Source organism: Lasioglossum baleicum, chromosome 16, assembly GCF_051020765.1.
Source record: "Lasioglossum baleicum chromosome 16, iyLasBale1, whole genome shotgun sequence".
NCBI lineage: Eukaryota > Metazoa > Arthropoda > Insecta > Hymenoptera > Halictidae > Lasioglossum > Lasioglossum baleicum.
In genome coordinates this window covers 5,389,121-5,671,135 of record NC_134944.1, presented here as the reverse complement: position 1 = coordinate 5,671,135, position 282,015 = coordinate 5,389,121, and the positions used below count along the sequence as shown (strand labels likewise).

Genomic DNA, 282,015 nt, shown 5'->3' with positions numbered 1-282,015 from the left:
TCTCTTCAACTAGTCAATTCCGTCGTACGGAAATAGTCAGTCAAGGAAGAAGGAACACTAGCCATCCGAACGATCTCATACTTCGTGGCTGGGAAAATGGCACCTGGAAGGAGTTCGAATCTAATTGATCATTAATGAACTTCATGCAAAATAGAAACTGTTAGTCTCAGTTCTTTAACAATTTTATGATCGGATATATGGACTCCGTATGAGTGCCGTGGCTGGGAGAATGGCACCTGGAACGATTCCGAATCTGATTGGCCATTAATGAACTTCATGCAAAATAGAAATTGTTGGTCTCAATTCTCTAAGAATTTGATGATCGAATATATGGATTTAACAATCTCAACCCTTAGCAGTCGAGGGGTGACTCAGAGTCAGCACTAAAAATTGCTGTACCATTATTCACAACATTGTTTACATTATTAAACATGTTGGAATCTAAAATCAATTACTACATATTTAGGTATAGTACGTGGTGTTCTATCAATTCGATATCCACAAAATGAAAGAAATCATATTATTTTTAGTCGGAAGAAATGTTTAATGTTCAAGTTAAAATCGCTCCGACTGCGAAGGGTTAATAGAAATTGATGATCTACATATGTATATGGATCTCTGGTACGATCTCCCTAAGATCTCGCATGCAAGTATCCACTTGAGCTGCAGCAGAGTCGAGGCTGCAAGTCTCAGATAGAAAAGGACATGATGCATCCATACACCGACTGGTCCCGTTAGGGTATGGTTGGTTGTCGAGCGAAGGTGAGGCCGGTTTGGACGGCCAGGTGACCAAGATCGTGCCTTGACAAGCGACTGGCCGATAGTTTGCGGCTCCGTGGTGGCGTCAGCAATTGCCGACCAATTTACCTACCCCCGCATCCGGTCATGCGATCTGTCGCATCAAACGCCTCGTACAAACTACCGGCTCTACTCTGTGCTCCTACGAAGGGTATATGTCCGCCGCGCGAGCGTGCCAGCTTACCAGCTTGTCGCTCGCGTCCGCATTTCTGTCGTGACGCACAACAACCGGCTCGACCGAGTTCGATTCCCTGCTGCTGCCCTGCCTCTCCGCCCTCCGGTTCTTCTCGGGCTCCTCTCGGGCCTGGAGTAACAGTCCGCGCACCGCCCGAATCGTGGGGGCAACAAATCTGGCGAAAAATCCATCTCTCGATTTTTCCATCCCTTTCTCTCTACTCCCCACTCTACCAGCTGTTTCTCCTCTCCTAATCTTCCCCTTCTTCTAATCTTTCCCCTCCTCTCTCTCTCTCTCTTCCTCGGGTAGTACCGTGTACCATCGTTATTCCCCTTTCGCCCCGTGTTCTCGTTCTCCCTCCAACGGGTCGCTCGCCGCTGATCACCGGGTCCATCAGCGGCTCTCGAGGGTGTGCGCGGCCCTTGTATTTACACGCTCCGGATTTACGCAGACGCGTGACGCACGGAGCCATCGAGGCAAATCCTGTTCTTCCGTTTTCCGTTCAAGCTTCGTCGCGGCTTTCTCTCATCCCCGATCGAGTCAGCACGCCGCTCTGACGCTTCGCTCTGCCCGCTCTCTCCTTCCTACCACCCAGGTATCAGTTCTCTGATTGCCCCGCGGGGCACTGGCCTGGCTCCTTCGGAATCGGGGCCACCGGAACCCGACGCAAGACAATATTCGCTACAATGTTCTCTTGTTCATGTTCTGTATCTGTGATTCGGGGTTTTGCTCTCGGAGCAGACCTACTGCCCCCAAGGGCTAAACACAGTCTTCAGAGATTAGGATTTGGCTATTTGAAAGAATTAGTCTCATTCTGTTCGCGATCTTTTGGACTTCTAATTTTTACTGGATATCTAATCTGAGATTACCGTGGGCCCCGTTGCCCTGTGGGGCACTGGCCTGGCTCCTTCGGAATCGGGGCCACCGGAACCCGACGCAAGACAATATTCGCTACAATGTTCTCTTGTTCATGTTCTGTATCTGTGATTCGGGGTTTTGCTCTCGGAGCAGACCTACTGCCCCCAAGGGCTAAACACAGTCTTCAGAGATTAGGATCTGGTTATTCGAATGAATTAGTCTCATTCTGTTCGCGATCTTTTGGACTTCTAATTTTTACTGGATATCTAATCTGAGACTACCGTGGGCTCTGTTGCCCTATGGGGCACTGACCTCTTTCCAGTCTCTGCAATCTCTCGAACTTTTGACAGAGTTGACAGAATTAAATTTTTTAACAAGACACTTTTGGCCCTGTCAACGTCGAGGGCCATTAAACCACGCCCACTCAAGACATTCTACACCAGTATTTCTCCAATGCTTGGGTTTACAGCATTCTATTCTATTCAAAATAATGATTGTATAATAGTTCGATTGCTCCGTGCAGCACAGAGCTAGGGCAACTTCGGCTCCCAGGAAAAATTGTCCAGAACAGGAAGGACTTTCCTCATTCTAACTCTTTCGTCGAACATCGTTTGCCCCAGAGCAGCTCAGGGAGCAATCCAGAGCATCTCCGGAGCAAAGAGCGTTCGTTGTCCGTTGTGTCTAGCGCGGGGGTCTCGACCGCTCTGAAACGAGAATCGAGATGACTTGGGATAGGAAGCAGAGCGGAAGCTTGGCGTTGCACGTTCGCGCAGAGCGCCGCCGCAAGACAATGACCCGTCCCCGTTCGTTCAGTAACGTCGGGACGGGAACCACCGATCGTCGCAAATCGTCGTTCTGACGCACGACCCAGTCCTTACGAAAATCTAATTAACTGGCACCATTCGTGTAACAAGCGCTTATCTTCCGACCGTGACTCTTCAGTTTTCACTTCTGTCAACATACTCGTTCTTGTACGACTTTTCATGAATAAATGATTTGGAAAATGGATTTGAAAAAATGATTTGAAAAAATGATTTGAAAACTTGATTTGAAAACTTTATTTGAAAACTTTATTTGAAAACTTTATTTGAAAACTTGATTTGAAAACTTGATTTGACAACTTGATTTGACAAATTGATTTGACAAATTGGTTTGAAAAATTGATTTGAGAAATTGATTGGCAAAATCGCTTTGAAAAATTGATTTGACAAATTGATTTGATAAATTGATTTGAGAAATAGATTTGATAAATTGATTTGATAAATTGATTTGAAAAATTGATTTGAAAAATCGCTTTGAAAAGTCGCTTTGAAAAATTGATTTGCACCAATGGCGACCATACGCTGTCATCCAATCGCGGCGACGAAGAGGGCATCGAACATATTCGACCTTGAAGACCGCGTTCTACGATCTGTTCCAATTGACGCCGACTCGGGCCAACGACTACCTGCTTTCGCCGAGTCATGGTGACAAATGGCGGGCCGAAAACGGTGGTGAAACAGCCGAGTTGCGCGGAAGTCGCAGCCGGATATCCGGTCTAAAGAGTCTCAAGAGTGAGAAAGAAAGAAGAACACCGCCGAGAACGGGCTTTCGCGGGTCTATCTGGTGAAACGGCTCGACGTGGACGCACCAACCTAACCGCGGTCATATCAATAGATCGTTTTCGAACTGTGTCAGGGTGATAAAATCTGCACGCGTCGTTAACGTCCTGCGGGCGCGCTTGTCCACAGGCTGCCCTTGACAATAACGCGCTGGCATATCGCGGTGCGCGGCTCCCGTATTTCCATGCAATTTACCTTTTGCGTTTCACGCAGACATCAAAAGTCCGTGAGTGGCAATTAGCTTAAATCAAACTTCGTGTTCACGAACGCCCACGAGAGCGCTCGGCCCGCCCCGCGACCCGCGCTGCCTCGATTATTTGCTCGATCATCGGTGCTCGATGAAACAGTTCGTTTGCGCTCCGCGCGTGTTTACCGACGCTCTTCCAGGCCGGAGCGGAGCCTCGCGAACCCGCCAGTTAAACGTTCCTCGCCGGACAAACCACCGGAAGCCATGCGTGGGGCGCAATGATGCGAACGAACGGCCAGGATCGATGTTCAACGGTCGATCTTAAGAAAGATCGACACGATGTTTACGCTAGCATGCTTGTAGCGAACGCTCTTCGAGTCAGAAGTGGCTTGTGAGACTCGCAATGTCGATTAGGAAACGATTCTAGCACTAATGGTGTGAGAGGAGATGTGTAGGAAATGTCCTCTTCGAAACCTGAAGTATACTCTTCAACTATGATACCACAGATTTGTTGTAGCAAGCTCTGGTACAACACGGAAGCTAATTGACAAGTAGCCAGGGATTGTGACACTCGCAATGTCAATTAGGAGACGACTCCTGCACTGATGTGAGAGAGGAGGTGTGTAGAAGATGTCCTCTTCCAATCCTGAAGTGTACTCTTCAACTAGGGTACGAGAGATTTGTTGTGGCAAGCTCTGGCACGCCGCGGTAGCTAAATGACAAGCAGCCAGGGATTGTGAGACTCGCAATGTCAATTAGGAAACGATTCTTGCACTGATGTGTGAGAGGAATTGTGTAGAAGATGTCCTTTTCCAATCCTGAAGCATACTTTTCACCTAGGGTACCAGAAATTTTATGTGGCAAGCTCTGGTACAGCTCGATAGCTAAATGACAAGTAGCCAGGGATTGTGAGTCCTGCAATGGCAATCAGGAGACTATTCCCACACTGATGTGTGAGAGGAAGTGTGTAGATGTCCTCTTCCAATCCTGAAGTATACTCTTCACCTAGGCCAGCAGAGATATTTTTGCAATTCCAAAATCCAAAAGGGATCATTACAGACCACAAAGTATCATCCAGAGAAAGAAAGAAAACTAGCGGAAGGGAACGAAGCCTGACCATTCAGATTGTCTTTGCGTTCCTCTTGCCCCGTTCCCTTCCCGCTAGTTTTCTTTCGTTCTCTGGGCAGTAGATATGCTCTTCGCCTAGGCCAGAGGGGATAAAACAATAGGGATCATTGTGGACCACATAGGGTCGACGTACAACAGGACTGTATGATCATTGAAGAGCGCGGACTTCAGGTCCCGGCTTCGGAAAAGCCGGGGCAGCGAGCTAGCTGGTTAAAAAGCGGCGCTCGATGACGTGACGTGGGAATCACTACGGCATCATCCATCGTCCCAGTGGCGTACGTGAGCGCAATCTACTCGCCGTAGAGTGGACGTCGCGCGCGTTTGCGCGCCAAGCACGTACTTGCCCCGTACACGCGTCATTCGATTAATGAAATTCTGCCGCCGTCGACGACGGTAGCGTGTACGCGAGGATCGAATTCGAGTTCGACTCCAAAGTCCAAGCCTCTCGAGGATCCGGCCGCCATCTTGGTAGCCAGACGAGAGGACGAGAATGTTCTCGCGATATCGTTCAATCGTTCTCCACCTTCAGAACTCGGTTATCGGTAAAAATTTGCACGTGGATCTAATCCGAAACTGTTCTGGGACGGTTCCATCGCGTGTTCGTTATCGCGAGAGACGCGACGAGAGGCAAATATTGGTTCCAGATGTAACTGATCTACGGAGGATTATTGGCCTGAATGCACCGGGAAGAACAAACAGTCTCGAAAGAATGTAGATCACCCACTGCCACGTACATTGAGCAGAACACTGTAACTATTTTAGGGTCTTCTGCAGAATATGATACTTTCGTGCTTCTTTGTGCATTCTACCGATACAACTTACGATTAGTTAGCTAAGCTCCTCATACAAGATCAAAATAATATATCAATAACAATTTCAATGCTAACCTTTGTCAAATTGTGTATTTCTGTAATTTTAAGTCTGCGTTCATTGAAAATTAAAATTACAGAAATACGTAATTCGAGTCTCTATTCTCTATTCATTTGATCGGGCGTGTCGAACTCGGTTTAATAAATAAAAATTCGAACTTAACATTAACTTTCTAACCGAGGGTGTGTCCACGAGACATTCGAAATTAACCAGCCAAGTTGCAATTTCTTGGATTAACAACCCTGTAGATTAACAACCTCGTAGTTTAGCAACCCCGTAATTTAGCAACCCCGTAGATTAACAACCTCGTAGTTTAGCAACCCCGTAATTTAGCAACCCCGTAGTTTAGCAACCCCGTAGTCTAGCAACCCCGTAGTCTAGCAACCCCGAAACCGTTCAGTTCGTAATTAACAATGTACAACTAACGGAGCAATGACTTCGCCGCGATGCCGCTCGCAAATGATGCCCGGCATCATCGTTTCCACATGAGCTGCCCATAATCTCGCTGATCTCGTTTCATCGGGTCGTTTACGCTCCGACCTCGTTTCCAATACGCGCGCCGCGTCCGCGGAAAATATCGTGCGACGTTCCCGCGTCGAGATCGGTAACGGGCGCGAGATCTAGCGTTTTAATGGCATTCTGCATCCACATAGCTAGACTTGGTATGCGACAACAGCTGGTGGCCTTCCACCTCTACGACTTTCTTCTACGTCGGCAGCCTCTTCGGGAACGTGGTGTTCGGCTGGATCGCCGACAAATGGGGCCGAAGGACCGCGTTCTTCGCGATACTCTTCCTCGAGGTGATATTCTCCATTGCCACCAGCTTCAGTCCGAACTACGTCATCTACACTGCGATGAGGACCATCAACGGTCTCTTCTTCCCCGCTCTCTACCAGATACCCTTCATACTAGGTGAGCAAACACTCAACCAACATCAATTCAACTGCCTGAAGTCAGCCTAAAGTTCTTGTTGCCACTGATGTTCCATTCTCGAAGGAAATCAGCTAAGGATAGTGGTTAGAATGGGCCCGTTTTGTTTCAGCGTTGGAGATGATGGGCCCTAGGTACAGAACGTTCGCCGGCATGGTGATCTGCATGTTCTTCGCATCGGCCATGTCTCTGCTAGCCCTACTGGTAATCAAGGCTTCCCCTTCGATCGGGGATCAATGAAGCGTGCTCTCGAAACGAGGATTTCTGTCCGCAGGGTTACTTGCTGAGACACTGGTTCGCCCTGTCGCTGGCGACCTCGGTCCCATTCGTTCTTCTCTTCAGCTACTACTGGATCATTCCGGAATCGCCTCGGTGGTTGCTCAGCAAGAACAGGATCGACGAGGCGGAGGTGATCGTGCAGCGGATGGCGAAGATCAACGGGAAGACGGTGCCCAGCAATTTCCTCAGGAAAATGGAGGTAAACATACAATTAAAGTCCAAGTTGAAGATAATCTTTATACCACATCGAATTGCACCTACCATTTCTCCGATCAATAAAATCCGCTGTCATCTTGCATGTTCCTCCGATCGATGAACAAATGTGCGCTACACTTCCGCGATGAATTATGTCACTGACAATGAGATAAATTGATTACCGATTGCGATGCTGGACGCGTCGCCGTGTAATGACAGCACACGTGTACCGCCGGAGATCGTAAATTATCGAGCAGCATTGCATCTGGAAACAGCATTAATGAATTATTGTGAACAATTTAGTATAGGGGTTATGTGTGAGACCTTTCTTCAACCCCTAATCTAGAAGTTTCCCTGAAGAGAGTATCTACAAGCCAAGCAGAGCCTTCACCCCAGCTCCCTGTCCCCATGTCCTTGATAATGACTGCCTAGAAGAGGGTATCTACAAGCTAAAGCTAGCAGCCCAACTCCCTGTCCTGCAATGACTACCTAGAATAGGGTATCTAGGATGATAAGCAGAGCTAGCACCTCAGCTCCTTGTCCCCATGTTCTTGACAGTGACTGCCTGGAAGTGGGTATCTAGAAACTAAGCAGAGCTAGCACCACAGCTCCCTGTCCCCATTTACTTGGCAATGAGTGTCTAGAAGAGGGTATCTACAAGCTAAGCAGAGCTAACACCCCAGCTCCTTGTCCTCATGTCCTTGGCAGTGACTGCCTAGAAGAGGGTATCTAGGATGATAAGCAGAACTAGCACCCCAGCTCCCTATCCCCATGTCCTTGGCAGTGACTGCCTAGAAGAGGGTATCTACAAACTAAGTAGAGCTAGCACCCCATCTCCCTGTTCCCATGACCTCGGTAATGTCTACCTAGAAGAGGGAATCTGCAAGCTAAGTAGAGCTAAAACCCTTGTCCCCGTGTCCTCAGTAATGATCCTTCATTCTTCACCCTTGATCCGTCTCGATCTGTTCAGCTGGAGATCCTCAGGAGACAGGGTATCTCGTGCAACGGCACGAATTCCGGCGAGAACGAGACCGTCCAGGCCGAGGACAGGTCCCCGCCACCAGCAGCGACGCCGATGGACCTTGTCCGGAACCCGAACATCCGGAAGAAGTTCTTCATCCTGGCGTTCGACTGGGTGGCGAACGCGGTCGTGTACAATGGACTGTCGTACAACGCCACGAACCTCGGCGTCTCCGATTACCTGGCCTTCTTCATTGGTAACAGAGCTGCTGGCTCTCGCGCGGAGACCTTGGCTCCGCGCCGCTCCGCCTCCCTCGTAAACATGTTTTCGACGCCAGGCTTGTAGCATGCGATCGCGTGCACCGCATACGCAATGCGCCCGGAGAACGCGGAACGTCCGTGTGCGAACGCGATTCGACTCGAGCCGATGCAATCGCGACCAACTATTACACTGCGTTGCCCCCGTAGCGTCGCGCGACACCAACCCCTATGGAAAACACGCTAGGGGTGTCAAAAATTGATCGATCCTGGAAGAATGCGAAAGTTTCTCCCTCTCGTACTCTATCTGTATGTAATGTGGGCGTGGCTTTAATTCTAACGTGGGCAAGTCAGTGCCCCCAAGGGCAAACTCAGCCTCGGACTCCTTGGGAAATATCTGGGCGGGGTCTGCGCAAGAAATGGGCGTAGAGAAAAGTACCAGCCCCCTGCTAGGAACCTGGGCGTGTCGGAGCGAGTCGGACAACGCCCACGCGCGGGAAATGGGCGTTGTAAACCATCAACCCCGCCCCTAGAAACTCCCATTAGAGATAGAGGCGTGGCATCACCGAATTTTCGACGGAGCTCGGGTCTCTCGCGAAGCTGCACGTTCCCACGAACACATTTGATGTTTCCTTTGCCCGCAGGCGGCCTCGTGGAGATACCCTCATACGTGATCACCTGGTACGCGATGGACAGACTCGGCAGAAGGTGGGTCCTATGTCTGACCATGCTCCTGGGAGGCGTGGCCTGCGTCTCCTGCATGTTCGTCCCCGAAGGTGCGCACTTTCTCTCCTATCCCGTCGACAATCTCCGATCAAGTTTACCAATGAATCTGATCTCTGTCGCAGCAGATGCCGTCTGGGTTACCGTGTGCCTGGCGATGATAGGTAAATTCGGAATCGCCGCCTCCTTCGCTGTGTTCTACGTGTTCGTTGGTGAGTTGCTGCCAACGGTGCTGAGGTCTCAGGCGATGGGCATCGCCTCGTTCATCGCGGGCATCGGCTTGCTCGCGTTCCCGTACATCGTCCATCTGGCGGTCTACTCCAGGGTGCTGCCTCTCATCATCATGGGCACCCTAAGCGTCGCCGGTGCTCTCACGTCCATCTTCCTTCCGGAGACTCTCAACATTCATCTGCCACAGACCATCGAGGAGGGCGAGCTCTTCGGCGCCGACTTCAAGCTCTGGTCCTGCCCCACGCTGCCAAGGTCGGTGCCCTTTTCGTAACTCCCTTATTCCCAAAAATTCAAAGGTCGTTCGAAGGTCGCCACGACGCATAGTGGTCGGAAATCGCCGAAAAGTGGCCAGAATAGGAAGGGGTACTCCAAATTCGTTCAAAATTGATACTGTAGGGGTTCTCGCGTCGCTGATAATGAACCTGATGTCAAAATTAGTTTTGTGTTATGTCATGATTTTTGACAAATAAAAATATAAATATAATAAAAAACGACAGAATTTTCACCGAATGTAAAAAATAAAAAAAGAGGCTTTAATTCGAAGTTTCTGAAATTCGAAGCTTTGAAATTCGGAGCTTTGAAATTGGAAGCTTTGAAATTCGGAGCTTTGAAATTGGAAGCTTCAAAATTCGGAGTTTCAGAAATCGAAGCTTTGAAATTGGAAGTCTCTGAAACCGTAGCTACGAAATACAGAGTTTCTGAAATCGAAGCTTCGAAGCTTCAAAATCTTCGACCTTCGAAAGAAAGTAACAGCCCTAATTCCGACCCCCAAGAAATCAGCTTCACCGAGGATTAACGTGAAACCCGACGACCTGTGTTTCAGAAAGCGGAAGAACCACGAGAGTAAACGCGAATCGATGCCATTGAGATGTTCAGCGAACGGCCGGCCGGTTAGCCGTTCTTCAGCGTCGAGGTCGCAAGACGAAGAAGAGGACCAGGAAGCGGCGAGTTCCTGTTTCGACCAAGCGCAAGGGGAGCAACCGGAAGAGGATCCCGCTTGGAGGGTACCGGAGGGTGTGAAGGACCTCTCGGAACTCGAAGAGGACCGTCAGAACACGACAGTGGCCGTCATCGAACGTAAACGAACGCAATGAACGACCTCGAGCAGGGACGAATACGTTGTGTCGTAAGAGCATTCGTATCGCAGGCCGTGTTCGTTCGCGGGAACCATTTGCTACAGGGTATTAAACATTGTCAACATTGTCAACATTGTCGCGAGCCGGAAATTCGCGTCCCGTTTGTCGCCAAGGTGAAAAGAGCAGTCGACTGTTTCTGTTTGCTCGAGAGACATTTCGACAGAACACGTCGAAGTGCGAGGGCCCCCGAACCGGAAACCTTCGTCGTCGAAAGAACTCGGCTCCGCTCGGCTCCATCCTCGCTGTGACCGGAGGAATAATCGTGTTCGAGGCTGTCCCGAACCAGCGGCCGAAACAATGCGGGAGATCGTGCATATACAAGTCGGCCAATGCGGCAACCAGATCGGTGCCAAGGTCAGTGACAGGGAACTCAGTGACAAAGGGTTCTCGGTGACGCGGGAAAAACTTGAAACGCGCACGGACGAATCGCGCGACGACGTGACGCGGAATAAGTTAGCTCGGTTTCGCGAGAGGATCTGTTTGCTGGACTGTTCAAGCGACCTAACCTCGCGACTGACAACGCTGTCAACGCTCCGTCAAAGTGTCAGTTACAGTCAGGGAACTCGATTAACGTCGTGGATTTAGGGGATATTTCCTGTCCGCGTCTGTTGGAGGTCTCTGATTCGCTGCTGCTTGGAATTTTATCATACTCTATCCAATCCTAACACTTTACCTCCTGGAACTCTACAAATAAGATTTACAATAGTTTCACTGTACTAAAAGGAAACTTAGAGAAAACTGTTTTACTCCATTTTCCAATTATCACCCAATTATAAAATTTCCTTTTCACAATTGGAATTGTTATTGCTGCTGAGAAATCCATTAGAAGCTCTCTGCCATGGAGCACAGGTTTTTAAAAATTATGGAACAATCGCCGGTCAGTATTAACCCTTTGCAATCGGAGCAATTTTTCCTAGAAGACCTAGAATATTTCCACTCCCTATGATTTTTGAAATTTTATGAATATAAAATGTTTAGTCATTGATTAGATACCAGGGGTGGGCGAGTACGATAAATTTTCAGGCCCCGCCCCCACCCCTATTATATACCGCCAAATCTGTGGCGCCCCGGAGCTTCCATTCGACTGCCGAGGGCTAAGAACATTATCGTCCGTTTAAAACGGTAAAACCAGTACGAAAATCTCGAATCTGTAAACGAACGTGAGACTACGCGAACCAGAGACCTCCAACGACGTTGCAAACGGGGACTACGGTAGTTGCGAGCACGTGACACCGCACGGGGATGATAAGAACGTCTTCGAACACAGTTCTGGGAGGTGATATCCGACGAGCACGACATCGACCCAACTGGATCGTACCACGGGGAGTCTGATCTGCAGCTGGAGAGGATCAACGTGTACTACAGCGAGGCATCAGCAGGAAAGTATGTTCCCCGGTCGATCATGGTCGACTTGGAGCCGGGTACGATGGACGCAGTTCGCTCTGGCCCATTCGGCCAGATCTTCAGGCCCGACAACTTCGTGTTCGGCCAGTCGGGAGCAGGGAACAACTGGGCGAAAGGACACTACACCGAAGGAGCAGAGCTGGTGGACTCTGTGTTGGACGTGGTGAGGAAGGAAGCCGAGAGCTGCGACTGTCTTCAAGGTTTCCAGCTGACGCACTCTCTAGGCGGTGGTACTGGATCAGGAATGGGCACGTTACTGATCTCGAAGATCCGGGAGGACTATCCCGACAGGATCATGGCGACGTTCTCGGTGGTGCCGTCGCCCAAGGTGTCCGACACCGTTGTGGAGCCGTACAACGCGACGCTGTCTGTTCACCAGCTAGTGGAGAACACGGACCAGGCGTACTGCATCGACAACGAAGCTCTCTACGACATCTGCTTCCGCACCTTGAAGCTGACCACTCCTTCGTACAGCGACCTGAACCACCTAGTGTCTGCTACCATGTCCGGAGTAACCACCTGTCTCAGGTTCCCCGGGCAACTGAACGCTGATCTGAGGAAGCTGGCCGTGAACATGGTCCCGTTCCCACGTCTACACTTCTTCATGCCCGGGTTCGCTCCGTTGACCGCGCGAGGAAGTCAACAGTACAGAGCCTTGACGGTGCCGGAGCTCACGCAACAGATGTTCGACTCGAAGAACATGATGGCGGCTTGCGACCCGAAGCACGGCAGGTTCCTCACCGTGGCGGCCGTCTTCAGGGGCAGGATGTCGATGAAGGAGGTCGACGAGCAGATGCTCAACATTCAGAATAAAAACAGCGCGTACTTTGTAGAATGGATTCCGAACAATGTGAAGACTGCTGTCTGCGACATCCCGCCCAGAGGGTTGAAGATGTCCGCCACGTTCATTGGAAACTCGACTGCCATTCAAGAACTGTTCAAGAGGATCTCTGAACAGTTCACCGCCATGTTCAGGAGAAAAGCGTTCCTTCATTGGTACACCGGTGAGGGGATGGATGAATTGGAGTTCTCCGAAGCGGAATCGAACATGAATGATCTTGTGTCCGAGTACCAGCAGTATCAGGACGCTACTGTCGAGGATGAGGCCGAGTACGACTAGGTGGACGATGAGGAGAAGCAGAATCTTCTCTGCTTGGTTCTCTTCTCCGCTTTCGGGGTCCTCGAACATCCGGAAATTCTTTGTGAAGCTTCTCGCACCCGACATATCCGGAAATTTCTTGTGGAGCTTCTCGCGGGAACGACGAGTCTTGTCAAAATGGTTGTAGTGGCTTTGCATTCGTTATATTAGCGAGTCGATTTACTGGTTTTCTTTTTCTTACACCGATGTATCTTTTTAAGACCGAGTTTCGATCGATTTTTATATCAACGTAGGCGTTTGCACACCCTTATACACATTGCATTATGTACACCTATCTATTCTTATCTATTCTACGTGTATACTTTATACCTTATATGTGATTTAGAGAAAATGTATTGGATTTGTTGAACAATCAAACGACGTTCTTTTATCTACGATCCTGCACACCGGAGGCACGTAAGTACACGGAGATGTCGTTCAGAAGAGTAAACGACAAACTAATAATTTCGTAGAAAATGATTTTTATGAAAATTTTTGTTTTATATTGCATTCGTTCGATTTTAATAGACTTCCGGCTTGCACACTCCCTGGCTATTGGCTTCAGGCGATACTAGAAAATTAGTTTTAAACAATTGATCTATAATAACTAGACTGCGGATTTTATGCATTTATAGCAAAAAGGGGCGCGTACAATTTAAAACAGCGGACATATTTAAAAGACTTAACGCCACCAGTGTATTAGTTCCACCTTGATAAGATAATTAAAAGGAGAAAGAAATTTTTATTTGACTCCCGTGTCTTGCAATCAATGCAAACATTTTTTATTTTGCATAAAGATCCGCAGATAATTACAAGAAGAAAGGAATTTTTATTTGACTCCCGTGTCTTGCAATCAATGCAACCATTTTTTATTTCGCATAAAGATCCGCAGTCTAATAATTACCTAAAAATTTTTTATCTTGTGAATTCTCTGAAATCGACGACTCTAAAATACACCCTTAACCCTTTGCACTCGGAGCTATTTTAACTCGAAAATTAAACATTTGTTCCGACCTAGAATATTTCCATTTCGTATCATTTTTCAAATTTTATGAACACGAAATTGGTATAATACACATTTAATGATGTAAACAATATTTTACTACTGTCCCGCACCCTCTACCGATGCCAAAGAATGCTCCGCTCAGAGCAAGACTTTATGGCTAGAAAAGCGAGAGTTGAAGAGCAGAGATCGCGAAACGATTATGTTGACGAGGAACGTGGCCGAGTTTCCTCGAGTGCAGAAATGCGAGCACATGTGCGCGTGTCGCGTCATCGAACTCGTGCTCGTCCTTCTGGTCAACTGGGGAATTGATGAAGCCTAGACCTTGGTAAAAATTGGCGATCACGTATTATCTCATCGGTGCCCCGAGGACAAACACTTTATTATTGCGTGCCGTTGCGAATCGCTCGGAATGAACGTTAATGCGGGCTCCGTGGCCGCGTCGATCGTTCATTCGTATCGTTCGTTTATTTTTTTCCATCAACCAAACACTCCACCCCCGAACGTCATCCTTCAACCACAAAAATCGAAGCGGACCTGCCAGCAGGAGATCCTCTTCGTGTTCGCTTCTCCCGCGAAGTATCGCGATGAAGACGACGCGAGGGATCTCGTGATCTTTCCAGGATCAGTTTCTAAATTCTAGTCTTCAGTAATCTAGAAAAATGAGGGAGATCGTGCACGTGCAGCTGGGCCAATGCGGCAACAACGTTGGCAGAAAGGTAGTCAAAGTATCTCCGTTTTCTTTCCGATTCCGAAGAATTTCGTTTCTAGTTTTGGGAGGTGATCACTGACGAACACGGTTTGGGCGTGGATGGTGTTTATGCCGGCGACTCCGACATGCAGTTGAATAATATAGAGGTTTATTTCAAGGAAGGGCCAGGTACCTCGGGAACTATAATTTTTAGATGATCACGAAGTTATGGGGTATCTCAAAGCTCGTAGATACGTTCCGAGAGCGATCTTGATCGATCTCGATCCTGCCTCCTTGCCCCCCGCGCTGTCCACGAAGTGTGGCGGATTGTTCAATCCTGAAAACTTCGTGGTTGGATGTGAGAGTGCCGGGAACAATTGGGCGAAGGGTTATTACAGCGAGGGCGCGGAGCTGGTGGAAAATGCGCTGAACGTGATCCGCAGGGAAGCCGACGCCTGCGATATGATGCAAGGTGATGAAGGATAAAGAGTACATAACGCACGCAAGGGCGGCGACGCCACGCCCACTAAGACTAATGTGCAAAGAGCAAAACTATCCCATGAAAACACTATTTAAAAATATTTTAAAATTCTTATCGTTCAATACTATTAAACTTTCCTATGAAAATACTATTTTTAAGTCTTTTAGGGCCTTCAGAACTAAATTTTTAAGGGATGTAGAATCTAGACACAAAATTTGGTAAGGGCAGCGAAGTCACGCCCACTAAGACTCTCTCTCTAATCTACACAGAACTATAATATTAAACTCTCCTATAAAAACACTATTTTCAAGATTTTTAGGGCCTTCACAAATAAATTTTTAAGGGATGTAGAATCTAGACAGAAAATTTGGTAAGGGCAGCGAAGCCACGCCCACTAAGACTAATCTGCACAGAGCTATAATATTAAACTCTCCTATGAAAATACTATTTTCAAGCTTTTTAGAGCCTTCAGAACTAAATTTTTAGGGGATGTAGAATCTAGACATAAAATTTGGCAGGGGCAGCGAAGCCACGCCCACTAAAACTAATCTGCACAAAGCACAATATTAAAATGTCCTATGAAAACACTATTTTCAAATATTTCAATGAAATTCTTAGTATTACCATTCAATAATATTAAACTTTCCTATCAAAATACTATTTTCAAGCTTTCCAGTGCCTCTAAAGCTAAATTTTTAGGGGACGTAGAACCTAAATATAACTGCAAATAATAGCTGTTAAACAATCTACATTTTGGGAGACCCTACGGACACAGGTATCCAAATGGTCCGTTCCCTGGGCGGCGGTACAGGGTCAGGAGTCGGTTCGCTGCTGATGACCAAGCTGAGGGACGAGTACCCCGACAGGATTGTGAAATGCTACAGCGTGATGCCCTCCTCAAAGATGTCGGACGTCGTAGTAGAACCCTACAACGCGGTCCTAGGTCTCTGCACCTCAATAGACTGCGTCAACCTGAGTTTCTGCATGGACAACCACGCGCTGCATCGAATCTGCACGAAGCTCTTGCGAATCAGCACGCCTACGTACGCGGATACCAATCACCTGATCTCTGCCTGTATGGCCGGCGTCACCTGCTGCTTCAGATTTCCCGGACAACCGACCACCGATCTACGGAAGATGCACGTCAACCTGGTCCCATTTCCGAAATTGCACTTCTTCGTCGCAGGATACGCTCCCCTCACCTCCAGGAGCGCTGCCCAGTACAAAGTCGCATCTGTGAATGAGCTAGCGAGAGGGATATTCGACCCGAAGAACGCGTTCGTCGATTATGATCCGTTCCTGGGGAAAATGATGGCTGTCGCTGTTATTTTCCGCGGCGCGGCGTCGAGCAAGGTTCGAAACTGCAGTTCTGCGCAGTGCAGTCTTGCCTCGCATGGTGTGACTTTTGATTCTACGGATAGTGTTACTTTTTCATCCCCGCGATACAATGTAACTCGATCCGAGGTCCGATATCGGTGACGCAATACTAATACTTTTAGTTATTTCGTTACGAAACCTTTATCAACGGATTGCTGAAATTTTCCTGATTAAAACGAGTCCAAACACGATAGAATTGCGATTACATTTACAGTAATCCCGCGATCTAAGCATCTTGTCACACTATGCGAGGGAAGACTATCTACCGGCGAGATTTTATAGTTTTGTGGAGTCCACGGCTAAGAATCTTTTTAATAACAATTTTGTTTAAGATTCTATCGCCTGGGGATCAGTGTTCTAACGAGTCCCAGCGCGTTTTAAAAGACGATCATTTCGTTCCAGCGCGTGGAGGAGCAAATGAGCAATCTACAGAGCAAGAACAGCTCGAGTTTCGTCGAGTGGATCGCGAACAACGTGCAAAGTGCGATCTGCAAGGTCGCTCCACGCGGAGTCTCAATGAACGCCACCCTGATATCGAACACGACAGCATTTCAAGAGCCTCTCAAGAGGCTGATGTCCGGGTTCGACGAAATGCTGAAGAGGATGGCTTACACCCATTGGTACACGGCGGAGGGGATGGACGAGTCGGAGTTCGAGGAGGCTCGGGGGAAAATGCGTGACCTGATCGACGAGTACCAACCGCAAACTAACCATTGAACAGCTGATCTATCTGCGGAACAAAAAGATTCTACGTCGATCATCGGGAACGGAACACAGAACATTTCATAATAAAAGTTCTACCTGTATCTGTGGTTGCAAGGAAAAACGCAGCATGTCACAATCTTAAAAAATTTACGAAAGGCTAATAAAAATAATGCAATTTAACCGAGGTCCTATGTCAAAGCATTAGCGATGAAAATGCTACGTTCATCCCGACAACCGCAGATATACTCCACTTTTCCGATCAGAATGAATCCGAGAGTGTAACTGGTGTACTCGAAAAGATTCTTATATTTTCGTAAGGAACAAACTTGCGCTACCGTAAAACGCGTGCCACGACTATACGCTTATATATGAATAATGTTGCGGGTATAACAGAGAAGGCAGATTTTTGGTTGCGGTGCTTTGGCGTTTGGTCTTCAAGGATTGTCTCTTAGTATACCCCCGTCCTCTCTATCCTCTTCCCGGTATCCCGACACATTTCTCAAGGCCACCCCGTAGTCTCCAAACCTTCGAAGCCGGAAAAGACGCTGCTATCGCGTATAAAAGTACAAAAAGCGAACTGCCTGGGCCTCGGCGTACCGAACCACATCTGAAAAACAGAGGATAGAGACAAGAGGGTTTGCTGGTCGTGCGGAGGTCATCTACTCCGGGTCGCAGGTCTCGAAGTCATCCGCGCACTCTTCAGCTTCGAAGTCTTCTTCAGCTGTGGCTTCCTGGTACTGCTGGTACTCGGACACCAGGTCGTTCATATTCGATTCCGCCTCGGTGAACTCCATTTCATCCATTCCCTCGCCGGTGTACCAATGGAGGAACGCCTTCCTTCTGAACATGGCGGTGAATTGTTCAGAGATCCTCTTGAACAGCTCCTGGATCGCGGTGGTGTTCCCGATGAACGTCGAGGACATCTTCAGACCCTTCGGAGGGATGTCGCAGACGGCTGTCTTCACGTTGTTCGGGATCCATTCGACGAAGTACGAGCTGTTCTTGTTCTGCACGCTCAGCATCTGCTCGTCGACTTCCTTCATCGACATTCTACCGCGGAACACGGCGGCTACCGTGAGGTACCTTCCGTGTCTAGGGTCGCAGGCTGCCATCATGTTCTTCGCGTCGAACATCTGCTGAGTCAGCTCCGGCACGGACAGCGCGGAGTACTGTTGCATGGACCTGGAGGTCAGAGGAGCGAATCCGGGCATGAAGAAGTGGAGACGCGGGAACGGGACCATGTTCACCGCCAGCTTCCTCAAGTCGGCGTTTAGTTGTCCGGGGAACCTGAGGCAGGTGGTCACTCCGGACATGGTCAGCGAGACCAGGTGGTTCAGGTCCCCGTAGCTGGGGTTCGACACCTTCAGCGTGCGGAAACAAATGTCGTACAGGGCTTCGTTGTCGATGCAGTACGTCTCATCCGTGTTCTCCACTAGTTGATGAACCGACAACGTAGCGTTGTACGGTTCGACCACGGTGTCCGACACCTTGGGAGAAGGCATCACCGAGTAGGTGTTCATGATCCTGTCGGGGTACTCCTCGCGGATCTTTGAAATCAGCAAGGTTCCCATTCCTGACCCCGTGCCGCCGCCCAGCGAATGCGTCAGCTGGAAACCTTGCAGGCAGTCGCAGTTCTCGCATTCTTTTCGGACCACGTCCAACACGGAGTCTACTAATTCCGCGCCCTCGGTGTAGTGGCCTTTCGCCCAGTTGTTCCCTGCTCCGGACTGACCGAACACGAAGTTGTCCGGCCTGAACAGCTTCCCATAGTCCCCGGAACGCACCGCATCCATGGTTCCCGGCTCCAGGTCCAGCAGGATCGCTCTGGGCACATACTTCCCCCCGTTCGTCGACGTCGCCACTGAAACAATGCGTCAATGTCAGCTAGGATGCACGATTCTTTTAACCCTCGTCCGCCCCTCGTTTCACGAACTGAATCTGTTATTTTTCGATTGTTGGTAGTTATTTTTAGAGAGACAGATAATTCTAATTTTAGATAGATAGTTATTTTTTCCTCTAGCATTTTTCGCGGTTTTTATAATTTATTTTTAACCAGCCGGACGAGGGTTAATAAAATGGCTGGCAAGTTCATCTCTCCGTTTCGGAGCGTAGGAAAGATAATACTCTTCGGTGGCCGTGTAGCCGTGCGAATTAGGAAATTAGGGGACGTCGGAGGGTTACGAACGACTGGAAAGGAGGCACGCGCTGGCTCGGGCTGCCCATATTAATCGGGTTTTGGAGTTATTGTCATTCCGGCTGAAAACTCGCCGCGACAATGGCTCCGCGCCGACGGAAACGCGTGTCTTATACGGCTTCGGGTGACGCGTTCGCGGCGTGTGCCTGTACGGCTTGCAAATTAGCCGTGCCTGGCCAATTTCGTTTCGGAAACGGCGAGACCGAAACCGTGCAAAACCGTCGCGCGAACGAGGACACAAGGCACGGACGAAAACTGGCCGGAGCGTCCACCTCGTGCGCGCTCGGATGAAAGCCAGGGGTGAACACTGTTGCTATTTCCAGCCTAAACGCGGTCCTTGCTGTCGTTCGTGTTTGCTCCTTTTTCCTGGCGTTCCTCCTATCGCGACGGGGACCACGGAGAAAGAGAAACATAGCGAGAGTGCGAGAGAGTTAGCAGCTTCTATTTTGGAGCGTGCGAGGAATTCGCGAGAGCGCTCGACGACAAGCGATCCATGATAATGTCGACGAACCTCCTGGTCTCGCGTTTTTCGACGTTGCTCAAAGATTTGCTTACCGGAAGCCTCATTGTAGTAGACGGAGATCCGTTCCAGCTGTAGATCGCTGTCCCCGTGATAGATCCCGGACTGATCGATCCCGTGCTCCTCGGAGATCACCTCCCAGAACTGCAACAACGGGAAAGTGTTAGTAATCGATGGTCGGCTTAAAATAGCAACTTATTGTTCACCGATTCGACGCGTAAGGATAAAACGAAAAGGAGAGAGTCGCGAGAGAGGATAAGGCGATCAGGCTAAAAATAGAGACGCACGAAATTAACGCGGCCTCTGCCCCCTGGCTTGAGGAGACCACCCTCTCTACCTCGACCTGTGTGTCGTTCGTCTTCCACATTCGTCGCGCTTTCACTATTTTCTCGGCCGCTATTAATAGGCCACGTCGGTGTTCGAGACGGTTCTGGAAAGCCCCCTCGTTCGGGGACCTCTCGGGACCTCCGGCACCTCTGGTGACCTCCAGGGACCTCTAGCTAGTTGAAACTTGGGAACTCTGAGGAACTCTTAAGAACTCTTGGGAATTGGCACCTTTAGGCATCTTCAGGGGCCACTTAAGGACTTTCAGGACCTCATAGGAACTCTAAAAAAGCTATATGGACTGTTAGAACCTCATAGGAACTCTTAAAAAGCTCTATGAACTGTTAGAACCCCATAGGAACTCTTAAAAAAGCTCTATGAATTGTTAGAACCGCTGAGGAACCACTCCGACGGACATTCGATCGTACGCGTCATCCATTGCGGATAAATTGAGTAGCCCAATTAAAACCCCGAAGAACTAATCAGCAGATGCTGAAGACCACGCCTATCCACTGCTATCGTCTATGCAGACCCATTCCACAAGGCACAAACCTCTGAAAAGACCATCTCTCGGAAGAAGATCCTTCACTTCGCCAGTTTTCGAAATTCATAAACAATCGGAGCGTCGCCAGAGTAATTACTCGTTCTCTCTTCGGGGTCCAATTAGCCGGATGGTCCACCAACCCGTTCCTCCCGAAGAGAACGAGGCCCGGCTTTGTGTTCGATTCACGGTCGGCTGAATCGGCCGGTCGTTTTCCACATGGAAGAGCTTCAGGATCGGAAACATCAGGAACCGATCGCGGAGGAGTCTGCGAGAATCCGGTCGCGATATCTTAATTGCGATTCGCGAAAATCACCGGTCGTTCCTCTTGCGTGATGCACCGCGCCGGCCGCCTGCATGATTCACGAGCTGGTTCCGAAAGCAGCCGCGCGAGACGACGAGAACAATGACTGGCGTCGTCCCTTTACGACCGGCGCGTTTTACTTTCGTACGAATTTCCGTCCGGCGACACAGACCGACCCCGCCTGCGAATATTCCGCGGCAGCTAAGTGGAGAAAATTCTTGATAGCGATCGAGAATAATTTCCCCGGCTCGCTGCCGACATTCCCGACGACGCCCATCGACCGGACGCGCAACAGCCTCTCTCTCTCCAAATTGCTCCTCATTGCCGAGGACCGTCTTATCTTTAATTCGATTACCAGCTCGAATTCTTCGGAGACTATCTCTCCATCTCGGCCCACGAAACTACGGCTTTGCTTAAGCCACGTACACACTGGAGCAACCTCTTCCCTCTTGCCCTCTACTTCCTTTTTATTAAAAGAAGCTTTAGAAATGCCTCGGAGACGCTTCTCTCGCTGATCCGAGGATAATGTTACTCGGGTCTGTCCTGACCCTTCCCACCCACAATTCAATCCTCGATTTCTGGGCTTTGAATTATTTGACAGTTTTCTTCTTTTTTATTCAGGAAGACAATTCTAGAGAACGCGGAACTGCTACACCCAGAGGGCTCGACAGTAAAGTTCGAGTTAGGGGAGGGCGAGCTACACCCTATCGACTAGAACCGATACTTCCATAAAGATTTCAAAACCCATATCCTCTAGAGAACGTTGGAGGAATACCTGTTTTATTCAATACAGCGGGAATTTTATAAGAAAAGCTCTGAATTTTCACACACTGGAGGATTAAAATATCTACAGTGAAGAGAAACTAACATGTTCACTGTCCCGTACGCGCATCATATGTGATCCCCAGTTACAATCATGAAATACATAGAATGAAACATATAATATGTAGAGTGGAAGGGTTTTCTCAGGAGAGATCGAAACGTGTAATTAAAAAATGCTCTCTGTCGAATGCGAACGTTAACTGTTCTTCCAAAACGGATTATTTTTATATATTAGATTTGGCCTTAGAGCGCGAGTCGTCCTTGATCAGCTGTTTGTCCTGTGACGAAATATGGGGCAACGACAGCGCATAATATTGTTCGAGGAACAATACTTTTTCCTCGCGTAATGGGCATACATACGTGGATACATAGCGCAAGGTGTTTCTTTTACGCGAATACATGTAATACATAAAATTCTAATAATATTTTCGTTGACAAATAACATACAAAATAAATTTTTATGCAAAATAAAAAATGTTTGCATTGATTGCAGGACACAGGAGCTAAATAGAAATTGTATTCTTCTTTTAATTATCCTATTAAGCTGAAACAAATACATTGATGCCCTTAAATATTTTTAATATGTCCACGGCTTTAAATCGTATGTACCCAGTTTTGTCATAAATGCATAAAATCCACAGTCTAATGATCACAGATTAATTTACGTTTGAGACGTTGGAATCATAAAGTGCAACATAGTCGAATATCGAAACCGTACAGTAGATGAAGAGAGGTACAATGGGAGCATATGGTGATAAAGAAGATCAAGAATAGGAGAAGTGGACATTTAAACAGAAGTTCCTAACATCTGGACACTGAAGTTGTTAGAGGAGCAAGCTATTCCATATGGACCAGAACCTCCCATAAAAATCGACAACCCCGTAGAGTAGATGAAGGGAGGTGCAACGGGAGGATGATGACGAAGAATGATCAAGAATATGAGAAGTGGACATTTAAACAGAATGTTTCTAACACCCAGACATTCAACTTCGACCAGAACCTCCCACAAAAATCGACTACCCCGTACAATAGATGAAGAGAGGTGCAATGGGAGGATGATGAAAAAGAATGACCAAGAACAGGATAAATGGACATTTAAACAAAATGTCCCTAACACCTGGACTTTCAACATCGACCAGAACCTCCCTCAAAAATTAACAACCCCGTACAGTAGATGAAAAGAGATGCAATGGGAGGATGATGAAAAAGAATAATCAAGAACAGGATAAATGGACATTTAGACAAAATGTCCCCAACACCTGGACTTTTAACATCGACCAGAACCTCCCACAAAAATTGACAACCCCTAAAAAAGCTATTCTCTATAAAATAGTAGCAGGACTTACCTTGGCGCCGATTTGGTTCCCGCATTGTCCAGCCTGCAGATGCACGATCTCCCTCATCTTGTCGTTTTGTGTGGGTCCTGCGAGCCGAGAAATAAACCGTCGTCCACGTAGAAGAAACAGCTGATCCTTGGAAGGTGTCCCGTGTGACTAGAGACGCGGGTAGAGAAGCGGCGGGTAGCGAAGCAGCGGGTAGAGTGCAGCGAAGCGGGTGCTACTGTCGTGTCGCGCAGGAGTGGACTGAAGCGGAGCGGTTTTGAGCCTGCGGAGCAATGCTGACGAGCTGAAACACGCTCGTGTCGGTGTCCTCAGGGCGACTCTCGACTCGAGTCGACTCGTCTCGACTCGTCTCGTTTCGTTTCGTATCGTCCCGCCTCGATTATCCCGTGAAAGCAGAGGGGAGAGGACTACGACGACGACGATTCAGGAAAAAGCACACAACGAACCACACTCCACGACGTACAACGTACAACTATCATCCTCGACCACCAGATACCGGGTACCGAGAACGGAAAATTCGAGAAACACATTCTTTACCGAACCACTACACTCGACTGACAGCCGCTCTTTGTTTTCAAAGAGCCCCTCCTTCGATACGACCCCCTCTCAAAAATACTAGTTTTTGTAGAATGTATACAATTATTAAGTTGGGGAGAATGTTGTTGCCATCTTTCGGATAGCCTGTCAATTTCTGTTTTTGATTTACAAGTAAAATTATCTGCTTATCTAAAACACGACAGAACTTTCCCCCTCCAACCTAATAGTATGGAAACTAAACCGGCAAAATTATGATTTAAGCCCCCATATATTTTATTCAGAACGAAATCGTGAAATCGGTATACAATGACATATCTAACTATTTTTGACCTTCGGCTGGCCGGGTGTTTTTATTACTGCATTGATTGCAAGGCTCGGGACCATTCGGTTGTAAACATACTTATTGCCTTGCGACCCTTCGCTTAATTAATCCGGGTCCAAAGCCCCCGATCGTCCCTTTTTTTTTACTTTATAGTAGGTCATAAATATAATGCCGACCTCTCATTGATAGACTATGTTTACTCCGAAAATTCATTTGGAATATTGCGTTTGCTTCGCGTTACTGTTACCCCTTTGCACTCCGAATTATTTTTCAATTTTGTCGCCAACAATTCCCCACTATTTTAAGCGTTTTATTTGAAATTTACTTCAAAGGACAGTTCCTGTACTGCTACTTATTTTAAACAATTTTGTTTACTAATTATATTAAATGTATCTCTCAAACTTTGGTGCAATTTATATTTGTTTTTAACTAAAAAATAAGACAAATAAGTAAAGAAAAAAAGAAATAGATATAAGAACCCGTTCCATTTGCATTGTTCTTTCTCTAATGTCGAGTCACACTCGACAAAGGAGTGCAAAGGGTTAAAATTCGGACATTTCGTATGCAACAGCCTAACACAAAGGAGCTAACTAACAAAAAGGAAATGCCGACAGGATTTCCTGTTCGATGGACTGGAGGAGCACTCGACGGAAATGCCACTCGAGCATGAACGTCTTTCGGGACGACCTTGCGGTTCCAGAAATCGTTCAGCCGATCTGCGAGAAACAGTTCTACGGATTCCTACGTCCTGCTAGCTGTCGAGACCACGAAGTCTGGCGCCTCCACCGTGGCTGACTCATTTCACGACGATAACCGAGACGAAGTTTTGTCTCCAGCTGCGCGTCCACGATCCCCTACCGCTGTAAAAACCCTTCTTCTATTATTGTAAACCCGTCCCTATCTCTGAACCACCCCCGTTACTCTTTCCGACCCGGTGCTTCTCGTTTTCCTCTCCAGAAAACGAGTATCGCGACTAACGGCAGTTTTGTTATCATCCACCCGCATTTCTTCTAATCCTGTTGTGCATTGTCGTTTCCATGACAAGTGTTCGTGCTGCACTTGTTCTATACACGATCCAAGCACCTGCTGCAACCATAATTATCTTCAGATTTGACGCTGCGGTTAATAAAGGGTAATTAATCCTGTGTTGCGTGCTTACAGTCCTTTTGATTCATCTAGATTTCCATTTCTTCGACCTAACATTAAAAGTGTAACGATTAGTGCACGTTATCTTACAAAGTTGAGAAGATCGAGTACATTTAAGCGTCTTACGGTTTTTATTATAATGTGTATATGCTTCGGTAACTCCTCTTCCTCGTAATTGATGTACATCATTTTTAGTTTGCACGGAGACCCACAGTCTAGTAATTAAGAGCAGCCTAGTTTGGACCAGCATCTAGGTGAACCATCTGTAAAAAAAATGTTTGCAGTGTTAGTAAGGTGGTTTCAATTGATTACGAATATTTGAGTCTGTGTTGAGTCAATTTATTGTAAATCTGTTAATTTGTAGATGTGTAGATTTTTGGATTTTTTAAAATAAATTTGTAAATCTGCACATCTGTAAAGTTGTAGATTTATAAATTTGTAAATCTGTAAATTAGTTTTATTGATTTGTAGATTTATAAATTTGTAAATCTGTACATCTGTAAATCTGTAAATCTGTAAATCTGTAAATTAGTAGATTTGTAGTTTTGTAGATTTGTAAATTTGAAAGTTCGTAAATCTGTAAATTCTCTATCCATCTCCAATTTCTAAAATTGTTGTCCGCTTTTTGTCAACAGTGAAATGTATAGTTTAACCGAGGACCAGTGTAATGGGAGGTCTGACGCGCCACAAAGTATAATACACTTTGCAATTAGTATGTGGCGTCTCGGAGTGGATCGAATTTGCGGAGCGAGACGACGAGCCGCACGCAGCCACGTATAGCCGGACGATGAGTCATGCTGATGACTCCTTGTCCGAGACTTTGTCAAACAGAAACCGCCCCAACTCACTCCATTTATTTATCCAGCGATTTATTTATCCAACGAGACATCTAGAGCACGCGACACACGAACATTTCCGTATTACAACCAGACAGGATCCAATTATAATCCTGATTGCAATTCTGTGTCATCTGAGCAATTTTTATCTTGTTTCATCCTTTTATTTATTGCAATTATTTTATTCATTTTATGTGCTTTTCTCAGCATCTCATATTAATTTAAATGCCATGGACAAACATTAGAACATATTGTTTCAATGTTTCGAAGAATGAGGGATGGTTTTAGGGGTGATTCAACCCTCGAATCGATTTCGAGATTTCTTGTACTGTACCTTCTATACAACAACCATAGTCGCTTTGCTATTAATATATACGCCATACACAGCGAGCTCTCTCTGTTTCTACCTCTAATGAAAAAATTCTCCACATAATTACATTAACTTCGTTTGTTTACTTTTTAGGGTAGTATTAAATTAGCTTAAATGCTCGTCGTGGGGAATTCTAAAATGGGAAGGAATTCGAGAAAGTTAATTAGGTTAATGTAAGTAATTTCATCGAGGTAGTCGCTACCCCGATTGTTATCTCCTATGGGGTTAAAAAGCTAATCTTGAGGGGTCAATCATACTTTTACATTAATTATAACTAGACTGCAGATTTTACTCATTTAATACAGATGTCTTTCTCCCCAAAAATGTCGTAGAAAAGAAAATTTGTATTCTCTTTTTATAGCTACATTTACAACGAATCAATTACAAACGAATCAAATTCTATTTCAATTAAAACGATAGGCGTAACATTCAAATTTTTTATATTTTATTAAAATCTTCATCATGAGTCTGACTCGTTAAACTAAGGCCCGATTTTCTTCGCTGTGTATGAAATTAAAGAGTACTCGTTTCTCGGGATGTCTTCTATACAGAGACTTCAAAGTGGCGGAAGTTTTTATTAAAGGAACAATAAAGATGGTCGGAGGGATTGTCAGCCATTCTAATTCGCGCATCGGCGAGCGAGCGACTTTGTCGATCCAAATCGATGCCACGGACGTAACTGTACCACATTAGTCCGTTATTTGGTCAACTGATAGGCTGCGGTTAAAATTCCAACGAAACCTCTAAACATCGTGCAATCTACGCGAAACCGCAAACCGTTTGCATCCTGCTGCAAGTGTTTTCCGACTTTGAAACCAGATAGCGATAAGTCTTCTCATTAAATGGTCCCATAATTATAAAAGTGGTCTACGTTATATATTTCTTGTTTCAAGATATTTCAAGGAAAAGGATGTTAAATGAATTCCATATAATGTTGAAATAACAAACACTTATAGATCACTTTCATAATTACGGGCTCATATAATAATTGAAGGTTGAATTTGGATTGAAATATAATTGAAAATCGAATTTGATTTGAATTTAATTAATTGAATATTTAATTGAATTTCGATTTAAATATATGCCGATAATTATGAAAGAGTATCTACAAAAAGTTCGTACCCGTAAAGCGGATACATTATTAACGTTGCTCCACGACAGATGGCGACACGATCCAAATTAATTGCACTTTCAATTAACAATTCTCATTCTAGGACTCTATACGAACTATCTCTATAGGACTCTATACGTTTTTTAAAAAAATATTCTAGGTTACCGCTCACAAGCTCCTAAACTCGATCGTTTAAATAATTCCCTAACTATTTAATCTGAGACCGGACACAGAACAGCGTTTCATTGGTATTTGTGGTATTGAATGATCCAGTTTATTCAGATCTACAATGGTACTTTCATAAATACAAAACCAATCGTCTGATGCGTTCACTTATAAGGCTAGTATAAATTTGGGGTTCTTATAAAACATACGCTTATATCATAATAATTTATTTATAAACGGTGGTGACCGCCGACAGCGGTTATACACTGGATACAGAGAGACGCACCTCGCAAACAGTAAAATCGAAAGAGAAACGTAGAAAGAGACAAAAAAAGGGGGGACGGTAGAGGACACGAGAGGGAGACTGCATAGAACGACGATAATTAATTAATCTCTCCAATTATTTAGCGAGTTACTGAAAGTAATCGATCGGGGTAGAGGTATGAGGTGCGCCTTGAAATTGCCATGGTGGAAAGAACAGTCTGTAAAAAAGAAATAAAAAATCCAGGGGACGAGGGACTCGGGTACAACGCAGAGTTAAGAAGCAGTACGAGAGAATAGAAAGAAGATAACGAGGGGGGGGGGGACGGGGGGCGGTGTGGCAGCAAGTCGTTTTGGATCTCAAGTCTGTTTAGTTCTCTTCGATCTCGGCTTCCTGCTCCTCGTCGAACTCTGCGTCCTCGTCAGCGGTGGCTTCCTGGTATTGCTGGTATTCGGAGACCAGATCGTTCATGTTCGACTCGGCCTCAGTGAATTCCATCTCGTCCATGCCCTCGCCGGTGTACCAATGGAGGAAAGCCTTTCTCCTGAACATGGCGGTGAACTGCTCGGAGATTCGCTTGAACAGCTCTTGGATGGCGGTCGAGTTACCGATGAACGTCGCGGACATTTTCAATCCGCGCGGTGGAATGTCGCAGACGGCTGTCTTCACGTTGTTCGGGATCCATTCGACGAAGTACGAGCTGTTCTTGTTCTGGATGTTGAGCATCTGCTCGTCGACCTCCTTCATCGACATCCTGCCACGGAAGATGGCGGCGACGGTGAGGTACCTTCCGTGTCTGGGATCGCAGGCGGCCATCATGTTCTTCGCGTCGAACATCTGTTGGGTGAGCTCGGGCACAGAGAGTGCTCTGTACTGTTGGCTGCCGCGGGACGTTAGAGGAGCGAATCCTGGCATGAAGAAGTGGAGACGCGGGAACGGTACCATGTTTACGGCGAGTTTCCTCAAGTCAGCGTTCAGCTGACCGGGGAACCTGAGGCAGGTGGTCACGCCGGACATTGTGAGGGATACGAGATGGTTCAGGTCACCGTAGGTGGGTGTCGACAGTTTCAGAGTGCGGAAGCAAATATCGTAGAGGGCCTCGTTGTCAATGCAGTATGTTTCGTCCGTGTTCTCGACGAGCTGGTGAACGGAGAGGGTGGCGTTGTACGGTTCGACGACGGTGTCCGATACTTTCGGCGACGGGACGACGGAGTATGTGTTCATGATTCTGTCGGGGTATTCCTCGCGGATCTTCGAGATCAGCAGAGTACCCATACCAGACCCGGTACCACCACCGAGAGAGTGGGTCAGCTGGAATCCTTGCAGACAGTCGCAGCTCTCCGCCTCCTTTCTCACCACGTCGAGCACGGAGTCAACCAATTCCGCGCCCTCGGTGTAGTGACCCTTCGCCCAGTTGTTGCCAGCGCCGGACTGGCCGAACACGAAGTTGTCGGGTCTGAAGATCTGTCCGAAAGGTCCCGAACGAACAGAGTCCATGGTGCCTGGCTCCAAGTCGACGAGGATGGCTCGTGGCACGTATTTGCCACCGGAGGCCTCATTGTAGTACACGTTGATGCGCTCCAATTGCAGGTCCGAGTCACCGTGGTAGGTGCCAGTCGGGTCGATGCCATGCTCGTCGCTGATTATTTCCCAAAACTGCAAAACAACACATTTATTAATACACAGAACTCGGAAAGCGGATTGTATTAACAGTTCGAGTGCTCGGGTGGGGGGATAATAGACAATTCAAGGACTATCGGCTATGGAAATTGATTCTTGACACGTCAGGTTGAAAGGATCGAGTCTGGTCGACCCTGTGAGCCCCACCCGTGCACCGGAGCGTTAATAATAGTTACCCGTTGGAGAAGCAAGGCAACGATCCTCGCGAAGTGTCCATTTTATAACGGTAGCGGGCCATGGGATCATTCAGTTGGCATTGGGATCGGGAATGTGCAGGGAAGAAGAACGATGGATACGATGATTCCCGTGTGTCGACGCGACGCTTTCTCTTCGCGATTATCCTCGCATCCGTTTCCAGTCTTCCGTGGTATCGACCGAGGAACGCGGTTCGACGACCTCGCACGTTGAATAGCTCGCGTGTAATTACTCGTAATACGCACACGTTCATTAAGATCTCTCTCTCTCGCGGGACGAACAAGGGAGTTCCTTCCTCTTTCCTGACCACGTTTGCGTTTAGTCTGCATTCTTTCTCTATCGTGCACGAGACGGCGGCGACTATGCTCGAACGAGATTAATTATATCAAACACGCGGCGCGTTTCGTTTCACCACGGTACACCTCTTCGTGGTTTATACTTGGACGCGAACGAACGCATAACACGAAAATGCAGCGAAGCAGCGCGATGCACTGGTCTCTTCTCCGCTCTGCCTAGAGTATACTCTCTTCCCTATAGTTCAAAGACCCGCCCCGAGTGTGTATTTCTGGATATCACGCCGACGAATGCCGCGTACATGCAAGAGCTCTATCGGACAGGTAGCCTAAGCGCGTTCTCGTTCCATTATTTTTGTTTGGAGAACCACGGCCTGCGAGGATTTGATTAAACGGAAGAACCCGAACAGCTGTTAGTTCGCCAGCTAAGTTTGCATCCGGCGCAATTATTTTTAGTCGAGAAACCGTCTAGATTCGATCGAACGCGAGCTGGATACTCTGTGGCTTCTAATTGGATGACTAATTGTGCGCTCGAATTAATTAATTTCGCCGAGACGAATTTTACCAGGTGCAACGTCTTGCACTGGGCCCAATTTATTCGGAGATCAAAAGTGACGAGATTCAATTTATTTATATTTCCTGCAATTTTTATTATAATATGTAGTGGGATAAAAAATGTGTTCAATCAATTCCTATCTTTATGATTTCAATAATTGCAAAATAAAAAATCTAGAACCCTTAGCACGCGAGTGGTGACTCAGAGTCACTAAAAATTGCTGTACCATTATGCAAAATATAGTTTAGATTATTAAATACGTTGGTAACTAATCAATTACTAAACATTGAAGTATTGGAGTAGGTGTTACATCAATTTTTTTAAAAAATCGTGTACAATGGGATTATTCTAGGTCAGAAGAAATGTTAATTTTCCAGTTAAAATAGAGCGCCGACTGCAAAGGGTGAAATGCAGTCTCGAACAGAGAGCTAAGTGCTTGTTAATTATTTACATATACGAAGCAGACTGTTCGGAACAGCTGGGTCCGTTATCTTGTTACATCTTGATTACTCAACACGTGCGACGTTATCATAGGTCGAAACGTGAGTCTGCTATCGATAGACAGCATCCATCGAGACGACATGTTCTACTCGCTCGACGACTATCGTTGGGTAATTGCTCGATCCGGTGAATTTGGCCGATCGCGAACGCCTACGTGATATAACGCGACGTCCTACATGGAAACGACGCCTGTATCGAGCGGTGTGACCATATATGAATATCGTTAGTGGGAAGCTAAGATCGCCCAGCCCTGTTACCTCCCACCATTCCCTACCTGTACACGCAATGTACATGTATTGCTGTAGCGAGATATGAGTCACCAATGTCATCGCTATATATAGAAACGAAGACTAACACACCGAACCCGGCGCAATTACCATAACACAATTCGGACCGCGATTCATGCACTTTCCTGGCCTTGTTTACTCGACGGGAGAAATTCGGGGGACATCTCGGGACACTTATACCGAACCGTAGGCGCCACCGCCCATTCAGAACCTTATTTCTTTTCCGGTTGTTGTTTTCATAGCGATACAACATTTTGGAATGCATCAAAATTCTTCGGATAGTGCACATGATTATGAAAATGGTCTAAGTTAAAGGAAAGGGATATAAACACTGAATGAATTCCATATAATGTTGAAATAACGGTTCGTTTTTGACAATATCGTAAAAATTACATTGAATTAATTTCGTTTAAAATAGTGCGATGTGAAATAACTGATAAACTCTTTTTTTTAATTTTCATTTAGACTACTTTCACAAATATGAGCACAAAAATTGTAAAAAGTAAATATTTGGAGATAGACACATTCTCGTTATTTTTATAAACTCATCAAAATAGTCGCAAGTGAGATCATGTACTAGATATCTACTAGAAAGTATAAATTACACAATTATGAAAATAGAGAAAAATTGAAAATTAATTAGTGCGCCCACACCGCGGTCCACAGTAAAATAATGTGAACGCTGGGCGACGACGAAGAGAACGAATCTTCTGGAAAAGCAATAAAATGGCGGCGCCGCTAGTTAGTAACGGAACGACAATTTGCTTTCCCCCTAGCAGCTGCTCTACGACTCCTTTCTTTGCGACCCTCCAGAACGATCTATCTGGCAGATGGCCTCCGGACAGATGTTGACTGTATACGTTCATCGATAAAATACCGTCAACATATTCCACATACCAAATCCTCGGAATGCAACAATGTTTCGCGACTAATTCGAAAACTATCACTGCAACGCGATCGATAGCCTGAATCAGGCCGAGGTGAGAGACGAAGAGGATATCGTGTCTTTCTTTATTTGGATGCGTTTCTCGCTGTGCCACGCAAGACTCGATGTCCTTGGACCCCAGGATCCCTGAATGGACCGAGTTGTAATCGTTACACAACTCGAGCTCTCTTTCCAGATCTTACCACTAGGATAGAACGCCAGATATCGGAGTACAGGCTTGTGAGAAATATTCGCTCTCGGATTGAAAATCGATATCGCGTCAATAGACGAAGAAGCAGCTAACCAGAGAAGCGGACGTTGACTCAATGAAGCAACCTTGAAAACTATGAGAGCGTGACTACAGACAGTAGATCGTACCCCAATCTCCCGAGCCAGTTCCCGTGATAATTGTCTATATTATATAATATCGTGGTATGACCACGAGCTGTAAGATGACGTGCGATAACTTGCTAGCTGCGCCGCGTTTTTTTCATTTGTACCGCAATAGTGCACCTGACCCGCGAATTTAAAGTATTTTCTCAAAGTTAAAATGTTCTAATTTAGAATATACTGTTGCAACAATTTTCTAGCCCCCAATTTTTATTAAGACTAAATATGCAGGGCACAAAAAGCGATCAAGATGGTTTAGCTTGTAAAAATGACAAGATTCTATTTATTTATATTTTGTGCAATTTTTATTACAATATGTGCTTGGACAATGAAATTTATCGAATCAATTTCCGTGTAAGCAACTTCATAAATGAAATAATTGTAAAATGAAAGATATAAAACTGATTATTTGACCGGCAGTGGTAGATTTAGTTTCTGAATTTTACGGAGCTGACGGGTAAATTGAGATTTAGGCTAATTGGCCTTAATTCTTACCAGCTGATCAGAAAAGATAACGAGATAGCTATTAATTAACTCCTACAGATTTAAATGAGTACAAATGTCCGAAACGATTTAATTTAAGAAATTTTTTAATTTACAGACAATAATTCTAGTATATAAAATTTTTCTGAATTTTAGTAAATTAAAATTTAGCCTAATTGGCCTTAATTCTTGCCAGCTGCTTAAAAAAGAGATCGCTATTAATTAACTCCTATTGATGTAAAACAGTACAATAATGATCAATCCCACGAACAAAAACTTTCGAAATACATTAATAATAACAACATCGCTCAAGATGGCCGACCACAGGCCTTAAATGGCCGCCTACTGGAGCAATCAGTCCATATAATAATAATTACTCTACATTGCACCTATCAATCAGCAGCGACTAATTCTCCTTAAACACAATACAAATGACTAGAAAACTATACAGGAAACAATTTCTGCTATTTTCAGAAGCAAATAGAAAGAATCCACGCTCCATGATTCACCAGCAGTAATACCATTTTTCAACGAAGCTGAACCATCTGTAAACGTCAATCTCCGTCGGGAAAACAAGCGAAAAAAAAACAGTCGTTTCGAATAGCGAGTGAATAATGGCGCATGTCTGCAAGTCTGTGTAGGAAAAACGCAAAGTGACGGGAGCGACCGAAGAGAGAAAAAGAGCAGGCCGTAAGATAGAGAGAGACGGAGAGCAAGGACCGGCGAGAGGAAAAGAGAAAGAGAACCGAATGCGCGCGCAATCGTTCGATTCTACTGCCGCATCAAGCCGGTGTATTTCGACGCCCGGAGACAGCCACACCCAGCAGACGCGAATCGTTCGATGGAAATAATTTTCTAGATTTTCCAATGAAAACCCGCCGTGAAGTGATCTCCTCGTTCGAATTTCAAAGGAAAAATTCGAACGAGCAGAACTGGGAACAAGGGCGCAACGTACGCTTGACGACAACGCCACGTTCGCGTCGACGGCGCCTCACCGGAAAAAACCGTTAGCATACTCGCCGGCCGGCGTTACTTCTGTCGCCATGACAGGTCTTCGACCGAACAAGACTTTTTTTCCCCGACTTGGACGAGATCTTTGTGTCGCGATCCCGCACCCCTTTCCCTCCGGCGAACAGTATACCCTCGCGAGATAACGAACGTCCGCTGGCCGTTTTCGAGAAGGTCTCGTTCGGAAAGATGGCGTACCCACGGTCTAACAATATCTCCTGATATTTCTCGATCACCCCTCCCACCCCGACGGTCTTTATCTCGGTAATCGAAGAAATTGCGAAATCTCGTATGGAAGGTTGGGAATAAATGAATCTAATGATACAGGGAACTCTTTCGGGAAGGTATCTCGGACAAAAGTGGCGTTCACGTTGCACGAGGTTCCGCGACGTAGATCTCTTTTTCGTTCACTCACCTTTGCGCCAATTTGGTTTCCGCACTGGCCGGCTTGGATGTGTACGATTTCCCTCATGTTGCTGTTGTCGGTTTGTCGGTGACCGTTTCTCGAAACTCGCTGCTGATTGTACTGAACGAACAAGGGACGCACGCTAACTCGTCACGAGAGCCCAGAAACGAATATGCCCTGGCACCGGCGTCCGTTACAGATTTTCAAGCTTCGACCGGAGCGCGGCGGGGCAAGGAGGGGATACGACGCCGAGGAATCTGATTGGTTGGGATACCACCACCGTTCCAACGAGCCGGCGCGCCGCGTCGCGGCGTTGCCAACTGCTCCCACGGCTACCGACCAATCGACGCGACATTGTTGAAAATTTTCGATCCGCCAAAAGCCCGACCCGAGAGAGGACCACGCGAATCCACGGCCCACGAACACCGACCTCTTTTTCGGACGATGTAACCGAGCACCACGAAAAACATTGATTTAAACCGCTCGCATCCGCACCGTTCCTTGCCATCATTGTTTCGCGAATCATTAATATTCTACGGATCGTCTATATTGTTGCCAGAGTAATACCCGACAACTCTCATCGATTTCCGGGCGTGGTTGCACGGAATTTCAGTAGCCTGTTTGCGGAAGAAATCATTGATGGAGTTGTACGGAATGTCGATGATTCCTGAGTTCGTTTATGATGGTACCGAGAAATCGATGCGACTCGGTTGTCGCTGAAACTGCGGAACCTTTGTTACAGTAGCGAATCAATTCCTTTGGAAGCGGCTTCTGCGGTTTTAGAGTATGTTGCTAGGGTCAATTCAGACCCCAACAAGCAGCAGACTTTTCGGAAATAAATTGCTTTTGAAAATAGAGATAGCTAATACCTCCTGTAAACTGGAATTAATAAAATTGTTAGGTGTTTCCTCGCATTAGAAATTGAAAAATAATAGCAATTCCTTTGGAAACTGTTTCAGCAGTTTGGGAAAACGTTGCCAGGGTCAATTCGGACCCCAACAAATAGCAGCCTTCTTAAAAATAAATTTCTTTTGGAAATAAAGATAGCTCACTCCTGTAGACTTGAATAAATAAAATGGTTAGGTTATTCCTCGCTATAGCTTAATGGCTTCGCATTAGAAATGTAGAGTGTATTAATAACTAGAATGGCTAACTACTGGAATAATTACTAAACTGGATTATATGCATTTACGACAAAAACCCTTCTCAAAGGGGTTAAACAGATAAATTGAGCTAACAACATGGAAAATTGTTAGAGGAAACGTGGCAAATGCGCGTGTCCGGTGTCTACGCGAGGGTTAACACATTAATGACTAGACTGCAAATTTTACGCATTCGCGTCAAGAATAACTAGAATGTTAATAGGCGTATTTAAGAAATCTCGAGGAAATTAGAGAGATTTAAACTTTTTCGTATAATTATGAAAATCCTGTGGCATTATAGGGTGCGCGAAATATTTGCCACTTGCGTGCGGTGTACAAATGGTTACCTCATTGCGGTCTTTTCCTCCCTTACCTATGGCTCGCCTTAAACCTACCCCCGCCTATCCCTACCTGTCCGGAAGAAAAGTCGATACGTGAGTCACTGTCGTACACGCCCACCCAAATATTGCGGGTTTAATCGAGAGCATCTTACAGCAGACGAGACGTGAAATTCTTCACGAAACCACCCCTAACAATCGCCTTATAAAATTACAAACCTTACAAAAAAGAGGAGCTACTTTATAAAAATGCCTCGGTAAAAATTATATGGAATATTTTAGCTCTAGAAAAATTATTTTATCTTCCATCAATGAGCACTTAACTAACGAACGAGGCCTTTCCAAGATTTTTGTTAATATCTCAGGAACAGTTATTCGAAATGTCGAGTTTTATAACACAAATCAAGGACTCCGAGATCGGTGAGGACCCACATGATCATCTTTACCGATTTAAAAACCGCAGGATATCCCGTGGCCAGTGATCTGGCTGCGAAACTGCACTTATTAACCGGCAGTCGGGGCGGATACAGATGCAGTCTCTATGCAGAGAGGTGTGTGCATGCATGCGGTTGAACACGAGGCTGGCAGGACGTGTTCGGGCAAGCGGGCACGGCTCGCGAACGAGTCGGGACAGGAGTGCACAGGTAGGGTGGATTACGGATTGCAACGTGTAAGCCAGTCTTCTCGCCGTTACCATGTATGGATCACTCACTCTTCGTCCCGAAAAAAAAGGCATGAGGAAAAAGAAAAAAAGAGCCGGTCGCGATCGTGTGCGACGCCCGCGCGCTCATCCACGCTTATGGTCGCGCACCTACACACAGCCGAGCACCAGTCTCGGGCTGATAGACACAAGGTAGGTGCACCGGGTAACGGGCCCGCCGTAACCGGGGATCGGGATTATTATCGACGTGAATTACATTTCAGAGAAGAACAGAGAGTACTCCACCGGGAGGTGAACACTCCCGGTCAGTCGCGCGATCGAACCGATGCGGCTGTTTCGCTCGTTATACACCGGAACCGGCTCGCATTCTTTTAGGGACACCGGGCCTCATTTTATCCTCCGTGTATATTTACATTGGAGCCGCGCACACTTGAGTATTCGCCTCGAAAAGTTACTTCGAACTTTCACATGTGATTACAGCACATTTTTTGGCAACTCTTTCTTTATTTTTTTGCAAGGTCACCTCCAATTTTTTGCGCCTATCTGTTAGAGGATTTCAAGACGAATTCGGTAAGTATCAAAAAAGCAAAAAATTTGCTATAATCACGCGGAAGACTCTCTCGAAGCCGTGTTGTGTCTGTTAAAAAAATCACGATTCGTGATTCACCCTGTAGACATTTTTGAGGATTTTCGGAGATTTTCAATGGCGTTTGAAACTGAACGTACCGAGCCAAAAAATCAATAATATTCACATGTTGCCTTATCAAAATAACAAGATTTAATGAGAAATATTTTCGAGGATTTTCAATGTTATTTTAACACGTTTGCCGACTTTCATCGCGCTTTGTTTTTTTATCTATTTGCTCTATTTGTCTTTGGTAATCTAGCAAGAGCGACTGCACGGCCACCGCGTGTTTCAAGTTTGCCGTGGTTCGCGGCCCATGCGGATCGGTTTCAACGACGAATAGAGGATAGAGGCCTCTACGTGGCACGGTATCGATTCAAGAGGACACGCTCGACTAGATTAGCTCTACTCTCATTGTCCTTCGTTGGCAGTGCCATTAAACGACTCCGCGAGTGTATAAACGCTCGGTGACATCACGGCCAATTTAAACGGAGACGTCGAGCGTGTTCCTTGCGACCTAAAGAAAAAAAGGCTCGTCTCGTTGACATCCAGCGTAATGACGATCGACGATCAATCTAGAATTGTAGGAACTAGTGCAGATATTCTTCCGATAAGAATTATCTGCATCAATTTCGAAGAACACCAAAAACAATGCATTAATTAATACTCTTACTGTACTCACTCATTTTCGCCATAAACGCGTAAAATCCGCTTTCTAGTGATCGCGAAAGTGTCCCAGATCTTTGAACATCGAGTTGGCCAATAGCTACAGAATTTCCAGTGAGAAAATGCAAATGGCACTCGACGCTGGGTCTCGATACTCGCTCTAAACAAACAACGCGAAGATTAGGTGGTTATCGATCAGAGTAGATAGTAAACAGAAAATCTACGCAGTGAAATTTCATACTTCGTACATATATTCTTTCATAGCATGGTCACGAATCTATTAATAGGCTTCTCATTAATTAGTCTGTGCGGAAAGGAAGCTCATAAATCTTTTACGCAATATTCCCGAAGTTCTTAGTCATGGATTTTCCAAAATTCTAGAGAAATCGAGATAACGTGTTGATAATCTTTCGGCATAACAACAAACGACTTTCCGCGATCGGCTGCCAGGAGATTGAATAACGTGGTCGGCTCGGTATCTTGTAAATCGGCCGCTATCACCTTTGTTCTAGAGATAAGGGCGACTATCGTCGTCACGTCGTCACCGATCGAATTTCTGCAGCTCTATACCTGCACTCGACGATTCTGCTGGCGTCGACGAGGCTCGACGACGTCGGCGTCGGCTGACAGGGGGAATATTTAACATGATCGTCGCTCTAGTAGCATTCACGGTTGGCATTCTCCGATATATACGGAATTCGCGAGCCTTGTCAATTAACGCGATCGACAGTGGGCGTTGGCTATCGGAAACAAACGCAACATAGTCTACGCATGTCAGCCCGGGGTGGCAAAGTCGCGATGTTATCGACCTTCACGGCGAAACACGGTGATTTTCCGAATCGCGCGTCGCACACGATCGGGAAAGTTGTGTTTCCACCGTGAAACCGCGTTCGATCGTGATTCGGAGGGAAAACCGAGGGATACGGCTGGGGAAGCATTTCCGGTGAGGTGGTCGCTGTTGCATCGATCGCACGCGTGTATCGATCGCGATGGCGAAGGAAAGTGGTGTGTGCTGATCGTTGGAGCGTTTTGAAGCTGGCCGTCAATGTCGAGTCGGGAGAACCGAGTCGGAACGACGAGCCAGGCCTTGCCCCGCCTCAACTTTTATTGATCCCGAGGATGTCGTGCTCGCCGGATACGTCTAAATATTTTCGTGAGCGTGTGTACACCGTCCCGGCTGCTGAAACCTGGCCCCGAGGTAGCTGGTCCCACGCGATCAGCGTTTGTGTGCCTCTTTCATGGCGAAATCAATCGCAGTCGGAATCGATCCCGAAGGTGTCATGCACGTTGTTGTGGGTGGAGCTTAATTGCAGAAAACCACCCCTCGAAATTGGTCCCACGCGATGAACGCGTGCCCCTTTAATAGGCAACTAAATTTTCATTTCCAGGAACGTTCGATAAATTAGTCATTTCTTCTGGGCATGTTTTAATTATATTCTTTCTTCTTTCCTTACGAAATGTTGGCATGTGATCGTCAGGAGAAATTAAGTTAGTTTTGCTCTTTTCGAGAACTTTTTCTGGTACTATAGTACTGTAATCCTTATTCTTGGTTTCCTGAGCTTCCTCAGATAATTCACCAATTGGTACTAAATGGTGTGGTGTAATATCTTTCCCGTGTTTTAACCCGGCGCTAGTTAGGTGGGGACTCACAGACCACAGAGATTTTAGATTGATCGTAACATTGTAACAACGCGTGACAGTTGTCAAGTATTTTTGAATAATAAAAATTTAATTTCGTGGAACTGCGTTTTTACTCTGATAAATTACAAGCCTCTTAAACAATACCTAATCTTATATTTATGAAAAAGGTATTTATTTCTATAATAGAATATATTATTTCGGGGGACTGTGAGACCCCACCTTACCACTTACGATACATTTTCCCACCTTACCAACGCCGGGTTAAAATCTTATGTATTGTAGGTGTCAATTTTCGCCAAGAATACTTTCGATTTCACTTTTAAAGCGTTCACCTAATAAAACCAGGATGTAATTGGTACCGTACGAAAGAGACCGCAGAAAACTGCCCTTTAAAGTTGGTCCCACGCGATGTTCGTTTGCGTGGCCCTTTAATGGCCAGCGCTGCGGACAAAATTGATCCCTAGGATGTCGTGCACGTTGGATGCGTGCAAATATTTTTGCAAGCGCGTGTACATCGCCGTTGACATGTCTTAATTGCGGAGAACTGGAGCTGGCACCCAGGGTTGCGCGCTGGTCCAACCTGTCAAGCTTTAATGGTCACCCCTGCAGTACACTCTATACATATAGGGGCTATTGTGTGCTGAACGCATGGCCAAACGATGCTGAATTCTGGCTAGAAGGCGGGTCTTCTTGTTCCGCAATGAACCCTCTTGTTCCAGATAATTGACGCTAAAAGACTCTCCTTCTAGAATAAGTAGAATCCTCTTGTTCTACGTCGACTGGCGCTACAATCCGCTTGTACCGCGACGTAATGCGCTTTAGGGGATCCGGATGACCGGCTCCCGATGACCGGCGAGTAAGGGCTGGTATCGAGGCCAAGATTTTGACGCGCGGCCACTTTCTCGACCGATCTCGCGCGATACAGAATCGAAAACGATCAACAACGGAGGCGCAAGCTACCGTAAATGGTGTCGTTTTCTACTCGAGAGGACACCGGGCGGGATACGTCGTCGCCGTCGCGGAGCCGCGTGGCCAAAGAGGATCGAGTCGATAACGGTAGGCTCGAAATCTGATTGTGTGACTCATCGCGCTCCTTCTCTCCTCTCGTTCTTGTCCCTTTTTCTTGTTCTTCCATCATCTGAACAAAATCGTCGAAGTCTTTGTTGTATATATTCCGGAGAACGTTTCGGTCGACGAATCTCGTAGTCTGGATATTAAGTAACGTCTCGGGAATGATGTCATCGCGTACACGCCATCGCGCAGCTCCATAACGGGACGGGCATTTGCATACCGGCGTCGCGTTTGACCGAAAGAAAATTCGCGATTGCTTCTTACGGAACGTACGCGGCGTGTTTGTTTCGGGAAATTGTGTACGGTAATGGGTCAGTCGATGGCGGAGAAAGGATCGTCCTTTTCGCTGAAGGTACACGCGCTTGTCACGTACGATCGCGTATGTGGGTACATAAATATGTATTTTTGCTGGCGGCTCTCGCATCGCTCCGGATTTTCGTCCGCCTCATTAAACGCGGTCGCGTTGCTCTTGTTTCTGGAACAATTCGGCTTTCTACGGGATTCCTGCAGGGATAAAGGTTATACCAGTGTCGCAAAGCCTCTCGCGACGCATCCACCATCGGAAAGAGAAAGAGAGCCGACGCTATCGTGGAAAGAACGAAAAGAATAAGGACAGGTTTACGTGATCGAATCGCGAAGTAGTCTGGCCATATTTGGCCACACCCGACGCATTATACAGGGTGATTCTGGGAACTGGGACAAGTTGCTGCTCTTTTTTAAAGTGAAAATAGAAGGAAAGTAATAGAGGAATAAATCGTATGTCATAATCGTGCTAACTTCCTATGACCTGATTATTTATGTGGATACACCGGTGCACCCGCCGGCTGCAATTGCACTTTATTCTCTAATGCAACCCAATTTTTCTGTTAAACCAATCGCTCCCTTTATCATGCTACGTGTAAAAGCATGACTGGCGTTGTATTTTGCGGGGCCCTGTGCAAATAGGAACTAATGCCGCGTTTACTCTGACACAAGATGTCAAATATCTCGCAAAGTACTGAGATTTCGATGACCTTGGGTTATTATTTTTATACGTAGGATAATAAAAGATTAGACAGTAAAGAATAATGTGCAATTGCACCTGGAGGTGAGGACGTATTATGACAATTCTTAATTAAACAAGAGTAACTTGTCCCAGTTCCCAGAATCGCCCTGTATACGTTATCCTTCTTTTTCTGTGTCGGCCGTTCGCCACGAAGGATTAGCCAATTCCCTGTAAAAATTTCGCAGATATCTTCGCTCTCTGTCACAGTCGATTCGATCAGATAAGGCCAGCGGGACGCGGAGGTTCCTCCTTTGCGCAACCATCCGTCGTTATCTGACAGAGACACGCATCTCGAGGGTTACACGGGGTTATACAGACTGTGACAGCTCTTCCACATTTCGTAGGTGACGTAATGTCACTCTGTACGCATTCTAAACGATCATCTCGTACCGAGAACGCGACAACGCTCGGTGTCCCGCTCGGGGTTTAAAAAGATGCTCACATAACAAGTGGCACAAGACAACTTTCTATCAGGCTCTTTCGCGAGGTCTCGTTCCTTTCTTCAGCGTCTTCCTTACACGCTAACCCTCGGCCCGCCGGTATTGATCCGATGGATTCATCCCGTACTAATTCGAAAGCAGCGCTGCAAACTCGGTGCCTCTTTAGTTACAGTCTATCTAAAGTTTAATGCACAAAGTTAATTGAATGTACAGGTCGTAAATTCGTTAATTAATAATGCAGTTACACACCTTTCAAAAAGTCATCCTCAACATTTCATTCGGAAGAGAGCCTCCTCTTTAATGTAGCAGCAATTGGCTGCTATTGACAAGGGAGGCTACCCAACCGTAATGAAATTTTGGTATGATCTAGAGCTCTAAAAAATATTTTACACGTATCTTTTTTATAGATGCCGACATTCATGCTAACGGGGTGAAAAATCCATTTTATTGAATATCTCCGGAACTACCAGGCCCAGACGAAATTTCCAAAATCCAATTTGTGCAGCTTCGAATGACGAATCTTATAGTCTAAACCGATTCTTAACAACACAAAGTGGATTTTGAAAGTTAAAAGTAATAGTTTCGGAGATATTCGGCAGCTATAAAAAATACGTGTCATAATATTTTTTCTCAATTCTATATAGACGAGTTTTGCGTCACCAGACAGAACTTAATCAGTACCGAAGAGCACCGTTTTCATCTTGATTCTTCAACACGACGCTACCGACTCCCCGCGTCCGACGAAGTATTAAAATGGAGCGAATTAAGCCGCGAAGCGTCGACATTTTTCGAGTCCACTTACAGTTTCCGAAGAACCGTCTCGTTTGGAAGTTTACGAGCGAAATGTAGGGTTTTATTACGCGTTCTTTCGTGTCCTGGCAAAGCTTTCGGGGCGTAGCCAACGCCGGGGGAGAGGATCGATTTTCGTTCGAAGCGCATTGCGGATATTTCGGATGGGCGGTCCTTGACGTCCGCGTAGATCGCACTATTTTACAGTCGACTCGCCGTTTCCCCTAATCAGCCTGAAACAGGACTATCCGCATCGGCGTGACCAGTTTCCCGCACGCACTCCGTGTAGAATTAGTATGACGTTGTTTGTCGAGAAAAAACGCAGGCGTTTATTGTCGAGCAGGAAGATTTTCGGGAGAGGTGTCGCCGAGTAAAGCGAAAAGACACGATCTCGCCCACGTGGCTCCTTTCTCCGGCTTGATTCCGGTATCTTTAGCCCACGTGTATCCTCCATGCTGCGTCATGCATTCTTACAAACGGACACCGCTTGATGTTTCACTGTCGAGAATCCTCAGCTGACTTTTATGTTGGTTTATGAAAAGAATGCGCCGTACCAGCAAATTTATTTCATATATATATTTCCCGTGGATCAATGGTTATACGGTGACGAGTAGACAGCGGATCTTTACACAAAATCAACATTTTTTACCCGATTTGCAACAAACTCGAGTGAAATAAATTACACCTCTATTCATTGTTGTCATAAATGCATCAAATATCCGCTGTCTAGCGATGAGATCGATGAACTTCTTAAGATACTGCAAGTGTCTTCATACTGCGTCGTACATTCAGTATTTTTACAAACGAGCACTGCCTGGACTTTTCCTAAAATCCTCAGTTGATTAATCGTTAAGGAAAAATCAACCCTATACCCCTGTACATATTCTGGGAACTGAGACAAGTTACCGTTCTTCTTTAACTTTTAATTATATACTCGCATATGTAACTATTATGTAACTTGTCCCAGTTCCCAGAATCACCCTGTACACATATGTATATTTCTCGTAGATCAATTACTCGGTCAAAAATTCGGTGACGAGATCGTTGAACTCCTTAGGGTACCGCAGGTGCAAATTGTGCGCTCCGTTCTCGAAGATCTTCAACCTGGAAACAACGAACGTTCGCGATTAAAATTGCTGTTACTGTTGAAAGATCTTCTAAAAAGTACGTACTTGGCCCCGAGGATGTGCTCCTTCAGGTAGAGAGGATGCTCCGCGAGGACCATCGGGTCCTTGCTCCCTTGAACAATCAAAGTAGGGCATCGAATTTTGGGTAGCAAGTCCTTGCACAAATCGCCGTTTTGTTTCTTCGCGATCCTGACAACAGCGTCTACCCATTCAGTCCATATCTTTCGGAAATAGTCGGCGCCATAGACCGCTATCAATGGCGCCCGCATCTTCTCCGACCAGCTATCGATGTCCCGGAACTCTGTAAAACGTCTGGTTTAGAAAACGACCAGTACTCATCAGGCGCTTTATGCGAAATAAAAATAGTCTGCACCAATTGCAAGAAAGGTGAAGATGATGCATTAGTATTTTTAAATCCTTTAAATCTTTCAAGTTGTTTAAATGCAAACTGATTCGACTGATTGACAAATCTAAACAAATAAAATTTTGTCTTTCTTGTAAGCTAAAACATTTTAATCGCTTTTAGCGCTCGGTAGGTTTAATGTTGAAGAGGGAAAACAATTTCCGATCAATGCAGACAATTTTTACTTCGCCCGAAGTCCCGCAATCTCGTGATCAGGCTAATAAAGCAAACGATCTTCACTGTTGTAAATCTCGACTTCCTGCGGCGTCACGTAGGCGTTCGCCGCGACGGCCACCATCTTCCGAACGTCCTCGGGAAACGTCCCGGCGAGTATCAACGAAGTTATGCCACCGTCGCTCCATCCCACTAACGAGAACTTCGGGAATCCGAGGACCTTCATCAAATTGCGAGCATGAGTCGCGTCGCGCTTGAAAAAGTCATCTGGAAAGGTTCTGTCCGGGGGTCTCGATTTCCCATAGCCCACCGGGTCCCATGCCACTATGGTGAACTTTTTTCGGTCGAGACCCTCTATCTGGGGCTTGAAGTCGGTCCAGTTCGAGCCTGCGACACAATAGCTTCCATATTTATCTCAAAACTTGCAGCTGAAACTCTCCGTTGATATGTATAATTTTTCCGAAAGTTAGAATACGAATTTTTATAAAAAATAAATATTGATTTCTTCCTCTAATAATTTTTATACGTTGACGTGGATCAACATGCCTTGAAAAATATTTGAAAATTAATTGTTCGTGTGTTCTTGCTGAATATCTATATTTATTTCGGAATTTTTCCGAAAGTTACACGATTAGATAGTCCACGTTTATGCAAAATAAAAATTCATATTTCATAGAGAATAAATATTAATGTTTTCCTCTAATCATTTTTATAAGTTGATATGGATCAACGCCTCGAAAACTATTTGAAAATTAATTGTTCGTGTGTTTTTGTCGAATAGCACGACTCTGTTTACTTCGCTTAGACGATCAAATGATAACACGAGGCCGAGCCCCGTCGATCAAAGATCACGTGATCGACGTGCGCCGGTTGTTCCGTGATTTTTCTCACCTGCTGCACCAGGTAGAAGCAAAACGGGGTGATCGCCGGTCCCAACCTTCACATAATTGATATCGAAGCCGTCCACATTGACTTTTTCCTCCTGTTAAGACAGTGTACCGGTTTCTGTAGTCTCTGTTAATCTGTGCACCCGATATATGACACGTACCTGTGCATTTTGATCACCGGACATCGACGAGAAACGTTTCCCTCTATTCAAGGATGCTGCGAAAGGATCAACACGTGGAAGGATCGATACCTTCGACGTGAAATTTCTGCACAGATTCGCTAGCATGGCTGACGGCTTTCTTGCCAATGAGATGCTGGCAGTGACTCACTGATTTGTCCCCCCTCCTCTTATCCGAATAAGATTACCAGAGACATGTATTATTATTACATATGCATTACTCGAACGAGTTTTCATGTTTCTGATAACAACGAAGTTAAATAATCGAATCACCTGCATGGTAATTAGTAGACTGTGGATGATTATGCAATTTTCAAGTAAACGAATTTTAAGAACTGGAGTGAAACTACGTTGAAAATAATATAATAGTATCTTTGAATTCTTATAATGTTTTGACTTATTTAAATTGCATAAAATCACTTGTTTACTAATAAATCAATAACAATTATTGATGTAAAAGATTGCTATTTGAATAATTGTGAGCGGTATACCGAACACGCAGAGTTCAATGTACACGCGAATTAAATAAACGTCGATGACTCTACTGTCCATGAACCTTGAATTAATATTGATTGTAGATAATCATTTGTTCGTACGCTTTTATTTTATAAGATAGCCTGCGCACGTTGTCGAGATACTAAAAGATTAATCGATGGAAGGAAGGTGTTCAACTTTTCGGGGAAATCCTATCGTTAATTTGACAATTAACAATGGTTCTATTTCGCAAAATTAGTGATGAGATGGCGATATTAACCCTTTGCACTCGAAATACCACTATTGAAAATGTTTGTTGCATTATTAAATTCATATTCAATAAATTACTAAACGTACTTAATATTTTAATAAACTACTAAATGTATTGTACGAGATATTATGTCAGTTTTATATTGATAAAAAACGCGGGAATATAAAATTCGATAGAATTTTGTACAATTTTTATTCGTTTCAGATCTGCAAAAGCTGTTCCAATTAAAAATAGGATTTTATATGATTCCACTTTCTTAAAATTCTACTACAAAAATTGGAAAATGCATAAACATCCGCAGTCTATTGATAACATTAAGAAAATCACATAAAATAGAAATATTTAATAGCTCCGAGTGCAAAGGGTTAAATCTACTAACTCGATGCGGGTTTCTCGTGGTGGTCGAGACAGTGACTAATCGAAACATTTCGATAATTGAACGTAGGAGCGTGAATGTTTAAAATATTTATTTCCGAATTATACAATAATGATAAATGACGCAATATCGAGTATAGCTAATACGTATGAAATACTCTAGAATGTATATAGAAAAGTCAAAATATATTACTAAAAGTAAATAATAAATAAAAGTTTCTGAATACAAATTGATGATGTAAAAGTGTTTAATCCGCATATACAGTCTTAAAATCATGTTACAAATTTCTATCCATCCGCCGGACGATTCTAATGAAACCAAGCAACAAAGAATGGCGTGTAGTAATGAACGATATAAAAAATGGTATTTTTTAGTCCCTCTCTTTGCGCGACACAATCACATCGACGTGAACAAAAACGAACAAAGGGAGTAAAAGAAAAATAGAAGACTGAACTGTTTTATAATATAAGTTCATAAGTTTGGTGCAGCAGGTCATCGTATGCCTTAAACCTAATAATAACGCTGACGAAAATCGAAATATTAACTCAGCCAAGATGATTATAAGAATGGACTTATCATGAGTCTTGTTGGTCACGAATCAATGCTCTATTGTACTCTTCCGTCAAGTGTTTCTTGTACTTTGTCTGATCGCTCCACAGCTTGGCAGCTTGAGAATTAAGTGGGCTTTCATTGTTAGGTTCTACAAAAGCAAAACACACAACCAATGTTCTTAGAAGCTCATCGACACCATCGTATACAAGAGCGAAACCTCATAAAATTGCTTACCGCTAAGAAGAGACTGTATAGATAACAATATTGTACGAACGTCGTATAAAGCGCTCCATTTATCTTTCAGTATGTCCAAACAAATGTTACCTACTGCGTCTACGTTCGGATGAAAACATGGCGTCGCGAAACGCACTATCGGAGCACTGTACGGATAACTGTGAGGAAATTCCAAAGTCAACTTGTACGTAAGGCCTGCGTAAACCTACAACAACAGAGACACGGTAACCAAAGAATCTCTAAACCATTCGTCGATATATTACACAAGAACGGAGCTATTACTGTGTCCATTGGTCCTGTGATCGTTCCAATCCATTTGAACAAATTTTCTCCGTCAGGAAAAGCTGAGACCCCTTTCTCCGTGCACATCATCAAAACCATAAGTTCCTTCTGCAGCCTGGGGCAGGGAGGAAAGATTATTTTCAAGAAATCCTACGTATCGAAATATCTGCGAATACAGTCGGACCTTGGTAACTCGAATCTCGAACTCTTATAGAGATTTTATAAACACGAGAAGAGTTTTGTACGATGCTTGACACGAGTAGAGAGCTTTGTTATTTCGTGGAAGTGCGACTGTATCTGCTACGCTCGGCCCAATTTCGAAATTTTCGTCCAAAACGGTAGGTTATAGTCGACGGATGTGATGTTTGGAAAATGCTCGTCTTCGTGACGAAAGGATCGGATAGGAACGAAAAGCAGTGTTTTTGTTGATTGAGCGTTTGAATGATTCGCTGGATCATTTCAGCGGTAAACAACAGATAGAATGTACGTACCGTTTACTAACTGCATGGTTATCTTTCGGTATACTCTGTTTTTCCTCGGTCGCTTTGTTCGGCGCGTTCTGAGACGAATAAAACGGATTTATGTTTTGCGCCATTCTAGCCTGAAAAACTGCGCTCGGTGGGCCCTCGGGGTTTCGTTTTCCTCACGCGAAATTTTCAAAGCTTCGTCTCGAGGCACAACAGTCACTGTAGAAATTTGAATGCTGCTATCGCTATAAACCCTGCTGAAAACATTCGACTTCAAACAGCTGTTGAAGGTGAAGCTGTGCTTGTTTATTCAAGCGGGCCGCGGGCAAAGTATGAACTCGACTTCAGCCGAGTAAACAACAAGAAGAAACGTTACGATTCCGGTGATTGCAAAACATTCTCGTGTTTGCTTGACAGCCCTCACCATTGATTTTGGATTGTGTAGCTCCACCGGCGAGCGAATCGTCGGTAACTGACAGTTGCGTCACGAAAAACGAGAACAGATTCGACGTCCTGTACGTTTTCTCATCTTCGACTTCTGCGCTATCGACTGACTGTGAAATGGCCGGCGTAAACTTCCGAAAGTCGGTCAAATCGGATTGAGCTAAAATTTTCAAAAACATTTCCCAAAGGGATTTTCGGCGACTCGAAAAATATTTCTCATGTTATATTATGATAATATTCTTATATTATGGAATTATTTAACATGGCGGCACTATCTTGCCTATCAAAACACTAAATCGCTCAACTTTAAACACTCGTAACTTTTGAACCATTGATCTTCCAGGATCGAAACTTGTATTTCTCGCATTTTCTTGGCCAAATCTGCTGGATGACATTCCTATAATTGAAGGAAAAATTAAGTATGAAGTCCAGAACTCTCCGAGAGAATAAATTAACACTATAACCTACCATCATTGGTCGAAATGACAGGTTCCAGATTTTTGATTTCACAATTATTGAGCTAATAAAAATGATTTCATAAGAAACGGTTGCATAGATATCTTTAGCAGAGCACGTATGACAATAGGAGTCGCAAAAAGTCTACATAAAATCAAGATTAGTGTAAGTTTCAACTGTGTGGAACAATTCGAGGATATTCTATTATTCTTGTCGGCATTATGGCAAATGATTTCAAACTTTGGAATTGTACAAATTCCAAGTTTAATCCGTTGCCGTAACATTTTCTTTACAATTACAGTGATAAAAACGTCTTTATCCCGAATAAAATGTCGTAGAAAAGAAGAAAAAATGTTTACAAACAAATCAAACTGGTTTCATCTAAATATGATGATGACGGGAGATGCCGATGTCAGATCGGTAAAGCAGCTCACTATGTCACGAAGACTGTAGAGCGCACGATCTATACTTACACTACTTCGTGGAATATTCTGAACGCTTTAGAATTGTTTAGAATCTTTAGACCACTTTAGACTTAGAATAGAGGACAACGATGGGAGCTGTCAACAAGGACAGTGCGCGAGGATAAGTAATTTGTTAAATTAAGACGATAATCAAGATTTAAGAGAAAATGGCAACTGCACAAGGCACACCGGAATCGGATACGGGAAGCTTCGAATGCTTCCAAAATTATACGGCACCGGAAGTATTTATACAGGGTTTGGCTGGTATCGTTGATCAACAGGACGTAGAGTCCATGATTAGAGCTCAAAAGCAGATGTAAATAAGAATGTTTATTAATTTTTTTAACCCTCGTCCGCTCCTCGCGTTAATTTCACACAGTTTTTAAACTGTGGCAGTAAACAGTTATTTCTCAATGTTTTTTAAGCCTCATCCGTCCCCCGCGTCAATTTGACAGTTTTCCCGAAATACGTTATACTGTTCTGTTATTTGCAGCTGAATTTACCCGAAACTTCATTACTCTTATTTTTTAAATGCGTAACACATGACCGAGAAATCTAAGATGTAAATGTTAACTCATCAATAGGCTGCGGATCTTTATGCATTTATGACTTGTGAAAATGTTTAAAAAATGCAAGGATATAAAATTCGATAGAATTTAGCTTCCACTAAAAATAGGATTTTATTTCATGCCACTTTCTTCAAATTTGTCCAGAAAATTTGAAAATTGCATAAATGTCCACAGTCTACTCATCGATTTGAAAAAAAAATAACTCTTTATCTTGTTATTTCAGTTCACGAAATGAGGGATGGATGAGGGTTAATAAAATTAACGTATCGCTGTCTCTTTACCTTGCATTTGTTCATTCTTTTATGACATTACAGGCTGCAGAGATTCGAGAAGACCAACGAGATGCTGACGAACTGCAACCAGTTGTCCGTAAACCGACTAAAGACCGCTGGACTGGAGTTTAAAAAGCACACGTCTGTGTTGGGCGAGATGAAGAAGGATCTGGATTCTATTTTCAAAAGGATTCGCATCGTGAAGAACAAATTGAGTCAGCAGTATCCCCAAGCGTTCAACGGTAGATAAATAAATATCCCTTGTTGTCGGTCTATCAACACAGTTAGTTCATTTGTATCTTACGATTCTTACGCAGAGGCTGTAAGAAGCAGTTTGGCGGAAGAAGTAATAGTTGAGGACGTGGACTGCCCTGTAAAACCGCTGGAACCCGAAATAGTACCATTACCGACCACACCTCAAAACATAACCGATCGAGATCCAGATTCTGATGGTAACCAAACTTGATCTACAAGTAATCGTACTACCATACGATAAACGTGCTTGAATCGCGGACAGATCGTTCGTCGTTGAAGTATCCACGTTTCTTTAACTGCCTCTATCGTTACCGATTGTTCTGTTGTTCCGTGAACCATTTTACGAATAGGATCGTTTTGTCGAGCATAACGAGATGTTACTGAGATTCCTATATTTTTATAGTAAACGGGTTTTTCTCCTCTTCGTTTCACTGAAGTACCTGCTGATGTAATTACGAACGGACCGAGTGGTTGTTAATAGTCAATTTCTCTCTCTATCTATCTCTCTTTCTCGAATCTACTTCATTCTCACGCATAAGTTGGTCGAGGAGCCGTTTCCTTCGCCGTAAGAAACAATGATAACTATAAAACCCGGTTGTGCGTACACGCGGCGTTGATCGAGAAGCATGTACAGATATCTCAGCGGTGCTCAGAGGTAGGGATGGGATCAATTTCAATAACCAAGTTCCATTTCATGGATTTCGATTCGAAGCAATAATGTTCCAATGATTATATTTGACAAGTATTCATTTCATAGAAACTGATAGCGAACCTCGGAATGAGTACAAGTCTCGAAAAGATACTTAGAAGTACCTCGATGTTGAGAGGAATCGAATCTTCCGCAAGTAGTACCCGAATCTTGGAAATCAGAACTGCACAGTGGGTTTTAAGCACTTTATTAGATTCGTAACTATTTAAGAATAGTATTTCATTCACAATACTTGGTTTTAGCCTATTGAAAAGGATGAAGGAAGGTAGTGGTTGATATTATTGATAATGTAAGCTGCAAGTAGATAATGAAAGAAGAAAGCAAGAAAAATAATGATTAGAAAAATCAAAGAATCTCTGGTTCGATATTCATAAAAGTTTCGAATCTATTCGACCAAGATTCGAATATCCTCCCAAGTACAACTTCCATTTACCAAAGTATATTTGTAAAAGGTTCGAAACTATCTGGCATAGGTTCGAGTATACTTAGGAGTGCTATTTCCATTTTTCGAAGTACTTATAGAGAGTTCGAGTTCGATCAATCAAAGTTCGAACCAATTTGCGAGGTGGTTGATCACATCCCTACTCAGAAGCGAGCACCGGAAGAGTTTTAAGAAACTGTTATGACAACGATGATCCGTTCGATACGCTTGCGTATCGCCCGAGAGAGAGCAGAGCTATCGTTACGTTGCTGCGCGTCGTTTTACGTTAGAAACTAAGAGTAACCTCATGTACATGTTACAGCCATGGTACGCGATCCGATAGAGATCTATCAGATTCAGACTATTACACAGTACGGTTCACCTACCGTGGCTGCAACGTAAGGAGTCACACTGTAATGGAATGAAAAAAAAAATAAGCTTCGGTACAGCTCAATGAAATATAGATGTTTATCGTTCTGATCCCGCTAGACGCAGTTGCTTCGTTTTATTTCCCGATCGTTTCGGGAGATGCGATCGTCCCCTTTTCTCCCCACCCGTAAAAAAAACAAATAAACAAACAAAACGAACGAATAAAACCGATACATTAGAGGCGAGAAAAACTAATGACCACTTCAATTGTTGGTATACAGTGCCGGTCGAGGAGTTTCAGTTTGAAAAGCTGCGGAAGCGACGAATAAAGAGCAACGATAGTTCGTCGACGGAGAGCAACAACGATCACAGTAACGGCGAAACGTCCTCCTGCACGTCCGACACCGGTTAAGAGTACTCGATCCCGAGACGTACTGAAAATCAACGAAGACGGGGGAGATCGTCGAAGAAAGTCTGAGTAATCGATGCTTTGATACCGCCGCGAAGTATAATAATCGTTAACGATGTTCCTCACGTCCGGACGACCCCCGAAAGTCCAAAAGCTAAAGCAAAACGAGCTGTAATCGTATTGCTGTACACACCGCGCGAGCCTGTGAATGATATCATTGTCGAATAACGAATAAAGCTGTTTATACACCACGTAGAGCAGAGTTGATCATTCCGTAGCGGTAAGTACGGTCGCGAAGAAGAATTTTGAATTATTGAAAAATCGATTTAAGAGAGAGTGTCAGGCATAAATTTAAACTATCAAACCCCCTGTCAAATGTCGAATACGAGCAAAGAGCGCGAGGATTTAAATTTCAAATCGCAGCTGGGACGAACGCATGACGTCATCTAGCGGAGAATTAACGAAAAGCAGCAGCGCCTGGTGGTATGCAACCGACGTGCTCTCCTCTTGAGAGTGTTGCTGCTAGCACCGAGGAGATACTATTATCGGACACAAAACAAACTTTTTACAAAACGTAGTATTACTTTACTTTTTAAAAAGATAATTGATGTTTTCCCTTCGTATATAAATGAAAAGTATTACAGTAATTCTTGTTTCCAATTATAGAAAATACTAAGAAACTGTGCTATCAGAAATTTCTTGTGTCCGGTAAATAGAATTCGTTAACATCTCTTTTGCTTTTCAACGAAAACGTCCACAAAAGTTTGACGATACAGAAATGCCTTCGAATGAATAAAAGTAGAAAACTGGTACCTTTACCCTATGAACTTGAAATATCGCCTGAAGGTATGCAACCCCCAAGTTTCCGTGTTCACCGCGTTGCTCGCTACCAGTTCCTCCGGCTAGAGGATCATATCGTCCGCAGATAGTGTGGAAATTACTGGAAATCGTTGAAACAATACGATTTGCATCCTTCGAATCGGATCGATCGACACGAAATTGAAATGCGGCCGCATCGACGACCACGATCGCGTGTCCAGGTACAATTCGACACCGGAAACCACGCGGGTAGAGTTTCAACGGAGTTTGTTCGCGCGCTGTAAGCGGTCCCGAGGATTTGTCCGTCGCGTTTGTTATTTCTCTCTCCTCTGAAAACGTTTTTTAAGAATCGATCTCGATTCTGTTTTCTACCAGGGCCTGTACTGTACACTGTACACACACGTCAGCTGCGCGCGTATATACACGTGTCCCGCGTGGAAGACGCCAGCCGTCGCGGTGCCAGAAACCAGCTGCGCCTCAGCTGTTTTCTATCCGCTCCATCCTGTTCGGTTCCTTCGCCTCCGAGAGATAAAGTTTCGAAATAAAACCGTGGTGGATAAACGCGAATCGTTTCGTTCTAGCTGTGATTTCAGCGTCCGAAGACCTTAGGCGTTCGTGGCGTATTTCGCCTGTGGTTTAGGCTAGCCGTAAACGTTTACGGATTGATTCCTAGGGGGGATCGTTCTAGGAAGATTTCAGGAAGACCCGCGACGATACCGGAAGCGACTGCTAAACCGGACTCACGGCAACACGCGGAAACAGCTGTTTAATCTTATCCGGCTCACCTGTTCTATTCGATGGCCAGTCGTCTGGTTGTTTTGCGGCTGCACTTGCGGTCGTACGATAGCTGCACGATGCTCAAACAACCATTCTTTTGTCGTGCACAAGAGGAACCAGTTCCCGACTACTCGTTGCTCCTGCTTTCTGCGTTAACCCTCGTCCAGCGGAACTTGGGACGTTTTCAGGACCGGGCTGCGTCACAACAAGAATTGATTAATTAGACTTGGTATAGTGTCAAAAATTCAAATACGAAAATAAAATAAAAATTGATTTCATCCCTTAAGATTTGTCTAATCTTCTTCATCCAGCCAGTTTCTTCATAAACGCATAAACATCTGCAGTCTATTCACCTCGCAGTTCTCGGAAGGGAACGAGTTGGATCTCCCTGCAACAAACAATTACGATTATTAACAATTAGTAGGATATTCGTGTTAAGTTCGGTATTGTCCGCACGCGTCCAGAAAATAACGTCGGAGGATTTCGTGATTATTCGCACGGTAAATTTGGGGAGCGGGGGGGGCAGCTCGCGGGAGGACTAGCTCCGACGGATGACGCCGTCATGCGTCACCAGCAGACGATCCGATGGCACGTTTTACACGGCGATGATAGAGCGACGCGTACTTTCGCGCGCACTCGTAATTTACGACTTATCGGCCCATGCTCTCGGGGTAATTTTCGCGCTTGTGAAAATTATACCGACGCGGCCCGTGCTCGTCCAACGAAATTCCATCCTCTCCTCGTCGAACAAGAGAACGAGAGAGAGAGAGACTCGGTGGTCTCTCCTTCCCATCGTTCTCCACCCTCTCACCTACGTACCCTCGCTCTTTCTCTATCAACCCATCCTCTATCCTCTGTCCTCTTTATCCTCTCCGCTTTCGTTCCCCCCTGTGTGGAAGCGACGCAAAATCGTGCTCTCGGCGTGGGCTGGCTTGTACCGGGATGTCGATACCACGAGGAGCGGATGTCAATAGCACGAAGTCACTCCTCTCGCAAGGGAGAAACCGCGTCAGCCGATTTTACAGCGCTCTCTCCCGCGAAACCGACCTGGAAAAACGCGGAACACCCTTTCCCCTCGATCAATGCTTTTTCGAGCGAGCACTCGCGATCAACGCTCGCGAAAACGCACACGCCGACCTCCCACGATCGACTACCATCGATCCTGGCCCCCAGCGAGATCGCGGAAGCATCACCGTCCGCCAGAAACTTTCTTTCGCAACGTTCGATATTGCTGAATTACTCGGGTGTGCGTCAGTGTTTTATCATTCCCTTCTCAAATTATTACGAATTTTTCTAACGAACCTCGTCGACTGTTACCGGGTCAAACAACGCGCGGAATTTTCATTTTACGAGTCCAAGAGTGGGGGAAGGTACCGCGTATGACTCGCGAGCTGCAAGTTGGAATTCTCTGCGAGAAAAAAGCGAGATTTGCGTGCAAGAAGTCATGTCTGCGTGACACCGGTCACTAAAGAGTGAAAACGTCTCAATGAAAATCTTGAGGGACGCGATGCATTCCTGGAGGGTCCAGAGTGACCCATCGGTCGCGGAGAGGTCCGTGTCTTGATCACCGAAGAATCGAAGACGGATTATCGGGGAATCCCAGAACGCGGATGCGCTTGCCAACACAGAGGAGTGTGCGTGTCGTTGACAGGCCCGTGACGGAGTGCTAATAATACCTATAATAGGCCGGTGGGCCGGCTCGCGTGCGTTCGCGTGGTCGCCCGTGAATTTGTGCCAATAAGCAGAGACGCGATGGCGGAAAGGGAGGTGGGGGATAGACGGGTAACTAGAACAGACCGGAGAAATTCCCGCGTGTTTCGGCACCTCGTGTTTTCGATGACGGAAGAGCTATCGCGCTATCGTCGCATTTCAGTGGATTCGTTGCGGTCCGAGAGACTATTGTTGGCGCGAACGAGGACCTAGATGCTGCACGCATCCTCCGATGAATCGATACCTAACTTCGAACCGGTTAGCATCTCTCTGTTCGCTTGGGACGAGCAGCTTCTACTTGGTAGCTAATTCTGTTCGTCGATCCTGTGACAGTGGAGTACCTTGGTATTTTCATCTGGAGGCGTTTCTGTTGCGAGTGGGCGTGGCTTCGGTGCTCCAAATATTGCCCCATGGGGTGATCTACCTTCACAGCCCTGAAAAATTCAATTCAAGTAGTGTCCATTCGTTTCTAGCTCTTACAATCTTTCTCATTGAAGAGGTATTAACCCTTTGCAGCCGAGTGGCGACTCATTAAAAATTGCTTCACCATTATTCACAATAATGTTTAGATTATGAAATATGTCCGTATCTAATCAACTACTAAACATTTAAGTATTGTCTGAGGTATTATGTCAATTTCATATCGATAAAATGAAAAAAATCATATAGAATGGAATTATTCTAGGCTGGAAGAAATGTTTAATTTCCGTTTTTAAAATAGCTTCGAGTGCAAAGGGTTAATAAGAGTCAATAGAAAGGGTCAATCAATATTTCAAAACTCAAGGTTCGAATGCTGCGTCGGTATAATGTCGAAAGACGGGTTCGATTGTCTTCTATTGCGAAGTAGGCGTGGCTTCCTGGCCCAGGCGCTGCTCCCAGGGCAATGCGTGCTCCTGCCTGACCTAGACACCGCGAAACTGTGTCGTCCGTCCGCGTTTTCCAGTCTTCTTTCTCCCCAAACCAACTTGAACTTGTCCATTCCTGCAAGCGACGATCCCCACAGTCTGGGAATTCGGAATCGTTCGGAGGGACAAGGCCGCGCGGGTTGTACACGTCGCGGGGCCGAGAGAGGAGCGTACAGGATGGCTGGGTAAAAGGTGGCGAGCTATTTCTCAGCTTCAGCGGCAGAGGCTTTCTTCGCGGGAATATATCGACGCGTCAAAAGCACACCGGCCCGTTTACAATATCCCCGCAGAGCGCGGCGCGTCCGCGTTTGTCTATATTTCGGCCTTGTCGCGTTTCGTTGACGCGCGAATCCTTGCCGGGTCCATCCCACGGGCATCCACCAGCAGGATCACTCTGGAGGATCCTGGAAATCCACTGGATTCGGGTCTCTTCGATTACCGACCGATTAGAACGCTTCGCGATCATTTCTCTCAAAAATATCTGCCATCGATCTTCTAAAACAAACAAATAAATGTACAAAACTTTCATTGTTACAAATAATGCAAATTATATCATTGAATAATATTAAACACATATTTTTATAAATTGATAAATGTTTTCTTTAAAATACGGCAGAACTTTCCCTCCAACCTGCTTATTTCAGAACAGAAAAAGTTGTTCGTTTCAGTCACTCCAATTTTCGTCAGCAGCGGCGGTCGTTCATCGATGTATCTTTAGATAAAAGCGAATAACTCCGCCATTTTCTGATATTTCGTCCTGCAAAAAATTGAGGATACAGTTCAGAGTTACGTCAACATCGCTGTAAAATACCGGAATTTTTCACTTACTAGTTACCCTCGAAAAAATTCCCGAAACAGCACATTTCAAGGTGGCCCGCCCTCCTAATCCGATTCGAAATAAATGTATGCAAGAACGGTGCGGGTTGCGAAGCTAGGGTTGCGTGGTGGAGGTTGCGAACCACCACCTCTCGTCCTCATCCTCCACCGGCTGATATCGTTCTTCCCATTCTCCGGCGAGACGTTCAGTCGGCTGCCGACAGCCGTCCGTGCCACGCGGTTGTTCGTGTCGCTCGGCCTCAATCAGTAAACCGTGGGGTCTCCTTGGATCTATTCCTTCGATCCCTGTACTCTTCGTGATCCATCCGCTTCGAGCCGAGATCGCGTTTCCCGCCGAGGAGCATCGAGCGTGTTCTCGCGAGTGCATCATGCGACGCGTCGTCCAGAACCAGTTTCCGTAGGATCGTCCGCAGTTTTGGATTTTTCTCGCTGGGGGAATTGAATCGCCAAGGATTCATCGATCAGGAGGTAGGAGATCTATCGAATCAAAAAATCTCTGCGCTGTCCAGGTACTCAATCTTTCGAATCGAAGAGTTACACTCCAGTTAGGCTACAGGGAAAACCGATGGCTTGCATGGAGCGTGTTCTCGCGAGTGCATTATGAGCCGCATCGTCCAGAAAAACAAGAGACTGAATCGCCAAGGATTCATCGAGTAGGAGGTAGAAGATCTATCCAATCAAAAAATCTCTGCGCTCTCCAGGTACTCGATCTTCCGAATCGAAGAGTTAGACTCCAGTTAAGCTACAGGAAAACCCGGTGGCTTGCCAAGAGCGATTTTCCTTCGGTTAGCTCGAGCTGGGGGTCGTTCTGCAGGTCTCGATGTGGGTTTCGAGTTCGTTTCGCCCGTAGCACTTGTTAGATTGATTTATGCGTGGTAACTTTCTAGATGGGACCATCATGATTTCTGGGACACTGTTAAATCGCGTTCCTTTCAGATCCGTAACGATCGAGATACTTTGATCGTGACGATTGACATTCGCGAGCGCACGTGTGCCGAACGCGAGAGGAAAGCAGCACGGAAACGACTGAACAACTGTTCGTCGGAAACACTTGTGTTGTCTTCAGGAGGTCGGACAAAATGAACCTTTTAACGCGGAGAATTTATCGGTAGAATCTAGCAGTAGGTTTGAATTAGGTTTTACATTGTCTCTTCCTCTACCAGTTTGCAGTGGAGCCTTCCAAAACATCGTCACTATCATGTAACATTTTTTGACCTAGTTAAGTCTACGCAAGTGTTGCAACTAATTCTGCTAGGCCAAAAGCTCGTGTCCCCTGAGCCTAATACATTGTAGAAAATTCTACGAAGATGGTGGCTGACTAATTCTAAAAGTTCGTGCCCGATCGCTTGTTGCATTCTCGCTTGTCTACTCAGCTAATACATTGTAGAAAATTCTACAAAAATGGTAGCCCACTTACTCCGTCCCTAACGTTATAAACTTGAGTAGCCGAACGCCCAACCGAGGACCAGGCATGAGTACAGTACTTTCCGACATGCGAACAGCACGATCGGCACTCGAACGGTTGAGGAGCAAAGTACGAAAACCGTCAGGTGCCCCGTTTCGCACGGTGTTCGCCGATAACCCGGTTCCCTGGAAAGATGGGCCCATTCGCGATTAGCCATCGGCTTCTTCTCCTTCTTCTTCTCCTTCTTCTTCCTCTCTGCTGTTCGTCGTCGTTTAATCGATCTCTCGTTGTAACGAGATTCCGGGGTCGACTGCTCTCGCAGTCCGTTGATTTTCGCGATCGAAGCTCGCAGATCGACGCGGCCCGGCTTCGTTTACATCGAACGGCGCGTACGCAAATATTAGTCCGACAGCTAACCGGTGCAAATATTGGCTCGCGATGCTCGAAAACTCTGGACGAGGCTTCGAGGGAGTGTGAGAAAACAGCAGGTGGCACCAGACGAGGATGAAATAATACCTTTCTACGAACCCGCTGTTCTTCCCTCGCGGAAATCGCGGCTGGTGACGCAAACGCTCGCGAATCGCGCGGCCCCCGAACTGACCCGGCCGTCGTTGTCCGGAAAACTGAACCTCCAGTCCGTGATTTTTCTATAATCAAAGCGTTAACCTTCGGTTACTCGCACTCCACTTTCTACGTAACTGTTTACGTGGAACATAAATCAATATTTATCGAATAAAATAACTACTTCAATGCGAAGTAAATATTTGCTAGCGAAGTCGATACCTTCGTTTATGCTTGAAGCACTAAATTTAAAGATTTGAGACTGCAAGTACCACATGTTCCTGCATTTTATCGATATAAAACTGATGTAATACCTCGTACACTGCTTTCGGTAGTTCATTCAAATACGTTTAGTAATTTATTAATTATTAGTAGGCGCCTCCGAGTCGCCACTCGCGTGCAAAGGGTCAAAAATCACTGAAGAACGTTGGAAGACCTAATAACAGATCGATTAGGATCGCAGGACCACCGCGTGCCAGTTCTTGCGGCATTACGCGGACGCATCTGACGAGTATGCGTGCATGCACGCGCGGCACCGTTGCTCCGTTCTATCCGAGTATTATATCGATTAACTGTTGGCAACAGAAGAGTTCCAGAGCAAAGCTGGTCGGAGGGTAGCACGGCTTTGGCTTTGCCTTTGGCTTTCCTATATTATTAATCTTTCTATCTCTCCTCCACCCGATTTCCATCCGTCTTCGTCTGCTCCCGTTCTCTGCAGCTCGTTAGCCCTCGGAGCTGAGGGTTAACAGACGCGTTCGTCGCTCGTTGTCTTCTCGATCGCCGAAAACAGTGACGATGATCGAGAACGATCGCGGAAAGCCTGTGCAAGCTGACACACGCCTAGTTCAGCTCTTCAGGATCATTTATCCGGACCCTCGAGACTTCCAACTATTCGATGTTCAGCCTTCAAACTGTTCGACGGTGAAATCCTCTTCGTTGTTGATTGAAAGACAGGCAACAAAGATCCTCATCTCAGCTTCTGATCGACTGCGGATCTGAATGCAAAATAAAAATGTATTAATAATCGAAGCAAGGTCGAAATAATATATTTAAATTCTTCAATAGAAATCCACAGTCTACTGATAGACAATTCTAATCGCCACCTGTTCCATCTATTCTAACAGTGTTTCGACTGACATGATTAGGAAAGATGGCCTTGTAAACGGTCTCGGGAAATATGAGCTATGAGATTAGTCCTCCATCCGCGGACGGGGATCAAAGAACATCGAACACTGACAGCTGGGAGCTGGCCACGTGGACAGCTAGTACCACAAATCGCAAACACGACTAGCACACCTGCATGTGATGTCTCGGGCCAGATTGACCGGTGATCGATTCGAAAGTCGAAACAGGCCTGGGAGTGCGGGAGATTATCGCGTGGATAGGTAGCTTAGCTACCGATAAAGTTTCGCTGGTGTGTTTCGGTGTCGCGATCGAGTCGCGATTTTTCTGCGGTGGATAGAGAAGGATCGAGGGCAGAGCTGAAAGAGGGAGAGAGAGGGACAAAGACAGAGAGGGCGGTCGCGTCGTCAAAGGCCGGTGCGAGCAAGAAGACACACACGGTGGCTGTGCGTGACATTTTTGTAATGAAAGCAAGCTAAACGTACGTCGTGCTCTCTCGCTAGTCAGTACGGCAGACATCTGGTCCGGCTTGCCTGGTTGGCTTGCCTGGCTTGCTGCCTCTCTCGCCTGGCCGTTCTAATATTGGAAATTGCGTCTCCACCCGCGCAACCTCCTGTCCGACAGGCACCGTACCATGTGCAGGACATATGTATAAACATAAGCTCACAGTCTGGCACGATGGCGAAGCCGTTTCCTTCGAAACGTGCCCGCGATCGATCCATACGTTGCTCGAGGCTTTTTTGTCCTCGCGCGGTTCGTTCGCACCGTACCCTTCGCCTGTGCGATCGCGAATCTGGTCCCATCCGATCCAGAAGTCGCCTAAACGGTACCGAGTTCCACCGCGTTCCCGCCCTCGACCCTTCTCCAACGAATCGCGAGCGCTACAAACTAAATCGCTCCCCACTTCGCCCCGGGGACTGCCTCGGGAGCTCCTGGGAGCTTGGCCCCCGGGGCAAATCGAGTTACAGACGTTTAATTTCTTCCTTTTTCGATGACTAGAGTGCTCCTCTGCCTCAGGCTCTGAATCCCTTAACCCTTTGCACTCGGAGCTATTTTAACTGGAAAATTAAACATTTTATGGACGTGACATTGATATAGTACGTCATACAATACTTAAATGTTTAGTAATTGGTCAGATCCCAACATATTTATAACCACTCGAGTGCTAAGGGCTAAAAGTCTAGCCACGCAGATAATTATGATTCCCTATTCCGAATCCTGGGACTAAAACCCTGGTCGCAAACACGCTCGCCCGAACCACCACCAAAGTAGGCGTGGTTTCGTCGCTCGCGGAGTGGCCCGCGGAGCAATCGTCGCCGTTCTATCCGGCGCGCGACCCAAAAAAAGGCGCGCGTGAGCTCGCGTTTATATCCGTGCGCGTTTCACAGCTGCGCGCAATTACCGGCTGGAGAGCCGTGGATTTTCTGCCGTGGCACGTATTATATCGTTTGCCAACAACTCCGCTCTTGTTTGCTTAACTAAGCATCTTAACGAATTGCCGCGGACGCGCGTCTGCCGCCTCCCAACCCCCGCCTCCGCAGCATAATCGATCGCGAAGAGCGTGGAAGTCGCTCGCTAGCGTTTCGCGCAAACAACATTCAACGTTCGATCGGTTTTCGATGTTGTCGAGTCGGTGTTAGAGTTGCTCTCTGTGCCTCACAAGAGGATAAACCACAATCTTGTTGAAATTCTGCGAGCTTAATACAGATATTCAGGGTTAAGAAACATTCTGCAATATTTCAGCTTTAGCTTAAAGAAAAAATCATCGCTCTATCTCATTCCCGGACAACTTGTGAGGCACGGAGAGTGCATTACGCTCAACATGTTAAAAATTGTGGCTGTTCGGTTTATCTGTCGCGACTCGCCTTGTTGGCCGCGCGGAGCAACGTCGTCGCTCCAGCGATACAAACTGGGTCGCGCGAATTCCAGACATGTGTAACAACGCGACGAGAAGAAAACGAGGCGGTTGACGGCAATTAAAACGATCGCGGGCATCTGTTATAATAAAACGCGACCGGTGGTCCGGCGGTGTCGCTCGCGGACGCGTGTAAACCTGACGTTTTTATCGTTCCGCGTCGAGATTCGGCGAGGGGATTGATCGATGGCCGATCATCGTTGCGCACGGAGAGCGATGGGAACTGACGTGCCTGACCGGCAGGGATTGTTTCAACGTGTCCCCTCTTGCAACGAGAGAGAGAGAGGGAGAGAGTGAGCTCACAGTGTACAGGTTGACGGGCCGCTCTAATTGGAAATTCGTTTCCGAAGGAGCACCCGGTTCGGGTTTAGGACTGGCTGCGGTGTCTACAATTATCCGCGCGTAAAGCTGTACACGGGACCCGCCTCGTTCCCATTAACGCAAATTAATCCGGATAATTGGTTTCCTTGGACGTCTGGTAAGTCGGGAACCCGCCTAGCTCGTTCTCTCTCTCTCTCTCGTGCTCGTTTGTTCGCGTTAATTCCGATGAAATTATGTGTCGTTAAAGCGGCGCTCGCCGGGGGCAATCGACGGATTCCTATAATTTATCGAGCCGTCCACGGGGCTTTCGCTTTGTTCAACGCGGCCTGGTAAATTGTTTTTACAGGCCGAGACCTCCGTAAGAGCGCGAGCGCGAGCGTGCGATGGTACACCGTACACGTTTATCGGGAGCCGTTAAAATACGACGGCATTTGGCGATGCAATTTTGCAGTAAAAATTATGGGCGAGCCCGTCCGTCGACGTTCGCCGTATTCTTGGACGGAACGAAGGGCTCGTTTGCATTTCACGTTAATAACGAGACCATGTGGCACCCCGAGGAGAGGCGGAGGCCGCGCGGCTGCGCGTCAATAAAATAAAATTCTGCCAGCAGAAGCTGTGCGCGCCACGTGGATCTCGAAGATTACTTCCCGCTTTCGTTCCATTTAATTCTCTTTCCAGTGGCGCGACGCAGACCCCGCGCCACGATATTGCCTGTTTCCGATGTTTCCCGGCAAACCGAGATCGAGAAAGAGAGGCGCACTCGATCGAATCCTCGTTCCCAGATTCGAAATCCCAAGATACCACACCGTGGACGCTCGATCAACTGATTAACCGCTCGGTTACCCGCTGTACCCGCCTCTCTCGCTCTCGCACTCGTTTCGCATAATCGATTAACACTGTACTCATCGCTAGACTGCGGAAATTTATGCATTTATAGTCTGTATACATTTTTAAAATATACACTCCCGTTCATAAGCCACCGGACACTTATTCGAAGGATGCAGACGATCTTTTAAATACTTTTAATATTAATGAGCTTGTATATTATGAAGTAAAATTTTTACTTATTAATTCTTTCGAATGTAGAGAACATGTAAATCAAATCTGACAAAGATATCCTGTATTTTCTAATTTTTTAAATTTAAGTGGGGCAATTGTTTTCCAATTTGGCTTCTAGAGCTGGTCAAAATCATCCCCCAATTTCTCAATCTGTTTTTTCCAACATTTATTCAGATAGTACTGAGTTGGCAAATAAGTTCGTTCGGTTTTTTACAGTGGAATAAATTACAAAAACCGAACGAACTTATTTGCCAGCCCAATATATGCATATGTTTAATTTTGCATTCAAATATTATCGTATAATAGCTCTCAAGCTAATTAAACTAAAACAATTAAGCCAAGCTGGAAGCTTCTATTCTTTAGTTACCATTTTGTTTGTTCACTGATGGATGGGAGTGTAAGAAAACATGTACAGACATTAATGACATCTCTATACGCCTCGCAAAGTATGAACACAGCTCGAGAAAATTCTGACTGGTCGGCAACGGCTCATTTGTCCCGCGGATCAATCGGCGAGGCCGGTCGCGGCGCGGACATTATTCGAAACCGTTCAGTTATTTACGTATTCGAAGTGAGTCGTCGAAGCGAGACGCGTCCTTGTTGGTTTGTAAAATTGCCGCAGGCTCGTCCCATTAAAATCAGTCATCGGTATGCATGCCGGGATGCTGCAAGCCGAGCACGTAGACGAAACGCAGGAGCCGCGGTGCAATACTGCAAACTGCAATCCGCCGCGATCCAATCGATCAAACGCGAGAATGATAACGCGCAGCACGCAGTCCTCCGCTGCTGACCCTTCGACAACACCGCAATAGTCAATTTGCCTGGGAACGTGGACGAAATCGAGAAGAACGTGCCTTCTGCTCTATGCAATTATAATTAATCTCATTAGCGCTCCGCGGATTCATTTCAATTTTTATGTACGAACATGTCACGCATGTAAATAGTTTACGAACTCTTTGAGGATGCATATGCAACACGATTTATTAGTAGACAGTGGCTTTTTAAATAAACATAGGACCTCTCTTACTAGAACCAGCATGCAGAGTTGTGCTAATTTAAATGCATTGTAATTATTTTGCGTAGTTTAATTACATTGTATCTTATGTACAGAATATGAATTTATGAATAATGCCATGTTCATAGTTAATATTAATCTTTTTCCTCTTGCCACCTCTGATTCTTCAGTATAATTCATAATTACACTGTACTTCGTAATTGTATTTCAATTGTAAAAACGAATTACATTGTAATCGAACAAGAGACCAGAATTACAAATTACATTGCCATTTAATTGAACGAAGCGAGTGAATTTCGAATAACCAAATAATTGAATACAATGTAATTCGATTGTAATTCAACACACCTCTACCAGCATGTTTGCGATGCAAGTCTGAACGATGGAAATCTGTTGAACAGGGAAGAAGTGGTAGCCGAGCATGAAAGTGGAGGGTGGAGTGGCGACCACGACGATCCTCCACAAGGTCAAGGTGAAGGAAGAGGCGAAGGAATGCTGCGGTTATCAGCAGTTGTCGTCGACGACGTCGACGCCTACGGTCACCGCGACTGTCGCAACGGCAGCGACTGCATCGAGCACGAGCATCGTGACCACCGTCGACGGCAACGCCAGCAACAATGTCAATGCCAACGGCAACGGGAATGGTGTCCCGGTCCCGACCACCGCTCCATCCTCGAATGATAGCCCCGCAACCGCTGCTATTATCTGCCATCCGTCGACCCCAGCATCCTCCGTCACCGTCACCGCGAACGCCGAGCCCTTCCCCGTCGATCTCGACCTGAAAGCCAAGGCAAAGGGTGCGTTCAATTTTTCTCGCTGTCATTCTTCTCGATCCCGCTTGATTCGATCGCTCGCCGCCCCGTTTCCTCGAAAATCTCGCGGAATTCATTTCTCTTATACAGAATCAATTATTAAACGTTTAAATATTCTACGAGGTATTTATATCAATTTTCCAGTTAACGCTAAAACTACCACGAGAGGCAAAAATGACCCATTCTAGTTTTTTTATTTGACTATTATTGAGATTGCAAAGGGATCATTCCATGCCAAATCGATCACTTTCTGCAGGCACCATCGTCGATTTTGTTCTAAATGAAATCTGTTGTAGGAAATTAGGGGGGTTTAAGTCATCATTTTGCCGGTTTCGAATTTTTTTAGAAATGGCATACTACCATGTTTTTCTCAAAATTTAAATCACTGAGCCCCATCATCGAAAAAAACGTAAAAAAAGGACTACAACATATTTCATTTAGAACAAAATCGACGATGGTGCCAAAGGTGTTTTCATGGGAATTGCTTGAATACATTTTTTGACTCCGGTATATGTTATAGTAAATATCACCCAATTATAATACCATACTCATTAGTCACTTTTGATGATCGGTAAGTTCAGCGTTAAAATAGTCCCGAGTGTAACAGGTTAAAACTAATTAATAAAATTCAATCTACAGTAAAAACAGCGATGATAACACTATCCGTAGAGACGAAAGTCGCACTATGCGAGGGAAGACTGTACACTGATCGATTCTGTTCGATTTTCTCGAATAATAGAGAAAAAAATGAGTTAATAGTAATTTCAGTCAGATATAAATATGAAAAAGAATTAGGAAAAATATCCACCTTCTTATAATTACATAATCAACCGTGGATAAGTTGTGGCTCTATCGCGATTTGTCGCGAATGTCCCATTTTTGAGAGTACCGGGACCCCGTTTGGGTTTCCCGGAATCAAAATGCCGTGTAATTGCGGGCGTTTCCAAGAGGGGGGAAGAAAAGTTTCCACGTGAAAAGAAGAGTGTTTCCGCGTCGGGAACGGTGCGGCCGGGTTCGGCTGTGGGCACGTCGCGCATTAGTTTGGAATATTGCATAGGGGTACCCGTATAACCATCGCGCGGGTACGCTCTCTCGTCCGAATCGTACATTTAGACCTCTCCCTGGTTATCTAGACGGGCAGGAGCCCGCAGCTACCTTGGAAATGGCTCAGGAAAAAAGGCCGTCTCTCTCGTCAAAGCCCCGTCATCGTGTCCGAGCGGGGCGCACCAACGTTTCTCGTCCGATCGATTGGTTTTCGTTAACGCGACGCCGCACAGCGCTTCGAACCTGGAAAAAACAATTCGCCGAATGTTATATCAAATTTGCCCCATCGCGATTTCATACGGGAATAGTCAAAGACCAATCAATAGTCACGAATAATAACAATTTTCCGTGGAAACTTATTAACCCTTAGCACTCGGAGCTATTTTCACTGAAGAACCAAACTTCCGAATATTTTTTAAGGCCATAGACATTTCGGAATCGAACAGGTCGAACCGGTCGACTTCTCGCTAAATCAGGCTTATCGCGGAGAATAGCATTTCTCGCGCGGATTACGTTCTCCCGCGACAACTTTCGAGCCGCGCCACGAACGAGAACGGTTTTTATCGGTTCCGAGAGGGTTGGGAAATTTAGCCAAAGGCTCGTAAAAAATTTACGCGGGCTGTTCGCGAGCAGAGGTTCCCGCGGACAGATGGCTGGGCCATCAGAGACACGTGGCTTTCTTTCGAAGTCCCTCGTAAGTCGCCTTATCGCGCGTCTCGCCTTATCGGTCTTGTTTTAATGTGTACACGCGATTATTTCCCTAAGTATCAAAATTGTGATGACAACTTTACGATCGACTCGAAGAGTGAAGAAAACAGTTCGTTTGGGCATTGGAACCATCCCTCTAGCTTATATAATTTCCGAGATATTCCACTAAATGTAATGGCTATCTGAATCGGTTTGGATAAGCGAAAGTTCTACTACAGCGTGGATTGACCGAGTAAATACGGTCCGAACTGGGTCGTGTCTGGTATCGTTTTAATCAGGAAAATGTCACGGATATATTGGCGAATGTTTGAAGAAGAAATAACGATGATTATAATTAACTAGGATCTTAAATAATCAATGAGAGGTTGAAGGGAAAGAATCGTTTAAATCTCGAACACACAGTGGCCGATGATCTGTTCCGTTCCGAGGGACTCGGAGCCGGGGAAAATGGAAAGAGACTAGGACATGGGAGAGGAGGGGTGGCAAAGTGCATAGTGCCACGGGTACACACGGGTACCCGGGTACCCGTTAGCGGGAAACGCGTTCGCGGAACGTTCTCTCCGTGGGGGGGGGGGGGGGGGGACGAGTGAAACTCCTGCGAGCAGTCAGTCAAGCTGGTTGGTTGGCCTCGGTTCTGTGTTGGTTAGGTCGGTTCGTGCTCTGGCTGACTGCCTGGACCAGACGCGATAAGGCACGTCCAACGCTTCCACCGGGATTCTGCTCGAGGCTGATATCATATCCGGTACACCGTCGGCATCCCCGACGTTGCCGTTCGAGGTATTTTGCGATAGTCGCGTCCGTGTGCTGCTCGCGCTCGCTCTCCTCTCTTCGCTCGCTTGCTCTCGCACACATACAACCACCCACCTTCTTCTCAGGATATGCTTACGACGTAGAACGGGAATGAGCTCCACGGGAAACACCATCCGTCCTCCTTTCCGTCGCGGCCGCCTCCAATTTAACCGCGGCCGAGTTTTAAACGCCCCCGATCCCTTGAAAGGTGGGCCCCGACCACCCCGAAAACTTTATTAGGATCACCGCCGACTGCAATTCCAAGGAATGGGTCTTAGACCGACGACGCCACGGGATATTAAACCGCCCGACCGCAAATCCCACCGAATCGCGCGGTATCTGCGGTTCGACTGCGTGCCGCTGATATTTTACACCTTTATCGAGCCCCGCTAGCTGGCAGAAAGCTGCCGTAAAATTGGCAAATCGGATCGCAGAAATTCCAAGCGCCTTGCACTTTCCAGTCATTAGAAAAACCGACGGATTCTAGACAGATTCTAGAATGCTGGGTCCAAGAAGACCCGACCCTCGTCGCCCAAGTGCTAATCCTCTCTTGCGGAAGCAACATCGTCCCCAGATGTTAATTGGCTCTCGTTCAAGAACCACCGCTGGCCACCGTTCGATTGTGAAAGCTACATAACGCGACATGTGTTTCTACATTTGTGCTATTAAACCGTGCTGAATAGGCAAGCTGAACTTTTATAGTGCGCCACACGTGCGAGTACGATGTTCCTTACCGTAGGCTGCCCGTTATACATGTATGGCTCTTGAACATGCTCCCTGGAGCGACGAGGATGAAAATACATTCCCGAAATGACGATTTCTGACGGGACGTTTGTTTTCAATGATTTTTAAGCAGAGCTTTCACTAACGCGTTCGTAACATTCTCCTGATTAGAACGAGTACAAACATGCCATAGTTCGGAGCATGTATTATGCGAGCTAATCAGTGGCGACAAGTTGTCTCCTGGCAGGAATTCGAAAGGAAGGCGAATTCCACTCGGTTCTAGCAGAATTATCGGCTAAAGTTTGTGCCGTCTCGAGGGACAACTTGAATCGCGCGATGTTTGGGCTCATCTGAATCAGAAAAATATCGCGGATATTTCAGCGAAGTTTTCATCTATGAGTTTCCTCGAGATGACGTCGAGAATCGGCCGGAAGCTTTCCGATCAGAAATCGCGGAGGAGTCGGCGAAGGTTGAATAAAAAATGATCGTGACATCGCGAGGCTAAGAGGGATGGAAGAAGAAGACGACGCAGCGGGAAGAAGAAGATGTACGATGGAAAAAGAGAGGGAGAATCGTGGCAAATAGAGAAGGGCGAAGAGTGGAGAGAAAGGAAACGAAGGGAGGAAGAGATGGCTGGGAAGGGATTGCGATCAAAGCCATCTGTTGCATTGTCCCGGCAATTAGGAGGCGACAGCTGAGTCCCAGCGTACTTACTTCCACCCAGGGACTCTCAGCCGAGTGGAGCACGTGCGCTTTATCGATCTCTGTTCGCGCTCGGTGGAACGTCGTCTACGAGGACAACGAGCCGCTTCTACGTTGCTCCTGGTGTGCTCCAGGTGCGCGTCAAAACCACCGGCGCAGCATCGCGATTCACGGACCCGGGTTTCTCTCTCTATCTGTGTCGCTCGCTCTCGGAAATTCGCCGAGGCAACGGCCGGGGCCGCAGCTAATCGAGTTCCCGTCGAATATTTCCTGCCGGCGAACTAATCGTTTTTCAATCTCGCCGGGCTCGCCCCTCCCCACGAGCCGATCCAGCGTTCCCTCCTTAACGTCGCGACGCTCGCGAAACTGGGCCGCGCGACGCACTCCGCTCCGTTGTACCTTCAAAAAGATTTCAAAACAATTTTTGTGTTAATTCCGGAAAATGAAAGATTCTTAACTCACCAGGTTGCTCATCGTGTTTTCTAAAAGGTCGCCCAGCTAAACATCAAAATCGTAAATAAAGATTGGACCCAAGATGAGGGCTGACAGAAATACAGTTTGAGATCGCGGGAGGTTGAGAATCGTGGCCCGCGATGACAGCAGCAACAACGTTCGCCAGTAGCGCTCGATCAAGCAATCACCCGACGACGACGACGCGATTCGCTGAAAAAGCGCGAACGTCTGTACGCGCGGAGATAAATCGCGGCCGATTCGACGCGCGTTTCTTCGCGGGTCCGTGTGAAAAAGGCTTGATAACGAGGTTGCTGGGCGGGGCAGCGCACGGCGAACTTGATTCCCAATCGGAGCGCGAGCCGGGGAGCGTAAGTTGCGTTCAAGGTAGTTTAGTTTGCCGAGAGTTCAGGTACAGGTAATTACCTCTTGGCTACCGGCGTCAGGTGGCAGTGACACGGCAGCGCCGACCCTGCCTCCTCCACCTCCACCTCACGCTCCTGCTGCTGCCGTTGCCTCTCGGCTCCTTCCATGCTCAGCTATGTTGCGAATTTAACGCGCCATCTCGCGAAAACACTCGTTCCCACGAGCCTGTCAGATCGTCTCTTTCCGGGTCCTCGTTCTCTTTCTGATCCGGATCGACGATCCTCTTCCATGGCCGCTGCTCGATGACAAGACCTGCAAGAATGGAAGAGTTAGTCGGACACGTACATTCTTTAATAAACGACGAAGTATCATAAAGATTAGGTCTTGAACTATTTTAAACCCTTGCCGTATCATTTTCTTTACAGTTGCAGCGATTAAAACGTCTTTATTCCTAAAAATGTCGTAGAAGAGAAATTTTTTATATGGCTGCATTTATTTTAATGCTTAAATATTGATTATAAACGAATCAAATCGTATTTCAGTTAAAAAGAAAAGTGTAACATTTATTTTTGTTAAACTTTGTTCAGAATTTTCGTGACGAGCGTGGCTCGTTGAAAAATACAGCAAGGGATTAAATAGTACCTGCACAGATGAAAGCAATTATTATGAATAGACTGCGTTTATCTTTATGCGTTTAAAGTATTTGCACATTCACCACCCTGATTTTTATAAAACAATCGATGATCTAGTTACGAACAAACTAAAATTTAGAAGATGGTGGAAGCGAAGAAGCGGAGCAAATAAAAACGTCGCAGCGCTCGCGACCGAAAAGCTGAAGAGATTGGGGCGAGCCGGGGAGACGAAACGCATGATTAATCGTGGCCGGTGGCACGTGAAAGGAACGAGACGGAACGTGTCGTCTGTCGGCCGGCTCGCGGACGAATCGCGGCGTGTAACGTTTCGTTATCGACATACATATTCCCGTGACGGCGTTCCGCCACGCACGCCATCGCGCTGGAGGCATTCCGCGAGATAACGCGCGGAACACACAGAACGGGAACAAGACAAGGTGGATGACACGGCCCGTAATTGCATGTTATCCGCTGCACCCACGCACCCGGAGTACACGGCCGACGCGCATCCATGTGCTCGTGTGCCTTTATCAGCGTGTTTGTAAACGAGTGGCCGATTCGCCTGCCCGTTTCACGTGCCCCGTGGTTGACGGCTCCCCGGATGTGCCGAGCACAAAGGACGTTTGCGGCGACGTTGTCCTTTGTGCGTTGTGAAACGCTCTTTCGACTCTTGCCGAGATAAATCGTACATTTTTACATTGACGCGTATCTCGGCTCCAATGCTCGCTTCTGTCGCTTCCGGAACAACGGGGAGGTTACATGCAGTGGATGCACATGTCTCAATATCCTTCCTTGACCTTCTATCGAGAGCGTCGATGTCATCCTCTCAGCGAGATAATGTTCATCAATTGATTAAACTTCTTGTCTATGATTATATGGATGCGGAACCTTTGTCATCGTATTCGTGATATTCTTCTGATTGAAACGAGTCCAAACATGACACGACTCAGAGCACATTTACTCGTTTCATTCATGGTCCGAATGTTCGAATAATCGAGGTTTGACTATATCGTGGATTAACTCTGGAACTGAGAAGAAAGAGTGTAGAATGAGCTCCACGGGAAATACTCCCTCCAATGTTCGCTCCTGTCGCTTCCGGAACAACGGGGAGCGAGTTGCTTTCCCTCCGTAACGTCGCGGCCGTCGGAGGTCAGAAGCAGTGGCAGCAAATGTCTCAATATCCTTCGCGAGATGATGTCCCTCAAGTGATAAACTTTTTTTTCCACGATGATTATTTGGTTGCGGAACCTTTGTCGTCGCATCCGTGACATTCTTCCGACTGAAAAGAGTCGAAACATTATTCAGAGCACATTTATTATAGAAGTATTGATTGATAAAGTACATTGAGGAGACAAGAGTGTAATTTGATTGCAGTGGGCACGGCAACGCGGGAGAAGTCGTCGCGGGAAGACGGCCAGCCGGAGGTGCACTCTCCGGGCTCTCAGCATCAAAGGGTCTCGGTGCCGGCCGGTCAACAAAAGCAGAGCAATGGTCCGCGATCGGAGTACAAAGGGGCAACCGGTTGCTCTGGATCTTCGGACAACGACAGCCCTTTATCCTCGCTCACCCTGAAGCCCGAATTCGAGGATGGAATTGGTTCTGGCGGAGGTGGTAGCGGTAGCGGTGGTGCTGGTGGCGGCGGCAGTGGTCCAGCTCCTGCCAACTGCAGAACGGAAGAGCAGAACGATGTACCCCCGCTGTCGAATGGCACCGCCGGCACCAGATGCATCGCCGGTGTTTTCGCCGGCCACGGCATGTTCAAGAGGCTGCTGGGTACTCTCGTGCAATTCGCTACGGATATCTCCCCGGACACCGGGGACACCGTGCGAACGCTGGTCCTGGCGCTTCTGGTAAATCCGTCATGTCCTATATTTTTCTTGCTCCTTTCTCGTCGAGCTAGCTCTCGAAACGATTCCCTGCCTCGTTAGGCGAGACGGTTCCGAGTCCACGCAAAGGTTCCTTTTGAGGTAAGGCCGTTTACGTCCCAACTAGCCGATTCCTTAATTTCCTGGTTTTCCCCAAGGTTGAGTGCGCGCCTGGCCCTCGCATGTTCCCGCATCTGGTGGCCAGATTCGCGCGGAGCCTTCCCCGTTAGCGAAAAGGGACCTTTTTCCCTGTCCGTTTTCCGTCTCTCTCTAAGACCCTACATATAACCCTCGGAAAATACCGGCGAGCCTCTTTACCTTTCTGTCCAGCGACTTGAAGACTTGTTAGACGTTCGAACGCTGATCCTCCGGACAGGATCAGAATCACGATTAACGAAGAATCTCGCGCGGTGAAGTATTCGAGTTACGTCGTCGCGCGTGCATCGACGTTGCATGCATCCCGTGACATCTGGCAGCTGCCGTTAACCGTAAAACGATCACGGCACGTGACAGAGAGCCGAGATCGAGTTCGCGCACGCGTTCGTTCGTGTCCGTTCTCTTCGAAGGGGGTTTGAAACCGAATCCGTCCTATCTCCGGTAACTTTCCGCTGCGTACAAAGAGGTAAACAGGTTAGAGTGAATGCCGTGACGCTAATCGAGCGGAATCCTCTCGTTTGTCGTTGCAGAGCGGGAGCATGGCCGCGGAGGAGTTCCACCAGGCTCTGCAGGAAGCTACCAACTACCGTCTTCGTGGTTTCGTGTTACCGTACCTGAAGCACACTCTGCCATCCCTGCAGAGGGACCTGAGCAACGCTGCCAGAGCGAACAACCAGGTGAGACATATCCCCGGAAACGATTGATCGGCGTTCCGGTCCGATGCAGATCAGAGTTACGCGAACAACGACCATCCAGCAAAGAAAACAACGTATCTAGGGGTTGGGAGAGGGTTAACGAGTAAAATCAACAGAGCTTGAACTGACCGGCTGCAGGTTTGTTTTAATTTCCCAGGCTACTTCGCGATCGTGGGCGGGAGCGTGGCACACGGGTCAGGAACGAATCGAGAATCGGAGAGGATTCTTCGACATCGGGGACAACTTTTTACCCCTAAACGGCTTTTCCCGGGAAACTATCGCTGTTTTTTAACCTTTTAACGGTCGACGTATTCACTTCTCCGTTCCGACCAGCCTTCCTATCTCTCGTCTCGCTACCAGCATCCTTTTGTCCTCGAGATGCTGGTCCGGGGATCCGCAGCTACGGAACACGAAGAAGCATTAGAAACTCGTGGTCTACTTATTTGTTTTGCAAGTGGAAGAATTATGAAGGTGCTGCTTTTTTAATGGAATCATAACAAGGTCAACTGCGTGTAAACTAAGCGACCAGTATAATCGTTCCTTGATTCAGCGGTTTCCACCCTTTTTGTGATAAAGTTTTTATTATTTAAAACGTGTCTAACGTATATAATCATATTTATTTAAAAAATAGAAGGTTTGGAAACCGCTGCCTCGATCGATCATTTAGAATAGAATATGGACCTTTCGATCGCAACGATCATCGCGCCGGGAGCGTTGATCATCGGCGCAACGGTGTCTGCCGACGGGAATTCGTAATGGCGTCGAGAACGAACAAAGTCGTAGCTCCCGGAATTAATAGAGACTTTCCGGTTACGACACAGCTTCCAGCTGCCGCCGCCTGTCTCGAAAAAGAACGGGGAGGAAGACAGACGAAAGAACGAACCCCGGGAACCGACAAAGAACGCGACACCGAGGAAAGGCAAACGCAGGAAAAGCAGAAAGGAGTGAGAGGCGGAGGAAGGAGGAGGTGGAGGAGTCGGGCGACGGTAGCGAATTGCAAATTAATTGCAACGATTTACATTTCTCGAGGCAGCCAACGGCAAACGATCGGGGGAGAAAGAGAGGTCGGCATTCTTTCTGTTTCGTTCTTATTCGAATTCAGAGGCTAAAGACGAATTCTTCGCGCCGGTGAAACAGAGAGAGAGAGAGAGAGAGGGAGGGAAAGAGAACGAATCGATCGGAGGTTGTACGCGTACGCGCCTGACCCGCCGATCGATGAGATCGTTAATTGGGAATTGCGAACGCGGTAAGGCGTGAAAACGTTGCCAACCGCGGCGAAACGAACACGGCGAGGAGAAGGGAGAGATCCTGATATTGAATTAGAAGCGATAAATCCCACTCTGCCAAGCAGACTGCGGCAGCCGAGGGGTATGAGTTCGAAAGTTTCGACGAAAGGTGTCGGCCGTAAAGAAGCCGACGAGCGAATATTAAAAATCGAAGCTGATTGGGAGCTGTCGCGCTGACCTGGCCTGCGGGTCTGCCTGCCTCGCGCTAACCGAACGACCTTCTCGAGAAACGAAACGCTACGGCGGAAATTCCGGATCTGCTTCGGATCATTCATTATTTTGATGATGCTCTGATCTGAAAACAGTAGATTTGCAAATCGGAAAACTAGAACATATTCATCAACCAAAAATAAATGAAAGTATAAACTCAGAAACGTCCAGAGGCGTTCCTAGCTCATGTGATAATGAATTTTCTGCAGAGTGCGGCGCAATTCTTGCGATCGAACGAGACAGCGGTCCTGGAGGCTGTGGGCTTGGTGTCCTCGGGTGAGCCAGTGGAGATCTTCGGGGAGCAAGCTGGCAACAGTTTAGGAGGCGGTAACGGAAACAGCAGTAACCAGTGCTCCGCTCATTACGGCATGCGATCCAATTCGAATCCCGGTGTTGGGGGCATTCAGCACACGGTCAACGCCACGACCGGTCTCCATCATTACTCCAGGAACGAGGCACACGCACCGAAACGTCGCGCATCCGACACCCCGTAAGTGAACATTCATTCTAGCTGGAAATATCAGTCAGGATACATTTGATTTGATCCTTAATTCACTGTTACACCTTCAATGAACGACTGCGCTGCATGCGACTGCGTATAAATTGTGGGGAAGGGGCGGATTCTTCCTTGATAATAATTCAAGCAACGAGAGCCACGCACCTGCGAGTACACGGCGCGTGTAGTGCATTTGCCAAGCCGCAAACGCGGCCGCATCGTCGTTGCGGAAAAACTCTTGACCGCAGGCTCTCGCGTCTCCTGGTATCTATCGTGATCTACAGCTCTTGCTCGAAACTACGCCAATTAAAACATGAGCTTGACATGTTAAACAATTATCGAGGTCGATGGTGCTCAACTGTTGCTTGAACTCCTCGTTGAACAGTTAAAATCCTCATTTATGAGTCCAACGATCAGTAGAAGACGATAGATAGCCAGAGCGACGAATTAAAGAGGTAGTTAGCAGATGATGATCTAGATTCGCGACATGCGCGTGCACGTGGAACGCGAAGGGGCGCCGGAGCGGATTCGAAGGCGACGAAACGAGGCGGTCGCGCGCGCGCGTTGCCAATGCTGGCAGGTCAGGCCTCCTCTCGATATGTCTGCCGGTGACGTTTCCATATATCATCGGGGTACCACCTTTCCCGAACACCCCTGACCGTTCTTCCACCCCCGGGACCCCTCCACTCTGAACCCTCTACCCTCCCCAGTAAACTTGCCTCGAGTGCCTATCGGTATCCCGCCGGCTAGGGTTTACGTGCATTCCGCTCTCGAGGGACGGAACTGGCCCGGATCGCGAAATTTCACTCTCTACCCTACCACACCGTGGCGAATTAACCAGTTCGCGGGATTCGTAGGATTTGTGGGACAATTCTTCGTATCGACGGTACTTTCTTCTGCTGGAGTCGCGTTGGATCTTCAACGTTGAAATTGCCCGGAACGCGGACTCGTTCGTTCCCTATTTTTGCAGCTCGAGCCTCGGATGGGGTCCATTTTGATCTACGAGTACGAAAGACTAATTATCTCGCAGCCAATTTGAATCGTTAGCTACCTACATATATTGTTCACTAAGAAGGATCTTAGAAGAATAACCTTTAGTTACTCGGATGGGATCATGGTAATTTTGATGTCTTCGCAAATGCGTAATTCCTGTCGAACGTCCTGTCAAAAAATATTAACAGAGACCTAGTTAATGTAAAGGAATAATGAATTGGAACTAAAATAGCTGTTCAGCAATTTTGTACAAATCGAGGTGCGAGTAACTAAAGGTTAATGGTACCAATCTGTAGTTGCAGCTCTCACTCAAAGCCTTTCTCGCTGGATCCTCAGGTACTACGAGAACGGCGTCTTGTTCGACGACATGCCGGTGTACGGGAAAAGATTGTCAACCCCGTGGAGCCACCACCACGCGCAGCAACAGCAGCAACAGACGTCCACCGACAGTTCAGGCTCTTACTGTTGGTATCATCCTCTTCATTCGTCGAACGGATCGATGCAAGGCCACGGGCATCGTCACGGTCATGGTCCCAGTCCGGTTCCGCCTAGTCTCGTGCAGATTAATCAGATCAATGCGTTCTCTGGAACGCATCATCTGACTCAGCAGCAGCAGCAGCAGCAACAGCTGCCTAGTCACGCTCAGATGCAGAATGGGAGTCTGGACGACGAGTGGAAGAACATTCACGTGATGTTGAACTGCATTCTAGGCATGGTCGAGAAGACGAAGAGGGCTTTGGCCATTCTTCAGACTCGTGGCTGCTCGAGTCCAGCTGCGGCGCCTCCGTTGGCAACAGCATCGACTGCCACGCAGAATGGCAATGGGAACAGCGTCGTTGGCAATAACCCGTCATCGACGAATGGTTCCCAGGTGGAATCCTCTACTGGAGATCGAGAGGGTAGCTTGAAGCGTTTGTCTGGTGAGATTGTTGCTCAGACTATCAAGGCTACGGAGGATAAGGTCGCCGAGGTGAAACGGAAGGCTGGTCAGTACAAATCTATATCTATGATGTACCTCTCCAGCGTCTCGCTATAAATTGTGCGATCTTCATTGCAGAGGAAGCGGTACTTGAAGTGAAAAGGGCGGCCGTTGCGGAGGTGCAGCGAGCCGTTGCAGCTGCTGTAGCTGAATCCAGGGCCAGTGAACGCCTCCGGGTGCATCGAATGCTGGACCTTCCGATGTCCCAGAGGAACCACATCCGGCAGGGACCGTTTCTTCGGGTTCACGGCAACCCGAACGACTCGAACGGCAGAACGGTACCGACCACCACGTCGAACTCTACGCCATCGATCACCGACGAAGAGAAAGACTCGCATATGCAGACCGTCTCAGGATCGGTGAGTATTTTCCCTAAACCCTAGAGGACGAAGCTTCAATTAACCCTTGTCCGCAAAGGGTTAATCCTCCAGCACCTCATGTTACATCATCTTCCTCAGTACTTTCGAAAGCTCGATTTTCAGAGCTGTTGGAACTGCGGGAGACCCGCTTTGGAGACCTGCGGCGGCTGCGGAATAGCTCGGTACTGCGGATCCTTCTGCCAGCATCGGGATTGGGAGGCTGGAGGACACCATGCCACTTGCAACAACCCTCCAACTCGAGAAACCAGCAGATCCACATCGCGCAGCCCTCCGAGGACCGTTTCCGGAAGCCTCGCGACGAACGAAGCGGAAGTAACCGCGCCGGCGACGGTCACCACCCCCGCGAAAGGGAAGTGACGTCACGATGTAAAATACAATCATACCCGACGATTCGCTAAACCGATCCACTACGATCCGCGTTGATCGTGCGCGCGATCTACGGTAATGCCTCGGTACAAGTCACGCACCAACTTCTGTTCCGAGAGAGCTACGGCGCGTTTCAATCAGTAGAATTTATTCAGATAATCGAGGTTCCACTAAACATCTTTAGCCTAGAAACAAAATTTTCCATGAGAAGAGAAGCGAAAGCAATTTTGTTAAATGGATCTGTTGTCTTACCGATACTTCAAGCTCCGTGGCTCCTCAAATTCTTCGCAAAAATCGTGCACATCTTCCGAGCACCGACCGAGGCATTACCGTACACCCTCTCGTTTCTCAAGTCATACATCTTCTGCGTACTTAGTCCCGAGTTTCGTTCCGTTCAACTTCCTCGGAGTCCCGCAACCGACAGAGTATAAGCCCGAATCGTTTCCGTTTTCGCAGGAAGCAACGCGCGAAAACGGATGGGAAAGTTTGCACAGCGAAGGGATCGTCCGCCCTCTATCATCGCGTCGTTCGTCCAATTTCTGCCTAGCTTAGTATACGATGTATATAAAGTCACGACACTCTCTGCTCTTGCTGGTAACGAAACGTAGAGAATTACTCGATATCTGTCCCTTTCGGTGCGTGTTACTTGCGCCATTTCGAGCGTCTCCGGATCGCAAAGAGGAAGGTCGAATCAGGAATAAACGCGGCTAAACAGAACGAGCACGCATTCTCTTATTGTCGTCTCTCCGCATAATGCTTCCTACGCGTTTCATGCAAATTTCAAGTCCTCCGCAATCGCCACTGCACAGTACCGTTCAATTAAAGTGAAACTCCTGCCCGATTTCTGGCGAGAGACGTCATCCAATGTTAATCGCACTGTCCGATAAATCTTATCTTTTTGCGTTTCGATAGTTAACATGCTAACCGTTGTAAAAACAATGTTTATAGAACAGTTCTACGTAAAAATGATTCGTATAGCTTTCACAATTCAAGTTGCAAAAATAAATATCCCCAGAGTACTATAATATGTCGTCTGTTGGTCATCGAAACGGAAAATTGGACAGTGTCATCGCAGCCGGTTGCTTTGCCAGATTTCTTCGTTTCAGCGTGTTCGAGATACCGCGAACGGTGTTGAGTTTATGCTACCGTGTAGGAAAGCACGGTACGTCGACGTTTTCCTAGTCAATTGATAGATTTAACGATTGCAACGAGAACCGCCTACAACTTTTTACTTTGTACGCGTCGGAAACGTAATCAACGTATAAATTTGTAAGTCTAGTCACCGTCGGAAGGAGGAGGAAGAGGAGGAGAGGTAATACGAATTTATCGATCGTACGCATTAGGAACACTTTGCTCAAGTATAGATTACGAATCGTTATATGTTTTCCTAGCTGCATTCTGTTGCAGGGGTGTATGATGGATTCTAAAAAATTGTATTTACAAATTCACGAAATACATCATTATTCTATGTCATAACGCTTCTGGGAACCATCCCCTCTCCGAAACATTTATTTACAGCAACGGTACAGTAATTATTTAGTTTTGCTTGCTGATCCACCCAGGATGTCAGCGAACAGCGTCTTAGTCTTTTCTTCCTTGCCCAACGCTTCGGTCCAGTCATTCCTGCTCCTTGCGAACAGGGTAATGTTCAGTTTACTGGAGATGATCTGCCCTGATTTCGTGGACCTCAGAGATTCCCCAACAGCAGCCAACTCCTCCATGATCTTAGTCCTCTGATTCATACCCGCCCACTGCCATATTTGCTCCAGACTCCTAGAACCGTGCGTGCTGTTCGCCAATTGCGCCCAGCCACCTCTCAGCTTCTTCGCAAACTTCTCCCTGCTTTTCTCTCCAATGTATTTGCTGCTCATGAAAGCATCCACTATACGACTGCCTTTCGGATCGCTGAATAAATTCAACAGGTCCTCCCCGTTCGTTTCCAACAAGGAATTGACCAGCTTGATCGGTTTGTTGAATTTGAGAACAGCCTGCACGGTCAAGCTTCCGTGCAAATTGATAAAAAGCTTCGGGCTATTCTCCTTCTGCAAATCGTTCAGTTGCTCCCACGTTTTCAGAGACGCTATACACAAGACAACCTTCGGCTGCCTATCGTTCGCCTCGCAATGAAGTGCCTTCAAGAGAGCAGTGACGAATGCGCCTTGTTTAGTTTGTAACCTCAAGCAAGCGTTCGCTAAACTAGCTAGAACACCATTATAGCCCTTGCTGAGAATCTCAGGAACGCAGGCTGAGATCTCTTCGAATATTGTCTCGAACAGTTCCTTCGAACCGCAGTGGTCCAGCAGTCTCTGCACGCTGAAGTTCGTACTCTCTGTCAAGCACAGATCCTTTAATTCTTTAGAGAAGTATAGTTCGTAGATTTCCTCGAACAATTTCGTGTCTGCTACTGCCAGGCAAGCCTCCAGTAATCTAGAGGAACATTCCGCTTCAAAAACCTGTGATCGCTTACCCTCTCCTGGTTTGAAGCATTCCTTAATGATCTTTTTCACATAAGCCTCAACCAGTGCTGGATAGGTGTCTTTCAAAGAATGCAGAACACTTTGTACTAACCCAGAAGTCAATTCGTCTTTGCCAAACTCTAGAAACTGAGGCCATTGTTGAAGCCTGTTGCAAGCCTGAAACAGCAAATTCTTGTACTCCGGAATGACCTTGCGCCTGGAACCATACGTCATTTTCTTTCTGTCGTTGCTCTCGGTCTTGTCTATCAAACCGGCCAGACATTCCACGACAGTTCTCAACAAGTGATTCGCATACGTATCGAATACAAATTCCTCTATGTTGTTTATAAGGTATTTACTCAGTCTGAATACAATGTCGTTGTACAGTTTCACTTCTGATTCGTCAACCTGTATAGAATCTGTAGTTTGCTCCTTGGATGGAACTCTGTTTCCCCTATCAGCGCAGACGATTATGATCTTCTGAAGCACGTGGCTGGCGAACCTGTCACTGCTGAGCGGTCGCAAAGAGGACCCAAATGCCTCGACTAACCTTTGAAGCGTGGTCAGATTCGCATAATTCAGAAGCGAGTCCATCACACGTGATCCAATCTGATTTTGTGCATACTCGACCTCGTGGCCAACGGTTTGCTCGTACACATTATTTACGAATATCAATTTCTCCTCGAACGTTGGAAACTCACCTCGCATCAGCTCCAAAATTCGCACCATGTACTGGTAAGTGTCAGAATCAATGTCAGACCCGTGGTTTCTTCGTCTCGCGAACTTCTTTGCCATCTGCATTTGCGACCGCTTCTTCTTCCTCTTTTTACCCCTTTCGCTCGTCTCGTGTTCATTTGCCATTTTCTTTCAAATAGTTCCTCACGTTTCGTAAATACAAACAACAGTCGTCGCAACGACCATAACCTCTCTACAGTGACAGTGACTCCTGCGAACACCGTAAGAGGGCCCATTGAAACGAAGAGTCTTTTCGTAATTAATTTTACAGGAAGATCTTTTTAAATACAACATAAATATTGAAGGGCTTAGGACGAAGTTTACCTTAGAAATTTTCATTGACGAGTCCAATAGGAAATTTCTCCATTCGAACGACGGAACTCCTCTCCCGCCATTTTGGCGCGGTGATCGCTTCGATAATATTCGCGGAAAAACTACTAAAAATAAATTGAAACATTACCGCATGAATTAAAAGATTAAAGAAATTGAAAATTTAAATATGATGGCATTTGAGGCAAGATCTGTTTTCTATTCTTGCTAATGAGTCGAATTAAATGAATCAAGACGAAGCGCTTATTTTCCCGCCAAATCCGCCATATTGGCGCAATGATAATTTGAAAGTAAAAATTTCAAATAAAATATAATAGCGTTCAGGACAGGATCTATTTTTTTTTACAGTAGACTTACAAATGTCCACCGATCCAAAGGTGTAGATTCACCCCTATGAAGGATGACCATTACTTTTTATACACCCTTACAAAACATTGCGTAAGACGACTGTACACTTACTGCCACAGAAGATGTAAATACACAGTGATTTTACACCATTTCTCTAATTGTTAAAATAAATTCAAATGATCTACAGTAACCCACAGTAAAATAGAATAGGAACGAGCAGTGCAACCAAGTCATTCATCTTGCAGCTCGTTTATTTGTACCTCACGTCCTATCCTTTATTTTACACACTCGAATTAATCTACAGAACTCTCGGCGACGTTGTACAGCTCGACGACACCTTGTTGATTTGTATCAGCGCATTTCTATTCGTATTTAACAAGAAAGAATACTCTGCAATGGACGTTAATGTAACAGCGGAGAAAAACGTGGAAGAGAAAGAGAGAGAGAGAGAAATAGAAGGACTTTCGAACACAGTTCTTTGGAACTCACTAGCAGTTTGTCGATTCGCAGGCTCGGATCCGTTGCTCGGTCATCGTTCAATAAATCATCACGGGAATGCTCAAGTTCGCACAAACTTGTAGTCTCTATCAATAATTAATTAAAGGCCCCTTCGACTGCTATCACAAATAGAAGAAAGAGCACGCGTGCAACTAAAGTAACAACCCCTATCGAGAATAAATCCTTCTTCACCTATTACGAATTATGCACAGAGAGAAAGAGAATCGTTGTATTATTTTTTGAGTCGATATCGTCAGTATTTTGGTTCAATCGGACGTGTTAAGTTCTACGTGGTTAACGATCGAACACAATTGCGATCAAATGAACACTAACGAAACTAAACGAACGAGTATTGCGATGGCTCTGTCGTGGAATTTGTTCTCACAGGTACCTTCGAACAGCAACAAGCTCCTCGTACTAATACAATTCGACGCGTTTCATCGCATCATTCACCGATTCGTTCAGGACATCATCGATTTACCCTAACTGTCCAATTTTTTTCCCTAAACGTTAGACAAGTCACGTGGTCATTTCAGGTTTGTTGAAACTGTGATATATTCCGGCATGCGAACGCTTCTGTGTTCAACAGCTCTCGAGGCGACGCTCGAGGGTCTAGCAGGTTCAAACGGCTCCGTATTCTTCACTGGACGGTGAATCGTCGCTGGGAGGTGGCCTGGCGGGTCTCGGTGGTCTAGGTGGTCTGTGATGGTGAGCAACGGGTGCCGCTCTTCTCGGAGGTGGCGGAGGATGGGTCCCGTAAGAAGTGTCGTCCCCTTCTTCGCTGCTGGGCGAGGGCGACGGCGCTCGGTCCTCTTGCTCCTGCAGAAGCTGTCGGAATTCCTGGATAGACTCGTTCAGCGACCACAGTTGAGAAAGCAGCGAGAGGTCTAACTGCCGGAGTCCGAACTGCAAAAGTACGATCCAGAATGACTACTTTGTCAAAGCACTGTCTGGGATAGTTGTCCCTGTTCAAATGAAGGTATTGAGTGTTCGCTTCTCTCTGAATGGAAGAAGCATTGCATCGTTCTGTCTAGGCGAATGTTGATCCGGGATTTACGGACTGGGACGATGTTATTTCCACGCAAGCAAACAGGTAAGCAACTGCTCGGAGTCCGTGGGAACGAAGAAAGGGGGAGTTGCATAGGAGGCGTAAAATGAGAATGGAAATGAGAGGTGTCGGCGTACACCGGTGTGCCGAGAAGGAAGGTGAAGAAGACGAAGAAGTGGAGGAGGAGAAAGAGAGGAAGGACAGAGTAGAGGTAGAAGCAACGAAGGTGAAAGAGAACGGCCAGAAAAAGGTGGCAAAGGGGGGAGTCACGCCTGAGGGAATGCAGCGTGGGAGCGGCTGTGCCAGTTCGCTTCGTGTCTGGATTGACTATTAAACTATTAGCCCTGCTGGCAGCCGAACAGTGTATGTTTTTTTCTGTCCATCGATCGATGTATATAATAAAGACAGTTCCTCACTCTAGCAATTAAGAAATTAGATTCTACGACCCCAAAAACCCCTGGAACCGTTCTGTTCGTAATTAATAATGTACAATTAACAGAGACATGAATTATGTCCAGCTTTGCCGCGATTCTGGCCCACCGTGCGTCGGCTCCAATGAAAAAGGTAACGTTTCGATGGAACGGGCGATGATATAAACGCTCATACCTGCCGTTTCTTCCGCATATTATCCCACGCTACGAATACATATTCATCGTGATTCGTAGTTTACCCACGCGCTCGCCTGGCCCCGAGATAGCGGATCGGTACGGTTCGGTTCGGATCGGCGAGAAAAGCGAGAGAACGGTTGAAAACGAATTGAGGACGCCACGGTTCAAACACACTTCAGACAGAATTTTTTTCCCCGATAAGGAGGATCTTGTTTGGATGTTATCGATCACACGATTCCTGATAACGTTGACTACTATCTCTGAGTCGTTCGAGTGTTACAAAACTCGTGGAACTTTTTTGGTAACGGTGCTTAACGCAACTAATGACTAACTGTTTCGTAGCTGGAGGAAAATCTCGAATTTCTTCGTCGACGGTGACCATCCTTATTCGCTACCGCGTCTGAACGGTCGAAAGCGTTTTACGTAACGCGAAGGAGAAAATTGTTGTTTCCACTGCGCATAGTTGTGTCGTAACAAGGCAATCACCGGATTCCAGGGAAAAACGTAATCGTTTCCTAATATCGATCGGCGTTCCGCGATCCAGAGATCGCGGGGACGTTTACCGGACGACGAGACGATCTATAGGGGTCCACACTAGGGCTGGTACTTTTCTTCGAAGTTTGAAGCTTTCTCTTATTTTTTATATTTTGTGAAAATTCTGTAAAATATTTTATTAATTTTTCGATTTGTTGAAACTCGTAAGTTACAACAACTTCATACAAATCGAAGACTTCGAAACTTCGAAGAAAGCAACAGCCCAGTCTACACTACATAAGAGACCACTGTACATCTTTTATATTTGGTTCTTATAGAAGATGAACAGCGGTCTCCTGCGGTGGTCAGCCACTATTCTCGAAAAGCAGGGACACAATAGCCTAGCAACGGTGTGTTACGAAATTGGAACGGAGAGGACGGGAGGTAGGGTCTCCCTTTTTGAAAGACGGTGTGCAAGGTGCAACAAGGTTTCGGCAATCACCATTTCCCTTCTGAGTATGGCCAGCTGGGTGTCCAAAGTGGTCAGCTGCCTGGCAGGTGGAGATGGCCTCGAGGACGATTGAATCGAGGCTTTCCCGCCTCTCTGAGTTTTGCTGGACGATCTTGTAGGTGGAGGTGGTGGTTCGCAACCCTCGCCTCTGCCACCGCCGCCGCTTAGGTTAAACCCGCTGAGACTCCTCGGCAATGGTGGTAGACCTTGCAGGGAAGACATCGCGATCCTCTCTTGTAGACTGCAACAGGAAAAGCATTCGTCAGACAAGCGAAAACACGTTTCCTACCATAATTTCTATTCTGGAAACTATCGAGCAACAGGAGCTGACATTTCATATGCATCATTACGGACTGATAAGCGTCCGGGGTCCTTGCCTCGCGAGGAAACTGAACGAGTGTAATGGACGGAGAGGAAGAGAGGCATTGAACGCATCCGGTAGCCTGCGTTTTGACACCTAATTAATCACGCAGAGTATCTGTCTCGATTGCATCGTGTTACTTGAGAAAGTCGAACGACGAACGCAAGCGCATTCCGATATCTATCTTCTAATTGGATCACACCTAACCGCGATGTCCGTATCCTATCGGTATCACGATATCGCGATTATGTTTCGTGCGCGCGGACACGCGAGGCTACTTCGAGCGCTGGAACAGATTTTTCGTGTTACCGTAAACGAAATCTGAATAAATTCAGTCCAGTTATTATCCTAAAGGAACATCAATAGTTCCAGCAAAAATCCAGGCTACAGGGTGTCGCCGAAAAAGATCGCAATGAATCTCTAAGAACTCGTTAGCGGAGCAAGGAGCTGGGTGGTTACCTCATGAAATTAAGGTCACCGATTTTCTCGTTTTCGCAGCGATCGAGCCCGTTGACTCGGTCACTGTCGTCGCCGGACAGCGTGATTTGCGTGGACGAGTATTGGACACCGGCGTCCAGCCAATCTTGCCGATGAATGTTGTCGTTCTCGTTCTCGTTCGCGGTCCCATTCTGCTCGTCCACGTCACCGGCGTCCGACGCAGCTTTACGCTCTGGTTCGTCGATAACGACTATCGTGGCACGGTCAACGTTCGAGGCGGGCTCTATGTTTTCATTCACGCTCGATCCGTCCTCGTGCGAACTCGCATTCGTCGTAGGTTTCCTCGGCGGGTCGCGGTTCTTCGCGAGACAAGATCTTCGCGTGGGAGTTGGACGAGCTTCGGCGTCGCTCTTCTCCGAGCCAGCGTTCCTCTCCTTCGATCTATCGATCCTCGATTCGCGCGCCGTCGGCTTGAACGAAACCGCGGATTCGCTTCTCTCGTAGTTCTCCAGCCGTTTGCTCCTCTCGACAGGCGATCTTCGACTCTGATCAGCATTCTGATCCTTCGATTCCCGAGCCTGGATCCTTTTCGAGTCCGGGTCTTCGTGGTTCTCGCGACCGTGAGCTCGAACTTGACGATCGGCCGCGTTCTCATAGCTCTTCGAGCTGTATTGTTGTTCAGCGGACTTCTCAAGATGCTCCTTGTCGACCGGACGGTACTTCTCCAGCGGGTTTCGATGTTGACGGTGTTGTTGCTCCTCCTCCTCCTCCTCCTCCGCGTTCCTTTCACTCGCGTTTCGAGCAGCTACGCTGCCTCGATCCTTGTCGGTGACCCGAGCAACCGGCTCGCTAGTGTCTTGCTGCTCTTTGCTCGATTCCTTGGTCGTCGACTCGTAGACGACCGTCCGGCCAGCGTTGCTGCTCGCGCACACCTGTTGCTGGCTCGACTGTTGTTGTTCCTGGTCGGATCTCCAGGGTTTGGTATTCGGAGGCGGCGGGGCCTGTCTAGTCGGACAGGGTGGCCTTGGGGATCTTTTAAGGGCCTCTGCCACCACCTGCCGGCTTGGTCGCGGCGGGACCGGCGGTGGGTGAGGTCTCTGCGTCGCCGCCAGCTGCATTCTTCGAGATCTCGATCCTTATCTCGATCCGTTATGCTCTAGCCGAACGGGTCCCGCCAGCATGTCCCTTGGAGGGGTCTTGGCTAGACGCTGGTCGAAGTCGTCCGTGACAACCGTGGATATCACAGGCTTCCGAAGACACCCAGGATTTCCTAAGACAGATCCTAGATTGATTCTTGTTGCAGGAAGAAGAACAAGCGATATGGACTTTTCTAAGATATATCCCAGTCGCAGAAGAAATTGGACACTCGGATTGGTGATAAACTAGCCCTTGCCGATGCAGCGTCGACGCGGGGACTGTCCTGCGAGGACCGCGCGGGAAACAGGCATGGCCTGCATCGTCGTCGGATCGTCCGCGGTGCTACGGCGATACAGTTTTGTTAATAAAACTGTTTACTCATTTCCGTTTCACTGGATGAAACGGTCACGATCGTCGTCGGTGCTCCCACTCGCACGATTTATCGGCGGCGTTGAGTCACACAGAGCCCCGAGAACGTTTTCTCGCTCGCTTGCTCGCGCGCGCGCGCGGTGATCGACAATAGTACCGTTTCACCAGGCTCTCGCGACTCCAGCAGCCAGTTTTGCGGCGCGCCGCGCGTTTTTACCGTGACTTCCGGCAACGCGCGCGTAGAGCTTTGTTCACTTTATTCACTCGCGATCAGGAAAGGAACGCAAGCCGAGGTCTCTGCCAGCAGCGACACGCAACAGCAGCGATACGCTCTCGCGTTTCCCGAGTTTCAGGCGCTTTATCATTCGGTTTCCCCGCGGGAGCCTACTTTCTCGCTTCGAGCTCGCTCGCCTAGCGGACTCCTCGGACACCGGGAATGTGATCCACCGAAAATAACCGATGATCGAGAGCGGAGATGATCGCACGGAAACGTAAGGCTGTCGCTACGCGGGGAACGCGCGTTCCATCGACGAGGACACGCTCGTTATCCTCGATCCACTGCCGCCTTCTATCCTCTCTATCCACGTATCTCCCCCTCCTGTCCCTATTCCTGTTTGTCCCTGTTCCTGTCCCGCTGGTCCACCAGTTCGTGTGTCTTCCTCCTTCTCCTCCTCCTTCTCTTCTTCGTCGACTACTTCCTTCTCCTCCTTTTTCACCTTGATGCCTCGCGAGCACCGTTTCTCTCTCTTGCCCGCTAAGCGAACCGTCGCGAACTGACTTCGCGATCCCACAAACATCCTTCGCGTTCGAGAGACCACGTGACTGCCTCGAGAGCCCGAGTTCTCGTGGCATCAGGTAGGCAGTAGACGCGGTACGGTAGAGGCTTTGTGCCTGTGCCTACCTCTTCGTGGACGAGGTGTCTGTCCGTGTGTGTGCGCGCGTGAGAGAACGATTGCATGCGATTGTGTGAGCGAGTAAGAGAACGCGAAGAGGGGCACGGTCAGAGAAAGAGAGAGAGAGAGAGAGAGTTGGGGAAGAGAGGGAGAGCAGAGATAGAATGGAATGGATAACGAAGAGAGCCGACAGCGATGAACTAAGCGAGAACGGGCATAACATAGGCGTACAGAGCGAAGATGATCCTCCTATCGCGGGTCCCCTGATAAATCCACCGTGTCGCTAATTACCGGGCGAATAGAGCCGGATAAATGGCCCTCGCGTGTTACAAGCCGGAGAAAACAGCGTGAAAAGGAGGCCGGGAGTGAGCAAACGCAAGCCCGCGATCCGCTGAATGAGAAGAAAGATCGTGTGGCGAATGAATGCGCGCTAAGAGAAACGGAGCTGCGAGTTGGGGGCACAGCGGGGACCAGAAATCGGATGATAATGCGGTAGTGCTCGGATAAATGTAACAGTAAACCTACCGAGCTCTGATAGTAGTGTGCGTCGCCTCGTGAATAACACACGATTGAATTTATCTTGATTTTTTTACTGGATAACGTGGGACGAAAATTGTGGAGAAATTGCAGTCAGTCTGAACTACGGGGAAAATAGTAGAAGTTGCTGTTTACAATTTTGGCGTGTCTCGTGGATTCGTGTTAGTTGTACAGGGTGATTCAGCCAAGTGTGCCACCTAAATTGTGTGGCATAATGTAAATTTAACCGTGCGCTACTGTGGTAGAAAGATTTTTAGGGCCAGCAAGTATTCTGGGAGCGTATCGTCGTGATATCGCGTGAGAGAGTAACCCGGGGACGACGGAGTACATAATGCGGAACAGAGAAGAAGAAGAAGAAAGAGCTCGGCGAGAAGGAGGAGGAAAAAGGGAAGGGGCCCATTAGGTCTCCTTGCCTTCGTTCAGCGCGAACTGCATCGGCCGAGGAGCGCTCGAATCCGCTCGCTATGCGCTCGTGCCCGCTTCCCAGCACTCGAAACCTTTCCTGACCCGTACCATTTATCTCCGCCACGCAACGCGTGCTCGCGAAAAACCTGACGATCCTATAAAAATCGACGATCCTAAATTATTTTGATATTTTACGAAGGTGGTACCTAGCATTTGTTAAAACATTTTGATATTGACCGGCATTTTTAAACAGTTTCTCTGAAATCAGAGATCGATTGAGGACCCATCGATCAACAAACTCTGCAAGTCCCTTGTAAAGCATAAAATGATAGTTTAATCCCGGAGACGACGAGCTAACTCTCGTCATTCCAGCTTGCTGTCTTTCTGTTCCTTCTTCCATTTTCTAATAAACTATGACTTCATCTCCCGTTAATATTCATGGATTATTTTAATACGCTTCGATATAAGAAAACTGGAGTCATTTATTTACGGCAAGACGCAAATGACTATGCTAATATTGGTCGTCCAATCGTCGGTTATTGCCGGTGAAATGACTAATTCTAATCGTGTAGTCGGATACGTGCTAACTCGACGAATAAATCTTCCAACTTATTGTGTCACGGCATCCACGTTGGCATAAACAACTTGATTGCAACAGAATTTTTTACTTGTCCTTCGTTACATCTTCATAAGTACACTGCGTATCTTTATGCAAAATCAAAATTGTATAAATCTCCAGACGTCCATCGCAGGCTCTGAGGCGATCACGCTGCAGAAAATTGTCAAAAATGGCCTCCGCTGCGCTCACACAGCTATCGAGCCCCCAAACCCTCTGACCAGGGGCTCGTCTATGGTACCCTCGAGTGTTTCGTTCTCTCTCCTCGTTTCTAGCGCTCGCATTGTCGCGTTATCTTACGGTCGATCGCTTTTCCATCGCGACAATTTTCCGCTGCGACGAGCGGCCCCGGAAAAATTGGGAACTCGTTCCCCTCGATGCCGATCGAACGGATGAATCGGGGTGAAAGTAGAACAACCGGCGTCGGGAAATAGAGTGTGAATGAAACTCGAACGAAATAGTCGTGCGATATGACCGAGCGGGAGTCGAGGCTTCGAACGAGGTGCTCTTCGAGGCTGGGAAGATGTCACCTGGAAGCAATGCGTGTATCACTTTGCTGTTGATCGAAACAACGATCGGACTCCTAACAGATAGTTTCCCCTTGTCCCTGCGACATTTTCAATAATTGGAAAATATAACACCGGCGATTCATGCAAAATAAACATTGTCCAAGTCAGTTGCGTCAGCGGAATCGGTTGCAAGTCGTTTCGTCCCCTATTTCGTGCCTCCGGTTCTCGCGGCAGCGTCGGCGTCGCCCCACGCGAGGACAGTACAGAAAAGTTGCGTCAGATAAGCGGATTCCTTGATGTAGGAAGCGAGAACCGGTGAAAATGGCGTTGGATAACGTACACCCGACGAGCTCCGTTCACGGTATCGCGCTCCTGCCGATGAACAAAACCGTCGAGGAAACACGTTACGTAAGCTGGCGAGCGATCGCTGCCAATACTCGCATGATTCACAGTGCGTCGAGGGGGACAAGTACCGTCACGGCGACAAACAATTGGATTCTTTGCGTGTTTCTCAAGTACAGTGTAGGATCAACCTCGCCAGGGACACGTGTGCAGTGTGCACTGTACTCTTCAAGTATATCTAACGCTTTCGACTACTGAAATTCATTGCACTATCGAGAAATGAGAAGACGCATCCCGCACCCTTGCAATCCTGGAAAAGAGACTACCCCCTTAATCTCTATAACAACGATGCTCCAATGCACTCCCTTTGGGGAGCCACAAGCTTCTTCCGGCGACCCTACTTGCGGAATTATTTCTTTCCGGATTGTCAACAGCTCCCTCGCGGTTAATATCGTCTACACCGTCTTCGTTCTTTCGGAGGATCATTCAATTTCGGTAAACAGCCGGGAATCTAGAAAATTGAACAAGATAACTGACGTTCCAATCGCGCTGAGGACTTTCTAGCGAATTTGTTTAGCTAATTTCTCCAGTAGCAGCCGAATTTCTGAAATAAGACTTTTCTAAAAGGAAATGTGGGCCCACCGGTCGGAAGTGCATGGTCGCGCGCCAAAGCTGCGACTTTGTGCACCGAGGGTTTTCGGTAAAAGGACAATGCGGCATTCTCGCCGGTGGGCAGGTGGTGGGTTTACCTTTACCTGATTATTCGTTGCGTGCTGACACCTGCGGGACCATCGTGAAACCAGTTACTCCTTGAACTTCCATTCCTGACGGCACATCGGGCATAGGTGACTGGTTTGCTGGGAGTGCAGCCACTTCATGATGCAGTGTATGTGGAAGCAATGCGAGCATTGTCCCCAAACTGGAACAACATCGGGGAACGTGTTTTAGAGGAACGTACGTACGTTCGTTCGTTCGTCACGGACCGCACGCGCGCTTCTGCGTTCTCTGGCTCTCGCGACCACTATGTTGTTTCCCGACCGGCGTTCGTTACACGTTTACATCGCACGACACGCGAGAGTACGCGTGTGCCACCCGAACACGCTCTGTATTGCGTGGCCCTCTCTGTTTCGAGTGGTGTGTGCGAGGAATCCGGTTCGCTCCCCGTGCCAACACCGATCGATATTTGCCACCCGCAACTGCGCAGACATCGCGGCGGCAATTTTCGAGCGATCCCCATGCCCCACAAAAGCTCAAAACAACCTTCCCGCTAGCACAAAGCTACTCCTCGTGCCGCGCCACTGAATGACTCTCGACCATACGTTCATTCCACGCGGAGTAAACAGAAATTGACATCTGTTCGACGATCGGAAGTATTGGGCGTCCTAACTACAGCAATAGGTAGACTTTACGGAAAATGAAAATTGTCTGCTTTGATTACGGTGAACGGGAGCCGAACAGAAAATTCTTTCATCGTCAAAATATTGTTCACATTATTAAATATGTCGGTATCTAATCAATTACTAAACAATTAGGTGTTGTGTACGACATACCCATGAAATTTTAAAAATCATAGGGAATGGAAATATTCTAGGTGCGAAGAAATGTTTCATTTTCGAGTTAAGATAGATCCAAGTGCAAAGGGTTAATAAGCTGAGAATAATATTCAGTGCAAAATTCCGACTTTGTTTTAAAAAAAATGAAAAATGTCTGTTCACAATTTTTTTATATTTCTAACCTCATAATTCGAGTCAGTTACTAGGTACACCCTATATATTTACAGTATGGTAGATAACTACAGTGCCGTGACCTTCGGTTAACTTTGAATGCACAATATTCGTACTGGAAAATATCTTTACTACAGTAGTACGATTATTAATGTGAAAGTAGCGTGGATCGTTAATAGAATGTAGCAAAAATCAAATAAATGTTGAAAAGAATGTTCAAAATCAATTAAAAATCACCGAGTGACGAAACGCCGGTAAAATGATGACGATTCGCCGGTACAGCGCGCGGAAGACAGTAACATAACCGTGACAGTAGTCAGTGACAAACTCCATTCATTGTCCTTAGTCGACTTAATTAATTCAAACGCTAAGTCTAGATCAACATTTTATTACTTTCGATTTTCGTTGATTTGCATCACAGAATCAAAAGTACAAGCGTAATCTTCGCGCGTAAAGAAACAAAGATGGCGGACGGGAACGTAAGTTGAACTTCGCTGACAGGTCATAAGTAACAGAACGATCGTTTGCCGAAAACTTGTACTTATATGAATAAAAGTATCACATACCTAAAGGACAGTCGTCTCCTGGGATTTTGCAATCAGGGCAACTGGCATCGAAGGGCATTCTGCAAATGCCGCAATTGTCATCGTTCGCTATCCAGCGCCAGGTGGCAACACCGGTCCAACCTATAAAACAGATTTTTGTTAATTACATATATTTACAAGAAAATATGGGCGTGCGAGCACACGGGAGAATAATGTATCAACCAACGTATGACCATTCAAGTCGCTATCTTTCTTTAAATCATCGAACGAGAACGGTAACCATAAATAAACAACAATTCCGTTAGCATACTTACTCTTTATCGAAACTTTCATGTTGTATTTGTCACCGTACAATAAAACACTGTGCACCGTGTTAAACGACAATTATATTATAATTCAACAAATGTATACTGTGTGTATATTTCTTGATTTCTACGACTAATAATTACTTTCGAGCGGATGAAAACAGTGGTCCGACGTCCAAATAAATATGATTCGTACCTGCGCCCGAAGCGCCATCTTGATCTTTTCAAATAGTAAACGGCCCGTTCGAAATATTCTTTTATCGCAAACTTACAAGGGTCTAATACTTAATTAAAATTCTTCTTATTAATAATTAATCGTCTACGTACCGTAAATATTTTCTGCCCGCCTCGAATGGTGTCGAAATGTTTTTATATTTCAATGTGCGTCGAGCCAAAGTAATTTGAACTTGACGCGACATCTATGGTAGAACTGCGATCTACAACTACGAAGTATTACCGTTAGGTGGAGCACCAATTTCATCCGATGTTGCAATTTCGTTCAAATTAGAAATTTCGAAGAGAAGGAAGCGGCTCATTTGCGTGTCTGACTAGCTAAGTGACCAATATTCGAATCAATGAATGATTAAGTATTTATGAAGTTGGAAACCGTCGTCAAGAAACAATGTACAAGGTCATCTTCCTACGACCTTGAATTGGCAAGTTCAGGTGAGACTATATGGGGCTTATTGTTTTCCAGATACTAGTTGGAAAAAGCTGATCGTAGGGTAAGGGGTAACTCGTGTTTATTCTTCGGATTAAAATCTGCCATTTTGTGTTTAGAACTATTTTAATTCTAATTTTCTACGAGACAGCGAAATGACGTGTTCTGATATTTTCAATTTACGATTATTGAGATCGTAGAGATGCATCCGCGAGTAATTATTCAGTAAATTTATTTCGAACAAATTTGGATGTAAACACATATTATTTATTCCGAATACAATCTGTGCGAATAAAACATAATCGAGTTCGCGCATAGAAGAAAAATTACAGAAATTAGAAATTACTCGATCGAATTAAGAGTATTAATCGATTAATGCGCATCTCCGCGATAGCAGTGGAAAATTCTGGAACGCAAAACGGTGGCGCGCGCGCGCGTGGTCATGTGGAGGGCTTAGGCTTGCTACACACATGCGTTTTTTTAACGTTTGGCGACCGTGCGATTCCGGAATTGCTGTGTGAAATACTATGGATTCAATTAGGCGCTGCAGATTTGTTTGAATCGTAGTTGCGGCGCCGCAATGGAATATTTGCCGCAATTACGTTACCGCACGAAAACGGATGTGTGTAGCGGACTTTAACGTGGTCGTTCACAGGGAAACGCGCCTTCTGGTTGCGTCGGGCCGAGTGCGACGTTACGGAGCCGAGCTCAATGGAAACGGTGCTAGTGGCGGCGCGCCGCTAGATGAGTCTACGACGGTTGTGATACATTTTATGGTGCGGAAATGTGATAGTTCCGCGTCCGCGAGCGAGGAAATCAACGTTGTCTAGGATGCGACGTTAGTCGCGCGAGAGGATACCGAAGTGGTCGCGGTGCCTCGCCGAGGGTTTCTGTCAAGATTAACAGAACGCAAGATGACACTCGTGGCTTGAGAGTGACGACGGTCGAGGCTCGATCTCGTGCGTGGTAGCCTGCCGTTCGCGACATGGCGGGTTTTCGGGACGAGGACAAGGCTCTCTTTCCGATACGGAGCATCTCGTCGATCGTCCAGATCTTCCAGAACCAGCTGGAAAACAGCTCGGAGCCGGACCTGGCGTTACTCTCGATTCTCGTCGGCGCCGTCGAGAATTCCCTAACCTGCAACCGTACGTTCGCGTCGCAGGAAGCCACTGTTTACGATGAGACGAAACTGCCGGCGGTTGAGTTCCACATCGCCGAGGCTCTCTACACCAAGTTCCACGCGGTGATCAAGGGGGCGGTCGACCTCACGGTATACGACACCAAATATGCGACCAGGGAGCTCGTCAAGAAGGTCTCCGACGTGATATGGAACTCCCTCACCAGAAGCTACTACAAGGACCGCGCACATCTGCAGAGTCTATACAGCTACCTCACAGCGAACAAACTCGATTGTTTCGGAGTGGCTTTCGCGGTGGTGGCTGGTTGCCAGGTTTTAGGGTTCAAGGATGTACACCTGGCAATGTCCGAGGATCACGCCTGGGTAGTCTATGGGGAGAACGGCACTGATACGGCTGAGGTCACATGGCACGGTACGTGAATCCTCTCTAAGTACTACGCTAAATGCCTTGAGTTCTTCTTAACGTAAACCAGTCCGTGAACGCCATAAAGAACGAAAGCCAAAAAATAGCGAATCTACGATAGTTAGAATATTCGACAACCCTTAAGGAACAAATGCTAAATCGTTTTAACCATTACCGATGTACCTCTACTCCTATTCTCTTCCTAATCTTCCACTACTTCCATCACCGTTTAAAACACAACATACAATCAATCACATATAGTTTTCTAAGACCACATCTACCTCCAAGCTTTCCTAATTTCTATGCAAGCACAACAAGAGCAGAACTGGTTCGACTACCAAGCCACTGCCAACTCCAAGCACAGCCGAGTCTGATTTGGAGACAGCAAGCCAAGTCTTGCATCTATTATGATAAAGAAACGTATTCTAAGCGGAGAAGGGGAAAATGATACTGGAATTTCATATAACAATGTTCGTACGCTTTCAGGAAAAGGAAACGAGGACAAGCGTGGCCAGCCGGTGGAGCCCGGAGTAGCCTCTAGGTCGTGGCTGTACGTAAACGGGCAGGCTGTGGTGTGCTCGAGAGCAATGGAGGTAGCCACTATAGTTTCGGCTATAAATCCCAGTCTAAGCGCAACAGCGGATGCAGCGGAAGTGGCATTGCTGCAGCAGGAGTTGTTGTGGTTGCTATATGATCTAGGCCATTTGGCAAAGTATCCTATGGCTTTGGGGAACCTGGGGGACTTGGAAGAAGCGGCGTCGACGCCTGGTAGACCGCCCGCCATAGACCTGTTTCAGGTACGTATAAGGTGTTTTGCTAGTTTGCTTCCAATGGACGATGTCCCGCCTCTTTCAGGAAGCCATACGGTCCGCGAGAAAGTATTATGGAAATGCTCATGTGTATCCGTACACCTATCAAGGTGGCTATTTGTACAGACACGGTCTACACGCGAATGCTCTAGCGTCGTGGGCGGATGCAGCGGATGTTCTGAGGAAGTAAGTAGAGCCTGGTGGTAGTGGCAATCGTGGCTGATGAAAATGTTAGGTGGCTATGTATAAAATGTTCGATTTCTAAAATCGAAATCTGCGGATATTTATACATTTATAAAATTCGATTTCTACCTGTTTTGGATCTACAAAGGCTGTTCCCATTGAAAATAGGATTTCATTTCATTGCTGCTTTCTCAAAATTTGTCTATAAAAATTGAAAATTGCATAAACATCTGCCGTCTATCTCTTATTTTCGTCAACCACCGTGCATCGGAGAGGTCGGTACTGATTGCGTTGTTGAATGTGAACGGCAGATACGACTACTCGAGGGACGACGGTGAGATCTATAAGGAGCTGTTGGAGATAGCGAACGAGCTGATACCGCACACGGTGCGAGCGGACGAGCGTCTGCTGCGGCAGCCACGATGTTTCGCGTACCTGCTGAGGTTCTACGACGGCATATGCCAGTGGGAAGAGGGCGCGAACACGCCGGTCTTGCACATCGGTTGGGCCAGGCCTCTGGTCAACACGATCTCGAAGTTCGATGCCGGGATTCGTGCACAGGTGATCATCGATTGCTACGACGCGGAGGCGAAACAGGAAGAGGAACGGGCGCAGAAGCGCGAGACCAGCCCGGAGGAGACGTTGAACAACAACAACAACAACTACTGCAAGACGAAGGAGAGGGGAAACGCGGCACGCGATCTGATCAAATCGTTGGAGTCGAAGGTGCCGTCGAACCCGGCTCCGATGCACCCGAGCATCCAAGCTTTAACGGCGGCGTGCAGCGAGAAAATACTTAACAGAGATTACCTCTTGCAAGGCGGCGGTGAGCCGTTCGTCGCCCCACCGGACGGCGCTCTTCCACCAGCGCCTTCCACCTCTCAGGAGAGCCTCGACCCCGAGGTAGAGACTGACTCGGAGAACGAGAAGCCGAGGATAACGTTGTACAGTCAAAAGATGAAGGGTCTGAAAGACCTGCTATTGGCCGAGAAGTTGAACACTCACGCGATCTCGTTGCAGCTAACCGCACAGAGTCAGGTACAAATCGGTAAAAAGTCGCGCGGCACCGACGAGGTCGGGGTCAATCAACGTCCGAAAAGGACGCGTCGGGAATAGTACAAGTTCCTCGACCGCCGTTTCGGCATCGTAAAGTATTGACACAGTGTGCCACTAGATTCGTTTCTGTCGTTTTGGGAAATAGGTCCGGTGGCGGGAGGAGCACAGGAATAAAAAAAGAGAGCGTACACACGAGAGAGAGAGAGAAGGATGTGTGTACGATACGCGCGCGCGCGTCTCCGTGCTCTGTCGCGTTCGTTAGAATCTCAAGTCTTCGCTCACGGTCTCGTTTTTTGTTTCCGATTGAGTTTCCCGGTTCGAGGTTCTCGCGGCCTGAAACAATCGAGGGCGGCCGCTCTCTCGATGGTGATACATTTTGTGCCGTTTCGTTCAAGTCCTTCGCATCGCGTTCTCGAATTCGCAGCTGAAAAGAAAAGAAAAAGAGACGCGCTCGAAGTTTTTCTTGGGGACAACCCGCGTCGCGTAGGACGTAGGGTAAGGGTAGAGTTTGACGAGCGAGAGAGTTTGTAGAAGAGTACAAAAGAAAACGGAAAAAGTTGACTCGATTTTTAAGTTTAGATATCGGGGGTTATCGTGAGTGCTTGCGTTTTTCGTATATTTCACGACGGGAGAATACACGTATAGCGCGTGTAGAACGTCTTCTTTCTTCCACAGCGTCGAAAGCTATGACTGAACAAGGGATGGGGGGTTGGGTCTTCGGGGATGGTTAATCGTGGGGTGGTTGGGGAGGGGAGTGTGTTTTGTGCGTGTGTGTGTGAAGACGCGACGAAAGAAAGAGAGAGAGAGAGAGTGAGAGATGATTAATCGAACAATTATTATACCGGGGTAATCTTCGCGGAGATGTACCAGATTTTTCTCAGCACAGTTATTTATTACTGCGAGTACCGGCGATCTAATCGATGGGTCGATCGATATCGATCGCGTCCTTTTATCCTATTTCTAATCTCTTGTTGCACTCTTATTTATTGAACCACGTGTTTTATTTTTTTTTTCTTTTATTATTATATTTTTTTTTTTAATTATTGAACTCTGTCGCACTACGAGTAATTAACGTGTAAAGATATATAATAGGCGAAGTTGTCGTTGGATGTTTTTTTACACGGTAGTTGAAAAACGATTTTGTTAGAATTACGCTTTTTACGATCTAGTATATATAATAGAGAGAGACCACACATTCCACTCCGTAATGTGGTGCAAATTAATTAAGTTTTTTACCTAAGGTATTTTAAGCATGAAATGCTCGCTTATTTTTGTAACTATTTATTTTCAGAGTAATTATAAGTGTCTATTTCTAGAAATCATTTTTTCGCTGACTTTACAGATAGATCGGAACGAAAACGTAGACAGTCCACCAAAAGCTAGTAGACGCGAACCATTGAACACGTTGTTACGATGCGTCGACCCATTAACCAGCTAGTCCTAGAGGGCCTATGTACGGGGGGTTTACAAGAACGTTAACGATCATCGTGGACAGAAGGGACCACCGTGAACAATATCACCGAGAACGTTCGTCGAACGAGTGAATCCTGCAAACGCGTCGAAAATGGTCCGCAATGCTCGAGTCACGATTCCTTCAAACTGGTTTCTCGTTCGTAGCAAACCGAGACCGTTCCATTCATTCAATGAACGCCGATTCACCCGTTGTACTTAACAGGAAAGTCTCGAATTCAACCCTTCTGTCCGCGGCTCGTCTAAAACCGGGTCTATCGAAGGTTGTGTCTCTCAAAGACTTCAGTTCCTCCTTCGAGTACACGTTTAATTAGCATCGAGCTCGACTAAAGAGAAAAAAAGGGTCAGTGTTTAATCGGTTTCCATCGGATATTTATTACTCTCGGCTATTTATTACTACTGGTCGGCCTCCTGTGTCTAAATCAGCGCCTGAAAGCTGTCGCGAAACAGCGGACTGCGGATTTTATGAATTTACGGAAATTTTAAACACGATCTATTAAGTGAACTAAATTTTATGAAGATTCACGAGAGGTATGGAAATATTAGAGAAATCATTATGATGAATTTTATCTATTCTTGTATTATGAGATAAGTTGTTTGAATTTTGTGTGACTTTTTTGTAGATATCGGCGTGGCAATCGACGTGTTGAAAAGAAGTGTTTTAATCAGAGACGTCGCGTAACAGTTCTGAATAGTTGTTTCAAGTCCTGGTCTAGACAGAGGGAGAGTGAGACGACTCGTTTCGAACCTATCGTACAAATAGTTTCTTCCCTTCGAGCGTTTCGCTCGCGTTGTTGCTCGTTCGAGAGTCTCAGACCGGAGGACTGTCGGTGATCCTTTTTCTCCGTTTCGTTCGCGAGCTCTGCGCGTCATTTTGTCCGTTTGATTCGCGTTCGCACACCTTGGTACACGACTGCGAACAGCCGCGGGGGATGTCGTCGGTATCATAACGAGCGCTTGTGTTGCCCTTGTGTTATTGATCGTTTGTTACGGATAATCTGTGCCCGACGCGCGGTATATAATCGTTTTATCGTACGGTTCTCGTTTCCACCGACTCCGTTTCTGGTTGATTTGCGTCGCATGGTCACCACACGAACGCGATAATACCGATCATGCGCGTGGATGGCATCCGATGTCGGCATGACAATTATTCGACGATGTTTAGACGTGTTGTTAGTAGAGTATGTTGTTGAGAGAGCGAGAAAGAAAGAGAGGAATGAATATAAAAATGGTCCGAGCTGATCGACGATCACTTAATAATGAAGGGCGCTATCTTACTGTGATGCTGAATATATTAAAAAAAAAACAAGAAGAAGAAAACAAAAAACACAAAATATATAAACTATACAATTAATAATCGTAGCGAATAAACGAAGGGCCAGGGGGGCGACAGGGGGCTTCCCTTTCTGATCGAGAAACGAGAGTCCTCTGCTCCCGGGCCCGTTTAAAATTAAATCGAACGATCATGCAAAAATGGAAAAGAGAGAGCAAAGAATGGAAGAATCCGGAGAATCGGCGACAAAATGGGGAGGGGAAAAATGGCGAAGTTGGCCCGTGTCGTTCGCATATCATGACTGGCAACTCTGTGAGATTTCCGCGGAAATACCGGCGACCGGTTCCTCTGTCGAATCGTCGTCGCCGTGCTCTCTCTCTCTCCTTGTGAGAGAGCGGGAGAGAGCAACGCGCGCCGTCGAACGAGTATACGTAATTTTCGCACGACATTTTACACGCGCACGCGAATTTTCCGGACGCGGTGCACTCGAGCGATTTCGTGGTTTCGTTTTCTTCGAAGCGTCGTTCTCAAACCGATCACGATCGACGGAGAAAAGAAAAGAAAAACATAAAAAGAAAAATCGAACGTACAACAACAACAACAACAAAAAAAGAAATAATGGAACGTTTTCGATCGAGAAATAGGGGACGATATCCTGTGACTTTTCTCGACACTCCTCGTTCAGTATTTTTCTTTCCTCCTTTCCTCGACAGGCGATCGAAGGAGCGTTTAAAAAAAAAAAGAACTACAGGGATTATTATGCATAATGATACTAGGGATAGTAGAAAGAGATATGGTGCAACAGAACAGTATTTTTGTATTAGCTATCGGCGCGGATGGGGTATTCTCTCCGCAAATTAATTATTATTCGTACTATTCGAGCATTTAGGGATCAAGGTTCGCAGTGTCATGTTTCAGTCTCACGACGTCGGTGATCGCGTGCTCGAAAACAGGGAAACGAGTGAATATAGAGTGGTTCAGACAAAGCGTGATCCCGAGGGGATCCCAGAATATGGCGTAGGAATGCGGGAAACGGTCGAGAGAGCTTGGAATCTGCGTCGGGGGCGTGGCCTCTCGCGTGATAGGCGTGGTCTCGGGCGGTAGGCGTGACCTCGTGGCCCCGACGAGACGATTCACACTCTCCGGGTTCGCGTTCCCTCGCTTAGCTATTTCGTTTGCCGCGATTTAATGCTCGATTCTGCGCTCGCTGCGTTAGTCCTCTTCGAGGTATCCTTTTCCCTTTCCTCTTCTTTCGAGCCCGAGACTTCTTCCCCGTCGTTTCCTCGAGGTCACAGGTGCTCCAGCGAGAAAGACTATGCGCTAGATTCGACGACGAGCTCCAGGGGTTCTCATTCGGTTCGCGGTGAGTCGAGATTCCAATTGCCAAGGCAATCGCAGCTTTATTCTTCTCAAGAGCGACGTACGGTCGCCCGTCCCGTGCCATAATATCTCGGTTGGTTTCGATACGCCGCGATCTACGCCGACCTAAAACAGCTGATCGTCGCTAAAACAGCGGCCTCCTCCTCTTCGTGGCTTCGCCTTGTGCTCGAACCCGTTTTTCACTGGCCCCGCGGAACGAACGTCTCTTCCGGTTTCTTTTCACCGTCCGATCTGTTCGACATATTACGTCAGGCAGTTCCAACTTGTTCCCCTTCGAGAACTGTAAGGTCCCCACCATTAGTCGAATCTCTTCCCACTACTACGTACAGTCGTAGAATTAGTGGGCGGCACAGAGGCGCGGGAACAGGGACGAAGTTCTACGGCAGAGGCGGGCCACTTCTTCCCCGCCGTCGCTGTGTGAAAAGTGGGGAAAAACGAGAAGTCTAAGACTGGGGGAAGAACTCGCGAGCTACAAGTTGGAACCTCCTGCATTACGTTGTCGCAAATGAAATGTCCGATCAACAATCATTTCATATGCACCAACCTGATAGAAAGTCACAGAGGGCGCTGTTTCGCGTGCTTTGACCCCTTGCCCTACAATTTCGTTCACACCTGCCTCCATTCGGCCCCCTTTATCGTTCACCCTTCGAAGTATGTTCTCTCGGAACCTGCTGCAATATGTAATTCGTTTTCGCACGGGAGTACTAAAGAAATTTACAAACATTTCCGGGAGTAAGGTAGAGACTCGAAATTCTCGCCGACCGGCGAAAGGGAGTCGCCCGGAGACGTTCGCGTTCATTTTTCTTTTGCAGATCGCACGCTGTCTGTTCGCATCCGGTAACGTTAACCTGGGATCGGTTCCGAACTCGAGATCCGAGCGAATCTTTCGCGACGAACGAGAAACGTAGAGGGTTACAGCGTCGTGGATCGCGTTCGCTCGAACGAGGCGAAATCAGGGGGAACCGTAACGGATTGGAACGAATCTTCGATGATTTACTGTTGTACGGGTTTTGCGAAGGGATTGGCGATGGGCGCGTTTACGGTCGGGCCGCGACAATCGGAGCGACGATGAGAGAGGACTGTGCTCCGTTGTTTTAGAGTGGAGGCGATCTGCAGAGGTAGACCTTGTTGTTTTTCATTATTTTTCTATGAAATTTTCACTGTTATATTCGTGACATTTTTCTGATTCATAGTTCTGATTCCAGTTCCAAAAGACAGGTAGCCGGTAGCCCAAAGGGGTGCACGAATATGCTTTTATCCCGGAAGTTCCTCAGGATTGAGTACTAAAAGTAAATTGTGTCACACCTTCAAAAATAAGCCAGGAATTACGCGAACTCACTCCAGTGAAAGTTCCACAGAAAAATGATCGACGTTGATTTGCAACTTGATCGAACGAAGTTGTTTCACAAGAACAGGATATTATGGAGCTCTCTCATCGCCGCTCTCGAGGCTTCCGTCGCAGCGCCAACGTAAACGCGACCCTAACTCGCGCGGGATCGTTTTTCAAGAAGATCTATCTTCCACAGGGCATATTTCATTAGACACGTAACGCAAGAGAGAAAGAAAGAAAGAGAGAGAATTGGTGAGAGCACGCTACGTTACTAACCGTGAACTTACATCGAATCGTAAGAACACGATACGCTCCTACAATCGATAATTCTATAGATTCTCATGTACTTAAGGAACGAGGCCGACGAAAATCGGTCTCGGAATCTCGCGATCTCGGCGATTAGGCGAAACGCGAGACGAGTGTCGTTTCTACGGCGAATCGCGTGCTGCGGCTCTGCATTCCTTCGTTGCATTCCTTCCGTTCCTGCATTGGTTAAAAAGGAGACGCAAAGGAGCAAAGATACTTTTCAAGATCGAATTAGACTGGAAAATATTGATATATCGGTAGACTGCGGATATTTATGCGAAATAGAAGTTCTTAATAATTTGTAAATTCTTCAAACCTTGTTTGACGTACTTGTTTTTGTCATAATCCGCAGTCTACAGCGCGTGACTTGAACGTTACACTGAGCTGTAGAGGGTGAAAGAAGTTGTGGATTGCCGTAGGAGATATCGAATAATCGTTCAACGAATAGGAGAGTATTGAACGCATGCAATGTGCTGTTGCAAAATTTCTTGAAACGCCTTTCGGTTGTTAATCTTTAGACAAGGCGTTGAATTCTGTTGGTAGAGAATAGAGTGCGACCGTACGAAGTTCTATAGTAGTTCTCAGTGTTCCTCGAAGGCTTACAGCAAGCGATTCGCGAATAGAAATGATGCTCGGATGATGGAAATGATCGGGTTCGTGACTCGCATGTCGGAGATCGTACGAGCTTCGTATACGGGACGGAGTGTTTGCGGGCGTTGTTCAGTGGCCGTGGGGCGCGACGATGATCCCGATGATCGCTGATAATGATCCTGATGATGATTGAAGACGATCATCAACTATGATCATCGTTCGCGCCTCGTCGTGGCCGGTGTGGTATTGTGTGAGAGCGGTTCCAGGTTTTTCCGTTCAGACGGGTATTCCGATATACATAATTCATATACATATAACATATACATATACATAAAAAAAATATATATATTGTATATATATATTTATTTATACATCTATCCGTGCACGTGCAACAGCGCGTGGACGGATAGATGCATAAATACAGAATCTGTTACGCGCTATTTAAAAAGCGGATTATCGTAAAGAAATAAAAAAAAAATTATAAATAAAAGGAAGAAACTTTCTTTCGTAGTCTAACATGATCGAGTATACACTGTATTGCTCACCTCGACGTTCTGACATAAACACGAATTCGTTGGTCTTGGACAGGCAGAGAGAGAGAGAAAGAGAGGGAGAGAGAGAGACGATGTAATCACAGCTATTGTTAACCGACACACACAGCGGCGAGTCTTCGGACGTCATGGAAATGTCTTGTTTTTTTTTCTGTGGATTATAATAAACTATTTTATTCTACGCGTCGCTGCTTGCCGCATCGTTGCCCTCGACGTCCGCATCCTGTCCGCACTCCTCGCAGCGCTCCGCGATATTTTGGTAATCTTTTCGACATAATTCTTTCGTAATGCTTTCAATTGGAAATTTACAGGAGAGCAGCGGTTTCCAACCTTTGTGCTACTACGCCTCCCTTTTATTTTATAAAAACTTTATTACAAGAAAGCGGAGACTGCAAATTAATTTTTTATTAAATTATTTTGGCGCCTCCCAGGTTGGAAACCGCTGCAGTAGCAGTGTTCCGATATGGCGCATCTTTTTTCACGCATGCGCGGCGATTTCAGCCTCAGTAAAGTTAGATTCTCGATAAAATGGGGTACCATGAGCGCACCCCACAGAATTTTAAAAAATTATTACGATTTGACTCTGAAAAATTAATTTTAACATGTGTATTTGTGTATATTTTGTAACTCGTAGGACACGTCCTGGCGTCTTTTTGTTCGGAACAGATTGTTTAACTGCCTCAGGGCTCTACTACCTCATCATCCTAATATAGATACGTTACTGTTTCGGCCGCGCATGCGCGAGAAAGATGCACCATATCGGAACACTGTGCAGTAGAGCATAACGCGATTAAAAAATTGTTTACAAAGACTACTAGTAGTATTTTTTGTAAGTATTTTTAAACAATTTCGCGTGCATTCGCTGCTGCATACGATATGCAGTCTCACTAACGCCCAAATTGCCGAGACATCGCGCTGTGAATAAAAGTCAACGTCCGTTTTCATGTGTGCATTTCTTCTCTCTTTATTTTTCAGGCTACAGAGCTTCTCTTCGACGGACAACGTCTTCGTACTTGCTAGCGTAAATCGCGATCGGAACCGCGGCGCGGACTTCAAACCGCAAACATAAACAGTTTCCGTGCCACGACGCTCCGGACGATTATACAAAAATTTGTAATAAATTACAGTCGAACCCGAAGTGACTCTTACGCAACTAGTAATAATATTTGGTCGTTTCGAAGTGTATACGGCATATATTTATATTTATATATAACTATATATGTATATATTTATAGATTCTATTTAACGTGCACTCGTCGACGGAGCGAGGTCGCGTCAATTGGACCCCGTTCGTCGAACACAGGTATCTCGGTTACCATTTCTCTGAAAATATTCGAACGGAACACGGCAAGGTGGTAACTTCCATTGTACGCTAAACAATCCCTCTTACTCCGGGTCACGGTGTATTATAAAGGAGTTATTACCTTATTAGAGTCGTAACACCTCTATAATACGCCGTGCTCTGGGTCCATCAAAAGGTATGACAACCGGAACTGGGTTGGCTCGCGCGCATCTTTCGGCGGTTCGCTGGTATGTTAAATTACCTTTGATTCGTGACTTAATCTCTACGCGGACGATTTTCGAGGAAACGCGCGAAACTAATACTGCTCTTATTACAACGCGATCGTGCAACTTTGATCGGGAAACGAAGCCGCACACTGTGGAACAGCGGCCGTACACCAGAGTCGAATTCATTCGCTTCTATTCAATTCTCTATAACGATTTCACACTGTCAGACTGTTCGGACTGTCTTCTTTTCGCCATTTTCTATGCTAATAGCAATTTCCGAAATTAAAAGAAAACAGCTTTCACAAACGCTCGATTGTCCACCCTTCAACCCAAGGCTGCAGATCTCTGTGCAATTAATTTCTCGTTCAAGTTTAATGTTCATTTGAACGATCATGAGAAAGTAAAGCGAATAAATTCGACTCCGCTGTTCGATCAACTGGACCGGTGTATGTAGTACGAATCGACGTGGAATCAAAATGAAAGATCGAACAAGGGTGCTGGTCACTGATGATCTATCGTTTGGAAGAACCATTCGGTGAATCGTCGAAGCTGCTGAGCCGCGGCTTGGCTTTCATCCTGCAGTCGACGGTTCTCTCCTCTCAAACGACGAACCTCATCTTCTAATGAGAGCCTGCGTCTGGTCTCTCTGGCTACCCTGAGTTCCAGGGTGGACAGGTGCGACTGTAGGTCCGTCACGGAGTTTCTGAAAACAATCGGATGGTCATTGATAGTGTAAGTATTAGAATAATCTAAAAATATTACACACTGTTCATAACTAGGGCTGTAACTTTTCCGAAGCTTCGAAGACTTTGAAGCTTCAAAGGAACGAAAGGAACTTTCGAAGCTTGGAAGTATTCCAAGTGCTCGAAATTTCAATCTTTGAAACGTATGAAGTTGTAACTTACGAGTTTCATACGATGTCACACGATTTTTGATAAACAAAAATATTATTTTCGAAATTCGAAGGAAAGTTACAACTCTATTCATAACTCATTAAAATGGTTAAACGACAGAATTCATTTACACCAAAATTATTTAAGAAATAAAGACTTCTAAGTGGCTACCGTGTCTCGCGAGCGATGTAAGCAATTTCCATTTTGCATAAAGATCCGCGGCATCAAACTTACGCGATCGCGCCGCATCTGTCGATCAGCCTCTCGTCGGGCCAATCTTGCGGATGCTGCGAGATCGATCTGGAGTCCACATGGTGGCTTTTCCAGCAGTCGATGTCCGCGTCGTTCAGGCTCTTCGGGTCCTTCATCGACGTCAAATTGTTCGGCGACTTCGACATCGCGTGGGAGGGCTTCGTAACTCGCGGAGACAGTCTGAAAATCATTCGCAATATTAGGCGACTCGAAATGTAGTTCGAGCTGGTTTCTGAAGGAAGAAGTTTCGCTTTATCGCGTGGTCGGGTCTTGCTTGGGCTCTTTATGCAAAATAAAAATCTTCTGCATTCGTTCCAAGCTGTAAGAGCCACTACTAACTTTTTCCTTTCTTTAATCATTTTAAAGGTGAATTCTTCTCGATCGAAAATTAAATATATAATAAATTTATAGAAAACCAGCAAATGTGCATTAATTAAACATGCTTCTCGACGTTTCGATCCTTATGTGGATCAAGCTCAAAGAGACATTTTTTGCGTCTGAAAAATAATATACTATGTATAATATAATTTGAACAAATATTGTAACACAGCCGTGTAAATCCAACGGAAAAAGAAAAATATAAAAATACATACTTGCTGTGAGAGAGTTTAATTAATTGCACATTTGCTGGTTTTCTATAAATGCTCGAACCCTGCGCCGAAATCATAAAATTTACTAAAGAAATTAATGTTAACGATCATACCTCTCCTCCTTGGACAGCTTGTTCTCGCTGGGCGCAGGGCTGGAGGCAGTGCTGGCGTTCGAGATCACCGTAGCAGGTCTAGCCATGGTCAAGATCACCTCGGACCCGTTTCCATTCCCATTCTGACTGCCATTGCCATTCCCATTGGCATTCCCACCTCCATTCCCATTCTCTTGTCCATTGGCCGGCAGGACGGTCAAAGTAGTCGCGCTGTTGCCGCATAAATTCTCCCTGGACCTACATTTATTCTGGAACTCCAGCATATTATTGTTCAAGGTCTTCTGAGGGTTCTGAGCCATCAGCGCGTTCACGTTGTTATTGATCAGTTGGCTGTCATCGGAGATATAATCCGGATTGATCAGTTTCATCAAGTCCTCTTGCAAAGTGCTGGAGGTCAGGTTCGCCGAGTTCCTGTGGGAATTCCTGATCCCTGGTTTGGGTCTGGGACTTTGGTTCCTTGAGCTGCCGCTAGAGGGAGTGAGATTGCCGGCCCGATGTTTGTTGGCTCTCCTCAGTCTGGGCGAGAGGCTTCCGGAACCAGTTGACAACTCGTCCTCGCTCTGCAAGGTACTGGCGTCGGGACAGTTAGGGTCCGAGATGCGAACCTCCGGTGGGAGACTGACAGCGAAGTCCTTGGTCTGTCGATACTCCACGTTGATCTTGTGTAGGACCGGTCGTTCGGTCATGGTGGTCTTCAGACAGGTGACCTTCTCGCCCACCTTGAACTCGTGCGGGATGTCGTACCTGATGGAGTCGCAGCTTTCTCTCTGCTCTTCCATGAGCTTTCTCTCGCTGTTACTATACTGGCATTCGAGCATGTCGTACTTGCCGCTCAGGTCCATGTCGTACTTGCTGTTCCGCCTCTCGTAAAGCTCCTCCTGCGTCTCGTACTTCGAACACCTGTCCCCCAGCTTCCCCTCGTACTCGAACTTGCCGGACTGCTCGTAGTCGCCGTACCTGCCCAGGTTGTTGTTGCTGCTAGACTTGAGCAGACTGTAAGTAGCGTTCTGCGTCAATGGCAGCGAGTTCGAGGCGCTCAGCTTCTGGTGAGGCATTCGATGATGAGCCTCGCTCTTGTGCAACTCTCTCTGCGAGGCGTACAGGTTCTCTTGCTTGATCTCGTACTTCTCTTTCTGGAGTTTCACGTAGTTCGACGGGATGTGGTGGTGCTCCTGAGCTCGGTGAGCATGGTCCAACTGTTTCTGATAGCTCTCGTGCCTCAGGCTTTCTTGCAGAGCTCTCGTCGACGCGTAGTTCCCTTCCTTCAAGTAGCCCTCGAGCCCATGGAGCTTCGCGGTCTCCGAGAATTGCTTGGTGCTGGCATAGTGCGACTCTTTCTCTCTTTTCTGAGCTGATTTTCCTGCCACTATTTGGTAGTTCTGTCGAGCCGGCAGAGGCGGAGGCGGAGTCCCGTCCGTTCGGTGACCGTTCTCCTGGTCCTGCGGCTCTAGGAGCTCGTACCTGTAGAACAATATGATGAAGTTCAGAGAATTTTTTTTTCTGATTGTCTGAAAAATTAATTTTATTGAATTAGGAGATCGTACCATCGATCGTCGGTGCTGCTGTGCCCACTGCTGCTGCTGGTCATCGTCCCTTCCAATGGGAACCTGGGATCGGTGAATGATCTGGAGCTAGACCCAGTCCCGTAGCCAGAACTGTTGCTAGACCTTGGTGGGCTAAACGAACGTGGCTCGTACCGCCTCTGATGAGCTGACATGGCTGTCTGCTGAGTAGGCGTGTTGTCTGGGCTGGTCACGTTCTCGTAATCCCCTTCGTAGTTGCTCGACAGGTATTGGCAGTTCTGCAGCGAGCAACCTCTGCGATTAAGACACAAGTTAATGCACTGGTCCTATCTTAGTCTCTACGTTAGTCGTATCGTGGCCTCTATATTCAGTTTAGGGGAAACGGGAAAGTAGGCTAGCAGAAATGCTACCAGTCTGCTGATCCTTTTAGGATCCTAGCTAAAGGGTAGAGGGAATTAGGTAGAAGGGAAAAGTAGGCTAGCAGAAACGCTACCAGTTTGCTGATCCTTTTAGGACCCTAGCTAGAGGATAGAGGATCCTCATTAACCCTAGGGTTCTATCTGAATCCTAGTGGCTCACCTTCTGGGATTACCATCATTGGTCGGCGGTATCACGGTGACCGTGACCTGCGCGCTGGTCTTCAGCAAGTCCACCATCTGATCATGGCTCAATGTAGAGACAGCTACCTTGCAGATCTCCACAAGTCTTGAGCCCTGTCTGAGCCCCGCTTGCCAAGAGAGTCCCATGCTCTCCACTTGTGTCACCACTCCATCAGGTTGCACGTGAAAACCCAGCTGACCCAGACTATTCCTCTTCAGGGAGAGCTCGGTAGCTGGTGCACCTTGAGTCACAGCCCTCAATCGAGCCACTATCTCCATCAACTCGTCCCTTTCACCATAATCGCCGCGCACGTGGATGGTGATGCACTCTCCCTGGTGGTAATAGAGTCTCAAGCTGCAAACAATGAGACTGGTTAGAGAACTAACAGTATTAAATTGAATTTAAAACAAAACCATTGAAAGATGCATTGAATTCAGCGGTAAAAATTAGACTCGTACCTGTTAGTTTGCGCGTGCCAGCCAAGCACACTCGCGCACGGTGCGACGAACACGATCTGCCTGGAATGTTCTTCGATCAGGACGATGGTGTCCACGCTTATCCCAAGGTAGCAATCAGTGTTCTGATTGCTGTCCTCCAGTATCACCTGCCAGCAAATCGCTCCGCGTTGCGAAGCGTCGCAGGACAGTCTCGGCCTCACTGCTGCCTTCTTCTTGCTGCTGAACGACAGCATTGCTGTTCGATAGAACCGGTTTATCAGTATCAAACTAATTTATTGATCGAATTACAGATGGGATCATCCAACGGCAAAAGGGATACTCACAGAACTTCTGTCCGGTGTCGACGACCGTCGTGGAAGAGTAGTTGGTCGCGAGGTCCTTCAGGTATTCCTGCCTCGTCCTGGTAGCCATTGTGGCGAATTTCTCCGACCTACGGCAGAACGAGTCCATTGTACTCTACGATTATCTTTCACCGGAAACGAAGGGGGAACAGTCAGTTAAGCGAGCAACCAACCTGTGCGCCGCGTTTTCAGCGTTGATCACTTTCGCCAGTATGAAATCGGCGAACGTTTTTCCTTTGGAAAAGGTGGCACCGGCCGGCACCGGAGGGCCGAAAATTGGCACTTCCTTGCTCCGGGAAACCGCCACGCTGTACTGCGTGTTCTCCGAGCACGGATTGACGGCCTTCACCACGATGAACACGTGCTGGAACTGCGAGCGTATCCTGCGCGGGCTGAATGGCAGCGCACCTGGCTCCTGCGAAATTGAACACAGAGTTGCAATTTGTTGCGGTACTAGATGTTTATTCAAAAAGCACAGCGCAATGAAATAGACGTTGTTCAGCTGTGAATAAATAATGTTTGCATTTAACACGATATAATGGAATAAGGTGATCAAACATGCCCCCAGCCCACTCGCATAAAACGTGATTATTGGTCAAGAAGAGCCTTAATATTATAATGACGTAATGTCATTTGTTTTTCAATTATTTAACGATGTTCCACCAATCCGATCATCTTGCAACTTTAAGGTATATTAGATAGCTAACAGAACATTGTTCATGAATTTTTTGGTAGATGTTCAAAGGGCTCCTAAAAAAATAAATATCTTTTTTCCACCCTTCTCATAATTTGCTGACAATTGCGAAAGAAATATATGAAATGCAACAGGCAAGTTCGCACGAGGGCAGTTATCCTGTTTGGTTTGGGGGCACGTTCGACCGCCGTACCCTTTGATCCAATACCGTTGCAAGCGCAATTGACAGTTTCTTTATGGTCGCGCCTCATACAGCGGGATCGAGGAAACGGGTAGCCGGACCGTGACTGAAATCATCGCGTGCCCCATTGTCCGCTTACCTGGAACACAATCGTGACGATGTCGTTTCCGATGTGCCTCTTCCTGAGCAGCTGTTGCCTGTTATTCGGCGTGAACGGTAACATAGTGGACACGTGGAACGTCACTTCCGCTCCTCGATGGGTCGCAGCGACCGCGTGCGTGCCCGTCGAGTCCGTTCTCGTGTCCAAGCCAGCCTTGTACCCCTCGAACCCTCGCAGTCTTATTCTTTGGCCTGTTAGAGGATCCGTTCGTTAAAATTAATCACGTTGCTGATTGTTTCATCCATTAGAATTGATTGTAAAGAATGTTGATTTCTAATGTTATTGATGGTTGTTTCAGGTTGTGGAAGCTTACCGATAGCGTCGAGGAACTCGAGGAACGCAGGACCAGCGTGCTGGTTGTTGTACATCTCCTCCTCCGTCCTCTGACCAGACCTGCAGTACAGTACTCCGACTTTGTACCTGCTGGATAACCCCTGCTCGTCCAATCTAGCCACAGGCTCTTCAGCAACGGTGGTGCCCAGCCTCAAACAGCCTAACTGCACTTCTGGTGCAACCAGCTCCAGAAGCTCCCTAGTTGGCAATCGATTTCCCTGCAGCCTGATTCCCAAAGCCTCGTCCGGTACGGAACCCCGGAGCGTCAACAACTCCGACGTGCGTACGATTATCCTGTACTGATTGACATCCTTGCGGATGCTGATAGCTACTGGGCCCAGCTGCTCGTCCATTCCGAACCAGTTCTGGTGCTCCCGACCTGCGATCGAACGAATTCATTGATTGGCAGGACTGTCTCTCATTGTATCATCTTTGCAGGTAGTGAAAGTTTACCTAGGAAGTATCTTCGATAGTAATGAGCTCCCTCGTCGACACTCTCGATAGGCAGTGGCCTCTTCTGCAGGGGGCAAGAGTGCTTCCATAACGTCTCTCCGGATAGTGGCTCCAAAACCGCGACACCATAAGACAGGGGCGGTCTATGTACACCATTGCCTGACGAGCAACGTGTCAAACTCACTTCTCGCTCACCCTCGCCGCCGGTCTCGTTCCGGAAGAAGGGACACGACTCCAGGAGGTCATTGCCTGCAATAAAACGAAAGGAAACTGTGAATTTGGGGAAACCAAACAATTGGAACGAGCCATTTCCTGCCAAAATCGGCTGGAGAGCGTCTTTTACCAGCTAGGCCCTTTTATGTGGCTTTTTTTATTGGATTATCCACTTGGAAAGTAGAGATCGTAGTTTTAAACGTGTATTTACGTCTAAAGAGGGTGAAAACAGCGCCTAATTCTTGATTTTTCTCAGTTTTAGAAACGGTACCTTTCCCATCGCCAGCGTCCTCTTCCGGTGTCTCGTCAGGGGTGGAGGCCCTGAAGGAGCTCGCAGCGGAAGCTCCGGTCGCAGTGTTCCTCCTGCGAGCTAGCAGAATTCCCCTGAGTTTGGCCGCGTAGCCGAGGTTCGCTGTCAACGATTGGCAGTCGTAATGGGCGAATGCCCGCCTCCTGTGCCTCTCCTCAACGTCCGCGGACATCACTGGGCTGGTGCAAGTCTCCTCCATGGCTCTTGGCGGTTTCGCACCCCACAGTCTGTTCAATTTGAGCCGCAACTTCGGGCTAGACCCACTGGTAGGCCCGCAGACCTCGTCGGCGTCTATCGTCTGTCCATCTGATACACGTCTCAAGTAGTCCACGCCGACGGAATTTCGCTGATCCGATGAGGACGGTCTCAACTCCTGCAGCATCGCGAATAGGTTCTCGCCGACCGTCACGGACTGGGCCACTGCGTCGATGCTGCCTGCGAAACACCGAAGAAGAACTAATTTTCATTTTGCACAAAGATCCGCATGATTATTAACCTTCAGTTACTCGCACTTCATTTTCCACATAAAATGTTTATTCAGTAAAATAACTATTTCAATGCAAAATAGATATTTGCTAGTGTAGACGGCACCTTCGTTAATGCATGAAACTGTAAATTTAATGTTTTGAGATTCCAAGTACTGTGCGCGAGTAACTAAAAGTTAAGAATCCTAGTAACCGTTCTGGAAGGACCTTTCACTAGTGTCTCAGAACCGAGAGTAGCTTCGCTAGCCCGTTTAGAGCTGAACGTTTGGAAATCATCGGAACAATAAAAAAAAATGAATTCTGAGAACCGCCGCGTCCCATATATGGTACAGTGGGCTCATGTATATTCAAAAGTTGAGCGGGCGCGTCGGTAAATTTTTTTAATGATGTGTACCGTACGTACGGTTGGTCCAAATGGTTGAAGTAAATTGCACGGTAACATGAATGAAAGCTTAGGAAATGATCAAACGTTGGCAGAACGATAATTGGCCTAGTTGTGCTGTAGGATCGTGTACTGTGGCGTCGTTTGCGCGTTTCACTTACCGTGCGATCCATACTCCCTTCTCAGAGGTGCTTCTACCATTCGAGATCCAGGATCAGGACTGTGCGGAAGTTCCAGGCTGGAGTTGGACCTGTGAAGGGCCAGTCCGCGACCTACGCGGCTGCTCGGCCCGCCGCTGGCGCCACTGTGTATCGGCAGGCTCGCGATCATCTCTTCATTCTGCAACGGAAATCAGAAAACATCTCCTTTACTGGCTGATCATCCTACGGAGCGCTCTAGCCCCGCCTGGAGCAACGAGACCACGCCTACTACGGTAACTACGCCCACTATCTGATAACTAGACAGTGGATTTTATTTATTTTTATTTTGCATAAAAATTCGCTGGCTACTGATAATTTCTTACTTCTTTCTTACTTAACTTTAAACTAGAACCTTTTCTGATGGAAAGGGAAAAATCGAATGGGTTTCAGAGCCAGGACCTAACTTAGGTCTTCATCTAGTCACGCCTAGCTCCGTCAAAGGAAATGAAGCCGCGCCTCCTCGGGACACGGTGCACAGAGAGAAAAGAAAATTGATGCCCTTCTTCTATTTTTCTCTCTCTGACGTCACGTGTTCAGAACATTGCCCCGGGGCAATGCCAGTGCTCCCAAAGAGCGTGTGTCGTCGAAACTGTAGTGTCTACGTAGTCAGCGGCTAGACTAATCGCTCGCACAGCATGATAAGTAGAAACGAACTCACGCCGACACATGGGCGCGAAGTAGGGCATCTAATTAGAATTGCGCAGCCCTTCCCAGTCGAATATACACGGTGGCCCACACAAAGGTAAACAGACAAACATCCCCTCGTTTGCAACAATACAAACAATACTTTGTTTGCAATTTATTAAAAATGTACTACATTATTCAATTAGTTTATACTCGACAAATTACTAATGGTAGAATGGACATATTTCAGGTCGGTTTCGAGTGGACCACCCGGTACTTTATCGCCGTTCGCGATCACACACCTACGCTCGCAGCGCGGGTCCCCGGGGCTTTGGCAGCCCGCCGCTTGTTCATTCATTTGACAGAGTGACTCTCTGCGTCGCGATGCCGCCGACGACGCGACGCTCTCGCTTTCCCCGCACGCGGCGTGCGTCCGACCAGACTCGGAATACTGTTGTTTTCGCGGTTTTAGCCAGTCCACTCGGCGGGCGCTGTCTTCCGCGAGCACGCACGGCTCTCGAGGAACACGGCCTCTGCCAATTAACTCGGCCGCGATCCAGCTCGCGAAACACGAAGCGTTTATTGTTGTTTGAAACGCGATACGCGTGCCGAGGCGCGCGTACTCTCGCCTGGACGACGAAACCGGGACAGGCGCTACGCACCTGCCTGCCTGCCTTACCTGACTGCCTTTGCGATTCACCGAGCGGCACTTAGGCGACCCTCACATCGCCTGGTCCTGCGCCCCAAATCACAGAATCGCGAGAATCTCTACTGCTATAGCGAAGAACTTTTAAAACTGGCTGGGTACATTTTACGGAAGAGCTTGTGGACGAAGGGTATCTAGAGAGAAGCTAAATATGGACACTGAACACAGAAATGTTCTTTCTGAACATGAAATCTTGAATTTCCAAACGTAAGAATACCGATTTTCGCGAAAATCGTACGAAATGATGAATTTTATCGTACACGTGATCGTGCCACGCCCCATGGGCGGAGCCAAGCGTGCGCACTGGCCGCCAGACACCGGAGGGCGGAGCTACAGCGCAACGCTAACGAGGAAAACTGAGATCGTGAAATAATCGACGGGAAATCAGCGTTCAGTTTTATGTCGGCCGATAAGGATAACATCGAGCGAGTGCAACGATGACTACCACTGCTCGGCGTGGATCGGCCTTTAACGTTGTACCGTTGCCTGATCCTCGAAATGTGCCCGGTGAATGGGCGATTCCATTGTTAACTGGAAACCGGTATTCGAGCCGGGTTCCGTGATTAATTAGCAGTCCGCGTAATCCAGCTGCGTGGTTCCAGTGGGAAACGATCGAGGTTTTGTAAATAAGCGATTAAGGGCAATTTTCTATGTTCGATGCTAATTTTCTTGATTTTTGCAGTCGAGGACGCAGACTGGCAGAAATTTCGAGCGTGTCGCGTATTTTCGGCGCCGACGAGCCTTGAATGCCGAGCCGGCGAAGACGGACGATCGGAAGGATCCAACAACGAAGGTATTTGGCACGATCGACGGCTCACCATGCCCACGGGACCCCGTTGCATTCCACGCGTTCCATGCGTCACTTTGCAGCTTCTACGCGACGAGGACGACACGACTCCTCGGCTGCTGCCGGGCCATTCGTTCCATTAGTCACTTATCCTCCGCGAATTTACCAAATGAACCCTGCCTAACCCTAGGGTTACCGACACCGATCATTAGATCATGCTGCAGAGTTTATGCTCGCGTTCTGAGTGGTTAGATAAACGTTTATGCTTAGTCATTTTATATGCTGCAACTGCATCGTATTATACTATAGATTATAATACTGCATTATATTACATTAAGAGTTTAATAGAATAATTTATTAAACGCTATATCAAGTGCTGCAATTGCAGTTTAATATATTAAATAATGCATAAGTTATCAAGTGCTGCAAGTGCATCGTATTATAATATATATTATAACTATAATTTTTAAACGTGGCAACATATATCATAATACAGTATTATATCATATTAAGAGTTTGATATGTTAATCAATGCATAATTTTTTAAATGCTGCAATTGCATCGCATTAGAACATGATAAAATATTATAATATGCGCCAGGAAAAAAGGAAAATTCTGCGAGAACACTGTCCAAGTGTTTTCCTCGACACCTCAAAGCCAGGAGTTCCATGTCTAACAACTGATGTCTGTTTCAGGGAAGAAAAGGAAGAGCACCAGCCAGCAGGAGAAACCGATAGGAAGAAGAAGAAGACATTGTCCGCGGCGTTCCTCAGATTTTTCTCAATAACGGTGCGCGTCCTTGCGCTTACACCGTCGATTTACGTAACGACCAGCGAACCGTCCGCGAGCAGGAAATCCGGGCTAATTAACGAATCCAATTAAAGCGTTCGCCCGATCGCCGAGACGTTCGATAAAGCTCGAGGTTTCGTCGCGGAACATTGTCAGCTGAATCGCCGCGTGATTCTACCATGGCGAACGGTAAAGCTGATCATTTCAATCGTCTCGATACGTTCTCACGGAATGCGAACAGTTCCTTTTGTAAGTGGGAATACTTGATTCTAGAAGAAAAAGCAGAGCTGACCGCGGCTGTGAAGAAGCAGCCCAGTTACGACAGTCATCAACGGATGCCACGACTCTTGCAGTCTCTTCGCGAAGATAACAGGCCACCCTCGAAGTACCGAGAAGCTTTCAGTGTGCCGATAAGTGGCCGCGGCACGCCGACGCGACGCAAGGTAAAATTACGGAATCAGAATTCTTTCAAGATGTTGGCAGAAAGAAAGTTCTGTAGTCGAATCATCAGATACAAGGCTTGCGGTGGGACTAACGCGTCCGGACGCAGCGGTTTGCGATCCTGCGTCCTCTTAGACTCTATTCGTCACGAACGCTAACTGGTGCGTCTGGACACACAGCAGGAAGTTACGATAAATGGATTATTATTCGCAAAATTTACAAGGAAGCTAGCCCGGCTTTTTTTTCGCTACAGATCGCGGTTTTGAACGTGTACTAAAATACACGTGTGAAATAGGGATTTCTACTTTTCATGCGAGTGACTCCCGTTGAGACGGTCGCTGTCAAAAAGCGGCGGCAGTCTCGGTAATTTTTCGCGCAAGGTCGAGAGGATGGCACTGCGGTCGGGGACACCGTGGATGCCCAGAGGGGGACACGTTTTCTCGCGAACATTCTTCGGTGTCCAGTGTATCGGGTTCTCCGATCCCCGATCGGCGAGCGTGTCGTCGCGTAGCTCCGGGCCCTCTGCTAACTCGCACGACGACTTTTCCAATAGGTTCCCGGTCGCGTATTGTGGGAACGCTCGAGGTGCGTGCAACCGCAGACCCATCGTCCCTCTCTCTTTCTCCGTGGAGCCGACAGAGCGTCGGCAGATGGATCCATCAACGGTCGTACGCCACGGAATCGGTACAGACGGCTTTCGAAATGTTCTGGTCTAGCCGCGAACTCACCGTGCGAACGTTGCGCGAGCAGAAAATCGCGCAGCGTTCGAGGATCTGCGGAGATCTGCTTCGATAAGTTTCACGGATGGCCTGGCGCGCGCGTGTGGGTCGCCGTTGTTCGCCGTTGGACTGCCTTTTGTTCCCCAGCGTTCCGCACACTGTGTGATTCCTCTCAGAGCCGTTCTGTCCGCGTGACATGAATCAACTTCGTCTCTAATTCAATTCCCACTACTCAAAATAATAAGAACGTTGTGCACTCGTGCAGATTTTGTGCATTTACGAAAAGGGCTACGCGGGGGTCCGAAGCCCCGCCCATTCTGGGCAGGCTGCACACGGTAGGCGTGGCTTTCTCGCTCTCGAATGGAACTGGCACGCTGCCCCAGAGGGCAATCGATGCCCGTGGACTAGATTACGTCGCCCGCGATTTCACACCGTTCGCATGGACGATGGAACGCGTTTGTACAACGCGGAACGCTGTAGAACACCGATCATCCGAACTAGTTATGTAAATGCCTTTGCATTCTCGACGCGATCTACGAGCGTATCGCGGCGTTGTTGCGCGTCGATTCTTTCCACGTCCTCTTCTTTCTCGCATTCCTCGCGTCGCCGCTATTCTTTCAGCGATACGCGCTGCGAAAAATCTTTGACGCGGCCCGGATTTTCACCGAGGAACGTGGAATTCCCGGCCGTTCTACGGATCTGTTTGATCGCGATGAAAAATCGGTATCTTTTGTTACCGGTCTCATTTCAATTGCACGGCGGATTGTTGAAGACCCGTCTCTCCCGCCGCGATGTCTTCCAGCACGTTGGTTCGCGCGTCGGAAAATGCTAATTACCACCGCGGAGTTGTAAGAATATTTAACCAAGCTACGCGCGAGCGCGATGATGGTGTTTCTCTCTCGTCTGGGAACTAAGCGCGGGGCGAACAATTCCTTTTTGCCGCGGCGATTACCATTCAGCGAGTTTTCCGGCGCCGCGTGGTAGGGAGCACATTTTTTCTCGTTTTTTTTTCGCGGGGATCCCTCGAGCGTGAACCCGTTGCCATATAAAGCCACACAGCCGCAGATAGAGAATATTATTTCGCCCCTTTCTGGGATCGTAAACGAGGCTCGCTTCGTGCAAAAGAGATCGTAATAGCATCGAGCGGAGCATTTATCGTGGTAAAAATTCCAACGCGTTCTTTTTTTTCTCTCTCTCTCCCTCTCTCTCCGCACTGGCTTCCGTTGATCGCGGCCACGATCCACTGATCCCGCTCTACCTTCTACGCAACGAACGCACGATTATCTTTTAATTGCGCGAATTCACCGGCGAAAAGAAAGTCCCGCGAACCAGATCGCGAGCTAGCGTTTCCTGTTACCCGAGCGCCCCGAGGCTTTTCCCGCCGTGGAAAATCGTTCACGAAACACCGACTTTACGACCGGTAAAGACACCGTTCCCCCTCGTTAACATGTTTTGTAAATCGGCGAGACGCTGACGAGCTGCGAACGCTAGTTTTTCGTCGACCGCAGCGCCCCCTGGGCGGAGCCAGTGCGCGGTGGTGGGGATACAGCGCGATAATAATCGGGAAATCGTTCAGAAAACATCGGCAAAAGACAATTCATCCTTGTCAACGCGTCTCAGAATAGTGAACTCCATTTTCCGTCGTTAGCGACGCCTTGTAGGCGGAGCCATATCGAATATCGAGGGAAATATCGACTTCAACTGCTGTCTTCCGTCGACAAGGGGTTAACAACAATCGCAAGGCATCTTAGACAACAAGCTGCACCCTTCGCTAGCTAAGTTCGCCATCGTATTCTCTACGCGCCTGGGAACCGAGCGGTCATTGTCGATTGTTGTCGACCCCGCTTCGCTCATAATCGGCCACGTAAATAATTACTGGGCAATTAGGCGAGTCGACGATACAACTTCGGAAGGCTGAAGAGACTGCGTTCGACGCGGGAAAACTGCTCGGTCGACGGCGGGGGCGAGGATCTGCTTTTGCCAGCACGATGGAGGTCCGACGTATCTCCAGCCGCGCGAATCGTCTTCTCTTTTTTGCGAGGTTCGAACACGCTCGCTATCCTCCGCAGGAGAAAGAGACGAAAAGGAGACAGCGGGACACGGAGAGTAATATAGCTACCGTGCGCGCATGGTAGCCACATGTTGCTGCTGTGAATTCGCGCACGAGGATCGTTAAGTCGAGGGAAAAGGGCCGTCTCACGCGGCGCGGATGCGAAATATTGGCGCCGAGCCACGCTGGCAAGGTAGTCCGGCTACGATCAATTCTATCGGCGATATTATTACCGGCGATAAGCGTCGCCTTGGCAGCTTCGCGGCTTGCCAATTTATTGCCGCGATCCGGTATCGCGATCAGGCTGAAATATCATTTCAAACGGGCAGCGGTAAACACTCGATCTTCGGTCAACGCCGAGCAAAAATCGTCTGGATCTGCGAAAGCTATTTAATCTTGGATTGCTAATATCAGGTGATCGTAAAAAAATTATTCTCTACAATTAGAAAAGCATAGTGACTTTAAAGACATTTTCTTTAAAGTTACAGTGATTAAAATATCTTCATCTCCGCGTAACATCCATATTTGATAGACTTCGTTTAAAGCTCTTCATGACGAGTCTGACTCGTTAAAATACGGCATGGGGCCAGTAAAGATGTATTCTCTTTAAAATTTAAACATCAAATTTTATTTTAAAATCGGGCACGAATCGGGCAATCATCTAATATTATCGACAACGTCAAATTTAATCAATTTAGAAAATCATCGCAGTCTTCAGAGCTCGATTTTGAGACAGATTGCTCCGCGGGGCATTGTAGGCGGAATCTGCGGATCTTTGGCCACGCCCACGAGGGAAATTGTCGTCTACAGACTCAATGTTGTTAATAATTGATCACCGTGGATCGGTTAGAAAAATATATGTATGAAGAAGAGAGAGGAGAGACGACGAAAATCGCACGCTCGGCTGTCGTATACTGGTAAGCTTTCAGGAATGTGTTCCCTCAAATTGGGACAATTGAAGAGGAATGCGGGTCCCGGCCGACCGGCCAGTTGGATGGGATAGACGATCAGCCGAGCAGAGTCGGCCAGCATCGAGAGACTCTTTCTTTTCCACCCTCCAGACCTCCTACGGGCATGCACCATACCTAAACGTTTACCCATCCGCACATTCGAGTCCCATGGCGAACCCGACGCAACGGGCTGTTCTCGGGTTTATTAAAATTGTTTAAAAGGGAGACGATTCTCTGTGCAACTCTTTCGACATTTCGCGAAATTTTATGATGGTTGGTTTTAAAAATGTACACTAACTTTAGCTTATTCAAATCATTAACACTACTAAACCTGTTAAAATTGCTGGCTTCTGATCTCTTTTGCTATTATTGAAATTACAGTCAGCAGCAATAATAAGTACACACCCTTAAAATCGGTCAACATTGCAATGAGCTGCAAACGTTTAAAGATGATGACGTAAGGGCGAAATGCCCTGGCAAGGCAGAAAATCTGTGACTTTCACCCTTATTTCCCTTATTATTTCGATGAAATTTTCAGTATACATATAAGTTACCGAAATCTATAAAACGCATTTTTTAAATTATCGTTACAGGCCCAGATAAAAAAGTTGACAAAACATCATTTTTTAAAATTTTGTATAATTCCCACCAATTGCAATCGTAATAACGTCTTTAAAAAATTCAAGTCCTTTGGACCAATTTCTAAAAAGTTATGCGATTTTTAAGGGTGTCCACTTATTATTGCCGCTGACTGTATAAAAATACTTTCATGAGAATATTTTGAGCTTATTATGCTAAAAATTGTACGGGATCTAAATAACAGTAATCTTATCTTATAATTAAAGCAATATCATAATAAAAATATTACGAAATCTGAATAAATGCAATCTTATCATTATAAAGCAATATTACGATAAAAGTTTTACGAGATCTGAGTAAATGCAATCTTGTTATTATAAAATATTATGATATAAAAGGTTTACAAGATTTAACTAAATGCAATCTTGTCATTACAAAGCAATATTATGGTAAAAGTTTTACGATATTTAACTAAATGCAATCTTGTCATTACAAAGCAATATTATAATCAAAATTGTACAATTTAGAAGAGATCGATTTGCGCGCCAGCAGAAAAATTCCAGCGCGCGATAAATCGAATTCGAGTTCACAGAAAATCTTTCGAAAACGTCAAAATTTCGAACGGTATCGTACCTGTTCGCAGTTACAGAAACTCCGTCGTCTGCGCGCTGTTCTCACAGGTGTTTCTCCGAGAGATTTCCTAGTTTGCTTCAGTCTCGCACATTTATTCCTGTGTTTCCGCGGGGACGGTGTAAGACGTTTCACAACGTTCAGAAGATCACCGACGATTTTCATCGACATCGATACTCGCGGACTCGATATTCGCGGACTCGACATTCGCGGTTTCGCTGTTCGCACGACACTACGCAAAGCTCCGTCACTCTCTGATCGAGACACGGCGGCAAACAAGAGAACATCTACCGGTTGACAATAGCGAAATTGCGAACGAGCTGGTAGCCGGTACGTGCCTGTTCCGACACGTTTCCAGCCAGCTACCCTAACAGGGATGTATGCGAACTACCCCTTCCTCCGCTTCGAGGGGGAAGATGAAGACGTGTGCTCGGATCTATTGTGGATAGGCACGAGATGCTTGCTTATCTCCGGAGAGGTTCACTGATAATTTGAAAACCTCCGCACGAAATCATCACTGCTCACTTTGTGTAAAATTTTTTATCAAGAATCTTCTTAGAGCTTCGTCTTTCCTCAGGTTGTCATTCTAGAAGAAAAATTTTACGAAATTGTTTCAGTTACTCTGTCGGAAGTAAACTACAGCTTTTTATGCAAAATAGAAATGAATTGCAAAATACAGGGGCATGTAGCAAGATCCTTTTGCTTAACAATTTAAATAGCAATGATGCTTCATATTTAAACATTTTAAATATTTTCTCTGGTATTATTTTAGCTATAAAAACGTTTTTAAAACACGACCGGTGTCTCAGAACCTATCGTTCAAGACCAGGAGAATGATTGGGCGTATTTTCTACTAGAAAAATGTCCTGAATCTTTCCTAGAGCCACCTAATGCACGATCGTGAATAACACCGTTGTGCGGCCGGCTAAGATCCGATCGATTTTCTCGACAGTCGTGCGATTCAAGAGGAATCGGAGATGGCAGGTCTCGTTCCATCGGTAAATATTTAATAGACAGCCCAGCGATAAGCCGCGATCATTTCTCGATCCGTTCGCCGTTTATCGCTTGAACCCTTTCGACGAAGGCAGCGATCGTTCACAACGTACGTCTATCATTTAACAATTTGGTAGAGAGATTCTTCTAATGATCGCTAGACGGCAAATATTTTGCTTGACAAAAATTGAAAATGGACCAAAAGAATTTAACCGTACCTCTAAAGCGAATAAAACAAGAAAGAAATTTGTATTTGGCTCCTGATTATTGCATTACACAATTTTTCTTTTTATTTTAAACTCATACTTTTTAGTGCGTTCTTTCGAAGTTGGTTTAATTTTTTTTATAAAATTTTTAACGTAAGGATTCATTAGTGTTTGTGAATTAACCCTCGAACTTCTGTTCGACGGTGTTTACGAGCCCGAAGCAGAAGGTTCGCCAGTGTCTCCAGTTTCTCGAGCTCCTGGGAGATCGAGATCCTAAGCCACCTCGACGATTCACCTCCTGCCACGTTTCACGGACCGAAACGAGGCCGGGGAACGATAACGTTAATGGAATTCCGAACGCGTCCCCTCGCCATTATCCGAAGCCTCGTTTTTCGTAATCGATTCGTCGCGTATGCACCCGCGATGCACTCGTCGCGGTTTCCCTCCGCTGCGACAAAACGAAACCAGACGCTCCGATTTTCGCGAGAAACCAGCCCCCAGCAATTTCTGCAGCTGCGTACACACTGGAGCGACATCCAACGTTTCGTCGTCTCTTCTTTTTTTACGAAATAGATTACTAGAAATTGAAAATGTATCATAGGTAGGTTTCTACGTTGAATGCCAATTATTCAAAGTCAAAAATGACTGCAATACGAGTTCTTTTAATTGAGGTACCCGTTCTAGAAAAAGGTTCACCGATTTTCCCGAGGTTCACCGAATTTTCCGAGGTTCACCGAATTTCCCAAGGTTCACCGAATTATGTGTCAAAATATACAGATTGAGAAATAAATATTTTTGACGCTTCTTCTTACATTTCTAAAGGAATTTCCTTGAGGGGTTTTATTTCGAAGGATTTTCATTCGTTAAATGTCTTCTTTGGAGTTTGGAAGTTTTCTGCGATTTGTCCCGAGCGTTTGCGATCACTGAGACGACGACAGACGCGTCAGATTATCTGGATCGTCGATCAGCAACGAGAGGCCCAAATTTTTAGGGGGTCCCTCCGCGTCCCTGTTTATCATTCGCCCGAGCGTAGATACGATTAGCTTACAGGTCACGTGTGTGTGTAAAACGCTTGTTACGCAAGACCGACGTATCGGGTCAACGACTTCCTTTTTCTCCTGGTTCGACCAGGAGACGAGAAACGGAGCAATTAAACGGAGTCATGCTCGTGATGAAGATTCCAAACAGAATCAATTTAATAATTAATCATTTTCTCTAGGCCGAAGTAAAATCTATGTATTTATTTGAATTTTCTTCATCTAAGAAATTATGAACGATTTCTGATCACTGTGAAATAAATCGCAGCGGTTAGACGTCTCGTAAGTGATCGTAACATTGCAGGAGGGTTGATCACGTGTCCACTTCAGAGCCGAAAAAGTTCCTTCCTCGAGTATCTTGGAAGAGGAAGTCGGTTCGAGAGGGCTGTCGAAAGTGGAGAGTGCGGAGATAACGAATAAACAGCGCCTTGTTCCTTATCTGCTCGCGTTTCCCGAATTTGCCGGTCAAAATATCGGGATAGATCGCGGCGCAAACATCGACAGGTCCTGGGCCGGAACTCCGCAGATTATTATCGCGCGAGATTGTCGGCACAGGTGCTGAATGATCGCGAAAACAAAATTTGGATTGAGTTCTCTTCCTAAAAACAATTTTATAAAAAAAAATTAAACCGACTTGGTAAAAACGCACTAAAAAGTATGAAATAATTTCCATTTAATTTATGTGAAGGGGAGGCAGCGCAAAATTGAAAATTTTCGACACTGGAAATTACGAAAATCCTTAAATTCTTCTTCTTGCTTTCACATATTAATGTATCTCCTCTTGATCATAATATATGCTTGGATAAAGAAATTTATCGAATCAATTTCCATGGACGCAACTTATTAGATTATTGAAGGGCAGAAAATTTAATTTGGCTGCTGTTTCCTGCACCAGACTCGTCAATTTTTATATTGCACGAAGATCCTAAATAAAACACATTGAAAAGCCTAGACTTTCTTCAGGATCCAGAAGGGTAGGTCGAGGATTTTTCAAATAGAGAAACGAGCCGCTAATGATCGATAAGATTTCGATAATTGGTCGATGACGATCGCTGCCGAGGAAACTTGCGTGCTAGCGAACGACAGACTGGAAGGCAGAGACAAAAGGCCTCGAAATCGACGCAGCATCTGTTGCCGGGGCCCTTTTGTGAAGAGGAAGAAAGGGGGTACGGTACGTATAGCCGGCGGATCGACATATGCTCTCCCGTTCGCAGTTGTTTGATTAACAAGCGCGCCTATGCTAATCGCGGCGGAGTGTTAATCGTTGGCTCGGCCGGAACGGTAAAGGGAATTTGTCGGGCTGGGATCAGTCGCGTCGGAGCGCGCTCGCAAGATAAGCGAGATCCCGGATAAAAGATACGGAGGTAACGCGAGCAGCTCTTCCAAACAACGATACGCGATAACACACTTCCGCCGAGAAACGTCCTCGGCTATTGTCGCGCTTCAGATTAGCCGTGCGTCGTTCCTCGTTTAGCCGAGAATCACGCCCGGTTTCTAATTAATCCGTAACAGCTCGAGGAGCCTCCCACGCGTGGCCTAACTGTTGTTTCGAAACGGTGAAGCGCCCGCGCTGAAAGCTCTGCGAGAATTCGCCGTTCGGAATTTTCAACCATGTGAAACCCACGAAATTTTGATCCATTTGAAAACCACAAATGGTACAAAATTTTGATCCATTTGAGGACCACAAAATGGTAGGAAATTTATTTAACCCGTACTATTCGTTATCTCCTCTCTGTCCGGCCCGCGGCGCACAGTGTGCCAAATGGCCTTTTTAGCTGGACAAAACTCTAAATCGCCTATTTCTCTATATTTATCAATTGATATGTTTACAGTTGTATAAAATATGAATAATTATTAACTTTTTACAACATTTAGTTGGTTTTTGTTAATTAAACAATATATTTTAAGTTATTTAAAATTAAATATAAATTACAACAAAGTTAGTAATGGACCTATATAGCACAGAATGATTTAAATGATGTAATTTTTAATTATGGACAAACTGAATGTAAATATAATTTATTTATTTATTTGTTTTTTGCAGATTCAGATATATTCTAACGGGAAAAATTTATTTTTTGGTTTAGTATAAGGTTTCAATTTACAAATAACAAATCTGGTTCATATTATAGTTTATTATGTTAATAAAAATATAATAACAAAAATATAATAACAAAAATATAATAACAAAAATATAAATTATACAAAAATATAAATTATACAAAAAAAATAACAGAGATCAAAATCAAAGTATTAAATAGTAACGTTCGATTGCAGGTACAAACATTTTCTAATAAATAATTATCAAAAAAAATATTAAAAAATGAATCGATTTCAGTATTATAACAAGATTTTAAGGAGAGTATTATAAGGAGATTGCCTTCTGAAACTACGTATCTTCACAGCTCGAATCACCATCAGAAGATTCAAGTTCTGTGAAACAATCTGTTTCTTCAATTCTCGACTCTACATTATCTTCTAATAATTGAAGATCTTCAGGGGACAGAGAACTTTTTTTTTTTTGTGGGATTGTGCGAAAATTATTTATTAATGGGTCGGACGTTATTAATAACATTGCTAATAAATCGAAATTGGTATCCGATCTCGACGTTTTTCGTGCATTTTTGAGTCTAAATCTACGACAATCTTTATGTCGTGCTTCTTGCGTCTCCTCTGTCATTTGACCAATTGGAACGATAAACGATTTAATAACATCTTTCGCGTGATAAAATAATTTATGTATCGATACGGGCATGTAATACCATGAATATAACTTTATATATAAATCTTTCGTCGATGAACAAAACTTTGAAAATTTTTTTATATTTATTTTCCGGCCACAGGATAACGTTCGTAATAATATTCCTAAATTTTTAATTAATGTTCTATCTACTCCGGTTATATCTGAACTTTTTTCAAAAAATTTAAAAAATCTTCTGGCTGTATTGCCATCGTTGGACGTGCCAAATCCTTGTTTTGGTTGATCTACTATTAAACCCATTTCCTTTTTAAATCTTTCTTGTATTAATAATTTTCGTTCTTTAAAATCTACTTTATCCACTTTTTTCCTTATTTGCCATTTTTTAATATTTAAACGATAACTTATATGTAATAGACATTCAAAAGTGCGGATCCATAAATGAAGGGTTGATAACCCAAATCGATAATTTTCAATATTTATATTTTCTTCTTTAGGCTCATTATTTAAAAATTTCGGTGTCGCTCCGCAAATGTAACACGTCATCGATGAAGATGTTTCTGTAACTACATTACACACCTTCCCATCTACCATTGTCAGAAAAAATTTATACTTTATTGTTACTTCCTTTCCATCAATTTCTAATTTTGTTGGGTTTAAATTATTTATTTGATTCTGAAAATTATCTATTTCGCTTTTAATTAAACTATCGCTTTCTTTTTCAAATAGGAATTTGTGCGGGCGGCAATATCTAGTTGAACCAGGGCTCGGATTTTCCCAGACTGAATGTGCTTCATTTGACATTTTAATTGGTACAAAAGATATTAAAAATAAAAATTGATCGTTTCCCTCGGTGGACGTATATTTCTGTTTGTATGCGCTGTGCCCTGCGCTCCCGTCACATCCCCATTTACAAAATAGTTCCAAATTATCTTGGTCATTGAATAGAATTGTATTACCATTTAATAATCGGGATGTCCAAAGGTTTAATCCTATTTGTAAGGGAATTTCTGCACTTTTTTCCGTTAAAATAATGCTGTTTTCAGGCGGTAGAAAATTATACTTTGCTTTTTGGACTTCATGATAGGACGGATACATTTTATGCCCTATGCTTAAAGCTTTTTTTCTATTTATTTTATATGCATGTACAGTACTTTTTGTGTCTATAAACAATGCTAAAGCCTCTTCCGGAGTCATTGATCTTTGCTGTGTCTTTTTTTCCCTTAAATACTTTAATTCTTTTGTGATCGATGAAGCATTACCTACTAAACTTGCAACACTTCTTTTTCCTTCTGCTCGTAAAGCGACTTCTGTAGCAAACGTTAATTTAGTCGCAGAATTTTCTTCGACAAGTGTCGAGACCCTACGCTTTTTAGTTTTATAAGAAGCATCTTCGAATGATGTCATTTTCCTTCCAGAAGAGCTTGAGGTTGAAGGTATTGCAACGTTTGCGTCAAATACACCTTCAAATAAAATAAAATTTTCTTCCTGAAGCCAGTCCGAATATCTTTCTACGAAATATTCTTTTCTTCGCTGACATTTGTTCCAGCGATCTCTCACTCGGCTTACTATTTTAGATATATTTTTCCTTATTGTAAGAATAACTGTGCTTGATGCATTAATACAGCCAATTTTGTGTAAAATTTTTTGGCACAATTGATCGAAATCATCTTTATTTCGAAAAGGTATCCAAATTTCAAAAAAATCCATCCTTGCGATAGTGACTAAAAATAATAATAAGATATACCCATTAGAACTAAAGAATCACTAAATCTCAACGGAAAAATTAACATTAATTAAATTACAGAATGGACTAGAGTATTACTTTCTATAAATAAAACATGTACAATACGTAATTACCTCGATTCATTTTAACGGTCTTAAGTGTCCTTTCAGTTTTTTCCCTTATGTTGTTTATACGAATGTTGTTAGATTAATCTAAAAATTTGTATTTCCTATTTAAACTTTCCATAATTTTTATAAAGCATGAAATGTTTTGATTCAACGTACCTGATTATATCTAAGGAAGATTTTGATATAACGCTATCAAGCATAAAGTGATAACGTAACACATAAAACACTAACAACACTCACAGTAATAATAACAATAACAATAAAAAACAACAACAACAATAAAAATAACAAAACTGAAATATATATGAAAAACGCAAGGGAGATGTAGACTGCACGCTGATCGCTCTTAGACTGAAGAAACGAATTTTCATAGGAAGAAAGTTCAGAGGAAAACCTGACGATAGTATCATTGTATATTTCTTATATATACAATGAACGAAACCAATCCATAGGTTTCAACGAGTAGACTAAACAAATCGCTAAGTGGCGATGGTATCGGCTGCGTTCGGAACGCGCGCCCGGCCCGGGCTGTGATTGTCACGAGCGTGAACGTAAAACGACGTAACTTCATTGTAAAAATTAGTATCCATTAGCAGCGATTAGCAAGCTAAGTTGGGTACCAAAATAAAGTAGAGAATCTCTACTTTATAATAATGTAAATTTCATCGCGTGGACCGACGTGGACCATATACTAATTCATTAACGAAGAGGAGTAACATAAGCGTTTCTGTGGAAAAATAAGTACCGTCTTTGACACTTAATTTACAAAAATAGAGGAATGTTATCGATAATTTGGAATTACTAAAGTGAAAATACATGTTTTAAGATGCTATATCCATTATACAGAGAAAATTTAAATACTCCTTAGTACATTTTAACATATTTCTAGCGCGTATGGCAATGTGCCCATTCATTTATAGGTTAGGCGTCCGCTTTTTAGGTGAAGTTTACACGCTCTGTAAACATATAACAAAAGAATTTTCAGTTTTAATATTCAAGGATTTTAATCCAGGGTTATTTTAGAGCATATTGGCCCAGTTAGTTTTTGTTGATTTGAAAGTTCATTTTGTCCAGCTAAAAATGCCATTTGGCACACTGTGCGGCGTGGGGGAAAAGCGTCGGTAGAGTGGGGAGACAAGTCTTAATCTGGTGACTCTAACTACGGTAGAACCTCGCCGCAGTCCCCACCACGGGCTCCAGAATTTTCTAATTCCTGGTGGGGGTTCGCTAGTGTGCAACGAGCGAGGTTCTACTGTACTCCGTCCTGAACCCATTGGTATCAAGCATTTCTGAAATGGTAAGATAAATAATAAGCTATAATCACGTAATATTTTCGTGATAGACTGTATGGCCCATTTCCGATACGAGTCTTTGGATGACGAAGCTCGGAGCTTGGAGGGCGTTTATTTCGAGAAAAGATTAAGAGTCCGGCCCGTACCTGTGCCCGTACCCGAGCCCGTACCCGTATCGACGACCCTGTTTGTTCGCGGCCACCGCCGCGACTCGGTTACGCAGTTTTTAACGGTCCAACTATAAATACTTTCGAACTCGAGCACCATGCTCGCTCCAACGACGCGAGAACCCGTACAGAAACCCTCGCCGATGGTTCCATAGTTGTCACTATCAATTTATTAAACGGAGCCGAGCGCATTACTCACGAAAAATGTCGAACGCGTCCGAATGACTGTGGTGATCGACGTGGCTGACTCAGACTGCCATACGTCGACGGTGCAGCAAAGTGTCATAGTAATGAAATAATACAAAATTTAGACATCTGACAGAAGATGCAAGATTGATCTGGAGAGAACGTGGATGTCGGATCGGCAGGTCTTCAGCTGGTAGAAGTTAGTCAACGTAGTTTGACTCGGTCGGACCGATTTCGGGGAGCAACATGGTAGCCATTGTGTTCTGGTTGCAAAAGTTGGAAAACGAAGACTGACACAGCCGACTCCATTATTACGGAGACCGTGAGACTCAAGGTTCACTTGTGCACCCACGGCAGGCTTCCCCTGAACGATTTTCTTTTCTCGCGTCACGTTCCTCGAATGGACGAGCCGAAGAAGCCCGTGCAATTTTCGTCTGAAGACCATAGGTCTTGTAGTCATTGGAAATCCTCTGATGATACTAAATTGAGTCTCTGAAGAGCTAGAGTTGATGTAGCCGAACCAGATGTGAAACTTCTAGACCTTACACCTCCTAAAAATTCTCAAGGTCACAGAGCTTACATTATTTCTTCTACAAATCTTCTATATCTCGTAGAAACAATCTAGCTATGAAGATATTCAACTCTGCATCCCCTGAAACTCTAGGCCAGAATCTTCTAAAAGTTTAGTTCTGGAGGTACCAGGCTCTACATCCCCTAAAAATCTAGCTCTGAAGAATCCTACATTCTACATCCCCTAAAAATCTAGCTGTGGAAGTCTCGAATTCCACATCCCCTAACAATGTAGCTCTGATACTCAACTCTGCATCCCTGAAGCTCCACGCACCCTAGGCCATCCCCTAAATCCATCTGCAACTCCAGGAAGCTTGCTACCAAATTGTAGTACTCTGAACATGTTGGTTATGGCTGTGTAAACGAGATCAGTTAGAGCAGGTCTCCAGTAACTAGCTTATCTATCTGCGCGGAGATTGCGGTAAGTAGGCGTGGCCTGGTTGCTCTCGATTTCGACGGAGTCGGGCCAGTGCCCCACAGGGCAATCCTCGCGCACCGCGCAAAAGAAGAAGAAGAAGAAGAAGAAGAAGAAGAAGAAGGAGAAGGGGAAGATTCTCGACAGGGATCGTCCGATCGGTTTCCCTGGTCGCGACGAAACGAAACAGCGGCGACGCATTCGATCGTTGACCCTTTCGCGATGGGATCGAGGATCGCTTGGAGAAGAGTTGGCAGCCGTCCACGGCAACGAGCCGAGCCGAGCCGAGCTGAGCCGGGAGCAGCAGAGTGCACCGAGTATGTTACTCGACTGTGAACACTGCTACGGTCGGTCGTTACCCTCGTTTCGCCAGTTGATCATTTTTTCTCTCCGTGCCATGCTCGTGGAAACCACCATGTGCATCTTCCGGCGTGCGCGTAGCATACGCGATTCCATGCGCTCGCGCGCGCGCGCGCGTGTCCCTGCTCTGGCGAACCAGTTTCCAAACACAGAGATACACGCCGATAAGATCGCTTACGGTAAACGATGAATGAACGTCCAGAGAGATTCGACCGCTTTTCTGCGTGTACACGACCGCCATTCGCGAATCGGCCGAGGCGAATGTCGGTGAACCGGGACAAACACGGTGCCCGGCGGCGACGGGAAACGACGGCCAACGGATACGATTAAATCCAAGAGAAAATAAATGGAAAGCACCGGCGATGCGCTCCCGCCTCTCTCAATCTCTTTCTATCTCTCCTTCTCCTCTCGTTCCTCAGCTCCTCTTCATTCCCCTCGACGAACGCAGAGGAGGGTTTACTGGCTCCCGCTGGGAACTAAGATGCCCTCCTCGCCGTGCAACCAACCAACGTCGAGCATCGTTTCGACGCCGTTCAAGTTTATTTTGATATCGTTCCTTGTCCGATCGGAACCATCCTGTCCGACACTCTTCCTTCCTCCTCTTCTCTCTGTTTTCCTTCCGACGCAATCGCCCGATCTCGCGACCTCTTCCACGCTAATGAGCCCTCTTCGACCCCAAGAATCTCAAAAAATGCCGACAGTGCATAGTTTCTTGTCTAACCTTCACCAATCAATCCGTCACATTTTCCTGATTAAAACGAGTCCGAACACGACCTAGTTCGGATCGTATCTCATGACTCGATGAAAACTCGATTATCGATCTTGTTCTATCGATCAGTTTATTTATGAAACTTTTTACCAACGTATTCGTGGCAATTTCCTGATTGAAACGAGTCCAAACACGACACCAATCGGATCATAATCGCCAGTTTTATACACGGTACTAGTTCACACAGTCATGCTTCACCGGTCAGTTCGGATAACGGAGGTTCTGCTCCGAACCGTGTCGTGTTTGGGCTCATTCTAATCGGAAGAACGTCACGAATATGTTAATCAATATTTCACAAGAAAATAATTAACCCTGTCAGAAATACGGTTTTTTATTAACATTGCAAGCTTTGAAAAAATTTGAATTAATTCTGGGTTGCCTGTTAGAGTCTCTGATGTAACGTGTTCGAACCTTTTCGCAATAAAAATGTGCGTGTCACGGCGAGGATGAAAGACGAGGCGACACATCCTCTGTGAAATGGAGGAACCTGTTCAAATCGAAGAAATTGATTTTTTCGTTCGAGCCACTTGTGCGGCGTGCTCTCGTCGCTCCCCAGGAAGATCGGAGGATCCTTTGTGTTGCCCGGAGAAAGGGAGTCGAGGGCTACGGCCCTGAGCACCGGAAGTCCTGCCCCTTGCTCCGCACGTCCCTACTCGGGTCTCTTCACTTCTCTTCTACCTATCGCACGTAACCCTCGCTTAATCGACGGTGCATCCAGTTGGTTCGATTTTCGTTTCGAGCCAAGATTTCCATGCAAAAACACACCGGAAACAAAAGATCCACGACCGCTGTAATCAGGGAAAAAGAGACGCTCGAGGATAGGCCTCGGGCCCCGTGATGTGTCGGCGCTTTTCAACCGCAATTGATCCTGCGAAATTACATGCACACACGTTCATCGCTTATCGAACAATTCCTGGAATTCTGTTGTTCCTTTCGGAATTATTTCCTCCGTTTCCACGGCTTCTATGACCGGTCAATTTTAACTCGAGGAGCAAAATCGTCAAGCTATTATTCAGTTTCCTGGCGAATTAATTAAGATATTGCTGTTAATATAATATTAACCCTTAGCACTCGAGTGGTGGCTCAGAATCACCATTAAAAATTGCTGTACCAGTATTCAAATTATTATTTGTATTATTAAATATTATATACAGGGAGTTTTTGTGCCATTAAAAATAAAGGAGATATTTAGGTGGCCTCTCCTTCAGCTGAGACACCCTGTATAATATATTAAAAATTATTCTAGGTCGGAAGAAATTAATTTTCCAGTTAAAATGGCTCCAAGCGTAAAGCGTTATTAAATTAATAACACCAAGAGAGAAATAAACTTCTGTTGCTCCTCACGTCTCGTAATTAATGCAAACAATTACATTGTGAGAGGATCCAGAGTTCCAAGATGGTCTACCGAGGGTTAATATGTCCCACGAGACAGTAAAAAAAATGGGAACCGTGGCCAGATAAATAATTTTATAATTATTCATTTCTCGCGTCTTCCCACGCACTGCGAATTGCGACGCAGGGCTTCGGGGGTCTTCCTTTCCCATGGGACGAGCAGGAAGAACGGACCACGGATCACGGCCATTCGATACAGGATCCTCGAGAATTTCGGAGCGTAAGATTTCACGCGTGTGTGCGTGTGCGATCTCGCGCGATTTACGGAGCCAGTGGCTCGCGTTTCCGCGGCGGGTCCGTTCGAAACCTGCGTGCAGGAAACGAAAGACAGGATGATCGGACACCGGAGAGACTCTCGATCCGATCGACGAGAAACACGGTCCCGGAAAAAATGGAGGAAGACGTGTGTGGATGGTTGTTGCGCAAGGAAAACGACTCCGAAGGCGTTCCGGTGGCAGCGTTCCCGCTTGTTCGTTATCGGCTCGCAACGATCTTCCGGAGCACCGCTGGAACGACGAAAGGTTCGACGTAACGATTCGTGTCCGGTGCTACTCGACGCAATAAAGATCGCATAACATCCTCCGTTTCGTGCAATTTGTAGCAAGGCACGCCGCGGCTTTCGGAATCTTTCCGATCGGCTAGCTCGCTCCACAATATCGTCGCGACTCGCTGAACCTTCCCGACTTTCTACCCGATCCTTTACCGAAATCGATCGGCCACTTTTACAATCGCGGAATTCCCGACTCTTCCGGTTTCATTCTCGGAATTCTCGGTTCTACGCGCCCCACGATGCTTTCCATCTCCGTACACGAGCTGGCGCGATCGTACCTTTTTAAAACTGTTACCAACGCATGCGCGACACGTTTCCGCTTAAAACGAGTACAAACATGATACAGCGGAACCTCTGGTATCCGAAAGCGATCCGTGCACAACACAATTTACTGTAAAAATCAGTAAAGATTTTCAAATATTCTAATTTCTTTGTGAAACTTTGATCAACATATTTTTGGCAATTTGCTGATTAAAACGAGCCCAAAAACGATACAGCGGAACCTCTGGTATCCGAAAGCGATCCATGCACAACACGATTTACTATAAAAATCAGTAAAGATTTTCAAATATTCTAATTTCTTTGTGAAACTTTGACTAACATATTTCTGGCAATTTGCTGATTAAAACGAGCCCAAACACGACACCATTCGGATCGAGATCGTTGAAATATTCGTGCTCCGCCGGCCAGTTCGGATAACGGAGGTTTAGCTCCGAACCATGTCGTGTTTGGGCTCATTTTAATCGGAAAAATGTCAGGTAGCTGTCGGTGGAACTTGTACGAGTCAATCGTTGTGGGTATAATCTTGCACATTCAGGAAGGTTGAGATTTTAACTTTAACATTGTGTCGAGATTATTACTGTGTTCCTTTCGGCGAAAGAGGGTGCACCTGCACGGCTGGACTGCTGAATCTCTCGAAATAGAGCGGCATTATACCCGCGGCCAGCTGTGCGCGTTTTTCGCAGAGCGCAGCGTTCCGGCGTCTTTCGGCCTGTTCGTTCGGTCACGTACGGAGAGGAACAAAGCGAGACGCGAAATTGTTTTGCCGTTGACTCACCGGCGATCCATCGATTATGGCAGCGGAAACAACACAGCCGCTGCGACCCTTCCGCGACGATTCGCTGCTGTCGACTGGACCCTTTGTCACGATTCTTGTTGTTTTCCGTAGAGAAGGATAGCAAACGCTGTCGTTCCGTGCTTCGGGAATTAATTTCAAGGTAACGATCGAACCTAGCGAGCTGAAACTTCGCGTATGTGTTCGCAGAGACTCGAAGTAGTAGTAGAAAATTCGATAACATATTTCGCTAACAATTGGGAGAGTTATTAATAAATTGGTTTAATAACTCTTGCAAAAATTTGTATTATTACTCGAAACATGATGACGGTTTCCTTGGAATGAATTCTCAGATGCAGCAATCGGTTGTTACGGAATAATATTTTTATCGTTGGCGACGAGTAAATACGAGATAATAAGGGTATGAAAATAAGAAGCGTACGATAATGATGCGTACGGGGAAACCTGAACGAGAAGTGTCGAGGGACACGGCCATAAAATACAAGTCGATTAACGATAAGATAAAGCGGTTAGAGCTAGAAAAGGGAGAGGAATAAATAACCTTGGGATAGACACAATGGGGAGGGAATAATGAAAATAAATGAGATGCACATGCGAGGTAGAGGCATTAAGAGTGCATATCTAAATTAGAACTGCAGTTCGAGTTGCCGTGGAATTAATGATCTTGCATTTAGCTTACAATGTGCCATAATTTCACAATGTGTAATATAATAACTGCTATTGAATCGGGTTTTCTCAAACGAATCCTCACGATTCAACGAACAATGAACACCGGACAAAAGATTATTCAGTTCCGAGATCAACCAAGAAACGTATGAAAATAAACGAAATTGTCAATTGTTGTAACAGGACAGCTAAAAGGTTTTTGCAGAAAATCAAGGAGCGAAATCTCGGTCGAACAATTGCCAGCTGTATCTGCGACGTCGTCGTACACGATTTATTTTTTCGCCGGTAATTCCTCGCGGAGATAACGATCGAGAACGACATGGTCGAATGTACTGTGCATTGAGTCACAATCGTTCGATATTAATCGCGAGATAAGGGAGCGCGATAGCGTAATCGCTCGGAATCGGCGAACAATAACGCGCTCGTTGGTAGCTCTTTGGTAGCGATTTTCATGGAACCGGTGAAAGTGGGAAAGGGGTACCGATTACGGGTCTGGCGGTAACGTCAACTATGGAAAGTTGGATTGTTCACGTTTCCACGACCTTCTTTCGCCGCATTCTGCAACGATCGACACTCGTCGTTCGACGAGTTTTCTTTTTCGCGAAGCGTCGCCCGAGACGTTGCTTTCTACAATTCTTCAATGAAACCTCTACCAACAAATTCGTCACGTTTCTCCGATTATAATGAGTCCAAACACGATACAGTTCGGAGCAGAACCTCTGTTATCCGAACATGTTCCCGGTAAACATGATCCGAATGATGTTGTGTTTGGAGTCGTTTTAATCGGAGAAAAACAACCAACTTTCTGGATTGGAAGAATAGGAACACGAGCAGAGAATGATAGAAAGCCGCGATTCCGCGAGAAGAACGCATAAGGCGCGTTGGACGGCTCCGTGACCCAGAAAATCGACGCGCGAAGCGAAACAGGCCGCAGTCCGCAGACGTTTCTACGACTTCATCGGTGCCGAGAGATTTCGAGCGACGGATTGGGATCGCCGCGAGCGAACCGCGATATTGTCGTGGCTGTATAGCTTCCCAGCTCCCTCCCAATCCCATCAATACCTGGGCAAGGTCGGTCCTGCACGGAAAATTCGAGGAACATCGTGTGGGCGTGGCTTCGTGGCCCCTGGCGCGCAGCCCAGTGTCCCAGAGGGCAGGTCGTGCAATATTAAATTGATTTAATTCATTTTATTCCGAATCTGTGTGGAGGAGATTAAGTGAGCGAGGCTTGTTGGCCCCAGTGCCCCAGAGGGCAAGCTGCGCGCAGTATCGTGGGTGCATGTCGGTAGAATCTCGGAGCGTATGCACCGGTGTACCTGGCGTGCACGCCCGGCGGTGCATATGCAATGCACACGGAGAAAGAGGAGGAGTATTTGTTGTCTGCCGGAGAGCTCGACACGACGCGACCGAGTGTACCGGGGAAAGGAGTTCGAGGCAGTCGAAGGGGCCCGACGGGGCCAGAAGGGGGCCCGAGATGCCGTTATACTCCGCAGAGTCACTCGGGGCAAGCCTAACCCAACCAAAGAGGCCCCGAGAAGCGAGAGAAAGAGAGGGAGACAGCTGGATTCTCTGTATTATCGTCGTTCCTCTTTTTTCCACGAGGTGACCACCCGAATATGCTACTGACCCAATGCGGGGGCCCCTGACCCGCGACTCTGATCCTAGAACGATCGAACCCGATCCCCTCTGTAGAAAACAAACATCGGAACGTGAGAACGAGTCCCATCGCCACTGGGCCCAATGGGACTGCGTTCTCTCACCAGCTCGGTCGCCGATGAGCTGTCCTCGCTAGCTGGGCAAACCTCCTTTTTTCGGGCCCATTCTGCACGAGGAAACTCGGGGACTTTGATGGATGGTTCCTTACGGGGGTACTCTGGATTTCGAGGTCGCTATTCAGGAATTATTTTCAGAAAAACTACTGAATCTTTTGCTTTGAGATTTTACACACATGTTCACTGGTAACTGAGGTACGTGTATGATTTTTTTCAAGTAGAAATAATCAAAATTATGCGAGTTATATATTTTTTAAGTCCCGAAAGTTCATTTCGTTTTCGATGGAAACGTAAAACATTGACAAACCCACGCTCGCATCTCTTGCATATGCTCGTGTTCCTAAACAATACTAAACGGGCACGTTGCGAAAGACACTTCTGGGACAAGCTGATACGTCGAATACATACATTCCGAGCACATCGTTCCAATTCGTTCGAATTCAATTAGGAGTCGGAAAATCGTAAAAGTATGTACAAGGTTCCTCGTCTCAGTTGTACCACTTCAGCCAATTCGATTTGGCATCGGAGAACACAGAAGAGTATGCGCGGATAGTGTTCGTCGTAGGCTCTGTCGGAACGCTGTGCGCCTCCGTAAAAGCGCAAGCAAAACGCTCGGTTGCCGTTCGGTTTTCGCAACGAGCCGCCTCGCGAGAAATGTAACCGAACCGCCATGCTGCTTGTCCCTGGAAACGACGAACGCTTTGCGAAACCGAACCAGGCAAACGGATGCGTAACACGCGATTCCGAGCTGTTGCTCTCTCCCGGAATACTGTGATGGGCTCATGATGCCTCCTGGGTCGATCATGCTGATCGAACTCGAGAACAGGTGGAAATGAGGTGAAAATAAACAGCACCTAATTAACACTAAACCTGCCGCTGTCGGTCATATAACTGGTTTTATACATTTTTTTATCCGAGCACATATTGTGCTAAAAATTGCACAAAATGTAAGTAAATAGGACCTTGGCATTTTTGTAAGCTAAAACATTTTTAATCGTTTTTAGTGCTCGGTAGGTTAAGTGTTAATAGGGGCGGCCGGTTACCCTAAAATTTCGGGTCGGAGCCCGAAAATTTATACTGTGTAGGCTCCCGAATATCAGATTTTCGAGATCACGACGCGACCGATCACTACCCGACCCGATTTCTACTCCGAGAACCCGAAATTCCCGACTATTACAAATTTTCGGGATCACCAAAATCCGAACGGAGGCGCACCCCTAATTAATCGTCCTTCGCCGCTCTTCCCCAGCAAAGTTTCGGACACGACAGCTTGCGGCTGGCGGTAGCGGAGGTTCACACGTCCAGGACTGCGAGGAGGATGTTTTTACAGTTAGCGTACAGGCTGCGCCGTAACAGTACCTGTATTCGCGAGGTAGGTGGGCAGGTCTAGCGATTCGTGTAATCGAGCGCTCGTTCCGATTCTCCCTCCGGATGCACCGTGATCTATGGATCCTCGAGAACATCCCGGTTTGTCCCTAAGAATCCGAACGACGATCCCGCAAGTTTGCGGCAGAGGCTATCGGGAGTTCCCTAATCGGTCGCGACCTGCTTTCATTTTTAACTGGCTGGATCACTTATTTTTATAAGCGCTAAAGAGAGCGCGTCGCCGGCAAAGAGGGCTGTGCGGCTAAGGAACAGTTTATTTATACAGCATGTCCGAGCGGGCAGAAACACGCGGATTGTTGCTCCCCGTTGTTAACAATTAATATCGCGTCGCTCGTTTTCGAGGGCGAGACACGACGACGACCACCACACGAAATGAACATACGAAACAGAAAGGGCTAATCCCCCAAGCGGCCCGGACGACCGCCGGGACCCTGACGAACTTCTCCCAGAGGTCAATCAACGCATCCGGCCCTAATTAATTGACTTTCCTAGCATTTAAAGAACCTGTATCCTGCCAACCCGACGCCGCCAATGATCGCCACCAATAATTCCGTGCCACCGGGAAGGGTTATCGCCGCAGGAAATAGTCTAGTCGATCGACCATGCTCTCGACTCCGTGCCTAAACAGAAACGAGGAAACGAGTTCACCGGAGAAACCCGATCCGTCCGTGTCTACCTTCTCTTTTGTCGAGCCGAAGGTCTCCGAACTCCGAAATCTGCTCCCGGAATCTGTATTCTTCCGAGAATTTAGCTCCGAGGACTTCCGATGCCTCGCTGTATTGTCAGTATTCAGTTTTTCAAGTTGATATCTCGTTCGTGGGCGTGGCCTCGATGGCACGGGCTCCGGCGGGGCCAGAGCAGTGGCCCGCGGAGCAATCCTCGCCGGAGTCTGCCTCGGGAGCAACGTTACAGGCTATCGTAGGACATCGTCTAGCTCCTCGGCTTCTACAAGCGTCTGGCAATCCTCGAAGCGACAAGTGGTACTTTTTTAATATGCGTGGCATATCGTTTAAGCGGAACTCGGCGTGCCTCGCAGCGAGGCAAGAGGGTTCTCCGTCGAGGAGGAGGCACCCAGACAAATTCATCTCGCGACAACGACGCGGTCCCGTTCCCTCGAAAAAGTGTACTCGGTTGCACTCGTAACCCTCGAGAACAGAGAAGAGCAACTCGATCCGTTTACAGTGACGCGGACAAGGGAAACGTTTCGTATACACGCAGATTTCACGAGTCATTCCGGGCTGACTCGGGCCCGTGCACCGATAGAAGCACAGTTGTCTGACAAACAAAACGATCACGGGCTCGACCATATGCTCCGTCCACAATACGGCCTTTCTAGCCATTAGGCCGCTTGAAACTCTATCGCGTCAGCGAGAGGATTAGCTGTATCGACTATTCATACCGCTACTCGTGTCACGCTGCCCTATTCGCCACGCTATACTCCGTTCCTCGAAAGAGCGGATTACAATTACTCCAAATGGCGCGTTTGAGGGATCTTGTGGACGGTGACGTTGCTCTGTGGGACACTGTTCCGATTTTGAATTGGAGAGCTACGAAGCCACGCCCACTCTTTATCTATAGTGCGTGCTATAATTCGCATCGCCGTAGTCTATTCCTCGAAAGAGGAATCGGCAAGAATACTGCCGGTGACAACATCAAATTTGAAAGGATAGTCACGGTGGTCATCCTGGTCGAGTCTACGAGCGGCCTTTTCTGTAGACCTGGGGCTGGTCTGTGGATGGGTATCGCTTAGGTATGCGGCTGCAGCTGTTCAAAAATTCCAGCCGGGTTGGCATGGCCTGTCCCATCCACGGTATTTTCGAGTATCGAGTCTCACCTACCCCGAACGATACCATATACCGTGATCTCACTTTCTGGAATTACGAGGTCCATCAACGGAGACCGAGTTCCGTTAATAAATATCGCGATTACAGTTATAAGAGCGCGTGCTCCGCTTGCTGGCCGACGAAACGGTTGTCATTGTACAATTGTACCACAGTTAAAAACATGTTGCGTTAACCTGAATCCAGAGCCCTGAACAGTTCTGATGAGATCGCAATCGTTACATAGAAACTGGATTAGACAGCTACCTATTTTTTAAATGATTGCAATCAGACCAAAATGATATGCAACAGTATTGTTTAATTTTTTAAATTTAATTATTGGGTTGGCAACCAAGTTCGTTCGGTTTTTGTGATTTATTCCAATGTAAAAAACCGAACGAACTTATTTGCCAACCCAATATTATGCATATGATCTCATTTTTATCACAAAAGTAAAGCAATTTGCAATTACGATACACGGCTACTTGCTATTTGAATAATTGTAAGCAGATGAAAGTGACACAACAGTATTTTTAAGTTCTTTGAATTTAATCATTATGCATTCGATCTCACATTGAGGAGAGTGGCCCTCAAAGGATTCTAATTCCGAAGCACATTGCACTCAAGCACTCGAAAACCGCATAATTGAAAGCTCAGAAGTGACACCATGATAGGACAAATTTCTCTCGTATAGTATCGGAGCAATTATGGTTTTCCGAACGATTGGCGACAAGAAATTCATCGGGAAAATCGGGCTCGAGATGCCCGGAGCCGCGGGTTGTACCTCGAAGCGACGATCCAACAACCGGAAGTAGGCGTAATAACGAACTCCCATTGCCTATACGTGCCTGGAATACAATAACATTGTATGGCACAAAGGCTTGTCCCTCTCCTTTTCTCTTTCTCTCCCCCTTCTACCTTTCTCTCTCGTTGTAACGGTCACTCCGGAATACCCAGAAATTCCTAGTAGCTTTTTTCAAACGAAAGGGACCATCGTTGCCCGTCATTCGTTTTTTAAAGACCGTTCGGGAAATCCCGACAGCGTCTGCGGCTGGTTTCGATAAGTAATTTACGAGACCGAGTCGATAACCACAACTCATACGCTCTTGGTCAAGGGCAACCGAGTTTCGACGAGCATGCTCGTTTCGAAATGGTGCAAGTCAAAACACAACAATAACATACACGTCAATGTGAAAACATATTTTCTTATGCAAGTCACGAGAATTATTGATTACTTAACGAATACTTAACCTACCGAGCACCAGAACTACATTCTGTAAAAATTACTGAGCTGCATTTGTTTTATTTGAGAAGTCTTCAGACGTTGCTTTTACTCTTCAACAATTCTAATAATAAGCTGCAGTGTATTTTTCAAATTCTTCTAATGCAACCATGCACCGAGCGCATCCCTCCGCGAAACGCATCGACTTTATGCTCGGCGAGTATGATTATGTGGGTGGTAGGAATTCGCAACCCACGCCCCGCTCATCGAAAATTACGAGCGAACGTAATTGCGAATTACTCGCGCTACGAAAAGTTGAATCGTACCGGATAGAAGCTGATGGACGATTTCAACGATATCGAACGAGAACGATCGCAGATTCGAGGCTCCCCACGTGTGGAAAGGTGATCGCGTGTGATCCGCACAGCTCCGAAAGTTCGATCGCGAATAGATCACGGGGAAAGGTCAATCGATGAAGAAACCCGAAACTCGATTAATCTGAGTGGTACCGGGAATCTCGGAAAAATTGATTCCTCCTTATTATACGATTCATTAAACGCATTATTCGTGAACGTTTTCGAAAAAATTTCACTCGAATATTCGTACAATTGTGGAATTTTTGTGAGTCGTTATTTTGAACTTTAAGAAATAACTATCAAGTTATGATCGTGACAATTTTCTGATTAAAACGAGCCCAAACATGCCACAATTCGGAGCATTTTTCCGTACGAAATACACAAACCTCGATTATGCGAACTGATCAGGGTGTTCCAGAACTATGCCGTGTTTGGGCTCGTTTTAACCAGAAAATCGTCACGAATGTCCCGATGTATGTTTCTCAGAGTAATAATCCAAAACAACAAACAATATAAGTGACATTTCAGTTTGATCAGAGTGTTCCAGAACTATGCCGTGTTTGGGCTCGTTTTAACCAGAAAATCGCCACGAATGTCCCGGTACAGGTTTCACAAAGAAATAATCCAAAACAGCATAGTCAAGAGACAATATTAGTGATATTTCGGTCCCGAAGTTTTTCAAGTATGTATATCGCAGGTATCCGAGTTCCGACAGCTTTCGATTACACACTCCTCTCGAGTCGCGAGTAATTGTAGGTAATTGGCGCGGTTCGGTTAACAGCTGGAAACTCCGAGTCGAATCGAGTGGCGGTAATACGCGTACAGAAACGCGGATTATGTGTACAAACATACGCGAGAATCCGGCTTTTAACCGTCTCCTGGAAGCGAGCAGAGAAGAAACGAAACGTAACGGACCGTGACGCGTTGCGAAGGTGATCGTAACGCGAGTACTAGGACGAGGATTCCCTGCCATAATGCCGTGGCGTATACAGTGGCCCACAAAAGCCTTCGGACACGTCAGATCCACTCTTTCATCCCACTCTTGCGTACGCAAGATGCGCAATTCAATCAGGACCGCATTCTTTCAATTTTTGAATCCACTTGCTCAATACATCATTCGAATAAAATATATCCTACGAGATTAAAACGTTTTATAGAGTGTGCTAGTAGCTCGTTATAGAATGATTATTTATTTGGCGAGTGGATTCGAAAATTGAGAGAATGCGCTTTTGATTGTATTATTAGAATTAGTATACTGTGTGCAGGTACGGACAAAGGTAAACATTTTTGCGAAACGTGCACTGTGACGACGTTGTAGACGAGCTATTAACACAATCTATAAAATGATTATGAAGCAGTACGAAGTAAATATTTCTACAATGTGCAGAACGCTGTGTAGAAGATTTCTATTCTTATCGACGCCTCGGGAAGGCGCAGTAAAGTTTCTGTGCAGTTAGGTTCCGTGTCAACGGAGTTATTGCACCGGCAGCGTGTCCCATTGAATGTAACTGCTTGTAACGCGTGATTCACTTTTGACTCACCTGAATTCCGTAGATATCAACGGTAATCTTAATCCTCGCGGTTATCGTTACCGATCGTAATAAAAGGAGGCACGGCATTTCTGACAGAATTGCATTTTTGACAGAATCGACGTTGTCGGAGAACGTAGATTCGCAAAATGTGTTCGTCAATCTCGAAGATACAATACAATGCAGTTCAGCGTAGATTATTCCACGCTGAATAATACTGTGTTCTACTAATATTTAATAATATGTTTTGCTCGGCACTAAGCGTGCGGTGATGTCACTGTCAACTGAAATTTCGAAGCCCGTGACACGATCGTAATCACAGTGAAAATTGTAATTACCTGCAGTCCCGCGGGGACTTTCAAATTACCCTCACAAACAATTTACACGCGGTCCCTACAAGGGAGGAAGTTTACAACCCCTGCGACAAATACGAAACCGATTCGTTCCCACCGAGTCGAAATAAAACATTGTTCCTCTGTCTTCGACTGTTTAACCTTCGCAGGCTGACAAAAGAGCTAACGAGGGGCTCGCCGCTCCACTTTAATTGCGTGTAACCGTGCCGCATGAAAGTGTCATTAACCCTGCATGAACGGAGTCCGTGGGATCCAGAAAATCGTTGCTATTTTCCTTAATCGTTGCTCCTTTAACCCTTGATTAGCGAGCCTTTCAACGGTGTCGCTTTTCCCGGCCAGCAACAGTTTGGCGCCGTTCGAACTCGACATTAACACTAAACCTACCGAGCTCTACAAATGGCTGGCATGTGTTTCCTTATAAAAATGACGTCACAGAATTTATATGGACGTCCTGTGACTTTTATAATTTCATTAAGTGTGAAATATAAATCCAGAAATCGGTCATTTGATCGATGGTGGTGGGTTTAGTGTTAACGAAACTCCCACTCGAGAAAAATTGTAACTTTAACTATTCATTTTCGAGGGTATATGAGCAAGATATTGCTTAAAATCGCTTTCGGAGTCAACCAGCGAACTTTCAAGATTGAGCACGTAAGGGTAGTTTCATCAGAAGACAGTTTCTCATTCTCGCAAACAAGTAATGCCAGGATTATGCGACCCCGAAGACCCCTGAAACCATTTCTGACGTATAATTGCCGTAGGACCCGAATTTCGCCGATCCTTCTCGAGATTCCGGTTTGCCTGGCGTGCATAGTCAACGTGTTCTGAATGAACACATCGGTGACCTTCGGCTATCGGTATTCCTCGGTGCACGATCGGCAAGGGGGTTGGGGAGGGGCGTTCATAGCGTGTCGGATCGTTGTAAAACGATAAGGTCGAAAGAGCAATCGGGGCACTTACATTTTCCGGCTGCGACGATCGCCTCTGCCTCGGTACACAGAACAGCGGCACGCCGCTTTCCCTCTTCCTCTCCAATATAACGGCCTTCCGGTCCCCTCTGCCACCACTAAATAAACCGAATCGGCGAGTAGCACCACTCGTGGACACCGTGCATTCCTTCGACGAATCTCGTCTCTCGCCGCGATCTTTCTTCCCACAACCGCGCACTGGACACGCGAGATCTATGGCGCGCGATCTATGAATCACCGGGACCCGACGCACTCGTGTTTCCTCGGCTGCAGGCTCGGATCGCGGGCAACCGCATACAACACGGATCCACAACTGCACTGGACGCGTTTGTGTTCTCTCGATCCTCTCGTCTCAACTCGGCTCGTCTCGGCTCGATCACCAGCCGTGGATCCTTCCCCCGCGATCGATCCTCCTTCCGCTAGAGGCGTAACGCGATTTCCGCTTGCTCTTCTCTCCCCCTCGAGACTCCTGGATCTCCCTCGATCGATCAAATTCTACGTTCGAAGCCGACGAGTTGTTCTCTCTGGTTCCGAATACACTTCCACGGGGATCTTGATCGAAGATCCTGTCAGACGGATCACTATGACGCAGCTGAACCGACGGAAAAGTCGACGACAAGCGGCACCCGAGACGGAACACGATGAAACGACGCTAACAGGTTGCGCGCCGCCAGAATACTGAGTTCTGCTGAGTTCCCTTCTACTAGGCCGGTCCTCGCATCCCCTCCAGCAGAATGCAAAGCGCGTGCCTTTCAGAACTACAGCCGTTCTACCGGATGTTTCATAAATGGTGCTCGGGAGGACCGTGGTGGGGCAGATTTCACGCGAACGAACATCGAAGGGTAAGTACTTGTACCGGTGATTGTGAGAGTTAAACAAATTAACACATTACCGACCGGTGATTATTGCATAATTTTAAAAATTTGTGGTACATGGCTAAACACTTTTTAATGGAATCTTCAATAGCAACAGCAATATTCGTTGTGAACTAACAAGTCATCCTCAATAACGTCATCTAACAGTTTCATTTAAGATTGCAATGTAAAAGAAAATTTCTATGATTTCTTTTGGAACAGCACAGCTATTTCAAAGCCTTCCGGTAGGTAAAGTGTTAAAACATATTTTTGCATTGTGGAAGAAAATGTAGTACAATTTTATGAGCGACAATAGCAAACAGGAAATCCTGTAAACATTCATCACTGGACATCTCTATGCAAAATAAGAAATGTTTACCCGATCTGCGACAAGCTGGAGCGAAATGGAAATTTAGTTTCTTTCGTGATATGTTTAATAGGTTGAAAATAATATAACATTATTTTTTAATTCTTTTTATTGTTTTAAATTGTACCTGTTGATTTTTGTCATAAATGCATCAGAAATAAGAAAAATATTCATTTTGTTCACAGACCTGGAGCTATCGTGATAGAACTGCTTCTGGACGGTGATGAGATTCATTCGTGTTTGAAGATTCAGGTAATTGTCATTTTCAAATACTAATTGATCTACATATTTCAGTGAAAACAAATTGAATTAATCACGCTATTGGGCTTACAAAGCCGCTAAACGTTGCCGACAGTTTCCGCTGGAAATGGCATGACCGTTTGCACGAGCACTCGATCGTACAGTTCTTTTCGACCGAAAGTTCATCGGTACTCGTACTTGACACGATTTAACCTCTTACAATGGATCCTCTGATCTGATTCTCTTTGTTCATGATTCGATCAATTCATTTTCTTCGGTATACTGGTCGCGTGTGTCCGACATTAGCTTTGAATCTCCCGTTACCCCATTAATAAAAGAGAACCTCATCAAATATTAGCAACAGTCAGTCTAAAATACTGGGAAAAAGAGAAGATCTGTACCAATCGATTGTCTCTCAAGGTTTGAATGAAATCCTGATAGAAAACATTTTTATAACTTCAGGAATTGTGACATTAGCGTTGAACCTCCCCGTTAATAAAAGAGTGCCTCGTCAAATATTAGCAACAGTCAGTCTAAAATACTGGGAAAAAGAGAAGATCTGTACCAATCGATTGTCTCTCAAGGTTTGAATGAAATCCTGATAGAAAACATTTTTATAACTTCAGGAATTGTGACATTAGCGTTGAACCTCCCCATTAATAAAAGAGTGTCTCGTCAAATATTAGTAACGTTCAGTCTAAAATACTGGGAAAAAGAGAAAGATCTGTGCCAATCGATTGTCTCTCAAGGTTTGAATGAAATCCTGCTAGAAAAAATTTTTATAACTTCAGTAATTGTGCTAGAAAAAATTAGGAGCCGGTCATTTTGACCAGTCCGGTAGTTCTAGTGGTGTGTCACTGTCTCTGGCCTATCCCTTTCGCCCAAGTTAGTCTTTCGATCTACCGCGTATGAACAGTCAAGGATGATATCGGGAATGTCATTGTAAAGAAATGTTGGCCGCGAAAATAATGATTAAATTGCCAGGAGCGATACCGTTCTCCAGAGGACTCGGGCGTAGAGTCGTCGACACGCCCTAATCAAGGGAGCACGAAATGTTTCATTCGTGCGTTTCATTTCGCTAAAACGCAATGCGATTAAGAAACTGGTCTAGACGCGCGGTCTTGCCTTCAGGCAGTTCTATTTGCTAGGCGTAGGCGGCGAGTGTGGGAGTGTCGCCGGACATGACGGAACATTCGACCGACGGATGTACGCGTGGGTCGTGATCGCTTCCTTCCTCCAACCATAACATTCAAATTCGAAAATCTCAATCTTTAAACCCTCGCGCATCGATTTTCCCAGCTCTAGAACTACTTCTTTGGGATCTACGTTGATCCTGCAATCGAAGATCCCAGCTTGTAGAAAAGCGGAAGGCTTAAAAGGGTATATAGACTCGCTTTCATTTCTCGATAAAACAAATATAACGCCATCTTTCACTCGGTAAAAATTGTTCTATTAAGTCTTTAACTATTTATTTTCACAAGATATGATCGAAATCAACCAGCAAAGTTTCAATCTCTTAGATTGAACACGTAAGGGTAGTTACATGAAGACAGTTTCTCATTTTCGCAAATAAGTAGTACCAGGATTATGTCATGGTACTGTCCACGTGAAATTAGGCTAACCTCGAGGAGAATAATAGCAATGAATCGCAAACGGCAGATTGGGTTTTCGTGGAAACGGCTAGAAGGGCAACGACACTCGGTCGATTCTTTGATCCCATCGAGGGTCACTGCAAAGGTTTCATCCAAGACGTCTTTTTTCTCGAGTGACTTCACACACGCTCAACGAAGACACTGGGAGAAGGCTAACGAAGATCAGCGATCAATCGCGACGATTCTTTCCTTTATTCAAAGTATACAAGAGACCTATACGCTTCAATATGGAATATCCTGCGCATTTTCCAAGTTTTCGATTATTTGTTCCTCGTATTCAACTTCTGGTAGAATCTCCTCCTCCACATCTGCCGGCTCCGAATGCTCAAGATCGACAATGGGTATTGGCTTCATCCTCCTGGTGGCCCATTCGATTTTCTGAGTCAGAGTGATTTCCCGTGATCTGGATATGAAATTCGTCACTTGGCAATTACCGATTGTGCCTACTCTGCCCGTTCTGCCACACCTGTGTGAAATATTATACTTGAATTTGGCGAATTCCAGAAATTAATTGGATTCGTTTCAGTGATCCGTGTTCATCTACACGGTGTAAAGTAGGAGTAGCCAAACGTGACGTTATTGTTTTGAAGTAGGCGCCATAACTGAATCCATCTTCATATTTTCAACACCTTACTCATCAGTTCATCGAAATTTTCCGACAGTTTACAATTGTAGGAAGTGAATTGCCCAAGAGATCATTTCTCACTGTTTACATCGGTGCTCCAATAAACGTGTGTCTTTTGATCTAGCCTAACTCAATTAATTTAGATGCGTGATTGAATTATCTCTGTTTCCCCCTAAGCGAAGCAGATTCTACCCCTATTTTCGAACCCCAACAGTGAACAGAGAAAGTGCTCGAGTTGTATGGGGCATCTGAACTCGTACGTGAAAAATATTGACGCATGGTATGCAAAAGATTGGCCACCCCTGGTGTAAACAGTTACCACTCCAAATTTCTTCTCGGTTAACAATCTGATCAAGTTGGGACACCTACCTGTGAATGTACGAAGCCGTGTCCAACGGGAAATCGTAATTCAGAATGTGATTGACCATCACCGTATCCAGACCTCTGGATCCCGCGTTCGTCGTTGACAGAACGTACGTATGACCGTTAATAAACTCTCCGTATTTCCCTATCCGCACTTGCAAAGGCATACTTCCGTGCAAATTGGTAGTCGGCACGCCGCACTCGGTCAGGAACAGCTTCATCCAGTAAGAAGTGGTGTTAGAATTGCTAAATACAATGACGGACTCTTTTCTCGCAACTTTCGGCTTTATATACTTTAAGAGCAGGGCTGGTTTCTCGTTGGGACTCGTCCGAACAAATTTCTGTGGGACCAGTATCCTGTGCAGCTTCCCTGTGGTCACATGATCCAACGAATCCACCTGTGTATCATTAATCATCATTAAAACCCCTATATCACACCTTCTAAATCTTGCTTCACTTACGTTTATAATATTGCCTAGAACATTCTCCAAGCGCGAGGGAACCGTGGCAGAAGCTAGAATCAGCTGCACGGTCTCCGGGAACTCGTCGTTCGAGAGCTGATGGTATCCTATCTGCATAAACGAAGGCGCGTTATAACATCTGTTTCGTTATAACATTTCTTTTTATTGTGGGGTTACGCACAGGCAGTTTTTGCAGGAATACTTTCAACGATTCTTCGAAGGTACTGTGGAACAAGGCATCCACTTCGTCCAGAACCATGCACCGTATTAGATCCTTTTTGTAGACGCCAACCGTGAACAATTTACTGATAACACCGAAACTACCCACTAGAATATCAACTCTGTCGAGCGGAGGATCCAACATTTTTTGTTTCGTCCTACCACCGGTCAGCATTTTTACGCTAATACCCAGCGTCTTGCACCATTTGATTGATTCTATCTGGAAAATACAAATGGCGTTGCATTGTACAACACATCTGGATTCACCAGTTTTTCCACCGAGGTGTACAGCTTGTCAAATCTAGCTGTGCGGCTGAATGTCCCCCGCTGCGCAGTGGTAAATAGGCAGAACTTCACAACGATGGAGAACTGATCGTCACCTGTCGAACGATGCACGTGGGCGACAGTTCAGTTAAAAAGTAAAGTGAAACAAGTGTATTCACACAAACATATAAACAGTTGTTTTGTATGTTTACTGCTGTAAGAAATAATGGACAGTACGCACGTTTGACGAGGTGTGTACGTTACCATTCAAATGTTGCACTCTTCTCGCGTCTTTGTTTTTTTTTCTGCGCATTCTTAAGTTTTGGTCAACCGCACAGCTAGATTTGACAAGCTGTACAATACTAATCATTGAATACCAACCCCAATTTGAACTGCCAGCTCTCTAGTAGGAGCCACGATTACAGCAAAGGGACAGTTCATAGGATTACTTATGACCGATTTCCATTGTAATATCTGGGACATCAGCGGCAACAGATAAGCCAACGTTTTGCCACAGCCTGTTTCCGCTGTTAACAGTGTATGGTTACCGGAGAGTACTTTCGGTATTCCGAGCTGTTGAATTTCTAAGGGTTTCTTGATGTCGAATGATTCCAGTTGATTATGAACAGCAGCATTTAAAGGAAGATCATCGAACGTAGGAGATTCTTCGTCGTTTTCTTCTATGTTGTCCTAGGAAAAGAAGAACAAAGCAAGTTATAATTTCAGAATAAAATTGTACGCTAATGAATAACTTTAGCGAAAGCAAGACACCTCGTAGAAAGGGTATATATGAAAGTAATCGCCTCTAGATTTCCGGTGGTCCCATCTCTGGCTAGCTAACGGTATAGTTTCTTTCTTTTTATACGCCATACCCTTGTAAAAATTGAACTCCTTTCGTTTGCATTCTATTATCTTTACCTTCCCTTTTGGAAGGTCTTTCTTGGTCTTCGGCGAGGAATCGTGCAATTGTTCTTCATTTATACTTGCTTCAGCGACTGCTTTTGCCTGCACAAAAATTTACACGGTTAACCTGGTAAATACAGACCACAACCTAAGAAATAAAAAATCATTTACATAACGCCTTGACAATTTTACGAACGGCGAGTTCGCGCTGTTGCAGCACAGGTTGCAAAATCGGAATAACATTTTCTACGTGGATCGAATTCGCGTGTGTCACAAAACAGAAATACAACCAAATACAACCGATACAACGTTCCTACGCCGCCATTTTGGTACACGTGTGGTCAGTGGCGACCTCGTCAGCAAACAAAGGAACTTAACCTCCTTCGTCAGATAATACAGAAAATGATTCTTACTTCCGTCGGTAGGTAAATTAAAATAATCTTCTTCAATCTCAATAATGTCAAAACTTCAAATTTAGTGGTTCAAGCATAATAAAAGGCTAATCGACTAATGGCCAGTATTTATTCTACCTTAAAGTAGTTACTTTATTGAATAAAAATTTATCTACATGTTAAAAACATATAAAGTTATTAAGTGAAAAGCGAGTAAATATAAAAGTTTTTGGGGATCCGAAAAGAGTAGAATCGAGAAACTGGAATTGGTGCGCTTTCCAACGGATTTCAGAAGATTCTCGAACACAGGGTCCTGAAAAATAGCATAATTCGATCAAAATCGGAGCTCAAAATTATTGAAAAATAAAAATAAAAGCATTAACGCGTCCGCAAGAGGGACAGCGTCCGCTGTCGCGTACGAAACATACGTCAGTATTACAGAAACAGTTACAGCAACAATAAATCTCATAGCTTTCATACTGACACGTTGATTGTTTACCCTTGCAGATTGGATCCTGTACTGTTGTCCACTTACTAATGCGAAAACATTCTTCGCACTGCTATTTATACGAGTAAATTGTGCGTGGAGTAGCCCGTCGTGATATCATAATTATAGCGAGCCTTGTAAATTTTAGTAATCCTAAAAAGCATTTATCCTATAATCGTGACAATTCGCGGAAGGACAGATAGGGGAGTGTTGTGCAACTGGAATTACTATGCCGTTAATGTGCACGAGTATTCCGAGTGCATACTCGAGTGCGTGCTCGAATTATGTTGACTCGAGAACATTTTTAAAAAAGTTAGAAATCATGTCGAAGAATTGACTAATTTCGAAAAGTAAGACGAACTAGCAGAATATAATAGCTCGAAGTGTTTTTATTCATTTTGATACAAGATGTAAACCTTAATAATATATTTTTTTCTTAGGGATGAGACATTGCAAGATGTTATGGATGGGAATAGGTTATATTTATAACAATTACAATATAGTTTTTTAGTAAAAGTAGGTAATACTTTCATTATTTAGATTCTCCAAGTACTGAAACGTTATAAATGAAATATTCTGTATCCTGAAGATTCTTCCTCCAACATAGTGGATGTTTTTGGGATCGGGAAGGAGTAGAAAAAATTACTAAATTACTATACATACATATTTAGTTAATCATTTATTTTCACATTGTTTTAATACAGCAAGAACATACATCTTTCTTTATTTTATGGTTTCGTCGCTGGTCCGAATACCATTAGCGACCAACAGGCCGACCACAAAGGGTATCTATGGCATCCTTGCAGATAGGTTTGGGGTCCTGAAAATAGCAAAATTACATCCAGATCGGAGCTAAAAAATTATTGTATTTAACATAACACAAATGTAAAAATATATTACCGCCTCCGCTGTCGCGTACGAGACGACCGATACCAGCACAGAAACAGCTACAGCAACAATGAATCTCGCAGCTTTCATGGTGACGTGTTGATTGTTTACCTTTGCAGAATTGATGTCGTACTTTTGTCGACTAGTGCAAAAACATTCGTTGCACTGCTATTTATGCGGGGAGTGGCTAGCCGTGATATCATAGTTACAGCCAGTCTTGTCGATTTTAGTAGTCCTAAAAAGCATTTATCCTATAGTCGTGACAAAACGCGGAAGGACAGATAGGGGAGTGTTGTGCAACTGGAATTACTATGCCGTTACTGTGCGTGAGTATTCCGAGTGCATACGCCACCACATTGTGGATATTTTTGGGGTTCGGGAAGGAGTAGAATTAATTACTAAGTTACTATGCATACATATTTAGTTAATCATTTATTTTCACCTTGTTTTAATACAGCAAGAACACACATCTTCCTTTATTTTGTGGTTTCATCACTGCTCCGAGTACCGTTAGCGACCAGCTGCGGACTTTAAAGCAGAAATACTGAGAGGGTCAGGGTCCTGAAAAATAGAATAATTCCATCAAGATCGGAGCTCAAAAAATTATTGCAAAATGATTGAACAGAGTATCGATCGTAAAACACATTACATACCGCATCCGCTGTCGCGTACGAGACGAACGATACCAGCACAGAAACAGCTACAGCAACAATGAATTTCGCAGCTTTCATGGTGACGTGTTGATTGTTTACCTTTGCAGAATGAATTCCGTACTTTTGTCAACTAGTACCAAAACAATCTTCACACTGCTATTTATGCGAGTAAATCATGCGGGGAGTCGTTCGTCGTGATATCATAGTTACTGCCAGCCTTGTCGATTATAGTAGTCCTAAAAAGCGTTTATCCTATAGTCGTGACAAAAGGCGGAAGGACAGATAGGGGAGTGTTGTGCAACTGGAATTATTATGCCGTTAATGTGCACGAGTATTCCGAGTGCATACGCGAGGTACGGCCTGCGTATTCGAACTATGTTGACTCGAGAACATTTCTCGAGATTGAAATAGGATCATGAAGCATCTAAAGAAAGTTGGAAATCGTGTCGAAGAATTGACTAATTAGGAAAAGTAAGACAAAGTAGCAGAACGATGCTAGCTCGAAGTGAGCTAGCTTTTATTCATGTTGATGCAAAAATCAAATGGAAACCTTAATAATATATTTTTTTCGGAGGGATGAGACATTGGAAGATGTTATGTAGGGGTATACGTTCTATATTATAACAATTTTAGTAAAAGTAGGTAATACTTTCATTATTTAAATACTCCAAGTACTGAAACGTTATAAATGAAATATTCTGTATCCTGAAGATTCTTCCTCCAACATAGTGCATGTTTTTGGGGATCGGGAAGGAGTAGAAATAATGACTAAATTACGTAATATGCATACATATTTAGTTAATCATTTATTTTCACATTGTTTTAGTACACCAAGAATATACATCTTTTTTTATTTTATGGTTCCATCGCTGTTCTGAATACCGTTAGCGACCACAAAGTGATTTTATGGCATTCGTGCATATAGGTTTGGGGTCCTAAAAAATAGTATAATTCCATCAAGATCGGAGCTCAAAAAATTATTGCAAATCAATTGAACAGTATCGAACGTAAAACACATTACCGCCTCCGCTGTCGCGTACGAGACGAACGATATCAGTACAGAAACAGCTACAGCAACAAAGAATCTCGCAGCTTTCATGGTGACGTGTTGATTGTTTATCTTTCCGGAATGGATCCCGTAGTGTCGTCGACTAGTGCAAAAACATTCGTCGCACTGCTATTTATGCGAGTAAATCATGCGGGGGGTCGCTCGTCGTGATATCATAGTTACAGCCATCCTTGTCGATTTTAGTAGTCCTAAAAAGCGTTTATCCTATAGTCGTGACAAAACGCGGGAGGACAGATACGGAAGTTTTGTGCAACTGAAATTACTGTGCCGTCAATGTGCATGAGTATCCCGACTGCATACGCCACAACATTGTGGAAATTTTTGGGGATGGGGAAGAAGTAGAATTAATTACGAAATTACTATACAGACATATTTAGTTAATCATTTATTTTCACATTCTTTTAATACAGCAAGAACATACATTGTTCTTTATTTTATGTTTTCGTCGCTGTCCCGAATATACCGTTAGCCACCAAGTATACTCTTTTGGGCAGCCTTGCTGATAGATTGAGGGTCCTAAAAAATAGCATAATTCCATCAAGATCGGAGCTCAATAAATTATTGCAAAACAATGTAACAGTATCGAACGTAAAACACATTACCGCCTCCGCTGCCGCGTACGAGACGAACGAGACCATTAGGGAAGCAGCTATAGCAATCACAAATGTTGCAGCTCTCATAGTCGCTGTTATGTTCCTTTGCAGAATCACGTATTCCAGTCTGTTTGTGCAAAACGTACGCCACGTTGCTATTTAAGCTGGCTGGTATTAAGTGTTCGTTTTATCTTGCGCTTAAAATGTTGCTGTTTATCGTCGGAAATGTTATTGCTCGCATAAAAATCGTTTTGCAGATAAATTATCGAAACGTGAACCATGCGCGGCAGTTTCGCCGCTCGAAGAGATAAACATAACCACGGGACTAACTTACGAAGGTCAGTGTTAATGTTTCAAATGGAGCGTAAAATGAATTATTGCATAATTAAGGATTTAATTCTTTATTTGCAGGTATTCGCAACAATTTGGTTACATCTGTACTAGCGACCGGCGAGGGATGCGATGGTAGCAGCACTCAGGGCGGGCTTCTGAAAAGTCGAAAAATTTCAAAAATGATTTTACACGACAACGAAACAGCATAAAAACACATTACCGCGTCCGGAAGAGGATTAGCGTTCGCCATTGCAAACGAAGCGAGAACGATTAGGGAAGCCGCTACAGCAACAATGAATCTCTCCGCTTTCATGGTTACGAGTTGATTATCTACCTTCGGAGATTGGATCCCGTATTTTTGTGTACTCGTGCGGAATTATTCACCGCGCTGCTATTTATGCGAATAAATCATGCGGAGAGTCGCTCGCGTCGTGATAAGCGTAACCATGGGCGGCTATCATAGTCACGCGCGAGGTTTATCGATTTAAACAGCCGTAAACAGTATTTGTTGTATAGTCGTGACAAAACGCGGGCGAACAGATAGGGGTGTGTTGTGCAACTGGAATTACGATGTCGTTGATGTGCATGAGTATTCCGAGTGCACACGCCAGGTAGCGCCCGCGTGCTCGTTAACCCTTTGCCGTATTTTAACGAGTCAGACTCGTCATTTGAACAAAGTCTAACAAATGTGAATGTTATGTGTTTCCTTTTAGATGAAATAATATTTGATTCGTTTGTAATCAATATTTAAGCATTGAAACAAATGTAGCCATGCAAAAAATATAAATCTTCTTCTCCCTTCTACGACATTTTTCGGGACGAAGACGTTTTAATCACTGTCACTGTAAAGAAAATGGTACGGCAAGGGGTTGAACGCATCGATGAACAAACCTGCTAATTACAAGTGTCCTGTACGAGTGCTATTGATTTCTCGTTGTAACAATGCTAGGCTTTCGTCAACTTACTAATTAGCGCGCGTACCCCTCCGATGAAAGACCTGAAAGACAAACACTGTGGTCTTTTTGGTCCTAGTGACTCCCACTAATATTCCGACACTCTTAAAAACACCACAACCTTTTTAATATTGGAATATACGACTTGAAATTTTTGGAGAAGTCAGAACAGTTGGTTTGCTAAGCAACGTGACAAAATTTTTTGAAAAAAAACTGCAAGTTGTCGGAATTGCAGAGCAAATACTAAAAGTTGTATTTTTCAACTTTTTTATGTGGGCTTGTATGCAAAATTTAGAAAACACGTTTTGTAGATCGGTGCGAATTAAACGTATTCTGGAAATTTCGTCAAAATCGGTCGACATTGCAACGAGCTACAAACGTTTAAAGATGGTGAAAATTGCAGATTTTCACGATTCTCGGCGTCTAACTGCAATAAATCTAAGGATTCTTACATCTTTCAATGCCTGTCGTTTTTTCCTGCATCAACCGATCTACAAAACGTAGTTTTTTAAAAATTTCAATATAGGCCCGCATAAAAAAGTTATAATATGTAACTTTTAGTATTTTCTCTACAATTCCTATCAAATGCAATTTTTGACAAAATTTCTTTTCACATCCTGTAGTAAACTAATTGCTCTAGCTTCCCAAAACAGTTCAAATCGCGTAGTCCAATATTCACAAAGTTATCGATTTTTTTAGAGCGTCCGAATATTAATGGGAGTCACTGTAGGTCTCACCCTCTTTGGGGTGACAGCCTGAAAGATAATAATTATTCTCTTAGGACGCGGAGAATTTGTTGCTTGTTCGGAATAGAAACCTGGAGAAGTCAGAGTTTTTTATTGCGTCGGATTTGTAGTTTATTCTTCGATGATGAAAAACGAGTCTAGCGGATTCCCTATGTTTGCGCTCTCCACCCCCGTTTTTGCGGGGGTGGTTACCGACGCGACGTCTCGCTCGATGGGAAGAAGAGGCGGCAAGCCCGAGGAGGAACGAATAGTTGCTTGGATCGATGGATTTCGATTATCTTGAGGTCTAGCGTCGACGAAGGGTCGGCGAATCGTCGTGTACCTCGCGTCGACGCTCTGGCTCTGCTCCGCGAACGCTCCTCCACTCGCGCGAGGGTGCGTTTCTGCGCGGAGGCGCGGCGAAATATGTCCTCGAGGGGGTCACGTCCGTTCGGATCGTCCATTCCACGATCACGAGGCGGAACGACGTCACTCGATTGATAACCACGTCACACGGGAAGAGGAAAGTTCGAGGTAGACGTTGACAGAGAGAAATCCATCGGCGGAAATGTCGAGCGACGAGGAAACGGCCGAGGGGAAGGAAGCGAGGGAAACGGCCGAGGAGGATCTGCGGGTCTTCGAGACCCTTTGTATATCGTCGCCCCGAAAGGTGTCGTCTCTGTCGCATCGAGATTAATAAGAAAAAATATGAATAATAAAAGCACCAATGCTTGTCGCACTGTAAACACACACGCCAGTCGATCCGCAATCGCACTTTTCACGTTTCTATCGCACGAAGCTTGCGCTTTCCCTCCTTAACATCGCGCGGTCTGGTCACGTGACGCGTCAGCTGGTCGCCAGCCAACGGGGAGCCGCGACCAACCTCCGGGGCGTGTCGACTCGCGCGACGCTAAGGAGGGAAACGTCTCATCTTGTTGCTTTAACTCTGGAATCACTCGATCGAATGAAATTGTGCAAATTGATGGGGAACTATTAATCATAAAAATTGTAGGATAGTTGAGTAATTGTACGATAACAGTGAAACATAAAATCCGAGTACCGACACAGAGGTATCTCGTCCGCTAAGCCAGTTTAGTCGTTCTGGAATGCGATCGCGAAACTTTCGAAGCATATTCGTCGAGTGTTGCACGCAGAGAACAATCGATTCGAGCTGTTGCACTGTAGAGAACACCCCGTTCGTTCGGCGAACCCTCTGTTCCCGCGAGAATTCGTTGTTCGAGCCATTCTGTTTCGATCCCCGTTCGATTCGAGGCTGCCCGGCAGCGTCGTTCTTTGCCCTTTGTCCGCGCGGCGGCGTATCGCACGTGCTTTTCATACGTACTCTCCACCGAATTGAAAAGGTATTGACTGCGCGCGGAGCAAACGCCTCGTTGCCATAGCGTTGCATTGAATCGATTTCACCTGTCGTGTCCCGCACCTTCGCCGGTGGCGTGACGTTCGTCTGCGGCTCCTCTGCCACGTTATCACGATCGTTCGGATATTTCAACAGCCCTCACAAAGGGCTCCACACACACACACACACTGTCGCGTTATCCGCTTCCCTTTCGCAGCCGTAAGTTCGCCAAACGGCACCGGAACCGTTGCGGATCCCGCAAACGGCCTCTTCGTCCACATTGTCATAATCGTCCGACGTTTCCAGCTATTACAAAGGGCTCCGTACACGCTCTGGCGCGTCGTCCGTAGCCATAAGTTCGTCAAACTGCGTCAAACCTTTGCAAAGCCTGCTCCACTTCCACGCGGAGTCGCCAGATCAGGGGAATTGACTCGAATCGAGGGGAAAAGCCTCCTCTCTGCCAATACCGCGGTAGGACTGGTAGAAGGGGAAGGTAGAGTGGGAGACAAATCTTAATCTGGCGACTCTACATCATGGTACACGATTAATATACTGCGGATTTGACGAATTTATAACAAAACTGAATAAAAAATCGTCTAACGATTAACCCTTTGCAGTCGGAGCTATTCTAGTTCGAAAACCGAATTTTTCTTCCTCGAAATATTTCCATTTCGTATGATTTTCTGAATTTTATCGATATAAAACTGGTACAATACCTCGTAGAATACGTTCAGTAGTTCACTAAAATATTAAATACGTTTAGTAATTTATTGAATACGAATTTAACAATGCAACAAATATTTTGAATAACGGTAGAAGAATCATCGAGTGCAAAGGGTTAATAGACTGCAGATTTGATGAACTTACAAATTTTGCCTAATTTCTGTGTCTCGCAAAGCGCTCAAATTTTCTATTTCGCATGAATATCCGCAATTGGGATTTTCAAGATGCAAAAGCGTCCAAGAAGTACTCGGTCCCGATGCGTAATCCCGTTTCGAGTAGCTAGGATAGCTGGACCCGTTCGTGGTACCGCGATTGGTACCGTTGCTTCGCGAAGTGTCCTTCGTGGCTGGATGTATCCTAAATAAAGCGGAGTCACGTGATCGCGAGCACGCGAAACTGTTTCGCAGTCGAATGTCGGGAACCTTGTACAGGGAGCCACGAAACATTTTCTGCTGCAGGTTGTCCACGAAGACACGATGAGCCACGACCTGACGACCACCCTGAGGAGCGAGCTGGCGGCTCTGGAGTACAAACGCGACCGTCTCACGTCCGAGGTAAGCCACCGTCGCGTGCTTCTAGACCACGGGTCCCAGGCTTTACGAACTCGTTCAGCTGCAGGAGATGAAGAGCTTCGTGAGATCGCGGGATCAACGGATCGCAGAGATGCAGCAGGAGGCCGATCAGCTGCGCGAGCAAGCCGCCAGACAGACTGCCGTCGTCGCCAGCCTGAAGAAGCGCATACAGGTTTGCTGCGTACCCCTAACGACACGACCTTCTCTTAACTATTTAATCGTTAATGATCGTTAATCGTTGCGGTGTCAGGAGCTGGAGGAACGCGAGCGAAATCTTTACGCTGCCCAAGGCCGGAACGAGATCACGACGCAGGGATTGCAGCGGGACTTGAAGTACCGCGAGGAGAAGATCAGGGACTACGAGAAGAAGGTCCGCCAGCTGGAACAGAATATCTCCGAGGAGATCCAGCAGAAGGAACGAGCGCGTTTGAGTCTTCAGGTTCGGTTCTTCGTGCACGCGATGTCTCTGGGAAATAGTTCAACATCTTGTCTGTTTGAAGGACTTCGCGCGACAACTGGCGCACGCGTTGAACGTCGAGTACTGCGAGACGGTGCACCCCAGTCCCGAGATCGTCATTCATAAAGCTGAAGAGCTGGTGCAGGAGGCGAACCGGCTTCGAGCGAAGACGGCCAACACGGAGGCGCAACTTACTACCATTCAGGTGGACTTCAGGAGCTGCAGGGATGCTCTGGACCGCACGGTTGCGGACAAGGAGCAGCTACAGAGACAGGTGTCCTCGTACCTGATCGACTTGGACAGGCTGAAACAGGTGCGGTCCGACTTGATTTAAATCGACCGCCTCTTCCGACTCAGAATTTCATGTTCTTTGCGACTGACAGGACAAGGAGTGTTTGGAGATGCAGCATCGGGTGGCGGAGAGGGAGCTGAACGATTTGAGAGACAAGCTGGTGAACGCGAACAGAAGCATGACGAACGCGACGGGGAACATATCGAGCCAGGAGGCGCTGATTTGCCAGTTGAGAGGTGCTGAAACGGTCCGGCGAACTCTGACACGTTCGCTGCTACCATGTTCTCTTGTCTTCATTGTTAAACATGCACTAGTTTCATTGACGACGGTAGCGAACGTGTCGAGCACCGCAGAAATTGGCAATCGAGGGTTTCTCTGTTCCCGCAGACGAGCTGAAGCACCGCGACGAGAAGATGCAACGCGCCCAGCACGAGACAAGACACTTGCTCGAGTCGCTAGCGATCTTGGTCAGCGGGCCCAACCGATTCGTCGAGTCCCACGAGAACGCGATCAAGGACCGAGTCAGGGAGATCCTAGCCGAGAACAAGGACCAGGCTCTGGTAGCGTAACGTTTATCAATTGTTCTTTAACGTTCACCAATTGTTCCGAGATTCCTCCTTGTCCGTAGAATATTCAAACACTGCGGGAAAAGGTGAACACGGCGACGGACTCGTCGAATCGGCAGAGCGAGCTGATCGAGACCACCGTCTCGAAGATACGGAACCTTGAGGAGGACCGATCCTGTCTCGAGAGCAAGATCCGCAAGATGGAGTCCGAGCTGACCAGCTGCGAGCTGTCCAAGGAAGCCCTGAGCAGAGACAAACAGATGGTACGAACTCTTCTACTCAAGCTTGATGAGCTTACAGCACGAGCCTAACTTTGGTTCAGAGATAATGATGGTATCAATGCAAGAACGCAAGCTTTCTTCCCTAGAAAGGATGTTCACCCCTGTACAATTGTCTTCCAGTTCGTCAGCTTCCTGGACCGACTGGGCAAGGCGCTGCAAATGGACGAGATCTCCGAGGAGATGGGGCTCGACCTGCAAACGGAGTCGTTGCTGGTGCGAGCCGAGCAACTGGCCAGGCTGGAGACCGACAAGCTGGTCGACAAGGTGCCAAATCCGATTGACATACCGTTCGTTCGTTGTTTAGCACGGTGACGGCGCTAACGTCTCGTTTCTTCTGTGTTCCTCTATCGCGAACCCTGCGCTTTCTACCCCCGCAGTACTCGTACACCACCTTACCGAGGATTCGACGCGAGCGGTCCTTCCACGAGCTTTCCTCCGCGAAAGAAGTAAGCCCCCATGGCCCCACGAGGTCTCTCACAAACCACCCTACAAAACTAGAGCTTGTCCGGAGCATTGTTTACGTGGGATCTCCTAAGCGATTTACTCCATTCCGTCGAGAACGCTATCTTGTGCGTCTGGACGCGCAGCAGGAAGTTACGACGAATGGAGTATGGATCGTACAACGTTTAAGGCAGGGGTGGGCACGGCAGGGCCCCTCAAATTCCTGGTTCCGACACCAACCTCCCTTACATGCAGCGCGTGCCTTCGTTTTTCCATCAAAGATGGCGGTTCTCAGTAGTCAAAAGCGCTAGATAAAAGATCAATCTAGGTCGCAATCGTCCCCAAAAGTATATTCTTACATTTACGAGGCGTAATTTGCATTATTCGCAAGTATAAAGCTGCGACAGCCACATGTTGCCGAATATTGCAAATTGGTGGGGATGGGGAAAAATGCCCACCCCTGTTTTACGGGATCCCACCTTTAGTTTGCGGCTGTAGGCTGGACACCCGGGCGCACCCCTGTACCCACTCAACTAGTGCTTCTCGCGATGTTCCTGCATCAAACCTAACGTTTAGCGCCACAATACTCGCATGAACTTCGACAGAGTCACACTGGACGTTAATGTCCAGCCTCTATTAGTGTCAGCCTCTTTGTGTTTCTGTTTCTTCCTGTAGACCTCGGTGGTCTATCAGCTGCAGCGCCGCGTCAGGACGCTCCGGGAGCAATTGCAGCGTAGGGACCTGCACCTGGATCTACTCCGCAGGAAGCTATCGCTGCAGGAGGACAGCGTCAGGATCAAATCGTTGCTTCAGACCGAGAGGGACGAGGCGAATCTCCGGTATCGATCCTCTGTTCTTATTGAATTTAATCATTTGAACCCTGTTTCACGGGGAAATGCGCTGGTTTCAAGGGCGAAGAAGCTGGCCAAGCAACTGGACCGTCTGCAGACGCAATACTTGGAGGAGAAAGCGAGGAACCGCGAGCTCAGCGCGCAATTGACCGAGGCTGCTGATTACAAGGTCAGATTCCGGTCAGATTCGAGGTTTTCGCAATGAACGAGGTGTCCGATCGTTCGCATACGATTTCCCAGCTCCGCAACTATTCAGTCGAATGTTCGGGAGATGATTATCGTGCATTGTTCTCGCAGATAGCGGCTTTGGAGCGCAGCCGGAAGATAGAGGAGCTGCAGAAGCGGCTGGTCGAGAGCGAGATGCTGCGGACGCGTTGCACACGGAAGCTGACGATGCTGAAGGAGCAGATCAGAAGCTGCACGGAAACTGCCGAGCAGGAGAGGTCTATCAACGACCATTCGCTGCAGTTGCTCAGGGATGAGCTTGCCCAGATCAAGCAGAATCTCTCCGACGTCACCAAGAGAGAGTCCCAAGTATGCGAACGCTGTGGGATTTCCTAAAAGCGGCTGGACGCAGCGTTTTGCGATCCATACTCTATTCGTAGTAAATTTCTCCTGCGTTTCTGGAGGCACAAGTTTGCGTTCGTGATGAATGGAGTGTGAGAGGCTCTAGGATCGTCCAGACGTGCTTAGGAGATCCCATCTTTAGACAGTGTTGAATTACGATTGCACAGCCTCCTAAATATCTCCTTCATAAATTATTATCTCCTTCTTAAATTAGTTTTAACGAACACTCTTTGTCCAAACATCTTGTCACTAAGATTGCTGCGTTCTGGAAGGCTGGTCATCGTCGTGTAAGAAAACGTCCTCATAAACATAAACACAAAATTGAGTTGTCTGCGAATGCGAAGCGGAAGAAACGCGGAAAGAAATGAAAGATATTTTTCGCATTAAGGGAGTAATGTACACATTGAGTAATTTACATGATATTGTATTTCGATTACAGTCGTGATCCGCGTAATTAGCCACTCAATTAAGTGAAAGGTTCGAATCATGCGATGCGATTACAATGTAAATTACTGTGTATATCACGTAATTGAATCGCAATGTATTTAAATTAGCACAACACTGCTGCCGTTTCAGTTGCAGAGTTTCCGGGTCTCCGTGGTGAAGCTCCTGTCCGAACCGATCTGCACACCGGACTACGAGATCGTTTCGCGGCTGCAGAAGATGGCGGCGGCGCATCGCGACTTCACTATGCTGTCGCGCAGGTACGACGAGCCCTTGGACAACACGCCCTCCAGATGTACCAGGTAAGACCAAGCTGCACCGATCAGATTGCAATCGTTGATTCGCTCGGTTCTATTCCGCAGCGTTCATCCGGTGCATCCCCATGGATCGCCAGGATCGAGATGCACCCGCTACGAGGACAGCGGCTTCGCCGATCCACCGGATCTACACGACATCGAGGACGAATTCGGCAAACGACCGGTTCGCAGCAGCCTTCTTCCGTGACGTCGGCCGCGATTCAACTTGTGAATGTGGGACCAGACGTCATCTCGATGATGCGTTGCGTCGATCACGCCGCATCTCGGTGGACCGTCGCGTTTACGTCACGTAAACGTCACCGGTTTCACGACCGATCGACGGACACCATTTTGTCGATCGTGCTCTCGTGCCTTACTGTTTGCATAAGCCAGGGGAGGCAGGGCCGGCCATCTGGAGGGTGCAGCGGATGCTATGCACCGGGGCCCCGCGATTGAGAGGGCCCCAACATGATAAAGAACTAAAATAATGTAATTTTTCTGAAGTAATTTACGTATTAGCAAAAACAAAATAACGCGTTAAATAAACATGCATTAGTAATATGTGTTAAATGCTTTCGGCGCAACGGTTCGATCGTTTATTACTAATTATGAAGCAATTTTGCTAATTATCAAACAAAATCAACGTTTCGATCCTAGTTTGGATCCTTTTCAAGATTTATTTGGAGTTTTTCGCCATCCATGATAAATATGTTTCTTCGTTTCTTGAAAAGCATCCAAACTAGGATCGAAACGTTGATTTTGTTTGATAATTAGCAAAATTGCTTCATAATTGGTAATAAACGATCGAACCGTTGCGTCGAAAGCATTTAACATTTATTAACAGCAAATACGATCGATAGAAGAAACATATTTATTAGTAATATATGGTCGCGTTTGTAAGTTCTTTTACTTTACAAAAAATTTAGGGCCCCAAATGGTTTCTTGCATCCAGGCCCCTTTATAGCGAAGGCCGGCCCTGAGGGGAGGCCAACCTTTTACACACCATACGCCAATTTTTTCACATACGAGTTCAGATGTGCCTTAACGGTGTCTATGAATATTTATAATAATACAGGGAGAGAGAGTCTCGTAACGTGCCGATCTCAAATAACTCGTAAATGTTGCATGGTTTCCTGGGAGACATACAGTGCTCTAATCTGTTCTTCATTACTTTGCTTTTTTATCGAGATATGAGGCTCACCTTCAGCTGTTTAAATGGAATGTCTGATGTTTTTTCTAGAATTCGCATGAACTATAAAATTATGTGTACAAAAGTATTATTCAAAGTGGGACTTAAAAGAATAAGTACAGGCCCAAGCATCCAATGCGCCACAGGTTGGCCACCCCTGGTGTAAACAGTTTTCAAAATTTTGAATTTATAGAATGTTCCTTTTGTTTATGAATCACGGAGAAAAGATTGCCGCGGCATTGCCACACTTCTCCGGTGAAGATGACAGAAAGAATCAAGCGATGTAAAATAAAATTATGGGATCCCACTCGAGAGAAAGTCCAATCGCACTTCGCTACTATCTCTGTCGCAACTTGTTCCTGCAAATGATAAGAAGAATCAAACGATGTGATATCAAATTTCACTAGAATACGACGTCGAACGTTTCTGCAAGTAAGCTGTAACATTTAGTAGATAAGAAGACGAAATCGGTCCTTGCTTTAGGGTCACCGATGCGATTGAGGATCCCATGCACACAGGATTTCTGTTTTTTATTAGCAAAAAATTGATTAATATGACTTTTTACGACTTTATTTATTTGAAATGAAATTTTCACCGTACTAAAAATGTTTAAAAAAGCGAAAAAAATGGTAATTCGATGGTACATTCTCATCGTAAACAGCACACAACTTTCTGTTGTGTGTTGATGAAACAAAAAAGCTGGAGGTGATGGAAATGCGCGTATTGTTTTTGCATATGTGCTGCGATGATAAAAAAATACTTGGAATGTAAAAATGTACTTCAAGGCAGGAAATGACGTCGTCGGAAATGTCAGTTATCGAGATATACCACGATTTTGCAATTGATAATAATGATAAGTAATAACAAATGGAAGCAATGCCATCTCTACACGAAAAACGAAATTACTTTTCGAACGACCTCGAACAAGCAGATACAGAGCAGGTTGGGCACATTTTCTTTGCGATAAATGTGTAAATATGAAATTAGATGGGACTCTGCGATTTTATTATCTATCGAGAGTATGTTATCTGGAGAGTTGGTGTTTCGGTGTACAATAAAAGAATTTCGATTCTCCCACCATTGACGGGAAGACTTAATGAATCCCCGCGGTCTTAGATCGTCGACTTTGCCTGTCTCGAAAAAGGACACGCAGTGGTGCATAGTTGCAAAATGGTGTAATCTCTTCTGCCACATCTTGTTGTGCCAATGGAACTGTGATGCAACACACAGGTGAGTCAGGAAATCAGAAAATTACAGCTGTTATCAGCTATTAAAAAACGACCCGATATCTGTCGCGATACGCGACTCACCTGCCAGCTTGCGATTATATCAAAAGCGATTTGTAACAAGAACTGTCCTCGACATTGTTTAACAATCCGAATTATCGTTAAACTATTGCATACACACATTTTTCTGGTATCTCTCATATTTTTCTCGATTTGAACACATGCATATCTGTACTACATTTTCGTCAAGGTAAAATTACGCGATTTACGATTATGTTTCAGCAAGTTGGAAAATTTCATCGTTTTATTTAAACATTTCTTCCGGCATAGAACAATTGTACGGATATGAAATTGATGTCATACCTCGTACAATACTTAAATGTGTAGTAATTGATTATGTATTGGATTAGATACCAACGTATTTAATTAAAGAATATTGTGAATAACGGCACAGCAATTTCTAGTGGCGACTCTGAGTCACCCCTTCACTGCTAAGCGTTAATATCAGATCATACGACTTGAATTTTTTTGAGAAGACGCGAAATGTTTGGAAAAATTGCGATTGGTCGAAATTACAAATTAAATAATAGAAGTTGTTCAAAACTCTTCTTTGTTGGCCGATATTGAAAATTTAAAAAATTGGTTCTGTATATCTGTGTTCGTTCCATACGATTTTGTTCATTTTATATGATTTTATGATTTTGTTCAGTTTATATGATTTTATTTATACGATTTTGTTCATTTTATATGATTTTATTTATACGATTTTGTTCATTTTACATGATTTTATTTATACGATTTTGTTCATTTTATATGATTTTATTTATACGATTTTGTTCATTTTACATGATTTTATTCATTTTATACGATTTTTGTTCATTTTATATGATTTTATTCATTTTACATGATTTTGAGTACGAAAATTCATGAATACGAAATCGATATAATATTTCATACAATACTTAAATGTGTAGTGATATTGATTAGATACCAACATATTTAACAATGTGAACAATATTATGAGTAATGGTACAGCAATTTTTAGAGGTGACTCTGAGTCATGGCAATGTCTCCACGCTTTTTTACTGTAAATCGACCGGAAGGCATATCGTAGCACATGTTGTGAACATGAAACACCGGTGTATTGTCTTTATCCCAGACGCAATAAACGCTTTCTTGTCCACAAAACACGTTGTGTCGCAAGAACCGTTCAAAAGAAGCGTCGGAATAAGCGAGACACTGATTTGGTGCAACCGTACCCTGACTTTAATCGAGTTAATTTCGCAAATGTCTCCGGAGTTTTTTCCCATTGTCGACGATACAATGTACACAAAATTATCTCCGGATATCTGCACGTCGCGCGCTGTTTCTACTCTGAAAAGTTTCTTTATCGTTCCGCGAATCGTCACAGCAAAGTCTTAATCTAGCCGCTCCCGCTGCGCTGATAGAACCGGAACGAATGGAATTTTCAGGGGATTTACAGTGAAGACTTCCCCGTGTCTGAAGTCATTATCATTTTGAACTATCAGCAAGATCTTAGATAAATGTCAGTGAGAATGAGTCGTTGGCGGTTAAGTAGTTAGTTTTGTCCAGTCCAGATATCTTATAACACAATGTTCAAGTAGCATTTGCTCAAAAATTCAGTGGAATATTTATACTGGGTGGGTCTGGCAGCCATTCTCCCAAAGCCACTTCTGCCACACTACGAGGATTTTAAAAATGAGGGCAATTCGAGAATTTCTTTTTCGTACAAAACTAGGGTCTTTTAAAACTCAAGATATACGTCTTGTTATACGATGTTCGAAGCATTTGGTAAAAAATTGAGTGGAATATTTTAACTGGTTGAACGTGGCAGCCATTTTCCCAAAGCCACTTCTACCACACTAAGATGATTCGAAAAATAAAGGCAATTCAAGATTTTTTTACATGCGAAAAATTAGGGTTTTTTAAACATCAAGATATACATCTTGTTATACGATGTTCGAAGCATTTGTTAAAAAATTGAGCGGAATGCTTTAACTGGTTGAACGTGGCAGCCATTTTCCCAAAGCCACTTCTGCCAGACGCCGCAGACTGTTCGCCACGAAGCAAGAGATAGAAATAATAAAAACTAATTATTATTGGATATTTATATAGATCGACATCTAGACTAACAATAAGTATAAATGTCCATTAATCTAAATTCTAAATCTGAATCGAAAGCGAGAAATAGCCTTCACGTGCAACGAGAGTACAGTGACGCGTTTATTAGCGAGAAAAATCGCGCTCGATATTCTCGCGGCATGGTAGAAAAATAAGGATCAATTATGGATTTCACTCGCGCGAAGATAACTTATCGCTAAAGCTGTATTTGCTCGTTAACGTGTTCCGATAATGCGTTGATCGCTAGATCCGGTAACAATGTTCGACACGATGTACGGTAGTCTCGCGAAATATTGTAAATTATGTTGCTGCCTTTAAGCTTCGATAGAAAACTTCGAGCTTCGAAGGAAAGAAATTCGACTGTACATATGCATGCACGGGAAATATAGGATAGTTTAACATTAACAGCCAATATTACCAGCAGCTATTGTCACCTCGGGAACACGTCTGCTTTGAATTTACAAAATTCATTGTTGAGCTTACGCAGACATCAAGTTAATAAATTACACTCTGCAGATCCTATCCTCCGGTTTCGATGATTTTTTTAATGCGTCGTAAAAAGTTGACAGTTCGCACAATACATCTAATCTAATCGATTCTAATATATCTAATCTATATCGATCTAATCATCTAATACAGGGGTGGCCAACCTGTGGCCCATTGGATGATTATAAGCGGCGAATTGCAACTTTGTGCCTACTTATTCTTTCCCTTCACGTCTGTTTAAATACACGTGTATTTAGATAGACGTGTATTTCACGTCTATTTGAATTCCTATTAATTTTTAGGATACAGTTACTAATTTTCGACAGCAAAATATGCTGTTACTGGAGGGAATATTTGATCAAACAAAGGAAAGGGTTGCTATCGAAAAGTCAACGATGTTACACTTACCACTATTTGCTCGGGTGCAGCAAGAAACCTACTTGCCTACCTTTCTGACCCAATATCGACGTTTCTCGATCCACTTTCTCGCGTCTTCAGTTTCGGAGAGGAGACGACATTGAAATTATGATCAGTGGGGATCGTTAGGAGTGAAAGAGGGTTGAAACATTGAATAACTAACGCATGCGTTTCACTTCGTGAAATTCAGTTTATTTCAAATGCTCTCGGATATAGATACATTTCGAGGGGATCGGGCATCTTTCATCGAGGATTATTTATCCTTTTTGAAGTATCTTTTTCAGTAGCGCTCCGATACCCGCCTCAGCCTCCGCGTCCTGCGAAAATGATTCGATTGCACTCATGCGATTCAAAAAATTCGACCGAACTTACAGGCTCTTCCATTAAGAAGTGTTATTTCAAATATTAAAGAAACGATGTTCTTTTTCGACAATTTACAATCTTTTACAATTTTATAAAGAAACGCTGTTCTTTTTCTATAATTTACAATCTTTTGCAACTTCATAAAGAAACGCTGTTCTTTTTCCACAATTTACAATCTCTTGCAGCTTTATAAAGAAACGCTGTTCCTTTTTTATAATTTTATAACTCCACTAACCACGTGTCCCAGGACAACTTTAATCTTCACAAGTGGCGCGAGATATAAAAGTGACACTTTCTAATGGAAGACCCTTTGCGAAAAGTGTATACTTACAGCGTCCGGAGATGCGTCAGCTTCGGGATCAGCGTAGCTCATAGAGATGAACGCCACCATCATAATGGCCACAATGTTGAACAGTAGTTTGAAAGATTCCATGTTGCTTGTACAACTAGAGTACTTCTATGACTAGAGTGACCATAGCTCAACTATTTATACTAGACAAAACCTGGCAAAACAGCGACATTATTGTCCCTATCGGGAACGTTAAAAATGATCGTGAACGTCGCGTTAAATTTTATGCAAAACACCGCAATACGATTGGAACACGATGCATTCGGCGTTTTGGACAGGTGTACGCAGGTCTGTGAGATCACGAACTTCCATAAAGCGATTATTTAGCGATTAGACTCTCGAGCGAGTCACGGTTCGTCAAGGACTTGTGAAGGTCTACTTTGATTTTTTAAATGTGTAAATGGCTATGTCGAAAAATTATTAGTGTAGGAGTTGTTTTAATTTAAGTATTTGGATAGATAAAGATCAATACAAGCAATCCTCTCCCTAGGCTCCGATGTACCAACGATCTTAATTCTTAATTAATTTAACCCGGCGTTTGTTAGGTGGAGTCTCACAGACCCCAGAGATTGTAGATTGATTGTAACATTGTAAAGATGTTTCATTAGTTAAGTATTTTTGAATAATAAAATTTTAATTTCGTGGATCTGCGTTTTTACTCTGATAAATTGCAAGCCTCTTAAGCAATACCTAATCTTATATTTATGAAAAAGGTATTTATATATTTCTATAACACAATATATTATTTCGGTGGGTCTGTGAGACCCCACCTTACCACTTACGATACATTTGCCCACCTTACCAACGCCGGGTTAATCGAAAAGTCAACGATTGTTACTACTATCTGCTCGGGTGCAGCAAGAAACCTACTTACTTACCTCTCTGACCCAATATCGATGTTTCTCGACCAGAGTTGGGCAAAATATGTAATTAGTTACAAATTTCGGATCACGAATAAAAGATACAAAATTTTAATTAATTAATTTTAAGGTTCGGATCCAAAAGGAACTTGATCCGAAATTTAATTAGTTATTTTTGTATCCGAAGCAGAAGGATCCGAAGCTACGGATCCATTTGTAACTAGTTAATGTAACTAATTCAAAGTTCCTTTCGGATCCTTTAAGTTCCTTTTGACCAGCTCGAGGCTTAAATGAACACGTTCCGAGGCCCGAGGGTCGGGCCCCGAGACCTGAACCCAGAACACAATAGCAGTTCAATAAACACGGCCGGGGAATCGCCCGGCCGTGTTTATTGCACCACTCGGCCTATGCCGCCGAGGCACCGATGATGGGCAGAAAAATTGAATTAGTTACTTTTTCCAAGATATCTTTCCAACTAAAAGCAGCAAGCAGTGACCGAACTCTATCGAATTTAGACTTTTCTTAATCGGCAGAACGCCACGAATCGGCTCGTGTGACTTTCGTGAGGGCAGCACGGAAAATAAATAAGTTCAGGTTTCACGTGTCAGGGGTTTCATGCCGAGCTACCTGCCTGACCGGGGGATCGCCCGGCCGTGTTTATAGCACCACTCGGCCTATGCCGCCGAGGCACCGATGATGGGCAGAAAAATTGAATTAGTTACTTTTTCCAAGATATCTTTTCAACTAAAAGCAGCAAGCAGTGACCGAACTCTATCGAATTTAGACTTTTCTTAATCGGCAGAACGCCACGAATCGGCTCGTGTGACTTTCGTGAGGGCAGCAGGGAAAATAAATAAGTTCAGGTTTCACGTGTCAGGGGTTTCATGCCGAGCTACCTGCCTGACCGGGGGATCGCACGGCCGTGTTTATAGCACCACTCGGCCTATGCCGCCGAGGCACCGATGATGGGCAGAAAAATTGAATTAGTTACTTTTTCCAAGATATCTTTTCAACTAAAAGCAGCAAGCAGTGACCGAACTCTATCGAATTTAGACTTTTCTTAATCGGCAGAACGCCACGAATCGGCTCGTGTGACTTTCGTGAGGGCAGCAGGGAAAATAAATAAGTTCAGGTTTCACGTGTCAGGGGTTTCATGCCGAGCTACCTGCCTGACCGGGGGATCGCACGGCCGTGTTTATAGCACCACTCGGCCTATGCGGCCGAGGCACCGATGATGGCTGCCCTCACGAAAGTCACACAAGCCGATTCGTGGCGTTCTGCCGATTAAGAAAAGTCTAAATTCGATAGAATTCGGTCACTGCTTGCTGCTTTTAGTTGAAAAGATATCTTGGAGAAAGTAACTAATTCAATTTTTCTGCCCATCATCGGTGCCTCGGCAGCATAGGCCGAGTGGTGCTATAAACACGGCCGGGCGATCCCCCGGTCAGGCAGGTAGCTCGGCATGAAACCCCTGAACGTGAAACCTGAACTTATTTATTTTCCGTGCTGCCCTCACGAAAGTCACACGAGCCGATTCGTGGCGTTCTGCCGATTAAGAAAAGTCTAAATTCGATAGAGTTCGGTCACTGCTTGCTGCTTTTAGTTGAAAAGATATCTTGGAGAAAGTAACTAATTCAATTTTTCTGCCCATCATCGGTGCCTCGGCGGCATAGGCCGAGTGGTGCTATAAACACGGCGGGCGATCCCCCGGTCAGGCAGGTAGCTCGGCCTACTACCTTAAAGGAGCGAATGCTGAACTTATTTATTTCCCGTGCTGCCCTCACGAAAGTCACACGAGCCGATTCGTGGCGTTCTGCCGATTAAGAAAAGTCTAAATTCGATAGAGTTCGGTCACTGCTTGCTGCTTTTAGTTGAAAAGATATCTTGGAGAAAGTAACTAATTCAATTTTTCTGCCCATCATCGGTGCCTCGGCGGCATAGGCCGTGTGGTGCTATAAACACGGCCGGGCGATTCCCCGGTCAGGCAGGTAGCTCGGCATGAAACCCCTGACACGTGAAACCTGAACTTATTTATTTTCCGTGCTGCCCTCACGAAAGTCACACGAGCCGATTCGTGGCATTCTGCCGATTAAGAAAAGTCTAAATTCGATAGAGTTCGGTCACTGCTTGCTGCTTTTAGTTGAAAAGATATCTTGGAGAAAGTAACTAATTCAATTTTTCTGCCCATCATCGGTGCCTCGGCGGCATAGGCCGAGTGGTGCTATAAACACGGCGGGCGATCCCCCGGTCAGGCAGGTAGCTCGGCCTACTACCTTAAAGGAGCGAATGATGAACTTATTTATTTCCCGTGCTGCCCTCACGAAAGTCATACGAGCCGATTCGTGGCGTTCTGCCGATTAAGAAAAGTCTAAATTCGATAGAGTTCGGTCACTGCTTGCTGCTTTTAGTTGAAAAGATATCTTGGAGAAAGTAACTAATTCAATTTTTCTGCCCATCATCGGTGCCTCGGCGGCATAGGCCGAGTGGTGCTATAAACACGGCGGGCGATCCCCCGGTCAGGCAGGTAGCTCGGCCTACTACCTTAAAGGAGCGAATGATGAACTTATTTATTTCCCGTGCTGCCCTCACGAAAGTCATACGAGCCGATTCGTGGCGTTCTGCCGATTAAGAAAAGTCTAAATTCGATAGAGTTCGGTCACTGCTTGCTGCTTTTAGTTGAAAAGATATCTTGGAGAAAGTAACTAATTCAATTTTTCTGCCCATCATCGGTGCCTCGGCGGCATAGGCCGTGTGGTGCTATAAACACGGCCGGGCGATTCCCCGGTCAGGCAGGTAGCTCGGCATGAAACCCCTGACACGTGAAACCTGAACTTATTTATTTTCCGTGCTGCCCTCACGAAAGTCACACGAGCCGATTCGTGGCATTCTGCCGATTAAGAAAAGTCTAAATTCGATAGAGTTCGGTCACTGCTTGCTGCTTTTAGTTGGAAAGATATCTTGGAAAAAGTAACTAATTCAATTTTTCTGCCCATCATCGGTACCTCGGCGGCATAGGCCGAGTGGTGCAATAAACAAGGCCGGGCGATTCCCCGGCCGTGTTTATTGAACTGCTATTGTGTTCTGGGCTCAGGTCTCGGGGCCCGACCCTCGGGCCTCGGAACGTGTTCATTCAAGCCTCGAGCTGGTGAAAAGCAACTTAAAGGATCCGAAAGGAACTTTGAATTAGTTACATTAACTAGTTACAAATGGATCCGTAGCTTCGGATCCTTCTGCTTCGGATACAAAAATAACTAATTAAATTTCGGATCAAGTTCCTTTTGGATCCGAACCTTATGATCACGAATATTAGTTACTTATCTTTTAGTTGGATCCGGATTTAGTTACTTTTTATTTAAATACTGCCCAACTCTGTTCTCGACCCACTTTCTCGCGTTTTCAGTTTCGGAGAGGAGACGACATTGAAATTATGATCAGTGGGGATTTTTAGGAGTCAAAGAGGGTTGAAACATTGAATAGCTAACGCATGCGTTTCACTTCGTGAAGTTCAGTTTATTTCAAATGTTCTCGGATATACATTTCGAGGGGATCCGGCATCTTTCATCAAGGATTATTTATCCTTTGACTAGCCCAGCTATCTTTCCCAGTATCTTTTTGATATTAAACGCCTCAGCCTCCGCGTCCTGCGAAAATGATTCGATTGCAGTCATGCGATTCAGAAAATTCGACTGAACTTACAGTCTCTTTCATTAAGAAGTGTTATTTCAAATTGTATAAAGAAACGATATTATTTTTCTTCAATTCACGATCTTTTACAATTTTATGAAGAAACGCTGTTCTTTTTCTATAATTTACAATCTTTTACAATTTCATAAAGAAACGCTGTTCTTTTCCTACAATTTACAATCTTTTGCAACTTTATAAATAAACGATGTTCTTTTTCGACAATTTACATTCTTTTACAATTTCATAAAGAAACTATTTCTACAGTTTACAATTTTGTCCAATTTCATAAAGAAACGCTGTTCTTTTTCCACAATTTACAATCTTCTGCAGCTGTATAAAGAAACGCTGTTCCTTTTTTACAATTTTATAACGATAATATTGTTTCGACCACGAAGAAACCATTTTCCATGCTCGTTATACGTTTCCTACGATATCTCGAGCGTGACAATCAATGTTATCTGAATAGATTAAGATCGATACAAGCATTCCTCTCTCTAGGCTTCGATGTCCCAACAATTTTAATCCTGATCGTTGCCCGACAACTCGAAACTATGCCTAATCCTGTCAACAAACCAAATTTGGTTGCTGCGAGAAACAACCTTAAAAATATTTCTGCTCTTGTAGACATCGTTCTAGTTTATTTTGGGAGAACTGCGAATTGCACTTTACCTGATCGATCGGTTGCTTGGATTAATAAACATTATGCTTATCTTTATCTTCATTAATGTGTCTGTGGACTAATCTCCAAATAGGTGTTGTATACCCGATAACTCATGTAAACGCCAATACATGACGATAACCAAGCCACGGACACGTCAGCCTAAACTTATAAGTCACTAGAACTAGATAGGACCATACAACCCTTAGACCTTGCCCTTTCTACGTTATACTTTCGACAACGCATCTTTCCCACTCCCCCTTCCACATTCTCCTCTCCAAAATAAGTTATATACGTATAGAGCTGCCGAAACAGCAGTAGCAGATTTGTTCTCTTTCGAATTCAAGACTATGAAGTCACTGTTTGTACCTTGCTACGCTACTGTAGACCCTTCCTAAATAAAACCACTTTTCGATTTATGAAAAGTGTTGTACTCGAAACAACGGTTTTCAAGTATCTGACTTTTTGGGTTCGCTCTTAATCGCGTCTCTCCAAGACAATAGTATTGATTGGACAATAATTTTATCGTGATAAGAGCAAGAAAGGAGTATAATTATTTCGGCAAGCTCGAAAGCGACATTTGAGATCTTGTGGTTCTAGTGACAACACCCATCGAACGCGGCAACAATGATGAAGTCTTTGCCGATTTTGATCGTCATCGGGCTTTTCGTCCTACCATCAGGTAATTAACCATCCGTTTTCAAGCGTTAATTATAATTATTCTGCGGAACAATCGGGAATGGAACAGTGACGTTTCCCAAAATTTCGATACGTTGTTGCTCGCCGGATACTTCGTTAGTGTCGTGGATAATGGAATGAGTGTGCGAATACTCGAAATTTCGGGTTCGGGATCGAGTCGGGCTCCCGAAAGTTTGCAATATTGGAAATGACTATTGGAAGCAACTACCGATTTATATTGAAATATTGTCACAGCCACGACAACAAAACTCCTATCGGAAAAGTAGAACAATAATCCTGCACACGAATTTAGAATAAAATACTATTATTACACATAATGTATTTTAAAGTATCTTTTTTCCTCGCGAAGTTTGATAACCGACTGCACTAAAAATACAAAAATCATTCTGAACCTGCCAGTGAAAATAAAAGATCCAACTGCCAAATCATAAAACGGCATTATACTTATATAAGTACAACTTTAACTTCGAGTATCCGAATATTGCAAACTTTCGAGACTCGAAAACGCGGGTGTACCCGAACTTTGTAAACTTTCGGGATCGAGGCTTATCTACAAAAAAATTCCGGGTACCCGCACGCCCCTAGTATCTCGCACCCTGGAGCCCTTTAGTGCTCTGTAGCTTTAGTGTTAATGACTAGACTGCGGATCTTCATGCAAAATAAAAAATGTTTGCATTGATTGCAAGACACAGGAGTGAAATAAAAATTTCTTTCTTCTTTTAATTATCTGATTAAGCTGGAACCAATACGCTGATGTCTTTAAATCTTCTTAATATGTCCATTGCTTTAAATTGTGCTTACCAATTTTTGTCATAAACGCATAAAATCCGCAGTCTATTACTGACTTTATCAATATTCTCCAATCTTTTGTGTTCTTTTGCTGTTCCATATTTCACAGTCTATTTAAAAATAAAAATCCGCAGTTGATTTATAACATATGTTACGCCGTTCTTCCAAACATGCTCACATTCAATTAGGCATGCGACGGTCCCGTAAGTAGTCCGTACGCGGTGTTCAACATAAGCGTAACGACATAACTCGAGCATTCAAAGGCGTTCTAACCCGAGGACAGAGATAGAGGAAGTTACCACAGCTAAACTATGAAATAGTATAGCAAGTTTATTTTTGTTATATACGACTAATCCAGGACGAGCACTGCAATGTTACCAGTGCAGTTCCGATCTGAAAGGCGACTGTGCAGAGCCGAAGGATGAGAAGCTACAGGAATGTTCAACAACAACGAGTAAGTCCACATCACTTCTTAAATGCTCGTAGTTAGAGATTCATGTTTGATGATTATTACCGGTGACTGCAAGGCAATTAACAATTTCATCTACTTCATATCCGTCACCAGGTACCTCCACGGAAACAACGCCAGCTAGCTCGGGTATGTAAAAATCACTTCTTAAATGCTTGTAGTTAGAGATTCATGTTTGATGACTATTGCGGTAACTGTAAGGCAATTAACAATTTTGTCTACTTCAGGTACGTCACCAGGTACCTCCACGGAAACAACGCCAGCTAGCCCCAGTAAGTCCACATCACTTCTTAAATGCTTGTAGTTAGAGATTCATGTTTGATGACTATTGCGGTAACTGTAAGGCAATTAACAATTTTGTCTACTTCAGGTACGTCACCAGGTACCTCCACGGAAACAACGCCAGCTAGCCCCAGTAAGTCCACATCACTTCTTAAATGCTTGTAGTTAGAGATTCATGTTTGATGACTATTGCGGTAACTGTAAGGCAATTAACAATTTTGTCTACTTCAGGTACGTCACCAGGTACCTCCACGGAAACAACGCCAGCTAGCCCCAGTAAGTCCACATCACTTCTTAAATGCTTGTAGTTAGAGATTCATGTTTGATGACTATTGCGGTAACTGTAAGGCAATTAACAATTTTGTCTACTACAGGTACGTCCACTACTACCACCACGACAACAAAGCCAGATAGCTCCAGTAAGTGCAGATCACTTCTAAAATGCTTGTAGTTAGAGATTCAGGTTTGACAATTATTATGGTGACTGCTAGGCAATAATAATATTGTCTACTTCAGGTACATCCACGACTTCGACCACGACAACGAAGCCAGCTAGCCCCAGTAAGTCCACATCACTTCTTAAATGCTTGTAGTTAGAGATTCAGGTTTGACAATTATTATGGTGACTGCAAGGCAATTAACAATTTTATCTACTTCAGGTCCGTCACCAGGTACCCCGGATAAACCGCCAGCTGTCCCGAGTAAGTGCACATGAAGTTCTATTTTCGTCGAACGTTCTTCTCGATAAATGTTCCTTTTAATATCGATCGTAAAATTGTTAATAAATGATGTACTAATGCTCTCGGCGCGCTGGTTCGATCTGATTTTACATCAAAGCAATTTTGCAAATTAAATTAAATTTTCGACGTTTCGATCTATGTGTAGATCAGCTTTTAAGGAAACTAATAACTGCGTCTGTGAATTATTAAATAGAAAAACTAGTGTTACTATCATCTCTAAATTAAACATTGAATGTCAAAATTGTGTATTTCGTTACTCACTTGCGTAATGAATTTATTTTAACTAAATTGAAATTTTATGTAATAAAATTAGATCGAATCAGTGCGTCGAGAGCATTAGTATATCATTTGTTCTTCTCAATACATAATTTCGGCATACGTTTATCATAATATTATAATTCTATTATGTTGATACATTCGCTCGCGTTCGTCACTTCACTGAGCATTAATTTGAAAAAATTTGGGGCGAACGAGTATTAGTTCGAGCAGGGCCCGCTCTAGGAGGGGGGGGGGGGACAACCCGGACATTTGTCCGGGGCGCCATTTTGGCTGTAACTGTGAGAAAAATATTGATGTGTTAAATACCCAATTAATATAAAATTTGCTTTTATTAAAATAAATGCTCTTTTATTAAAATTTAAATAAAATGATTTGAAAAAAATATTTATATATTCTTAAGGGGCGGCAATTTGTCTTTTTGTCCGGGACGACGTAACCGCTAGAGCGGGCGCTGGTTCGAGTCGTCGACACGCACTATTATTTCAACGCTCGAGACTTTTTTTAATTCGTGATGGCAGTTCTCTTAAAATTTGACTTGTACTTTCTTTGTAAGTAATGTGGATGTTCGAGTTGACGCAAGCTTGATTTATGTGGTATATACTTTTAGATGCAAGAGTTAGCAGTGTCATAGTGGAACGTTTATCGAGTAAACAGGTGTATGCTGACGATCAGCCAAAGACAGTCTGTGTGAAGATTATTACAAACAGTAAGTTCTCATATATGATACAATATTTCGTTGGAAGTTGGAATGAACATCGTCCAAATACTATATAATTTATATATTTTCAGCAACGGTAACGAGAGATTGCGCCCTTAACACTGCGTGCACAGGAGATAATTGCTACGCATGTGACACCGATGGCTGCAATTCAGCAACGTCCGTCGCTGTGTACACGTCGGCGATGTTTGGCCTTCTTGCTGTCGTATTTATGACACGATAAGATTATTAGTTCATATTATTCCGCGCTTATATGAAGCGGAGAGCGTTTGCATAGTTGGAAATAGTTGGAAGGATATATGAACCTTAATTTATGTATGTCATACAATTATGCAATTTTTCATGAATTCCGTCAGCTCCTCTATACATAATAGCTGAAATATTAAATACCGTTAAACGTATCTGGTCTTTTTTTTTAACCGACTACGAAGAAGGAGGAGGTTACTCAATTCTTGTTCTTTGATAAATTGCAATCGTCAATCCTTTAATCCCTTGCCTTACAATATTCTGTCAGACTCGCGATGAAGATTTTGAACAGAGTCTAATAAGTATGTTATTAGTCTCCTTTAAACCGAGATGAAATTATATTTTGATTTTGTTAACGTATCGTTATTGAAGAAAATCTATGCATACGAAAGATATAAATTTTCTCCTTTTTTAGAAAATTACGAACTATGTACAAAGAAAGTTCTAATCACTGAACTAATCGTAGGGCAAGGGGTGAATGTTCAATGTTAACTTAATCTGCTCTATTGCAGTTTTGCGAAATTGCATTTTTCATATGATTCACTCTACGACAGGCAGTTCCAACCTATTCTCCTTCGACAACTGCAAGGTCCCCCACCATCGAACCTCTTTACAATGTATGCGTGTACATCGCGTCGTGCGTGAGGGGAACTTCCCACTACTATAACGGTGAAGTCTAAGAGTGGGGGAAGAATCTAAGCGGGGAAGGTGCCTCGAATAGCTCCGGAGCTACTCGTTGGAACTCCCTGGTCTACGATTTTATCAATGGTCCAATGCAACACCGACGTACGGATTGACTCCGTAAAAATGTTCTGTTCTTCCAGAAGCCATTCGTGTTGTCTTGAGAGAACTATGCACTGCACGTTTGTATTGTTTAATCGATCGATGACTACTATGAATAAACTTTATGCTTATCTTTATCTTCAGCATTGTGTTTACGGACTAATCGCCAACTAGAAACAACAGTTTACACGACTTGACTGTTTGCGTTCCCTCTTAATCTCGTCTCTCTAAGCCTGTGGTATTAATTGCACAATAAGTTTATCGTGATAAGCAAGGGAAGAATATAACTATTTCAGTAACCTCCCAACGACAGTTGAGATCTTGTAGTTCTAGTGCTAACATCCATCAGACGAGTACTCCGCGACAACTATGATGAAGTCTTTGCCGATTTTGTTCGTCATCGGACTTTTCGTCCTACCATCAGGTAACTAACCATCCGTTTTCGTGCGTTAATTAACCCGCGGAACAATCGGGAATGGAACAGTGACGTTTCCGAAAATTTCAGTGCCGCACTATGGGCCAAACCGACGAACTCTGTATAAAAAAAAAACAACTTTCGATAGAAATGAGATAGAGCGATGAAATTTTTTTTAAATGAAAGCTGAAATTTTGCAGAATATGGGATAATTATGGAGATTCTCCTCTGGAAACATATTCCATGTGCCATTTAAACTGTGGTGCCCAAGGTGGTTCGGAACCCAACTTATAAAAACTGTAGGTCCCGTCGCCAAAAAATCCTAACAGGATTAAGTGCGACGTAAAATAACCGATAAAAAAAATTATGGAGATTCTGGTACGAACGTTTTATTAACCTTGAAAGAATTCGTTAAACTTGCACAATTTCAAGAAAATTGTGGTTTCTCCACTACCGCGCGCGGAAAAATTTTTTTTTTTAACATGCGACACATCATTTCCCGTAGATTTTTTCACGCTGATTTCAAATCTGGTATCGAAATTTGTCTACGACCTCAGGATTTTGCAAGAAATCGATTTTTGTGAACACAACTTATGAAATCATTTTTTCATAACCCACTAGTTTGAAGGAATATTGTATTCTCATATATAAAACACATTAGAAATAATCATAATGAAGTGTTTGAACGTTTACTTAAAATTAGCGTGAAAAAATCTACGGGAAATGATGTGTCGCATGTTAAAAAAAATGTCTTTCCGCGCGTAGTATTGGAGAAACCACAATTTTCTTGAAATTGTGCAAGTTTAACGAATTCTTTCAAGGTTAAAAAACGTTCGTACCGCAATCTCCATAATTATCCCATATTCAGCGAAGTTTCAGCTTTCATTTTAAAAAAATTTCATCGCTCTATCTCATTTCTATCGAAAGTTCTTTGATTTTGACACAGATTTCGTCGGTTTGGCGCATAGTGTGCCGTGGACAATAGAATGGGTGTCGAGTCTTTTAGTTCTCAGTAGGTTTAGTGTTTAATGACTTTATCGCGTTAAAAACAGCATTACAATTAGTGTTTCTGATTTCTCAACATTTTTCATTTCCCGGGAAATGAGAAATTAGACTATATTTCTCGAGAATTCTCTAGAATTTTTAATAAAATATAAAAAAATATTGGAAAACTTATGATATCTGGAATATCGTTGATAATATTTATCGAAAGCGCGGAAAACATTAACTCAATGTTTATTCCTGTCCAATATGTACATTAGGGTAGACCTAAGCTGTGCTTGGAGAAAAATTTTTATCGAGATACAATGCACGCAGCTATCCAGTATTGTTCCTTGAGTTGAGAAAAAAATTTGTGCAAAGTTTGAGATCGATCGGATAAAAGGATGACGTGGCGCACTTAAATTGAGAATTTTGAAAATTGTGTAATGCACCTTAACTATAGAACATGGGACATCGTTGGATTTGTCTTTTTTCTGAATAGGAATATAGAATAATTATATGACCTTTAAATAAAAATAACGATGACCTTGAAATTTCGAAATATGGTTTCCAAAAATTTTTTTCATTTTGCCATTATATTTACCTTATCGAACACTGCAAATTTCTCCTCCAACTTTTTTTCGTATAATCACAAGTAAAAGAGATAGTTAAATAACTACATTAAAATGCAGCATATCATTCATCTCCGAAAACATGTTATAAAATAAATGAGATTCATAAGAATTTTCTTAGATTTAAATTAACTAACCAATTATAAAATTTCTCGAGAAATTATCGAGAAGGAATTCTCGAGAAGGAACACTAATTACACAATATTTTTATTCTGTTCTTTTACTGTTCTATATTTCACAGTCTATTTAAAAATAAAAATCCGCATTCGATTGATAACATACCCCGTTCTTCGAAACATGCATTCAATTAGGAATGCGACGGTCCCGTAAGTAAGTGTTCAACATAAGGGTAACGACATAACTCGATTATTCAAAGTAAGGCGTTCTAATCCGCGGACAGGGATAGAGGAAGTTACCAGCTAAACTATGAAATACTATAGCAAGTTTATTTTTGTTATATACGACCAATCCAGGACGAGCACTGCGATGTTACCAGTGCACTTCCGCTCTGGACGGCGACTGTGCAGCTCCGTCGGACGACAAGATAAAGGAATGTCCACCAATACCGAGTAAGTGCACACTAGTTCTTGTATGTTCGTAATTAGTGATTCACGTTCGACGATTATTACGGTGTCTGCAAGACGACTAATAATTTTGTCTGCTGCAGGTACGTCCACTACGTCCACTACTACCACCACTACTACCACCACGACTACCACCACAACACCCCCAGGTAAGAGTGCATATTTCTTCTTCTCGAATGCTTGTATTTGTGTGCATTCTGTATTTACCGCCGACGAGACAGCAATAATAATAATAATAATTTATTATGAACGGACCGAGGTCCATTTACACAAATGATTACAATAGTACAAAGACTTAACATAAATTACTAAGAAAGGACATGCATAAAAAGAAAAAAAACTGTTGGTATAAAGGTACTGATATTATATTATATGTTCTGAAATCCACTCTCACGAATATGCCTTGTTGGTAAATCGTTATTAACTTTCACTTTTATTGGAATCAATTACATACATTTAATTGTATGTGAGAGAACAGTTGATGACAAAAGTAAAGTTTATTGGAAAATTAATTCGATTGGTTGAAACGGTTGAAACGCACTATTATTTCAGCACACGAGTCTTTTTTAAAGGCGTGATGGCAGTTCTCTTTTTCAACTTGTAAGTAATGTGGATATTTATTTCAGATGGAAGCGGTGCAGGAGGTGACGGTAGCGGCGCAGGAGGCGAAGGTAGCGGCGCAGGAGGCGTAGGAGGTCAAATAGTTTACGATGGCGAAGGAATTCAAGTAGTTTCCGGGGACGAAGGAGATGAAGACGAAGAAGCAGGAGGAAATGGTGGAAGCAATGTGGTTCCTGCAAAGGAAAGAGTGAGCAGGGCCCTAGTGCACCATTTCTGGGGTAAACAGGTGTATGCTGACGGTCAGCCCAAGATGGTCTGTGTGAAGAAGAATACAGACAGTAAGTTCTCCTATATGATACAATATTTCGTTGGAAGTTGGAATGAACATCGTCTAAATACTATATAATTTATATATTTTCAGCAACGGTAACGAGAGATTGCGCCCTTAACACTGCGTGCACAGGAGATAATTGCTACGCGTGTGACACCGATGGCTGCAATTCAGCAACGTCCGTCGCTGTGTACACGTCGATGATGTTTGGTCTCCTGGCTGTCGTTTTTATGACACGATAGGATTATTAGTTAGCATTATTCCGCGCTGATATGAAGCTGACAGCGTTTCCATGTAGTTGGGAGGATCGACCTTAATTTATGTATGTCATACAACTATGCAATTCTTGATGAATTCCGTCAGCTCTCTGTATAGCCTACATAATAACTTTCGTTAAACGTAACAGATCTTCTGTTCAAACGTTCGATCCGCCGCAAATAATAATCAACGATTGCGTTGTATATATGTACAGTACGTGTAATTTGTAAAGCCGCGTTTACAGTAGGCAACCATCAACGTCAACCTCGTTCAATTAATTCGTTTACATTATGATTATGAGATCGTCATCCGACATTTGGTTGTTCAATCCTGGCTAGTGCAGTGCGCAAAGAGATATTAAATTGTTAACTGTACGTAACGACTGTATTTCTTTCTTTGATAATTGCAAAATTGTCAATCCCTTAATGTACAATTTCAACTTAATCTGCTCTATCGCTGTTTTCGTGTAATTACATTTCATCTTGGGAGAACTACGAAGTACCCGTTCGCATTATCTGATCGACCGGTTGCTTCGATTAATAAACCGTATCATCCTTATCTTTACCTTCAGCATTGTGTCCGCGGACTAATCGTCCAACTAGGAAAGCCGGTTTTGCAGTATCAGACTTTTGCGCTCGTTTTTAATCACGTCCCCTCAAAGCAGTGGTATTGATTGGCGCGGCCTATTGAGATAAGTTTATCGTGATAAGCAAGGGAAGAGTATAAACTATTTCAGCAAGCTCTCAGCGTCATATGAGATCTTGTGGTTCGAGTATCAACACCATCGAACGAACAGCCGGCGTCAATCATGATTAAGTCTTTACCGATTTTGATCATTATCGGACTTTTCGTCCTACCATCAGGTAATTAGTCATCCATTTTCGAGCGTTAACTAACCGACGGAACAATCGGGAAAGGAACAGTGACGATTCTCTCAAAATTTCGATACGTAGCACAGTGGGACCTTTCGTCCAAATCGGAGACAAAATCAAAGAACTTTCGATAGAAATGAGGTAGAGCGATGAAATTTTTTTTAAGTTAAAGCTGAAACTACAGAATATGGGAAAAATAGGGAGTTTACTGTACGAACGGTTTTTAATCTTGAGAAAATTCGTTAAACATGTAGAATTTCGAGAAATCGATTTTGCAATATCCTGAGGTCGTAGAAAAATTTTGAGACCAGATTTGAAATCAGCGTGAAAAAATCTACGGGAAATAAAGTACAGCATGTTCAAAAAAAATTTTTTCCGCGTGTGTTATTGGAAAAACCACTATTTTCTCGAAATTGTACAAGTTTAACGAATTTTCTCAACGTTAAAAAACGTTCTTACCATAATCTCCCTACTTTTCCCATATTCTGCAAAGTTTCAGCTTTAATTTTAAAAATATTTCATCGCTCTACCTCATTTCTATCGAAAGTTCTTTGATTTTGTCTCCGATTTGGACGAAAGGTCCCACTGTGCGTCGCACAGTGGTCCAAACGGGCCATTTAGCTGGACAAAATTATTCTAGCATTATTTTAAGACTTAAAGCCGTAGTTAAGTAGGTCATTGGATTCGTCTTGACATCAGCTACAACAATATGTAATAAAAAATAGTTAGTGACATTTAAAAAATTAACGTGATCATATTTTTTATGGTAAAGAAAGACTTGTGAAATTTTTTTATTGGAATTTATAGATCCTGGATTTAGCAGCTCTGTAAACCGGTTAGATATTTTTCATTTCACAATTATCGAAAGTACAAAGTTGCTTACAAGGAAATTGTTCCGATTAATTTCTTTATCCAAGCACACATTGTGACACAAAATAAACTAAAACATTTTAATCTCTTTAGTGCTCAGTACGTTTACTGTTAATGACTTTATCGCATTAAAAACAGCATTGCAATATTTTTAAATTTTTCTGTTCTTTTACTGTTTTATATTTCACACAGTCTATTTAAAAATAAAAATCCGCAGTTGATTCATAACATATGTTACGCCGCGTTCTTCCAAACATACTAACATTCAATTAGGCATGCGACGATCCGGTAAGTAGTCCGTGCTCGGTGTTCAACATGATTGTAACGACATAACTCGATCATTCAAAGTAAGGCGTACTAACCCGAGGACAGGGATAGAGGAAGTTACCAGCTAAACTATGAAATACTATAGCAAGTTTATTTTTGTTATATACGACCAATCCAGGACGAGCACTGCAATGTTCCGCTCTGGACGGCGACTGTGCAACTCCATCGGACGACAAGATAAAGGAATGTCCACCAATACCGAGTAAGTGCACACTAGTTCTTGTACGCTTGTAGTTAGCGATTCACGTTTGACGATTATTACGGTGACTGGAAGGCAATTAACAATTCTATCTACTTCAGGTCCGTCACCAGGCACCTCCACGACGACAAAGCCAGCTAGCTCCAGTAAGTGCACATCACATCTAAAATGCTTATTTTAGAGATTAATGTTTGACAATTATTATGGTGACTGCAAGGCAATTAATAATATTATCTACTTCAGGTACGTCCACTACTACCCCCACGACAACAAAGCCAGCTAGCTCCAGTAAGTGCACATCACTTCTAAAATGCGTGTAGTTAGAGATTAATGTTTGACGATTATTATGGTGACTGCAAGGCAATTAATAATATTGTCTACTACAGGTACGTCCGCTGCTACCCCCACGACAACGAAGCCAGATGACTCTAGTAAGTGCACATCACTTCTAAAATGCTTGTAGTTAGAGATTAATGTTTGACGATTATTATGGAGACTGCAAGGCAATTAATAATATTGTCTACTTCAGGTACGGCCACTGCTACCCCCACGACAACGAAGCCAGATGACTCTAGTAAGTGCACATCACTTCTAAAATGCTTGTAGTTAGAGATTAATGTTTGACGATTATTATGGTGACTGCAAGGCAATTAATAATATTGTCTACTACAGGTACGTCCACTGCTACCCCCACGACAACAAAGCCAGATGACTCTAGTAAGTGCACATCACTTCTAAAATGCTTGTAGTTAGAGATTAATGTTTGACGATTATTATGGTGACTGCAAGGCAATTAATAATATTGTCTACTTCAGGTACGTCCACTGCTACCCCCACGACAACGAAGCCAGATGACTCTAGTAAGTGCACATCACTTCTAAAATGCTTGTAGTTAGAGATTAATGTTTGACGATTATTATGGTGACTGCAAGACAATTAATAATATTGTCTACTTCAGGTACGTCCACTGCTACCCCCACGACAACGAAGCCAGATGACTCTAGTAAGTGCACATCACTTCTAAAATGCTTGTAGTTAGAGATTAATGTTTGACGATTATTATGGTGACTGCAAGGCAATTAATAATATTGTCTACTTCAGGTACGTCCACTGCTACCCCCACGACAACGAAGCCAGATGACTCTAGTAAGTGCACATCACTTCTAAAATGCTTGTAGTTAGAGATTAATGTTTGACGATTATTATGGTGACTGCAAGGCAATTAATAATATTGTCTACTTCAGGTACGTCCACTGCTACCCCCACGACAACGAAGCCAGATGACTCTAGTAAGTGCACATCACTTCTAAAATGCTTGTAGTTAGAGATTAATGTTTGACGATTATTATGGTGACTGCAAGGCAATTAATAATATTGTCTACTTCAGGTACGTCCACTGCTACCCCCACGACAACGAAGCCAGATGACTCTAGTAAGTGCACATCACTTCTAAAATGCTTGTAGTTAGAGATTAATGTTTGACGATTATTATGGTGACTGCAAGGCAATTAATAATATTGTCTACTTCAGGTACGTCCACTGCTACCCCCACGACAACGAAGCCAGATGACTCTAGTAAGTGCACATCACTTCTAAAATGCTTGTAGTTAGAGATTAATGTTTGACGATTATTATGGTGACTGCAAGGCAATTAATAATATTGTCTACTTCAGGTACGTCCACTGCTACCCCCACGACAACGAAGCCAGATGACTCTAGTAAGTGCACATCACTTCTAAAATGCTTGTAGTTAGAGATTAATGTTTGACGATTATTATGGTGACTGCAAGGCAATTAATAATATTGTCTACTACAGGTACGTCCACTGCTACCCCCACGACAACAAAGCCAGACGACTCTAGTAAGTGCACATCACTTCTAAAATGCTTGTAGTTAGAGATTAATGTTTGACGATTATTATGGTGACTGCAAGGCAATTAATAATATTGTCTACTTCAGGTACGTCCACTGCTACCCCCACGACAACGAAGCCAGATGACTCTAGTAAGTGCACATCACTTCTAAAATGCTTGTAGTTAGAGATTAATGTTTGACGATTATTATGGTGACTGCAAGGCAATTAATAATATTGTCTACTTCAGGTACGTCCACTGCTACCCCCACGACAACGAAGCCAGATGACTCTAGTAAGTGCACATCACTTCTAAAATGCTTGTAGTTAGAGATTAATGTTTGACGATTATTATGGTGACTGCAAGGCAATTAATAATATTGTCTACTTCAGGTACGTCCACTGCTACCCCCACGACAACGAAGCCAGATGACTCTAGTAAGTGCACATCACTTCTAAAATGCTTGTAGTTAGAGAGTAATGTTTGACGATTATTATGGTGACTGCAAGATAATTAACAATTTTGTCTACTTCAGGTCAGGACCCAAGTTCAGCCCCGATAAAACCGCCAGCTGACCCGAGTAAGTACACACGAAGTTCTATATTCGTCGAATGTTCTTGTCAATACATAATTTCGGCATACGTTTATCATAATATAATAATTCTATTATGTTAATACATTCGCTCGTGTTTGTCACTTGACTGGGCATTAATTTGCAAAAACGCGGGAGCCAACGAGTATTAGTTCGAGTGGTCGAAACGCACTATTATTTCAACGCTCGAGACTTTTTTTAATTCGCGACGGGCAGTTCTCTTAAAATTTTACTTGTTCTTTCTTTGTAAGTAATATGGATATTTGAATTGACGCAAACTTGATTTATGTGGTGTATACTTTTAGATGGTTATGGAAACTCTCTTTTTGGAAATTCAAGAGCGAGGAGGGCCATAGTGGAACGTTTCTCGAGTAAACAGGTGTATGCTGACGGTCAGCACAAGACAGTCTGTGTGAAGATTATTACAAACTGTAAGTTCTCATATATGATACAATATTTCGTTGGAAGTTGGAATGAACATCGTCCAAATACTATATAATTTATATATTTTCAGCAACGGTAACGAGAGATTGCGCCCTTACCACTGCGTGCACAGGAGATAATTGCTACGCATGTGACACCGATGGCTGCAATTCAGCAACGTCCGTCGCTGTGTACACGTCGATGATGTTTGGTCTCCTGGCTTTCGTATTTATGACACGATAGGACTATTAGTTAGTATTATTCCGCAATCATATGAAGCTGACAGCGTTTGCATGTAGTTGGAAGGATCAATCTTATATTATGTATGTCATACAATTATGCAATTCTTCATGAATTCCGTCAGCTCCCTACATAGCCTATATATTAAATATCGTTAAACGTATTACGTCTTCTTTTTGTTCAAGCATACGATACGCCGCGAATAATAATCAACGATCGCGTTGTATGTACTGTACGTGTAATTTGTAAAGCCGCGTTTACAGCAGGCAGCCATCAATCTCAAGTCGTTCAATTAATAAGTTTACATTATGACATCGTCGTCCGAGAGTTGATCTTTCAATCGTGGCTAGTGCAGTGCGCAAAGAGATATTAAATTGTTAATTGTGCGTATCGACTGTACTTTTTTCTTTGGTAATTGCAACCGTCAATCCTTTAATGTCCAATTTGAACTTAATCTGCTCCATCGTTCTTTTGTGAAATTGCAGTTTTTCTGTGATTCACTTCTGCGATTCGATCGTCGATCGTGATGAGCAATTTTTGCGTGATTAATTACAATTATTATTATGCAACGATCAGATCGTTCAACCGCAAATAGACTAATCGTAAGACCGCGTTTACACCAGGTAACTTTTGGTCTACCAAAAGTTTTAAAGTTTAAAGAATGATAGTCGATTATATCTGATGCCGCAGAAGTTAAAGTACTTCAAGTTTTCCTTCGTACATTCGTTCCAAAATCAGCCAGACTCGAAAGGCCTCCACAGACAGCTTTATCACACAAATCTACACTAGAATTGTTCATTTGCAGCTTGAGGGTTGAGGCGTTTGTCACGGTCAAGACCGATGACGCATCTTGGTGTCATGTCCTAAGTGCGCTGAATACCGCCTGATTTTCAAGCAGAAAAATCGGGGAAAAATGTAATTAAATCCCCAGGGTGTATGCTATGTTTATCAAGATCCGTTTGCTGTCTAAAATTGCTAAATGTAATTGTGTTAACTAACAAATTAGAAGGGCGACTGAGTCGATCAACCTCAAGTCGTTCAATCAACATGTTTGCATTGTGACATGGTCGTCCGACATTTTCTTGTTCAGTGTGCTCGTTGATGTTGAAAAATCCTGAATGATTCGTTCCTAGAGCGTTCCTTCCGCAGGTGTGTAAATATGTACTCGGAATTTGTTGCTTGTTCGTACTTTTTCACGGACAGAAGACAGCAAACGAAAGTCTGTTCGGGACGATCAATTAACCGTTCGGCTATTAGTAGCCGGCTCGCAGCAAATGAACGAACGAGAAGGCTAACGAACCCGACGGCTACACGTTCCAGCCATATTATCCGTTCCGTCGAAGCTTTCTTCGTGTAAAATGATTCTCGCGCGAGCGCGACGAGAGTATCGTTATTCCTGATCGCCGAACGAAATTACCGTACGCCACGATACATCGCGACCCGCGGTTTCTTTTCACTTTCCTATTACGAGCGTTCTTTCGTTAATGTTTCACGCCGAGTTTCCAACGAAGACGTCCGTTAGCACGATACTTTCCCGGACAAGAGCGGCTTAAAGTACAACGTCGGTCATGACCCATACGAGGTCATTGATGGTTTTTTGAACGGCACTATATACATATCGTATGTGTATGTGTTCTTAACTTCGTAATCCAGTCGCTGATGTCACGACGAGTTCAATGATCTGGTATACTATGACCTTCGCGAAAGACCTTGAAGACACATCACCTCCTGCATCTATCAAATATTGTGCAATATTTTTCTGAAAGTTATGCTCATAGGAAGGTGAGAGGAAGGTTCAAAGAATATCTGTCATACTTGTTTGTATGTATTTGTATATGTATTTATTGTACATATAATATTTGTGTATATGAATAATTATATACACTACTTTGCAAAAGAAAGAAGCAGCCGGCCATATTCATTAGCAACGCGTAGAAAATCAAACAAGAACACAGTAAGTTTTGAAAAAGGATTCCGCTGTTTAATTAAATAGTTCTGAGGATACATATAATACAAGATGAACATTATAAAGCGTTACACAGACGAATATCTCCAAAAATATTGATTGTACGCAAAAATATTTCAGATAGAAGTTGTTCAGTACCGAGGGTCGCATCATGCGGTGGGGCTTTTATTTTTACCGGTGGACACTCCGGACTGAGGTGAAGGTCAACATTCTTTTTTTAAATGGAATGTCCCATTTTTTATACCATAGATCGATCGAGTATCAAATTCTGAGTTGACCTGCATATGTCGTAAACCTAATAGTGAACGAGATATTATCCAAAGAGGAAAGAAAATTGTTTCGATAATATCTAATTAATTATTAGATTCAGGACATATGTACTAATACCAGCGTATTAGTTTCAGTTTAACAAGATAATTAAACGATGAAAGAAATTTTTATTTGGCACCTGTGTCTTGCAAACAACGCAAACATTTTTTATTTTGCATAAAGATCAGCGGTCTAATAATAAGGATTCGACTTCGTATAAATTCGAGTGGTCGCTAATGACCTAGACGTTGATGCGCGACCTGTACAAATAAATTAACAACAAAAAGAAGAAAATTGCAGAAACGAAGAACTGGGAAATCTATCAATTGCTGCAATCGGCTGCAGAAACCTTTTGTAATTCAAGAAACAAATATTATATCATTTTCCAGATTGTTTATTCGGACGTCTGGTCCAATGTGCACTGGTTGATGCAGCGCGGGGACCGCAGAAAGGACGAGCGGTGAGCGATAGTGCATCGGGCCGAGAGCGCGTCGTCACGGGAAGGGCGGAAGGACGAGAGGGAGGAAGGAGCGGCGGCCGCATTTAATTGCACGGGGAAGGTGCATCCTGTGGAGTGCATACGGGTAAGAGTTGCGCGCGCCTCTTCGTGCTGGTTCGTGATCGTTCGTGTTTGTTCGTAGCCGCTCGTGTTTGCTCGTGTGCTCGAGCAGCTCCGGAGCCGGGAGCCGAGCCCTGAGCATTGCGCGGTTCGCTGTCATCCTCAGTCTGCTGACGGCCGTCGCGCGCGTAACATCGTCCCGACGATTTCTTCGCGATAACGGAGTGTTGGCGATCTCTCTCATCACAAGAAGGATCATATCTGGATCGGTCACCATGCTCTTCGATCCTCGAGCTTGAAAACTCGATCTTCACACTCCATTCTCATCAGCAACAGATTGGACTCCGCTCCCGTTCATCGCTCGCGAACTTCCGTGAGTACATTCTTGTGTGTGTACCTTTCCTCTTCGCGTGTTCTCGCTTCCTTTCTGTATGTGTTCGCGCGTGTTGCCACCGGTATACATTTGTGATCTCGGGAGCGATTCGAAACGCGCATCCGCCCGCATCGCGGAGAAAGCTGCCCTGTCACACGCACGGGACAACTATACGAGTACGCCGAATCGTGACGCAAACAGAACCAATCCAATAGCTGTCCTGTATCGCGAGTACCAGCTCGATTTCGCGGACGTTCCCCGCACACGGAACCGCGAAGTAGCTCGACCTCCACCAACCATTTCCACTATCACCCATTCAGCCACTGCGCTCCACGCAAATCTCTGTCTAACTGCTGCCCACCGTGCCAAAGGAAACGCTCCGTCCCCGGTCTACTATTTGGACTCGTCAGACTGCATAGCTGACCCTGCTCCACACGCCGTATCATTAATATTTTCTTCTGTGTACGCGAACCTGTATTTTTCTATGACTTTGCTAGTTGGCTAGACACCTCGCAACCTTTCGGCGACCGGCTGTTTTCCGTGGAAAACTTGGATTTTACCACGTTTTTATTAGCTCGCTTTCTTGTTTGTTTGTTTGTCTGTTCGGTGGCAAATTTTGCAATTGATTTTAAACTAACTTCCTGATTAGCTAGAGACTTGAAATCGGTTACATGGCTCGGAACTGGATGACAATGCATTGTTCAAAAATTATTTATATGAAAGATTTATATACGACATTTTGTCTACAACTTACCTTAACCCTTTTAACTCGGAGATATTTTCATTTTAAAATTAAACGTTTCTCTCGGTCTAGAATATTTTCATTGTATATGATTTTTGTTTATTTTTTGAGTATGTGAAGTTAAATGCTCATAATTATGACAGTGGTATCTCAGTGAAGATTGAAAGAAAATGAGTTTATCAGTTATTTCACATCACATTATTTTCAACTAAATTGAGTCGGTCATTTTTACGATAGCGTCAACAATGAATCGTTGGAGTGCTCGTTATCTCAGCATTACGTGGAATTCATTTAGTGTTAATATCTTTTCCTTGAAATATCTGGAAACAAGAAATACATGACCTAGACCTTGTGTGATTAGATACGAACGTATTTAGTAATGTAAACAATTTTTAGTGGTGAGTCACCCCTCGACTGCTAAGGGTTAATGGCCAATAGCAGTTTCAATGGCCAACGGGTCACCCCGAGTAACGGCATCTAGTAATTTCGTTTGGGATTAGAATGTAAAAGCAGGTTTTTTTCACGCTGGGGTCTATTATTTTTTATTCACTGTTATTGTGAAGCTGCACCCATGAGGAATTGTTCAAGAAATTTATTTCTCCAACTATAACGGATAAACTGTATTAATGCTGAATTGGCAGTTTTGATTTAAACTTAAAATCATATTTTATTGCTTCTTATTTATATTTCAAAGCAACGTTACTATTTGTCTTACGATTGTTACTCACTGCATATATTTTATAGTAAAAGATTCATGACTCGTAAGACTGTTTAAATTTGCTGAAAAATCTAGTAGCTTATAATAATAGAAAGTTAAGCGCGTTTAAACATTTCAGAATAAGGTAAAAAGATTTTTACTACGATTTTGGTGTAGGGTGCCAATCATTGTCCAGTTCACCCTATTATTAAAACAATGCATGAATTTTTATTGGCTTGTTATCTTTCTGAAGCAATGTAAAATAGTCGAATTTAGTACTCCGCAAAAGAAATCTTAAAAAGTTGTTTCCTATAAAGGTCGTGCTTTATGGTCATTTTGCACACGGAAAAAGTGATTATATTGTTTTAGGGTTTTGTTTACATTTTATCGATAACGATTAAAGCCATTGATACAGGTCTCAAGAATTTTTCTACTAGACCGATTTCCAAGAAACCATTCCGCGGGCGTGTCCCAGGTACCATAATCGAAGCAAACAGAATGATAACGGTATGAAAACAATCGAGCCGTCCCATGATTAATTTAATATCTCGCTTATCTCGTGGTCGAGATAGACACTGAATTTCCGCCATATTTTCTCGACGTGATCTTGCTAAAGAAGAAAAGTTTTACAAAATACCTCTTTTATTTATGTAATCAGGTAAATTGCAATTATTGGAAAGTCTTTCTTGCATATCATTTCGTAAATCAATGCTTCTAATTAATTATAGAAAAAATTAGGTCGTTCGGTACAATTATAAAACGGTTATTCTGTTTTAAATGGCGTACGAATGTTTATGGGAGGTCGGTGTAACTGTCCTTTAGTTTTCGGGCCGGGCCGCTCTAATTGGCGGTGCTTTGTCCCGTTGCGGAAGAAAGTTGGAAAGTTCTCGTTGTCCCGTTCGCTCGTTCGATCGTCCGGGGTGCATGGTCCCAGTCGGGGGCAGACACCTGTGCGCATCCCTGTTCTCTTGCGAATTATTTCGAGCATTCGGCAAGCCCGCCTCCGCGCCCGCCCCCGCACGCGCGGTACCGAAGACTTCCGGCCCGGTGGGTTCCGTGTTTTCGCGCGCAGTTTCCGCCAACAAAGGCATCAAAGCGTTCGTTAACGGTGCGCGTCGCGTCGCATAATTGAAAAGAGACCGGTCCGGTCCATTATACGGCCGCTGCCACCCTCGAGAACCACTTTCCTCGGCTTTCACGAACGGAAAACAACCATCTCGCATCGATCCGACGACGTGGCCTCTCGCCTACTTTCTGCGACAGTTTCTTAGTCGATTTTCGTCGTCCAGGTACATCGTTGCGACAATTCAAATGGACAATTGACCGATCGGTGTCAGGTTTTCAGTGGAATTTAGCTATTTTAACGAATATTGGGTTGGCAAGAAAGTAATCTCGGTATTTTAAGGTGAAATAAAACCCAATTCTGGGAAAATTATGAAGTTTTATGAGCGCGGAATTACGAAGCTACCAGGAAAGATGGCAAAAGATCGTCGAACAAAATGGAAAATATTTTACGGAAAATATTTTATGGAAGTTCATTGCTTGAATAGAAAAATTAGGTTTTATTTCACCTTAAGTCTCTTAGACACCGATCAATGAGTTTTATAAATAGCCTCGTTTTTAATACATTTGGGGTAAAGAATAACACAGGATAAAAAGTAAACAAACAGATTTAAATTTATTCATATAAAAATTCTTTTCAAAATTATTCAAAATTAAACATTTCTTTCGATCTAGAGAATAATTCCATTCCTTATTAATTTTTTTCTTTGTATTAATATAAAATCGATATAATACCTCATACAATACGTAAATGTGTAGTAATTCATTAGATACCCACATATTTAATAATGTAAACGATGTTGTGAATGATGGTACAGCAATTTTTAGTTTCGGGTTAATATTTTTTGTGCGTGATTCGTATAAATTAACCCCTCGTCGTATTTTAACGATTCACACTCGTGTATGATGAAGATTTTATGCAAAGTCTAGCAAATATGAATGTTACACCTTTCTCTCTAAACGTGATAAAATTTGATTCGTTTATAATCATTGTTTAAGCATTAAAACAAATGTAGCCGTGCAAAAAATATAAATTTTCTTCTCTTTTCTACGACATTTTTGGGGTAACTCGCAAGAAAATGTTACGGCAAGGGGTTAAATCAGTAGTATGCAACAAATAATTTAAATTCATCTAATGATTTTACACTTTTGTTTTCCACTCATTCATTTTGGTTATAAGTGCATCAAAATCCTCTGTTAATTAGTCCCGAACCAAAGCGTAACAGTTCGGCAACGCTGTAATTACTGAAGCAAATCTGGAATGGAAAATCTCGAGGAAGAGAATCATAATAAAATTGGAAAAGTGATTAAGCGACTTCTGGAGAAGATTTCTGCGCCGTCCGCGTTTCAAGTAATGCCAACGGTGGATCGATAAAGTAAGCCAGGGGAACGGAAATTCGCAAAGATTCGCGGTCCGTTGATTGCATTCGGGTGCCTCGAGTGCAGCCACGATTGCAGTTGCACCTGTTGTTCGGTCTGTTCTTTCGAGAATGGCAGGTTCCCTATTTCCAACCGCGCGCGAAGGAAAGAGAAACGCGGAATCGCGCGGAATGGAATCGCGAATGGCACGCACGGAAATTGGATTAGTGTGTCAGGTAAACGCGGGACGTGGACGAGACACGCTCGCGATCACTATCGCACTCGGGCCCGCGAATTTTCGAGCGAGATTTTCCTTCCTTTCGAAACGATCGACGTTCAACCGAGCGAAACTTCGAATCTACGAACGGTTTCATTCATTAAACAAATTTCTTAACGCCTCTACTCACATTTTCGTTTCCTCTTCGTCTGTGCAACATTTTCGAGACCCAGAGGTATGTTTTCACCCGTTGCATAATGTGGCAAAATTTTGTTAAGGAAAATAACCACTGCAGGTCGAAAGTAGAAGGTTCAAGCTTTGAAATGAGACCGGAACGAATATTCTACGACGTTTTCTGGTGGAGCTACAGTGGGTGTAAAAAGTATCCGCCCTTTAAAACAGAATCACTTTTTCTCTGTGGATTTTAAGCAGAAACGAAAGTCGTGTAAAACAACGATTTTCACCATTTTCAACCGATTGTAACTCGTGCGTATCTTAATCGATTTCGATGAAATTTTTACGCATGTGTGTAACTACTATAAATCTACAAAATATATATTTAAAATTTTCTTTAAGGATTTTAAAAATGCCTTTTTTATTTTTGCATGTGAACTTGTGAATTATAATTTTTGGAAAATCTTTTTTACATATCACTTCGTAAACCAATGCTCCTAATTGATTATCAAAAATCAGGTCGTACGACACAATTATAGAAAGGTTATTCTGTTTTAAAGGGCGTACGAATACTTATTACACCCACTGTGTAATATTTCGAATGGGGACAATTTTTGAAAAGTAATGTGGTATTGAAATCTGCGTTTCTCAATCAGAATTTTACAATACCACAACCAAAGAATTTTCTATTCTATTTCTCTTGCTTTTGTCCACCGCTCGTGTGAGATAATAGAACTCGAAACAAGAGAACTTCGTGTTCTTTTTAATTAATTACGCGGCGATTAATCTCCGCGCGTCTGTTCGACGGTGATCGTGATCTCGAGCGTCCGGGCGAGTTTTCAACGTTAATCGGAAACGTGGTTCCACGTGGCTGCAGCGTAGCGCTCACGTGGATTTTGTTACGCGATAAGAAACCAGCGCCGATACCGATAACGCGAAAGGCGTAAAAATAAATGGAAACGCGGCTGTGTGCACAAGTGCTCGTCAAACAAGAAATACGTTGCTATCCCTCCGACAACTTATGATAGTGCGATCTTCCATCGTCGATTGTTAGATAACGCTAAAATTACTTTCAGCTTGAACTGCGTGGATTTTCTCGGATAAAAGAGAGCGATTTTCGTTTGTCCCATCACTGTTACCTGGTAGATCGAGTCACGCACGCGGATCTAGGCTAACAAAATCGCTTCACGCCGATTTCTCCGTAACTTTCAGTGTCGTGGGTGAACGGGCTCGGCGAGTTTCGGTTGCTCGTAACAGCCGGCGGATATCCGGAAAACCGCACGGTCACTGCCCCCGCGAAATCCTAGATCCTCGATTTCTCCGACCGCGAAAATCGAGCGTTTCCTCGTTCCACGTATCGGTAGACGAATCTTCAATTACGAATTTTTTATGCAACGTAAAATTGTATTTTTCACAGTCTCGTTCTTCGCTCGTCCATTTTTCTCACAAATTCGTGAAACAATAACCCACACGAGCGGTCGTCGCGATGCTAAATCATAGACTGCGGATCTTTATGCAAAATAACAATATTCTGCAACGATTAATAGTACTTTTACGTTGAAAATAACGTGACGTCAAAGAACAGGACTGAATTTATTTAAATTTTGTACTTTACCTGTTAACCATAATTTCTTCGCATGGGGAAATTGAAAGTTGAAATAACAAGCACTGAAGGTTCATTTTTGACAATATCGTAAAAATTACATTGAATTAATTTAGTTTAAAATAATGTTTCTTGTAAATTTTCATTTGGACCACTTTCATTATTATGGGCACGTATAACAAAAATTACACAAAATATAAATAAATAGATTCTTGTAATTTTTATAAATTGAAACATGAATTGAAACATTTTAATCGCTGTTAATGCTCGGTAGGTTTAGTGTTACATTTATAAAAATTCTGTTTGCTATTTTCTATACATATCGCTGCTCCGGAAGTATAATGACACAACTGCAAAAATGAAATTTTACAGGACCGGCGATTATTGCATAATTTTGAAAAATCTATGGTACGCGGCTCAACATTTTTTAAAGAAACCTTCAATAGCAACAGCAATTTTTATTGTGAACTAACAAGTCACCCCAAATAACATCTAATCGTCTAATAGTTTCATTTAAGACTGCAATGTGAAAGGAAAATGCTTTCATTTGGTGTAGCACAATTATTAAAAAAATCATCTTAATATGTTTCCGGTAGATAGTGTTAATAGAATGGCCTAAAAATAAGCATGCGGGTTATAACGACAAATCTTCTCTCCCGTGGCGAATTTTGTAAGTACAATTATGTCGATTTACAACTAGTACATGCATTTTTGAGCCCGCCAACACAATAAAGTTAATTTCACAAAATTTTACAGTTACGTCATGATACTTCCGGAGCAGCGATATAATATCACGCGCAAAAGTGGTTGCGGTAGTTTTGGGGGACGGGTGCAGAGAGTTTCGAGGCAGAGGGCGCGCAAGAAGAGGCCCACGAAGGGCCTCAGTCCCTCGGTTCATCGACCGTCTGTCCGGCCTGTCCTCCCGTGTTCACCTTTCTCTCGAGAAGTACACTCGGATGGACCGTTTTCCGTTTTGCGACGCGTGCAACGAAGAAAGTGCAAGGTTCGCGATGCTGGCTCTCTGTCACGGAAATGGAAAGTCGATCTTGCTCGTTCTCGGAAGTTTGGCTGGCTGGCAGCGCGCCAGGTGAACTCGGTCAAGGAAAAGTCACTGGGCCAGCATCCTGCGTCTGTCAACACGATTTTTCCCCTTTCCTCCATTCGCCTAATCCTTGAACCACCGAAACGTTGCGAGACCTTGAGATCTTGCCGCCTTCAAACGGTCTGCCAAGAATTTTATAAAACTTTGCACATTCATAGCCAAGAATAATTGACTCTATTTTTTATCAACCGAGAAAATGTGCGAACCGTGTAAAAGTACCAGGAAATTGTCGGTTCGTATTGGACAGAGGCTAATCGATTGTCGATCCCGCGCTAGTTTGTTGAACGGTGTTGGCCGGTGTTTTTCGCATTTTGCGGTGTTGCTGAAATGGTCGGTGCAGGTTTTATCGGAAAGCGATCGCCGTGTTGCGCATCGAGTTTCGCATAGTTTCACCGCTGGAATAATGATTGATAAGTGCTCCGGCAAAGTTCACGTTTTACGAGCCTGCGGAATTTCGTCGGGTAACGAAACTCATTTTCATCGGTTGCATAGCAATGTCGCATCAATTGCTAGAACAATTGCATTAATTAAATTAACACTGAACCTACCGAGCCTTAAAAGTTCATTCCAATCATTTAAATCAACAATTGGTACTTGTTCCCTTATAAAAATGACAAGATTGATTTTATTTAGAGTTTGTGCAGCTCCTATTGTATAATATTAGGTTGGGGAAAAAGAAATCCATCACTTCTCCCCTTGAGATAACGTAAAAATAATGGATTTCTTTTTCCCCAATCTAATATATGCTCCACTGAAGATATCTACACAATCATTTCTTACGAAATTATTTTTGTTACATCAATAATCGTAAAATAAAAAACCAGGAACCGGTCATTTTGACCGGTGACGGTGTAGGTTTAGTGTTAAATTAATAATCATGTTGCTAGAATAATGGTAATCACACTGAGATGCAATGAGTTCTTTTATGATTTTTCACTCACATTATACAATTTTTAGAATCTTATTTCTCCAAAATTGGTGTTTCGACAAGGACTTTTCGTGTCTGAATTAACTACTGGATCATTACTAGGATTTTTATGTATAATTTCTGTCATTGACATATTTTAAAATGGACACCTACGTTCCTTCCAGAAATATTGTTTCTCCTCTACATAAAAAATTATTAGGAGCACACGACCGAAAAATGGACAGTTAACAAAATATTTTGAGAAATAATATTTATATTATTTAGTGCATTTTATAAGTTAAAATTGTAGAGACATAATTATAAGAGTACGCAGCGGTTAATTTCTATAAAATGACGGTTTTCCTGTCCGGAGGAGGTCCGCGATTGATCGGAGCGAATCCCAGGGACAAAAGGAAAAACAAAGGGAGACGGGTGCACGTATTTTCCAGTCGGAAGGAACTCCGAAGGAGGTCGGCAGAGACGAGATCCGTGTGAATGCGTCTTTCCCAGCGCGCGGATCTTCTCGTCGAGGCTTCTTCTCCGCGTTTCCTTCGTTTTTTTCTTCTTCATACACAACGGGCTGGCGCGTCACGCTCGCGGGAGAATAATCGTCCACCTAAAGCCAGAGCTATTCTCGAAGGACTCTCCGCGCGAACACGCACACGCTCGGAGATTAATCGGCGCGGAATTAAACCGGTTCCGCGATGATGCCTCCTGCACCGGCGGCGCGGCGCGCGGCGGCGTCTCGGGAGAAATGAAACGAGCATCGGCGATTTCCGAAGCTGATCTCCGAACGCTCTCTCTCTCTTTCCAAGTGTCGTCTCCAGCTACGTTTCGCGAGACAACAACGAGGAATTATTTCCTTCTTGTTCCCCCCTCCCCTCGTTCCCTTCTGTAAAAAAACTGGTCTACTCCCACTCGCAATCTCCGCTCCACATTCTTATCCCCAAGCGGCAGGTGAAATCAGGGTTCCCTCGACGCTCGTGAATCACTATAGACTGCACACTCGTTCCGTTTCCCCGTCGAACGGTCCAATCGATGATGAAAACGACCAGCCGATCGCTTCGATTCCCGTTGCGTCGGAAATAACCGGGTAAACTCCTCGAACCGAGTTGATCGAATTATCTCACCGAGAATCGTTTCTCCGATAGCGACATCACATTTTATCGCTTTTCATCATATGAAACGCATTCGTGACGTTTTCCTGATTAAAACGAGCCCAAACACGACACCGTTCGGATCGCATTTAGCTGAACCTCGATTATCCGAAATAATTACTAAATGGTCCGAATGGTGTCGTGTTTGGGCTCGTTGTAATTGGAAAAGTGTCACGAACACGCCGGCGAAAGTTTCGCAAGGAAACGATCAATTGTTTGTGAAGGATTATCGAGATTCTCTTTACACATTATCGTAGCTTCGTCGATCAAACGAATCGCTCGTTGCCGCCAACAGAGACCACTTTGCAAGATCGTCCATTGTCTCTGAGAAATAATTGTGATCGCCAGCGTTTAGCAAGATTTCCACGAAGCTTGTTCGCTTAGCAGGTGGCCCGAAGGGTTTGCGTTCTCTCAGCCTCTGGGACCGGGCGAACAATGGCAGTGTGAGTACCTTGTTTTCCAGTGCCTCGTTTCTTTTCCGTGTCGCTGGAAACAAGTGATCGCGAAGCTCCTCGACAGTCTCGCAAAAAAAGGAAGAAGATACGCGAAAAGAAGCTGAAGTGAAAAAGCGGATACAACGAAGCCTCGCCTCCGCTCGTTGCCGGCCGAGTGTCAGGTGTCAAGACCCTGAAACCTCCTTCGAAGCGGGAAGACTATTCGAGAAGTCGGGCCGGAACAAGGTCGATTTTGCAATTTGTGGGTCAGCCGGTTTCGATAACCGCGCTCAAAGCGGCTCCCGACCGTTTGCCGTCCCATTATTAGCATTCGCTTCTCGGAGGATTAAACGCCCGCAACTTTTCAACATTTAGCACAACTATTTTCTTGTTAATTATTCTCCTACGAGCCTCCTCTCAACGTATCCGCGACACTTTTCCGATTAAAACGACTCCAAACACGACACCATTCCGATCCCATTTAGTGAAACCTCCATTATCCGAACTAACCTGTAAATGCTCCGAATTGCGTCATGTTTGGGCTCGTTTTAATCGGGAAAATGTCACGAATACGTTGGTACATGTTTCTCTAATCTTTTCCGCAAGATTTGCATTTCTCGAGTAATTTTTACGGGAGCAGCCGGTCCACCGGGTTTAATATTTCGCGGAGATGATAACGCCCATTAGTGCGTCCGACTGGCTGAGGGGGGAACGCAGTCGCTTTGTCGAGCTGATTTAAAGTCGCGTCTCCTGCAGCATCCGCGGGAATTGCGACGGACGGTCAACCGAGGCGATCCTGGCGCACCGGCTAATGAATCATTAGTGGTCCTGTTACTCCGTTAATGCCTCTTAGCCCCGGCGAGTCTGTTCCATATCCGGTTGGATCGAGGCAGAGGCGAGGGCAGACGAAACTCGCGCGCGCGGATCCATGGGATCTGAATGTAGCAGTCCTGTTTCTCAGCTTCTGCATCCTCCTTTGCTCTCGATCGACCGGCTTCTCCATATTTCTGCCCGGGGCCGATCACCTTCAGCCGAGATCCTCGACAGTTCGATTCCGCAAAATTCCTGCATCTGTTCGTGTCTAAAACATCTTTTATTTTAGAAAACGGTCACATCCGTGACATTTTTCTGACTAAAACGAGCACAAACACGACACACTTCGGACGAGAGTTCGGATAATGGAGGTTCCACTGAATATTCTCTGAATTATGTCGTGTTTGGACTCGTTTCACTTGGAAAAATGTTACGAATATTTTAATAAACGTTTCATGATCATTACGAACGAATTATAAAAATGCTAACAAAATTGATACAAGTTTATTGAAACCACGGAGATGAAGATTGTTGATTATTTTTGGAGATTCGCTGGTACCACGGCGGTTCTAGCGTTAACAAGGAGCGCGCCGAGCAAAAACTCGGTGTCTCGCTGCTGGAAATGCATCCCAATCGAGAGTAATTTATGTGTGCGAGTCCGCAATTGCTTTCAGCTGTCACGTTTATAGCTACTTCGCTCCGAGTCATCGCGGGTCGAGCTGTGCTCGCTCTAGTTCCCGTTGGATTTTTAAGAACCGTTACCGAAATCGTTCGCGCACAATCTCGTAGACCGACGGATTATCCGCGTGCGACCGGGAACGGTCGCGTTTGCGTAATCCTGACCGAGTTTTTGAAAAATTGCAGTGTCACGAACGCGGATTATTGTAATACCGGCCGACACACTTTTCACCTCGAAGATCGCGCGAAAGAATCGCGGATGAATTTCCTGAGGAACATTCTGCAGGCCTCGGAGTTTTTATTTTACGATTGTTGAAGCTGGACAGACAATTCCGTGAGAATTGATCGAATAAGTTTCTGTGTTCGAGTATAGGTATTCAAGAAAAAGTTTCACGGAGTGCAAATAAATTGAATTTGCCAGACAAAATTGAATTCGCCAGACGAAATTGAATTTGCCAGACAAAATTGAATTTGCCAGACAACATTGAATTTGCCAGACAACATTGAATTTGCCAGACAACATTGAATTTGCCAGACAACATTGAATTTGCCAGACAACATTGAATTTGCCAGACAACATTGAATTTGCCAGACAACATTGAATTTGCCAGACAACATTGAATTTGCCAGACAACATTGAATTTGCCAGGCAAAATAGAATATGTGAATCAAAATAGAATATATGAGTAAAAATTGAATTGGTGAGCAAAAATCAAGATCAAATTAGGATTGAATTTGTGAGACAAAATTGAATTTGCCAGACAAAATAGAATATGTGAATCAAAGTAGAATATATGAGTAAAAATTCAATTGGTGACCAAAAATCAAGATCAAGTTAGGATTGAATTTGTGAGGCAAAATTGAATTTGCCAGACAAAATAGAATATGTGAATCAAAATAGAATATATGAGTAAAAATTGAATTTGTGAGCAAAAATCAAGATCAAATTAAGATTGAATTTGCGCGTCAAAATTGAATTTGCGCGTCAAATTTGAATTTGTGAGTCAAAATTGAATTTGCATGTTTTCGAGCACAGACGGAATACTTTCAGATTTCTTTGCACCCGCGAGGTTGCAGCAATTTCTCTGGCACAATCCAGTGCGCCTATAATTTTGTGGGCTAACGTATTAAAAAGAGTTAGGCTTCCTTGAGATGTGGCACAGTCATTACCGCGTGCACTCACGTGCAGAAAACCAAATTAATTCGATGCGTGTTTCGATTTAAAATCGTAATGCTCTGCACATTCTTTGGAGACATGCTAACTGTTTTCCGCGACAATTTTTGCTTTCACACTTTGCAAAAGGGCGCGTTGAATTTAAGAGAAGATTTCCGAATTGTCGAATTCGATTTTTGCGGAAACTTATACGGGTTGGAACAAGCATGTGGCAGAAGTCTGCGCGGTATGACGCGACGTGGCACGGTCCGCATGCGAATGCGACATTCCGGTCACGTATAGTTCGTGGTCGTGCGTTATCGTCCTCGAAAAATAATATAACGCGCGTGCTCCTTGAGCCCAGCGATACTGTCTCTGTTTTCGCGACTACTCAACGAGCTTCGCACACCTCTGCCAGAACGAACGCGTGTTGCGACAATGAATCCCGATTGACGGAGACCGTGAACGAAGCGGATACAGCCGCTCGAGGTTGCCAGCGTAATTGTTCTTTTCGGTTGAAGATCCAGAAAATGGCTGAATTCAAGGTCGAACCGTTTTTTTCCAAAAGTAATTCCCAAAGGCGACCTTAAAACTTGAATCTTGTAGGATGTGAAGCAAAAGACATTGACAGAAGCGAATTAATTACTCCCTTAATTTTTAACAGAGCATCTTGAGAAAATTTGTGCTGTTACTACAAACATTTCTACATACACATGTAAAATTTTAGCCTGCCAGATCAGACCGTTTTTCCAAAATTAATTCCCAAATTCGCCCTTGAAACTAGAATCTTTTAGGATCTCATGCAATAGACATTGACAATAGCTAATTAATTAATCCCTTAATTTTTAACGGAGCATCTTGAAAAAATTTGTGCTGTCACTACAAATATGTCTACAAATATATGTAAAATTTCAGCCTGCCAGGTCAGACCGTTTTTCCAAAATTAATTCCCAAATGCGCCCTTAAAACTTGAATCTTTTAGGATGTGAAGCATAAGACATTGACAGAAACTAATTAATTATTCCTCTAATTTTGTACGGAGCATCTCGAGAAAATTTGTGCTGTTACTACAAATATGCCTACATGTACATGTAAAATTTCAGCCAGCCAGGTCAGACCGTTTCCCCAAAATTAATTCCCAAAATCAACCTTAAAACAAGAATCTTTTGTTCGTCCATGCAAAAGACACTGGCAGAAGCTAATTAATTACGCCCCTAACTTTGAACGGAGCATCTTGAGAAAATTTGTGCTATCACTGCGAACATGTATGCATACAAATGTAAAGTTTCAGAATGGTAGGTCCAACCATTTTCTTGAAATTAATTCCCAAACTCGCTCGTCATATGAACAGAGTTTTACGTCTGTTCTTTCACGAAGATCTAACGTGGAACAACGATAAGAGTTTAGGTACATCTTCGAGGCGTTGGTAGAAGCTTTTCGGGAGCAAAGGAAGAAGGTTCGCGAGGCGAGTTCGCCGCGATGGAGCCTTGGAACAGGTTGTAGCCGAGGAGGGGAACCCGACGACGAGGCGGGTCGAGTCGAGTACAGTCTCGAGACGTTTGAACCTCGTTGCCGAGGCTGTTGCAGCATGACGTCACCGTTCCCTATACCCACGAGGTTATCGTTCAGAGTTGGCCTCGCAAGACCCCAACCCGTTCGTTCAGCTCCGGACGAACCTACTCGGTCCCTTCGCGTAATACGCACGACTTCGTCGATGTAATACCTTTCCTGAAGACTTTCGTGTGCTTCAGGTCTCCATTCTTTAATTAATTTCGGGAAAACTTTAAGATCTATCGATCTAAAATTTTGCACGCATGTGTGCACGTGTTCTTAGTGACCGCACAAATTTTCTTAGAGCGTTTCATTAAAAATTGCGGGAGTTATTAATAATTTTCGATGAATTGGATTCGAAAAATTTTTGCTGGGCAACTTTGTAGGTTTGCCCATTCCCATAAAAAAATTGTGAAGTGCCCTTTATTTTCTAAACTGGACTTTGAAATTTTTTCATATAAGACATAATTAAAGAAATACTCTGAAAAATTTCCATTGAAAAATATCCATCGATAGTTATCGATGCGTCCGATGTCGTCATCGAGAAAAACTCGCACAGACTGCGTCTCATTCGAACGTTCACGGCCGTGGGTACCGGTCGTTCGTGGAAAATCACGGTTGCGCAACGCTCCGAAATTTTCCAAGAATCGTGTCCGCCATTAAAACCAGTCAATTTTCCTGGTTCGTGCTCAGAAATCACTGCGACGCGACGCTGTGCGTCTGCGCTTCTTCCGATCGTCTTACGTAATCCTTTTTTATCGCGCTTTACCTTTCCAGCGAGTGCTCGCGGGCATAGATCGCGTTGATCGCGAGCGATCGTCACGGATCTCGGTGCATCTGGACCCCGAGGAGCCGGCTGAGTGGGGATCGTGAATGGATCGCGACCGGAATACGTCGATAACGATGACTAACCGCGTGAGTAAGATGCGACCACGTGATGGGAATCCGTCGTAGATCGCGATCTGCGATCGAGCGGAAATCGTCTTAAAGTCACCAAGACTTCGTAGAAATTATCGGAGTTGGCGCGTTCGTACTAATTGGGAACCTCTAATGAGTTTAGTTTCGTGCGTTTGGCAAAAATAAAGCGTAATAAAACGTTGGAGGGGCACTGAAAGAATTTCAGAATTTAGTGACATTATTGTTGACTTGGTACAATTATTATTTGTGCAGCCTGTGATTTGTTTAGAAAATTTGGGTCTATATTTTTGGATATATATTTTCAGAAATAAATTGGACCATTGTTTAAATTTTTAAGGCACTGTAGAAAATCGTGCTTGACTTTCCACGTCGCGGAAATTATTGCAGTTGGCGCTTTCGTATTAATTGAAGACCTCTAACGACTCTAGTTTCGTGCGTTTATGGCAAAAATAAAGTGCAATAAAATATTGGAGGCCCACTGAAAGAATTTCAGTATTTAGCGATATTATTTTCGACTTGTTTAGAAAAGGGTTTACATTTTTAGAAATAAATTGGACCATTGTTTAAATTTTTAAGAAGGCACTGTAGAAAATCGTGTTTGACTTTCCACGTCGTGGAAATTATAGGAATTAGCGCTTTCGTATTAATTGAAGACCTCTAATGACTCTAGTTTCGTGCGTTTATGTCAAAAATAAAGTGCAATAAAATACTGGAGAGGCACTAACATAATTTCAGAATTTAGTGACATTATTTTCGACTTGGTATAATCATTGTTCGTGCACTTCTTAAATTTTTAAGAAGATGCTGATGCTCGATTAGCTACCATTTCACCGAGAAAAATAATTTTACTTGCAGAAATTCATTTAATAAGTTAGAATGCTCCCAGTGAAACGCATTTTCATGGAACTTCTGTTTCCTACAATCGAGTTAGAAATTGGTCAGACTCCGACTCTGTCCTCGAGAGGCAAGAAAGTTTCTTATCGCATGATCAGCAGTCTGGTAATGGCGCACACATCATTGTTCTCAAGCGTGCTCGCTCTCCCGTTATACATAGGCACGCTGAATTTTCATACTTCCAGCCACTTCGAGGAACGTTCCGTATTTCTTAACGAAGCGGGACAAGTGAGTAAAAGCAAACACTGCGACAACGGTCGTCTAAGTAACGTATTAAATATTTGCACGTCGTGACGGTTCGAGGAAGTGACCAATTATCTCCAGGTGCAGTAGACATTTTCCGCGACAGTCTCGTCACGTTCCTCGCTGCTTATGTTCTTTTAATGATATTTTTATCATATTTCTCTGACGAGTGCGGAACAATCGTTGCTACGTTGATTGATTTTATGATGGAACAGTGTTAGGAGTTTTAGGAAAAATGGGTTTTTGGTTTCTTAGCTGCCACGTCACGTAAAAACATTTTATAAAAAATGGAATAAGGGTGTGCGAAAGAGGAATATTTAAGCTTCAAAATGGATACAAGTTTATTGTCGCATGATTATTTTTTACAGAATTGCAACAGGTTAAATATCGCCAATTTTCCGAGAATTTTCTAACAGAACAGTGTTACGATTTTCGACAAAAATCGGCCTCTGAGCTGCCAGATCACGTTAAAATAATCTATAAAAATTGAATGAAGGTGTGCGAGAGAGAAATCTTCAAGCTTCAAAACGGTTTCAAGTTTATTGCTGCACGATTGTTTTTTTACAGAATTACAACAGGTTAAATATCGCCAATTTTCCGAGAATTTTAAGTTCAACTCGACTGAGTTGTCCGATAAAAATTCTGAGGACTGCAGAACAAGAAATTTATTCACTGTGAATAAATTCGATCTTGTCATTCTTAGAAGCCAGTCGGGTTTCGGATAGGGGTTCGGTCGTCATAAAAGCATTTTTACGATCGGTTTCGATCGAGTCCCCTCCGAGGGAGGTAGTGTTACAATTCCGCCGGCATTCATCGCGCGCGAGAAGAAAGAGAAAATTCGAAGCCCTTTCTTCAGGATAGTTTCGAGTTTCGAGAAGACCTCTGATGATCGCTTGGTCGACCGGTTGATATGCAGCGAGGGGACTCGATGACTAAGAGACCACGTAGGCGGAAAGAAATCATCATGTTTTAAATTGATATCGCGCCCGTTCCAGAGTCGCCAGATGAGGGGAGGGAGCACGAATCTAGGGGAAAATGTTACCTCCTCTCTCCTGGTACCGTACACGTGTACTATGAGACGCGTCACGTGACTGGGCCGCGGTACGTAGAAGGGGAAGGTGTAGTGGGGGGACTCGAGTCTTAATCTGCCGACTCCGGCCAGTTCCACGAGATAGTCGTTCTTATCTTCGCGTCGCATGCACAACATTCCCGCGAATCAACATCCTTCGATACGAATTTTTCGCGATGGACGTCGCAAACATTCACAGTCGACGCGTAGATACCTCTTCCGCGATAGATTGCATTCTTTCGCGCGGTATCGGCATTTTACGACGATCCGCAGTCGTATCTCTTTCTAGAACATCTGAAAGAGATGACTAGACTGCGGATTTTTATTCATTTATGATAAAAACATGGCTACACATAATTTAACACTGAACCTACCACGAACCTCTACATAAATTGTAACAAACTCGAGTGAAATTGAAATTTATTTTCATTCTTAATATGTTTAATAGGATAAAAATAATATAACAGTATTTTTAAATTCTTCTAATGCATTTAATGTTTTAAATTACACCTACTAATTTTGGTTATAAATGCATAAAATCCGCTGTCTATTAATTACAAACGACATTAAATTGATATTTGTTAGACTTTGTTAGAATCTTCATCGCGAGTCCGGCTCGTCAAAATTACGGCAAGGGATTAAAAAGATTTAAGGACATCAATGTATTCGTTTCAGTTCAATAAGATAATTAAATGATGAAGAACATTTTTATTTGGCACCTGTGCCTTGCATACATAGCAAACATTTTTTATTTTGCATAAAGTTACTCTTCCAGTTGTTGGTCTTGGTCCTCTGCAAATCCTGCGTCTTCAGACTGAAAGGCAAATTGTTCGAGATTTTTCTAGTTCCAACATGGAAATTCTTTTTCTCATTAACATTTTTAAGAAGTCGAAAATAATACTTTCACTTTCTTCACCCGGCTTGTTTACCACTATTAATTATTGCGGGACAGGGAACCTATCGAAAATGCCCCCGGCTATTCTTCACCAGAACCGATCGCTTCGGTGAAAGTAGTACATATGTCTAAAAGAACTCGAAAAGTTTGTGCCGACTTTCACCTAATTTTATTCTAACGAATGACTAGATCACGGCTCTTTATGCGAAAATAAATATGTTCTGCATTAATTGCGTGAATCAGGAGAAGAAAAGAAATTCCTCCCTTAACCATTTTCATAAATTCATAATAATTAGACTGCGGATCTTTATGCATTTATGGCTATGATCTATGAAAATGTTCAAAAAAGGCTGGGATATAAAAGTTCGATAGAATTTCGTACAATTTTTATTCATTTTGCATCTACTTTGGATTCAACTTTCTTGAAGTTTGTCTAGGAAAATTGGAAAAATGCATAAACATCCGCAGTCTAATAATAACGCATCGATATTCTCATAGTTTATACAAATCAGTAGTCGAACGGTGACGAATACAATTTCACAAGAATATAGTTTCTCTCGGAGCATTGTGAGACGTTATTAACGAGTAAAAAATGGCACTCGCTGCTCGATAGTGTCGCCGAACCGCAAGGGAAACCGGTCAGTCCAGTTTCTGTCGAATAACGATCCATCTTTGTGGCGGAATCGAAAGCAGATCAGGAAGAGATCGACAGCGTACGATGATCGATCGATTACGGACACTCGTGATCCACATGGACGAAGATTATCAACGGTTCCGACGAGCAACTGCTCGAGAAGTAACGTAATTATTACGGGGACGCGAATGACCGTAACGAGGAATGGCGTCATCTCCATCAACGACGCTCACTGTCATCTGTCAGCGATCGTCGACTCGTTCCCTTTCCAGCCATAAAAATCATAGTTCGCGTACAGAACCAATCCACACTTTTTCTACCGCCATTCTGTTTGCATTCTGCAAACTCTAGTGTTCTTCAACGCGCTATAATCATTCAGGCAAACGTGAAAGGTTGAGCAAGAAAATTATAAAAATATTCGAGAGGTGACTGCAGATTTTCTGCATTTATAAAGACAATTTATAATATAAATTAGTAACATTGTAATATTATATATGTATATTATAATAGAAAATTATAATAACATATTGTCAGCACATTGAAATGATTCTAATTATGAAAATAATGTAACAGCATACTTTAAAATTGTTCTAACTCTTTTACTGTTTCAAACGACTCATTTTCTACGAATAGTGTTCTTCAACACTACAATCATTCAGGAAAATCTGAAACGTCGAGCAAGAAAATTATAAAATAATTCAGGAAGGTGACTGCAGATGTTCTGCATTTATAAAAAACAATTAATAATGAAAATTAGTAACATAGCAATATTATATATATTATAAAGAAAATTATAACAACATATTGTCAGCTCATTGAAATGATTCTAATTATGAAAATAATGTAACAGCATACTTTAAAATTGTTCTGACTCTTTTACTGTTTCAAATTACTCATTTTCCACAAATAGTGTTCTTCGACACTGCAGTCATTCAAGAAAATCTGAAATGTTGAGCAAGAAAATTATAAAAATATTCGGGAGGTGATTAACCAGTGAACTGCAGATTTTCTGCATTTCTAATAAACAATTTATAATAGAAATTAGTCAGAAAGAGGGATGAAACATATCGTCTGCTTATCGAAATGATTCTAATGATAATAAATAATGTAAGAGTACTTTGAAATTGTTCCAATGCTTCTACTAATTCACATGACACATTTTTGTGTCAAATGCAGAAAATCTGTCTACACAGAATGCAGCCTATTGTTCGTGGTTTCTGCCGTCATTCTGCAAACATTAGTGTCCTTCAACACTGTAATCATCCAGGAAAATCTGAAAAATGTTAAGCAAGAAAATTATAAATATATTCTGGAGGTGATTAACCAGCGGACTGCAGATTTTCTGCATTTATGATAAACAATTTATAATGTAAATTAGTAAGACAAAAGAATTAAACATACTGTTAGCTCATTGAAATAGTAGGTTAAAAATAATGTCGAGTCTATTGTACTCTATATCATTCAGGAAAATCTGAAAAATGTTAAGTAAGAAAATTATAAAAATATTCTGGAGGTGATTAACCAGTGGACAGCAGATTTTCTGCATTTATAATACAAGATTTATAATTAAAAATAGTAAGACAGAAGATTTGAACATACTGTTAGCTCATTGAAATAGTAGGTTAGAAATGTATAATGTGTGGATCCTATTGTTCGCGGTTTCCATTCAATTGTCCCCGCGAATTACCAGCTGTGGATCCCATTCGGATGTGTGTCTGTGGTCCGACGAATTCCGACTCCAATTTTTCATTTCCACGCGAGATGTCTTGGAGAGTTGTTCGCGTCACCAACGATCTCGAATGGCAGACGGAATCGTGTTCCCGGTGTCGTGTTCCACTTGGCCATCCGTTATGAGAAACTCCGCGGTCGAGGAAAACCGAGGAAAAGTGTTTCGCGAGTGGAAAGTAGCGGCGCGCGAACGATGCCGACGCAAGAATACAAATTGTTGCGCAGGACGTGCTCGTTTCTGGCGGCGCGGCGGGTTCTCGAGCACACGTTCGCGGATTTTGATGGGACTCTTGGTCCCATGCGCGTTCCGTGAACCTCGAGGATCGTTCTTTTGCAACGGTGAAGCTCGTTGATGCGCGATCGATCGACCGACCGGCCGCATCGATTAGGCTTGCGTTCCGAAGCGCATTCCACGGCGCTGATAACGCGTGACGTCGCTCGCTGCGTTTCCAAGAAGCGCGGGAACCTCGGTAAAACCGGGTCGTTGCGGCACGAAATGTGAGAAAACTCATCGGAGAAGAGAAACCAAGTCATCCGTCGATATCACTCTTCGTTATCACTAGACTGCGGATCTTTGTGCAAAATAAAAATGTTTTGCATTGATTCTGGGTAGCAGGAACAACATAAACATTGATTTCATCCCTTAACGACTTTGTTAAGGGATGTTGAATTGTCAAAATCACCCATCCAACTTCTTCGTAAATGAATAAAGATCCGCAGTCTAGTTAACGCATAAAATGGATTTAAAACACAATTTAAAACAGTGGACATGTTAAAAAATATTTAAGGACATCAACGTACATATTAGTTTCAGCTTAATAGGATAATTAAAAGAAGAATACAATTTTTATTTGGCCCCTGTGTCCGGCAATCAATACAAATATTTTTTATTTTGCATAAAGATCCGCAGTCTACAGATTACTGATACAAAAATTTTTGTTTCGAGCGATATCCTCATGGAACACTCGTCGTGATATCTGTGGCACTTTCCTGATTAAAACGAGCCCAAACACGACGCACTTTGGATCGTATTACCCGCAGTTCGGATAACAGAAGTTTTACAAAATATGGTCCGAATGGTGTCGTGTTTGGACTCATTTTAACCGGAAAAGTGTCAGGAATATGTTGGTGAAGGTATCATTAAAAAATCATTGAAAACAAAGTCTTTGCTTCAGGTATATCAAGACGCGCAACGCCCATTGCAGGCGGGGAACGTGGACAATTGCATTTTCGCACGAAGACGTCCGACAATGCCGCCGTCTAATAATGAACTACGGCGGTATAGTTGCGCTAGGCGCAGGGACGCATTCAGAAGGCAATGCACCCGTAGAACCTCGAGGATCGTTCGTTGCCGCATCGTTTAGCGCGCGCGCGGCACGCGATCGCGTTCCTCAGGATGCGTGTAGTGGCTAGGATGCACGCGGAGTTGCATCCGTCGTGTGCAGCGCGGAACGCTCGTTGGTCTCGAAAGGATCAGTTCCTCGAGACACGAGACGGCGAGAGATTATCGCGTAAGTCGAGGCGCTCGGCGTGTTGGTTCGCTCGTTTTAGGCTGCGCTCACAGTGGACCCGTTTCGGCCGACGTCCGACGTTGTGTCTCTTTCTCGCACGCTTGAAAAAAGAGACAGATGCGTCGAACATCGGCCAAATCGGACGAAAACGGGTCCACTGTGCGCGCACCCTTAGGCTGCGCTCACAGTGGCTCCGATATCGGCCGACGTCCGACGCATCTGTCTCTTTTTTCGAGCGCGCGAAAAAGAGAAGCCACGTCGGACGTGATATCGGAGACACTGTGAACGCACCCTTACTCTGGTTTTCCAGCGTGTGCGATGACGGTTTTCATATTCCTCGAGTGAGCAACTCGGACGTGGGAACGCGCGACCGAGCGACTCCACGAGGCTAATTATCGGCGCGTTGATCTGCAGTCGAAGCACCGCGGCGGTTCTTATCGGGTCGAAACAATGGCGCATCCTCGCCGAGCACGGACAATAAGCTTCCGGTGTGCGTTTCACGCGCACGAACCGACATCTCGAGCGGCTCGCGTTTCGATACGATCCGATATCTTGCACCTGGGCGCCGCGTGTCAGCTGATTTTCCGCCTAACAGCTGATTTTCCGACTCGCAGCTGAGTTTCGGACGGTTGCCACGTGTCTCGAGTTCTCTGAGATTATTGTGTAAGGAGATCGCGGGAACGGGTTCGTTGTAGAGCTCGGTTAGAGGCGAGAGCTAAAAAGCCACGCCCATGTAGGACAATCTACACGTTTCCTATCTTTGATTCCTAGTAATGTTCGTCTTTGAATCAAGTTCTTAGACATAGACTCTTGGTGGAAACTTTTGGTGGTTAAAGTAGAGAGCTACGGAGCCACGCCCATGTTAAAAATAAGAAAGCCACGCCCACCCAAGACGTTTTAAGCCTGGCAAATAGGAAAAGTTGTTTGCTATCAGTATCCTTTACTCTGAATCAGATTCCTGGGGCATAGTTTCTTGGTGAAAATGTAGTGTTGTCAAAATAGAGAGCCACGGAGCCACGCCCTTGTTAAGAATTAGAAAGCCACGCCCACCAAGACATTTTAAACCTGAGAAATAGGAAAAATTGTCTCCTACCTGTATCGTTTACCCTGGATCAAATTCGTAGACATAGACTCTTAGAGGAATCAGAGTTCAGTCAATATGAGAGCTACAATGCCACGCCCACATTAAGAGCACTGTGGCCACGCCCATCCAGGACGCTTATAAACGTGGGAAACAAGAATTGTCTCCTATCTGTTTCCCTAATACCATTTTGACTGAGGCAGTAGGCAGAGATTCTCGAAGAAAGCGAAATTCAATGCCACGCCCACATTAAGAGTACTGTGGCCACGCCCACCCTAAAATACAATTCTTTATATAATGAAAGTTGTTTTCTCTGTCTGTTTCCCTGCTATTACTCTCACCGAGGCGTAGATTCTTGAAGAAAACGAAATTCAGTAAAATTTGCGAGCCACAAAGCCACTCCCACGTCGAGAGCAACACGACGACGCCTACAAAAGAAACTATCCCGCACCCAGTCGTTCGTAGACCCTACACGCGATCGCTGGTTAAGAGGGCCCCATCCAAGGGCACAAAGGAGCCGGTCGAAATGGGAACTAACGAAGGGACGACGAAAGAATGCGAAACACGGGATCGTTGACTCGTATGCACGCGCGCAACAAGCGTTTGTCGTCCTCCGAGGCGGGAGAGGGTCAGGAATTCCTCGATGTATGCGGCGAGGCATGAGCGAAGGGGCGACGATGCAGCCTACGGGTCCCCGATTAGTCAGCCGACTAACTCGTTAAAGGCGTTACCCTGATCGAATTAAGGTCGAACGAGAGAACGAGACTTTTCTCGCCGGGATGAAGCAAGCCCCCATTGCTCGATTAGCTCGTCGCGTAACCGCTCTCATCGGTGTCCCACGCGTCATCATTTTCCCACAAATGACTGGAACACGTCGATTCTCATCCAGGTAGGGGTCGATTCAATTAGGGACGGGATCAAGTTCAATATTCTCGGTATTCTTTCCACTGTAATCTCGTATAAAAACTAGAGATTGCGGTTTCGAACGCGTATTAAAATACACGTGGCACGTGAACTGTGTAATAAGAGAAATTAAAGGAATAAGAGCGGGATCAATTTCCTCTGCAAACGTAACATCATCTTTTCCATGAATCACGTATCCAATTCGAACAATCGCATCGAATCCATGCCCAATCGTGTGCAATCAGGACAAAGACAGAGATTTCAGCGGGAACGAATGGTAACGATAATATAATATGGAAAAAGCCATCTGTCCGCGTCCAGGGAGATAAGTCGGGCCGAGCAAAAAGCTGGTCCTCCCACGAGCTCCCGCGAAAGCTGATCGATTTTCTGCAGTGCCCGAACCCCGTGCAGCTGCCTAGGTATAGGTGGTATCGTTCTAGAAATAACCGTGACCTCTTTATCGGTCCCAGCACCGTAACTCTTCGACCTGTGATCGATAGACAAACATTCTGCTGGTTCGATCGATCCGTATCGCTTTCACCCAGGTCGCTTAGGACTACAAGCGCACTTCAAAGCCTGACACAGGACTGCTGTTTGCTGACACGAATCGCCGATCCTCTTTGTCCGGAAGACGATGATCCTGATCGAACAGAGACAAAACTGAAAGTAATCGAACGAAGGTCCTTGGTGTGTCGGTGTATTTGGCCCGACTCGTCAATTGCTTTGGAATTGTTGCATAACATCCTGGATTCATATCCTGGATCCGTATCTTTACTATACAATTAACTACAGAACTCGAAGAAGAGATGATTACATGAACTATTTTATGCAAAATAAATAGATGAAAATCTTCCGCGTTAATCTCGTAACTTCTCAATACTTTCAGTCAGAGCAGGGATCGGCAAACTACGGCCCGCGGGCCAAATCCGGCCCGGCCGCCTGCTTTTAAGGATGTTCTGGAGGTACAATGGGAGACAAAAGTACAAGAAATTCGAAATCCATCAATACATGGCAATGAAAGCCATTCATGAGTATATTTTGCATTAAACTTTTGCGAATACTGTACCCTCTGTAGCTATATTCAGTGGTCTACGCTTGTCGCGTTTCCATGCTAGTGAGAGACAACACGATAAATTTGACGTTTTGTAACAGTTTATAATTTTTTTGCTCTGTAACTGTTTAGTGAATCCTAATAAATTTTGAACATAATTAGTTACATAATTTTTACTACATATAAAAAAGAACTGGAGTTTCTAGTTGCGTTTTTTCAAGATTTATAAATAAGGTTTGAAGTGGAATTTTATGAATTCTCCATACGAAGACGTGTTAAAATGTGCAAACTTTTAAGTTGCTATAATTCTTAAACGGTGCAGTGAATCGAACCCAAACTTTGTTAATTGCATTAATTTAGTACGAATTATATCTCGTCAAATTTTCAAAAATTTTGTTGCGTTTTTATATACCTCCAGAACATCCTTAATCAGGCCCGCGAGGTTAATGGACACGAAAAAATACATTATGTAAAAATATCACTTGCTAATAAAGAAATTTTGCACCTGGTTTTGTTCGTTGCTCTATGAGTAGAATTAGCTAGCCATGTAAATATCTTAGAGCTTGCTACCGGGCCCCTAGCCTAAAAATTTTACGTTCTGGCCCTTTCCAAAAGAAGTTGGCCGACCCCTGAGTTAGAGGGTCCTAAAGCTTGGACCCGCTTTTATTCAATAGAGGATTAAAATTGTATTCAAGATACATTAATTTGATTGAATACTCCTATAAGATTTTTAAAAATTCTGTATGGACAACGTTATGAACGAGCATGGTATTTACGGTGACTTTTCACGGTTCCAGGGAAAGATGAACGCACCGGTGTACGCGGCATCCTGTCCAGCGTTACAGTCGAACCTCTCTCTGCATAGTTCCTCCTATTACAGCGAGTACAACGGCGCCGCCAGAAGGCGATTGTCTTCGACAGGAGAACCGGACACCTCTGCCACGTCGAGCTACGAAGGTAGCGACAGCTCCGAGCACAGCGACGAGTCGCGTCTCGAGCCTGTCAGCCAAGTGGAGCGGGAGCAAGTCGAGACGTTCTTTCGGGGCTTAAAGTCTCAGGTAAATCCGCTTTTCAAGTCTAGATTTTTCTCTATCCCCCTCCATCCTGATGGAGGAGTTCCTGGACACTATCGAACTTCTCCAGAAATCCCAGGTACCCGAATATCACTAATTTTCAGGTACCCTTCCACCCTAACTGATAACCGAGACAATTCTGATCAAGCATTCTTGTCCTAAATAATTAAAAAACATTTTTTCGTTGCCTCAGGTGTTCGTCTGCGAGTCTTTGGCGAACCTGTACCTGGGGAACGCGTCTCAGACAGAAGGATGGGATCTGCGATACACCGGGATCCCTGTGGTGGTGTTGGATCTCGGAGGGACGCGATCAAGATCCAAAAGGCGGATCCAGATCCTGCTGGCCGAGCGCGGCACTTGCTTCACCCTCTGGCAGGAGACCATAGATAACTTGACCTCGTACAAGGTAAGCGAAGAATCAAACATTAACCCGGCGTTGGTAAGGTGGGAAAATGTATCGTAAGTGGTAAGGTGGGGTCTCACAGACCCCAGGAAAAAATATATTGTATTATACAGGGTAATCCGTTTTTAAACGGCCAAACGTTAACCAGCTGTAGAGCACCCCAAATGGAACAACTTTTATCCCTATCACTTCTTTTGTTTCGGCCTTGATTTCCAGATAATTGCAAAAAACCATCATTTTTCGAGTTTACATAAAATTAAATATCTCAGGACTCCAATGATGAATCTTGATGGTTTTTCCTTTGTTTAGTTTAAAATAAGTGGGGGCATCTTTTTTATTGAATAAACTTTTTTGGCGTGGGGCACACCGTGGAGCTTGAAAGAAATAAGTTGGAAAGTGGCGGTGTGCCCCACGCCAAAAAAGTTTATTCAATAAAAAAGATGCCCCCACTTATTTTAAACTAAACAAAGGAAAAACCATCAAGATTCATCATTGGAGTCCTGAGATATTTAATTTTATGTAAACTCAAAAAATGATGGTTTTTTGCAATTATCTGGAAATCAAGGCCGAAATAAAAAAAGTGATAGGGGTAAAAGTTGTTCCATTTGGGGTCCTCTACAGCTAGTTCACGTTTGGCCGTTTAAGAACGGATGACCCTGTAGAAATAAATACCTTTTTCATAAATACAAGATTGCTTAAGAGGCTTGTAATTTATCAGAGTAAAAACGCAGATCCACGAAATTAAATTTTTATCATTCAAAAGTACTTAACAACTGTCACGCGTTGTTACAATGTTACAATCAATCTAAAATCTCTGGGGTCTGTGAGGCCCCACCTAACTAACGCCGGGTTAATCTCGAATCGACCAAGACAATGGTTTTATCATTTCAATAATAATCTTTTCAGGTCTCAGGCCCGTCCTTCCACACGATGTGCCTGTCCTCGGACCACACGCGTCTCGCAGGCCTCAGCTTCGACAATCCGAAAGCTGCGAACGACCTCTGGCAGCACATAGAGAGACTGGTCTCCTGTCCAGAGAACATCAGCCTCTCAGTCCCCGGCAAGAAGAAGAAGAAGCCGTTGCCGAAGAAGGTGGTGTTACCGGCGAAGAGCAACATCAGCCAGCCCTGTCAGTTCCAGCACGTGACCAGCGTGGACGTTGCCGATCGATCGCGATATTTCTCTCTGCAGACGTTGGTGCCGGCTTTGAACGAGTTGGGCTCCTCTTTGGAGGCGAACTTCTAGGGAAAGGAGAAGCCTGACGAGCGGTCGGACGCCTAGCGTCTTCCTCGTCGTGGCTCCGCGCGATTCAACGCGTCGTCTTAGCTGAATTCTCGTCGACGGGGGGCGTGGGACGTACTTTCTCGAGTAAAAGATCCTCCGGTTTCCGTCGACACACGATCTCCATTCTCGTAGAAGAGCGAATTCGAAGGAGGATGCTCGAGGACGCGCGAGGACGCGCGACAGATAAAGCAGAGGGAGGTCCTCGAGCATCGCTGACCATGCCAGAGTCGCCGGACCAGGGGAATCGACTCGAATCGAGGGGAAACAGTTACCCCCTCTCTATCAGTACCGCATTAGTCACGTGAGACGTGAGCGATAGAGATTGCACGCTTCACGTGACTACGGAGGAGGAGTGGGGAGTAGCATCGTGGAAGAAGAAGGTAGAGTGGGAGACAAGTCTCAATGGCATGGCGATTCTGCACCATGGTACACGGTCATGCTTCCCGCGAAACAGAGGAATAGCTGATAGAAATGCTACTTGGCTCCCAGAAGCCGTCGCGAGGATTCCTTCGGGACCGTCGCGTATCACGAAGTCAGGCGAAGCACCTCGACGTTGATTTCCGAACGAATCCGCGTGTCCTCCCCCACCCCAGGAGAAACCATTGTATACCCACGATACCGAAATCGTTCAGGAAAAAAGGGGGGTGAATTTCATGAATTCTCGGAGAACGAAGGATAAACGAAACTCTTTCATTCGAATCGATCCAATCAAAATGTGCAGACACGCTTGCGGCTGTTCGCGCGTAGGTGTAAGACTAAATTCGAATGTATTCCGTAGTAGTGGAGTCGATTGCATGTGACGTCAGTGTTCGCAAATGTTCGCAAATGTTCGCAGATGTTCCGCGTCGGATGTCGTCCGAGTGACGACGCCGACGAGAGACTGGGTCCACGATGTTCGGACTAACAATTTCGACTAGTAGGTACCCTAACTGGTAATAGTTGTAGAAAACGTTTCCTCGTTACTCTGATCGTTGTCGTTGCCGCGGCCGGCTTTACGCGGACTCGATGTAAACGCGTGTCCGGTCAGTGTTCCGATATCGTCGAGGATTTTTCGTGCGATGGATGGCCGCTAGAGGCGCTGCGCGGAAAAAACAGTAACGTATCTATGATGACGAGGTGGTGGAGCCCTGCGCCCTGCGCCTTGAGACAGTTATATTGGCGCGGAAGTACCGAAACAATCTGTTCCAGACAAAAAGACTCCAGGACGTGTTCTACGAGTTACAAAATATACCTATTTTTTAAAATACTGCGGGGTACTCGAGGTACCCCATTTTATCGAGAATCTTACTTTACTGAGGCTGGAGGCGCCACCAGCGGCCATCCATCGCACGAAAAATCCTCGACGATGTCGGAACACTGTGTCCGGTACGGGTGGGCGGGTACCCGAACCTCGGTTCGAGCCGAAGTCGATTCGGAATAGGATAGCGTTCCGGTCGAGTCGGGGTTCCGAAAATCTGCGACATTTGAGTATCCGAACATTATAAATTCTCGGGTCTGGATCCCAAACCGGGAAAAATACCCGAACTTTAAATTTCGGGTACCCTTGCCTCGATTTTACGTCTGATGACTCGGGCCTGGACTCGAAAATTCCTTATGCTTGGAAATTTTGGATACCCAAAGTCGAATTGGACTCGGATAGTGTTCGGGTCTCCCCCCACATTATAAATTATCTTGTCTCGACCCGAAATTTCGGGGCCCGCCGACCTCTAGCGTCCGGTTCCATCGTCCTCATGGATCCCGAGCGATCGAACGGCCAAGTTCTCTCTCCTTCTTCTTTGCCAAACGATTCGAATTACCGCGCTCGCTTGCAAAATACGGTTTTCTGCGTCAACACGTTTTCTCGCCGAGAAACGGTTTGCGTCGAGAATGTATTCGTTCGCTTCAGATCACACACCGAGGCTTCCTGGCGGATAGTAGGAACTTAAGTCTTACTTCAAGTAACTCTTCGATATCGATTAACATTGATGATTCTTCTTTTTCCTTTTTTCCCCTTCTTTTTTTTTGTGTCTACGACTGTGATATAAATATATTTGTATAGTTACGTGTTTCGTAATATGTACGCGCATTGATTAATCACTTTGATATAATATGTTTTACCGATGATCGTTACGCATGTAATAACTGTGGTAATAAACAATAACTTTATCAATCTAATCTCGCGATTGCTTTCCTATTATTTCATGGAAAGTTTGTTGGGGATTCAGGATAGTAATATTTTAAAGCTCAATTTACATTATTCTTATTATTATTATTATAGTTATTGAAGATTTCCCGAAATGTTCTTCATTTCACTATATTTACAAATGCCGTAAGGCACAGTGTAAATTCCGGCAAGATTCTTTTGCACTTGCTATATTGCTGTATAGCGCCAATTTTTGTAGCGGCGAAACGCTGAAACTGTTCAATGGTTAACCGAAAAGTTACCGACAGACCCAAACTGAACACTACATTACCGACAGCAGACTCTATCGAAATAAACCGATCAGATAGTGAATTATTCACACGAGGTTGTTTATTGTACATTGAATAAATAAAGACAATTTAATAAAAGATCATATATTTGCGTATGTATTTATTAACCTACCAATTTTTCCCGAACGTCCGACTTGTGGTAGAGTTATACTACTGATTTCCTTAAAAATGTACGTCCCTGTAACTTGTCATTTAGTTACTGTATTGATTTGGAATTACAAAAGTAGAGAAACTTTGACGAACTACATTTATCGGCCGTCTGACTTATGGTTGACTTGTACTACTGAATTTTGTGCCACCTCCTGCGACATCATGTGCTCCTGATACTTTGCCAATTTTCGAGATTTTTAAAAATTTTCGGCCGTCTGACTTATGGTTGACTTATACTACTGAATTTAGTGCCACCTCCTGTGATGTCATGTGCTCCTGATACTTTTCCAATTTTCGAAATTTTTAAAAATTTTCGGCCGTATGACTTATCGTCGACTTGTACTACTGAATTTCGTGCCACCTCCTGTAACGTCATGTTCTCCTAATACTTTCTCATTTTTCGAGATTTTCGAAATTTTTCGACCGTCTGACTTATGGTTGACTTATACTACTGAATTTAGTGCCACCTCCTGTGACGTCATGTGCTCCTGATACTTTTCCAATTTTCGAAATTTTTAAAAATTTTCGGCCGTCTGACTTATGGTTGACTTATACTACTGAATTTAGTGCCACCTCCTGTGACGTCATGTGCTCCTGATACTTTTCCAATTTTCGAAATTTTTAAAAATTTTTCGGCCGTCTGACTTGTCGCTGACTTATACTACTGAATTTCGTGCCACCTCCTGTGACGTCATGTGCTCCTGATACTTTTCCAATTTTCGAGATTTTCAAAAATTTTCGGCCGTCTGACTTGTCGTTGACTTATACTACTGAATTTCGTGCCACCTCCTGTGACGTCATGTGCTCCTAATACTTTCTCAATTTTCGAGGAAATTTTTCGAAAATCTCGAAAATTGAACTTTGTATTAGGAGCACATGACGTCACAGGAGGTGGCACGAAATTCAGTAGTATAAGTCAACCATAAGTCAGACGGCCGAAAATTTTTAAAAATCTCGAAAATTGGCAAAGTATCAGGAGCACATGACGTCACAGGAGGTGGCACGAAATTCAGTAGTATAAGTCAGCGACAAGTCAGACGGCCGAAAATTTTTAAAAATCTCGAAAATTGACTAAGTATCAGGAGCACATGACGTCACAGGAGGTGGCACGAAATTCAGTAGTATAAGTCAACGACAAGTCAGACGGCCGAAAATTTTTAAAAATCTCGAAAATTGGCAAAGTATCAGGAGCACATGACGTCACAGGAGGTGGCACTAAATTCAGTAGTACAAGTCAACGATAAGTCAGACGCTCGAAAAATTTTCGAAAATTCAGTAGTACAACTCAACGACAATTCAGACGGTCGAAAAATGGCGAAAATTTTCGAAAATCTCGAAAATTGAACTTTGTATTAGGAGAATATGATATAGAAGGAGGTGGCACGAAATTTCATGCCACCTCTTTTATTATGATACTCTCTTAATGCAAGGATTCATGTACAGGATAGGGAAGAAAGAACACATTGGCTGTTGTAATTAATAATCTTTATTTTTCAAAATTACAATATATTAAACGTGTATTTTCTATTTGTGACAAAAATAAAGTAACTACATTATCGACACCAGCCACAACACAACTCACTTTACCGACTGCAGTAGCGGTAAGAAAGTGACGTTACCATCAATATAGTCTCTGTCGGTAACTGTTCCGTCAACCGGCTAACAGTTTGGACGATTTGCCGCTGCAGGAATTTGCGCTGTACGGTGGTTTAGCAAGAGCAAATGATTCTCGCCGAACTTTACCTTGCACCTTATGAAGAATGCGGCAAGAATCATCTGCTGTAACTTGAGAAAATGAAAATCATTTCAGATCATCGATAACTAATTAATTAATGCGAATTCTAACTTGAAAGTTGGTGGAGCGATGCATGAATGTTCATTCTGTATAAAAGCACCCTAATTTACCGTAGATTGAATATAACACCAATGGTGTGTGTGTGGCTTAGAAAATCTAAATAAGAAAATACGAATGCAGGAACAGAACGGTTTGAATCTTGGTTTCAGAGTCACTCGACCACGAGTCTAAGGAAATAAAAGAGCTCGAAGTATTTATTCAAATACAATACAAAATTTCCGTCTCTAGAACAACCGAGGGCCATCGCCCGTGCCCTCCACGTTCGAACAGAAACCCGAGATGAGGCTATGATTATACAGGGTGATCCACGAATCGGGATGAGTAGAGATTACTCTTTTATTAGCTTATTATTTATTCATTAGCTATTATTAGCTATTATTCGCATCCGATCGAAAATGTTTTTATCAGATACAGCCAGATGGTTTCAAGAGAGCTTCCACATGATTATAGCAATTTTTTTGTCATTTTTCATGATATTTTCAAGTCACTTTCAATTGTTTGCAAATGCACCTATAATTTTTTGACGCCTATCTGTTAAATTAAAGACTTAAATCTTATCTCAAGAATTAAAAGAAAGTTTTTTAACTTGCTTTTGTACTTCTTTTTACAAAAAATTTGCTATAATCACGTGAAAGCCCTCTGCAAACCATGCTACATCCGATAAAAACATTTTCGAGCGGACTGAGTGATCTCTGATAACAAAGTAATCTGTACTGACTACGATTAGTGGTCCACATTGTATGCGCTCATAATTATGAAAGTGCTCCAAGTTTTATATTTCTTGTTTCGAGATATTTAAGGAAACGGATATTAACACTAAACTCGACATAACGTTGAAGAGTCACAAGCACTATAAACAGTGCTTGTTGGAACAAAATTACATTGAATTGTTTTAGTTCAAAACAATATGATGCGAAATAACTGATGAACTCGTTCTTTTTAAATTCCAACTCAGCCCACTTTCGCAATTACGAGCACATATCGAAAAATTGCACTGGATCGACTCGTAGCATCGATGTCAGATCGACGACAATGATTCGATCTATCGGTAACACTGTAAATAGGACGCCTGGCTTAATTGACTAAAATGAATCGCGGCTAGAAAAGTATTGGCACAAATGTAGTCGCCATTCGCAAACAATGAGGAACATACGCGTCGATTTTACACGTCGCTTATCGCTCGCTAATCGTCAACATGACGGTATATATTGCTATCAGAGCAGGTTCAAAGAACTTGGCACCTTTGAATTGACATATTATTTCGACACTGTCCAACCGTCCTCTCTCTCCATTGGTCCCATCTTAAACTAATCTTATCGCAACCGGAAACGGTTCGGTGACTGTCGTTTGTCCATTGGCTCGATCGGCGCTCGTCGCACGTTCACGATAGAGACTAATCATGCTAGAAACTTCAGGCACTAATTGGAGCTTCGATCGCTATTCGTCAGTCTTACAAATTTCGCCCTCTATAGTCATATGATCGCTCGAGACACTTCGATTGACGAGGCTTCACCCAACGGAGACACTGTTGTGCCTCGCTTTACTCAACATCTACTATCCTGAGTCTTGCGCGAACAACTTTCAACATATCTCGAAGAACATCCTTTCAAAGTCCTTGCGTTTTTTTATCTAAAGAGGCTACCTATTTCAGAGCTAGCTAACACGTCCGGCCTGAGAGAGTTTCAGCCTCGAATATCTTAGATTTAGAGCTCGATGGCGCAACGAAGCTGCGCTGAGATATCTCTGCGTTGGGGATCGAAGATCCATCGAAGATTCAGCGAAGATTTATGGAAACCGTCGGTCGACAGATCTCGTTTATTTCTGCGGGCGAAGCTTCGATTGCAGGTCCATGTTGAAGCACTCGATCGAGCTGGGATATAGTTTGCGATCGTTCCTCACGTGGACGTCGTCCGCGCCTTCGCTGTTGTCCAGGTACATCAGCTCGGACTTGTTGCCGGCGGACACGATCATTCGAGGCTTCGTGGCCTGGAAAATGTTCTTATTAATGCAAACATTCATCGTAGGAATTTTTTAAATGGGTAGACTCGTACCCAGGACTGCAAGGGTGCGGGATGTGCCTTCTCATTTCTCGATAATGCATTCAATGGGGTTTTTCAGTAGTCAAAAGCGCTAGATAAAAGATCAATCTAGAATATCTAGATCGCTGTCTCCCTCAAAAGTCCTATTTTTAAGTTTGCGAGGCGTAATTTGCAGTATTCAACATTATGCTTCTGAATAATAGGACTTGTTTAGCGCTTTTGATTACTCAAAAACCCCATCTCTGGAAACGAGACTATCCCCTTTTAAAACAAGAGTTAAGTACCTTGTCACTGGCCGCTGAATTGGCTCGCTGCCTGCTCAACAGGTACAGCAGTGCTACAGTGAAGATCGTCAGCGATCCAACGAGGAAGAGGATCACACCGATGTATCTGAAGACATCGGGTAGAGATAGCAACGTCTTCAGGTCGTCCACGAATTCGTCCGTGGCCTCGACGTCCAGCGTGAACCAGAACATTGGGAAGTAGATCGTTGGCACCTCCTTGTATAGCCTAAAATCAATTGTACATCAATTGTAAATCAATTGTAAATCAATTGTAAATAATTGTAAATCAATTTTACCTTTTTGCAAATCAATTTCACCCTTTTGTAAACCAATTTCACCCTTTTGCAAATCAATTTCACCCACTAAGAGTATTTAAAATTACACTACTATGTGTACCCGAATTTCTGAGAACCCGCCCACCCCTAATATGCAAGATTCGACATGGACACTCTCGATGTTAATTAATTGGAAACGTACTTACGACACAGTCTTTGATGGCTCCAGGAGAACGTTCACCTGCAGCCTTGCTGACACTTTCAAGGGAATGCCCGTCGTCTGAAAGCATAAGACATTCTTTAGGATTAGGCAGTTCGGAAAACAATATAATAATTTACAACATTAACAGTATACTTCCCAGTACCAGACCAGTTTCACAAACTTTTCATTTTATTAATTTTATTCATCTTATTAATTGTATTAATTTTATTCATCTTATTCATTTTATTAATTTTATTCATCTTATTCATTTTATTAATTTTATTCATCTTATTCATTTTATTAATTTTATTCATCTTATTAATTGTATTACATAATTTTATTAATTATATTCATCTTATTCATTTTATTAATTTTATTCATCTTATTCATTTTATTAAATTTATTCATCTTATTCATTTTATTAAATTTATTCATTTTAAAATTGTTGGAATTATCAAGATCTATGGATGAATTGTTTAATAATCAAGATCTATAGATGAACTCACCGGTTCGAGCATGATGGAGAAATCATGCATCTCTTCGTCAGGGTTCAATCCAACCAACCTCTCCCTAAGACTAGGATCAGCTCTGTGGAAGTGAGGCAAACTGACGAATACAGGTGCACCATAGCGACAAGAGCTGACGTTCATCAAGCCTATGGGGGTGCATCTCCCATTGCAATAACAATTGCCTATGTTTACAATGTCAGGGTCTTCGTCAGGGGAGTCCGTCACTTCTGAAGAATGTTCTGCCTCGAAGAAATCCTCCGTGGTAGTGGTAGGTTCGAAGTATTTTGCTTGATCATGGGGGTAGCGTCTTCTCGTATTGTTGCCTAGGGTCTTCTCGCTGAGGAGGTACCGGTAGCCTTCCACGCCGTTGTGGAATATTGATTCCGTGTACTCGTATGTTAAGGGTCTAATAAAGAATTAAAGAACAACGAGACATTTATTAAATATCATGTTAAGGAACCTGGTGATATAAAAATATTATGGGGTGCTTGTGGTTTGCTAGACTGTATCAGAAAGAAATGAATTTTAAAATGTGTTCCCGTAGGAATTTTTGGATGTTTGAGGGCTCAAATTGAAGGTGAAGAATGGCACTTTGTGATAGGATCACTTTGGTTTAAATAGCAAACTCGAAATATTGTTTAAAATCGATATAACTCGAGGGGTAGTTCGAACAAAAACAACAAAATTGTAGGGGTTACTTCAAATTGATTTTAAAGTGTGTTCCCGTAGGAATTTTTGGAAGTTTGAGGGCTCAAATTGAAGGTGAGGAATGGCACTTTGTGATAGGATCACTTTGGTTTAAATAGCATTCTCGGTATCTTGTTGAAAAATCGATAAATCTCGAAGGGTAGTTCGTACAAAACCGAAAAAAATTTTAAGGAATGCATAAAACTAATTAATCGAAACAAATCATCGTCAAGGTGCCTAATTAGTATGGCAGCACATTGTAAGCGCCAGTAGACTGATTGGCTGCGACGTTCAAACAGGATTACCGGACGATCCAATTTGCATGTCTCGGAGGTTAATGGGGGAACGTGGGAATTAAGATTGTCCAAGGTTCGGCGACGCTCAATTTAGCGCCCGTCGACGAGACTAATTAACGATCAACCGGGCGCGGTCTCCCTTTCTTATTATCACTGACCTGCACAAGTCGCCGCTGAATAGCACTATCTCGTCTTTTCGACGATACGGCGGCCAGAACTCTCCTGCGCTTCCTTCTACAACGTTGCAAGGACTCCTGAAGAATCCGGTGGTGTCCTTGTTGTTCCACTTCTTCAGCACGCCGAACTGACTGATGTCTGCTGCACCCGTGTCCATGTTGAAGTGGCCGTCGAACATCGTCGATCCATTTCTCTGAAGAAACAGAAAATTACTTTTAGAAATGCACAGTTTGTTTAAATTCTTTGTACAATTTCGTATAAATTCTTTGTATAACTTTGTATAAATTCCGAGAATGTCTCTAAACATTCTATAACAATATAATACAATGAAACTTTTACGAAATACAATGGAGAGCTAAATGGTTTGATAAGGAACACAGTAAAATGACTCGGAGGTGCAATTTAAGTTAGCTTCAAGAATTCATCTGGATACATTATTTTCTTAAAAGAGGGAAGTAATTTTATTTTTGAAGCACAAATATTTTATATTGCATCAAGGGTTGCAGTTTAATCATGAAACACATGTCAAAAATTAAAAACGCTGTCGAAAGCTGAGAAGAATTAAAATTGTCATCGGGGGTTGGACTCGAGGGTCCCTTAATCAGAGCTCTGCCAGATTCATGTCCAAATATTATTTTGCGAATATTGAAACTATTAATGAGGTAATCAAATTTCTTTTTTGAAGCACAAATATTTTATATCGCACCAAGGGTTGCAGGTTTTTAGTCATGAAGCATACGTTAAGAATTAAAGATGCAGTTAACAGCTGATTTGAGCCAAGAAAAATTAAAAATGAGGTAAGTACATTTTTTTTTTGAAGCACAAATATTTTATATTGCACCAAGGGTTGAAGATTAGTCGTGCAGTATATATCAAGAATTAAAGATGCAGTCAACAGCTGATTGGAAGTCAAGAAAAATTAAAAATGAGGCAAATCAATTTTTTTTTTGAAGCACAAATATTTTACATTGCATCAAGGGTTGCAGTCTAATCACGATGCAGTTTAATAAAAAGTTCATTATAGTTCTAGGTCTATTCTTCAAATAAAAGTTCTTTATCTTTAATAAAAAGCGCTGTCGAAAGCTGACTTGAAGCCAAGAAAATTTATAATTGTCGAGGGTTGGACTAAACGGTTGAGTCCCCTAAGCAGAGCTCTCTTCCAGGGCCCACATAAATTCCTCAGGGGCCGGAGAATCTTTCCGAGGGGTCCGAGCGTGTTCCTCTAGATCTCGAGGTGTGCATTGGCATAAATGTTGCACGCGTGACGGAACGAATTAATACATAATATGCCTCCCATTGCTTTTCATTCGTCATTCAGCGACCTACACGTGACCTGTCCTATTCAGTAGCAATTTAAGTCTCGCTGCGAATAATTTATCGCCGGCTGCAATGCCGTTGCTACGACAGCGCAAATCGCATCTTCGACCTTCTACACGCCCTCGACACAATTAAATAAACAATTTCAACTTGCCTGTCCGCGAAGGAACCCAATTTTCTATGGATCTTATAGACACTGAACAAACTCACCATGTAGAACCAGCCGAACTTGTCGAAGGGTGGTATGTCCTCCCCCATGGTAGCCAGTCTTCCTAGTTTGATCAACGAGTCGTCATAGCCTTCGAATAGAAGCTCGCCGACAGTTTTCATGGTGTGCACTGATGAGGAAGACAATAGGAAGGACAGGGTGGTCTGCATCATCTCGTCACGGTAGCGCACCTTGTGTTTTGCTGACTGGAATCAGAGGAGATTCATCAGGATGATTAAGAGTCCAGAGGATCTTCCGTTCTATTGCGATCCACGAATTTATAGTAATTAATTGATGGGGAAAAGCACAATCTTTGTATGCAGTATATACCTGATCAATTTTAAATATTATATCTAAATTTGCAACGTTTGCCCCGCTTTTCGGAGCAAGTGCGTCCTAGTTGACACTTTGTACAATATCCTATCAAAATGATAATTTTCAAGCAAATTTAGAATCCCACATAATACTAACTCATCAGTAATAACTGTGGCAAGAGTTTGATACCAAGAGCGTTAAGTTTTTACATACCAGACTGAAAATACATCAGTTTAAAGTTCAACTTTGCAAAAACTAGGGCGCACTTACCCCACTCCACCTTACATTTATTGAATATCATGTTAAGGAACCTGGTGATATAAAAATATTATGGGGTGCTTGTGGTCTGCTAGACTGTATCAGAAAGAAATGAATTTTAAAATGTGTTCCCGTAGGAATTTTTGGATGTTTGAGGGCTCAAATTGAAGGTGAAGAGTGGCACTTTGTGATAGGATCACTTTGGTTTAAATAGCAAACTCGAAATATTGTTTAAAATCGATATAACTCGAAGGGTAGTTCGAACAAAAACGACAAAATTGTAGGTTTTACTTCAAATTGATTTTAAAATGTGTTCCCGTAGGAATTTTTGGAAGTTTGAGGGCTCAAATTGAAGGTGAAGAATGGTACTTTGTGATAGGATCACTTTGGTTTAAATAGCAATCTCGAGATCTTATTGAAAAATCGATATAACTCGAAGGGTAGCTCGAACAAAAACGGTAAATTGTAGCGGTTACTTCAAATTGATTTTAAATTTTGTGAATTGTCGTGGAATTTTTTTTTAATTTTTTGGAAATGTGAAGCTTAATTGTTTGACCGATTTCATTCTATTTTTTTCTGTTTCCCCTTATTTTTGATTTCAACTAATAAATGAATGGATAATTTTGAAGGTGTAAAATAGAATCGGCTCGTCAGACGTACGCACATTTTTATCGACGTGTCTTAGTGACACAGCCAGATATAAAGTCGATTATCGGAAAAAATCTAATCGGAAAAAGTTTTCACAGTTCATGGATCAACACGATACGAGCAAATGTTTCGCCGCATTATTGACTCGGAAGATAGCAGCGGCGAGTCTCGATTTTTAAACGCAGCTGTGTATTTCTCGGAGATTATTCCACGCTATATTTGGACACGGATTTAACGTTTTACGAAATGCACACGTGCGGGCGCTGAATACAGTGTTTTCCGAGGAAACCAATAAATTTTTCGAGGAGACAAATAAATTGGCGCATCGGACAATCGAGCGTTTAACGAGAATATCGCATAATTTCAATGGAACTTCTCGAGATCATAGGTCAATGTATTCGTTGCTGGAAAGTTGAATCGATTTTCAAGGTTTTCAGTCCACCGTCAGTGTATTACTATCATTCATGCGTCAACTGTAATCTCACACGGTATTCTTACCCTCTTGAAAATACGGTTCACAGTGTAGATAAAAATTAATACAAATAAATAAAAATCGTGTGCGTGGAGTCCACGCGCGACAGAAGTGAAACTTCTTGCTTATTGGGTGTAGATAGAGATAAATTATTAGTATACATATTATTAGTGCAACGGTTCTTTCGTGATGAATGCGAAATTGTCATAAAGAAATAAATAATTATTATTAGTATGCATATTATTAGGGCAACGGTTCTTTCGTGATGAATGCGAAATTGTCATAAAGAAATAAATAATTATTATTAGTATGCATATTATTAGTGCAACGGTTCTTTCGTGATGAATGCGAAATTGTCATAAAAAAAAGAGAAATTCTGTCGCTGCAGCATTTTATTCTTTGCGATATGTATAAGTAAAATGTTCTCCATCATTCTAAGGGTGGATTTATAGTGGAGCAACGAGGTGAGCTGTGCGGTGAAAAAAAAAGAAAAACAAAGAAAAACAAAGAAAATACATATGTTCTTTCATTAGTATGTGTCGACATGTTGTCACGAATGCTGGTTTCTTTTCACCCCGCGCCGCTATCATCGATGCTCGCAGCTCCACTATAAATCCATACTAAGATCGTCGGTTGTCCAAGCGATAGACCGGGGTTCGAATCCCGTCGGGGTAAGAAAGTTTTTTTCTACGTTAAAAATTGTCGTTACACTCGACTTCCGTAACGCTAGAAAATTGTAGCCCCTCAGCAAAGAAGTTTCACTTCAAAAAGAGAAACACAATATTTCTACTTTTAAGCACTACATTACACAAAATATATCTTCTCGGACTGCATTAATTATTTAAGCCAGGCAGTTCCAACTTGTTCCCCTCCGGGGATACTGCAAGGTCCCCACTATTATAACCACATTTGCTTAAATCGAGACAAAACCGTTTCTCCACCGTAGCGCTCACTGCCCCACTCCAGTGTGCGCCGTTACCATGGAGAAATGACGCGCCTGTCGCGTGGTGGGGAGACACGTGACACTGACGAACCTAACAAAGGTACGCGCTGCGTGAAAGAGAGCTTGGTGGGGGAAGCAAAACGTTTGAGGGGCCCCAACCGTGCCCGTCACTGTTCTATAGGTTTGGCAAAAAAGTAATTTCGGTATTTTAAGGTAAAATAAAAACCCAGTTTTTCTATTCGAGCAATGAACGTTAATCAGTAAAATATTTCGCATTTTGTTCGATGATCTTTTGCTATCGTTCTGGTAGCTTCATAAATTGGGTTTTTTATTCCACCTTAAAATACCGAAATTACTTTCTTGCCAACCCATCAACAATGAAGTCTGAGAGTGGGGGAAGTATCTAGGAATCGCGTAACGATGTTCAATCTAGTCATTATCATTTGTAAAGGATTATGAAAATAATATACTGTCAAGCGCAGAAAAGGTAATTGCTCGTACACAGAAAAAAATCGTTGCTAATTCAACCCGACACAACGGTTTAATCGAGCCACTTTTATCGGCAGTAATGTCAACGGTAAAATCAACGCAACCGATCGAAGACTCGCAATTAAAATCACCGATTCAAGGTTTCTGTATACTCACGAGAGCGACGGTGTCCAACTGCATGATCGGGTCGCTCAAAGAGCCATTGGTCAGCTCCGGAACGAAGTACCACCATCTTCGATAAAAGTAGCTGACGGTGTTGTTCTCCGGATGGAATGTCACGTTCGCTTTCTGCCGCACTTCCCTGCAGAAATGTTGCAATTTTGCATTAACAACAAATCACAAAATTTTCCATCGACAACGCAGATTTTTATCAGCAAAAAAAAAACATGTTTCCCCAGTTATTACATATTTTGTGAAATCGACCTTCACGGAAAAAAAATTCTTGCATCTTAATGAGACTTTTTGTTGATATCAACGATCGATGTTTGTCGACAAGCACGACGATGCAGTCGCGATAAAAACGCAACTTCTGCATGACTGCACCTCAGCATACACATATAGTGTACTTCATTTTATCACCTCAAGTGCAACCTGCTAGTATCACTTTGCGTCAAGTGTACGGCATTTTTGCCACAAGAAGAAAAATTGTTCGAACCCTGTACAAATATTTGAATCTGTAAAATTTCTGAGAGAGAATCAACTACTAAACTGCGGCTTTTAGTCTGAATAAAAATGATCCCAGTCGACTGTGAAAACCAGAAACGAGATAAAAATGTGGTTCGTCGTTAAATATTGTCAATGAGCGGTATAGATTGCAACATAATTTATTATAGTATTTGATTTATTCTCTTTAACCCCTTGTCGTACCTCTTCTTTTACAGTTACAGTGATTAGAACGTCTTTATACCGAAAAATGACGTGGAAGAGAAGGGAAAATTTATATTTTCTGTATGGCTACATTTATTTCAATGCTTAAATATTGATTACAAACGAATAAAATTTTATTTCATCTAAAAAGACTTTGTTAAAATCTTCATCGCGAGTCTGGCTCGTCAAAGTACGGCAAGGGGTTGAGAACGTTTTCAGAAGATTCTTGGGCTGCTCTTTACTTTACCGGACTCGAAATTTGTGCCTTTCTCCTATAAATTATGATGTATTTGGAATTTAATCCAATAGATTAGTACCCGGTGCAACTGTAGATCGAAGTTTCGATCCTGTAGGATCAATGGTTCAGGAGTTGTGCTTGTTTAAAGTTGAGCAATCTGCAGTGTTTTTGACAGGTAAGGGCGCCGCCATATTGGTTTGTAGTGAAGGTCGCGCGTCGCGTCGCCTACTGAGCAGAATAATTAATGACTGTGCGGCAGGGACCAGCGGTTCCGCTCGGTAAGAAGCTCGCGGTCGTCACTACAAACCAATATGGCGGCGCCCGTACCTATCAAAAACACTGCAGATTGCTCAACTTTAAGCAAGCATAACTCCTGAACCATTGATCCTACAGGATCGAAACTTTGACCTATTTACAGGCTTTTTTAACTATTTACATTATATAATAATATACAGGATCGATTACATACCAAATACATCATAATTTATTTATAGGAGAAAGGCACAAATTTTGAGTCTGGTAAAGTAAAGTTTAACCGATTTTTGACTTGGTTACGCAATTGCTGATTGGTCGGACAGTTTCCATAACACACATGAATGTTTACCCAGCAGCCTAATGTCGGTGGTCGAACGGAAACCGGTGGAGCATCGCGTGGAATTAGGCGAGCTCGCGGAGCGTGCAGTATGCAATTAAGAAAGCCGCTGTTTAGAATCAGTTCCGCGGTGCTCCACGGTCAATTAGGGAACTCGCTTGGCCACGATTAGAGAGCCGTGATTCGATGCTTTAGCCTACATATCCGTACGTGTCTCCCGTTGATTAGATTTGACGCGACAATTGACGGCCGCCTAAGCGCGCGGATGCGCCTTAATGCTCTCTTATTGTTGCCAGCGCAATCTTTTTGTTGTGCAACCGTCTCGGAAACCGAACACGAGAAACAGGGTCCCATTTGGGGTGGAAACTGTCCCTCCATTATCCTAATCACGCTTCTAAACGGAAAAGAGAATTTCGACCTTGAGGGGGGACTCTGGTTTCGAGAACGTTCTTGCACGAATTATTTTCGGAAAAAGTACTGAACCTTTTGGATTGGTATTTTACACAGATGTTCCCTGGTATTTGAAGCACGTGTGTGATTTTTTTCAAGTAAAAATAAGAAAAAAATTACAGGAGTTATATATTATTTTATAGGGGATGTTCTGAGAGAGATATGGGTTAGGCTTTGGAAATTATTTTGAAAAAAAGTACTGAACCTTTTGGTTTGGGATTTTACACATATGTTCACTGGTATTTGAAGAATGTGTGCGATTTTTCTCGAGTAAAAATAATCAAAATTACACGAGTTATATATTTTTTTATAGGGGATGTTCTGAAAGAAATGTGGGTTAGGCTTTAGAAATTATTTTGGAAAAAAGTACTGAACTTTTTGGTTTGGGATTTTACACATATATGTTCACTGGTATTTGAAGCACGCGTGTGATTTTTTTCAAGTAAAAATAATAAAAATTGCACGAGTTATATTTTTTTTTTGTAGGGTATGTTTTGTCGATTTTTTGGTCTAGATCGTATTTTCTATGATCGGGACGCATCAGTGACACTATGGGGCGTGCAAGCGCTGCAACCATGACCCCATTGCAACTGGAAGTGCATGCGCGACTGCACTCTCGATCCAGAACACCATGACCACGGATTAAACGTGGATAAACACGTTCGATTTCGGAACTGCATTCCTGGGATTCTGCAGTAATAAAATCACCTGTGCTGCAATCATCTTCCCTCAAGGTGATCAGAGCATTTTCAATTTCATTTTGTTATTCATTGGCCCAGTTTGCAGAAGACCAACTTTTTTTATCTTGGTGCCTGGTATTGCATTATAGCTGGTGGGTTTTTGTTGGTAGATTTTTAGTCGAGTTGCCATGAATGGAAAGACGATTAATGTCTGTGACACTGTTTCAGATCTGGTTCTGGGACGCTTGCAAAAGATGGGGCAGCTTTTCCTTTACATATTTTTTGAGGCACGATGGAAATTAATGTTTCATTTGTGCCAGAAGAAAATTAATACTGAATTCACTGAATATTAAAACTGTGTCAGCTTACGAAATAGTATACAGATACATAAATGTTCATGAGAGTTGAATATTTTTATCGAATCACATTTATATTGAAAAGACAAATATTGAGTTTGAAAAATATATATTTCGAGGGTTGCATCAGCCCTTAACACGCGTAAATCTTCTAGCTGTGTAAGAGTTGAATATTTTTAGTGAATCTCACTTTTATTGAATCTCATTTTTAGCGAATCTCATTTATACTGAAAAGACAAATATTGAGTTTGAAAAATATATATTTTGAGGGTTGCATCAGCCCTTAACATACGTAAATCTTTTTTAGCTGTGTACGAGTTGAATATTTTTATTGAATCTCATTTTTATCGAATCTCATTTATACATATTGAAGACAAATATTGAGTTTGAAAAACATATATTTTGAGGGTTGCATCAGCCCTTAACATGCGTAAATCTTTTAGCTGTGTAAAAGTTGAATATTTTTTATTAAATCTCATTTATGTTCTAAAGATTATTAGATAAAAAAGTTCAGGTTGAAAAATATAATTTTGAAAAGAAAAATATACTTAGAGGGGTGTCAGCCCTTGAAGGTTTGCCTGTTGCTAATTATTTGACTCGGACAACCAAATAGAAAGTAATTAATTAATTACTAGAAGCAACCTTTTGAACCAACTACGTCTCAGTCGAGCAAACGTCGTAGACGTTTTACTCGTTCATTAAGAAGTCAATATCGCGAGGTTAACTATGTCTTTCTTATCGTGATTAGACGGCCTATTAGAATGCCCTCGTGGATGCATCGATTAGGCTTGTCTACGGGACGGTGCAACGTCTTTGCATTCGTCGCATGGTCGAGAATAGAAAGGAACACATGTCTAATCAGTTTCATCATTGTTGGACACCTGGATGTATGCAACTATCATCCTCTGATACTTCAATTGTTCGTCTCTGATAAAATAATTGTAAATCAAAGAGGGTTGTTCTTCCTCTTCATCCCTATTGTTCTCCCTTCTTATGCATATCAATTTCTTGTTACAAAATTTTGAAAATACAGAATATTTTTGTTGAATTTACAGAATATTTTGGAACCTTTTATTAATATTAATTTTTATCAGCAGGCTTATTGCAAAAATGGAGTCCATAGAAAATTTATTCACTCTATTTACAGTTGTGTGTAGTACTCGAACATTATTTTATGTCAATTTATACCAGATCAAACGTGCTATAAAATCCTCCATCCAATTATACAGAGTTAACACATTGTCTCCGACTAAAGATCAATCAGAGGAAGAATCTACTTCAGAGACCTTGCAACTTAACCCAGCCCATTAACCCTTTAAACACATTTTTTTCAATACGTTTACCGAAGAGGAATAGCAACTACAATATAAAAAAATATATATATATATTTCCTTTCGTATTCCCCTCCATATAAAAAAAAAACCCTAAAATTTTTCAGAAGCAAAATGTAAAACAGAAGTCGATTTTTCACCCTGATAGACAGTCAAAAAATTCGTTTCCGTGGCCAAGATCCGGCGCCGATGATGGCACCGGTTATGGCACCGGCATCGTTAGCATAATCGCGGGACAAGTTCGCGCACGCCCAGATCGCATCGAACAGCAATCCCATGTTACGCAATGGTTTCCGTTCGCAAGTTCCCGATTTCAGTGACGTACCAGAGGCACGGGGAACGGGGTTCGTTAATTGATACTCGATCACTGTGTTTCTGAAACCGAGCATCAGCGTGGCCTCGAGAGAATATATCGTGTCGGGACGATTTCGCGATATTTTGCTCTCAATTAACTTTCTCAGTAATTATTTTTTTTGCTCACCGAAAAACGTAGGGACCGACTTCTTCCAGGATCGGCTTCTGTCCTTTGACTCGCAGATCCTGAGGGTTCGTCCAATTGAAGAAGCGGATCCTCAGGTACATCGGTGGCAGAGTACTAGTGTCGTTCCAGACCTCGAAGGCTTTCGACGTCGGCGATAATGGCATCTCCTGTGGAATGGACAATTGTTAATTCGTTAGTAAATTATGGACTTTTAAGCGTGGATTTTTACACGTCCATTCTTATTAATTTCTGTTGGCTGATTCGTTAGTAAATCATGGGATTTTTATCGTCCATTTTTATTAATTTCTGGTGGTGGCAATTGTCGATTCGTTAGTAAATTATGGACTTTTAAGCGTGGATTTTTACGTCCATTCTTATTATTTTCTGTTGGTGGCAATTGTTGATTCGTTAGTGAATATCATGGATTTTTATCGTCTATTTTTATGAATTTCTGTTGATGGAAATTGTTGATTCGTTAGTATTGTAATTTGTGAATTTTTGTGCGTGGATTTTTATTAAGTTCTGTTGGAGAAAAATTTGAAGAACATTTCCGAGTTTCAATGTTTTAGAATTTTTTTTATGGAAAAATTGGATTTCTATTGTCCACTGACTGGAGAAGAAAGAGTGACGCTGTTTCATTGACGATTGTCATCTGTCCTCCAATTTATCTAATATCAATAATACCAATCAGCTTTTACTTGGTACACTTTTAATTATCGATTGACCCACTATCAACAAAAGGAAATTAATACCAGAGAAATTGGCAGGTGTCGCAATATTTATCAGATCTCCAAAAGATTTTAACAACTTTTATCATTACTTGACTTACAGAGAATCATTGAATAACATATCAATTTTGAATATTGTTTACTTTCTGTTTGTTTCTCTAACTTTGCAGGGATCTACAAACCAACATTGGCAGGTGTCGCAATGTTTATCAGATCTCCAGAAGATTTAACAATTTTTATCACTTCATGGTTTACTGCAATTCTTTAAATAACAAAGAAATTTTAACTATTGTCCACAGCTTTAAAAATTTTATTTACTGCAGAATTTTTTTGAAACAATTTTATTTGTTTCTCTAACTTCGCAGAGATTTATAAACCAACATTGACAGGTGTCCCAATGTTTATCAGATCTCCAGAAGATGTAACAATTTTTATCACTTAATGAGCTACTGAAATTCTTTAAATAACAAATCAATTTTAACTATTGCTCACAGCTTTTTAAAAATTTGATTTACTGCAGAACTTTTTTGAAACACAATTTTGTTTCTCTCTCTAATTTTGCAGAGATCTACAAACCAACATTGGCAGGTGTCCCAATGTTTATCAGATCTCCAGAACAGTTAACAATTTTTATCACCTCATGATTTACAGAAATTCTTTAAATAACAAATAAATTTTTACTATTGCTCACAGCTTTTTAAAAATTTGATTTACTGCAGAATTTTGTTGAAACACAATGTTGTTTGTTTCTCCAACTTCGCAGAGATCTACAAACCAACATATTAATAATCTACACACCTATTTATAAAATATGAATCGCTATTTGGAGTGCAGTGTCATGTTTCAAACACTCGAGTAGCGACAAGGTTCGGCCAGACAAGAATCAGAGATAGTCAAGAGGAATGTGTAAAACCTGTTCTGGTCCTCTCGAAACCATATTTTCAAGAAAAATATGTACAGCTTATTTTCGTCTATTTTGCCTATCTCGTAATCATTTCTTTCGAAGATCCAGCATGAAATATTTATAGTCTTATCTACGCCGTGTACCGATTTCTTATTCGACTCTTTTATTCTCGAGAGCGTATAAACAGAGTCGCGACGCTCCATTTTCTTTTCTCTTCCCGAGAATTTCTGTCGGATGGCCTTTGGGTTATCTCCAGCTAACACACGCCAGATAGAAACATGAGAAACACGAACGACTTCCGACGACTTCGAAAATTTACGGGCCGTCGAAAATAGAGACAGTCTAGCCGGTGTCTGCTCGCGATTGGAAAAGTGGACGATTGTTCAATTAATCGAAGGATTTATCGACGATTACCGGCCTAACCTCCTAGGGATCGTCATTAGGAGCAAGATGTTTAGCCAATCGCCGACAAATTTCTTCTGCAATTAATCTCGGTAAAGTTCAAACGGGATTCTTTCTATTCGACGAAGTGAACGACGAATTTATAAAAATTATTAAAACTACTGTCGTAATACATATACAGCCACTTCAAGAAAATGAAAAAATCTTTCTTTCGAATTCAAACGTGTCTAGATTCATTGATAAATTTTTCTCAGGACTGAATCTTTCACGGACTCATAGATCGAGGCTTCCTCTTTCCAACGACTACTCGAAACTTCATCTACGATTTTTTTTTAACCGCTTTACGCAAGAAAAATGAGGAACATGTTCAGCCCTCACGGTGCAACTTGTACTACTGTGAAGTTGGGTGCACACTTCTCGTTCTAAGCTCGATAAAACGGCAAGAAAAAATCGTAGATCAATTTTAGAGGTGTCGTTGCAAAGAGGAAGCTTCGATCTTCAATTTCGTGGTAGATTCGTTCCCGGGAAAAATTTTTCAGTGTTTCTGGAAGTGTTTGAATCTGTGACGATGCTCTACCGAGGACGCTCTGTGGCTCGAATTTCGAAAAAGCCTTTTGCTAAAATATTTGTTATCCTTAGTGGTAAAAGTGTACAAAATTGCAACACGATTGATCGAATAATAATTGAGAGAAAGATTTTTCCACATTGATAATAATCAAGTGTTCTTGGATAAATGATTTAATTGATTAGATTCCTACCTTCTGAAGAATGTGATGGAAGATGACGGGCCAGAGGAAGTATAAACACGAGCTGGCGACGATCAGGAGCAGGCCGAGCAGCCCAAGGCCGACGGATTTGTTGGTCCAAGGCCTCATGGTGACGGGAAGTTCGTTGCTCGTCTCCTCAGCATGTGTGGTCAGGCCTGGTGTGTGTCTTTGCCGGTGTCAGGCCAAGCACTTCGTCGACGGTGAGCTACGAGGCGCTGGGAGGCCTGAGGAGATCAAAACGGAACCGTCTATCTAATCAGTCGTTCCTCCAGCTACGCTTTTCTACGATAGAACGCAAGTCGCGTCCTTATCGTCTGTTACAGGGTGTCTCAAAATTCCTACAACAATGCGGAAATGGGAGGTACCCGAGATCATTTGAAGCGACGTTTTCCTTTGCAAAAATGCCGTTCAAGGATTTTTTTAGAGAGTTATTAATGTAAAACACGGACCAATCAGAGCGCTGCTACAGCGGATTGATTCTGGCTCGGCCAACGGCGACGCCACGCGCAATAGGGCCTTTCGCAGAGTCGGACTCCGTTCGCTGTAGCCGCGCTCTGATTGGTCCGTGTTTTTCGTTAATAACTCCTTAGCAAAGCCGGGGGCGCGATTTTTGCAAAAGAAATGTCACTTCAAATGATCTCAGATATCTGTCATTTCCGAATATGGAAGGAATTTTGAGACACCCTGTAGATGAAACATATTCATATAGCGAAACAAGTTAAACACAAAACTGTTCGTGTAGTAAAACATAGTAAAAAAATTGCGTCTTGTCACAGTGAGTCATTCTCACAAAAAAGGTGAGATTCATTTAAAAATATTCATGTAATGAGACAAGTTCAATTAGGTCTTGTTACACTGTGAGCTATTACTACAGAAATATTCACGTGGTGAAAGGAATTAAATTGCGTCTTGTTACAGTGAACTATTTCCACAAAAAGGGGGGGATTCATTAAAAAATATTCACGTTGTGAATGGAATTAAATTGGATCTTGTCACAGTGGACTATTTCCACTAAAGGGGGGGGGGGGTTCAGTAAAAACTATTCATGTGACAAAACAAGTTAAATTAGGTCTTCTCACAGTGGGCCATGTCCACAAAACAGGCGGAATGAATCCAAAAACATTCACGTTGTGAAACGGATTAAATGGGATCTTGTCACATTGGGCCATTTCCACAAAATATGTGGGATTCATCCAAGGATATTCATGTGATGCAGCAAATTAAATTAGGTCTCGTCATAGTGGGCTATTTCCACAAAAAATGCTCATATAAGTGAAACAAATGAAATTGGGTCTTGTTACAGTGGGCCATTTCCACAAAATAAATGGGATTCGTTCAAATATATTCATGTAGCAAAACAAGTTAAATTAAGTCTTCTCACAGTGGGCCATGTCCACAAAACAGGCGGAATGAATCCAAAAACATTCACGTTGTGAAACGGATTAAATGGGATCTTGTCACATTGGGCCATTTCCACAAAATATGTGGGATTCATCCAAGGATATTCATGTGATGCAGCAAATTAAATTAGGTCTCGTCATATAGTGGGCTATTTCCACAAAAAATGCTCATATAAGTGAAACAAATGAAATTGGGTCTTGTTACAGTGGGCCATTTCCACAAAATAAATGGGATTCGTTCAAATATATTCATGTAGCAAAACAAGTTAAATTAAGTCTTCTCACAGTGGGCTATTCCCACAAAATAGGTGGGATTCATTAAGAAATATTCATGCAGTAAAACGAAGTAAAAACTTGGGTCTTGTCAAAGTGGGCCATACCCACAAAATAGAATTCGTCCAAAAATGTGCACGTAGTACATACAATACATTTATTGTATAATTCCTGACGAATGTTGACAATCTCGATAATGATTAATAAAGGATCTTTATTAATCCCTAGATCTTTAAATCGACGTTTAGGCCTACCGTGCGTCAAACTAAGTGTTAATACACGCGGTTTCTCAGCCGCGGAAGTGACAGTTTTGTCGCCGCTGACAGATTGCAGGAGAACGTGACTGCCAGCGCCTAAGAATCCCCGATTAACTATGTCCATGTGCACGCTGACTCGCAGATACATACTGCGACGTTGCGAATTGTGATGGAGTTTCCCTGGGAACTAGTGCCCGTTCTTTTTTCCGAATGTGCTCGCGCGACACTGAGAGTCCAAAGCTCGAGATCTATGCGAATCCGCTAGACGTGACGTAGATCTGGGGGCAGACAATTCCTTTGATTCCGTGACGACTGCAATCCGCTATTTTTTAAACCAATTAATTGCATTTTATTCCACGAAGACTGAGATCCGCTATTTTTCTAGCCAATTAATTGTATTTTATTCCACGACGACTGAAATCCGCTATTCTTTTAGCCAATCAATTGTATTTTATTCCACGACGACTGAAAAAAGTTGTTTGATTTCATTGATATTAAAATTAAAATTAAGATCATTGATATTGAAATTGAAACCGCCACACTGAATGTTTTTCTGACACTTCTCGTTGAAAAATTAGAGTTCTTCAGGGGTACTTTTTCTGCATTTACATTTTTTTTGCATTTGTTAACGGAGTACAGGGTCAATCAATTATAAAGCTGTTAGCTGTCAGTAGTAGTTTCTATGTAATCACAGTTAGACGTATCTATTTCCGGAGAGTCATAAATCGTTCAAATTGGAACATATTTTTACTTGCAAACGAACGTATTTACATATGCTGCAGCCTGATATGTTACTCTGTAATTATTAAAATCATAAGGATCTTTTTGTGACAAATGAATCGATAGATTGTTTCTATTCAACCATATACATATTCTAATTTTGTCATTTTTACAAAACGACACGTGCTAGTCATTCCAAGCCCTCATTAAGGGCTCATTCTGTACTCTAATATATTACTATACTACATTAAATGCATTACAGCAAATCAGAGTAGGGCAATAATCAAGTAATATTTGAAAATGGCTAATAGTCTTTTTCAATGTTTTAGTCATAGCAAAATAGTCATTAGTCAAAACTGTTTGATTAGTTAGTGATAACTAAATGGTAAATAGTTGGTCACAGCTCTAAGTAATCGTTAGCTATTGCCTACTAGTGAATTAGTAGTTGATGATCAGTCATCAGTCACTATTGTGCGATTAACATACATTAATATTATTAATTAGTTATCACCAACTAATCAAGAAGTTTTGACTAATGACTATTTTCCTATGACTAACATTCAAAAAGACTATTAGCCATTTTTTAATTTTAGTTGATTATTGCACTCTACTCTGTAGCAAATTATACTACCTTATATGTACTATGAGCACATTATAGCAAATTATACTATATTCCAGCACACTGCGTAAATTCCAGCACGCCATATTTTCGCGCAACGCTCAATTCCAATCTGTTACAGTGATCGAACGCACCCAACTTATGAATCAAGGGAAAAAACGCTACAGAGTTGCAAATAGTTAAGTAATCCGACAATTTCCGAAGATCGATTAACGATTGATCGATGCAGATCACGGCCTTCAAGAAAGATACAACTTGTACCAACGATCCATGGGATCATAGCTTCCGCTATTCTCAGAGACCTTGGCAAAGAAAAGATGTAATCTTTGTACGGTGCTGCAACTAGTTCGATGGAGTATCCTGCACATGTCGTAACAATTATAATACATTCCGTACATATCAACGCGTCACGTGAAAATCGAGCTACAACGTCGACGTTTCCATGTAAAGTAGAAAACAACGCGTCCGTGTGAAATAAATCACTCGTTGATTAGAATCCTCGTCGTCCAATCAACCGAGGCTCACACAACGTCAATTATTTTTATGTAAGCTTTGTTAAACGCGAATCGTACACTTCTCTACTCCGGCTTCGTGACAGATTTGTTGCAACAGAAAAATCACGATCGATTGTCGTTAACGTCTGCACCTGTTTGGACTGTTTTTAAACGTTTCCGAGATTTATGCGATTGCTAGACTGCGGATCTTTATGCGTTTATGGCTTTTGAAAATGTAATATAAAGTTCCACAGAATTTAGTACGAGTTTTATTTATGTCAGGTCTATTGCGTTGGAAAGATAGTTGGTAACGTTTGTGAATTAAAATTGAAAGCTAAAATTCAGATATTTATTCAATAACAAAGACTCTGTATATAAAAAAAAACTTTTTGAAAGCCACGCTTATGTTGAAATGCACTAAAAAGGAGAAAATAATTTTTTTAGACATCAGTGACTATAAATAAAAGCGTGGAACGCCCACGAAGATTACGTCAATATAGTTTAGCGCTCCACGCTTTTATTTATATAGTCGCTAATGTCTGAAAAAAATTATTTTCTCCTTTTTAGTGCATTTTATTTTATCTTCGATTCTTAATGTGAAAACGCTACGAACTTTCTTCCCAGCCCAATACGAAATGCAAATCAGATTTTAGTCGTTTCCGCTTTCTTAAAATTTGCCCACAAAAATTCAAAGTTCCATGAAAAAGCTCGAGAGGATTTTTAAAAAATTTTTATTGAAGGATATTATCTCTGAGAAATTTGTCGCTCATTCTGATTTTTGTAAAGTTGTTTTTCAATGTAATATAAAGTCAGTGCGTATCGCATTACTCACGAGCCACGCTCGCATAAATTTATTTGATTCATTACGAAATACGAGCGAATGAAGTTCACTTTTTGTCACGCATTCGTTGCATCGGAATGATAGACACGTTGTTAGTCGGATCTCAATCTATGCGCTCAGACGGCTGATTATCTTCCATTACTAATGAGCATCTTAGAAACCGTATACACACACATTATCTTTATTTGAGAATTTTGATTAGGTGCCAACTCTGCATCGGCGCTACGGATAGCTTATGTTTACGGAGCAAATTTTCTCCGGAGTTTAAACTTGGAACTTCTGAACTCTTTATCTTTCGAAATTGTATTTGATCAGTTGGGCTAGAATGAAATTTCCACAATGTTCTAATATTTCCACGATGTTCTAATATTTCCTCAATGATGTAATATTTTCACAATGATCTAATATTTTCACTATGTTCTAATATTTTCAATTTACGATTATTGAGACAGTTAATTGTGGTAGACAATTTTCCATTTCTGAAAATTGTAACACAATATTCTAATATCTCCACAATAGTTCTAATATTGCCAATTTATGATTATTGATGTTGTAAAAATGCATCTACGAAGAATTATTTCACAAGTTTATGTCTTCGGCTATATATTATAATACTAAAAAAAAATTGCTAATATTATAATTAGGGTATTCCAATATTTCCACAATGTTCTAATATTTTCAATTTACGATTATTGAGATAGTTAATTGTGCTAGACAATTTTCCATTTTTAGAAATGTTTTTTAACACGATATTCTAATATTTCCACAACGTTCTAATATTTTCACAATGTCCTAATATTTTCACAATGTTCTAACATTATCAATTTACGATTATTGAGATAATTAATTGTGGTAGACAATTTTCCATTTCTGAAAATCTTTTTCAACACAACGTTCTAGTATTTCCACAATGTTCTAATATTGTCAATTTATGATTTATGAAAATGCATATACGAATAATTATTTGACAAATTTATATGTCTTTGGCTACATATTTGGCTGTACATTCTTGTTATTTTTATAAAGTAATGTAAAGAGCAAATTCTTGTTATGTTTATAATATAATATGACGTACACATCCTTGTTAGTGTTGTAACGTACACATTCCTGTCATTTTTATAATGTACTTTTAAAACGATCTGTATAAATTGTCAAAATATATTCTAAAAATGTGAGCATATGTGTAACTGAGCCCTCCGACAATCGCCTAATCGCCATTCCCAATTTTTTCCTCGCTCGAGCAAGATTTTCATTCACGAATGATCTCCGGTTATCTCAGTTGCAATGAACTCTACTCCCTCGGGGCAGATTTACGCTTGTCGATCGAGAGACTGAGAGCGAGAACGAGAGAGAACGAAGCGAGCGAGAGAGAGAGAGATGGAGATAGTAGAGAGCCGCGGATTCTTATAGGTCGAGTTTATCGCGTGCTCCTATTCCCGACGAAACCTTATGCACTTGGCTGCGACGCGACGAAGTCGTACGATGATAAAATGACTGCGCGTGATCGCGGTCGAACATTAAGGACCTGCCTGTACAGAAACTAACACTGTGCGAGACGTGCTCATCACGATTTCATCCCCTGAATGATTCTGAATGAACGATCTTGTTGACCGATGGTTGTGATCAATGCGATCTATCTGTGTTATTGATAACAGTAAGACCTCGATTAACCGGATCCCAATTATAAACAAATATGCGTTTAAATGTGATTATTAGAGACTGCGGATTTTATGCATTTATAATAAAAATTGGTACGTACAATTTAAAGCAATGGACATATATTTAAAAAATTTAAGAACATCAACGTATTAGTTTCAGTTCGATAAAATAATTAAAACAAGAAAGAAATTTTTATGTAACCTCTGTCTTGGAATCGACGTAGACATTTTTTATTTTGCATAAAGTTCCGCAGTCTAGTGATTATATTATGAAGGGAAATAAAAATTTTCAAAAACAAAAAATTTATTTTGGAATATAATGTATATTTTAATCATGTCCCTCGAGTCTCTGATTGTCCCCCGATCAATCCGGTTAATCGAGGTCCTGTTGTATCTTTTCTCCGAAACTTTTCCCTGATACATTCCTCTGAAACACATTCCACTGGAACACATTTCTCTGAAACACATACCTCTGAAACACATTCCTCTGAAACACATTCCTTTGAAACACATTCCTCTGAATTGAGGGGAAAAAGTTACCCCCTCCTTGCAGTAGGATTAGTCATGTGACGTTGTGCATGTGTCACAATGTGCGGAAGCGTGGAAGGGGAAGGTAGAGACGGGACACAGGATTTAAGTTATTTTTAATTGATTGGGGTTGTATCATCCCCCAAAACGCGAACAATCTCGTCGCGATTACCATTTTTATCAATTCTTCTTCCAAAAGGAAGATTCCACTCCTCAAATTTCAAATAACAGGGGCTATTTCATCCCTTAACGATCTCGTCGCTGGATGGCTCAGATCACCAGCTCTTTTCCTTGCAAGCTGGAAAATTTCTCAGCGAGGGACAGTGTCTTGTGTAAACAAAGGATATCATCGTCTGACGTCTGGTTGCCACGGTTTGTCGCGGATACGGCGTATCCGTATTGTAGATACGCCGCGTTTGATATATGAGCCGAGTAATGAGAGGTCATTTATCGGTTCACCGTCCCGTGGTGTCCGCCAACAAGTCCCACTAACAAAAGACGCCAACGGACGATGTCTTCCGAGCAAATCTTTATCCCTTCCGTTTCGAAATCACCCGCAACAACAGAGAATAAATCTTTTTATTCAACGAGTGCGATTAAAAAGTCGAGACACACGAATTCGTGGGGGAGGGGTGCACACAGCTGCAGAAAATTATCTCAGAAATAAAAGAGAAATCTAAATTCTATAAATATTCAATTAATCCCTGTACAAATCTCTAATTAATCCCTATATAAATATCCAATTAATCTTAGACAAATATTCAATTAGTCACTAGATGAATAGTCAATTAAACTCTATGTAAATATCCAAATGACTCTAATAGTAAAACTTGATAATTAAGGGACTACACGGACCTACCCAGTGTTGGGCAATAAATAAATACTTAAATAAAAGTTATTTGTTATTTGGATATTCAAATAAAAAGCAAAAATAATTATGTATTATTTGAGCACGTGTATATAAATGGAATTATTTAAAATAATAAAGTTAATTGTTATTTACAAATACAATTTGAATTGTTATTTGTATTGTCAAATAATAAATTAAATTGTATTTTTTTATAGGCAACTAGGCCCTCCGGACGGCCCTGACCCTTATACCTGAAAAGGTTGCTATAGCAGACAAAAAACGCGCAGTTCATTGTATATAGAAAATACAAGAAATAAGAGAATACCAAAAACTATTTGTGTGTGTGATCTCCACCTCAATCCAAATAATAAATAATCTTTTATTTGCAAATATGAAATAATATAAATAGATCAATTTTGGAATTACTTAAATTACTTTTATTTAGATGAAACGTTCCGTTATTATTTGCAATTAAAATCACACGTTCATTTATTATTTAATTATCGACTATTTAAAATAAAATTTGCCCAACACTGGACCCAACGAGCTGGACCGGCCATCAGAAACGTATCCGAAGGATTCACTACATTGTTATTTGTTTAATAAGCAGCTGTTGGACGATTGCATAGACATATAGAGATAGACTGCGCCGTCTTATGGGCGAGTTGAAGCCCACAATGGCGGCGCGCGGTACAAAGAGTGAGAGAGAGAGCATTAGCCGGGGTCCATAGCGCTCTCTTTCCAATTGATGTATTTATTGATGTTTTATTTTTGTTTTTTGCCGCCATTGTGGGCTTCAGCGCTTCGTACAGGCCGCGCAGTCTATCTCTATATGTCTATGGACGATTGCAACACCATGCGTCGTCATTTGCTTCGTCACGGACATTGAGTCACTGAGAAAAATTAATGCAGTTGGCCAGTCGAGATAACCTGGTGACACATTTCTGCAGATACTAACATTTTTATACGAATCTGTAAAATTGTGTATAAACAAGAAAAAATCTCTCTATCTAACAAGGACTCCTAAATTTTTCTAACGGTTCATTACACACCGAATTGCAAAATTGCATCGTCGATCAACATGTTGGAGATGACTGCAGATGCCGCACCGGTTCACTCGATGATTAATCAACGTGAGAAACCAGCATCGAAGATCGAAAGACTTCGTTTTGACACAATTAGAATCGATCGATCTGAATCTGATATTAGAATTGGCAGTCCTCCGGGAGATTGCAACAATGTCGCGACACAGTAGACCACAGCAGACCACAATAGACTAACGGATACACTATCGTAAACACACGTCATCCTGCCAAATTCGAACGGAGGGTCCAAACAAGAAGGAAGTGGACCCCCGGAATCGTTCCGTTGTTCGCCGCGGCAATTGAGCCACGGCAAACTGTTTCCTCGTTAGAGAGTCGACCGTTTCCTTTCGAGATAAACACACTGGCGAAGTGTCACTATCGGTCGCGCCGCGTATCTCTTACAACGCCTGGCTTCCCGGGACCTCTTCTCTATCTATAGCGTTTACACGCGTGCTAGTCGCTTTTGAACGCGTGCGAAAAACAACACTGATCCGCGACGAGAGACGCACAACACGCGAGCGTTGGTGCAAATGGACGGATGTTTACGCAGGCTCCGACATTCCCAGGTCAACATTCATAACATCAAACCCCAATGAAAATTCCTTCGCTTCAACAACGACATTGATTGGGGCCCGACCCCCATAAAGGATCGAACAAAAAATTTATTGCCCCGGAATTTCTCCGCCGACCCTATAGACCGATTTTTTTCTTAACATTAACCCTTAGTACTCGGAGCTATTTTAACTGGAAGATTAAACATTCCTTCCAGACTAGAATATTCCCATTTCTCAACGATTTTTACCACGTTTTTATTACCTAGCTTTCTTTTCTGTCTGTTTGTTCGGTACAAATTTTGCAATTGATTTTAAACTATCTTCCCGATGAGCTAGAGACTTGAAAGTTTAAACATAGCTCAGAACTGGATGTTAAAAATTTTATTGATATGATATTGGTATAATACTGACATATTTAATAATGTAAACAATATTTTTTGAATAATGGTACCATTCGACAGAGCTAAGGGTTAATTGCACTACGGGCTACAGATTCAGGATTTTTATGCAAAATAAAAAATTTACTAATTACAAGATATAGAAGTTGTGTAGACAATTATTTTTTTCTCTTGAAATAATTTTGTAATGTTCGAAACAATACACGACACGGTATTTCTATTTTTATTATAAATGTATAAAATCCCCAGGCTAATTACAAATTTGTTTTAAAATACTGTGGAAAATACGATATCGAAATTCGTTTCATTTAATTGCTAATGTAACTCGATTTCTGCTAGGACTATCTGAGAGAAACAGCTGAGTTAAACAATTCTCGAGAAAACTATAATCCAGATTTTTTGCAGACACAGCGAAAATGAGAAAACGATCCCCAATGCAGTGATAACACTAGAAGATACATCTACTGTTACATTTTTCTCGACGTATGCAAATCATAGACAGAGTAAATCAATTTCTAGCGAAACTCTATATCGTGTAATATAACTCGGACAATTTTTGTTACGCACAAAAATACACAATCCACACCCAAAAATCATTTGTCTCAACTGCTGCAGATACTTTAGACTGAATAAATTAATTTCTACCTAAGCCCTGCATCGTGTTACATGTTCAGAAAATTTTTATTTCTCATAAAAATCTACATTGAACATCTAAAAATCGTCTCTAACAATATTGTTATCAACTTTCGCAAATCCTGACTGAATAAATCAATTTTTATCTAAACCTTGCATCGTGTTACATGTTCATACAATTTTTATTTCCCATAAAAATCCACATTGAACATCTAAAAATCGTCTCTAACAATATTCTTATCAACTTTCGGAAATCCTGACTGAATAAATAAATTTTTATCTAAACCCTACATCATGTAACACGTTCATACAATTTTTGTTACGCATAAAAATCCACACTCCACACCCAAAAATAATTTTCAACGATTATCACATTGTTCTGAATGTATGCACAAATCCTAGACTGAAAAAATTAATTTCTCTCTAAACCTTGCACCCCTTAATAAACTCGGACAATTTTTATTTTGCATAAAAATCCACATTTCACATCCAAAAATCATCTGTATAACATATGCCCCACTAGTTCAACACAAGACGATAACAAAGACGCTAAAAATGCAAAAAATAATAACTCACCGCGACGGGAGAGGATTCCTCAGCACAGTGGTTCCTCGTGGAACACGTGGCCGTGTAATAGTGATCGAGAAGCAGCCCCTTTCAGTCAGAAATCGTGAACTGTAGCGATCCAAAAGGGAGCACACGACGGAGCTCAATCACCTCGCGTCTCGCGTGCGTCGCTGTATACGGCGCGACTGTTACTGGCTTATTCAATAAATCAACAGGCTGCACGTAATATGTATATTGCCCGGAGGACCCCCACCCCCCTCCCCACGCATAGGGAAACTTTTCTCTCTTTCGTCTCTGTTCGGGGGCCCGTTCACCCCGCCACCGTGCTCAAGAATTCTCTCCCTAATAGCGCGCGTGCCCCCTCTTTCGTCCCCCACCCGGTAAAAGGATTCATTTATCTTCAGTCAAGTACTGCGATCAGACGCGGCGTCCCGTGTTCGATGTGGGATCCATGGATCGCGCGGGAGGATCTACAGATGGCGGATACGGCGCTTGATTAATCGCAACACGTGCGCGGCTTTTTGACAATGAAGGATCAACGGCGCACGTGTATAATATGTTCAAAAAACTTTTTTCCGCGCGTTGTATTGGAAAAACCACAATTTTCTTGGAATTTTACAAGTGTGACGAATTTTTTCTAGGTTAAGAAACGTTCGTACCATAATTTCCAAATTTTTCCCATGTTCTGCAACGTTTCAGCTTTAATTTAAGAAAAATTTCATCGCTCTATCGAAAGTTCTTCGATTTTTGCGGCGTTTTGGGACTTATTGGGACCCCTGTCATCTTTCAAAGTAAAGGGACTGTCAAACTGATGGAGTTTGAAATTTTCCATTGGATTTTTGTCGAGATTTTCGAGGCGATTTTTAATAGACGTTTACTAGGTTTATTTATTGAGTGAAAATTCGTGAAACATGTCTCTCGATAAATACGGTTTTATATTTATTTAACAACGCGACCGTCAAATTGATGGATTTTAAAATTATTTGGACAATTATCGAGATTTTTAAGAGCTATTTTACTTCACTTTCAATATACATTTTAATTAGTTATTTTACTTGGAAAGATTTGACTGGTTCTTCACTGGGCTTATTTATTTTATATAGCGATACATGCTATCTTGTTGTTTTTATAACCCTTGTCACTATATTGAAGATTGCAGACTTCAGAGTCTTCATTCTACAGTTGCTGAGATTGCGAAGACACTTTTATAGATACTTCGCGAATAAATGATTAATTTATACGTATTCAGGGCGAAATGTCTCTCGATAATTTTTATTTGTTTTCACACCCCCCAGTTCAATCAGTAGATTGCGGATTTTTATGCGAAGTAAGAATTTCGTTTTTTCTTTTAACAATTTCAATAAGTTGATGGCAATATTATTTTACTCGTTCAGTTTTTATTTTCATTTATGACAACGAATTTAAATATGACTTTTAAAATATTGTTTCATTATTATCAACCTAGCGAACACATTATTCCCGTAAATTTTAATGACAAAAGAATTCTTACAAGCACAGCCTAACACGAAGAGACAAAATTCCTGAAAGTCACGTTCGTCCGAGACAGTGTACTCCATTAGTCTAAGCTCGGGTGTGCGCCAGCTGAGAATCGTTTCCAAAGGCGACACGTGTTCCCCTCCCACGCCAGGAATTAGGCTAACCTTCCTTCTCCTCAGATATTCGCGTGGAGTCAGGGTCAGATCTCGGGTTTTCACGAGGCACAAAGCGTTCAGTTCATTCTCGGAGCGTGTGAATTAACAAAGCGACGCTTTTAATGCGTTGGGGAAAAACAACTGAGGAACTTTCGGCGCCGTGAGCATCGTCTTCCCGGCGTGTTCTTGACCTCGAACAGCGACTGCTTACGTAATGCTAATTTTATTATCGCGACACGATGCGGCTTGAGCGTGCGTTTGTTTACGCTCGTCGTGAATAATTATCGTCGGAGCGCGCGCGATCGATGAGTCGATTCTTCGGACGATCCGGGAAATGATGAAAGAGATTTTTGCTGGGGTTAAAGAGACTGTGAAGATCGACAGGGCTGCAGATTTTCGAAATTTCTGCCGAAAATTGCACCTTTGAAACTGTCGAGATTTTTTAAACATTTAGATCTACTGAATACTAAGGCCTCTCCAACTTCTTCCAACTCCTCCTCCTATTTCAATCAAAATTGTACCTACGACCTACACACATGTTTAATTATAAGATGCTATTGTTGAAGAATTATTTGATCTCTGCCCCATAAAATTTTCAAAAATTAATTTTGTATGAGGATGTTACTGTGTAAGGGGTTGAACTAAGGGTGTCTAAACACGAGATCAAGAATGGTATTAAATGATGATGATTAGACTGCGGATCTTTATGCAAAATAAAAAAATGTTTGCATTGATTGCAAGACGCAGGTGTCAAATAACAATTTCATTCTTCTTTTAATTATCTTATTAAGGTGAAACTAATGCACTGGTGGCCTTAAATCTTTTAAATACCTCCACTGTCTTAAATTGTACGTACCCATTTTTGTCATAATAAAATTCGCAGTCTAATGATGATATTCAATGGTTAATGGATGATATGAAAATGATGAAAAGAGGAAAGAGATGTTCATTTAAGGCCTGTTGTTCTCAACAGACTTAGAAGATATCGTCGAAAATGTGCGAACGGAGTCAAGACTAACCAGTTCTCTTCAGAGACCAAGTCATGGTCAGCTGACCTTCGATTGCAGTTGAAATCGGCAACGTGGATTCGCGAAAACTGGTGTCGCCATTGATCTGTGCCTCCTTCCAAACCGGTGTGGGTCGATCGAGTATTCCTTTTCTCGAACAGCTGTGAACGCCGTCGGAACGTATGAACGTGAACACCTCCGAACAATTCTTTTTTCTGACACCACTTCGCGATGGAAGATAGCAAACTGACACTCCTGTTAACCGAAAATTAAAACACACTGTGAAATATAGAATAAAATTTGATCTCGAGACCTTACTGGCAATATTTACCAAAGTTCTCGAATAGGAAAATAATTATTTGGAAGAGGTTACGCGTCCGAGGAAAAATTCACAGTCTATGGGAAGTTGACGTGGCGAGGCCCGGCTTAAAACTGCAGGTACTGGCTGCAAGGGGTGGCAAGGGGGCTGCGACAGGTAACAAGCCCCAAAAGTGCGGATGCATCCCCTCCCAGCCCTCCCACGACGCGTCGGCCAGTCTATGAGCCTCAAAGCCGTTGATCTCTTCATTGCCGAGCGGGATCGTCTGCGTCTGCGACTTCCACGCGGCTTCTCTCCGTTAATTGACCCTGCAATTTCGTTTCGACGAACTGTGACCTACCCCATTATGATCGTTTCTCCCCCATCCCACCTATTTACATTACTAAGTTGCAGTCGCATGCGTTTGCGTGGGCGCTTCGCACATTTTTTCTAGATTTTTAGATCAACCCTAAAAATTTTTTAAGGGAGCAGGCGACGGGGCTAATTCGTGAACATTTTTGTCTCTTTTGCACCCTCTGTGGCCGAATCAACCCTAGGGAACTTTTTCTTGTATTTTCTAGGGGTGCTTGCGACGTGGCCAATTTTTGAAAAATGTTTCCCGAGGCTCTGAATTTTTCTCGATTCTCTTTTGCACCCTCTGTGGCAAAATCAACCCTTGGAAATTTGTTTTATATTCTCTGAAGAAGAAATACGCGACATGGCTAATTTTTGAAAACTGTTCGTCTTAGATTTCCCAGAAAAAAATCGATTCTCTTGTCGACCAAATTTCTCTGAAGAACGTTTCCCGAAATCCATCACTAGGATTAAGACAAAGATCAAGCCTAATCACCACAGCCGAAATCGCGTGTTCCGTGTTGAATCATCAGCCAACTCGAAATAATTTTCAGCGCGAGAGAAGCGTAGTTAGAATGTCAACCAACTTTTCAGTCTTCGGTCGAGTTAGGCGTGTTTGCATTAGATAACTATGGGCTCGTCGCAACTGTATGTACAATTGGTATCGCTTCTATTTTTCTGATAGGGATTACCTGGCCGATGAGAGGCGAGTTATCGGAAGACTTTCTTCTTTGACTTGTTCGTCTGACAAGATCCACAGTCCGATAATCGGTAGTTCTGGTCGCCCCTAATCACTGGCTGACCGTCAATTTATCGGCCTAAGTGTATATACTCTTCGGGACCGCTGGCAAATCCCTTTATCCGTCGCAATCTTATCTCGAAAGATCTATCGAAACTCGACGACCGAATTTGCTGCACAGCTGTGGCTGTTTCTAATTAACAATCGTGATTTAATCGGTCATTATCGGTCGATAACGAACACTTGTTCCGTGACGCAATCCCTCTCAACGATGGAATTGTTAAAACTTGGACGCAATTATCTTTGGCCATTATGTTGGATTAATTTAAATATCTTAATGCGATCATTAATTTTCGCTCTGACCGAGTGGAAATTAATCGCGCGAAGTAAATGTTCTGTTCAGAATAAAATAAAAATTGTACATACAATCCGTAGTTTTTTAATTAATAATGATTCTGATTCTGGCATTTTAACAGCGTAGCATGCTTCGACGCCGCTGATGAAATACTATCCTCCGATGGATCATCGACATCGCCGCTTGCGAAGCCCGTGAAGGTCCTATGCAGTTGTAAGAACAGCATGCATTACACGATCCTGGTTTCCCACGGGCAAAGCGACCGTAAGCCGATTACAAAGGTGTGCAGAATTTCGGGGTGCAACGACGGTCACGCAAGACGCGTCATCTTTCTCACCCCTTTGCGAGGGTGTCGCCAAACCCTCTTGGAGATCTCTCAACGGATAGATTGATTTTCTGTATGAAATCACACACGACTATCGCGCTGAAAACATTTCTGCATGTTCTCTAATGATCGGTGGATATATAAAAAAATTTTCAAGTCGGTCGGCACATTCGTTTCGTCACAGAAAATTCCCAAATCTGTGCCACTCTGGACGATCAGCGTGGACTTCTTCAAACTTCTTGCAGATTCCAAATTAATTTTTTGGACTGCGACTTTATAATCACACTGTTTCTCCATTCTGTACCAGCTAAAAATCCTCGTATAATCGAAACAATGCACGCTGAACTGTGCGAGGGAGGGGATTGTTAAGAATTTTCCAAAATTAGAGATCAAGTGTGTATCGTTACAGGTTGATGTTGCTGGGAGACATCGGTTGCAGAGATAATCGACACAATTTATTTACAATAGAAAAAACGTATCGGATGCGTTACATATAATGCGTGGATGCTACCAGAGTTCTGGCGTTTCTTCATCCACACCACGTCGACGGGAATTCTCTCTCTCTCTCTCTCTCTCTCTCTGGCCTGGTGGCCGAATAACGATCAAATGCCAGAGCTAATCCTTAATAAACGTGCACACTTATCTAATAAAGCTTTTAAACGATACATAATGTAACGAGATGCAATGCGAGAACACACTCGTATGTAACCGATGTGTACGTAAAACGCAGTAGATTGAACCGCCCCAGATACGAATTCCTCTTCCTCTCGGTCCCGTTTTATCTCGTTCTCTATCGATACCATCCGTAACAGTATAATAACATACATAATTGTATTACATATACATATATATATTACATACACTTAATTTGTAATCGGTTACAACGTTCGAATTTGACAGGACCTCGAGAGACACCGTCACCCAACCCCATACGAGAAAACTTTCTTTCCTTCTTACTCGAGGATTTCTCTTCTTGAGAAAAAGTTCTTCTTTCTTCTTCTATTCGGCTAAAACTGCTACATTGTTTCGGGGAAGTTAATTGCGGCTGACCGTGGCCGACGATCCTGCATGCGTGGCTCGTCGCCTAAGTAAGCTGGACCAGCCTATTTCTCGTTCGGAGAGTGACAGAAACGTTTCCTCGCCCACCATATGGCGGCTAACGCTGCTGCCAGGAAACCGATCCCTGCTACAATCCCCATGGAAATCGCACGGTTGCGACGGTACCCTGGAACCTCCAAACTTATGCGCTCGCTGGTCGCCACGTCGTCCGACACCGACATCGCTGCTACCTCGAAGGTGTAGTAGCTCTCCTCTTCCAGGGCTTTCACTAGAAAGCGTGGAAAATTAGGAAGTTGTATTTGGTGTGCCAGGTGCATCTGGTCTGGTAGATGCAGTTGATCTACCAGGTGCATCTGGTCTAGCAGATGCCTTTTACTGTTCCAGATGTGATAATGGATTGTGAATGATGCTGTGAAGGTTTTAGGTCTTGTAGCAGCCCTGGACAGAATGAGGACTTTCACTTGAAAGTGTGGAAAATTCGGAAGTTGTATTTGATGTACTAGATGCATTTGATGTGCAGGTGCAGCTGGTCTAGTAGATGCCTTTTGGTGTTCCAGGTGCATTTGATCTGTCAAGTGCCTAGGTCTAGATGAGTACCGAGGGATGATTGGATGGTGGATGATGCTGTGAAGGTTTTAGGTATGGTAGCAGTCATGTTAGGGGTTGAAGAGGTACTGAGAGTTGTGTTCGTCTTGAACAGAATAAGGACTTTCACTGAAAAGTGTGGAAACTGCCAAGGCCTAGATGAGTACCGAGGGATGATTGGACGGTGGATGATGCTGTGAAGGTTTTACGTGTGGACTTGTCTGCTAGAACTTTTGGAAGTAGAACTAGGAAGGTACCTAGGTAATAAGTGTCTGTGGTCTCCGCTCTCCCATACAGCCGTTCAGACGGTCCACGGAACCACCTAACTGCGTATAGCCTAACTTGCTCCTGCCCATACGCAGGAGGTTCCCAGGTGACCAGGTATCCTTCCACGGTAGCTTGTACTCTGACACTCGTCGGGGGTCCCATTCTCTCATCTACCAATCAATAAACACTTGTTACACTCCCATCGGAAGATTCAAGATTGAAGAATGAAAATATTACCTGGAGGACTGCGGTACTCCGACGCAGAGTTCTCGTCGATCATGTCTGAAATGTGCGTAACAGCGCCCCCGTCATGCTGAGTAAAATATTAGAGTATCAAGTTCAAGATTCACCCGTTCACCGCTGATAGTGTTTATGGAATTGTTGATTTTACAATCCGATTTGCACAAGGTTTTTTTTTTGTTGCGCAAGTAACTCTGTCAGCAGCGAACAAGTTAATCGATTGTTCGGATTCAAAGTTGTTCCGATCGAATTGGGAACGTACGCGGTTGCGTGAAGATCCGCAAGGTTTTACTAAACATCCCGTCCCCATACTTATCCTGGCTGAGCACCATGAACTCGTACTCCCGTCCTGGGTTTAGATTGTTCACGGTGGCTTCTGTGATTTTCTTCGACAAGATTTTCGTCGTCCTCCATTCTGTGGTGTCGGTAGGTCTGTACCTAATCGCAAACAAAAATATAATGCTTCTGTGCGCAAGAGGAAAGACCAGGGGAGAAGTAGGGGATGTCAATTTTAACAAATTTTCGTAAGGGTGCAGGGTGCGCCTTCTCATTGTCGTTTTATCGCCTCATTGTATATTAATCGCATCACGTGACGAGATCAGGACTGAAGTTATCTTCGTTACCAGACAGAGTGCTCCATTTTTGGTCTAACATATCCCGGTGTCCAAGTCAAAGTGACTGCATTGTTGCTGCTGTTGGCACTTAAATTGTACGGTGCTCTAGGAGGAACGTTCAACACCATCAGTTCCGTGTCGGAGACTACTGTCGCAGCCTCGTTACTAGCTGCACACTGGTACAGTCCTCTATCCTGCACTTCGATCCTGTCGATTGTTAAATTGCTACCGATCAAAACCGTCCTGTTGGGCGGGACCGGTGAACCATCCTGACAAAACACATTATTATTATGTATTATATGCGGACCTAGGTCCTTTTATACAAATGTATACAGTTTTTACAGTATAACTGATAAAAACAAAACGAAAACATAACAAAAAAGGGTCTTAACCTAAAAATAAGAATGGACCACGGTGCATTATACAGGTGTGCCGACTTCCCTCAGAAAACTGTGATAGATGGGTAGTAATTCTCTGGCCGCCGCCAGACGGCGCATGGGTCGTAGGTACAGTACGTGTGAGAATGAGATTGTGTGTATTCGGGCGCGCTGCTGAGAATACACAAAATATCATTCTCACACGTACGGTACCTACGACCCATGCGCCGTCTGGCGGCGACCAGAGAATTACTACCCATCTATCACAAAACGTCAACGTTACAGAGATGCTAAGTCGGCACACCTGTATAATGCAGGTACGATTAACAAATAGTATTGCGAAATTTTGTTTTGAATGCCTGTAACGCGCCATTAAAAAAATCAATATTGTTATAAAATATGATAGAGCTAGCAATAATGCAATTAATACTCCATATGAGGATTTGGATTTCATTGGTGAAATCCTGCTCTTGTTCTCAACAAATGATTCGATGATCAACATGATCAGAACTAGCTGAAGACACCTCGAGGACGAACGACCCCGAAAAGCAACAAGATTCTCAGCAGTATCAGAGAACAGAGAACGTTGCTACCAACCGAACATAATAACAAAAACATGAAGAAGTTGCTGAAGAGAGTCTGACTTTTGATACTGCTGCGAAGTTAGCTGTCATAATAACGCGTGGGATCTTCGACAGTGGAATCACTATGATCTACACCTTGTACCACACGATCGAAGGTCGATGAGCCTCATCTCCGTCTTTGGCGTCGCAAGGCATCTCCAAGGTCTCTCCAAGTTTCCTGATGTACAAGTGCTGAGGTGTCACCGTGAACACGGGCGGCCTTTGAACGATCTGCAAAAATGCGATCGCGAATTAAGATCAACACTCTGACAGCGATCAACTATGATTGGCGGATAAAGACTTGGTTAACACTCGTCTCCTCGGTCATTGGTCTTGTTCATTGTACCGTGTGCTACCTTTGTCCAAGGTGCATTCAAGGGTTGTTGATCGTGGGCATTTGTCTTTCGTCAATTTACAATTTGCGGAGAGGACACTCACTACTGAGATAGTAGGGCTGGGACCTTCTGTGCCCAGATCGTTGTACGGTGTGCAGGTGTAGCTACCGGAATGCGTTTCGTCCACCTTTAGGAAAGACAGGGAACCGTTCCGTCTGTAGAACACGCCCTGGACGTTGTACGGGTCGAAGAGGAATCCGTCCTTCTCCCAGCGGAGGTTCGTCATGGGAGGGTTCGCCCTGAAGTGGCAGTCTAGCAGCGCTGGTTTCCCGTAGGGCAGGTAGACCTCTCGAGGAGCGTAGATCACTTTAGCCTTGACTGGAAATACAAAGTTGGGAGTTAGTTCTGTCTCCTCCAAAATCATCAGTATATTCTATATTGAAGATTCACTGAATAGTTTCTCGTGACCGCTGGGTCAGTGATACGAGGCGGTCGCTGATCATTTTTCTAAGACGATTGGTCTGTGACCTCGTGTTTCGACAACCACAGCGACTTCAACGAGCAAATTCTACTTTTCCAAGAAGATATCCACTGGACAATGGTCAGTGACCGTAGGGTCCATGACTGAAGATGGTCAATGATCATTCTTCTAAGACGATTGGTCAGTGACCTCAGGTTTCACAAAACACAGCAACTTCAATTAGCAAATTCTACTTTCCCAAGAAGATATCCACTGGACAATGGTCACTGACCATTTGTCTAGGTCAGTGACCACAGAAGTGTAGTTTCGAAGGGACCAACGACTTCGATTAGCATATCCCGGTCTTTTCTGAGATCATCAGAGTTACCTATCGTTGTTTGTTGATACTTACACTGCACATTGAGGTAGGCTGAAGCACTCTGTTGCTCCCCAGTCTCCCCGGTCACCATACAGGTGTATTCCCCCAGATCCCCCATGGCTGCTGAATTGATAGTGAGCGTTCCATCTTCTCCCACCGACGCTCTCCTCTTGAAATCCTATCTCGCACGAACGTCAAGGGAAACATTAACGATTCTAATGAGATTTTATATTGAAAGAAAAATTATTACGTCGATCTGCGAGACTTCCGTGCCCTCGCGGAGCCAGTTGACAATTGATTTCTCTCCTTTGGCGACGCAGTCAAATGTGACAGATTCACCTTCCATGATAGTCTTGTTCACAGGCGGCACCGCCAGTAAGTTTTCACCTGGAACAGATGTCCCAAACGGCGACGCACCTGGGTTGAACGATTTAACGAGTCTGCCCAGGTTCATGTTAGTAAGCATCAGCGGGATTATCAAGTTTCATATATTCGATAGGACAGCCAGGGCCGCGTCAGGCGTTATTCCGTGTTAAATTCGTTAATGCCACCCACAAGTCTTTATTGCCACAAATGCAACGCGTTAATCAATCGATCCACGATACATCACAGGTTAATCGACCAAGTTGAATCAAGCGCACGTTACGCAAGCGCTGCCTTCGGACTGTGCATCCTGCCAGCCTCATCTCGTACGAAATTCACGAAAACAGCACATTCGTTTTCTTTATTTGATCATTTGCAAAATTTGCTTTTCTGGAAATGAATGTAGAAAAAGATTGAATGGACCAGGTGTTGTTCTTCGTACGAAAAGGGGCTAGCGTAAGCGTCCGCAGTCCAATTATTAGGAATCGGTGCGTGACAGAGGCATCATTATATCGAACCGGTGGGACACGTTTTTTTCCACGGGGCTACAGTTTCGAACAGTTCCGGGAAGGGGAGCGCCTTTATTGTCCGCAGGATCGTATTGTCCTGATTGATCCCCCATGTCAGGAAACATGGGAGTGTGATCTAGAGGTGTGACTATCGCTGCCAATGGTGTTAACATTTTATGCGACAACTTGATTGTAAGAAATAAGGGAATATGTCAGATGATTGCACAAGTTCGTTCCCGATTTGAATATAAATTCAATGGTTAAATTTTACAGAATACAGTTTTATTAATTCATTATATATAGTCACCATTCTATTCTACAATTAGAAAAGAATTTCTATTGTCTAGAATTCTCTAGACTAGAGTTTCTACAGTCTAGAATTCTCTAGACTAGAATTTCTGTAGTCTAGAGTTTTCTAGACTAGAATTTCTATGGTCTATAATTCTCTATAGTCTATAATTCTCTTGACTATATTTTCTATAATCTAGAATTCTCTAGACTATAATTTCTATAGTGTAGACTCGAGTTTCTATAGTATAGAAATTTTTTTTCTAAAATTTCTTTTCTAATTGTAGAAAAGAATGGTGACTATATAATGTTTATTATTTATACTCTACTAAATTTCATACTATAGTAAAATCGAGCACGAACTTATGCAATCATCTAATACAACAAACGCAGTTGGCAGAAAAATCCCTGGACACACATGATCGAATTCAAGAACCACTTCGAGGTTCGAAAATCTACATAATCGTGTGGCTATATTAGTTTGAGACTCTGAAGACTATGATATGCTAAATGGATTGTGTCCGATTCTTAGAAGCCAGAGGTTAAGTAGCCGACACAACGTCGAGTATCAATCGACAGCTCATCAAACAGCAGCAATTTGTTAGTCACACCTCCAGCTGGACGATCTCGATGATTCTCTTAACTGCGCCGTTAGGTGGATGACTCAATGCTCCATTACCGTTTAACAGAATTCCAGCAGCAAAAACCAGAATTCCGTCTGGGTTAACGAGTGAATCATTGACTCCAATATGTCAGAGAGCTCGAGAGGTTCGAGGAATCCTCTCGAGCTTTTCGTTCCTCAAGGATTTCCATCGAAGCCAGGGATGCAGGTAAATCTAAATGATCTTTTGTGATTCTTACTTCATCCTTCTCTCGCATGATTCGACGGGCTCGAGCCGCGCCGGTTCGTCCAGTGTTAGTGCCCGCAACACCAGCGTGACCCAATTCAGTGCTCAGGGTTAGTCAGTCGGCGGTTAACTAAGTTAATTCCCTTCGCCACTTGCTGTTATCGAATTAGTCGAGTACGGTTTTACGAGAAAGCTGGCGACCTTACCATCGATGGCGAGGTGGAACCAAGTCCCATTGTTCCTTGAGTTCGGCGTCCGATTCGGGAAGATCACACGACACTCGTACCATCCTTGGTCGCTCTCGCGGATATTTGTTAGGTTTATACTGCCTTGACCATAACCTCGGCTGCTCGCATCTTCCAGAAGGTGCACGCGACCCTCGTACCCTGCACGCACCGTGCTGTGCCCGTTGTACCATGAGAAAATCGACCGACTCTGAAACAGAACACTGGTCATCAGCAACGGTGGAGGGTCAGTGACCGAATTTCTACAACCTAGGTCAGAGAGTGAAGTGTCATCCCTATGTGGTCGATCAGGTAGTCAATTGTGAAGTCTCAGAGGCAACTATACATAGAGTCTTCAATTTTTCAGAGGATCCATGAAATAAAACAGTTCTGGAAAAAGTCCAAGAATTGTTGTGGTGTCGTATCTGCTGTTACAATGTAATGTACAGACTGATCTTTATGCATTTAGAGGAAAATTGTGTAGGTGTAATTCGACACAGTGAACACATTAGAAGAATTAACAAACACTGTTATATTATTTTCTACCTATTGAATATATTCAGAAAGAATATACCAGAATCTGGCAGAATAGGGAGAGTTTCCAATTTTTCAGAGGATTCATGAAATACCTATTCCACTAGGCTGTCTTTTAATTAGAAAAGAACTCCACTAGAATCATACACTTCAACAAGGATGATAACAAGGCTGTTCAAGTGGAAACAGAGGACTTCGTGGAGTACTAAATAACAATAGGGTACTAAATAACAATCGTCCACAACAGTCATCCCTATGTGACCAACGCGGAAGCGCAAATAATCACAGAGGAGGTGCTGGAGTGATCATTCTAAGGATGACGCGTTCAAGTAGCCCAAGTCGTGATTCGTCGAGTTCTTTCGGGGAGAGGAGACGCGACACGTGAGTGTCCCCCGGTCGAAAACGTAAAACGGAGGAACCTGGGGAGTCCTCGCGGTCAAAACGAGGCTGGCGAAAAGGCCGCTAATCGTCCCTAATCATCTGACAATGCGTTAGCAGTGACCCACTCGTTGGAACCCCTCTTTGGTCGGGCACTCGCCATCGCTGGATATAATGCAGCCTTGCCTCCCGTACTCCAATTACCGAGCGTTCGATAGACAGAGAGGGAGCCCGGGGCACCTGTTTTGCATACGCATCAGGGACCAATCAGGTTAAGTTCCACTTGATTTTATGCGGTAGCCATGCGCAACGTTCAATCTGTTTCCGGTTGGCGGCTGCACGCGCGTCGAATGCAACATCCGCGAAAGAATCTCGCCTCCTCTCGGTCCCCCGCGGACACCGGCAGGAAATAAACCGCGCGACGACCACTATAGTACTCGCGATCGTCCCTTTAACGTTTCTGCCTGTCGCGTTTACAAAGTCACCGAACACTGCCCACGCTCCGATTCGCGCTTCAACATTGGCCGAACGGTGTTCAAGATGTTGGAATTTTTATTGATTGGCTGCGGGGAAATTAGACTGCATTGATAGCGTCTCGTACACCTGGAAAATCTTTCTGACGTTGGGGGAAGGTCTCAACAGTGCTGCTAGTATTCAAAATTGGGAGGACCTTTTAACATTGTTGATAGTATTCAAAATATTAGGAAAACATTCTCTATATTTCTGCCAGTATTCAATGCATTAGGAGCACCACTTAACATTGTTGATGGAATTCAAACTATTTGGAGAACCTTGCAACATTTGTTGATCGTATTCAAAACATTGGGAGAACCTTCTAACATTGTTTCCAGGATTCAAAGCAGTGGTGAAACACCTCAACATTAAGGCCAGTATTCAAAGCATTGGGAGAACCACTTAACATTGTTGATAGTATTAAAAATGGGGAGAACCTTCTAACATTGTTGATAACATTCGAAACGTTAGGAGAACATTCTCTACCTTGCTGCCAGTATTCAAAGCATTGCGAGCACCATTTAACATGGTTGATAGTATTCAAACTATTTGGAGAACCTCCTAACATTGTTGATCGTATTCAAAACTTTGGGAGAACCTTTTAACATTGTGTCGAGGATTCAAAGCAGCGCAGATACACCTCAACATTGCGGCCAGTATTCAAACCATTGGGAGAATCGTTTAACATGGTTGACAGTATTCAAACCATTGGGAGAACCTTCTAACATTGTTAATAGTATTCAAAATGTTGGGAGAACATTCTCTTCCTTGTTGATAGTATTCAAGGCATTGGAAGAACCATCCGACATTGTTGATAGTATTCAAAACGTTGGGAGAACATTCTCCTGGATTGATGGTATTCAAAATGGGAGAACATCATCTACAGTGTTGATGCTATTCAAAATGGGAGAACATCATCTACAGTGTTGATGGTATTCAAAATGGGAGAACATCATCTACAGTGTTGATGGTATTCAAAATTGGAAGAACCTTTTAAGATTGTTGATCGTATTAAAAACTTTGGGAGAAGCTATCATCCTGTTTCAAGAACGCAATCAACGAAAATGTCTGCTTTACAATCGACCTACGTGCTCAGGGAAGAGAATGAAAGGAGAGGTCCGTTGAGACTCACCGGTGGGAAAATTGGCGAAGCCGTGCAAGTCGTCGAAACGTTTCCCAAGCGAAATTGTGCAATCTCAACTACGTTACAATCACATATCCGAAGATATCGAAACCGAGACTCTGGCTGTCGGAAACCCAGATCGGAGACACGCGTGCTTCCCACGCGGATTGAATCCGATACACACACCCCGAAGGAAATCGAATCGCCTACCCTGCCTTGAAGCGAGCACTTTTCTACGCGGTTGAACGTGCACGCTCCTGTCCGCGCCTTGCGGTCGCTGCCAACAAGGATTAGTAAATCATGCTTCGTTAACCCTATCCACTACTCGGAGAAACCTAATTCTGCCCCACATTTTCATTCACCCACAGCAATGTATACTTTTCACCCAATTTTCCCCATTAAATCGATTCTAAAGGAAATCTGACACATTCAACATATTGGGCCACACATTCAAGAATTATTTCCCATTTTTCAGTTGCAAACTCTGGTCGTAAAAACTGAATTTAGAGGGTGTGCGTCATGGTTTTAACAAATGAAAACAGTGACGCAGCCAGCAGTTGGGAGCGCATTTTCCTTGAGGAAGCTTTCCTTGAGCCAGCCGATTGATTTTCGTTCGACGATCGACTAACTCCGCCGATCTTCCTCGGATGACCGCAAACCGCGTGTAAACTAACACTACCGTCGCGATTTTAGCGAACCTATCGAGTGAATATTATTTACGATTCGTTGCGCAACCTTCGACACGCGTGTGTCACGTTTGTCGACGCAACAGTGTTTGTTTGTTGTACCCAATCGAACTTTCTCGATCTTTGACTTTCGATATCATTTGTTGACGTTGAACAAAGTTTTGTTTTTATTTATAAAAGAAGACTATATTACTATCGAACGAAGTGAGAGAAATGGCTCGGGTTCCATTCTTTAATTGGGCTCCCTTGGCAGTGAAATAGTGAATGGAAATAATGAAACCCTGCTAAAGCGCAACTTCTATAATGCTAGTACGCCCAAGTCTTCAATTGTCTTGAATGGCACTACAGATTTATTAGCTAGATGAAGACATCCTAGGGTGACCTAGGTTAATGATAAGCGAATGATAATATTCAGTAATAGAGCGAAAAGTGACTTGCGAAGTTGCTCACTGAATCAAATATTGCCGATCCTCCAACAGATTTAGAAAGACGTAGACAAATGTAGAAAATAAACATATTCTGCGTACACATCAGTCGTAGATCGAGTCTGTTTTCACCACGAATAAATTCTCCAGTCGATTCAACGTCAATCTCCAGTCGAGTGTCCGAAGGTCAGAAGGTAAAGTCGCAATCGGCAAATTACTTACATCACGGTTCCACTGCAAGATATACGGAATCGGTGTTTCATGCGGGAAGTCCAAGTCGCAGTTGAACACGGCATACTCTCCAACCCCGGCGTTCAAATAATTCGGCTCCTTCTCTTCCTCGATTATCAAGCCATAGCTGATGGCTGCAACATACAACAGACAATTCGCAAACAATGAAGCGCAATCAACAAAGCCATCTTTGAGCATCGCGTGACTCTACAGGACTTCTTCAATTTCAGTAAATTGGCTAATACCCGGGCTTGTTATTAGCGGCCGTCAAGCGGGTTTCGCGACAAACATACCCGTGAAGTTCAATATCAAGAGACTTTGTTGTTGCTATTGCTCGATCTTCTTTTGTTCGTAGTGTTGCGATGTTCGCAGAGTGTGTTCGGAGACTACTTTCCTAGCTCGTAGAGTTCACAGAGTATGTTCTCTAAAATGTAGTGTTCAGAGACTGTCCTCTAGAATCTAGTGTTCAGAGACTATGTGCTCTAGAATCTAGTGTTCAAAGACTTTGTCCTCTAGAATCTAGTGTTCAGGCACTATGTGCTCTAGAATCTAGTGTTCAGAGACTATGGTCCTCTAGAATCTAGTGTTCAGAGACTCTGTCCTCTAAAATCTAGTGTTCAAAGACTATATGCTCTAGAATCTAGTGTTCAAAGACTTTGTGCTCCAGAATCTAGTGTTCAAAGACTTTGTGCTCCAGAATCTAATGTTCAAAGACTATGTTCTCTAGAATCTAGTGTTCAAAGACTTTGTGCTCTAGAATTTAGTGTTCAGAGACGATTTCCTCTAGCTCATAGAGTTCAGAGGCTGTGGTATCTTGCTCGTAGTATTTAGGGACTATGCACCCTAGGTTGCTGTGTTCAGGGACAAAATTCTGCCTCCTTGCTGTGTTCAGAGACTACGTTGTCCAGCTCTTAATGTTCAGAGACTAAGATCTCTAGCCCATAGAGTTAAGAGACCATGGTCTCTTGCCCATTGTGTTCAGGGCACCCCCTAGTTTGCTGTGTTGAGAGACTAGACTATGCCCCCAAGCTTGCTGTGCTCAGAGACTACGCTGTCCAGCTCATAGTATTCAGGGTCTATGTTCTCCAGCCCATAGAGCTCGGAGACTATGGCGTCTTGCCCATGGTGTGCAGGGACTATGCCCCCAAACTTGCTGTGTTGAGAGATTAGACTATGCCCCCAAGCTTGCTGTGCTCGGAAACTACGTTGTCCAGCTCATAGTGTTCAGGGCCTATGTTCTCCAGCCCATAGGGCTTAGAGACTACGGTCTCTTGCCCATGGTGTGCAGGGACTATGCCTCCAAACTTGCTGTGTTGAGAGATTAGACTATGCCCTCAAGCTTGCTGTGCTCATAGACTACGGTGTCCAGCTCATAATGTTCAGGGCCTATGTTTCCCAGCCCATAGGGCTCAGAGACTATGTTCTCCAGCCCATAGGGCTCAGAGACAATGGTCTCTTGCCCATGGTGTTCAGGGCCTATGTGCCCCAGCTTGCTCTGTTGAGAGACTAGACCTAATTCGCTGTGTGCAAAGACTACGTCTTATATCTGCTAGTGTTCAGAGATTACGTGTGGTTGCTCACCTTGACAGCAGAGGAGGATGGCGAGCAGCTGATGAGCCCTAGCCGCGTTGTAGGACATTTTTCGCCGGTTGTCCTGTGGTCGTTAGCTCTCACCGGTCCAGTCGCGGCTGTCTTGGCTCGGAGAGGTCCCGCGATCTCACCAGCAACGGGTCACAACGCGACAACGCGAACGGAACACGGGCGCAAAACACATCTGTCATCACCCACACTCAACAACCGTCGGCCACCACCTGGGACAATTAATCGGCACGCGACACTATCGCGGGCACATCCTCAACCTCTCTGACTCCCCCACCTTCTTCCTCTTCAAGGTACCCTATGGCACAACTGGATATCACCAGATGGACCCAAAGGTCATCCTCTTCGTGTCTCACCGGAGACTCTTTTCGGATCTCTATCTGTATCACGTGAGATTCAATGAAACTTTGATGAACAAGGTGGATCGGCTAAGTGTATTCTTCAGGGTGTTTTGTACGAGAGGTTCAGAGAGCCGCGGAATCCGAGCTGGTCCAACGTTCGCTCACAGAATGGTTCGGTTCTACCGCTGATAACCGAGTAATCGCTCCGCCTCGCTCAATCCGAGCGGATACAACGCCGAACGAAGTGGTAACGAGCTGAGCTTAGGGTAGGGGATGCGATCATGAGGAGGGGATTACAGGGGACCAGACGTTTCTACGCGGACCACGGTGTGCGCCGCTCGCGAGATCTGCGTTTTGGAAGACACACCCACCGAGTCCAATTACACCGCAGCGTGATTATTATTCGAGTTTCAATATTTTCAGAATAGAAGAAAATTGTTCCAGATGATGGCTGATGGATGCGTGTGCTCGCAGACTGCGGATCTTTATGCTAAGTAAAAATTGTCTGCATAAATTGAATGAATGAATGATTGCATTGTTTATTGTGGCAGGCGATTACCCATTGGAACCTCCGAAAGAATACGTAAGTAGGGTGGTGCGGAACAAAATCATCTGTTATTTGAACCAAAATGTTTTTAATTAAAATATATTGGTAAATTTCAGACAAAAGTTCAGGAACATTTAAAAAAATCTTGGAACGTGCTAGAAGAGCCTCCTCAGCAGCAGCTGTTCCGCAAAAATCAAGCTCTTATGGCAACTGCAACGTGACTATGGTTGCACTTAGATGTCAACCGGAAGCATCACCTTCGCATTCAATCTTTCGCATTCAGTGTTCCGTGGTCGGAGCTGATCCAAGGGAATTAACGAGCCGGCGAAGAATAAAGATTCGTCTGTGTGGCCCTTTGACAACCATAAATTGCGGAGCATGAACGATAGAAGCTCGATCCGCGAGCCACAGACACGGCCGGGTTCTCGAATCGGCCTAAATTTAGAGCCGTTTCAGTTTTCATCGAGGCAATCGACAGCTCTATTGACCTCTTCTATTTTTATCGGATTCATTGATTCGATGCTCTCGCTATCAGAACACGTTGTCTATCGAGCAGCGAAAAGGTTCACGCGATAGGTGTAACTGGCTAACTTCGACAAAGACCCCTCCCTTTATTTATCCGCCCACGTAGCGCAATTGACGCTCCCGGCGCTCTCATAAACGAAGACACCGACTTCCGGCCGCGGGTATTTACCATTGTGGCGCGTTCGTATGGAGAATTGCTATGTTTCTCGCTTTAGAAAAAGTCTCGCTGAACTCTTTCACTGACACCTCCAATTTCGCCGATCAGCATGATCAAGAAATTAGGGAGGAGAGTTCGAGACGTTTTAGATGTCGGAAGATGGACGGCTGGAATTCTTTCTCAGAGATGACGATTTTTTCTAAAAATTTTAACGAGGAAGTTTGACTCTGTGTAGTAAAAGCGAATTTATTTATTTATTTATTGTGTTACGTTCGTATGGAGACCCATTTACTGGGCCCTTTTACTGACACCTCCAATTTCGCCGATCAGCATGATCAAGAAATTAGGGAGGAGAGTCTGGGACACTTTAAAAAATTCTTCTTAAAAATTCCAACTTGACACCCTGTACGACAAAAGTGAAATTATTTATTTGTGTCTGCACTGCGATGAAAATTGTGTCAACTCTCAATGAATGTAGCCACTCCTGTAATTTCTATAAGGAATTAAACTGATGTAAGTCAATTTAGGTGCATTATAGTGATTGCTATCTCAATCTTCTCGCATCTCACGAATTCTAAAGAGATTCAGTTCACTGAACCTCTCGTTGAATGTTTAATTCAGTGCTTTCACTCGGCGAAAGTGTTGCCTGTCCTAAGTAATACGTTCAACAAATTGTTTCGTTCTTCTTGTTATCGCATACAACGATAATTATCCTGAAGAATTACATGTTGAATTGTGACGTCTTTCGATTGACCAACAGCGTCAAGATTTCAGAGTACGCCAGGTCAGTTTCCGGAGCAAAATGGCTGCGGAAAAGATTGCGAAACGTCTAGAGGTTAGGCTAGGTTGCTAACAAGCTAGTAGGCTAACTAGTTAGGACGACAGACAATAATGGCACTGGGCACCGCCATTTTTGACTGCGGTATCGAGTGTCCATCGACGAGAAGTCGACGGATCGTCGACGAGACTGCGAAACCGTCAGTGTCGGCAGAGTCGCGCGCCATTTGCGTGGGTGACCTCAGATTACGTCACATCCGTCCCTTGCCGCATTAGCAGACTGCCCACAGCCTTGTCACGCTGTTGAGATAATGGATCCATTCGCATGGATCACGATCCAGGATTGGACGTGCCCGGGACACTGGAAATAAATGCGTGCATAATGATACCGACCGTATTATTTCATCGACGAGCCATACAAGGGAACGAATGATTTGTTCCTGGTCCACCTGCCATGCGACCAATCGTCGCCAGACTCTATTGTCTTCCGCCAAACACTATGACCATGCGAAAAATCCCGCCGAGTCCGGCAACCGTACGCGCAAGCTTCCGGTCAGGAAGTGAAGAAGGAAACGTGATCTTTAGGAATTTTTTCTGACGGACTCGGTGGGCTGCTGTTTTAAACAATTACCTGATTTAAAAGTACACTTGTTGCAGTAGTTCTAGTAATTTTTTTATGACGAAATTTTACAAAATGGCTGAGCAACAGCTCCTTCTCTAGAAATTGATTTTGAGTCAACAGTCTGAAGAAAATGTGATCTTTAGGAATTTTTTCTGACGAAGTCGGTGGGCTGCTTTTTTAAACAATTACCTGATTTAAAAGTACACATGTTGCAGTAGTTGTAGTAATTTTTTTATGGCGAAATTGTACAAAATGGCTGAGTGACAGACCCTCTCCTAGAAATTGATTTTGAGTCAACAGCCTGAACAAAATGCGATCTTTAGAAATTGTTTTTGGAAAAGTTAACAACCTAATTTTTTAAACAATTACCTTATTGGAAGGAGGATATATTGTACTAGTAACGGTAATTTTTTTGTACCAAAATTTTACAAAATGGCTGAGTGACAGTCCTTCTCCTAGAAATTGATTTTGACTCAACAGCCTGAACAAAATGTGATCTCCAGGATTTTTTTTCGAAAAAGTTAACAGGCTAGTTTTTTAAACAATTACCTTATTGGAAAGAGGATATATTGCGCTACTTACGGTAATTTTTCTGCACTAAAATTATATAAAATGGCTGAGTGACACTAAAAGAATGTCTGATAAAGGAAGAAGGGAAAATACGATTTTATATTTGGGGGTAGCAAACTATAGTGATTGCGAGGAGCCACCCCGTCGGCATAGTTCGAGGGTTAGGCGTTGCTCGGGCTTTATCGCGAGGGGATCTGCAATTTCTCGCGATGACGCCTCGCATCGAGGGAAATCATGGAAATTGCGGTAATTCTCGGTAATCAGTGCCGTAGACGCGTTGCGCAAACGTCGTCCCTTCTTCGCGCGTTTAGCAGCGACCCGCACGCAGCCTCCCGTTGAATTACGGTCAGACCGAGATTCCTTGTTTCTTGTCGCTGCCGATCAGAGACACACGCTGTGCCAACACACGCGGTCCTAGGCAGAGACACTGGCCTCGTTACCACCAGCCGACATTGCTCGCTAATTGATCTTGCTGCCTTGCCCAGCAATTTTCTGCCCGAGCTCTCGGAAACTCGCAGATTTCTGGATAAAGCTCGAACGCGGTCGACGAGCGCCAGATTGTGTCTTCTCCGTAAGTTGGAATGAGTTCATGGCTGTTTTATTGTGACCGATGACTCGAGCAGTGTGGCCGGGACGTGAGAAAATTTTTGGGACCGTTCGAGACGTCGTGGGCCCTATGGACAAGTTCTGGTAGCTAGTGGAAAATTGTAGAACTTACTATTGCGCCCCTGGATGTATAGAAAATTTTTTAGGGGACATAAAAAATATTTTGGGCCTTATTTGGACCGATTGAAAAAATGTGAGACTCAGGGAAATTATACTCGGTTTTAGAAAAATGTTGCAGAGCTAGTGAGAATACTTTGGGACCTGTAAGAAAATTGTAGGGGCTCGTGCAAAATATTGGGACCTAAACAAAAATATTGGAGGACCTTTGAGAAAGTTTGGGGGTCTATTGGAAATTTCTAGGGCTTTCTGAAACTGATTGGGACCTATGGAAAAATTGTGGGACTCGTGGAAACATGTTTGGGCCCACAGGAATTTGTTAGGGCCTCGCTGCAAGATGTGGGGACCACTGAAAAATTGTAGGGGCCTACTGATAAGCATTGGGGGGCCTGTTTCGAGGGGTTGAATCGAGAAGCAAGTCGCTGGACATATCACGGGAGACAGATGTTCTAAAATAACGTTTGTATTTATTAAATTTGAACGTTATAAACTATGGTATATGTATATATTATATATATATATATTTATATGTATACGGTACTAACGGTAATATATTATATTAATACACGGTAATATAATATATTATACAGTATAGTTATATAATCATAGTTGTTCGTTTTTTAAAAAGCCGGGCAAGGTGTGTGGCGACGGCTTTCCAAGCCTCGTTCTCAGTCCCTACGACCGTAAATCGAATTCCGCTCGATACCGGACAAGTGCGACGTGCATGTACGTGTATATACATATACATATATACGTGTCTTATAATTTGCTCGTAACGTTTTACGTCTACTCTTATATACTCGTGCAATCAATCGTTTGCAAATCGAATCGAGTCCGCGGATCGCACACTATAATTAAAGAGGATCTGGAGTGAACGTAGATGGCGGCGTGAGCGAGAATTGCCCCGTGGGGCAACTGGCCCGGGCTCTGGCTGCGTCGGGGAGCCGCGAAGCCACGCCTACTCGAGATTTTCCGGGCGAGTCGAAACGCAAGACAGAAAATCCTTTCCCATATATCTGTGGGTGCAAGGAAAAACGTCGCATGTAACAATTTCAAGAAATTTGAGTTCACGCATTAATTAAGGTCTAAAAAAAAGTCATGAGAACGAATTCGAAAGGCTCAAAAAAGAATCATTCGTGATCAAAACTTCAAACGACAATATCGCGGAAGCGAAAGCATGTGACACATACGGCGTTCTTCCCGACAACCATGGATATTTCTATTTAACATCGTTTGTGCCCCGAGACGTTGCCCCTGGGGGCAAAACGGGCGCTCCCAGGGCAAAGAGCGCCCGCCACCCACGCCGCAAAATTTGAGCCCCGTGTACAACAGAGACAGACACACTCTCCCCTTGTTTCCTTTCAAATGTCGCTTTATTTTTCCATTTTATTTGATAATAAATTGTCTACAATTTGTCCTAGGTTAGTACGTCTTGGAGTTGTTCTCGTGGGGGGTAGGGGGTGGGGGTAGGGGGGAGAGGTTTCGCGAGAGAAGCATAGGTCGATCAATAAAACGGTGAAAAATGGAGGGTGGATAAGCGAGCACTCGCGATCTACAAACGAAAAACGCGCCTCTCACACTATTCTTCTCTCTCTCTCTTGCTCTCATTCGTTCTCACTCTGACTTCGATTCCATTCTATCCTTCTCTTGTTCGTGTCGCGCGTACAGGACGAAAAGTGGGGGACGACAAGCGAGAAAATAGTGGGGGATAGAGGCGGTACAGAAGAACGTTACTGTTGCGCGCGCGCGTGTGTACGTGTGCGAATGCGACCGATTCTTATACAGGGTGTAAAGAAATGTTTTAGTCTTGGCTTTCATAGGCGTATCTTACATCTTCGGATCGATGAAGCTCTGTAAATAAAACGGTGCCGCGAAGTCGTCCCCAACGTTGAATTTCGCGGTCTTTGTTCCGACTGCATTGTATTCCACTTTTATCCCCATGATGCATAGAATACAATGGACCAAACGTTTCTTTACACCCTGTACGCATCCCAGAGTAGACTTTCGTCCCGAACCGATTCTATAATCGCGACAACAACCCCCAACTATACACTCGGAACGAAAAATCCCGTGAAACGTAAAAACGGCGAGCCGATCGATCCGCTCTCGATCCCTGTCGATCGTCCGCCCGATTCGAAGCCGCGGCGCGAATCCTGCTCTGCTCATGTCCCGCTCTTTCTCTCCCTTTCTCTCTGACGGATGAGAATGTCCACTCTCCTCGTGAGATACGCTATGCCTAGGATGGCTCTCAGGTACGTAAACAGCGAATACCTAAATTAATTTCATCCGTGTCCATCCGGCGGTGTCTTCGGTGTCCCCGCTCGAACTCGAGACAAAAAGATGCGCGTAACTGTGTCCGTGCACGGGGTGTCACAAAATATATCGGGGACATCGTAGCGCGATTCTACACCCACGAATTAGTCGAAAATGACGTAAGGAATCCCCCGCAAAATTGACCTCGGACGTGAAAAACAAGATAAAAGAAAAAGACCTATATTTTTTCAGATTAAAAGTCTTAAATCTTAAAAAAATCGGTTTTTTTACCTTGTTTCTCAAGGCCAATTTTGCGGGGGTTTCTTTACGTCATTGTCGACTAAATCGGGGGAGTAGAATGGCGCTATGGTGTGCGCGACATATTAGGTTGGGGAAAAAGAAATCCATTATTTTTACGTTATCTCAAACGGAGAAATGATGGATATCTTTTTCCCCAACCTAATATAATTTTGACACCCTGTATACCGCGAACGTAAAATAAACCGATGCGACGATCGAACCCCTTCAGTAAACAATATAAACTCGAATTCGGAAAAGAAAATGGGGATTGAAAAGGTTTGGAGTGGTTGGACGAGGTTTGAAGTACAGCTCGAAGATGAAGAAGAAGAAGAAGAAGAAGAAAAAGGCCATTTGCGGAACGAAAGGAATAGACGACGACGTGAAACGAAGTTATCGGTAATGATTGTTGATGACGAACGTTACACGAACGAATTCACGATTCAACCATATTATTCATAACGCGCGATCGCGCGGAACCAGCGTCCATTTTCTCTCTTTCTCTCTCTTTCGCTCTAGATCGAGAATCCTTCGCCTCGATCTCTGTGTATACACATATATAATATTACTCTAATCTCTCTCTCTCTCTCATACACGCACGCATACACGTACATACAGACGGACACACTCGACAAAACACTTTCGAATTCGCGCCCGATCCTCGAAGCGACAACCGATCCGAGCGATCGTGTTCGCGAAACACTCTCGTCGTCTCCTCTCTCTCTCCGCGCGCGTTCTCTTGAGATCGTTGTATCTAACTATGATATATCTACACGTTACTTATATGCCTATGTCGATTGGTTGGTTTCTCCTGCCGAGGGGGCCCGAGAAGAATCGGGGGAAAAAAATCGGCCCGGTTCCCTCGCGGCGAGATCCTCGTCGTCGATCTCGTCGATCCTCGAAAACTCTGGCGGGGGAAACGTGGTTCTTCGTATAGTTACCGATCGTACAAAAATGTTCCTCGATCATCCGCTCCCCCCCACGTGATATCGAACGATGAACAATGACGAGCCTCGAGAACGATTTCCGAGAACGATTTTCGAGAACGATTTTCTCTATGAGGAGCTTCGATGACGATCCTCGACGACGCTCGTCGACGTGATCGCGGAGATCGTGCACGCAATAGTATACATATATATGTATGTATATATATATATGAAGATCGGGGCGTCGTGTGAAACGCTCTTTACTATGATACAATCGGCGACGACCGATCGAAACGCGATTCTGCGTGGCACGATCGCGCGCCGGCCCCTCTCTCACTGTCTCTCTCTCATACTCACTCTTGCTCTCTCTCTCTCTTTCTTGCTCATACTCTCTCTCGCCTCTAATTTTTTCCTCTCGAAATCCCGGGCAATACGTAATTAACGTAAAGTGAGTGAATCGTCGCCGCGTTCGTCGTTCTCGTTGATTAATACGCTACACGCTACGTTGTCGTTTACGATTTACAATATCAATTAATTATCAAATTATTAAGTCAACCATTAGAATTACTTTAGAATATTGGTACTCTTTCGCGTCACCTCCGTTTGCTTTCTTTTTTTTTTAGTTTCTCCGTTTATCTAGCATCCTCCTGGGACCTCTGTTCCGTGATTCATTCTGTTTTCTCGCATACATACTCGTTTTCTCTCTCTCTCTCTCTCTTTCAATCATTTTAGAACGACACAAACGAGTTCCACGGTGACACGCGCGTACATTCCTCCTCGCACTTTCACTTTCATTCTCTCTCTCTCTCATGCTCTCTCCCCCTCTCGTGCTTCCGTTTTTGCACACCCACGCACACCAAAACAGCTCCGCTCACTTTCGAACGAGCGGAATACGATTTCTTTTTCTTTTCTAGACTGCGAGAGAGCTTTTTTGGCTGATCTCTCGCGCTCTCTTTCTCTCTCTCTTTCGGCTCTCGGCGGCGCGAGTCTCCGTTATAGTTGAATCGTGAGTAGGGCCCTTGCTAATACTTTTTATATAATATAATGTATGTATAATTACGTACGTATATAAATAAGTGTTTGTACTATAAAAACAAAGTGAAACGACGCGGAGACACGCCGAGGGCGGGTGGCGATCCGCGAGCGTGGAGGATCGGGTCCGAGAGCGTGCCCGATCGTTTTTCTTCTTGTCTTCGAACGCAGGAGTCTGGATCCGGGTTGTGTGGATTAATCGAGGGATCGGTCTCCCGAGGGAACATCGGGTGTGTCTCTTCTTCTTTCTTTCGTCTTTATTTTTACAAAGCGGGGACGCGGCCCCTTTGTTTCAGGGTTAGGTCGCGTTCTCGTTCCGTGCGCGCGCGCCATCGCGTTTATTAGCCCGTGTTTCACCATCGCGACGCTCTCGGGCCCGGCCACGCGCTTCGACCTCGACTCAAGGCGAATCGATACGATACGATCCCCGGAGACGCCAAGTGCACACACCCCTGCGACGAACAGTTTGATCGCTTTACTTGAAATCAGGAATTCAACTTCGCTAGTCGAGAATTTCTCAATGTTGCGGAATAATGTTTGTAAATCAAGAAACTTGCAAGTGGCTTCTCCTGTTTGTAGTCAGACACGGGAAATCTTCTCGCACGAAGATTCCCAGTCTGGTTATTAGGTTTTCCTATTGCGAAATTGAACAGGGATTCATCGAGAACACACTCGATCGAACAACAATATTCTTCTTCAGTCTCAGTTTACGTAAAGGAATTATTTTGCATCAAAGTAAGAAAGTATTTATAAAATCATGAAAACATTTTGCCTGTTCAATCTGAATCTACTTGCAGATCGAATTCAAGAACCCCAAACCATAAACCCTCATACCAATCAAACAGCAATGTTCTTCTTCAATCCCAATTTACGTAAAGGAAATATTCTGCATCGAAGTAAGAAAGTATTTATGAATCCAAGAAAACAGTTTGCCTGTTCAAGATGAATCTATTTAGATCAAATCCACTCGCAACAACCCCAAACCTAAACCCACATAGCAATCAAACAAAGTATTCTTCTCCAATCTCAATTTACGTAAAGGAATATTCTGCATCGAAGTAAGAAAGTATTTATAAAATTATGGAAACATTTTGCCTGTTCAATCTGAATCTACTTGCAAATCGAATTCAACAACCCCAAACCATAAACCCCCATACCAATCAAACAGCAATATTCTTCTTCAATCTCAATTTACGTAAAGGAAATATTCTGCATCGAATTAAGAAAATATTATAAAATCATGAAAACATTTTGCCTGTTCAATCTGAGTCTACTTGCAGATCAAATTCTCATTTCCCATAAATCCACATAACTGTTCGTCGCATAACGTTTGTGCGCCTGTCCCCAGAAGCTAGTTGTATGCGCGTGTATCGCGTGCATCAACAACCCTTCAACACACATCGCTCTCACTCTCTCTCACACACACACACAAAAATTACTGTCCGTCTCCGGTATGTTGTCTTCAAACCTACGGCTACATCGTCAAACGTACGACTCGATAATGAAATTGATCGCCGAAACGCAGCCTTCGCGTGTCTCTCGAAGAATTAGGGCCTCTTCAGCTCCCCGCGAGTTCGATCTACGACGATCGACGACGACGACGACGACGACGACGATGGATCGACGTTGTAATCCTCTCTCTCTCTCTCTCTCTCTCTCTCTCCATTTCGTCGATCATGTTGGCAGTTCTTCTCGAGGATTCGTGTGCTTGTCTATGTATGTTCGTGTATATTTGTGTAGG

At 44.0% G+C, this 282,015-nt stretch overlaps 22 protein-coding genes, 4 long non-coding RNA genes and 1 pseudogene across 50 annotated transcripts in view; 13 read left to right on the top strand and 14 right to left on the bottom strand.

Annotated features, from left to right (window-relative positions):
* The window catches only part of LOC143217137 (organic cation transporter 1), a 22,262-nt gene extending 11,975 nt beyond the window's left edge, over nt 1-10,287 (top strand). For both annotated transcript variants that reach the window (XM_076440937.1, XM_076440938.1), the window contains 7 exons: nt 6,271-6,529; nt 6,660-6,751; nt 6,822-7,025; nt 7,992-8,238; nt 8,884-9,015; nt 9,091-9,445; nt 10,017-10,287. In XM_076440937.1, the coding sequence (XP_076297052.1) occupies nt 6,271-6,529; nt 6,660-6,751; nt 6,822-7,025; nt 7,992-8,238; nt 8,884-9,015; nt 9,091-9,445; nt 10,017-10,287 (1,560 nt within the window). The remainder of the gene's footprint in view (nt 1-6,270; nt 6,530-6,659; nt 6,752-6,821; nt 7,026-7,991; nt 8,239-8,883; nt 9,016-9,090; nt 9,446-10,016) is intronic.
* Nucleotides 10,288-10,626: 339 nt separating this feature from the next.
* On the top strand, nt 10,627-13,195 carry LOC143217153 (tubulin beta-4B chain-like; annotated as a pseudogene).
* Nucleotides 13,196-13,400: 205 nt separating this feature from the next.
* On the top strand, nt 13,401-17,598 carry LOC143217144 (tubulin beta-1 chain-like). The gene is made up of 5 exons (XM_076440951.1): nt 13,401-14,593; nt 14,646-14,754; nt 14,810-15,037; nt 15,822-16,399; nt 16,826-17,598. Exons 1-5 carry the CDS (start codon nt 14,537-14,539, stop codon nt 17,138-17,140), a joined length of 1,287 nt encoding a protein of 428 aa, XP_076297066.1. The 5' UTR covers nt 13,401-14,536; the 3' UTR covers nt 17,141-17,598.
* On the bottom strand, nt 17,417-23,489 carry LOC143217142 (tubulin beta-3 chain). Its single transcript, XM_076440949.1, has 3 exons — nt 23,180-23,489; nt 19,878-19,986; nt 17,417-18,989 (listed from the first exon to the last, which is right to left on the bottom strand). The coding sequence occupies exons 1-3, from the start codon at nt 23,234-23,236 to the stop codon at nt 17,788-17,790; spliced, it is 1,368 nt and encodes a 455-aa protein (XP_076297064.1). The 5' UTR covers nt 23,237-23,489; the 3' UTR covers nt 17,417-17,787.
* On the bottom strand, nt 23,326-27,737 carry LOC143217152 (uncharacterized). Of its 2 annotated transcripts, none has more exons than XR_013010741.1 (3): nt 25,308-27,737; nt 25,195-25,231; nt 23,326-25,121 (listed from the first exon to the last, which is right to left on the bottom strand). It is a non-coding gene; the product is annotated as an uncharacterized LOC143217152 (long non-coding RNA). The 2 variants fall into 2 exon arrangements; XR_013010742.1 differs by having other exon boundaries at nt 23,326-25,118.
* Nucleotides 27,738-27,874: 137 nt separating this feature from the next.
* On the bottom strand, nt 27,875-34,841 carry LOC143217143 (tubulin beta-1 chain). Its single transcript, XM_076440950.1, has 2 exons — nt 34,659-34,841; nt 27,875-29,581 (listed from the first exon to the last, which is right to left on the bottom strand). The coding sequence occupies exons 1-2, from the start codon at nt 34,713-34,715 to the stop codon at nt 28,295-28,297; spliced, it is 1,344 nt and encodes a 447-aa protein (XP_076297065.1). The 5' UTR covers nt 34,716-34,841; the 3' UTR covers nt 27,875-28,294.
* A 1,372-nt stretch (nt 34,842-36,213) lies between these two features.
* LOC143217148 (uncharacterized) lies at nt 36,214-43,656 on the top strand. The gene is made up of 2 exons (XM_076440959.1): nt 36,214-36,982; nt 37,054-43,656. Exons 1-2 carry the CDS (start codon nt 36,671-36,673, stop codon nt 37,222-37,224), a joined length of 483 nt encoding a protein of 160 aa, XP_076297074.1. The 5' UTR covers nt 36,214-36,670; the 3' UTR covers nt 37,225-43,656.
* Nucleotides 43,629-46,719, bottom strand: LOC143217145 (serine hydrolase BPHL). The gene is made up of 6 exons (XM_076440953.1): nt 45,820-46,719; nt 45,663-45,753; nt 44,838-45,158; nt 44,240-44,495; nt 44,085-44,171; nt 43,629-43,892 (listed from the first exon to the last, which is right to left on the bottom strand). Exons 1-6 carry the CDS (start codon nt 45,943-45,945, stop codon nt 43,865-43,867), a joined length of 909 nt encoding a protein of 302 aa, XP_076297068.1. The 5' UTR covers nt 45,946-46,719; the 3' UTR covers nt 43,629-43,864.
* Nucleotides 46,720-47,034: 315 nt separating this feature from the next.
* Nucleotides 47,035-49,876, bottom strand: Vih (ubiquitin conjugating enzyme vih). 2 transcript variants are annotated; one of them, XM_076440957.1, is made up of 6 exons: nt 49,406-49,876; nt 48,918-49,334; nt 48,518-48,750; nt 48,027-48,141; nt 47,745-47,949; nt 47,035-47,658 (listed from the first exon to the last, which is right to left on the bottom strand). In XM_076440957.1, exons 3-6 carry the CDS (start codon nt 48,619-48,621, stop codon nt 47,534-47,536), a joined length of 549 nt encoding a protein of 182 aa, XP_076297072.1. In that variant the 5' UTR covers nt 48,622-48,750; nt 48,918-49,334; nt 49,406-49,876; the 3' UTR covers nt 47,035-47,533. The 2 variants fall into 2 exon arrangements, with proteins under 2 accessions (XP_076297072.1, XP_076297073.1); XM_076440958.1 differs by having other exon boundaries at nt 48,518-48,747.
* Nucleotides 49,871-53,116, top strand: LOC143217146 (kxDL motif-containing protein CG10681). Of its 2 annotated transcripts, none has more exons than XM_076440954.1 (4): nt 49,871-50,173; nt 50,741-50,940; nt 51,016-51,150; nt 52,734-53,116. In XM_076440954.1, exons 1-4 carry the CDS (start codon nt 50,025-50,027, stop codon nt 52,862-52,864), a joined length of 615 nt encoding a protein of 204 aa, XP_076297069.1. In that variant the 5' UTR covers nt 49,871-50,024; the 3' UTR covers nt 52,865-53,116. The 2 variants fall into 2 exon arrangements, with proteins under 2 accessions (XP_076297069.1, XP_076297070.1); XM_076440955.1 differs by lacking the exon at nt 52,734-53,116 and adding an exon at nt 52,406-52,686.
* A 4,978-nt stretch (nt 53,117-58,094) lies between these two features.
* Nvy (CBFA2/RUNX1 partner transcriptional co-repressor nervy) lies at nt 58,095-83,775 on the top strand. 3 transcript variants are annotated; one of them, XM_076440932.1, is made up of 8 exons: nt 58,095-58,377; nt 65,709-66,104; nt 72,908-73,383; nt 74,085-74,231; nt 75,955-76,235; nt 77,571-78,220; nt 78,292-78,572; nt 78,696-83,775. In XM_076440932.1, exons 2-8 carry the CDS (start codon nt 65,729-65,731, stop codon nt 78,948-78,950), a joined length of 2,466 nt encoding a protein of 821 aa, XP_076297047.1. In that variant the 5' UTR covers nt 58,095-58,377; nt 65,709-65,728; the 3' UTR covers nt 78,951-83,775. The 3 variants fall into 3 exon arrangements, with proteins under 3 accessions (XP_076297047.1, XP_076297048.1, XP_076297050.1); XM_076440933.1 differs by having other exon boundaries at nt 58,095-63,390; XM_076440935.1 differs by lacking the exons at nt 58,095-58,377; nt 65,709-66,104 and adding an exon at nt 68,455-71,229.
* Nucleotides 65,944-70,084, bottom strand: LOC143217150 (uncharacterized). 2 transcript variants are annotated; one of them, XM_076440963.1, is made up of 3 exons: nt 68,736-70,084; nt 67,227-67,406; nt 65,944-66,085 (listed from the first exon to the last, which is right to left on the bottom strand). In XM_076440963.1, the coding sequence occupies exons 1-2, from the start codon at nt 68,792-68,794 to the stop codon at nt 67,271-67,273; spliced, it is 195 nt and encodes a 64-aa protein (XP_076297078.1). In that variant the 5' UTR covers nt 68,795-70,084; the 3' UTR covers nt 65,944-66,085; nt 67,227-67,270. The 2 variants fall into 2 exon arrangements, 1 of the variants encoding a protein (XP_076297078.1); XR_013010738.1 differs by having other exon boundaries at nt 67,227-70,084.
* On the bottom strand, nt 70,227-76,047 carry LOC143217151 (uncharacterized). 2 transcript variants are annotated; one of them, XR_013010739.1, is made up of 4 exons: nt 72,331-76,047; nt 70,962-71,213; nt 70,548-70,583; nt 70,227-70,484 (listed from the first exon to the last, which is right to left on the bottom strand). It is a non-coding gene; the product is annotated as an uncharacterized LOC143217151 (long non-coding RNA). The 2 variants fall into 2 exon arrangements; XR_013010740.1 differs by lacking the exon at nt 70,548-70,583.
* On the bottom strand, nt 80,420-82,912 carry LOC143217139 (nucleolar protein 9). The gene is made up of 2 exons (XM_076440941.1): nt 82,475-82,912; nt 80,420-82,361 (listed from the first exon to the last, which is right to left on the bottom strand). The coding sequence occupies exon 2, from the start codon at nt 82,274-82,276 to the stop codon at nt 80,492-80,494; it is 1,785 nt and encodes a 594-aa protein (XP_076297056.1). The 5' UTR covers nt 82,277-82,361; nt 82,475-82,912; the 3' UTR covers nt 80,420-80,491.
* On the bottom strand, nt 83,062-94,369 carry LOC143217140 (anaphase-promoting complex subunit 11-like). 5 transcript variants are annotated; one of them, XM_076440945.1, is made up of 5 exons: nt 94,293-94,355; nt 94,158-94,204; nt 93,865-93,984; nt 92,330-92,493; nt 86,070-86,208 (listed from the first exon to the last, which is right to left on the bottom strand). In XM_076440945.1, the coding sequence occupies exons 2-4, from the start codon at nt 94,174-94,176 to the stop codon at nt 92,378-92,380; spliced, it is 255 nt and encodes an 84-aa protein (XP_076297060.1). In that variant the 5' UTR covers nt 94,177-94,204; nt 94,293-94,355; the 3' UTR covers nt 86,070-86,208; nt 92,330-92,377. The 5 variants fall into 5 exon arrangements, with proteins under 5 accessions (XP_076297059.1, XP_076297057.1, XP_076297060.1 ...); XM_076440947.1 differs by lacking the exon at nt 86,070-86,208 and adding an exon at nt 91,114-91,253 and having other exon boundaries at nt 94,158-94,369; XM_076440946.1 differs by lacking the exon at nt 86,070-86,208 and adding an exon at nt 91,260-92,085 and having other exon boundaries at nt 94,158-94,369.
* Nucleotides 94,370-94,649: 280 nt separating this feature from the next.
* Mnn1 (menin 1) lies at nt 94,650-101,757 on the top strand. 2 transcript variants are annotated; one of them, XM_076440939.1, is made up of 5 exons: nt 94,654-94,814; nt 95,465-96,359; nt 96,837-97,147; nt 97,206-97,345; nt 97,654-101,757. In XM_076440939.1, exons 2-5 carry the CDS (start codon nt 95,795-95,797, stop codon nt 98,456-98,458), a joined length of 1,821 nt encoding a protein of 606 aa, XP_076297054.1. In that variant the 5' UTR covers nt 94,654-94,814; nt 95,465-95,794; the 3' UTR covers nt 98,459-101,757. The 2 variants fall into 2 exon arrangements, with proteins under 2 accessions (XP_076297055.1, XP_076297054.1); XM_076440940.1 differs by having other exon boundaries at nt 94,650-96,359.
* Nucleotides 101,758-106,237: 4,480 nt separating this feature from the next.
* On the bottom strand, nt 106,238-147,028 carry LOC143217133 (signal-induced proliferation-associated 1-like protein 2). 3 transcript variants are annotated; one of them, XM_076440931.1, is made up of 14 exons: nt 146,893-147,028; nt 114,951-115,128; nt 113,884-114,357; nt 113,400-113,648; nt 112,927-113,325; nt 112,593-112,804; nt 111,752-111,993; nt 111,561-111,667; nt 111,238-111,472; nt 110,759-111,133; nt 110,201-110,473; nt 108,657-110,117; nt 107,936-108,133; nt 106,238-107,511 (listed from the first exon to the last, which is right to left on the bottom strand). In XM_076440931.1, exons 2-14 carry the CDS (start codon nt 115,117-115,119, stop codon nt 107,310-107,312), a joined length of 4,596 nt encoding a protein of 1,531 aa, XP_076297046.1. In that variant the 5' UTR covers nt 115,120-115,128; nt 146,893-147,028; the 3' UTR covers nt 106,238-107,309. The 3 variants fall into 3 exon arrangements, 2 of the variants coding, with proteins under 2 accessions (XP_076297046.1, XP_076297045.1); XM_076440930.1 differs by lacking the exon at nt 146,893-147,028 and adding an exon at nt 123,268-125,581; XR_013010737.1 differs by lacking the exon at nt 146,893-147,028 and adding an exon at nt 123,268-125,581 and having other exon boundaries at nt 107,371-107,511; nt 107,873-108,133.
* LOC143217149 (uncharacterized) lies at nt 114,333-125,581 on the top strand. 2 transcript variants are annotated; one of them, XM_076440962.1, is made up of 3 exons: nt 114,333-117,112; nt 117,802-118,084; nt 118,169-125,581. In XM_076440962.1, exons 2-3 carry the CDS (start codon nt 118,075-118,077, stop codon nt 118,492-118,494), a joined length of 336 nt encoding a protein of 111 aa, XP_076297077.1. In that variant the 5' UTR covers nt 114,333-117,112; nt 117,802-118,074; the 3' UTR covers nt 118,495-125,581. The 2 variants fall into 2 exon arrangements, with proteins under 2 accessions (XP_076297077.1, XP_076297075.1); XM_076440960.1 differs by having other exon boundaries at nt 117,802-125,581.
* A 51-nt stretch (nt 147,029-147,079) lies between the features above and the next one.
* LOC143217136 (coiled-coil domain-containing protein 170) lies at nt 147,080-172,635 on the top strand. The gene is made up of 18 exons (XM_076440936.1): nt 147,080-147,742; nt 148,307-148,373; nt 157,188-157,268; nt 157,342-159,611; nt 161,477-161,572; nt 161,631-161,762; nt 161,841-162,029; nt 162,091-162,360; nt 162,431-162,575; nt 162,727-162,899; nt 162,968-163,168; nt 163,307-163,450; nt 163,564-163,632; nt 164,303-164,466; nt 164,539-164,647; nt 164,776-165,012; nt 165,622-165,791; nt 165,852-172,635. The coding sequence occupies exons 4-18, from the start codon at nt 159,510-159,512 to the stop codon at nt 165,991-165,993; spliced, it is 2,343 nt and encodes a 780-aa protein (XP_076297051.1). The 5' UTR covers nt 147,080-147,742; nt 148,307-148,373; nt 157,188-157,268; nt 157,342-159,509; the 3' UTR covers nt 165,994-172,635.
* On the bottom strand, nt 148,212-153,200 carry Dbp21e2 (putative ATP-dependent RNA helicase Dbp21E2). The gene is made up of 7 exons (XM_076440948.1): nt 153,020-153,200; nt 152,717-152,950; nt 152,327-152,635; nt 151,644-151,901; nt 151,463-151,573; nt 151,008-151,399; nt 148,212-150,479 (listed from the first exon to the last, which is right to left on the bottom strand). Exons 1-7 carry the CDS (start codon nt 153,089-153,091, stop codon nt 150,236-150,238), a joined length of 1,620 nt encoding a protein of 539 aa, XP_076297063.1. The 5' UTR covers nt 153,092-153,200; the 3' UTR covers nt 148,212-150,235.
* Nucleotides 154,388-160,697, bottom strand: LOC143217154 (uncharacterized). Of its 2 annotated transcripts, XR_013010744.1 has the most exons (7): nt 157,484-160,696; nt 156,940-157,418; nt 156,290-156,853; nt 155,269-156,203; nt 155,058-155,176; nt 154,628-154,850; nt 154,388-154,547 (listed from the first exon to the last, which is right to left on the bottom strand). It is a non-coding gene; the product is annotated as an uncharacterized LOC143217154 (long non-coding RNA). The 2 variants fall into 2 exon arrangements; XR_013010743.1 differs by having other exon boundaries at nt 154,628-155,176; nt 157,484-160,697.
* A 6,168-nt stretch (nt 172,636-178,803) lies between the features above and the next one.
* LOC143217213 (uncharacterized) lies at nt 178,804-181,344 on the top strand. The gene is made up of 8 exons (XR_013010752.1): nt 178,804-179,101; nt 179,213-179,245; nt 179,630-179,674; nt 179,773-179,817; nt 179,915-179,959; nt 180,058-180,099; nt 181,025-181,123; nt 181,207-181,344. It is a non-coding gene; the product is annotated as an uncharacterized LOC143217213 (long non-coding RNA).
* Nucleotides 181,345-182,438: 1,094 nt separating this feature from the next.
* LOC143216945 (uncharacterized) lies at nt 182,439-186,812 on the top strand. Its single transcript, XM_076440522.1, has 5 exons — nt 182,439-182,588; nt 184,666-184,761; nt 184,860-184,925; nt 185,403-185,675; nt 185,759-186,812. The coding sequence occupies exons 1-5, from the start codon at nt 182,534-182,536 to the stop codon at nt 185,908-185,910; spliced, it is 642 nt and encodes a 213-aa protein (XP_076296637.1). The 5' UTR covers nt 182,439-182,533; the 3' UTR covers nt 185,911-186,812.
* Nucleotides 186,813-190,121: 3,309 nt separating this feature from the next.
* On the top strand, nt 190,122-193,011 carry LOC143216716 (uncharacterized). Its single transcript, XM_076440016.1, has 4 exons — nt 190,122-190,484; nt 190,583-190,627; nt 190,945-191,070; nt 191,154-193,011. Exons 1-4 carry the CDS (start codon nt 190,400-190,402, stop codon nt 191,303-191,305), a joined length of 408 nt encoding a protein of 135 aa, XP_076296131.1. The 5' UTR covers nt 190,122-190,399; the 3' UTR covers nt 191,306-193,011.
* A 1,268-nt stretch (nt 193,012-194,279) lies between these two features.
* On the top strand, nt 194,280-223,999 carry Mesr3 (misexpression suppressor of ras 3). 2 transcript variants are annotated; one of them, XM_076440015.1, is made up of 4 exons: nt 194,280-194,509; nt 219,883-220,143; nt 220,352-220,564; nt 221,468-223,999. In XM_076440015.1, exons 2-4 carry the CDS (start codon nt 219,889-219,891, stop codon nt 221,804-221,806), a joined length of 807 nt encoding a protein of 268 aa, XP_076296130.1. In that variant the 5' UTR covers nt 194,280-194,509; nt 219,883-219,888; the 3' UTR covers nt 221,807-223,999. The 2 variants fall into 2 exon arrangements, with proteins under 2 accessions (XP_076296130.1, XP_076296129.1); XM_076440014.1 differs by lacking the exon at nt 194,280-194,509 and adding an exon at nt 208,936-209,073.
* A 2,489-nt stretch (nt 224,000-226,488) lies between these two features.
* Nucleotides 226,489-255,908, bottom strand: LOC143217389 (protein croquemort). 4 transcript variants are annotated; one of them, XM_076441630.1, is made up of 10 exons: nt 255,625-255,908; nt 243,229-243,461; nt 240,437-240,603; nt 235,598-235,742; nt 232,319-232,522; nt 230,773-230,984; nt 229,629-230,037; nt 229,127-229,200; nt 228,646-228,871; nt 226,489-228,308 (listed from the first exon to the last, which is right to left on the bottom strand). In XM_076441630.1, exons 2-10 carry the CDS (start codon nt 243,343-243,345, stop codon nt 228,138-228,140), a joined length of 1,725 nt encoding a protein of 574 aa, XP_076297745.1. In that variant the 5' UTR covers nt 243,346-243,461; nt 255,625-255,908; the 3' UTR covers nt 226,489-228,137. The 4 variants fall into 4 exon arrangements, with proteins under 4 accessions (XP_076297745.1, XP_076297743.1, XP_076297744.1 ...); XM_076441628.1 differs by lacking the exon at nt 255,625-255,908 and adding an exon at nt 254,124-254,336; XM_076441629.1 differs by lacking the exon at nt 255,625-255,908 and adding an exon at nt 251,930-254,051.
* A 3,369-nt stretch (nt 255,909-259,277) lies between these two features.
* Bdl (borderless) lies at nt 259,278-272,033 on the bottom strand. 4 transcript variants are annotated; one of them, XM_076441624.1, is made up of 12 exons: nt 271,487-272,033; nt 269,897-270,039; nt 265,998-266,226; nt 264,034-264,200; nt 263,817-263,961; nt 263,048-263,322; nt 262,706-262,840; nt 261,619-261,878; nt 261,258-261,433; nt 260,993-261,037; nt 260,746-260,925; nt 259,278-260,171 (listed from the first exon to the last, which is right to left on the bottom strand). In XM_076441624.1, exons 1-12 carry the CDS (start codon nt 271,542-271,544, stop codon nt 259,948-259,950), a joined length of 2,037 nt encoding a protein of 678 aa, XP_076297739.1. In that variant the 5' UTR covers nt 271,545-272,033; the 3' UTR covers nt 259,278-259,947. The 4 variants fall into 4 exon arrangements, with proteins under 4 accessions (XP_076297739.1, XP_076297740.1, XP_076297742.1 ...); XM_076441625.1 differs by having other exon boundaries at nt 264,034-264,170; XM_076441627.1 differs by lacking the exons at nt 269,897-270,039; nt 271,487-272,033 and adding an exon at nt 268,573-268,877.
* Nucleotides 272,034-282,015: the final 9,982 nt, after the last annotated feature.

Excerpts from the sequence above, each read along its gene's own strand:
- LOC143217150 (XM_076440963.1), bottom strand. The coding sequence starts at position 68,794 with ATGGTGTTTCCCGTGGAGCTCATTCCCGTTCTACGTCGTAAGCATATC. Across the intron at positions 67,407-68,735 it reads AAGCATATCCTGAGAAGAAG|GTTCGAAGCGCTGTGCGGCG; the intron begins GTGGGTGGTTGT and ends TGTTTTTTCCAG.
- LOC143217133 (XM_076440930.1), bottom strand. The coding sequence starts at position 123,471 with ATGTCGAGTCCGCGAATATCGAGTCCGCGAGTATCGATGTCGATGAAA. Across the intron at positions 113,326-113,399 it reads CTATCGAAGATACTTCCTAG|GTCGGGAGCACCAGAACTGG; the intron begins GTAAACTTTCAC and ends GTTCGATCGCAG. Across the intron at positions 110,118-110,200 it reads AGCAGCACCGACGATCGATG|GTACGAGCTCCTAGAGCCGC; the intron begins GTACGATCTCCT and ends ATTGTTCTACAG.
- LOC143217146 (XM_076440954.1), top strand. The coding sequence starts at position 50,025 with ATGGCAACTGCACAAGGCACACCGGAATCGGATACGGGAAGCTTCGAA. Across the intron at positions 50,941-51,015 it reads GTATCCCCAAGCGTTCAACG|AGGCTGTAAGAAGCAGTTTG; the intron begins GTAGATAAATAA and ends ATTCTTACGCAG. Across the intron at positions 51,151-52,733 it reads TCGAGATCCAGATTCTGATG|TGCCGGTCGAGGAGTTTCAG; the intron begins GTAACCAAACTT and ends GTTGGTATACAG.
- LOC143217139 (XM_076440941.1), bottom strand. The coding sequence starts at position 82,276 with ATGGCAAATGAACACGAGACGAGCGAAAGGGGTAAAAAGAGGAAGAAG.
- Dbp21e2 (XM_076440948.1), bottom strand. The coding sequence starts at position 153,091 with ATGTTATTCCGATTTTGCAACCTGTGCTGCAACAGCGCGAACTCGCCG. Across the intron at positions 152,636-152,716 it reads ATATATACCCTTTCTACGAG|GACAACATAGAAGAAAACGA; the intron begins GTGTCTTGCTTT and ends TTCTTTTCCTAG. Across the intron at positions 151,574-151,643 it reads TATTCCTGCAAAAACTGCCT|ATAGGATACCATCAGCTCTC; the intron begins GTGCGTAACCCC and ends TCGTTTATGCAG.
- LOC143217142 (XM_076440949.1), bottom strand. The coding sequence starts at position 23,236 with ATGAGGGAGATCGTGCATCTGCAGGCTGGACAATGCGGGAACCAAATC. Across the intron at positions 19,987-23,179 it reads GGAACCAAATCGGCGCCAAG|TTCTGGGAGGTGATCTCCGA; the intron begins GTAAGTCCTGCT and ends CCGTTGTTGCAG. Across the intron at positions 18,990-19,877 it reads CTACTACAATGAGGCTTCCG|TGGCGACGTCGACGAACGGG; the intron begins GTAAGCAAATCT and ends GCATTGTTTCAG.
- LOC143217145 (XM_076440953.1), bottom strand. The coding sequence starts at position 45,945 with ATGCTAGCGAATCTGTGCAGAAATTTCACGTCGAAGGTATCGATCCTT. Across the intron at positions 45,159-45,662 it reads GCTTCTACCTGGTGCAGCAG|GCTCGAACTGGACCGACTTC; the intron begins GTGAGAAAAATC and ends ATTGTGTCGCAG. Across the intron at positions 44,496-44,837 it reads GGAAGTCGAGATTTACAACA|AGTTCCGGGACATCGATAGC; the intron begins GTGAAGATCGTT and ends GACGTTTTACAG.
- LOC143217136 (XM_076440936.1), top strand. The coding sequence starts at position 159,510 with ATGTCGAGCGACGAGGAAACGGCCGAGGGGAAGGAAGCGAGGGAAACG. Across the intron at positions 159,612-161,476 it reads GTATATCGTCGCCCCGAAAG|GTTGTCCACGAAGACACGAT; the intron begins GTGTCGTCTCTG and ends TTTCTGCTGCAG. Across the intron at positions 165,792-165,851 it reads ACGCCCTCCAGATGTACCAG|CGTTCATCCGGTGCATCCCC; the intron begins GTAAGACCAAGC and ends TCTATTCCGCAG.
- LOC143217149 (XM_076440960.1), top strand. The coding sequence starts at position 118,075 with ATGGCGAACGGTAAAGCTGATCATTTCAATCGTCTCGATACGTTCTCA.
- LOC143217389 (XM_076441630.1), bottom strand. The coding sequence starts at position 243,345 with ATGAGGCCTTGGACCAACAAATCCGTCGGCCTTGGGCTGCTCGGCCTG. Across the intron at positions 229,201-229,628 it reads TCTCCATCATGCTCGAACCG|ACGACGGGCATTCCCTTGAA; the intron begins GTGAGTTCATCT and ends TTATGCTTTCAG. Across the intron at positions 228,872-229,126 it reads GAGCCATCAAAGACTGTGTC|GCTATACAAGGAGGTGCCAA; the intron begins GTAAGTACGTTT and ends AATTGATTTTAG.
- Nvy (XM_076440932.1), top strand. The coding sequence starts at position 65,729 with ATGAAAGTGGAGGGTGGAGTGGCGACCACGACGATCCTCCACAAGGTC. Across the intron at positions 76,236-77,570 it reads CGTCGCGCATCCGACACCCC|GTACTACGAGAACGGCGTCT; the intron begins GTAAGTGAACAT and ends CTGGATCCTCAG. Across the intron at positions 78,573-78,695 it reads TGCAGACCGTCTCAGGATCG|AGCTGTTGGAACTGCGGGAG; the intron begins GTGAGTATTTTC and ends CTCGATTTTCAG.
- Mesr3 (XM_076440014.1), top strand. The coding sequence starts at position 209,032 with ATGGATCGCGACCGGAATACGTCGATAACGATGACTAACCGC. Across the intron at positions 209,074-219,882 it reads CGATAACGATGACTAACCGC|GGAAAGATGAACGCACCGGT; the intron begins GTGAGTAAGATG and ends TCACGGTTCCAG. Across the intron at positions 220,144-220,351 it reads TTCGGGGCTTAAAGTCTCAG|GTGTTCGTCTGCGAGTCTTT; the intron begins GTAAATCCGCTT and ends TCGTTGCCTCAG.
- LOC143216716 (XM_076440016.1), top strand. The coding sequence starts at position 190,400 with ATGGTGACTGCAAGGCAATTAATAATATTGTCTACTTCAGGTACGTCC. Across the intron at positions 190,628-190,944 it reads AAAACCGCCAGCTGACCCGA|ATGGTTATGGAAACTCTCTT; the intron begins GTAAGTACACAC and ends GTATACTTTTAG. Across the intron at positions 191,071-191,153 it reads TGTGAAGATTATTACAAACT|CAACGGTAACGAGAGATTGC; the intron begins GTAAGTTCTCAT and ends ATATATTTTCAG.
- LOC143217140 (XM_076440942.1), bottom strand. The coding sequence starts at position 87,884 with ATGCAGCTGGCGGCGACGCAGAGACCTCACCCACCGCCGGTCCCGCCG. Across the intron at positions 86,209-86,787 it reads GGTGACCTTAATTTCATGAG|TCTACAAGAGAGGATCGCGA; the intron begins GTAACCACCCAG and ends TTCCTGTTGCAG. Across the intron at positions 84,233-85,958 it reads CCATACTCAGAAGGGAAATG|TTCGGACTCCGGCAGTTAGA; the intron begins GTGATTGCCGAA and ends GTACTTTTGCAG.
- LOC143217148 (XM_076440959.1), top strand. The coding sequence starts at position 36,671 with ATGCAGAGAGGTGTGTGCATGCATGCGGTTGAACACGAGGCTGGCAGG. Across the intron at positions 36,983-37,053 it reads CTCGGGCTGATAGACACAAG|AGAAGAACAGAGAGTACTCC; the intron begins GTAGGTGCACCG and ends ATTACATTTCAG.
- LOC143217144 (XM_076440951.1), top strand. The coding sequence starts at position 14,537 with ATGAGGGAGATCGTGCACGTGCAGCTGGGCCAATGCGGCAACAACGTT. Across the intron at positions 14,594-14,645 it reads GCAACAACGTTGGCAGAAAG|TTTTGGGAGGTGATCACTGA; the intron begins GTAGTCAAAGTA and ends TTTCGTTTCTAG. Across the intron at positions 16,400-16,825 it reads GCGGCGCGGCGTCGAGCAAG|CGCGTGGAGGAGCAAATGAG; the intron begins GTTCGAAACTGC and ends ATTTCGTTCCAG.
- Bdl (XM_076441624.1), bottom strand. The coding sequence starts at position 271,544 with ATGTCCTACAACGCGGCTAGGGCTCATCAGCTGCTCGCCATCCTCCTC. Across the intron at positions 270,040-271,486 it reads CATCCTCCTCTGCTGTCAAG|CCATCAGCTATGGCTTGATA; the intron begins GTGAGCAACCAC and ends TGTATGTTGCAG. Across the intron at positions 263,962-264,033 it reads CGGAAGTCTCGCAGATCGAC|GATTTCAAGAGGAGAGCGTC; the intron begins GTAATAATTTTT and ends CGTGCGAGATAG.
- LOC143217143 (XM_076440950.1), bottom strand. The coding sequence starts at position 34,715 with ATGAGGGAAATCGTACACATCCAAGCCGGCCAGTGCGGAAACCAAATT. Across the intron at positions 29,582-34,658 it reads GAAACCAAATTGGCGCAAAG|TTTTGGGAAATAATCAGCGA; the intron begins GTGAGTGAACGA and ends GTTGTTTTGCAG.
- LOC143216945 (XM_076440522.1), top strand. The coding sequence starts at position 182,534 with ATGATGAAGTCTTTGCCGATTTTGTTCGTCATCGGACTTTTCGTCCTA. Across the intron at positions 184,926-185,402 it reads TACCACCACAACACCCCCAG|ATGGAAGCGGTGCAGGAGGT; the intron begins GTAAGAGTGCAT and ends TATTTATTTCAG. Across the intron at positions 185,676-185,758 it reads TGTGAAGAAGAATACAGACA|CAACGGTAACGAGAGATTGC; the intron begins GTAAGTTCTCCT and ends ATATATTTTCAG.
- Vih (XM_076440957.1), bottom strand. The coding sequence starts at position 48,621 with ATGGCGCAAAACATAAATCCGTTTTATTCGTCTCAGAACGCGCCGAAC. Across the intron at positions 47,950-48,026 it reads TCACAGGACCAATGGACACA|GTTTACGCAGGCCTTACGTA; the intron begins GTAATAGCTCCG and ends CTGTTGTTGTAG. Across the intron at positions 47,659-47,744 it reads TATACAGTCTCTTCTTAGCG|AACCTAACAATGAAAGCCCA; the intron begins GTAAGCAATTTT and ends TTGCTTTTGTAG.
- Mnn1 (XM_076440940.1), top strand. The coding sequence starts at position 95,795 with ATGGCGGGTTTTCGGGACGAGGACAAGGCTCTCTTTCCGATACGGAGC. Across the intron at positions 97,148-97,205 it reads CCGCCATAGACCTGTTTCAG|GAAGCCATACGGTCCGCGAG; the intron begins GTACGTATAAGG and ends CGCCTCTTTCAG. Across the intron at positions 97,346-97,653 it reads GCAGCGGATGTTCTGAGGAA|ATACGACTACTCGAGGGACG; the intron begins GTAAGTAGAGCC and ends TGTGAACGGCAG.